Source organism: Eschrichtius robustus, chromosome 16 (genome assembly GCF_028021215.1).
Source record: "Eschrichtius robustus isolate mEscRob2 chromosome 16, mEscRob2.pri, whole genome shotgun sequence".
Lineage (NCBI taxonomy): Eukaryota > Metazoa > Chordata > Mammalia > Artiodactyla > Eschrichtiidae > Eschrichtius > Eschrichtius robustus.
Window position 1 is genome coordinate 12,696,326 of NC_090839.1, and position 286,208 is coordinate 12,982,533.

The window sequence follows — 286,208 nt, forward strand, 5'->3', positions numbered from 1 at the left end:
TTGTGGTGCACGGGCTTAGTTCCTCCACGGCATGTGGGATCTTCCTGGACCAGGGCTCGAACCTGTGTCCCCTGCATTGGCAGGTGGATTCTTAACCACTGTGCCACGAGGGAAGTCCCAATCTGTGAGATACTTAGGACAGAGATTGGCACATGGTTAAGTGCTCAATATTTGTTAGTTTTATTATCATCTCCTTGTGCACTTCTTCTTTCTCTGCCATACACACACACTCTCTCTCTCTCTCTCTCTCACACACACACACACACACACACACACACACACACACACACACACGGTGGGCTTCCTGGAGGAGGAGTTCTGCCAGACAGCCAGGCAACCAGTTGAGTTCAGGACCTAAGGTCAAGCTTAGATCTCCTTCCCTGACAGGAAGTTTCCCACTGAGAGGGGAGTGGCAGCCTCTTGTGGCTTTTCCCATCCTCCCCCAGCCACCACTCTCACACCAGTCCCACACACAGGTCATGTGCTGTCCCTAGCCCCATGTGACTCAGCCTGGCAGCTGGACCAGATGGTGGGAGGAGAGTTGAAGATTATCACTGCCGGGGTTGCTCTGAGCAGCTGCCTGACTGCAAAGGTCAAGGTATTGGGTTTCTACCTTGCATGGCGCCCTGGGAGGTAAGCACGAGACCCCGTGGAGACCAGGCTGGGGCTGCCCGACCCCCTGCTCACCATCAGGGTTCATGTTATAATTAGTCTTTTCATGTGTACGCTTGACAGTTTTTGAAGCGTTTTCCCACCATCTGAGGTCTGCAGGGTAGCCAGTGTTATTTTGATCATCCCCATGAAATGGGGCTTATTGAGGTGGCATGTCTTACTCTATGCCACTCAGCTGGTGGAACTGAGATCCAATGGAGGTTTGCCACGTTTAAGCCCAGCGTGCTTGCCAACCCCTGCACGGACTGCCCTCAAAGCTGGATGCAAGTGTGTATGTGTGTGTGTGTGTGTGCGCACACGCATATGTACATGATGTACGGAGGGAGGAGGTGACCCACCCTGGAACTGCTTTTCTGGTGGTCTAAATTCATGTGTGAGCCTTAGAAGCACATAGTGAGTCTTTTTATTTAGGTGTCATTATAATTTAAATTTTTATTCATTTTTTTCAAAAGGTATTATATTCACATAGTTCAAAATTCAAATGGGTACAGGAAGATGTCACCCTCTCTCCCCTGTCATCCATCCACTCTGTTCCCCTCTCCAGAGGTATTCAGTTATCAGTTTCTTCTGCCAGGCTGTTCTGTGCTTCTACAAGTCAATATAAACATAAATATTCCAACCCAACACTTATATACAAAATGTTGCACATTCCACTTAGTGTTCTGCTTCTTGATTTGTTTGTTTGTTTGTTTGTTTAGTAATATGCCCTGGAGATCATTCCATACCAGTTCATAAGGAGCTTTCTTGCTAGTTTTGAAGGCCATGTAATACTCTATTATAGGGATGCACCAATTTGATTGGTATCCTGTTGATGGACATTCAGGTTATTCCCAATAGTTGCAATGACAGACTATAGTACAATGAGCCGCCTTGTACCTGCATCCCTGGTTATGTGTGTGGAGAGGTGCAGAGCCTTGCTGCTCAAAATGTTCCAGGACTAGCAGCTGGGCATCAACTAGGAGCTTCGTTAGAACTGCAGCGTCGCAGGCCTCACCCCAGACCTGCTGGATCAGGATCTGCATCTTAAAAAGATGCCCGGGGGATTTGTATGCATATTAAAGTTTAAGAAGCCCTGGTGGGGAAGATAGATTCCCAGAAGTGGAATTGCTGGGTCAAGAGATAGGTATATTTATAATTTTGACAGGTACAGACAAATTGACATCTGCAGAGTTTGATTTGATACATAGTCCCACCTGCAATGCATAAGCATTTGGGGAGAATAAAAAAAAAAAAATCCATATCCAGCATTGCAAACTATGGAGAGTAGGATTCAGTGGGTGTGGGGTGAGCCTGGAATGTGCACCGTATATACTGTCTGGGTGATTCTGATATTCATCCAGGTTTGGGAAAAACTGGCCTAATTACATTCCTAACCTTTGACTCGAGAGGCTTCTTTAGGGCTCCGGGCATGCTGGCTGAAATGATCCTTTAACTCTCCATCCAGGGATGGCCAACTCAAGGGCCCACAAGGGCTGGATAGATACTACTCGTAACTGAAGTGTGCTGGTTTACAGTAGGTTTGGTTTCTACTGACATCAAAGTAAAAAAAAAATTTAGAAAAAGTGCAAACCAAGTAAAACATATTTGGGCTGAAATCGGGCCTGCAGTCCATGAGTTTGTTACCTCTGATGCTCTCACAATGCCCTTTAAAAAAAAAAAAAACTGTTTTGGCAAATAGTCTCATTCAGCTTGGCGAGGACTCACGGGTGCTTTCTCCGCAGTGTTGGAGCTCTTAGGGATCAAGGCTCCCACTTTACAGATGACAAAACGGAGCCCAGAGTAGAGAAAGGGTGGCCCTGAGGCCTGCAGAAAAATTTAACCAATATTTACTGACTACCAGGCAACGTGCTCAACACTGGGGGATTTCAGCCTGCAGGTCCCGGTCCTTGAGGAGGGAGGGGACAAATACAGAGCAAACAAGTCATGGCCAGCGAGTGTGGGCTGTGCAGTGACACGACTTGCTTCCCAGGGCCAAAGTGGGTACCAGAAACAAGAGAAGTTTTCAGAGAGGAGCTCAGGCTGAGAAAGATGTTGGTGGTTTTTGGTTTTTGTTCATCTCACGAAGGGATTTAGACTGGTGTTGGCAACCGTTTCCTGGAAAGGACCAGATAAAATATTTTAGGCTTTGCAGGCCACACAGTCTCTGCCGTTCTGTTGTTGTTTGTTACAGCACAAAAGCAGCCAGACTACAGGTGAATGGCTGTGCATGGCTGGGGCCAATACAAGTTTATTTATGGACTCTGAAATGTGAATTTCATGTAATTTTCATGGTTCAAGAAATAGTCTTCCTTTTTTTATTTTCCCCAACCATTTAAAAATGTAAAAACCATTCTTAGCTGCACAAAAAGGCAGTGGGCTGGATTCCGCTGGCGGCCGGATTCTGTCGACCCCTGGGTGTTCCAGGCAGTGAGGTTGGCAGGCTCAGGGACAGGGAGGAAAAGATTTAACAGAAAAGTGAGGATAAAAATGCCGGCTCTTGGCTCCCCATGCGGTGCTCTGTCATCTGCCCAGGGGACAAAAGTGCGGAATGAAGCAGGCTGGATGGGGACTGCGGTGAACAAAAGAGCGATGGCTCCTCTCTTTCTAGCCCACTGATGCCAAATTCTTCTGATTTTTTTTGGCCGCGTGGCAAGTGGGATCTTAGTTCTCTGACCAGGGATCAAACCTGCACCCCATGCATTGGAAGCAAGGAGTCTTAACCACTGGACCGCCAGGGAAGTCCCTCCTCTGATTGTTAAGAGAAGTTGGAAGTGCTCATATTGCACAAATGTTTTTGGAGTGCTTGCTCTGGGTCAGGATGGTTCCAGGCACTGGAGAGTCCGTGGAGCGCAAAACAGCCTGAAGACACTGCTTACAAACTAATGGGGGACAGGTGTGAACAAAATAGACTATGTAGCATGTTAGACAGTAGTAAGTGCTACGGAGAAACGTAACGCAGGGCAGGGGGCAGAAGTGTCAGGGGTATTGCGAACTTTTAGGTGGGGTATTGGGGAAACCTCTGAGGTTTGCTTAAAGGCTGGAAAGATTCCCAGAATGGGCTGTGCGGTACCCTCCCCCCAGGAGAAGAGCAGTCCAGGTAGAGAGAGAAGCAAACACAAAGGTCCTAAGGAGGGAGCCTGCCTGGAATGTTCTAGAAACAGTGAGGGACCTGTGTGGCTGGAGCAGAGGAAGTGAGGAGGAGAGTCAAAGGAGTTGAGAGCAGAGAGGTAATGGGAGCAGACCATGCAAGACTTTGTGGCCACTGCGAGGACTTTAGCTTTCGCTCTGTGTAGGTGGGAGCCATGGAGGGTTCTAAGCAGAGGAGAGAGAGAGGACCAGACTTAGGTCCTCGACGTATCCCTCTGGCTGCCTCTGGAGAATGGACCGGTAGGTGAGTGAGAAAGGAGGTGGGGAGAAGTCAGCAGACTCTGGATATTTGCATTTTGAAGGTGGAGCTATAGAATTTGCTGACCTTTAGGATGTGGGGTGTGAGACATTTAGATCTTAGTGTGAAAACTTCCTAGATGTAATTGATGGCAACCAAGTCAAAATCGAAAATATCTCGTTCTGGGTCACTAAAGCCTTGCATAGGCTGCTAGTTTGCAGTCTTTCTTCTAAACCAGGCCTGCCTTCCATGTTTTAAATCTTTCATTATGATTTTAGCTTTTTCATGTTCCTGTGTCCTTTTCCAAACTAGACTGGAATCCACCCTTGATTAAGGGTGGGGGCTGTGCTCTTTATTTCTTGGTGTCTCATGATGAAATTAGTGAATGTGGGGGGGGAGTGAGGCACCTTTTCCCTCCCCATGGTTATCTGTTCCATAGAAATTCGTGGAACATCCAACCACAGCAGGAACTTTCTGAGAGGGTCAGGCCCTGAATATACCAGCCCTGGCGCTGTTCCTCTCAGACCCTGTAGTCATGGCTCTTGAAATAATTTTTTCCCCTTAAACCTGCTTAGATCTTCTACACTTAAAAATCAAGACATGTGTTTCTCCTTCCAGATACAGTCCAGGCTGACCAGATTTCTCTGAAGGGCGTTGGTGCTCCTGACCAAGTCCTTCCCCACCAGCACAGGCCCTGGCCCTGGCCCTCTGAAGCTGGCTTCTGCCCCAACATCCCTCTCAGAGGTCACTGCTGACTTTCCCCACTGCCTGGCTGCGACAGCTACTTCTAGGTCTTCCCTGAACGCACCTCTGGGGCTTTTGTTGCCACTGAACAAACAGCCCTTGCTTCTGGAAACTCCACTGGTTCCTGTAACTCCCTGGATCCCCTACCCCTTGGACCTCCACTCCCAGGCCTCTCCTCTCTCCTCTGGAATACATGCCCTGAGTCAGTGGATGGAAAAGCCAATGTCTACAGACCAGGAAGGTGAAGGAAATGACTGAAGTGAGCCACAGGTGTTCTTTTAAACACAAACACTTGTTGGTTGTTAAATAGTAACAGTGGAGGACACTTACTGAATATTTAACAAGTGCCCATCCCAGCTCTAAGCGCTTTATATGCGTGTTGATTCTCATAACAACCCTTGGAGGTGGCTATGTTTATTATTCCCATTTTTCAGATTGGAAACTGAGGCACAGAGAGGTTGAATAACTTAACTTGTCTGAGGTCATACAGCTTGATGGTGGCAGAGCCAAAATCTGAACCCAGGGCATCTGACTCCGGGGTGTGGGAACATAATCACCCTCCAGCACGACTCTGATGCTACCTTCTCCCCACCACCCCCAATTTGCCAAATAAAAGAAATTCTATCCATTTACCATTAATTTCCCCCCATTCCTCAAGTTGACAATGTGTTGATCTCCTTAGAGTATCTGGTGGTAGAAATCCTGCCTCTTTGGCCAATTTTACTAAAATTTACACTGCGTAGACCCTCCGACCCCCCTGTTTCCTTCTGGGATACTGTTCTAGAGAAATACTGTGCCCAAGGGGGCAAGCCCAGGCTATTCATGACAGCAGTGCTCCTAACAATGAAAAATCAGAAGCAACCTAAGTGCCCATCCACAGGGGAATGAAAAAGAAAATTTGCATATTCCTGTCACAGAATACATGCAGCAGGTTAAGGAAGGAAATAGATTGGTAAGTGCTGACCTAGAAAGAGCTATGACTTATAGAGGGGAAAAAAAGAGTTCCAGAACAATACTTACACTATCCTTGCTTTCCATAGATATTTATGGAGCATATGCTCTCTGCCTGACACTGTTCAAGGCACTTGGAATACAGCAGTGAACAAAACAAACTCCTTACCTTAGCTGAGGTAACGTCCTATCTAGGGGGAGAGTAGAGGCAGGGAATAAATTGTATGCTGGGGGTGGTAAACACAAGGAAGAAATATATAACGGAAGATGGTTTCCCATTTTTGTAAAAAGAATCACCACAAAATAATACGATGTGTTTTCTATGGGTATTTATTTATGTATATAAATGCACAGGAAAAGGTCTGCAAGGAAGCACCCCAAACTGTTGACAGTGTTATTCTGGGGGGAGTGGCGGGTGCCTGGTGATTGCCCAAAGGCGCTTTAGCTTTACGGGAGAATATACCCATGTATTCTCTGTGTGATGAAAAATTCATAATAGTAAGCAACTGGAAGCCTCATACTGTGCTGGTGGAAATATAAAATGGTACAACCACTTTGGAAAGCTGTTGGCAATTTCTTCTTTTTTTTAAAAAATTATTTATTTTATTTATTTTATTTTTGGCTGTGTTGGGTCTTTGTTGCTGCGCGTGGGCTTTCTCTAGTTGCGGCGAGCGGGGGCTACTCTTCGTTGTGGTGCGTGGGCTTCTCATTGTGGTGGCTTCTCTTGTTGCGGAGCACGGGCTCTAGGCGCACAGGCTTCAGTAGTTGTGGTGTGCAGGCTCAGTAGTTGTGGCTCACGGGCTCTAGAGCACAGGCTCAGTGGTTGTGGCGCACGGGCTTAGTTGCTCCGTGGCATATGGGATCTTCCTGGACCAAGGCTCGAAGCCGTGTTCCCTGCATTGGCAGGTGGATTCTTAACCACTGCATCACCAGGGAAGCCCCTGGTGGCAGTTTCTGATAAAAGTTAAGCATGTGACTCAGCAATTCCACTCCTAAGCATTTGCTTAAGAAAAATTAAAACCTATGTCCATACAGATACGTGTCCACCAATGTTTAGAGTGGCTTTTTTTTTTTTTTTTTAAATTTATTTATTTATTTATTTATTTATTTATTTATTTATTTTTGGTGGGGGGCTGTGTTGGGTCTTCGTTGCTGCGCGTGGGCTTTCTCTAGTTGTGGTGAGCGGGGGCTACTCTTCGTTGGGGTGCGCGGGCTTCTCATTGTTGTGGCTTCTCTTGTTGCGAGCACGGGCTCTAGGCACGCAGGCTTCAGTGGCATGTGGCTCGTGGGCTCAGTAGTTGTGGCTTGCGGGCTCTAGAGCTCAGGCTCAGTTGTTGTGGTGCACGGGCTCAGTTGCTCCGCAGCATGTGGGATCTTCCTGGGCCAGGGCTCGAACCCGTGTCCCTTGCATTGGCAGGCAGATTCTTAACCACTGCGCCACCAGGGAAGCCCCTAGAGTGGCTTTATTCATAATAGCCCCAAAGTGGAGACAACACAAAAGACCATCACAGGGTGACTAGACCAACACGTTGTACGTCCACACATTAAAACATTACTCAGCAATAAAAAGGAACAAGCTATTGATACATGAACGGATCTAAAAGCATTATGCTGAGTGAAAGAAGCCAGGCATTTTGCCTGTTGTATAATGATTCCAATTATACAACAGGCAAAACTAATCTATGGTGATAGAAATCAGAAGGATGGTTGCCTGTGGAGGTTGTGAGTTGACTGGAAGGGGACCTGAGGGGAATTTCTGGGATGATAGGAATGTTCTAGATCTTGATTGGAGGGTGTACATGGTGTAGGGATTTGTCAAGATTCATTGAATCATTTCATTCACTTCAGATCTGTGCATTTCACTGTAATGAATTTCACCTTAATATTAATAATAGAATAACCACCAAAGCCTGGTGAGGAATACTCTGACGTGTTAAGAATGTTTATTTCTAAATGGTGAAAATATAGGTGATTTTCATTTTCTTCATTTGCTCATCTGGGGTTTTCCAAAGTTCCAGCAAAGCACATAAAATCCTTTAGTGATCCGAAAAGAAAAGTAAAGGACATGGTCCATACATTTACATAAAAAAAGAACATATGTCTCTTTTGTGCATATTTTATTTGTTTAGTCATTTTGAGGATTTTTTTTTTTTTAAAGAAGGAAAGAAAGAGGGAGGAGGGCGAGAATAGGGATCCTTTCAGTCCTATTATTTTATTTTCAACAAAAATTAACTGGCGGACTTCCCTGGTGGCGCAGTAGTTAAGAATCCGCCTGCCAATGCAGGGGACACGGGTTCGAGCCCTGATCCGGGAAGACCCCACATGCCATGGAGTAACTAAGCCCGTGCGCCACAAGTACTGAAGCCCGTGTACCTAGAGCCTGGGCTCCACAACAAGAGAAGCCACCGCAATGAGAAGCCCACGCACAGCAACGAAGAGTAGCCCCTGCTCCCCGCAACTAGAGAAAGCCCCCGCGCAGCAACGAAGAACCAGTACAGCCAAAAATAAATAAATAAATAAATTTATTTTAAAAAATTAACTGGAAAGCAGCAATATTCAGTGCAGATTACTGTGGAAAACGAAAATAATTCAGGGCAATAGATTCTGCAATCAAGAAGCTGACAGTTGTGCTGAATCCTCTCTGCCTTTAAAAAAGCAGTTGAAAAAGGCTGGCTCCTCCCTGAAGCCTTCCTTGCTTTCTCCCTCAATCCTCCGCCTCTGCACGACTCATTTTACCTCCACCTTGACCCTGGAGGACAGGGTGCTTTCCTTTTTTCTGAATCCTCAGAGCCTAGTGCTGTGCTCTGCACGAGGTGGGTTCTCTGCTCAGGCTCTGTGCACTTCATATTTTTAGAAAGCCCCAGAGCAGGAGCCAGGCGTGGGTAGGTCCCTAGCTTTTCACACTTTCACCCCACACTGAACCCATCCCGGGCTGAGGAGGAACCGAGAGGTTGACCTTCTATCCCCTCAGGGTTGGGGACAGATACTTAGGGGACTCCCAGACGCTTCATAGAAACAACTGCCTCGCCTTGAAAGGTCAAGCTGGTCACCTCCGCCCTGCTTTCTCCCCCTTTCTGGCTTTCTTGAGATGCCTGGGTGGGTGGAGGCTGTAACCTGAGGCAGACAGCAGTGTCAAGCGCGCGTCTTGCTCTCCTCCGGCCCACTGGCCTCCCCCCGGTAGCTCAGGCCCACGGCCGGGCTGAGACAGGGTGTGCTCGCAATCTTTGGCCGACAAACGACCGGGCCACTCGGGTGGTTTTCTGCCTCCGGTAACAATAGAAGTTTTGCTGAGGCCCAGGGAGCGTGTACAAAGTGCTCTCCTCCGAGAGCGAGGCGCTGCGAGCGGCCCGGCTGGCTTTTTGGCGGCTTTTTATCTTTGGATCCAGGCGAAGCCCCTGGAGGGGCAGGGCAAGACCAAGGTCGGAGTCAGTAGTAGCAGCGTTGGGCTGTTCTCAAAAAGGGAGGTGATCATGTGAGATGAACAAGTTGAGGTGCTGCAGGATAACGAGGTTTGGGGTGGGGTGGAGACCTCCATCCATTAAGTGGGCAGGGAGGACACCAGGGGCCAGTGACCTGTCTTCCAGCCAGAGCCCTATTGAAAGTCCTGCTGGAGAAGGGAATCAGAAGGTACAGACAGGATACTGTGCACTCCCTGAGAAAGTTCCTTCCTTTTTGTCTTGACATCACATATATGTTATATATATATATTTTTTAAATTTTTGGCTGCATTTGGGTCTTCATTGCTGCGCGCGGGCTTTCTCTAGTTGTGGTGAGAGGGAGCTACTCTTCATAGGGGTGCGTGGGCTTGTCAATGCGGTGGCTTCTCATTGCGGAGCACGGGCTCTAGGCGCGCAGGCTTCAGTAGTTGCGGGGCATGGGCTCAGTAGTGGTGGCAAATGGGCTTAGTTGCTCTGCGGCATGTGGGGTCTTCCCAGAGCAGGGATCGAACCAGTGTCCCCGGCATTGGCAGGCGGATTCTCAACCACTGTGCCACCAGGGAAGTCCAACATTATATATTTTTAATTTTTTTCTTTATTTTTATTTTATTTTTTATTTTGGTCGGCACCGGGCAGCATGCGGGAGCTTATTTCCCTGACCAAAAATCCAACCCGTGGGACATGCAACCCATGTCCCCTGTAGTGGAAGCGTGGAGTACTAACCACTGGACCGCCAGGGAACTCCCATATTTTGACGTTATATTCTTGATCCATCCTCTTCTCTTGTCTCCAGTACTGCCCGCCAAGACCAAGCCAGGCAACCCCCTCTCATCATATACACCATAGCCTGTGGCTAGGCTCCCTGTTTCCTATAGTCCAGGCTCTGATTTACTCACTGTGTGATCCTCGGCAAGTCACTTTACCTCTTTGTGCCTCAGTTTCTTCATCTATAAAATGGCATCATAATCATTCTCATTGTTATGAGGACACAATGAGTTAATATATGGAAATTGCTTAGGACAGTTCCCGGCACACAGTAGGTATTACAAAAGGGTTGGTTATGGGACTTCCCTGGTGGCACAGTGGTTAAGACTCCCCGCTCCCAATGCAGGGGGCCCAGTTTCAATTCATGGTCAGGGAACTAGATCCCACATGCATGCTGCAACTAAGAGTTCGCATGCTACAACTAAGACCCAACACAACCAAATAAATAAATATTAAAAAAACATAAAACGAAAACCCAGAAGGGTTGGTTATGATCATTTTTTATTATTACAGGCTATTCTCCGCCCAACAGTGTGACCATTTAAAAACCTGAGACAGGGGCTTCCCTGGTGGCGCAGTGGTTGAGAATCTGCCTGCCAATGCAAGGGACACGGGTTCGAGCCCTGGTCTGGGAAGATCCCACATGCCGCGGAGCAACTAGGCCCGTGAGCCACAACTACTGAGCCTGCGCGTCTGGAGCTTGTGCTCCGCAACAAGAGAGGCCGCGACAGCGAGAGGCCCGCGCACCGCGAGGAAGAGTGGCCCCCGCTCGCCGCAACTAGAGAAAGCCCTCGCACAGAAACGAAGACCCAACATAGCCAAAAATCAATCAATCAATAAATTAATTAATTAAAAACAAAACCTGAGTCAGGTCATATCACACCCTTGTTTAAACCCCTGCCCTGGCTGCCCACTGTGCTTAGCATAAAGTCCATGCATGCATGGACTGTCTCTGCATTGCTAATCTGACTTCAACTCCTACTACTGTTCTCATTACTCATTGTTCCGGCCTCCTTACTACCCCTGGAATGTTCCAAGTGTGGTCCAGCCTCAGGGCCTTTGCACTTGCCATTTTCTTCTGTCTAGGAAGCTCTTCTCATGCTTTGCAGAGCTGGTTCTGGCTCAGCATTCAGATCTCAACTTAACTATTACTTCCTTAAGAGAGTCTTCCTGAATCACCCTATCTAGGTATGTACTTTCCTGTATTTTTCTGTGAAAATACCTCATTTATTTCTTAGCTGTCATTGACTATGTGTTTGTTTGTTTAATATCTTTCTCCCCCGACTAGAATATAAACTTCACAAGTGGTGAAACTTTGTCTTATTCACTGTTTTTCCCCCTACATCTAGCATAATGCCTAGTATATAGTAGGTGCTCAGTAAATATGATTTGGTTAAATGAATGAATGCAGAAATGAGAAAAGGATTTAGAGTCTCATGAGAGAGACTATACATGGAGATGCCATCCATCTAATGGAGAGTGGATAAGGTCTTTTGGCAACTGCGGCAGAAAATTGGTTCAAGTTGGGACATGTTTTTGAGGTGCCTGTAGGATTGCTTGGAAAGATGTTCCCTCTGCACCTCACACATGGGTCTGGAGTGACCCTAGAGCTACGTTTTTTGACGTTTCACCATATATGGGGCATATCCATCAGGATAATTTTTTTCTACAACTTAGTGAAGAGCCAACTCCAGGTGGTTTAAACAATGTGTCCAGAGGTAAGGCAGTTCCGGGATTGGTTAATTCAGTGACTCAACAGCAGCATCAAGGGTCCAGGTCCTTTCCACCCATCACGATGGCACAGTCTCTCCTCATGGGTCCAAGATGGCTGCCATGGCTCCAGACATGGAGTCTTCGTGCAACATCCACAGGTCAGAAGAACAGAAGAGATCCTTTTCTTTTCCTGAGTCCTGTTCTAAGAGAGAGGAAGGGACTTCCCTGGTGGTCCAGCGGTTAAAACTCTGCTTTCCCAATGCTGAGATCAGATTAATTCAAAAGGCTTCCTGAAGGGATGGGGGTGTTGTGGCAGGATCTTTTTTTTTATTATTATTTTTTTAATTTTTTAACACCTTTATTGGAGTATAATTGCTTTTGTGGCAGGATCTTAAAAGAAGGAAAAGGTATTGGTAGGAGAATGTATAAGTCTGTGGCCACCTCAGTACTCCATGGGCCACATCCTCAATCAGATGCCAAATCAATTATTATTTTTTTCTTTCTGTTTTTTTATTTGTTGGATGCTGAAGAGACTGGGGAAAAGGAGTCCTGGTTAGTGTGACTTGACAGGTTTTGTTGTTAGCGCTGAAATCATTAGCCCCCTGCCAACAGCACCCAGGTTCTGCTGGTCTGCAGGCTGGAGATACATACACAATAATGCATTTTAGAACATTGTCCAACAGGAGCTGTGACTCATACACATTTCCGCTGGGATGAATAAAAATACCGGGAGTGAAAGATGGATTAGTCACTGGAACACGGTTTGCTTTTGAGAACTGAGTCCCCCACAGTTGCCCTTGTTCCTTATTAGCTTCTGAAATTTGGAAACTGAACCCCTAAACTGGTGCCTTCCAGACATGTGGGATGAAGCCTGGTTGGGTGGGTGTGGGGTTTGGGGGGCAGAGGGTGAGCTCAATGGAGCAGGACTGGATGCCGCTGGTGCAACGGTTTGGTCCTATAGATGGTTTCCAGTTGGCTCCTGTTCTGATTGGCCTTTGCCTGGGTTGTTCATTAGGACCACCTCTAAATCAATGCCGTTCGTTCTTTCATTCATTTACTCCTTTATTCATTCCATCCGTCCTTTGCAAGCAAGGTAGTGTGTTAGTCCAAAAGGGACTGAAGAAAGGAACTTACCAAAGAGCTAAGACCAGGAAACATGACGTAAATGTCTACACAGAGATTTAGAGAAAGGAGAGATCTTTTTTGTCTAGCTCAAGGATTGGCAAACTGCAGCCTGCAGGCTACTGTTTGTATAAATAAAGTTTTATTGGAACACAGCCACACCCATTCATTTACATGTTGTCTCTGGCTGCTGTTAGCGCTATGGCAGAATTGAGTAGTTGTGACACAGACTTTAAGACCGTGAAAGCCTAAAATATTTACTGTCTGGCCCTTTACAGAACAAGTTTGCCAGCTCCTGATGTTGGGTCAGTGATTTGCAGTTTTAAACAACAGAACCCACTGTAGAATTTTATGAATGGTTATAGGGAGCTCACAGAATCTCAAGGGTGCCCAGGAAGTCAGTCTTGGCAGCCAGGCCCCCGAGAACGATGCCCAAACCACTCTGTGGGACGGCTCCAGTGATGACACTGACACCCCAACTGGCAATTCTGATTCCGGGTGACTGAAAACCAAAACTTCTGCAGTCACTGTCCCCCAAAGATTGACGCGTCTGCCATTGCTTTGGTCAGGAGTAAGCAAAATGCATACAGACCCTATGGCTCAGCAATTCCATTTCTGGTTGACAACCTAAAATATACTTGCTCACAGTTACAAATGGAAATATATATGAGCATGTTTGTTATAGCATTGCTTCAAAGAGTTTGTAGTAGTTTCAATACTAGGAAATGAATAAGTAGAATATAGTTTTATCGGTTAGGGTTAATATTAGCTATAATAAATAGACCATAAAGTATGTGAAGTCTCAGACCCCATGGACATTTCATTATTTGCTCACATAAGGTGCTCTAAGGTGAACGTTACTGATCAGTGGTCTGTCTCCCCTCGGTGCAGACATTCAGACCCGTACTGAGGGTGGCTCTGCCACCTTCAACACATGGTTTCCAAGGTCACTCTGGGGTCATCATCCCAATCAGCTTAGAAGGGAAAAGAGCATGGAGGAAAGGACATGGGAGAGGTTCCATGGGCCAGGACTGGAGGCCATGCATGGCATCTGCGGGCATCTAAAGCTCCGTTATGTAGCTCCACCTACCTGCAAAGGGTATTGGGAAATGTAGTCCTTCAGTGTGTCCTGGAAGAGGAGGAAACCACATTTGGGGAACAGCCAGCAGTCTACCACTGTGATACATGCACATAATGGAATACTAAGCAATAGTCAGAAGTAATGAGTTATATTTACAAAGAGCAACAAGGAATGATCTCAAAAAAACATGATGCTGCGTGAAAAAAGTAACATAGCATGAAATGCATAACTGTACCATTTATGTAAAGTTTTAAAAACAATCATAAAACAACACTTTATCTCTTTATATAATTTTTGCTATGTCTATTTGGATACACATATATCCAAACAAATATATGGCAGATGGGTAGAAAGAACACATTTTAAATATACCCTGGTGGGTGTCCCTGGGTGGGGGGGGGGGGGGGGGAGGAGGAGTAGAGATGGGTGATGAAGGCAAAAATAAGTGAAAATAAAACAAAGTAGAGGCCATATTCTGATGTCACTGTTGGTGTGCCATGGCCTGAGGAGTGTTATTAACTAATCGTGTGCATTTGAGGTCCAAATTAAAAAAAAAAAGCGGAGGAAGCTTTTTAAATGTATTAAATGTATAATGTATTAAATGTATTAAATGAATACAATGTATTCATTGTATTTAATACAATGTATTAAAGAATAAAAGTAATATATATTCATTGTAGAAAATTTGGGAAATATAAGTGTAAAGAAGAAAATAGGGAATTTCCTGGTGGTCCAGTGGTTGGGACTCCATGCTTCCACTGCAGGGGACTCGGGTTCGACCCCTGGCTGGGGAGCTAAGATCTTGCATGCTGCGGGGAGTGGCCAAAAAAAAAAAAGAAGAAAACAGATACCCGTAATTCCACTGCCCAGATGTAACTACTCTTGTTATTTTTGTACATTTCCTTCTTGTCTTTTTTTGTATGAATATGTAATATATATTGACAATATTAGGATCACAGTCTATATGTAATTTATTCCATGCTTTTCCTCCCCATTTATCCATGTATCATGACCATTTTTCTATTCCATTAAATATACTCTGACAGCAGACTTTTAAAGGGCTAAATAATTTTCCACATTGTGGATATACCATAATGTATGTAACTATTTACCTATTAGTGGGAATTTAGGTCCTTTCAAATCTGAGCTATTATAAGTAACACTGCAGTGAACATCTTTTTGAATTAAAGTTTGTGTGAGTGTGTGATTATTTCTGTGGTTCAGATTCCCTGAATGAGAATAACTTGGTCAACGGGTATGAATATAGATGTGTACGCTTATTTTTAAGGCTTTTGATGCATTTTTTAGGTTGAGAAATGGAGAACACAGAGAGAAAAGTGTAGAAGACACACATGTAAATCATAATAAATTATTATAAAGTGAACCTTTGTGAAATCACAACCTAGGGTAAGAAACACAATACAGCCAAGACCTTAATGCCTCTGTACAGCTCATTCAAATCCCAGACCCCTGCTCCCTAGTCTGGGAGAAAAGCACGCCCTGACTTGTACAGTAAATGCTACACTCTTTTCTTTATAGCTTTGCCATCCAAGTGTGCACCTCTAAGTACTGTAGTTTAATATTTTCTGCTTTTGAGCACTGTATAAATGGAATCATACATAATGTGCTTTTTTATATCTGGCTTCACTGGCTCCATATTATATATATATTTTAAGGTTCTCATTAGTTATCTATTTTATACATAGTAGTGTATATATATCAATCCCAATCTCCCGATTCACCCCCCCTTACCCCACCCCGGTATCCAATACGTTTGTTCTCTACATCTGCGTCTCTATTTCTGCTTTGCAAATAAGTTTATCTGTACCATTTTTCTAGATTCCACATACACGCGATATTATATGATATTTGTTTTTCTCTTTCTGAGTTACTTCACTCTGTATGACAGTCTCTAGGTCCATCCATGTCTCTGCAGATGGCATATTAAATTTTAAAAATTCATCCACACGCTGTTGCATGGAGCTATAAGTAAGTCTTTCTCTGCCACAACTTTTCTTTTCTCTGAAGCTGTGTATGTTTTTTTCTCTGCTTCAGTTTCACATTTCTGAGGACCTAAATTCGGGTGGTAGGGAAAGAAATTCCTTTCATTTGTATAGGGCTCTTCATTTTTTTGCAAGCATTTTGGGGTCTGTAAGATTTCATTGTGTCCTCACATTCCCTTGGAGAGCTGGCAGAGCAGGATTCTTAACGTCCCCATTTAACAGATGAGGAAACTAGGCTCAGGACCATGAAGGAATTGACTGAGCTGAGACTGGGAACCTGACTGTTGCTCCATTTCTCGAGGTCATGGGAGACTCCATCACTATGTCCAGTCTTCCTAGGAAAGCCAGGGAATCTCAACAAATTGGAAATGGACTCTCTGTAACATCTGTTCTGGCTGCCCCAGCTCTGAATGCTGGTGGGGGCCAGGCCTCTGTCCTTGTCCTCTTCTCCATCCACATGCCCTCCCTGGGTGATCTCCCCCAATCCCATGGCTTTTAACTATTACTTATGTCCTGACCATGCCTACATTCTTATTTCCAGGCTGACCTCCCTCCTGAACCTTGAGATTGCGTCTCTGACTGCCCAACCGACATCTCCACCAGGCTATGGAATTTGCAGTCTCCCATGATCAAAACCAAATTCTCCATCTTCTCCCCCAAACCCGCCCCTCCCACCACCTTCCTCATCCTGGTTAATTCCAAGCCCATCCTTTCAGTTGCTCAGACCAAAATCCTTGGAGTCAAGTTGAACTCTGTCTCTCTTACCCCCAGCACTTCAGCAAACCTATAGGTTCTTGCTTTTTTTTTTTTTTTTTTTGGTAAGCCCTCTTTTTTTTTTTTTTAAATAAAAAAAATTTTTTTTGGCTGCGTTGGGTCTTCATTGCTGCGTGCGGGCTTTCTCTAGTTGCAGTGAGTGGGGACTACTCTTCGCTGCGGTGCACGGGCCTCTCACCGCGGTGGCCTCTCCCGTTGCGGAGCACCAGCTCTAGGCGCACAGGCTTCAGTAGTTGTGGCACGAGGGCTCAGTAGTTGTGGCACGAGGGCTCAGCAGTTGTGGCCCATGGCCTCCAAGCCCTTGCACTTGCTGTTCCCTCTGCCTGGAACACATGCAGCGCCTGCTCCCTCACCTCTTTCTTCCAGTTCTTTGCTAAAATGTCACCTTCTTAGCGAGGACTTCTCTCCCCCTCCCCCCTCCCCCTGGGAGATGCTCTTGCCCAGCTCTCCCTGTCATTCTTCTTGCTTTGTTTTTCTCCATAGTCCTCACCACGATCTGGCAGACTTCGTGTTCGACGTATTAGGGTCTTAACTGGCCGTCTCTTTTGCCACTAGAGTGTCAGCTCCAGGAGGGCGAGGACTCCGACATGTTTTGTTTGCTATTCTCAGTGCCTAGAGCAGTGCCAGGCACTCACAGTGAGCTTTCTCCCAGCCTGGAGTCCAAACACGAGTACTGAGATATTCATTCATTCATTCATTCATTTGTTCAATTAATATTTAGGTGTGCCTGGCATTCTTCTATGATGAGGGAAACAAGATTCTCACAGCCCTCTGGCAACACCAGAGAGGTGGCTTGGCATGGATTTAGGGTCAGACACACCTGGGTGACAAAGCTCTGGCCAATCGGGTGAGAATGATGTGTGAAACTTCCGGCTTGGGGGTGTTTAAAGAACCAGGCCTTCCCTTCTCTTCTCCCTTTCTCTTTCTGCTGGTTGGAATGTGGCGCCAGAGCAGCCATCTTGGAGCACACAGTGGATACCACATGTTAAGGAAGTTGGAAAGAACCTGGGCCCTGAAACCTTGAGGCCCCCATACCTGCCTTGGGTTGTTTATGCCTGGGCTATAACATGAGAGAGAAACAAGGTCTGTTTTAAAACATTCATTACTATTTGGGTCTTGTCACAATGTCTATCTTTATCCTAACTAATACAGCCACCTTGATCAGGCTCCTTTCTGAGCCTCAGTTTTCTCATCTGTAAAAAAGGGACAATAATAACTACCACAAAGGGCAGTTGTGAAAATTTGATGTCACTTCTTAATAGTGCCTGGTACATAGTGAGTGCTCAAAAAATGGTAACAGTTGGTATTAGAACTTTCTCCCTTTCAACGAAGGCTCCAAGCATGGAATTTGCCCAGGAAATTTGGAAGGCAGGCTGCAGTATAAATGGCATTGGAGAGGGTGTGGCTGTTTGTGTTTCTGCTGGCTAAAGAGGAAACCGTAAGTTTTCAGTAAAAGTTACTACTGGGATTGCCAGGTGTCTGAAATTGGACTGGGCAGCCCTATTTTTGAGCTTTCAGTCCAGGAAACAACCTGAAAAAAAAAAATAACCCAGACATATAAATGTGTGTCCAGTATGTCTGTTAAAACCATCTGGCATCCCTCGCTGCAGAATTTCAAGGTACACCATTCAGGTCAATTTCCAGGCTTGACTAAGTTGTAGAATTTACCCTTTATGCACCAATCTCTTTCTGAACCTTTTTCTTAACTTTTACCCCCAATCCAGGCTTCATGTTACAAATCTTAGATCTTTGTTTCATTGGGAAAGCAATATGGTGGAGAGCAGTCCTCTCTGGGGCATCTGCATTTTAAGAGAGAAGTAGGAAGTGGGCAATGCTTATTTCAAAGGATTGGGTGACCATAATCATCCAAACAGGGATGTTATTAATAATAGTTACCCTGGGACAACAGGTACAAACTGGGACTGTCCCGTGCAAACTGGGGTGTTTGGTCATCCTATGAACAGAAGATTCAGGTCATCCTAGTGGGGAGGAATCTAGGGGAAGGGAAGCATGTCAATTAGGATGCTTTTTGTTTCAAATAAAGGAAACTTAACTGGCTTAAACAATAAGGAAATTTTATTATCTTATAATACAAGAAATGCAGAGGTAGGATGGCTCTACAGTTGGTTAATTTAGGAGCTCACTGACATCAAAGATCCAGGTTCTTTCCCTCTGTCATTTTTGCCATCTTCAGCTGGTCAGCAATGTCCTCCCTCATGGTGTCAATATGGCTGCCACACCTCCAAACATCATGGCGTCACCCAATTATAATAGCTAACACTCAATTGAATATCAGGCAGCATCCTAAGCACTTTGGAGCTATTAAGTATTTTAATCCGCACAATAACCCTGTGAGGTAGGAACTCTTATTGGCGCCATTTTACAGATAGATACATCAAAGCCTGAAGAGATTAAGTCACTTGCACAAAGTAACACAATGGGAAATGGTGGGGCTGGGATTTGAATCCAGGCTGCCGGTCTCCAGAGCTACAACAATGTCCAAAGGCTGGAAAAAAAGAAGGTACCATGTCAGTGGCCAAGCCAGGATTGAAACCAAGGGTCCTAAGCATTTCCTTCTCTCTTTCCTCCGGGCTATACTTCCATTGCTTTCTGGCGGGAATATGATTTGGCAAAGCTCTGGAGCCCTGACTTAATCTGATATCTATTATGTTCGAATCAGACCTTGAACAAGAGCCTTCTGGAGATATCTGCTTCTAAGAGCAAGGCTTTCTTTGGAGAAGTTTTGACTTGGGGAGTTGGGGGTGGCTCCACCAAGAGTAGCAGGAAGAGAATTGTATTTTGGTCTGAAGAAATGAACCCCGGCCTGCATGTCCAGCCTTGCGTCGGGTTGTCCAGCTGTTCTGTCCAATACTAGGGGTATTGGGGCTGGGCCTCTCTCCTCTTCTCAGAAAGCTGCTCTTGGTGCTTGGAATGGGGAAAAGACTCTCTGGGCAGCTGGCCTGGCTTACTGAGAACTTATTTGCATTTGAGAAATGTTTGGCTGTCCTGGGCAGTCCGATAACTCAGTTCTCACCTGGCTCGTTCAACTTGGGATGGAAAAAACCACCCCTTGTTTTCCCTTGCTTTATCTTAATTATTATTATCATTTTAAAAAGCAGAGCTTGGGAAGGGGGTGCCTTCAAATCCTGAGCCTGCAGAATCTGAGAGAGTCTCATCAGAGAATAAGGAACTATCTGTCTAATGTTTCCAAGCAGCATTAACTTCTTCCTCACAACTGTGAAACTTATGCAACAGAAACGAAATGGTATTTCCCGCTATTTGCAAAGTACGTGGTAACAGAAACTCTAAAATTGTCCCCGTAGAAGAGAATTTCCCTATCATTACCATTGCTTTTTTTTTCTTGCTGAACTGAGAGCCTTTTTTTTTTTTTTTTCCTCCTCCTTTCTCTCTGTTCTTTTGGTGAATGTTTCCCAGCTATAGCCTATTTTAGGCCCTGCCCTGGAGATAGACAAGGATCTAAGGGCTCCCCACTGAAGATCCTGGAGGGTAGGGATGGAAGTGATGATGAAGAAGGGAGGAGAGGTCAGGCTGACACAGGGATAGATAAAGGAAATCTCCCTGAGCTTTTGATTCCTTAGTCATGTTCGGTTCAGTGAGTTGCTCTGTGCCAGGATTAGCTGGGAGGCAGCCAGCCCTGGACCAAGGGAGTCCCCATTGATCACACCAGTGCTGAGGTCTCCATCTGAGTAATGAGACCTGGGTAGGCAGTGACCTGAGGCAGAGGCCTGGAGGTGCCACCAAACAACTCTGGAGAAGCTGAAAGTATCCGTTTATTTGCTTGCTTGTTTATTTTATTTTATTTTTTAATAAATTTATTTATTTTATTTATTTATTTTTGGCTGCGTTGGGTCTTGTTGCTGCGCGCAGGCTTTCTCTAGTTGCAGCGAGCGGGGCTACTCTTCCTTGCGGTGCGCAGGCTTCTCATTGCGGTGGCTTCTCTTGTTGCGGAGCATGGACTCTAGGCGCGCAGGCTTCAGTAGTTGCGGCTTGTGGGCTCAGTAGTTGTGGCTCGCAGGCTCTAGAGCGCAGGCTCAGTAGTTGTGGTGCACGGGCTTAGTTGCTCTGTGGCATGTGGGACCTTCCCGGACCAGGGCTCGAACCCGTGTCCCCTGCGTTGGCAGGAGGATTCTTAACCACTGCGCCACCAGGGAAGTCCCTGTTTGCTTGTTTATTGATTGATTGTTGATTTGGTTACTGTTTTTCTCCTCCTGCTCCGGATTGAAAGCACCAGGAGGGCAGGAAACTTACCTGCTGTGGTCACCGCTGTATCCCAGCCTGGCGCATAGTAGGCCTTCAATAAACACTCATTGAATGAATGACAGAAGGAACTTGCTGTCTTTAATTCATCACTGTCTGCTCCCCCTGCTGGAATGATGTCAGCTCCAGGAGGGCCTGAATGGTGTTAGTCTTGTTCACTTCTGCAGTCCCAGAACCTCACCCCATGCCCGGCACATAGTAGGTGCTTGTGGCAGACGCTTCTCTCTTAACAACAGAAGCCCAAGTTGCTCAGGCAGCCATGTCCCAGGAGATGGAGCAGGACTATTCTAAGTTGATGGTGACAACCCTGCTCTTGGTCAGGGGGTATTTAAAGGTGGCCACGTGATCCAGTCTGCCTGTGAAGTGTAAGGGAGAGTTTGCTTGCTGCGGGCTTTGGGGAAAGTTTTCTCCCTCTGATAAGAGAGAGGCACAGAGGAGCGCCCCCTTTACCCTCTTCTTTCCTGCTTTGGAGTTGTGTTAGCAGGTGGTGTGGCCAGTGCAGCAGCCATCTCGTGTCTCTGAGGCCCCAAACTTCGGGAGAAAAGCCACCATGATGAGGATAGCAGGGTGGCAGGTGCCTTGATCCTTGATGATGTCACCAAGTGCTCAACCAGCCTGAGGAGCCAACCTCCTCTGGACCTCTTGTTAAATAAATGACGTCCTATGGTTTAACCCATCAGTAGCCCGTTTTTCTCCTCCTTGCAGCCAAATGCATCCCAATGGATTCAGCACTCAGTCCACAAGTTGACTAAATAAACGCCTTCACTTCCAGAGCGCTTACTATCTGCTCTAAGCACTTCCCATGTACTAACTCAGGAATCTTTGCAACAACCTCATGACGTTGGTACAGTTACGATCCTCAGTTCACAAGTGATGAAAACGAGAGCTTAAGTAATTTATTAAAAGTTGTATTACCTTTCACTAAGGATGGGATGGTGGGGGAGAAGTATCCCAGAGGAATCTAAGGGAGTAAAAGAATGTAGAAGAGATGGGGTGGGCCAGAGGTGGGCTCCACGCACGGAAACGCGGAAACGTTAGGCTGGTCTTTTTGGCAGGGCGGGTCAATTCTTGGGTGAAGCATGGGATCTGTGTGTGTGTGTGTGTGTGTGTGTGTGTGTGTGTGTGTGTGTGTAATGAATATCTCTGAAGTTGAAGCTAATCTTTCTTGGTCACGGCTGGGAAGGGGACTAACATTTGTTGAAAACCTAATATGTGCTGGCTATCTGTGTCAGGTACTTTGTATCAGTGGTTCTCAACTGGGGGTGATTCTGTCCCTCTGGGGATGTTTGGCGATGTCTGGAGACACTTTTGGTTATGACATCTGGGGAGGGAGTGCTACTGGCATCTAGTGGGTACAGTATGCCTCTAAATGTCCTACAATGCACCGGATGGTCCCTCACAACTAAGAATTATCTGGCCCCAAATGTCAATATTCTGAGGTTGAGAAACACTGCTTTACATACATTTTTCTCTTACAAAGATTCCCATTTTACAGAACAGGCAACAGGCTCAGAGAGGTGAAGTGTTTTGACCAAGGTCACCCCAGCCAGTTAGATTTGGAACTGGGAAACAAATGCAAGCCAGTTTCATTCCACAGCCAGGATGTTCCCACTATGCTCTCCCCTTGTGGTAGATAGGATTAATTTAAGGACAAGGCAGCTGAGGGTCAGAGAGCTGCTGTGACCAGTTGAAGGTCACAGAGCAGAGTTACTCCAGAGCCCTCTTTCCGAGAACCTCGGGAGCCAATCACCTTTCGGACACAATTGATTCCACTACCCAAACCTGGCAGGTTCATCTACCTCACACGCTTGACTACCTGTGCAGGGGAACTTCAGTCACCCAAGGCCCAGGTCAAATGTCATCTTGTCCAAGATCACAAAGAAACAGAGCTCTGAGAGGGCAGAAGACACCCCACTCTCTCCTTGTGTCCTTATGCACTTGCAGTATTTATCCAGAGGCCATTGGGAGAATAATCCTGGGTGTTCGGAACAGCCTAAAGGATGATTACAGTCTACAGGGGGACATTACATGAATCGGTCAATCCACTGCAGAGACACAATCTCTGGCCCTTGAACAGGGGCAGGTTAGGAACTGTGTAGACAGTATGGAGAGTGGGGCTGGGCTAAGAGGGCTGTTCATACATGCAATATTAATTAATAATAAACATTTATAGAGAAATTTCTAGGTGCTGGGCACTGTTCCAAGAACCCCTATGGATTAACACATAACCCTGTAGGACACCATTAGCTAGGTACCATGATTATTCCCACTGTAATGATAACACTGAGGCTCTTGATGTAAGGATACCAGGGCAAGGTCACCCGAGGAAACTAGCAAGTGTGGGAGCTGGGATTTTAACCTGAACAGGCCCCAGAGGGATCTTCCCTTCACACCGTCTAGTGCGGCAGGTAAAGACATTTGTCTAGCAGTTTGCTGATTATCAAGGTCACACAGAGCAGCCTAGACTAGAAGCCGGGTTTCCAAAGGCCTTATGGGGGCTGGGGGTGTATGGAAGGAGGCACGGGCAGAGCAGCTGCCACTTGATTAGTGACTGGAGAGCAGATAATAATTTCCTCTGGGAAAGGTTGGAAAGGGCAGGCTCATCTCATGGGGGGCACAGAAGTTATAAAGAAAGAGAAAAAGAGAAGAAGGAAGGAAAGAAAAAGGAAGGGGAAAGAGAAAAGAGGGGGTAAGAGAGAGAACGAGAGAGCCGTGCGTCTTCCTTCCCAAGGTCGTGGCAGCGCCCGAGGGCACCCAAAGGCCTGGGTGTCCCAAAGGCAGGGGCTGGGGTCACCGCTTTCTTCCCGGGGCCGGCGGGGGCGCGCGTGGTGGGGAGGGCTTGCTCCTGAGCGGCTCCGCTGCCAGCTTTTCCAACCGGGTGTTGACTCAGCCCGAGCGGCGGCAGCCGGCGGCCGGACCTGCGTGTTTGTGCTGCGCGCGGTGGGTGTCGCGTGTGTCGGGGTGGGAGTGGCGTAGCCCGCGGCGGACGGGGGGGCGCCACGCGTCCGGGCGCGGAGTTGGTGCGTTGGCCGCGGCGGGCGCGCTGCTTCGGACTCTCGGGGCTCCGCGGGGCCCCTCGCGGAAGATTCTCGCCCAAGAGCCCCCGGCGCCCAGCTCAGGCCGAGCCGAGCTTCCGACGTAGCAGCCCAGCGCCGCGGCGCGTCTCCAAAGGGCCCAGCGCGCGCGCGGAGCGCCTCTGCGGCCCGAGCGCGGCGTGGCACTTGGCAGACGCTCCCTTGGCGGCGGGGGGAGGCGGCGGCCTGGCCAGCCGTCTGGGAGCCCCGAGGGCCGGCCCCCTCCCGCCCCTCGTCCAGCCTCCGGGCGCTGCCTCCGCCCTCGGCCCGGGCCGCCCGCCCCCAGTCCCGCCTGCTCGCCCGCCGCGCCATGCGCCGGGCCCGCCGCTGAGCCCGGCCCGCCGGCGCGCCCCGTCCGGGATGGGGTGCCTGGACGCCTGAGTCGCCGCTCGGCGCGACCTCCGCGCGGGGGAAGGAGCCGGTGCCGCGCGGCCGCGCTAGGATGGAGGTGCCCGGCGGCAGCGATCCCAGCGGCGACGGGGCTGGGGACGGTGCCCACCTGGACCCCCGGGCACCCGGCGCCGCTGCGCCCATCTCCGGCCAGTGCGCGGCAGCCCGGGAGTCGGAGCGCCAGCTGCGCCTCCGCCTCTGCGTCCTCAACGAGATCTTGGGCACCGAGAGGGACTACGTGGGCACCTTGCGCTTCTTGCAGTCGGTGAGTGTAGCCCGGGGAGCGCGGGGACAGCCTCCGCTCCGGCCGCCAGCCCCGCTGTGGAGCGCAGGGGCCTCCGGCGCGGGGTGGTCCCCACAACCTGTGGCCACGGCCCCCGGGCGGCGCGAGAATCGCCTCAGACGTGGGGAGGGCGGCCTCCTCCAGAGCTGGGCTGTCGCCTCCCTGGCCGGCCCCGACCCGGGGTCTCCCTCACTCCGTTTCTCCCCACGGCACGCTGCCCTTTTGTCTTTTTCTTTCCCCCTCTCCGCCTTTCAAATAGTTTTAAAATTAGTTACATCCGTGAGGCAGGGTCTCTGGGAGCCAGGCGCCGGGAGCTTGGGTTTCTGCGTTTTTTTTCCCGGGGATTTCTTCGCCACCTAGTGCATCACAGACTACTCATCTAGGACGGACCCTAGAAATCCTAGAGCCCAGAGTCCCTAAGCGCCCAGTAGAGTAGGATAAAACCCAAAGCCCGGAGTAGGGACAGAGTCGACAAAACCCTGGGGTAGGACCCCTCTTTCCCACGCACACGCTTTTGCTGGAGCTTGGGGACAGTGGGTTTCGAACTCACGACTCTGAGGTTCAGTCCCATCCTCCCCATCCCCAACTCCAAGTTGCAAAACCACAGCGTCAGATTCTGTAAAATAACTGAGCGCTTATTATGTGCCAGGAGCCTATGTTTGTCATGAGAAGGTTGAACCTTCACAAGTGGCCCATGAAGTAGGGACGAATATTTCCCTCATTTTTTAGATGGGAGAGTTTAGCTCCAGAGAGGTTGAGTAACTTGCCCAGAATCAAACGACTGGTTAATTGGGGATACCGGATTTTGAACCAGGGCAGTCCCAGCCAGTGCTCCAAACCCCTATTCTCGGCTGCATTTCTTTTTTTGTTTCTTCTTCTTCTTCTTTTTTTTTTTCTCTGTGAGAGGGAGGAAGGGGCCACTTCCCTACTCTCCTAGGAAGTGAGAAAAGTGGCTAGGGGGTGGGAGTGGGGTGAGCCTTGCTGGAAATTAGGAGACTCTGAGGTCTTTAATCTCCAAACCTCCTGCTGGGACCTCATTTACTCCCTTCTCTGCTCTAGGAAGTCTTTTAATCCTGGTTCAGGAAGGGCTGGTTGTGGGGGGCGGGGGCGGATGGTGTTTCCTTCAGAAACCCCAGAGCCAGGCTCTACAGCTCCCAGTCTCGGGGGGGAAAGAGGGAGACTCTGGCATCCTCTGGGGTCCCCCGTGGCTTGGGGGTGCAGCTGAGGCTGTGTGAGGTCCGAGTTTTAACTCCAGGAGGACAGAGCCCTTCTCTCTGTGAAAAGAGGTGTGTGTGTTGAGGGGTGGATGGGCGGGGAGGAGAGTTGTGCAGAGGCATTGAAAACCATTTGGCTAAAGGACCCTTCTAGAAAGGCCTGTGAGAATGAGGCAGGGTTGGCCTTTCTTTCCCATCCCTCCCTCTCTCACAGTTAAAAAAAGAAAAGAAAAGAAAAGAAAAGAATCTGCTCAGTTTGAAGCTGGCAGTTTCTGAATTAAAGATGTAGACAGCTCTGGTATCTCTGAGCAACGTCAGATTCTAGGGAACTCCTCACTTCTCCTTCTAGCCACTCCCTGCTTCTCAGTCTGGAAGGGAAAGAGGAAAGACAAGCCGATTTTTATATTAATAGGAAAGAAAATATACGTCTTCCTCCCACATCCTTGCTCTGGATGGTGTGGTGCCTTTCAGAACAGATAGAGATGGCATTTGGGTTAACTGTGGTTTTAAATTGTCCATGTGTAGAGTCTGAGGAAGCTGGAATGATGGAAATTGATTGGAATCAACCATCCTTATTATTAAAGAAACAGGAAGAAAAAGATTTCTCTACTTCCATATTATCTCCTTGACACTTTGAATTTGCTGAGCTCATCAGTTTTGTTTTTGTTTTTTTTGTATTGACCTGTCAGTTTTGAGATGAGCTGGTTCCGACTTGGACGTCTTGGATCACTCGTGCACATGTCCTGGCCTCAGTTTCCCCACTTGTCAAATGAGGGAAGGGGAATCCAGGCTTTCTTTCTGCCTTGTCCTTTTGGGTGTCCCCAAGCTGGTGCCTTGGGGACACCTGGTTGTGTAACCTGACTAGCGGTACCTCGTTTGTGAGCTGTAGCAGACCTCTCTTGTTTGGCTCCATCAGAAACGGTCCCTAAACAACCCAAGATCTTTCAGTTTTGAAAACCCAGGGCTTAGAGCTTCACCAACTGCTAATTACCAAGGCTTTCCATGGCAGCGAGGCTGGCAGCTTGCAGGCTGTGATTCTCTCCTGTCTTCCCACTCTCTCCTCCCAGCCTTTATACTTACTAAGGGCTTGTTCCCGCTCGGAAGAATGCTGGGTAATCCCTCCCTGCTTTTAATTCCATGTGGCAGAGGCAGGTCTCGTAGGGTTGCCCTGGCCTCCTTGTGTCCCTTGTTTTAAGGTCCTGTTGCCAGTAGAAATGAAGCCTTTGGGGTAGACTGAGCATTGTGCGAAATGCAGAAAAGCCAGTTCTAAGTTCCTGCTCTAGAGGAGGGCCAGGTTCTAGTCAAGGGTGGTGAAATGGGTGTTTACAGAAATCCAAGTATGAGGCTGGGCTCGAGCCAGACTGCTTGGGGTCGGGTCCTGGGGCTGTGTGACCTTAGGCAAGTGGCTTGACCTTTCTGAACCTCACTTTCCTCATCTGTGAAGTGGAGAATGATAATAGATCTTATAGGGTTTTTAAGAGGATAAGTGAGTTATATAAATATATATAAAGCACTTAGAACAGTGCCTAGCAGGTAGTAAGGCATTTCTAAATATTAGTTATTATCATTAATTGTTATATGATAATTAAATATTACAGATGATTAAGATTATAGGATTCTAGCATCTAGCAAGCAGGAGTAGTCAGGGAGGGCTGCCTGGAGGAAGTGAGATATGAGTCAGCACTGAAAGGAGGACAGGAACTCTGAGTGAATTTCCTTTTGACCATCTGCACTCCGGAACCAGTGGTTTTGTTTGGTTCCAGGCCTGGGGCTCTCTGGTTCCTCTAGAATCTCCCCATCATTGCCCACCTCCTTCAGGAACTGGATTGCACCTCCTCCCCTATCTCCGATGGCGACTGATGACTTTGGTGCCGTATTTTGTGTGTTTATTGAAGAGTCATGGAAAGGCAAGGACAGCCCTCTTGTATGGATGCTGGATTTCTCTTGGGGGACCCCATAGAGATTGTGGGAGAAAATGCCCCAGGTTTTGGCTGAACCTTGGATCTCAACATCTAGAAGCCCCGGCTGTGTTGGGTGCACCGTGTATTTTTTTTTTTTTTTGAAGATGAGTGGGTACCAAGGGGTAAGGGGTTAGGAGAGATGCACAGGTAGAGCACAAAGGATTTTTTTTTTCTTTTTTTCAAAGGAATTCCTTTATTTATTTTTTTATTATTTATTTATTTATTTATTTATTTATTTTTGGCTGTGTTGGGTCTTCGTTTCTGTGCAAGGGCTTTCTCTAGTTGCGGCAAGTGGGGGCCACTCTTCATTGCGTTGTGCGGGCCTCTCTTGTTGCGGAGCACAAGCTCCAGACGCGCAGGCTCAGTAGTTGTGGCTCACGGGCCTAGTTGCTCCGCGGCATGTGGGATCTTCCCAGACCAGGGCTCGAACCCGTGTCCCCTGCATTGGCAGGCAGACTCTCAACCACTGCACCACCAGGGAAGCCCGCACCGTGTATACTCTTGGGCAGTGTTAATAATGATAATAACAGTGACAGTCATTACTGTGTAGGAGCTGACACTGATTCATTGTTTACCCTTCTATCAATTCATTTGATCTTTCCAACACCCCTACGGAGGAAGTGCTGTCCTTATCCGCATTGGCAGATGAGGAAACTGAGGCATAGATAGTTTAAGTGAGCTGCCCTGGGTCATGGAGACAGCTGCCCACCCCAGAACTCATGTCCCTAGCCACTTCGCAGACTACATCTGGCTTATAAAGGGCTTGACACCTGCCTTATTAGGGTGGCAAAACTGGGATTCGAACCCAGGTCTCTGTGACCCTTACCCTGTGCCTCTGCTTCCTCTGGTTACTTCCCCTCTGTGACTCCTGTTCTCTCTTCCACACAGCGGGCAGAACTTAGAAGAATGGAAACGTCAGGCTGCTGGGTTCCTCCTTTGCACTCCGTGTCTGTTCATGGCGTGAGGGCTGAATGTGGGGCTCTGGAGCCAGGCTGCTGGTGTTCAAATCCTGGCTTTACTCTGCACCGCCTGTAGATGGCCCTGGGCAGGTCACCAGCCTACTCTGTGCCTCAGTTTCCCCATCTGTACAATGGGCATAGTACAGCACCTGCTGCATCATAGGGGTGTTGTTGAATCCTCAATGAGCCTGAGGTTAACGCTCTTAGCACTGTGCCAGGCACAAGTAGGTGCCCAGAATGCTCTGGTGGCTTTTTGGAGGATGTGCAGCAATGGGGGGCAGTTGAGGTTGTCTCTTTGGGGCTCAAAGTCTTCCCCCTTAAAGAGAGGCCGGGTGAGCCTTGAACCCACTTGCCTCTTGGTTGGATTGGTTTGGGGTCTCTGCCTGCAAGGGGGGTGGGGGGTCTGTCGTCAGGGGTAGGTGCCAGTGGGTCCCCTGATGGGTGTGCCATCCAGCCTGGGCGGATGACCTGAGAGACTCCTGCGTGGGGAGTGAGTGGTCAGCAGCCTCCCCCGAAGGGCTCCCCTTGCCTGAGGACAGAGACCTGTCACTCTCAGGCACCCAGAGGGTCTGCCTGAGCTGGCTGGGCCAGGGTCCCTGAGGATCAGGGGGTGTGGGCAGAAAGCTCCCAGAATATTTTCTGTGGTTCTGCTTTTTGGGGTTAGGAGACGAAAGCTTTTCTTTTCATTGGAGCTCTGCTTGCCAAAACAAGAAACTGTGGTTTTGTGTTGTCACTATTTTTTTTTTTTTTTTTTTTTAAGATTTTGTAGTCCTAGTCTGACACTAGGGAGCAGTGCTGGGGAGTGGGGACGGGGGGGGGGGCTACGTTTTAAATTCCGCGGTCACTGAAACAGAATGACCTAACCAGTGATGTGGGGGGTTTTCACAAGCTTGTGTTGTGCAAAGTAGGATGCTAAGAAGTTCCGCCTTGGGAAAAAAAGCACTAACCATAATATGATGTACGTTGTATGTATAACATTACAGGAGTTTGGAGAAAAAGATGGAAAGATGTATATCTTGTGAAGAAAGGCAAGCAGAAAGATGAAAAAGGAAAAAACGTTCTAAGAAAGGCTGTTTGTAATGCCCTTTCCACGTAAAATTATGCATATGTATGAGAATATATTTTTTACAAATCGCCGATGGAAGGAATTGTATTTTCAGCATGATTATTAGATGAATGCACAGCAATAGTAATAATAATTTTGCTAACACTTACGTAGTGCTAGATGTTTGTAAGCCCCGTATAAAGCATTCTCTGTGTATCAGCTCAAAAGTTCCAGGTATTATTGTGCTTACCATTTTACAAATGGAACAAAGGCACAGAGAGGCCAAGTCAGTTTCCCAAGGTCACACAGCCTGACCCAGCTGGGATTCAAACCCAAGTAGTCTGGCTGCATAGCCCCCATTCTTTACCGCTACCCTTAACTGCCCCAACATGGTGCTGTGTTCATGACCCAAATGACTGTCTTTGTGAGGCCTCTGGGCTGCCCAGGTGGGCGAGAATTAAGCCAAAAGGTCCAAATTATCTGAGCTTCAGGATGCTAGAGGGCCAGGACCAGGCCACTTTGTATTGGGCTGAACATTTTCAGGAAGCAAGTGAAAATGTTGTGCTGATAAAAACCTAAGCATCAGCAAGAGTTAGATGAGGCCCATCTTTTGTGTATTGCAAACAGAGCTACGTACAGGTAAAGCCATAAAGAAATTAGACTGTTTTTCTCAGTGTGTATGTGTATAGGGAGCACCTGCTGCATATTCCGGGCAGTGTTTTAGGCCACAAAGATGCAGCCGTCAACAGGGCAAACGTGGTCCTTGTCCTTATGAGAAAGATGACTCAGGGATGCTAGAACTCGTGCATTGGAATGCGAGTGCTCTTCAAATAAGCATCCCGGACACCCATTCACTATTATTCTGGTGTTTGCTCTTGTGACCATTTCTCTGTCACTTTAAGAAGAGATGGATGGGGTTGGTGTCCCTGGCTTCTGGAGGCTTCAAGGGGCATCTCTTTCTTAGAGAGTATCCCCCTTTATCAGGCCAGCGAGCAGAAGAGCTGTTGGGCTTGGGGCCACACCCTCAGATTAAGAAACCCACATCCTTTCTGCTTTACAGCTGCTCCTCTCTTAAAGCTTTTGCAAGAGTTGAGTCTTTGAAGTAAGCCATGCCTTGCTGCAGAACTTTACCTCCCAGATTTCTGTGATTTCTCTTCTTTTTTCCAATAGACACAGGTTCTCTGGCTGGAACCCTAGTGAGAGGTGGGCAACCAGAATATGGTGTCCCACTGGCTTTGTTTCGCAGGCACCAGGTGAGGTCAGAGCTGGTTCTTGCCCCAGAATTTAGGAGACAAAGAACTTGTGAGCAAGCCAGGGGGTGGAGGGTCTGAGAGCCCCCCTGGAGGGACCCCCTGCAGAAGTTGCGGCCCCAAGGGGGAGGTGAGCCCTGGTGAAGGGTGGTGACTCTGCAGCTGGTCAGGGTTCCAACCCGAGAGTTCTGGGGGGAGAGGGCTTGGGGGCCTTCTCTGGCGATTTGTGTTTTAGCCTGGATTCAACATCCTCAAACAGGTTCTACAGGGGGCATTTCCAGCCCTACTACCTGGTCTGGGGTGAATCCCTCCATCTTCCAACCTTCGGCACTATTGACATACTGGGCGGGATTATTCTTTGTCGTGGGGTTGTCCTGTCATTGCAGGATGTTTAATAGCAGCCTTGGCTTCTACCCACTAGATGCCAGTAGCATCCCCTTCCCCCAGTTGGGACAATCAGAAATGTCTCTAAACATTGCCACATGTCCCCTGGGGACAAAATAGCCCCGGGCTGGGAATCACTGGCTAAAACCTCCTTTGACCACCAGCTCTGCTTTCAGACCATTTTAGGGCATTTACAGGCCTACATAGCCATGTATAGCATTGATGTGTATGTGTAAATGTGTATGTGTTTACATACATGGCATGGTACGGTTTGTTCTTTTCACTCCGCAGTGTGTCTTGGGTTCATGGTTAAGAGCACAGACTCTACAGACAAATGGCCTGGGTTTGAAACCCAGCCCTGTGACCTTGGACAAGTCCTTTTGCCGCTACGAGCCCTGGTTTCCCCATCTGTAAGATGGTCGTAGCCCTCCTAGGGTGGCTGCCAGGATTGAGTGTAGTCATGCATGCACCTGGCACAGCTGAGTGCTGAGGGAGGGTCAGCCTCCCGGAAGTACTTGCCGCAGAAGGAAGCCCTGAGGAAGGAGGGAAGCCCTCCAGCCTCCCAGCCGAGTGTGGACTTTTAGGTTTATTTTTATTTTCTCGGCTCCTGGAGGACCAGAAGAGGATCTGCCTGCCCGCCCCTCTTTTGTCTTGTGGTCAGACACACAATCTGAGTTTACCCGCCTGGTTCCTTCCCCAGGGTGGAGCTGACAGCCGATCCCTTGTTTCTGGGCCAGGGGAGGTGAGGCTATTTCAGGCTGGCGGGACTAGGGCCACTGAAGGTTGGTAGAGGCAGGTGGCCAGTTGCCACGGAGATCTGAGGTCTTTCCTCCCCTCGCTGGAGAGGGTGGGTAGCTTCTGCAAGGGGCTACTCCCAGGAGGCGTGAGGCCAGGGTCAGAGTGGGGCGTGGGCAGTCAGTGCTTTCATTCACAAATTCACTTGTTCACTCAATAAACGGACGTTAAGCACCTACTAAGTGCCAGACACTGGGCTAGGTGTCGGCATGTGGCCAGTACAAGATGGACAAGGTTCTTGCCCTCATAGAATCTTCGGACAGTACAAAAAGAGGTCACTTGGGAAAGTGACAAGAGGTGTAATAATGATAAACTAGTCCACTGAGGCCCTGCTGTGTGCCAGGTACTATGTGAATTATCTCTCTGAACCCTTGCAATAACCCTCTGAAGTAGAGACCGTCATTATACCTATTTTGCAGGTGGGGAAACTAAGCCCCAGAGAGGTTGAGTGACTTGCTCAAGTCCACACAATTTGAGAGTGGGTGCACCAAGGAGGAAATAAAATGGGGATATGTTGGTGACAGGGACGGTGGCATCTATTGAGATGGGGTGGTCAAGGGAGGCCTCTCTGAAGAGGTGGCATCTGAGCTGAGTCCTGTGACAGAGAAGGAACCAGCTGTGGAAAGAGTCGAGAGAAGTGTGTTCCAGGTAGAGGGAATGGCATGTGCCAAGGCCCTGAGGCAGGACCATGTTTGGCTTGTTTGAGGAATAGCAAGAGGCCAGGGTGACTGGAGGGGAGGTGAGGTTGGCATGGGCAGCGGGGGCCTGGTGGCATGGGCCTCACATACATGGTGAGCAGTTTGGGTTTGAGTCTTAGTGAGCTGAGGAGCCCCTGGGGGGTGAGATGGCTTCCTGCTTCCCGGGAGGGAGGGGGCACCCCTTGTTTTCTGTTCAAGAAACTGATTTGTATGATTAAAAACTGTTAGGTGGCACCTTGGACTCCACCCTCCACTCACAGCCGTCATAACAGCACTTTACCTGGTGTCAGCTCTCACCTCTGCCCTTGGGGGAAATGTCTTTTTCAGACCCACTTCACAGATGAGGAAAACTGAGGCACACAGGGTAACTTGCCCAGGGACACACCATCTGGAACTGGCCGTCGCCTCCTCTGCTCTCACCCTTGCCTCCCACGGTCTGTTCACCATACACAGCCCGAGGAGTCTAGTTAGCACTTAAGTTAGGTCATGCCGCTGTGCCGCTCAAAGCCCTACTGTGGCTGCCACCGCCCTCAGAGTAAAAGCCACGTCCTTAGAGTGGCCTGGAAGGTCCTGCATGATCTGCCCCTGTCACTTCTCCCATCCCTCTCCTAGTCATCTTTTTTTCTCATACAGTTTTTTTTCTTTAATTGAGATGTGATTCACACACGGTAAATTTTACCCCCTAAAGCGTACAATTCTGTGGTTTGGGGTGTATTCACAAGTTGTGCAATCATCACCGCCATCTAATTCCAGAATCTCCTGTTGCTCTCAGTCCCTCCCTCACTTCCCTCCAGCCACATTGGCCCTTTCTCAGATGCACCTGGCATGCTCCTGCCTCAAGGTCTTCTCACTTGTTCTTTCTGGAATGCTCTTCCTCTCCAGTATCCCTGTGGCTCACTCCTTCAGGCCTCTGCTCAAACGTCATGGTCTCCATGAGGTCTTTTCTGACCACCCCCCCACTTCTAATTCGAAATTGTACTCCACCCCCACTCACCACTTCCTGTCTCCTTTTCTCTGGGTGGTTTTTAATTTACTGTCTCTCCAGCACCAAGAACAATGCCTAGCACATAGTAGGTCCTCATGAAATATTTGTTGAATGAAGGGAAAAAAAGCGCCTCTCCTCTGTATACATGTTTATATATTTTTTTAAATAATGTGATTATCTTGATTTATATAACTGCTAAATATTTTTGTGTGGACTTTTGGGGCCCAGGGTCTGGCCCAGACTGTCTGGGTCTGAATTGTGTCTCTGCCCCTCAGTGGTTGTGTGGCCCTAGGCAAGGAGCTTCCCCTCTCTGGGCCTCAGTTTCCTCATCTGTAAACGGGTTGGGACACTTTGCTCAGTGTCTGGGACATGGCCAGGCTCCAGTCAATGGTGGTCGTTCTTTCATTAAAATTATTATTATGTTTTAAATTCTTAGTATTTCCCTATTTTTTGTACAAGGACAGTTACAGGGTCTCATCTTGAAAAAAGTGCCTCAGATCATTCCTGGGGCTTGAAATAAGCAACTGAATTCATTTTGACCAAGTGGCCCCTTGGCCCGGACTCCTGGTCTCTGTACTCTGAAGGCAGCTGGAAACAAGGGCATCTCTGGGATGACTGGCATTTGGAGCTAGAAGAGATTAGCCATCTCCTTCCCTAAGGAACCCACTTAAGGATAGAAAAAAAATGGTCAACTTCTCAAAAATGTGTTAAGGCCCCCCCAGCACCCGACTCTGAAATCCCTCCACAGACTTGAGTAGACATGGAATAAACCATTCCCTACTTCCTGGGTGAGGCTGTTACACATCCTGCTTCCTTTGTAGTCTCACAGTTGTGCAGATGAAGAAACTGAGGCCCAGAAATGTGAGGCCACTTGCCCAGGATCACAAGAGAGGACGTATCCGTTATCTATTGCCGTGTAACAAATGACTCCACAGTTAGTAGCTTGAAGCAGCCCTGTTGATAATCACCTTGTAGTTTCTGTGGTCAGAATTCCGGGCATTATGTAATTGGGTTTCCTGCTCCAGGTCTCACGAGGCTGCAGTCATGGTATTGGCCAGGACTGTGGTCTTGTCTGAGTCTTGGGGGCCTCTGCTTAGGTTCTTGGTCGAATTTAGTTTCTTGTGGCTGTAGGACTGAAGTCCCCATTTTCCTGCAGGCTATTTGCTTGTGATGACTCTCACCTCCTAGAGGCTGCCCTCAGGTCCTTGTCATGTGCCCCCTTAAACATGGCCCCTTCCCATAACCTAATCACAGGAATGAACTCAGCTGCATGGTCCCACTTATTCAAAAGGAGAACAGATCCTCCAGGGCATGTACACAAGGGGGCAGGACACCTGGGGGCCATCTCAGGCTTCTGCTTATCACCATGGCAGGTAGTGGATTTGAACTCAGATTGATTCCAAAGTTCATGTTCTTGACCACTGTGTGTTTTTTTTTCCTTCTCTGGCCTTGTCCAGGATGGACCCTAAGTGAGGTGGATTGATTGGTTGGTGGAGTCATTGGGTTCATTTTGAGCGAGATGGCTTAAGTGGGATGTCGGTGGGATGCCACTTCCCTCCCTGGCAGGATCTGGTCTCTCTAACACAGACCCCTGTTATGTCTTGAAGTGATTTGCTGATTGGGTTGTTGAGAATAAGCCCGGAGCATCTGCTCCCCTAGGTCCCCTCCCCAGTCCTAGTGGGGGTTTAGGCTCAGACCTGGCCATGGGGCAGGTGCCTGATGGCTCCCTCCTTTAGGAGACATTTGTGTCATATGTTGTCACCCTAAGGGTGGGATAGGGATTGCGGCAGCCATGCTGGTTGGTATTGATTTCTAAATATTGGGGCTTTTTCAGATAACTTATTATTTAGTGATTTTTAATTTAATTTTGTTGTGCTCAGAGGATATGCTCTGTGGATTTCCAGCCCTTTGAAATGCTGGTTTACGACCCAGCATACGTCTGCCTTAGTGACCATTCCCTGTGCACTGGAAAAGAATGTGTGTAGGCAGACCTCAGAGATATTGCGGGTTTGGTTCTAGACCACCGTAATAAAGTGAATATTCCAATTCAGGGAATCACACTAAATTTTTGGTTTCCCAGTGCATATAAAAGTTATGTTTGCACTATACTGTAGTCTAGTAAGTGTGCAATAACATTATGTCTAAAAAAAAATGTACATACCTTAATTAAAAAATATTTATTGGGGCTTCCCTGGTGGCGTAGTGGTTGAGAATCTGCCTGCCAATGCAGGGGACACGGGTTCGAGCCCTGGTCTGGGGGGATCCCACATGCCGTGGAGCAACTGGGCCCGTGAGCCACAACTACCGAGCCTGCGCGTCTGGAGCCCGTGCTCCGCAACAAGAGAGGCCGCGATAATGAGAGGCCCGCGCACCGCGATGAAGGGTGGCCCCCACTTGCCTCAACTGGAGAGAGCCCTCGCACGGAAACGAAGACCCAACGCAGCCATAAATAAATAAAAATAAAAAAATATATATATATATTTATTGCTAAAAAGTGCCAAAACAATTGCAATAGTAACATCAAAGATCACTGATCACAGGTCACCATAACAAATATAATAATAATGAAAAGGTTTGAAATATTGTAAGAATTACTAAAAGTGACCCAGAGACATGAAGTAAGCAAATACTGTTGGAAAAATGGTGCCTACAGTCTTGTTCGACACAGGATTGCCACAAACCTTCAATTTGTAAAAAACACAATATTTGCGAAGCATGATAAAGTGAAGCGTGATAAAATGAGGTCTGCCTGGACTCCTCTGTTGTTGGGTAGAATGTTCAACAAATGTCATTTAGATCAGGGTGGTTTATAGTGTTGTTCAGGTCTTCTGTGTCCTTACCGACTTTTGGTCCCCTTGTTCTACCAGTTACTGGTAGAAGTCTCCAACTATGGTTGTAGGTCTGTGTATCTCTTCCTTGAATTCTTTCAGTTTTACTTTAAAGTCCTTTTGTTGGAACATACACATTTATGATTATGTCTTCCTGATGAATTGAGTCTTTTATCATCATGAAATACTGCTCTTCACCCCGATTATGCTCATTGTCTTGAAGTCTCTTTAGTCTGATATTAATATAGCCATGCCAGCTCACTTATGCTTTCTGCTTTCCATCTCTTTCCTGTTAGCCTCTTTGTGTCTTTATATTTCAAGTCCATCTCTTATAGGCATCACAGAGCTGAATCTTGCTTTTTTATCCATACTGACAGTCTCTGCCTTTTAATTAGACTATTTACCTCACATACGTTTAATGTAATTATTGACAGGGTTGGGTTTAGGTCTAATATCCTGCCATTTCATTCTGGTTTGTTTGATGAGGCAATGGCAATCAAAAAGGATCTCCTTCTTCCCCATCCCCATTGCGCTAAAGGTAAGGGGAGCAGGAAATTGAGGTTGATTGAATCCAGACTCCTTGCTGTGGCTTACAAAGCCTCTGTGATCTGGACTGTGCTCACCATGCCAACCTCATCCCTCCCTGCATTCACTATGTCCTGGTCCCATCAGCTTTCTTTCTGTTCTTGAACTTGCTAGGCTGGTGAACCTTTTCATTTGCTGTTCCTCTTGCCTGCAAAACCTTTAACTGTGCCATGCATCAGGGGTCCTTCCCTCTTGTTCAGCTGTAACTCCAGTGTCACTTCCTCAGAGAGCCTTCAAGTCACAGTCTCTGTATCACCACACTTGTTTTCTTCTTGGTCACTGTCACTCCCTGAAATAATCTTGTCTGTTTACTTGATTAGTGTCTGTCTACTCCACTAGGATATAAGTCATATGGTCTGCTGTGTTCACTGACACCCCTCCAGCACCTAGCACATAATGGGCGCTCTGTTAGTGTGGGTCGAGGGAGTGAATGTGTGAGTGAAAGGGATCGAATGGGGTGCACTCTGTGGCAGAGGCCCTCCTGGTGCCTGCCACCAGGCCTCCCTGGTTCCTTGACTTTGGGGAGCATGGACCCCAGCATGGGGAGTGGCTGCAGGCTGGCATCCTTGACCTCCTGCCCTTACCACGCTGGGAGGGCAGAGGGAGCTCTGTGTGGTCCCAGCCACTAGCTGATGGCTGGCCAGGCTGTCGATTGGGTGGTCTTTTAAGGTTTATTTCCCCTTGATCACAAAGGTAATAAATACAGTGGGGGCGTGTGTGTCAAAAGCCCATTCCCTTATGTCCGTTCAATTACAGGCTCTCTCTTATGGAACCAAGTATGATAAAATGATGTTTTATGTATGTACCTGGCTGTATATGTTATACGTTTCTACATATGTTCGGGGGTCTAGACGTAGAACTCCAGTGTGCTGTATTTGTGGACATTTTAATGCATTTTTTCAAAGTTAATTTTTTGGTAACTTTTTATTTTGACATTTCAAGAATATAGAGCACCCTGTATACCTTTCACCTGAATTCACCAATTGGCCCTGGGCTACATTTGTCTTAAAATTCTCCCCTCGTCTTTCCCTTCCTTCCCACTTCCCATGCCCTCTACATACACACATATGTGTGCATACACACACGCACACACACACACACACATTATTATTATTATTACTTTGATCCATTTGAGAGTAATTGCAGACGTGATGCCCCTAAATAATTCAGCATGTATCTCCTAAGAACACGGACATTCTCTAACATAACCACAAGACACTGAACAAAATCAGGAAATGTAACACTGATAGTAAATTATACAATCCATGGGAATTCTCTGGCTGTCCAGTGGTTGGGACACCACGCTTTCACTACCGAGGGCCCAGGTTCAGTTCCTGGTTGGGGAACTAAGATCCCACCAGCCATGCGGTACAGCCGAAAAAAAAAAAAAACTTATACAATCTGCAATCTATATTCAAATTTCACCTATTTTCCCAAAAATGTTCTTTGTACCTCCCCTCCTTCCCCATCCCCAGTCCAGGGTCCAATCCTGGATCATGCATCATATTTCGTTGCCTTCTTTGGCGATTTTGACTGTGTGTGACTTTTAGCCTTGTGTGGGTAGTAGGAACTCTCCACTAAGATGTGGCTCTGCCAGTGCTTGTCCCAGGCCACTACTTACCTGCTCTGTGGCGTTGGGCAAATGCCTCTTGGGCCTCAGTTTCTTCGGCTATAAAGAGGGGAAATCTCTGTTTTTCCCCCATAGGCTTCTTCTCGTCCACACATTTCATTGAGTGTCTACTGAGTGCCTGGCTTTGTTGTAGATGCTGGTGAGTCAGCAGTCACAGGGCAGGCAAACATCTGGGCCCCCGGGGGGGGGGGGCGGCTGACAGGAGAAGGTTAGGTGGAGTAAAATAGTAGGTGCTGGGCACAGAGCTGGCTTCCAGGGACGCCCTCCACGCATTGGCCGTTTTTGCTGTCTCTGCTCTTTGTAGAACATTTGGAAAATAAAGACAGGCAAAAAGATCTCACCCTTCCAAACAGTCACTTCACCTTTTGGTACATTTCCTGCTTGCTCTTTGCGTTCTGCTCGAGCTGAGGTGTGATCACACCTCACACACGATGTTTCGTCTTACTTCTCTTGCCCCTTCTGTGCAGCTCCTCGTGTCCCTGCCAAGCACTCTTCATCACTAAGCCTTTAATGGCTTCGTAGTGAAACGTGGGGCTCTGGATCCGCTCTGTCCAGGTCGAGTTGTTAGGGAACTGTTGACTGAAACCTCCCACCTTGGCCAAGCCCGCTCGCCTGAGCTGTCTCACAACCGGAGGTCCCGATAAGGAACACGGTGCCGCTGTGGAAAACTAACCGGAAGAATTCGGGAGGGGCCTGAAGAGGGAGGAGACAACCAACCTCCCAGAGTACTTCGCGCTGGAATCCATTTTGGCTGAGAGATGCGCGCGCGCCGAGGAAGGACCCAGACGCAGACTATGGGCCACGCAAGGTGACTGGCCAGAGACAACCCGGAAACTAACCCCATTACCATAAAACCTGAGACTGCGAACCACGTGACAGAGCAGTTCTCCTGGGGTCCCTGACCCTGCTGCTCTCTGCCCAGGCGCCCCTTTCCAGTAAAGTCTCTTGCTTTGTCAGCACGTGTGTCTCCTCGGACAGTTCATTTCCAGGTGTAGACAAGAGCCCACTCTCGGGCCCTGGAAGGGGTCCCCCATCCTGCAACAAAATCCTGGCTACTTACCGGCTGTGTAATGTGGTCAAGCTGCTTCACCTGGGCATGCCTCACTTCCGGAAATAGTGCCCACCTCTTAGATTGATGGGGAATTAGATGAATTAAGATCCGGAAGATCTGTAAGCTCTCAAAACAGTGCCTGGCACATGGTAAGTACTCCGTATTTATTAGCTATAATTATAATAATTATTATAATAACATAATATAATACACTAATAAAATTATTATCAGTTAACCATTACTTTTATATTGGGCATTTACATAGATTTCAGCTTTTCACAATTACAGAGTACATGCGTCTTCAAGTTGCCAGTTCTTTTATTGATTCAGTAACTGGGGGCTGAAGAAACTTTGGTTTAGGGCCTTTTGGTATTTTTGAAAAAATTTTTAAATTTTTGGCTTCGTTGGGTCTTCGTTGCTGCACATGGGCTTCCTCTAGTTGCGGTGAGCGGGGGCTACTCTTCGTTGTGGTGCGTGGGCTTCTCATTGCAGTGGCTTCTCTTGTTGCGGAGCACGGGCTCTAGGCACACAAGCTTCAGTAGTTGTGGCACATGGGCTCCGTAGTTGTGGCTCGCGGGCTCTAGAGCGCAGGCTCAGTAGTTGTGGCGCACAGGCTTAGTTGCTCCGTGGCACGTGGGATCTTCCTGGACCAGGGCTCGAACCTGCGTCCCCTGCATTGGCAGGCAGGTTCTTAACCAATGTGCCACCAGAGGAGCCCCGGGCCTTTTGGTCTTTACTAACCCAAAGAAATCATTGGCACCTAGAATCCTACAATCGGGTTGTAAGAGCTGAGAGAGACCATGACGTCATCTCACCCATTCATTTCATTTTTCCAGAAGGGGAAACTGAGGCCCAGAACTGTTCAGTGACTTGGTCCAGGCTTACCAGTTGAGTTTGTGGGTGAGATGGAACTTGAAATTGAAAGCAGACTCCTATCCCATGATTGTTCTGCTTTTGTCCAACAGCCCAGATGCTTGGAGGGCAGAGAGGGAGCTTTAAGTTGTGTCCAGATGAGTTGGAGGAATCTTGTGTGCCTAGAGGATGCCTTTGCAAAACTTTATTTTCAGATTCTGTAACTTTAGTGACCATAAATGGTATGTGTGTGTCTGTGTGTCTGTGCCTGTCTGTCTGTCTTACTATCATTCATCCTCCATGGGTCCATAGCACCATGAGTTCCAAACTGGGGGTCCTCAAGCCAGCGCAGGCCCGTAAATAGGTTTTGTCAGGCCTGTACAGTGTTTTAAAATTTTTTAATTGGTTGCCAGCATTGAAAAATCAAGAAATTTCATACAAAAATTTATATTTCTGATTTCTTAAATAATCAGAAGATCTGCCCACATCAAGCTTGCATGCCTACAGGCCAACACTTGGCTGGAGCTGAACAGCAGCTGCCTTCTTTAGACAGGGCTTGCAGTCTTCAGTTTGCCACAGTCTCCACCCTTCTGTAATGTCCCTGACATTGAAACCAAATATTGGTTGCCATTTATCATTGTGCTTGCTCTGCTGTTTTTTGTTTTTTGTTTTTTTTTAAATACAGTTAAGAGGACATTGGAATATTTTTTCCAGCCCTTGTTTCTATCAAATGGAAAACTGAAAGCCAGACCAAGAGGGTTACATATTTTAAGAAACAAAGGAGGGGCAGGTTTCCCGTTGGAAGAAGGGTGTGTTTAATAAGCAAAAAAGTGCTTTTTTGTTAAAAGGATGTGACTTCCATTGTCATTACGAAGGACACCCATCCAGTCCCCACTCCTCCCCACTCAGGCAGCTGAGTTTGAGATACATCTTGGTAGTTTGTGGGTGGTCCTTCTATTCTCTGAGGTGAGTAGAGGGGGAGAAGGTGGTTGTCTCTTAGAGGATGATTCTCTTATCCTGACTTCATTTCCTGTGGCCTGTGGGCAATCATTCTCTTTTCTTTTTTGCAACATCAGCTGTTGAACTGGAGGTTGCCACATTCATCTGTCCTACTTCCTGAATCTTGTTCTGTACTTATGCTCCTTTGGAAGATCCTGGGGTGCAAATCCCAGAGAGGAAGCAGTGAGCTCCTACAAGGGTGTTAGGGGGTCCCTCAGCTACCATCTGGGGCCTCCTTTTGGACTTCAGGACCCTGGTACCATCCCAGTCAGGCTTGGTGTCTTCCTGCGCTTGTGCAGCCCCGTGGAAACCTCTCCCCTGCTTTGTTTCTCCCAAATCTAGAAGGTTTTAAAACAACAACAACTATAATAACAACAGTAATAGCACTGCTTTTGCTCACAAGATCAGCAAATGCTGGTTGTCAAGATTCTTTGGTTGCAAGTGACAGAAAACCCAGCTTAAACTGCCTTCAGCAGAGACGGGAATTGCTTGGCTTGTGTTAAGGAAGGGTCTGTCTGTTGTCCTGGGGTGGCCTCTGATTGGCTGCCTTGAGTCATGTGCCCATCACTGAGACTGACTGGCCAGGTCTGGGTGAGGGGCCCACCTGTACCACATGGCAGTGGGGGAGCCATGGTTTCTGGAAGGGAGACTCCAGGGTGCTGGGACCAGAAGAAGGGGAGGGATGCCAGCTGGGAGCATCTCTCCTCCTCTGTGCTGGTACCATCATCCCAGATTGGAAGCCTTTACCTTCTCCTGAGTCTTGGGTCACAGGGAACCCTGTTGTCACTTGGGCTGCCTGCAGTGCCCCGTGGCTTTTCCACATCCTACCTCAAAGCCTTGCTCATACCCTGCTTCCTCAAGAGGTCTCCCCTGACTGTTCTGGCTCTTTCCGTGGATCTAATAATAGCATCAGCATCCACATGTGTGAGATGTCTTCAGTGGACATGTCTCAAGCAGCATAACCTCCCAGGAATCTGGCGGGGAAGATGTTCCAACGTTGCCTATTTTATGGATGAGGAAACAGAGGCTCAGAGAGGTTCAGCAACCAGAAAGGCTTGAGGGTCACACAGCATCCTTTTCTCTCATTGGAGGCTCCATCGTGTGTGTTTTGTCTTCTCTAAGGCCATACAACCTGGGTTTGAATCCAAGTTCTGCCCCTTCTAGGTGTTGTCACCTTAGGAAAATGGCTTAACCTCTGTATCTGGGGGAAGAACATTCCAGGCACAGGGAACAGCAAGTGCAAAGGCTCTGAGGCAGGAGCATGTTTCAGGAACAGCAAGGAGGCCAGAGTGGCTGGAGTAGAGTGAGCCAGGTGAAGCGTGAATTGGAGGTGAAGTCAGGGAGGTAACAGAAGGGTGGGGGAGGCTGGTGGGCAGATTGTACAGGGTCTTGTGGGCCATTGTAAGGACTTTGCATTTTACTTTGAGTGAGGTGGGAGCCCTTGGAGCTTTTGAGCAGAGGAGGGACAGAATCTCACTTAGCTGTCACAGGATCCCTCTGGCTACCAGTGGAGAATGGACTGTAGCGGGGCAGGGTGGAGGCAGAGGGAGGAGGTTGCATGGTAGCAGGTGGAACAACATGGCAGCTGGGGTCTGGGGTGTTCCACAGGTGGCTAGAAGTTAGTTAATTGCCCCTCCTTTGTGCTCCTGTGTTGTTCGTTAGCTGTATGACCTTGGGTCCTGGCTTTATCTCATTGAGCCTCAGTTTTCACATCTGTAAAACGGGGTTAATGGTGTTACTTCTCTTATCAGGCTGTGGGCATGAGTTACATGCGATGATAAATGTAAAGTGTTTCCCGGAGTGCCTGGCACGTTGTAAGCTCTCAGCAAATATTTGTGGAGTAAACCAGTGAGTGAATGACAGGGAGTTTGGGGCTGCTCCAGCTCTGCCCAAGGCATCTACCCATGAGGTAGCCCCAGAGCGGGAAGCATCCCGTCCCCCTGCCCAACTCTACCCTCCTCCTCCCCATACACGGAGATTTGAATGAACAGAACCCAGAATGTTCTGGCAACAGTCGCTCCCTCTTTCCTAGTGACAAAGACATCTTTGTTATGCCTGGGTGTGAAATCCATCTCAGAAATGAGGATGGTGCAGGCTCAGGAGGCAGCTTGCAAGGATGGGGAGGAGCTTGGGAGGAAGACATCTCAGGGCCCTGCAGAGGGACAGCCTGCTCCCGCACAATCATCTAGCCTCATGTGGGTCCAGAATGCTCTTGAACTGGTAGTACTTTGTGGAACGAGAACTACGTGGAGCCGCATTTCTGCTGAGAAACCACATCAGTCAACAGTACCTTCTGTAGCATTACCATTATCTCGCTCTCACACACAGAGGAAGTGATAATACCCAGTGCTGGTGTGCCTGCTGGGAAATGGACAGTTCCATAGGATTGCTGTCAGGAGTATTAATGCTGCTGTCTTTTGGGAAAAATAGTCTGGCCATGTTTTCTTGTTTATTTATTTTCCTTCTCGTTTCATTGAGATGTAATTCACATACAGCACTGGATAAGTTTAAGGTGTACAGCGTCATGATTTGACTTACGTCATGAAATGATGATCCCAATAAGTTTAGTGAGTATCCATCGGCTCATGGAGCTACAAAATAAGAGAAATAGAAAACATTGTCCTTGTGGTGAGAACTCTTAGGATTTACTCTCTTGACAACTTTCATATCTAACGTACAGCCGTGTTAAGGATATTTATCATGTTGTAGTCTGGCAATGTTTTCAAAAGTGAAAACCCAGGATATCCTTTGAATCAGTTCCTTTGGGAATCTCTCCTGTAGAACCAAGAAGAAAAAGTATGTAAAGATGTCAGAAAGCTGTTTGTTCCGGTTTTGTTTATCATGGCCCTCCGCCACACAAAAGGCAACCACTTGGGTATTCATTCGCAGAGAAAAGGCTAAGGTTTTTGCTCACCCATGGTTGGGATGTTGGGCAGCTGTTTAAAAGAATGAACTAGATCTCTTCTCTTGATGTGAAGGGCTGTACGTGCTGTACTGTTGAGCGAGAAAGGTTAAGTTGCGAGTCAAGTGTAGAGGGTGATCCCAGTTTTGCAGGAGAAAACCCAACAGCCAAAAGACCCTCTGGATGGGTATTTACGAATGTCGAGAGAGGCACTGTAGGATGTATCCCAGGATATTAACATTGGTGGCCTTGGGCTGAGAATGGGGAGGGTTTTAGAGAAAGATATTTTGTTTATCTTTGTATTTTTTTTTTCATTGTTTACTGGTTATAATGAACACATTATTTTTCAAATTAAGACAAACTGACAATTAAAAAAAGACAGTTGCTGGCTTCTCACTCGTGTGGCAGACCCGTACATAATATTGGGCCATATAAACCCTCCCATAGTCCTTTTTTTTTTTTAAATTTTTATGTATTTATTTATTTATTTATTTATTTATTTATTTATTTATGGCTGTGTTGGGTCTTCGTTTCTGTGCGAGGGCTTTCTCTATTTGCGGCAAGTGGGGGCCACTCCTCATCGCGGTGCGCGGGCCTCTCACTATCGCGGCCTCTCTTGTTGCGGAGCACAGGCTCCAGTCGCGCAGGCTCAGTAATTGTGGCTCACGGGCCTAGTTGCTCCGCGGCATGTGGGATCTTCCCAGACCAGGGCTCGAACCCGTGTCCCCTGCATTGGCAGGCAGACTCCCAACCACTGCGCCACCAGGGAAGCCCCCCCCCATAGTCCTTTGAGAATCAGGATAACGGGGTGGTTGAACAAGATTCTGAATCCAGGCCTCTTATGTTAAATCTGGGCCTCAGATTTGACCAATGGACAAAGATCTTTGCCCCTGTGGAGCTGACATCCTGGTCAGTGAAGGACTGTGCCTAGAACAGGGGTTTCCAAACGAGGGCACGTTTTGCTCCCCAGGGGACATTTGGCAAAGCGTGCAGATGTTTTTGTTGTCATAATTGCAGAGGAAGGATGCTACTGGCATCTGGTGGGTAGAAGCCAAGGATGTTGCTAAATAACCTGCAGTGCCTTAGGACCACCTCCGTGGCATGAATCATCTGGTCCCGAATATCAGTAGTGCTGAGATTGAGAACCATGGGCTAGATCAGTGTCTGGCACACATTAAAAGCTCAACAAATATTAGCTGCTGTGATGAAAAGATGACATAAACATGTCTTTGTCTGCTGCCCATCTTACAGACAAGGAAATCGCGGCTTGGAGAGGTGTCGTCACCGAGGTGGGAGTGGGATGCCCCATCCCTGGGAGTGGGAGGTGGAGTTCGGGGCTCGGGGCTGGCCTGTAAGTCCAAGAAGTGGGGAGACCTCGATGCTGGGGAGACTCTGGAGACCCAGGCCTGAGCTGGGTGCTGGCCACCCCTCCTGGCTCCCCAGCTTGGTGCCAGCACTGTCGTCTGCCAGTCACCACGATGTCTCGATGTCTCGGGCCAAGGTATGTTCTCAGCCCCCTCCCCATGTGTCAGTCTTTGTCACGTCCTCTGTGCTGGCAGCCCCGGAAGGAGGGGCGGTGGGGGGGATCCTTTTTATTTCCGCTCAGGAAAAGCTGTGTTTGGTAGCAGCACATGGTGTCAACAGCCAGGGGCCTGATTCGGGCAGCTCTGCCAGCTGACAGCCTTTGGATTACCTTGCGACAGCCTTGTCCCTCCCCGAGCCTCAGATTCCTCAGCTGGGTGATGGAGTGGGGCGGGCAGTGCTGTATCCTCCCCTGCCTCTTTCTTGGACACAGGTGAGATGTTGGATGTGCAGCTCCTTTGTCCACAGCAGGTCATTCTAGAAGGAGGAGCTGACGTCATTATTACTCTTTATCACCGGTGGGGGTGGGAGCCCAGTGTCAGGGGGCTGGGGATGGCTCCTTCCTTCTCTCCCTCTGTCATTTTATCCTCATTCTGTGATTGAGTTTGTCTTGTTCGATCACTTTAACTGCCATCCCTTTGCTGACATTTCCCAAATTTATATTTCCTACTCTGACCTCTGCCCTGACCTCCAGGCATCTGTATCCAGATGATGACATCTCTCCTTGGGTGTCTAGCGGGCATTGCCAACACCCCATCTTCACCAGCTCGCCCTGCTCACAGCCCCTTCTGTCTAGGTAGTGGTCCCTCCATCCTTCCACCTGCTCAGACTCATCCCTGGGGCCATCTCGATTCTGTTCTTCCTCTTACATCCTGCATCCAAATGATCAGAAAGTCCAGTTGGCTCCACTTTCAACAAGCATCCAGAATATGGTTACTCCTCACCCCTCTGCGGCTGCCACCATGGTCTCAGCCGCCATCGTTTCCTGCCAGGACTGTTGTGGTCACCTCCTCCCTGGTCTCTTGCTTCTGCCCTTGTCCCTGACAGGTGGTTCTCCACACACATTGTCTGTAAGTCAGGTTACGTTCCTCCTCTGCTCAAAACCCTCCTGTGACTCCCACCTCACTTGCTGTAAATGTCAAGGCCTTGATGATGACCTAGGAGGCCCTTCAGTATCTGTTTTTCCTGCTCCACGTGCCTGTCTCTCTGACTTCATCTCCAAACATACCTGACACATTCCTGCCTCAGGGCCTTGGCACTTACTGTCTGCTTGCTCTAGAACACTTTCCAGGTATTCATGTGGTTTGTTACCTCTTTGGGTCTCTGCTCTGATATCCCACTTTCTCAGTGCAACCTTCCCTGACCTTCCCATCTAAAAGCACACCTCTTCCCCATGCTCCCTCTCCCCCTTCTCCATTGCACGTAGATTTTACTTACTTATTTGATAATTGTCTGCTCTCCCCTCACTAGAATTTAAACTCCTGGAGGGCAGGGATTTTTGTCTCCCTGTTCCCTGCTGCTCCCAGATGTAGAACAATGTCTGGCATACAGAGGGTGCTCAGTGAATATTTGTAGAGTGAAGGAAGGAAGAGCCACCCATTCATTGTCCCATATCTCTTGAGATTATTTTGTATGTCAGACTTTCTTCTAGGCATCAGGGACAGCACTAAATCAAACAATGGTTTGTGTCCTCAAGGAGTTCTAATCCAGGGGAGAGAATGGACACAAGTAATGACATTACAGTGTGGTAAGTGCTTTAACAGATATATTAGTCAGGACTCTTTGGGTTGTAAATGACAGAAACTCCAAGTCAGAGTCTTAAGAAAAAAAAAAAAAAAGGCTATTATGGGCTCAGTTGACTCAGGAAAAATGGCTTCAGGCATAGCTGGATCCAGGTGCTCTCTGGCCTGACCCTTAGGACATGTACCCATCCATGAACCAAGTATTGCTTATCTAGGAGCCCAGAACTCGGATTGCCTGGCTTGGGTCACGTGTTCATCCTTATCGATGGAGGTGAGGGATCACCTTCTCCACAGGTACATGTACCAAGAGCAGGGCTCAGGGTTGACTTTCAGGAGGTCACATCTCCGGGAGCTGCAGAAAGGGTGGATTCACATAGATTCTAAGCAGTTTTTGGGGTGTGTGGCCCTGTCTGTTGCAGGCGGCTGGGAGGTGGAGGAGGGGGTGCTGCAGGTTTCCTGGTGACTGGTGGCCCCCTGCCTCTCCCTGCACTTACCTCCTTTGCCCCCTTGCCCTATGCTTTGTAAATATTTCCGGCTCACTGCCTCTCCACTGTCCTCCCTTCCCTGTATCACAAAGGGGCTCCAGATGGTGTGGCTCTCGGGGAGGCTGCCACACAAATCTGTTGGGTTCTAATCCCCCTTCCCCCTCCTCACCCACATATGCAAGGCTCTGGGCTTTCTCGGATCCTATTTCGGGCCTGAGGGAGGAAGGATGCTCAGGGACTCCCATGGGCCTCACCACTCTTTCTGGCCTGTGGTGCTGGGAGGCCACTTTTTATATGAGGGTGGCTTCATAGGCCTGCCCTGGGTCTTTAGGTTCCCAGGGACACCCTGAACCAGACATGCCTGCTATTGCCTACTCTTCCTGGGGTCTAACCCAGGATGTCTCAAGTTTTACTATACATAGAACTGCCTGGGGTAGGTCTAATTAAAATGCAGATTCTGGATCAGCAGGGCTGGGGTGGGGTCTGAGATGCTGCATTTGTAACAAGCTCCCAGGAGATGAGATGCCCGTGCTGCTGGTCCAGGGACCACACTCTGAGGGGCGAGGGTCTAAAGTACTTTCTACTCCTTGGCTCGTCCCTCCCCCTCCCCAGCCTGGGTCAGATTCCCCATTGCTCTCTGCACTGCCTGTCTTCTCTCAGAGCCCTTGTCACACAGGTGATCTACTGTGTTAGATACATTTTAAGCTCCAGGAATCTTATTTTCTAATGTCTTCATACTGTCAGGAAATACTGATTAAGGTCCTACTAGGTGCCAGGCATTGGAGAAGCAACAGAGAGCAAAACAGACAAAATCCTTGCCCTCAAAGACCTGGCATCTAAATAGGAGGAGATGGACAATAAACAAGAAAAATCCTGCAGGTGACAAGTGCTATGAATACCGTGATACAGGGATATAAATTAGATAGTGTTAGGGGCTGTTTTGGATTTGATGATCAGAGAAGGCCTGTCTGGTGAGATGACTTTTGAACTGGGACCTGGTTGCCAAGAAGCTAGCCATGGGAAGAAGGGCAGGAGGAATTGTGTTCCAGGCAGAGGGAGCAGCCTGTGCAAAGGCCCTGGGGCAGGGATGAGCTTGGCCAGTTTTAGGATCAGCAGGGAGGCCGGTGTGGGGCTGGGGTGGAGTGAGTGAGGGGACAGTGGGTGGGGGAGGAGGTCTGAACAGCGTTGTGGGGTTTGCATCACACGGAGCCCAGGGGAGGAGCTGGGCTTTTATTCTAAGAGCAGCAGAGGGTTTTTGGCCAGGGGTGGGTCACAGTGAATGAGTTATCTTAGAAGAATCCCTCTGGCTGCTGTGAAGAAAGTAGATGGGTGGGGAGAAGGGGAGAGGAGTGGCCAAGTTCAGGATTTGGGCTGGTTTCTGAGCAGAAAGCCAGTTTCCATGTGGCGGAAACTGTTGCCTTGGCTCTCACCTACTAAAGGATCGTGCTTTGGCCAGAACGGATCCCATTAATGGACGGTTTTAGGAGCCTTCTGGGTGCTGCTGCGTGGTGGGCCGGTCTGGACTTGCTTCTGTGGAGACGGCTATTGCTGGGTGGGCGGCTGGGAGGGTCTCGTCTCAGTGCTTGTCAGCGAGGGGGAGGGCCCGGCTGGGCCTGGCCTCTCACAGTTTGACATCATTTATCCACACAGACATGGAGAGTTGCTGAAAGAGGGAGTGTGCCTTATCTTGCTTACACGGTCTCCATAAAACTGCGCTGCATGTGATGTCAATACACAGTGATACCAGTACCACTACAGCCATTAATAATAATAGCTGATACTTACTGAGTGTTTCCTTTGTACATCATGTTCTGAGCCCTGCAGTGTGATCTCACAGGACGCTCACTGTCATCTGTGAGGAGAGGACTCTTATTATCCCCATTTTACAGACGAGGGAACTGAGGCCCAGAGGAGTACAGGAACTCGCCCAAAGGCCACCCAGTTTTTAAGTGGCACATTAAGTTCATATTTTTAGAAATCCTGTGACGATTTGCAGCCACAGTAGTTTGGTCCCGTGTCATGTATGTTAAAGGCATCGCTCTCATAAAGGTCAGTGTTGAAAGCGGACCATGGCTCCTGGGGTTGTTTTGGCCCAGTCCAAGAGCCTCAGGACGTGGCGAGTGGGACCCTCCTGCCATCCGAGAGGCTGTGTGCCCTCTGCTTGGTGCTGACCGTGGGCAAGTTGTGCAGCCTCCCCATCCTCAGTTTCCTCATCTGTGAAATGGGGGAGGAGGGGAGGCGAACAAAAGCCCCGCCTCCAGGCCTGTGTGGTGAGGAGTCAAGGAAAATCCTGCTTCAGGGGTTTGGACAGAGCCTGGCACATGTAAGTGCTCAGTGGTTTTCACCCGCTGTTACTTTCACTGTTATTATTATCTTTATTTTTATTGATGGGTAGAGTGGTAAATAGAGTGACCAGCTGCCTTGGTTTGCTTGAGACTGTCCTGGTTTTAAAACTAAAAGTCCCGGGGCTTCCCTGTGGCACAGTGGTTAAGAATCCACCTGCCAATGCAGGGAACACAGATTCGATCCCTGGCCCGGGAAGATCCCACACGCCGAAGAGCAACTAGGCCCGTGCACCACAACTACTGAGGCCACATCCCACAACTACTGAAGCCTGTGCGCCTAGAGCCCGTGCTGTGCAACAAGAGAAGCCACAACAATGAGAAGCCTGTGGACCGCAGTGAAGGGTAGCCCCCGCTCGCCTCAACTAGAGAAGGTCCAGCAACGAAGACCCAACACAGTGAAAAATAAAACAAACAAACAAATAAATTAAACCAAAAACACCAAGAAAACCAAGAAAAAAACCCTAAAAGTCCCTCATCCCAGGAAGCCCCTCAGTGTTAGATAAACCAGGATGGTTGGTCACCCTCTGGTTAAAGTGCTTGTAAATAAGTTTAGGCCCGCCCTGGCATCAGCTGAGCCTAGATTTGAATCCAGCTCTGCCACTTGAGCAGGTCACTTAGCCTCTCTGTGCCTCAGTTTCCCCACCTCTGAAATGGGGAGTGATTGTTGTACCTAACTCGAAGGATTTTTGTGAGGTTTAAATGCGATCAGGAGTAAAAGGGTTTGGTGGAACAGTTACACTGAAACTACCTGGGGGGCCCAAGTGGACTGGAGAGAGGCTGAGACCATGTTGAAGGCTGGGTGTGGGTCTTCCCCTCCCCCACAGCTGGCCCCGGCTTCTGAGTCAGGCCGGCTCCATCCTCCACCACATCAAAGTTCTCCCAGGGCCCCTTTATGGCAGGGGCTGCTGGGCCCCTGGTGCAGCGGCTGATGAGAGCAAGATCCAATCTGCATGGGTGGAGGTGCCCGGCAACGGGGAGGCAGCCCCTGCCCCTCCCACACAGGCCCTCGCTGGTCCTCTTGGGGTGGACAGAAGCCTGCACGCCAGCAGGACCCCAGACAACCTGGTCAACCTCTCTGCTCCTCATTTTCCTCCTGACTAAATGGGGATGCTAGAGTCTCCCCATGGGGTGCACGGGAGGGCCCCTCCAGTCTTGGGCTATGTTAACAGAATGCATCTTGGACCAAACTGGGTCCCAGGTGGTGGCGTTTGAAATACTTTACTGTGAACCAACTGATGCTTTGAAAGCACACCAGCTCCAGGGCAGTGGTGGGACCGTGCTGCTCAAAGAAGGGTTACAGGATTTATAGAAGTTGCTCTTTATTCTTAGGAGGCTACAGACAGTGTGTTGGAGAGCACCTTAAACTCGGTGGTTGCAAGGGTCTCCGTGCAGTGAGCCCCTGCTACCCCCAGCCCAGCGTGCAGGGGAGTGTTGAGAATTAAATGGAAGAAAATAAGTGGCTTCTCAAGAAATGGTAGCTGCTAATTTTTTAAAATTAAACTTTTATTTATTTATGTTTACAGATTTAAGTCAGGGTCTCGCAGAGATCTGAAAAGATTCCAACGTAATCCCAGTAGGAGGACAGATACAGAGCCCTCTGCAGACTCATTTGGTCAGATGACAGTGACTACAGGAGATACATTTTACTGAGCACGTACTATATGCGAAAGCCCCAAAGTCCTTGCTCTCCTCTGGGTTTGCTCCAGGGACTGACAGCATCCACAAGGGAGTTTGGACCTACTCCAGCTCCACTGTATCAGAATCTGCTCCTAACAGGCCCCCCGATGATTTCCGAGCACGCTGCAGTTTGAGAAGTGTTGATTTGGCTGTGTTTCCTTCCTTCAGTCCCTCCAACTACCCTGTGAGGTAGAGCTCCTTAAAAAAGGGGGAACTGAGGCACGGAGAGGCTCAGTAACCTGCCCAGGCTCACGCAGCCAGCAGAGTTTCTAAGAGTCTATGACAAGAGGCAGAGGCAGGATTCGAACTCAGGCCTCCCTGCGCCAGAACCCTGCTCTTGACTGTCATGTTACCACTCAGCGGTACAGCAGCTGAGAATGTGGGAAAGGAGTGGGTGATTCTGGCGGGGGAAGGATTGGCCTCCGGGGCACCCTGATTGAGTTGGACCTGCAGAGAGGAGGAGGTCTTGGCCAGCAGAGGGGTGGGGTGATCAGTCCCCAGAGCGAGCCTTCATTTGCCCGTCCCCGCCCGGCACCTGGTAGGAGGCCCCCACCCCTTCTCTCTGCTCCAGCTTCAGGAGCTGTACGGAAACCCTGAAATGCAGACCCTCGTCATACTGCAGGGAGATCTTGGCTGGTCCAGTTAGTAGCCCAAGAGCTGGTCAGTAGCAATTGGTTAGTAGTGCCTGCTTACTGTAACAGAGCATGAGGCAGCTCTTGAATTAAATGCAGTTAAAGAAGAACAGGAGCAATCTTTTGCTAATTAATCAAATTCCCCATCTTTATTGAGCACCTCCTTTTTTTAAAAAATAAATTATTTTATTTTATTTATTTATCCTTGGCCTCCCTGGTTCCCCATCGCTGCGCGCGGCCCTCTCCAGTTGCGGTGAGCGGGGGCCACTGCTCGCCGCGGTGCGCGGGCTTCTCATCGCGGTGCCCTCTCCTGTTACGGAGCACGGGCTCTAGGTGTGCGGGCCTCAGCAGGTGTGGCTCGCAGACTCCAGAGCGCAGGCTCAGCAGTTGTGATGCACGGGCCTAGTTGCCCCGTGGCATGTGGGATCCTCCCGGACCAGGGCTCAAACCCGTGTCCCCTGCATTGGCAGGCGGACTCTTAACCACTGCGCCACCAGGGGAGCCCTGTTGAGCACCTCCTGTGTGCCAGATGCTGTACTAGGTGCTGGGGACACAGGAGTGAACAGAACAGACAAAGTCCCTGCCCTGGTGGAGCTGATGTTCTAACGGGGGGGGGGGGGCGGGTGACAGAGAATAACAAGTGCAAAAGAGCAGGACCATTCCAGATTTTAACGCCTGCACGCTGGGATGGGATCAGGGCAGGGAGGATGGTGGGTGTGATGAAGAGCGACCCGGAGGAGGTTTTCCCTTCCGCTGGGTGCTCAGGAAAGGCCTGACCTAGGAGCGAAGCCATGAATGATGCATGGGAGCCAGGTATGTGACACTTTGGGGGGAAGAGAGTTCCAGGAGGAAACGGCAAGTGCAGAGACTGGGAGGTGAGAGAGAACTTGGTGACTTTGAAGTGCAGCAGGTGCTGGAGTCGAGGGAGGGAGGGGAGGCGATCAGGTGAGGAAGGTAATGGGCACTTGTGCAGAGTCTGGCAGGTAAAGGTGAGCGGGGATGGGGGAGGCCCTTCCTCCTGGCACGGCGGGCAGACCTGGAGGGCTGTAAGCCGGCGGGAGTATGGTCTGATTTACGTTTTAAATGGGCTGCTCGGGTCAGAGTGTGGAGGCTGGGCTGTAGGACCAGTAAGACTGATTGGGTGGCAGTAACTGGCAAAGGATGGTGGCAGCTTGCACCAGGAGGTGGTACAAAGAGAGGGCGACAAATTCAGGATGGTGATAGAGCTGGCTCAGACTTGAATTGGTGGCAGAGGAATGTGGGAGGTGAGGCTTTTCAGCAGAGGGGAAGTTAGACCTTGACTGCTGTAACCTGGAAGGCTTCCTGGAGGAGGTGTAGGCGGTCAGGATGGGCGTTACAGGCTAGGGGACATTCTGGCAGTAGGAATCCATGAACAAGGGCCAAAGTGGGTTCATGTGAAGGGCAGTGGGTTCATATGGCTTATGTAACCTCCTTCCCACCCTTAAAGGTCACCGGCTCAGAGTTGTCCCTGGGGTTTTGAAGCTAGAAGGGATTAAGGGTCAAAAGTTTAGGTCGCCCCCTTGAGTGCAGGCAAGAAGACAGCTAAGGGAAAATCAGGACACCCAGGCGGAGGAGCTTTGAGTCTCTTAGCCCTGGCCCTGGCTGGACGGCAGCCCCGTCACCCACCGTTCCTGGACCTCGGTTTCCTCAAGCATCAAGTGGGGTTCCAGGGAGGTGCAAAGCAAGCCTGCGGCAGCCTGGCAGGTTGGAACAGAGGTTGCCATTACAGGGCCTGCCGCCCCTGTGACAGGGCCCAGAGCAGCTTGGTTTGCAAGGCGGCACTTTCTGGGTGAGAACAGAGTTTTTGAGGAGGGCGTGGGGCGGGAGGAAGGGGGGCTCTTTCTTTTTTCTCTCTGGACAGATCATTGAGGAGGAGCGGGCACACAGAGGGGCAGTGAACAGAGACAGCGCTGTGGGCCTCTTTTTTGGGGGGCAGGGAGGGGAGAGGGAGCTAGGTCAGCTGTATGGGCCACTTAATACCCATGAACTTGCAATTAAATGCGGAAGTGGGAGACAGGGGGGTGGTCAAAGGGGATATTGTTCCGGCTCCGGCTCCGGAGAGAAGGGCGGCTGGAGCCCTGGGGAAATGGCCAGCCTCCAACATGAATGGGCTTCAGTGTCCTGGGGGGGGCTGGAGGGGGCAGGGGGCCGTCATTTGGCCCTTTGTCCTGTTCTGTTGGATCCAGCCACAAAGGCCAGCTTGATTCCCGTTTGGTTTCTTTTGGGGGGCCGAGGGGGGGTTGCGCCTCGCAGCTTGGCCCCCTCCCAGGGCCCTAAGCAAAGTGTTCCCTCTGGCCATGGGGGGCTCTCTAGAAATCCCCCTCACTGTGATTGAACTTTGTTTTTTCCTGAAAATTTTTTAATTTTAATTTTTTTAGGCATGTCTTACATTTTTTTAGGCATATCTTACGTACAATATTAATGTACGGCTTGATGAATTTTTACATGTAATTTATCTGTGTAACCTTCACTCACATCAGCTAGTAAATATTGCCAGCACCTCAGAGGGTGTTGCCTCCCAAGTCAGTATCCCTCAAAGTAACTACTGTTCTGATTTCAGTCATCACAGATTAGTTTTGCCTGTTTTTGAACTTTATGTAAAGTGGAATCATACAGTATATGCTCTTTTGTGCCTTTTAAATTAATTTTTAAAATATTATAACTATACACATATACATAACTAGATATGTATATATGTGTGTACCTAAAAATTATATATACGTATACTATATATTATTTTTATATGTATTGTATGTAATCATTTCCGTGGTTCAAATTAAAAAGGCATAAGTAATGCAGATTAAAAAGTCAGCCTCCCAGAACTATGGAGACAGTGAAAAGATCAGTAGTTGCAAGGGGTTGGGGTGTGTGGAGGGGTGAAAAGGTGGAGCACAGAGGAGTTTTAGGGCAGTGGAACTGCTCTGTGTAGTGGCATAGTGATGGTTGCATGTCATTATGCATTTGTCCAAACCTGTAGAATGTACACAACATAATGTAAGCTATGGATTCTGGGTGATTCTTGGTAATGTATCAGCGCACGTTCATTGATTGTAACAAATGCACCACTCTGGTGGGGGACGCTGATAATGGGGGAGGCTGTGCGTGTGTGGGGCAGGGGGTAGAGGGGACATTTCTGTACCTTCTGCTCCATTTTGCTGTGAACCCAAAACTACTCTAAAAAAAATAAGTCAAAAAAAAAAAAAGTCACCCTCCCAGGTCCCTCCCCAAAGCTAGCCGCTGACCTTGTGCCCTTCAGATAGTCTGGACACACCCTTTTGTTACATGAAGGTGATGGCTTGTTGTACTCACATTTCTGCACTTGGCTTTGTCCCCCTTTTCACCCTGTATCCTGGAGGTTGTTCCATAATAGCACATAGAATTCCACTGGATGGATGCATGGTGGCTTTTTTTAAGCTGGTCTCCTCTTCATAGACACTGAGGTTGTTCCCATCTTTCGCCATTACAAGCGATGGTATGACAGATGCAGACTGCTTCACACCTGTAAGTTCATTCATTTCTGGGAAGGGAACTTCTGGGTTAAAGGGTATATACATCTGTTTTAGTATTTATTTATTTAATTTTCCCTTCCAGTTTTATTGAGATGTAATTGACCTACAGCACTGTGTGTTAGACGTACAACATAATGATTTGACTTACATCCATCAGGAAATGATGACCACAGTAAGTTTAGTGAACGCCCATCATCTCCGGCAGATACAAAACAAAAGAAACAGAAAAAAATGTTTTTCCTTGTGGTGAGAACTCAGGATTTACTGTCTTAACAACTTTCATGAATAACATACAGTGGTGCCAATTGTATTCATCATGTCGTGCATTACATCCCTAGTATTTGTATATCTTGTAAGTGGAAGTTTGTGCCTTTTGACCAAATTTTCTCTTACCCCCTGCCTCTGGTAACTATGAATCTGATCTCTTTTTCTGTGAGTTTGTTTTTTGAAGTATAATTGACCTGCAACACTATGTTAGCTCCTGGTGCACATCGTAGTGATTCAGTATTTCTATACATTACCAAGTGATCACCCCAAAGGGTCTGTCCCTGTGTAATTTATCGCTCATCTTTAATTACATGACAGATATGAATGCAAAATCTCCTTGTAGAAAATTACAGACAAGGGAACCTTTCCTTCCTATCCCTTGTTGCCCCCACCTCTAGTGTCTCTTGTTACTAGTCTACTGTGCAGCGTTCCAGATCTTTCCCTGTGTGTTTGTGTCGTTGATGTACATAAACATGAACCTGTGGAAAAGACAGGGTGTGTTTTTAAGTGTGTGCATTTGTTTAAGTAAAAGGCCTCAAACCGAGGCCATGTTTAAAGCTGTAGGCTCCGGAGCCAGGCTCCTGGTTTAAATTCTAGCTCCATCCCTTTACCTGCTCCCTGAGGGTAATCTCTTGTGATCACCCAGTATTCTGCAGCCTTGTTCACTGTCTAGGGGATCTTTTTATGTTGTTTTACACACTTCCAGCTCATTCCTTCTAACTTCTGCCTACTCTTTCACAGGACGATTATACTGGAGTTTATACATCCGTTCCCCTCTTAATAGGTATCTAGGTGGTTCTTTTTCTTTTATGTTAGGAATTCTCAACCTTCACATAATTGATAGTTTGGGCTGCGTAATTGTTTGGTGTGGGGGGCTCTCCTGTGCCCTGTAGGGTGTTTAGCAGCATCCCCGGCCTCTACCCACTAGATGCCAGTAGCAACCCCCCTCCCCCCAGTTGTGACAACTGAAAATGTCTCCACACATTGCCAAGTGTAGTGCCGAGAAGTGCTACAGGGAGCATCGTTCTTCAAGCCTCCCTGTACGCGTGGGCAATGGCATCATTATTGTATTGCTATCTCACAGATAAGGAAATGGAGGCCCAGAGAGGTCGAGTCATTTGCTTAAGGTCACACAGCAAATACATGGCAGAACCAGGATTTGAGTTCATGCTTCTTCCCATTTTGAGGGCACCCACCAAGTGCCAGGCATGGTTCTCGGCTGAGCTGGGTGTTTCATGGGTGCCAGCACCGACCCAAGCCCCTGCCCTCATAGAGCTAGCATTCTTGTGGGAACGGCAGACAGTAAGCTAGTCATCTTAATAGATACCTGACTCATCTGGTGGTGGTTGATGGGTGAGGGTGAGGAGATAGAGAGCCATAATAACAATGCCACCTGACATTTGATGATATTTTACAGTAATAACTGATGTGTAATGAGGGTTTAAATACGTCAGTTACCGTTCTAAAGAGTTTCACAGGATTGACTCATTGAATCCCCACCAAAAACCCCTATGACATACCATTAGTCTTATTCTCATATTGCAGGTAGGGAAACTGAGGCACAGAGGTATTGAAGTCCTTTGCCAGGAAGTGGCAGGGCCGGTACAAGGAGCTGGGCTGCTAGAACTCTTAACCATTGTGCAGGCCGCCCTCATGCCTACTCTAGGACCTACTTCCTGGGTGGTCGTGAGGATCACCTGCTCTAAGAGCGTGACTCAGTGTGGTTTGCATGGAGATAAGGACAGAAACTGAGAGTAAACGTTTAAAGTTTTATAGCAATTTCACAGAGTAATTTTATGCCAGTTTAGTCCAGTACTAGAAAAATTAGGCGTGTAGTTTGCCTTTCTACTTTGTTTTTCTAGTAATTCACTTTTATTGCAATTTTCGAAAGCATTAGTCTCAAACGGATTAGAAATTAAAGACAAAAATAGTTCTTCCCAACAGATAGTTGGAGGAATGCTGTGTTAGGATGGGGAAAGTGCCAAGAGCAGGCCCTGGCCCATGGTATGACCGCCGTAAATGTGAGCTTTATTATTAATCTGTTGTTCTGACATTTGGTTCTCTCCATATAAGCTCCTTACCCCTGGGAGCTAGAATAAGCTGAGGGATCTTCTTCCCATTTAATGGATGAAAAAATTGAGGCCCAGGCAGGTTAGGTGTTTAGGATTGGCTGGCAGGGTCTAGATGCTTGGGGATCTTTTCTTTGCCGACCCTGCCATGATTTTCATGCCCCTCTCCAACCCAGGCAGCTGGATAGGCCCAGACCTGCAGGCTTCCCCTTGGACGTGAGGTTGGCCAACAGCCTGGAGCCCTGGTTAAGCAGGTCCTAGAGAGAGACTGGGCTTCCCTGGGGACTGTAGGCGGCTGGGGCCCCTCATCAGCCCCTCTCTTTGTCTCCGTGGCCATGACAACCTGGCTGGATGCTTGGCACATCCAAGCCCAGCCCCCAACCTGACCAGCCGGCTTCCTCCTTGGCTGAGGCCTCCCTGGCAGGCGGCTACCTGGCTGGGGAAGCCGCCCCCCAACCCCCATTCCCCTCTCTCCCACTGATGGGGGCTCCTGGGCAGGCCTGGTGCTGCCCTTTCATGTGGGAAGGACCCCCAAACGCAGGCCTCTGGGGAGTCCTCCCTCTGCATCCGGGCCTCTTTGCTGCTGGCTTTGGGCACACTTGTGTTCATTCTCTGCATTTGCTTTTTGTCCCCAGCCCTGCCTCCAGCTTCCTCCTGGGCTCTCTGTCAACCTGGGTCTGTCCCTTCCCTTCCCTTCCCTCTGCTTTTCCTCCTCGGTCATATTCCCTGTTTCTTTCTCTTTGTCTCTCCCTCTCTCTGTCTGGCTTCTAATGCATCATCATTTGCAGGTTGGTCCCTGCATCTGAGAATGGGGCTGCCTCAGAGACCCCCAGTGCAGGGCACCCTTGGGGACCCTTCTGTGCTCAGAGAAGGACTGCACTTTCTAGGTGCTTGTTTGCAGAAAAGCTGCAGCTCCAGCCGCCACCAGCCCAGTGAGATCCTGCTGCCCCAAATGGGGTAAGGATGGTCTTCCCATCTTGCGAGGGAGGAGTTTCTGTTGTCCCATGGAGGGGTCTTCCAGGTGAGGGAGGGGTGGTCCTCCCACCCTGTGAACAAGAGGCTCCTCTTGTCTCATGGGGTTTCCTCCTGCTGAGAGAGGTGGACTTCTAACCCGGTGGGGTAGTCTTCCTGCCTGGTGAGTAAGGCATCCTAATTAGGCAACCGCCTAATGGGACGGTCCTCCTGGTCAGACCCTCTTAGGAGGAGGTGGGCTGCTGAGCCCCCTTGCTCTGACATTTGAGCCAGCCATGTGAAGGGCTTGGACTCAGAAAACCCAGAATGTTTTCTTCCGGTGCACCTGGGAGAGGGCCATTTCCCACTGTGGGTCGTTAAAGTCATCATTTATTAATGGCCACAGCTGTCCCTATAGATATGAATAAATAATGTTCCATTACAATGCCCTAGTCTTGTAGGATCCTTGAAGACCTTAGAGGGATCTAGATAAGAGTCATCTCAGTCTGGCCTTTGACTGGAGCCCAGAGAGGGGAAGTGATTTGCCTGTGTGAGGTTGCAAACCCAGATGCCCATGGGTTGACAGGTAGAGTAGCCGGGTGTAGGAAAAATTACATCACTTCACCATCTGTCTTTTTGTTTCAGCATCAGCCTGGATATCTTTAATCTCCGTGTGCCTTGGTTTTTTCATGTATAAAACAGAGATAAGAATATTTGTCTCATAGATGTTTCTTTAAATTTTTTTTTAATTGAGATACAATTCACACACTGCAAAATTTACCATTAACGATGTCCATACCACTGGCTTTTATATAGTCACAAGGTTGTGCACCATCACTGCTTTCTAATTCCAGAACATTCCATCACCCCAAGAAGAAACCCCAAACCCATTAGCAGTCCCCCTCCATTCTTTCCCTCCCCCATCCCTGGCAACCACCAATCTATTTTCTGTCTCTACAGATTTGGAATTATACAATGTGTGGCCTTTTGTATATGGCTTCTTTAGCTTAGCATGACTTTTTCAAGGTTCATCCATGTTGTAGATGTGTCAGAATTTCATTCCTTTTTATGGCTGAATATTAGTGCAGTATCTGGATATATCACCTTTTTTTATCCATTCATTAGTGGATGGACATTTGGGTTGTTTCCACTGTCTAGCTATTACGAATAATGCTGCTATGAACATTCGTGTACAAGTTTTTGTACAGACATAGGTTTTCACTTTTCTTGAGTATATATACCTAGGAGTGGCCTCATGGGTTTCTTGGGAAGATTAAATGAGCCCTTAAAAGTACAGCTCTTGGGACTTCCCTGGTGGTGCAGTGGTTAGGAATCCGCCTGCCAATGCAGGGGACACGGGTTCAAGCCCTGGTCCAGGAAGATCCCACATGCCGCGGAGCAGCTAACCCCTGCGCCACAACTACTGAGCCTGCGCTCTAGAGCCCGCGAGCTACAACTACTGAGCCCACATGCCACAATTACTGAAGCCCGCGCGCCTAGAGCCCGTGCTCCGCAACAAGAGAAGCCACCGCAATGAGAAGCCCGCGCACTGCAAAGAAGGGTAGACCCCGCTCGCCGCAACTAGAGAAAGCCGGCGTGCAGCGGTGAAGACCCAATGCAGCCAAAAATAAATAAATAAATAAATTTATAAAAAAAGAAAAAAAAAGTACAACTCTTAGGACAGGTCCAGGCAATGGCAAGTACTATATGTGTGCTAGCTCTTACTATTACAAAACAGTACCTCAAGCCTTTGGCCTTGATGTTGGAGAGACAGCGATGCTATTTAACACTTATTGAGTGCTTACTGGGTTCCAGGCACCTGTCCTATTGGGTGGCTACTCTTTTACAGATGAGGAAACTGAGGCATAGAAGCAGTAATTGGCCCACGATCACACAGTGAGGACATGGCAGAGCTCAGATAGCAGTGAGCCTGGCGGGCCAGCTCCAGAGCCCATGCTACTGACCCCATGCCTTCTGGAGAACCGGAGGTCCCGTGTCCCATGTCCCGTGTAAAGGGGCAGCTGCTCCTCATCCCCGAGCAGCAGTTCCCATGTGGGAACACAAGCCCAGTGTTGCCAGATCTGACTTTTTAAAGATATTTTCCAACAGCCGGAAATGTGGAGTTTTGTGTATGAAATCACTCGATTTTTAAAAGTTGGCAACTCAATCATATTTTTAACAAACACTGTGTTGGCCGAACAAAACACGTCTGTGGGCCAAGCCCGTGGGTTGCCAGTTTGCACACTCTGCCCCTGGGGCGACTTGGGGGGGGAGGGCCGTCGCTGGGCCCCCGACCTTGACTGTGGGCATTTCTGGACCTTGGACTCCCACCTTCCCTGGTGGTTTTGGGCTCATGTCTGTGCCAGTCGTGTTTAAATCTGGCCCCTCACTGGCATGGTGGGCTTGGTGAGGGCCCCAATGGCATCTGGTCATTTGGGATCCCTGCCTCTCACCCCCAGGGTCGTGAAACCATGGCTCGCTCATAACGGGTGCTCGCTGTACAGCCCCTGCCTTTGACTTTAGGAGTTAACTACCTTTCTACAGCTGGAAGCCCTCTGGCACATCAGGGCCTGGGATCTAGAGTCGATCTCTGGTTCCAACCCCAGCCCTGCCCCTTCCCAGCTGTGACCTTGGGCAAGTTGTTTAACCTCTTGGTGCCTCCGTTCTCTAATCTGTACATCCACAAAATGGGGCTAATCCATTATTTCAGGAATTAATACGTCGCTGGTGATCAGTGTGCATGTGGAGCCTGGCTGGTTGCAGCAGCATAAAGTAGTGACGTGGGTGCAAGCTTGGGACCCGGGCTCCCTGGGTTTGAATTCCAGCTCTGCCACTCACCAGCAGCATGATCTTGGGGCAAGTGACTCTGCCTCCGTGTTTCAGTTTCCTCATCTGTCAAATAGGAGTAATAAAAATACCTACGTTATGGGGTTGATGTAGCACGTAGGACAGTGCCTGGCACATGGCAGGAACCCAGTAACATCAGCCATCGTTAGTATTACACACACACACAAACGCAGACAGACGTGCAGACAGATGCAGTAACCACCAAGGCTCTGCCATCTGGCAGAAACAGCGTGAAGGTGACTATTTCTGCGTGCGTTTCTCTGTGTGTTTACTGCAGGGAGTGATGTTAGCGTGTGATGCGCGAGCGTGAACCTGCATGGGCCTGAGCTAGTTAGCGGGGGCGCTATTTTCTGCATAGGCATCGCCATGCATTAGTAGAGTGTGTACATTATGCGTGCATGTGCTCTCTCTCTCCTTGGCACCTTTCCGGAAATAAACACACGCTGGGGTTCTCGGGCAGTGAACCCAGCCACCTGAGCAGCCAGTGATGTCTGAGCTGATTGGGGAGGGCAGGTGGCCACAGGTGGTGGGGTGGATGGAGGAAGTGTTTGCTGCTCCTGAGGTCGGGATGTGGCAGGGAAAGTGTTGGGGGCGCTGAGGGCTGGGCTGTGGGCCGTGGGTGTGACCCTGCTGGCCGTGGCCTTGGGGGAAGGCTCTGCGATTTGACTTTGACCCTTTGGGCAGTCAGCGCAGGTCTAGCAGGCCCAGCAGACCCTGAGTCTTTCTCTGCTTCTCCTCACCTTCCCTTCTCTGCGGCATATTGCAGGCACTAATTTAGGCAAAAGCCCCTTGGAGGCTAAGAAAAGCTGAAGCACGCAGAAGTAGCAGAGCAGAATTTAGCTATCTGGAGAGGCAGCCTCGGCTACTGAATTTAGCCTCTTTCTCTCCCCCCCCAACCTCATGTTCTTTTTTCTCTGTTAAACTTCTCAGATTACCTTGCTGCCCACTGCCCTCCTTTTCCCATAGAGCCTGGGGCCTGTGGAGGCCTTTGTTCACCTCTTTTCTCTTTCATTCCTGGAAAACTTTCTGGGGAGGCCAGTGGGACTTCAGGCTGCTTTTTTTTCTTTTTTTAATTTATGTTTATTTATTTATTTATGGCTGCGTTGGTTCTCCATCGCTGCACGCGGGCTTTCTCTAATTGTGGAGAGCAGGGGCCTACTCCTCGTTGCTGTGCGCAGGCTTCTCATCGCGGTGGCTTCTCTTGTTGTGGAGCTCGGGCTCTAGGCGCGTGGGCTTCAGTAGTTGTGGCACGTGGGCTCAGTAGTTGTGGCGCGCGGGCTCTAGAGCGCAGGCTCCCTAATTATGGCGCTCTGGCTTAGTTGCTCCGCGGCATGCGGGACCCTCCCGGACCAGGGCTCGAACTGGCGTCCCCTGCGTTGGCAGGCGGATTCTCAACCACTGAGCCACCAGGGAAGTCCCATTCAGGCTGCTTTTGAAAAGGTGAAGTGGTGAGATTTTGGGTCATCTTCCTGTCCTGGTCTGAGGATGGATTCAATTACTTTTTCTTATTATTAGCTGATACATATCAAGCACTTAGGGTGTATCAAGCTGTGTCCTGGGCATTCGACACCCATGAGCTCGCTTATTCCTTCTAACACCTTAATGGAGGTAATTCTTATTGTTTCATTTTACAGATGAGGGAACTGAGGCACAGAGAGGTTATGTCACTTGCCCAGGGCCCCACAGGGAGGAGAGGCTGAACCAGGATGTGACCCAGCAGTGTGGTTCTAGGGCTCTGGTTCTAGGGCTTTCAGTGCTTCCACAGCACTGTGCTTCCTTTGCTGACGGGTTAATTCAGTATATTTTTTGAGCCCCTACTATGTGTGTGGCCCATTTTTCTCTTTCTTTCCTCCCTTTCACTTCATTCTTTTTCTCCTTCTTCCCTCCCTCCTGTTCATCCATCCATCCACCTAGCCATCCACACCCATCCATCCATATCCGTCCTCCCTCCCATCCATCCATCCACCCATCCATCACTCCACCCATCCGTCCATCCATCCATCCATCCATATCTATCCATCCACCTATCCATCCATATCCATCCATCCGTCCATATCCATCCTCCCTCCTATCCATCCGTCCACCCATCCATCCATCCATATCCATCCATCCATCCATCCATCCATCCATCCATCCATCCATGTCCATCCATCCATCCCCCTATCCATCCCCCATCCATCCATCCACCCACCCATCCATCTACCCATCCATCCATATCCATCCATCCATCCATCCTTCCATCAATCCATCCATCCATTAGTGTTTCCTAAGACTTACTGCAATATCAGTCTCATGATTTTTGTCATATTCATATACCGGGACAACATGATTTATATAGTATTTTTACTTAATCTGACCCTCCTTCCTTTTTTAAAACTTCAGTCTCTTCTTTTTTTTTTTTTAATAGTTTTAAAAAGTATTTATTTATTTGACTGTGCCAGGTCTTAGTTGCAGCATGCAGGCTCTTTGATCTTTGTTGCGGCATGTGGGATCCCCAGTTGTGGCACGCAGGATCTTTTAGTTGTGGCATGCGGGATCCTTAGTTGTGTCATGCAGCTTCTTCGTTGTGGCATGCGAACTCTTAGTTGTGGCATGTGGGATCTAGTTCCCTGACCAGGGATCGAACTCGGGCCCCCCACATTGGGAGCGTGGAGCCCCTGCCCCTGGACCACCAGGGAAGTCCCTAAAACTTCAGTCTGCTCTTAAGCAAGAGTGTTCATGACTCATGGATTTGATAGGATAGCCATAGTTATTAAGATCAAGATAAAAAGTATTCTTGAGTACTGCCCCTAGGTCGCCTCTCCCTAGCCTTGCTGGGCCTACCTGGAGAATCCTGTCACGAGGTGAGACAAAGCTCGCAGCTCCACGCCAGGCCCAGGGTGGCTGGGTGTCTTTCTGACCAGAACTTCCCAGCTGGAGGACAGCGGGGAGGGTGCCATGCTGTGGTAAAGAACTCTGGGAGGCCACCAGAGATCACCTCTGGCTGGAGCGTCAGGGAGAGGTGACATTTGAGCTGGAACCCAACAAAAGAGTTTAGATTTTGATTCTTTAAATATTTTTCTAGTTCCTGGTATGGGTGTATGCTGGGCATACAGGGTTAATGGGAGCGTTATTCCTGACCTTGTCGGTCTCACAGCTGGGGTGCTTGGGGTGGGTGGGAGACAGACAGAAACTGAAAGAATGAGTCACAGATCACTTCAGACTGTGTCAGGGCTGTGAAAACTGTAACGCAGGGGGTGGGGTTGATAGCGTCAGGGGTGGGTCTGGATGGTCTTTGTTAGGAGGGCAGGCAGGGAGGCCCGGCAAGGAGGTGGCATTGTCACTGAGCCATGGGAGGGAGCAGCCGTGTAGAGTACCTAGAGTTGTTTGGACAAAAGGAATAGCAAGTGCAAAGGCCCTGGGGTGCGAGGTGGGGGTGAGGAGCAGTGTGAGTGGGGGGGGTGTCTGGGGCCAGATCTTTCCTGGCGAGGTAAGGGATTGGGATTTGTTTCTAGGTGCTTGGCAAGCTGGCCTTTGGAGGGGTGAGAGCAGGGAAGGAACAGGAGTGGGTTCTGTTTTTACAGGATCCTTCAGTTGCTGTGTGGGTTGGAGCGGAGGGGCAGCAGGCTGACCAGGGAAGAGGCACTGCCGTAGTCCAGGTGGGAGATGGTGGTGGCCCTGACCAGGGAGGTGGCAGAGAGGGGACAGGCGTTTAGAAGGTGGCGCTGACAGGATTTGCTGGTGGTTGGATGTGCAGGGAGACCCAGGAGACTAGGGTGAGGCAAGGGGGGTGTGCCTTTAGGGGCTGACCCCACCTTGCAAGACCCTGAGGGTGAGTCCCTCCTCGCCCACCTCCCTCTCCCCCATAGCTGCCCCGAAGATGACTCCAGGGTTTGTCTGAGCATCTGAGTTGGAGGCTTCAGGAGGGAGAGAGGTCTTCCAGCCAGAGCTCCGTGAAGGAGTCACAGAGCATTTGTGGTTCCCACAGCGGCCCGGGGACCCCCTTCTCTGAGCTCTGCACAGGAGGGTCTTTGTGGGGCCTCCTCCTTCCATTCATCTGTGGACTAATGCTGTGGCTCTTTTTTTCTCTCACGGACAAGGGTTGTCTTCCTATGACTGATCCGTGCATGAGAGAGGCTGAGCTTGAGACAGCCCAGAATGGATTGTGAGGCCGCAGAGATGCTCATGCGTGCATGCATTCATTCATTCACAGACCTGCCTACCACCCTAGGTGCTATGATAGTGAACAAGGCCAGGAGTTCCTCACCCTCCTGGAGCTTGCATATGGGTGGAAGGACAGACAGTGAACAAATAAACAAGTAAATACACAGAGTGCCAGCTAGTTATAAATGCTAGTGAGTAAAACAAGGCAGAGACAGGGATAAAGGGTGCAGGGGTGGGAGTGAGTTGCTCTCCTTAGGTAGGCTGAGTGGGGATGGCTTCACAGAGGTAGTGATGTTTGAACAGGGGCCTTTAAGAAGTTAGCCATGGTAGCATCCAGGGAAGGCATTCCAGGCTGAGGGAACAGTAAGTGCAAAGGCCCGGGGGCAGGGGGGGGGTCATGCTGGTGTGGTGAAGGCTCACGTGGCTGGAGCAGCTTGCACGGAGAGTGGTAGGAGGTGAGGTCTGGTGAGAATGTTGGACTTGATTCTCAGTGGGGTGGAAGCCACTAGAGCCCTTGGAGCAGAGGAGGGACATGATCTAAGACTCAGAGAGGCTGAGGCTGCTTGACTGGACAGCAGAGAAGTATCTGATAAGAACAGAGTGAAAGAGTGGAGGAGCTCTCAGTTGTTGAGGGCTGGAGTGCTCCATGCAGGCGTGGGTCTGGGAAAGGGGAGGGGTGGGCAGTTCCTGCGTTTGGGGTGGCTGGGTGTGGGCTGGCTGATAGCCTGGCCCTGCCACGGACAGGCTGTGTGACCCTGGCAAGTGACTTACCCTTCTGCAGCTCAGTTTCCTTATCTGGAGCATGAGGAAGATAACAGTACCTACCTCTGAGGGTTTTGGGAGGATTAAATGAGATACTACATCAGAGTGCTTATGCCTTATGCTTGTGGCTTCTCAGCCATCCTGAGCTCACAGGAAGAGCTTCCTGTTGATACTGCCCTCTTCACCCCCTCCCCTCCCCCTCCTCCCCTCTTTCACCTTCCCTCTCCCTTCTCCCCCTCTTTTTTTTTTTTTTTTTAAATTATTTATTTATTTATTTATGGCTGTGTTGGGTCTTCGTTTCTGTGCGAGGGCTTTCTCCAGTTGCGGCAAGTGGGGGCCACTCTTCATCACAGTGCGCGGGCCTCTCACTATCGCGGCCTCTTTTGTTGCGGAGCACAGGCTCCAGACGCGCAGGCTCAGTAGTTGTGGCTCACGGGCCCAGTTGCTCCGCGGTATATGGGATCTTCCCAGACCAGGGCTCGAACCCGTGTCCCCTGCATTGGCAGGCAGACTCTCAACCACTGCACCACCAGGGAAGCCCCTCCCCCTCTTCTTCTTCCTCTCTTTTCCTTCCCCTTCCCCCTCCTTTTCCAGAAAAGCACTGTGGTGAGGACTAGGGGCAGGGTCTGAGGCTCAGTAGGTTGTCCTGGCAGTGAAGGTGGATGGAGACATTGAGGAAGCCGTTGCCAGATTTCATCGCGATGCTGGGTGAAGCTGGACACTCCACGCATGACACATAAAGGACTTGTTTCATCCTGAGTTGGTGGTTATTTGGAAGGAGTGGGCATAGCCGGACTTCTAAGTTCCTAGCTAAGGTCAGGGTTGTATTTAGTCATTGGATAGTGGACTCTCTGTGTGAGTGACTGAAAACCGAAACCAAACTGACTTAAACAAGAGAGGAATGTAATAGCTCATGCAGCTGGGATGTCAGCTTCAGGTATAGTTTTATCTAGGTGCTCAGTATCTGTCTCTGTTCCACTGCCCTTCCCATTGCCTTCATTCTTATGCCCTGTGTGGCTCAGGTGGAGGTCAGGTAGCACCCCCTTAAGCTGCATTGGGGTGCTTTACTACAAAAAGGGGAAACAGAAGCTGATGGCAAAAGGCGAGATGCTTGAAAGAGGGGAGAGCCCTGTGTGAGGTGGGTGTGGGTGGGTCTTTGGATCCAAGCCCAGTGTTCCGCAACTGAGATTTCTGAAGGATATTTGAGGACTGCTTTCATGACTCATTCTTGGATGAATTCACTTTACCCAGGTTACATCATATCCTCAAACATCTGCCCTCCATCCTGCAAAAGGCTCTAGGACACTGCCTGCTTGGTCCTTGGGTGGTGGAGAACAGGGCTTCATGGTGGATGCAGTCTTAACAGTAAAATGTTCTTGGCTTACAGAACACTTCCCATGGGCCCTTTAAACACATCAAGTGAATTGCAAGTTCCATTTGGGTTTGCACACGACCTCTCGTGGTCCCCTCTCCAGCTTTAGAGGTTTGGGTCTGGGTGCATTCACCGTGAAGCCTCTGGCAGTCCGCAAGTTAAGTTTAGTCACCACGCTGGCAATTTTCTGAGTTTTTCTTTCCCTGGGTATTTGTGACTTCCCTAATTTTTAGGTTTCTTAAAAACAAAGAAAATAAAACAAACCACAGTCGTATTTCCAGACCCCAGCATCTGGTGGCCACTTATAATTTGGGATGTTTGGGAAAGAAAAGTGTTTTGATCCTTCTTCAAAATTAGACTTTAAAAATGTATCATTGGATATTTCTATATTAAAAGTTTTTTTTTTTTCCTTTTAAAAACATTTTGCAACTAGGCTTCTTTAGGGATTTTCTTAGTCCTTCCCCTACTCTCCAGATCTGCTTATAAAATTCCTTGCAAAAATGGGTTTTTCTTTTTTGCAAGAGGTTGTTTTTTTTCTTTTTTTTCATTTTTTTTACCTTTGTATAAATCTATAATGTTGTAAGCAGCAGAAAGAGGAAATGAACTAGAGAAGTGCTCAGGTCTTTGAAGCAGTCTCTCGTGGACCCTGGTTGGCCAGAGGCTCTGCTGCCAGCGGATATTTGGGCATCCATTGCCCCTTCAAACACTTGTTACGTGTGATGTTTTGGAATCAGCCTTTTTTTTTTTTTTTAAAAGGATCTTTATGATGCCTTTTAATAGAACTCATTGGAACTGTTTCACCTGGTTAGAAGATTGGTATGTTCAGAGGTGACGTGTAGTCCCGTGGGCTAGGCAAGCAGACGCAGCTGTCAGTGTTTCCAGGGTTAAAAGAATTCTCTCTGTCCTTCTTCAGGACGCTGGTGCACTGCCCACCACCATGGTGGGGAAGGAGGGCGTCCTGAATGGCCCACCCAGCTTTGCGAGACTTGCTGGCCACCAGTGAGGCCCAAGGAGTGAATCCCCAGAGGGTCATCAGCATGCTGTGCTCAAGGGGGTTTCTGAGAGGTTCCCGGAGTATGAGGCAGGGAGTGGGGCTGGGAGGGTCATGGGTCATCGGCCAGAGAGGCTCTGACCCATCCCAGTGACCTCTTGCCCTTCCCACCCCTCCTCTCCCTCCCCTCCCCCACTCCCTTTCCTCTCTTTCTTTTCCCCTCCCCCTCCCATCTCCCTCCTCCTCTCCCCGCCTCTCTCCCTGCGTATCTGCCTTCAGAATCCTTGCTCTTCACCCCTGGGCTCTCTGCCTCCTTTGCATGTAATGTCTTGGGTCACAGGTGCTGGGGTCTCTGCAGGATTGATTCCAGAAGGGGATTGGTTTGCTTCTTCTGAGGACACACGGATTTTAGATTTTGGTAGTTGTTGCTCATTTGTTCTGCAAAGGGGTCTCACCACTTGTCCTTCCCCTTCCAACGTGGCACCAAGGTCCCTTTCCCAGGGAACTTTGTGCAAACCTAGACTCCTGGGTCTGCCGAGTGGCGCTCCCCTCCCCCCATCCTCCCCTCTGTCTGGGGGCGCCCCGGGCACAGTCCTGCTTCCCCCTCTTCCTGCTGCCAGACCCCCTCCCCCAGGATCCACCGGACCCTCCTCCTTTAGGCCTCTCTCCCCTCAAACACCCTCTGCAGAGAGGCCCTCCCTGGCCACCCTGTCCGAGAAAACCCGCCTTCCCCAGCTTTATCCTTCCGCGTAGCACCTCTCCTCTGGGTCCATCGGGATGTTTGTCGGCTGGTTGATCATGTGTCTCCTTTCACTAGAAGTCAGCTCTGGGTTTCTCTTGTTCCTGCAACTCCATTGCCTGGCCCATGGTAGGAGGCTGATAAAATATTTGTGGAAATAATTTGGGGGAATGTACTCAAACTTTTTTCTCCTGCTGGGACGTTGGGGGATCAAAAACCTCAGAGGTACACAGGCTTAAAGGGGGGAAAGAAGAGGGGCCACTGGCCAGGGCTAATCGGGGGAGGTGAAATCTTGAAAGTTGGCCGTAAAAACCCAGAGAGGCTGGCCAGTTGGGATGAGTCCTTATGGCCGAGGGGCTGTGACCATGGGATGAGAGGAGGCGCCCCAGAGTTTGTATCTCAGCAGTGATTCCTGAGCTTGAAACTGGCTGGGACAGCTGTCCTGCCCTGGTTCCAGGCCCCCTGGAAGGGGTTTTGGGAGCCCTGGGTGGCACAGTGGCTGGAGCTAAGCCTGAGCACCACCAAGGGAGGTGCCCTGAAGCCAGTTTCTTGGGGCAGAGTGGACAGCAGTGGAGGACCAGTGGCTCTTAGCGTCCTTTGCATTTTTATGAATGAATCTTAATGGTGCTCTCTGGTGCTGTTGGCCCTCACCGATTACTGGTGGTGGGCTGTTACAGGAGACCCCAGGCAGGGTACTCACAGGCAGATCAACACTTCTTAAATATGTAAACTTTACTGAGATGTAATTTACGTAAAATAAAATGTACCCATTTAAAGGCATGCCTCTATCAGATTTCACCAGGCTGGGCCCACTGGCTACAGGCAGGGGAGCTGACAGCTGCTTTCTGCCCAGACAGCAGGGCAGGGAGGGGCTGCTGAGGGGTCAGATGTGTTCAGGAGAGGCGCTGGGCACTTGTCACTCAAGGTTTCACACCCAGAGGTCCACTAGGCTTTCTCTTCTGGTGGGTTTGTGGTTCCCGTGGGCAAATCAGCTTCTTGCCCCTGGTGACGAGGTTTCTCCAGGGAAGGCGGGGAGGCCTTTAGGTCCAGGAGGGCCCAGCAATCTGCAGATCTAGGACAACCTCACTGTCCCAGAATGATTTGCACCAGGAAGAGGATTGTGACCAAGAATCCCCTGGAAATAGACCCTAACATAGCAATCTTGGGAGTGGGGGGGTGAAGGGCTAGATGAGGACTTTACCTTGTGGAGATATCCTAAAAAGTTGAATTTTATCCTTTCATTAATTAGGATATAGGATTTAGGATACAGTAGCAACTTTGCATGAATTCTTAGATCAGTAAAGAGGGACTCAAGTGTTGAGTTTTTTTCTCCATTGGAGGATGCATAATTTTTCTGATGAAATTAAATGGTCTGATATGATGTCATTTCACGTAAAGTTGCCCTTTTCAGTGTGATGGTAAAGAGTCATTCTGCAAAAGCATTAGAGCTGGTTTTCGGTGCTCACGCCTACCTCCCTTTGATGGTCTGATCATCTCCTGTAACTCTGCTATCTTGTCTCCTTCCTTTCTGTGTGAAGTGGGCTACCTGCTAGGTCCTTCTGTGTTTACAGCTTTGCCTGGCACCAGGTGCTGTTGCCAACATCACTTTCATCGATGTCATGAAATCTAGCATCTTTTGCAAAACTTGCAGTTTCACTTTGCAACTGATTTGCTTTCATTTTGCCTCGTATTTTGACTGTGGCATATTCGGGACAGCAGGAGCTGCAAAGATACGGAAGGGATGCTAAGTAGAGTTTGCTGTTTGGGGGATAATTTTAGAAGTGGTCAGCTTGTTTGGAGACAGGATGACCTTTCTCCCTGGGAGGACTTGGATGATGGGCAAATTGGAGTGGACCTTGGAGCATTTTAGGATGTGTCTCTGTTGTGGAGAAGTTGCAGAGTGGTTCAGGGGACCAGTCTCATTCCTGAAACGAGTGGGGACGATTAAGGGGCAGTGCCAGGATGCCGTGGGTTCCTGCTTTTCCTTCTGTGCTACTGCTCAGTCTGTTTGCTGAATCCTTCTCTTCCTCCTGGCCTCTGATTGTTGGGGTTTTCCAGGCTCAGCCCGTGGACCTCTTTCCATCTCAGTACTCTCATCTCTCCTGTGGATTTCACATTCGTGTGGCTACTGCCTCTTTACCATTGCCACGTGGATATCTTATAACATCTTACCCTAAACCTGTACCAAACGGAGTTCCTCATCTTGCCCGTGAAACCAGCTCCCCTCTGTCTTTCTATCCCAGTTAATGTCAGCTCCATCCTTCCGGGTGCTGAGGCCACAACACTCCCAGGGGTTGTGAATACCAGGAGAGGGGTTTCACTGGGGTCCATTTCAGAAGCTGCTAACCTCACAGCTCTCTTGAGCAACGTTGCTGTGAACCTTGCTGAAACATCTCCTGGTGCCTATGTGCCGGAGGAGTGGAGGTGCTGGGTTGTGAGGCCCCCTTTGCTTGTTTTTCTCTTAGTAATGTATCTTGGAGCTTGTTCTCTATCAGTACATAAAGAGCTTCCTCATTCTTTTTCACAGCTGCACAGTTTTCTGTGTCTTAAATGGACCATCATCTGTTTAGAACTGTTTAAATTGTCCTGTAGTTAATATCCTTTCTAACAGCATTTTTGTGCCTGTGTATGAGGACGTCCCCACTAGGAACTGGGCTGGGTCGCCTTCAGCTGTCAACAGGAGATCATTGCTCTGCCCTGCATCCTTGCCTTGCAGAGTTCTGATGCCCCTGGAAAGTGCTGTAGGCGAAGTGGGATGTGACTGTGCCTGCGTTCAATTTGAATTTCCTTTTCCTCTCGTAAATCATAGATGAAATGTACCTGTCCTTTAGGCCCTGTATGTGTTGATGTAATGAGAAAATTAACAACACCCAACATTAGTGGATTGTAGCTTTCATAGCAACTTCATAGTCAGGCACTTTCATCTGATCTTCATGATAACCCCTGAAGGTTGACCCCTGCCCCATTTTCAGAAGAAGAAGGGGAGTCCCTTATCTAGGATCCCCCAGTGAGTTTGTAGCAAGGCCTGGGTTTGAACCCAGATCTTATTTGTAGGCCACTGCCCTTTTTTGCTGCATCCTCTAAGTCTGGCCATGAAAAGCCAGTTGAGAGGATGGGGCTGGGGAACCTGACTTGGGGATTCTTCTCTGCACAAGTTCAGAGAGTTCTGTCTTGGGCCTCCCTGGGGAGGAATGGTGGTGTCAGCCGTAGAGCAGTGTATTAGTCTGCTCAGGCTGCTATGACAAAACACACAGGCTGGTGGCTTAAACAAGACGTCTGTTTTCTCACAGTCTGGAGTCTGGGAAGTCCAAGATCAAAGGGTGTGCAGATTTGGTTCTTGGTGAGGGCTCTTTTCCTGGTTTGTAGATGGCTGCCTTTAGGCTGTGTCCTCACCTGGCAAAGAGAGAGCTCTGTTGTCTCTTTCTCTTATAAGGACACTAAAGCTATGTTGAGGACCCCACCCTCATGGCCCTATCTAAACCTAATTACCTCCGAGTGCCCCACCTCTAGGTGCCATCACACTGGGGAGTAGGACTTCAGCATATGAATTGGGGGGAGGACACAAACATTTAGTCCATAACAACCAGGATTGCAAACCTGTGGCTTCTCGGCTGCATTTGTTGTGTAGATGTGTGTTATTTGGGCAGTAGGCGATTTAGCTTGGTCAGCACAGGGTTTGTTCTTTTTTTTATATTAAAAAAATTTTTTTTTAATATCTTTATTGGAGTATAATTGCTTTACAATGGTGTGTTAGTTTCTGCTTTATAACAAAGTGAATCAGCTATACATACACATATATCACCATACCTCCTCCCTATCCCACCCTTCTAGGTGGTCACAAAGCACCGAGCTGATCTCCCTGTGCTATGCAGCTGCTTCCCACTAGCTCTCTAGTTTACATTTGGTAGTGTATATATGTCCATGCCACTCTCTCACTTTGTCCCAGCTTCCCCTTCCCCTTCCCCGTGTCCTCAAGTCCATTCTCTACGTCTGCGTCTTTATTCCTGTCCTGCCCCTAGGTTCTTCAGAACCATTTTTTTTTTTTTTTTTTAGATTCCATATATATGAGCGCAGGGTTTTTTAAACTTTTGATTTTGAGATAATTTTAGATGTCCAGCAAAGTTGCAAATATAGTAGAGTTCCTGTATATCCTTCACCCAACGTCCTCTTATGTTAACATTTTATATAAATGTAGTGCAATAAGCAAAACTAAGAAATCAGTCTTGATATAATACTGTTAACTAAACTACAGAATTTATTTGGATTGCACTAGTTTTCCTACTGATGTCTTTTATCTTTCCAGGATCCAAGCCATGTCACCACGTTGCAGTTACATATCAGATCTCCTTAGTCTCCTCCTAATCTGTGACAGTTCCCCAGTCTTTCCTTGTCTTCATGATCGTGACACTCTTGAAGAGTACTGGCCAGGTGTTCTATAGATTGTCCCTCATTTGGGTTTGAGGTTGTGCATTATTGGGAGGAATACCTCAGGGTGATGTGTCCTTCTCAGTACATCCTATCAGAGGCACATGGTGTCAGTATTTACTGCTGCTGATGTTAACCTGATCACTTGGCTAAGATGCTGAAAGTCAGGATTCTCCAGGGCAGTTACTGTCTTTTCCTTTGTAATGGCTAGGTATTTTGGGGGAAGACTGAGACTATGGAGATACCCAAATTAGCTTAAAGTTTCACCCACAAAGTTTAGCATCCATCAGTGTATCTTGCCTGTGTCAGTTCTTAATGGAGCGTTCTAATGGTGACTTTTTATTTCCTTCCTTCCTTCTGCTTTTATTAACTGGAGCTCTTCTGGAAGGAAGAATTCTCCCCTGTTTACTTATTTATTCATTCAGTTATTTATATCAGTATGGGCTCATACACCAGTGCTGTCATTATTTATTCTGTTCAAATTGTTTCGACTTTGGCCATTGGGAGTTTTCTCTGGTTGGCCCCTGTGCTCTTTTGGTATGCCTCCATCCTTTTCATTTTTCTTTCTCTTTCTTTTGAGCATTTCTTTACTTGCTGGTACCGTGTGATATTCCAGGTTCATCTTGTATTTCCCCTATTAAGATAGGGCTAAGGCTAAGGCCCTGGAATCACCTGCTGTCCAAGGAGCTCTGGTTCCTTTTATTGGAAGATGGTATTTAGAAACCAAGGTCTCGGGGCCAGGTGTGCTTGTTGCTACTCAGACTGCATGTCACTGCTTCTGGCCCTCTTGGTGGATAGAGCTAGGAAATGTACGTATATGTACTAGTCACACACGCGCACACATCTATATTTCTATAGCATTCTCTCTGTATATAGTCATCCCTTGGTATCCAGGAGGCATTGACTCCAGGACCCCCGCAGATAGCAAAATCCGAGGATGCTCAAGTCCCTTATATGAAACGTCATAGTATTTGTGTGTAACCTATGCACATCCTCCCATATACTTTATAATTTTAATTTTGTCCTGTAAGTGACTATTTTCTTTCTTTCTTTCTTTCTTTCTTTCTTTCTTTCTTTCTTTCTTTCTTTCTTTCTTTCTTTCTTTCTTTCTTTCTTTCTTTCTTTCTTTCTTTCTTTCTTTTCTTTCTTTCTGGCTGTGTTGGGTCTTCGTTTCTGTGCGAGGGCTTTCTCTAGTTGCGGCAAGCGGAGACCACTCTTCATCGCCGTGCGCGGGCCTCTCACTATCGCGGCCTCTCTTGTTGTGGGGCACAGGCTCCAGATGCGCAGGCTCAGTAGGTGTGGCGCACGGGCCTCGTTGCTCCGCGGCATGTGGGATCTTCCCAGACCAGGGCTCGAACCCGTGTCCCCTGCATTGGCAGGCAGATTCTCAACCACTGTGCCACCAGGGAAGCCCCTCCCATATACTTTAAATCATATCTAGGTTACTTACAATACCTAATACAATGTACATGCTATGTAAATAGTTGCAAGTGCATGGCAAATTCAAGTTTTGCTTTTTAGAATTTTCTGGAATTTTGGGGGAATATTTTTGATCCATAGTTGGTTGAATCCCCAGATGCAGAACCTGTGGCAGTGGAGGAGCGACTGTACATTAAAAAAACCCCTCCAAGTTCGTATTGATACCCAATGCAAGACTTTTGAAGATTCAATTTAAAGAATTTATAAACAATAAAAATGACTTTGGGGGGTGTAGAGTTTTATGAGTTTTAACACACTTAGAGAGTCATGTTACTACTGGATATAGAACAGTTCCGTCACCACCAAAAAACTCTCTCGTGCTGCCACCCAGAGGTCACCCCCCCACACACACCTACAGCCCTTGAAAAACACTCATCTGGTTTCTGTGCCTGTAGTTTTGCCTTTTCCAGAACGTATATCTTCCATATAAACGGAAGCACACAGCATGTAGCATTTTGAGACTGGCTTCTTTCACTTGACATAAGGCCTTTGAGATGCATCAACGGCACTGTGTGTTTCCAGAGTTTGTTCCTTTTCATTGCTGCGTCGTGTTCCATTGTTTGGGTAGTCCACAGTTTGTTTATCCATTCATCTGTTGAAGGACATATTATTTGTTTCCAGTTTTTGACAGTTATAAATAGAGCTGCTATAAACATTTGTGTACGGGTTTTGGTGTGAACAGAAGTCTTCATTTCTCAAGGGTGAATGCCCAGGAGTGGGACCATATGCTAAGTGGGTGTTTAACTTTATGAGAAACTGCCAAACTGTTTTCCAAAGTTGCTGTGCCGTTTCACATTCCCAATGGCCATATCTGAGAGGTCCTGTGGTTTTACATCCTCGTCAGCACTTGGTACCGTCAGGTATTTTTTTTTTTTTCTTTAGGCCATTCCCATAGAACATAGTGGTATCTTATTGTGGTTTTAATCTGCATTTCCCTAATGGCTAATGATGTTGAATATCTTTTCATGTGCAAATATACCATCCATATATCCTCTTTGGGGACGTGTACCTATTTTTTTTTTGGTGGGGGGGGGTTGTTTGTTTTCTTACTGTAGAATTTAGAGTTATATTCTGGATACAGATCTTTTGTCAGATACGTCATTTGCAAATGTTTTCTCCCAGTCTGTAGCTTGTTTCTTCATTCTCTTAACAGTATCTTTGGCATAGCAAGCGTTTTAAATTTTAATGTATCATTTATTTCCTTCTATGGATCTTGCTTTTAATGTCATATCTAAGAACTTTTTGCTTGACCCCGGGGCACAAAGATTTTCTCTTATGTCTTCTTATAAAAGTTCTGTAGTTTTACATTTTGATCCCCCTGATCCACTTTGAGTTAACTTTCATATAAAGTGTGTAGCTTAGGTTGAGATTCATTAATTTGCATATAATGTCAGTTGTTCCAGCACCATCTATTGAAAAGACTATCCCTTCTGCATTGAATTGCCTTTGCACCTTCATCAAAAATCAAATGGTCGTGGGTCTGTTTTGGACTCTATTCCATTCCTTTGATCTATGTGTCTGTACTTCACCAGTACCGTACTGTCTTGACAACTGTAACTTTATAGTAATTCTCAAAATTTAGGTAGTGTGAACCCTCCAACATTGTTCTTCTTTTTCAAAATTGTTTTGGCTATTCTAGTTTCTTTGCCTTTCCATGTACATTTTATTTTTTTAATTTATTTTTTTGAAAATTTATTTATTTTAATTATTTTTGGCTGCATTGGGTCTTCGTTGTTGCATGCGGGCTTTCTCTAGTTGCGACGAGGGGGGGCTACTCTTCATTGCAGTGCCTGGGCTTCTCATTGCGGTGGCTTCCCTTGTTGCCGAGCACGGGCTCTAGGCATGTGGGCTCAGTAGTTGCGGTGCACGGTCTTAGTTGCTCCGTGGCATGCAGGATCTTCCCGGACAAGGGCTCGAACCCGTGTCCCCTGCATTGGCAGGTGGATTCTTAACCACTGCGCCACTAGGGAAGCCCGTTTTAGATTTAGCTAGCACAGGGTTTTAAAAGTTGGAAAAATTGTTAGAAATATGTAGATTTCCAATTTCTCTTGGAAACCAGAGAGATCTGCCTCTATTTCTGTCTGGTGACAGCTGATTGGAGCAGAGTAGCGGCCGCCCTTTTAGATGAGCATCTGCTGTCCAGTTTGCCACAGTCCCTACCCGCTCCCTTTTGTCCTTCATCTGGCCAGCTTCACTCGTGCACCCTTCTTGCACGGCTTCTGGTATTTGCGGTCCCTGGTGTAGACTTCTTGGGCACGTCTGGCTGTGGGATCTGATCTACTGATAATCCTGCTGCTGCTGATGGAGCAACAGAAGTTCCTCTCAGAGCTTTGTTTTTGGTGCTATTCTGAGCCCCTGGTCCATGATCTCTCCTCAGATCTTTGCCACTATAGGGTACTACTCTCATTATGCCCATTTTACAGATGTGGAAGCTGAGTCTCAGAGAGGTAGGTGAGGCTGCTGGCCCCAGGCCATAACAGCTTGGGTTTGCTGTGACCTCAAACCTATGTTACATCAGAGTTCATTGTTTGTGGTTCTGGCTGCCTGGAGGCTGAGGGCGGAGACCTCGTCAGCATCTCGGTTCTCACTTCCCTACCCGGCTCTACACTGTCAAGGTTTGTTCTCAGATATTTGTAATGTGACATTAAGGGGCTATTCATTTCCTCATAGTAGCTATCTGTAGATAATTCTGGGTGGCAGGAGTGGGATGAATATCCAGCCTAGTGGCCAGCCCCGAGGGACGCTGGGGTTAGCAGCCTTCTGCGTGGCTTCTTGAGGTTGGGGTCCACTGAAAGTATAATGGTGGGGTGTGGCCAAGGTCCCTGGGCCTGAGGCTGGAATCAGGAGAGTCAGAGAACTGGGGACTTGGAGGCTTTTCCAAATTCAGACCCTGATTGTGATTATCGAACACCTGCTAAATGCCTAGTGTCGTCTGGCAGATTTTGGTGTCAGAATGCCTGCATTTTTGCTGCAGTTTCACCACTTCTTAGTGAACCTTCTTAGGCAGGTTCTTTACCTCCCTGGGCCTCAGTTTACTCCTCTGTAAAAAGGGCCGTTCATAACGGCCACCTCGCAAGTTTGTGAGGATAAAGTGAGCCAATGCAGTCGAGTGCTTAGAAGAGTGCTTGGACCATACAACATGCTCAGTAAACATTAGCAACTATTATTACCATCATTATTAATGCTGTAGAAATACTTGCTGGACTGGACCAGCGGGTGAGGGAAGCACCACGGGCCCTTTACACACCAGAGACAGGATGGTGGCATGGGTGAGAGGCCTGGCGTGGAGGTCAGCCTCGCTGACGCTGCCCCTCGCTAATTGCGTGTGATGCTGTCCCTCTCTGTGCCTCAGTGTTCTCATCTGTGAAATAGGATTAATCAGAATACCACCTACCTCAGGAGAATTAAATGAGATAGCGGCACATAAAATACATAGCCCGGAGCCTGGCACACATGCAGTGCTCCCTATATATGCTTCCTGTTCTTATTTGTATTTATTAATGCTGAATTCTCACATGTCCCTATGGGGTAGGTGTTGGACTTCCTTCTGGAGAGAAGCAAAGTGAACCACTCTGGGATCCAGTGCTAGGCAGGTGAGTGAAGCCTGGGCCTCCAGTCCTGCAAGCGGTGCCTGCTGGCTTTTCTGAGGGCCCATGAGTCACGCTGCTTTAGAGAGGAGCCTGGGAACCCTCCCTTCCCCATTGACTCCCCCTCTGAAGCAGTGCCCAGCCTCAGGCCCCAGCTGCCGGTTACCATGGAGTCCGGCTGCCATCCCAGCACACTGTTGCTAGGCAGGCGCCTGGTTGCCAGGCACCACCTCCTTGGACACCTTAGCTCTCAGAGAGCCTATTTCAGGTTGTCTGAAGGGGGTTGGGTCCCTGGGGATCCAGCGTTTCTGTTACACACTAGAACCTGGGAGGTTTGTTCTCGGGGGCAAAGGGATCAGAGCAGCTGTGAGGCTGGGGTCTGGGATGCCCCAGCCTCCAGTGCCAATGTCTCAGCATGTTCCTCATTGGGCCCCTACAGGAGGCTGGGCAGGGCTTGCATCTCTGTTTTACAGATGGGGACAAATGAGGCTTGTGGCAGGGAGGGGAGGGCCCCAAGGGGGCTGCGGAGTCCTCTGCACTCTCCTGGGGGAAATGGGGCATTATTCACCCCCCAGCACTGAGGAGTAGTGTCTTTCCCCTGCTTGTCCAAGGTGCTGGGTGACCTTCTTCCTCAGGGCCTCGCCCATCATGCTTAGAACACAGTCCGTCTCCTTAGCCTTCATGGTCCGGCTCCTGCTTACCTTTCTGCCTGAGTCCATGACCCATCCCCGCTTAGGTCACCTTGCCTAGTCCTTCTACTCACCTGTTTGCTCTGCTCCAGCCACAGTGGTCTCCTTGCTGTTCCTCAGACACACCAGGCAGGCCCCTGCCTCAGGGCCTTTGCACTTGCTGTCTCTACTGCCTGGGCCATGCTCTCCCCTGGTATCCCACGGCTCACTCCCTCATTTCCTCAGGGTCTCAACTGGACGTCCCCTGACCAGGGAGGCCTTCCCTGGCCACTGCATTTAAATTAGCACCCGTCCCCCCGCTTCATATCTCCCTTTGCTGCTGAGTTTTCTTCGTAACGCTTAGTATATTGTTGTTTATTGCCTGTGCCTCACCCATCAGCTCTCTGACAGTGGGAGCATCCTCTTTTGTTTGTTGTTCTATCCCCAGGGCCCAGAACAGTGCCTGGCCCTTAGTAGGTGCTAAATGTGTTATTTGCTGAGTGAGTGCATGAATGACTTCGTAGGGTTATCAGGGATGCAGAAGCAGTGTGTTCTGGGCTGCAGAGTGGGTGTGAGCGAGAGCGTGGCAGCTGGCTTGCAGAGGAGCTGGCCCGCGGGCGTCTCGTGTCCCCAAAGCTGAGGAGACATTGGGTTCTGGTTGCCCGCTGACCAGTCCCCCTCCTCTTCCCCAAAGGGCAGTGGCCCTTGCTGCCCTGCACAGCAGTTTAAGACTAAATTCAGCCTCACTGGAGAGAACGCCCCAGCCCCAATTAAGCTGTACATTTTCAGAGAGTCCCATTTTGAACTGACGGAAAATCCCAGCAGGACCTGCCAGGGCCGCGGGGGGCGGGAGGCTCCCCTGGAGCCAGTGCTCCCGGCTGCGGTTTTAGCCCTGCAGGTCCCGCAGCCTCCCTGACAAAGGAGCTTTCACTGAGGCTAGGGGGAGGCACGCCGTGTGGCGGGGCAGGGGGATGGCATCCCTCTCTGGGTTTCCAGAGCTTCACACCGGCCCCTCCGCAAGCAGGGACAATCACCCCCTTTCAGAGATGAGGAAACTTGAAGCCTAGAGGAGTGAAGTTGCCAGTTCAAGGCCACACAACGAGAAAGAGGTGAGTCTGGGACTTGACCTCACTCTGTCTGACCCCACAGCTCAACCACAGAAGCCACGTTGCCTTCGTTCTTGGACTCTTTCCCTACCGGGTGAGAAGTGGGAGGTGAAGCGATGGGGAAAGTGGAGAACACACGGAGGTAGCGGCTTTCACCGCCTCCCTCGCGTCCCCGGCTCCTCAACCCTCTTGCCTTAGCTCTGATTGTGCCTCCTCCAGGCAGCCTTCCCTGAATGCCCCTGCCTGGGTCACCTCGCCCAGTCCTGCTTCCTGGCACTCAGCACGATTGCCGTTGAGTCCACGCTGTGCAATGTTTTGCTGACCATCTGTCTCTCTTGCCAGACTGGCTTGCATGACAGACACTTAAAATGTCCCCAATTCAACTCTTGTTCTGCATGCTCCCCCCACACCCAAACCACAGTATTTCCTGTCTCAGTAAAAGTGACCTCCATCCTGCCCGTGTCTCAGGCCAGACACCAGGGAGTCAGCCTCCTCTCCCCTCTCTCACCTCTCACATCCCATCCATTAGCACAATCCTATGGGATCTGCCTTCAGAGTACATCTGGAATCTGACCGTTTCTCCCATGCCCACGTCACCACCCTGGTCGAGTCCACCATCATCTTCCACCTGGACTCATGCTGGCGCCCCCCTCCCTGGGCTCCCTTTGTCTGCCCCACCCTGTGACAACTGCAGTCCGCCAGGATGAAAAGCTTGAACTTAATCATTATGAGGGACATTTATGGAGCACATGCCGTGTGTTGGGCCCCGGGCCAGTAAGTGCTTTACAGGTATTCTCTTATTTAAATTGTCGTCGTAGCCCTGGCGCGTAGGCACCATTTGACTCGTTTTACAGATGAGTAAAACCGAGGCCACTGAAGGTAGTGAGTGACCCACCTGTGGACACAGTCTCTGAGTAGACTTGTTTGATTTCTCCAGACAACTTCTCCATCTGCCCTGGCGTGCTGCCACCTGGTCATCCCTGGCTGGACGATGGTGGCCAGATGAGCCCTCGGCCAGTCCGAGCAGCCTCTTCCTCTTTCCTCAGCAGATGTGAAATGATTTGTGTTGCTGTCACCATTCCTCCTGCTGGGAAGCTGACTTCCTTTTTAGCTTGATGCGGCGGGAAGTTCCGCAAAGAGAAAAAGGGAACTGGGCTGTTTGTGTGGAGCTGAGTACAGGATTCTGGGTCTGTGTCGCATGGCTTGTGGCTGGTGGTCGGGGTGAGATTTGGGGCACTGGGGCGCTCTCCTCCAGGGGCACCGCCTCGCCCGCTGCTGTCTCTGCAGACTCATGCCTTCCTTCAGTCATTCGTTCTCTGCCGTCCTGAGGACTTGGCCCCAGGCCCTGGGCCACGGGCTTGGGCGTCTCTTCAGCAGGCAGAGTCCAGCCATGCCCACGGATACATGTCACCCAGTGTCGCAGGGACCAGGGCTGGCTTGTCACAAGGAACGGCTCTGCCACAGGTTGTAGACTGTTGACCTCTTGTCCCTTCTCGGGGGTGTGGGTGTCCTGCCAGGTTATCTCCTGTGCCACCTGAGAAACCCAGCCAGCTTCCTGGAACCCTGATTTTGCTCAACAATGTGGTTGGACAAATCATTTTTTTTTCCATTTATTTGATTTTTATTGGAGTATAGTTGCTTTACAATGTTGTGTTTCTACCGTACAGCCAAGTGAATCAGCTATACTTATCGGCAAAGCAGAAACAGAGACACAGATGTAGAGAACAAACGTATGGATACCAAGGGGGAAGGCGGGGGTGGGATGAATTGGGAGGGAACTCTACTCAATACTCTGTGGTGACCTAAATGGGAAGGAAATCCAAAAAAGTGGACAAATGATTTTTATAGGAAAATTGAGTACAGGTGATGATGATGGTGATGAAACACGCTTACTGAGCGCTCACTGCAGGCTAGTACGTGGTCGTCAGCCCCAGCCCACAGGGTTGTGGTGAGGGTCACAGGAATTCACGTTGGTGAATCACTGAGAACTGCATCCAGCATAAAGTCAGTTTCCAGAGAGTGTTAGCTACAGACACTTTGCTCTCTGGGCCTCGGTTCCTCCTCTGTAAGGTGGTGGGGCTGCACCTCTGATAAGGCTCTACCTTGTGGCCTTGGGCATCATTTGGGGGCAGTAAGTTGGTGCAAACTCTTTGGTGAAACATTTAGCAGAGTTTGCAGGAACCTCCCAAACATGATGCCCTGGGATCCCTGGATCCCACACTGAAAATGGAGTCCGAGAAAAGGTCCTAAGCATGGGGGAAACCCCCAGACACTTATGTTCATCAGAGCACCGTGTGTGAGAACTCAACACTGGAAATGACGTAAATGTCCCCAAATGGGGAAATGGTAAGGTGACCAGGCATGCCCCCTTCTCTAGCTGCCGCAGACCGAGGAGAAGGTGACACGCCTGATTATGTACAGCCTGTGATGGCATCTGTGCTTTCAAAAGTGCACAGAAAGAACCATTGAAAGTGACACACCAAAGTATTAACGGTGGGTGTGGTTGGAATGCATGATTTCCAGTTTTCTTATTGTGATTTTATTAAGTTTCGCCTTGAAAGGCAACTGTACGCATTCAAACCAGAAGATTAGACTCAACCAGCGCTTCCTAAACTTCAGTGCCTGCCCAGGCACCTGGGAAAGTGTATTACAAATGCAGATGCCCGGGCTCCACCCATCCCACTGCACTGGAGTCTGTGAGTAGCAGGGCCCAGGAATCGGCTTAGTCTGATTTTGGCCGTTTGTCAGGAGCCTCTCTGTCCTCCTCCTCTGAGCAGCCCTCCTTGACTGCCTGCCTGCTCCTGAGTTCTCCATGCTCCCTTGATCCCTGCAGGGTATCTGGGAGCTTCTACAAAGGTACAGGTTCCCTGGCTTTCCCATATCTCTTGAATCAGATTAGCACTTCCTGGACAAATGTGTCTTTTGAAAAGCTCCCTGGGTCATTTTTACACCGCCCTTTGGACATCAGACCTCCTGACCTAGGGATTGCCCCCACTTGGCTTTTAAAACCAGACTTCTAGTTGTGCCTTAATTTTAAATTGTAGAGATGACACATGCTCATAACACTGAAAAGGATTGAAATGAGGCAGAAAATTATAGGAAAGTCAATCCTGTGATAAGCCTCTGGTTTACCTCCTTGTGCCTATAAGCAATTTATTGGGCACGTACTATGTACCAGGTGCTGTGGATGCTGCAGTGCACGAGACAGGCAAAAGCCCTCATCCCCATTGAGTTTACAGTGAAGCTAGACCACGAAAATATTAAGGAAGAAAAGTCTGTAGGGTTAGTAGGTGATAAGTGCTGTGGAAAAAAATGAAGCAAGGTAAGGGCAGTGGGGTACTGGGAAGGAGTGGTCAGCGTGGGCCTCCCTGAGGAGATGTGGAGATGTTTGAGCAAAGACCTGAAGGAGGGGAGGAAATGAGTTGTGTGGCTACCTGGGGACAGGTGTTCCAGGCAGGGGGGACAGCCAGTGCAAAGGCGCTGTGGCAGGAGCCTGCTGGGTATGTTCCTGGAATATCACGGGGGGGCCCGTGTGGGAGGAGAGGAGGGAGAAGGAAGTCAGAGGGGTTAGGAAGCAAAGTTGTGTCAGGCCTTGAAGGCTGCCGTTGGGAGTGTGGTTTTATTCTGAGAGTGGTAGGCGCTGTGGGAGGGTTTTAAACAGGGAAGTGCCGTGCAGTGGCTTGTGATAGACTGTGATGCACGGGGCGTGCCCACAGCTGGGGCTCCTGGAGGTGCCCCCTCAGCAATTGTACAGCAAACGTTTGTGGATGTCTCTCTGCTCATGGTGGGTGGGGGACACCTGTCAAAATACCTGGATAGCATCCTCCTACAGTATTCAAGGCACTTCTCATTCAGTGGGGACGCCTCCCTGCTCCCAGCTCCCCCCTCCCCTGCACTACCACCCCGATCTTTTTGCTTCAGAACCTCAGAGCAGACAGTCTTCCTGTTCTTGCATCTTCTCAGAAGCTGGGCCGCGGGGGGCAGTGAAGGGGTGTGTGTGGAGGGCGGCTTGTCTCTTTGGCAACAGGCCCCACTGAAGCCAGGGCCGCGTGGGTGAGGGCCCGGTCTGCCTGAAGCCAGAGGGGGGATGTGTTGGCTGCCAGAGCCTGGGAGACCCACGTGTGGGCAGGTGGATGAACCAGGGTGGACGGGAACAGTCTCCTTTCCATCCCTTTGCTGAAAAAAAAAATGTTTGGAATAATTTTTAGAGCAGTATAATTACATCCATTAAAGTACACAGTCTTAAGTGCACATCTCCATGACTTTTTACTTGTGCATCACCACCAAGTGAAGTTCTAGAACGTGTACTCACCCCAGGGGTCACTTCATGCCCCTTGCCAGTCAGCACCTGGAGAGAAAAAGTAAAGTCTTTGGTTTTTTGATGAGAAAAATAACCATTTTGGTAACCTCTGTCATCAGAGATGCATTTTGCCAGTTTGTTGGCTTTTGTAGAAGTGCAGTCCCACAGGATACACCCTTCTGTGTCTGGCTTCTTTGGCTCCGGCAGTGTTTTTAGGACACACCCATGTCGTCGTGTGTGTCAGCAGTTTTTCTTTTGATTGCGGAGGTGTATTCATTCCACTGTGTGAATGCACTACAATTTGTGATCCACTCGCCTGTTGATGGACATCTGTGATTTTTTAAAATCTGAGTTTTTATTGTGTTCTCTTCCCCGTGCTAAGCGCTTTATGTTATACGTAATGTTTCCTTTAATCCTCCAAAGAAACCTAAGAGAAAGAGGCTCTTATTTATCCCGTAGAAAGAGGCTCAGAGGCTTATGTAACTTCCCTTCCTTTCTTCTCTTAATAAGTATTTTTTGAGCATCTTATATCTGCCTTGTACCAGCCTAAGTGCCGTGGAGACAGTAGTGAACCAGACACACAGAAATCCCAGCCCTCGTGGAGCTGGCATTCCATGGGGAGAAGGACCACTCGTCAGTGTATAAAATAACATGTAGATTGTGATAACTGCCTTATAGAGAATTAAAGCAAGGTGTGGTGGCAGAGAGTGTCCTATGCTGTAATAACCTGGAGGAGGAGCCTTCCAGACTGAGAGAACAGCACGTGCAAAGCCCCTGAGGTGGGAATAAGCCTGGCGTGTCATAGGAAGAGGCAGATTAGCCAGTATGGTTGGAGTGGAGTGAGACACCCAGTTTCGGGGAGATCTGAGGAAAATACATTGTGGTCTGTGTGTTGGCGGTGGGGTTTCTTCTGTCATCACGCACTGAAAGATAAAAATAACATCAGTGATGGGGATGTAAGTGCTGGCATTTCACGCGGCCTCACTCTGGCACGATGCTGAAGTTGAGGTCCATTATCTGTTTCATCTCCTGAGGTAGGTGTTTGAATCTCTGTTTACAGAAGAGGAAGTCGAAGTTAACACTTATGCACCTTCTCCCGCTGGTAGGTGGGGTCTTGAACCAGAGCCTCCCCCTCCCCTCCTCTCCCCTCCCTCTCGGAGTCACTGGGTGGTGGTTGAGTCCCCCAGGAAAGGAGCTGTCGAAAGACTCACTTGGAGAAATCTCTGGTGACCTGTCGGACCTGTCGGTCTGCGGTGGGGCTTGTTTTACTGGTAGGGTGTGGGGTGATTAAAGTGTGTGGGTCTCACCCCCAGTTCCAGATCTGGGGGATCCTTAGGAAGCCTCTCGTCCAACCCCTGCTATCCCCATTTCACAGAAGAGGGAATAGAGGATGGAATATGGGAACAGCTTCCCCAGGGTCACACAGTGAGTCCATGGCAGGGTCGCATTTGGAAACCAAGTCAGAGGGTCCTGAGCAGTGGACACTGTGTGGTCCCCGTTGTGCAGAGGGGGAAACTGAGTCCCAGAGAGGAGGAATCAGTCTCCCCAAATCACCTAGCTAGTGTGCATCATTTCTTATAATCCTCATGGTGATCTTTGTGGTTGGCACTATTACTCTTCATGTTTTATAGATGAGGAAACTGAGCCCCAGAGAAAGGGATGTCTCATTCATTCATTCATTCATTATCACCTATTCATTCATCAGAAATGTATTGAGTGCCAGGCACTAAGTGCTGGGGCTGTAGCTATGAATAAAACAGAGTGAATGAAACAGGAGTAAAACTGTGACTTAAGCAAGACCTCTAGGAGTTCTGGTGAGGAAGACAGGCATGAATTGAATAATCTCATAGGTTATTAGAGCTACGAGGGCTCTAAGAAGGGTTTACGGAGCTGCTGGAGCCTGTACGTGGGCTTTGACCTGGTTGGGAGGGCAGGGAAGGTGAATCGATGTTAACTGGGTAAAGGGAGGGCAATGAGCGTTGTGGTTGGAGGGAACTGCATGTGCAAAGGCCCAGGGGCAGGAGCAAGCTTGGTGTCTTTTTGGAACAGCCTGAAGAGCCTAAAGGCTTGGTGGTGGTGGCGAGGTGGGTTGGCCTTTTTGGTTGTTATCCTCAGAACAGTGGTGAGCCATCGGTAAGTGTGGCAAGGCAATGGGGGACCACATTTGCATGTTGTAAAGATCCCCCTTGTCACTTGCCTAGGGTCACTCCAGCCAGGGATGCCTAACTGACCTAGGCCTCCCGACTCCTGGTCATCTCACCAGGCCACACCACTCCCCCACCCCCAACTAAATTCTCCCTCCTTTTGAACCCAAGAGGCCATCTAGTCCCACGGGAAAGAGTCTTGACTCTGGAGCTCCATGGGCCTGGGCTCAGTACTGGCACCGTCCTTTCCTCCCTGCATGACCTTGAGCAAATGACCTGGGATCCCATTTCCTTGTCTGTGAACAGGGCTACAGCAGTCACCTCCTCATAGACTCTTGGCGTTGGCATACGGTAAGCACTTAATTCATGGTGCTGCTGGTTCTTGTGTGCTACTCCACTGGAAACGTGAGCATCATATAGTTCAGATAACTCGGCATCCTGAGGTTTCCCACATCTGATCTTGCTAAATGGCTTCTTGCGTTCTAAATTCAGGAACTGAATAGAGCTGGGTAGTTAAGGAGAGTTGATATTATTATAATTATTATGATAATTTTTGTTTTCAGACCACCCGTCCTTAATGAATATTTGTTAATAGAGACCATCAGTGGTGGGGAAAGAAGACATTTCACAGCTTACTAATTATAAGACTAAATAGAAATGTATGAACTGTGTAGCTGTACTACGTAATAGTATCTATTACGTATTCGTAATAATTAACAGTGGCGTATTAGGATTGTGTCAGGCTATTGATGGAGATGTGATGGAGGTTTTGTTTTCTTTCCTATATGTGTCTCCAGGTGGGTGGTTATATCAGTTTCCCTTTGCTGCTGTAGCAAATTGCTACCAAATTGGTGACTTAAAGCAACACAGATTTATTATCTTAGATTTCTGGAGGTCACATGTCTGCAATGGGACTTACAGGGCTAAAATTAAGTTGCTGGCAGGGCCGTGTTCCCTCTGGGGGCTCTAGGGGAGCATTCATTTACTTGCCTTTCCAGTTGCTAGAGGCTGCCCGCATTCCTTGGCTCCAGGCCCCCATCCATCTTCACAGCCAGGGATAGCCGGTCTTTCTCACTCTGTATCACCCGACACTCACTCTCCTGCTTCCTTCTTTCTCTTTTAAGGACCCTATGTCCTCAAAGGGCCCAGTTGGATAATCTGCCATAATTTCCCCATCTCAAGATCATTACCCAGATCACATCTGCAAGGTCCCTTTTGCCATGTAAGGTCACGTATTCATAGGTTTGGGGATTACGATGTGAACATCTTCGGGGGGTCCTTATTCAGCTGACCTCGGTGGTCAAGGGCAGCAGGGGCCTCTCTGCCCCCTGGCGTCCTCAGGCTCCCCTTGCAACGTCCCCCTCCCTTTATCTCCGGACCTGGAAGGCCAGAGGCTGTGCTGGACCATGGGGACAAAGGTGACGGCCCTTGTGGAGCTAGAAGGGAGAGGACTTCAACAAAGTGGCCCCATCACAAGTGGGATGTGGGTGGGTAGTCAGTCAGGGAAGCTAAGAGCACAAGACTAGGTCAGCAGATGCAGCAGAAGGCCAGTGTTCGGACTCTGGTGGCCCAGAGGTCAGATCCCAGCTCCGTCCACTTAGCTGTGTGCTCTGGGGCTGGTGCTTCATCCACTGAGAACCTCGGTCTCCTTTTCTGAAAGACGGGGGTGAGGTTGTCTGGGATAAGGCAGTGTGTGGCAAGCAGTGGGAGCAGAGCTGACACTCCCTGAATTTAAGACCCCAAACTCCATCTGAGCAGTAAATGTCAGTGCTCTTGAGACTGGCACGGCTGTCAGCAGCCTCTTCGAGCGCCTGAATTCCTTCCCTGGGGCCTGAGCAGGCGCTGGGAAAAATAAACCGGAGGAAACCTCCACGCTGAGACCCCTCCCCGGCCGGTCGCTGAGTGCCACTATTTTTACATTCTCTCACTTTTGTGCATTGTTTCCTGACTCTCCAAAGACAATTCTTCACAAGCCCAGGGGGGGGACTGCTCCCCCACCAGCCCGAGGAACAATTGTTTAGGGAAATGGAAAAAAAAGCTGGGCCGAGGAAAAAACAAAACCTCTTGAAAGTCATTGTCCTCAGATGTCAAGTGTCAGCTCCGTGGAGAGGAGACCACATTCCACCCATTGTCCTGCCACAGACAGGCACAGGGACCCCAGGACGTCCAGCCACCCCACCCTGCATCCTGGGGCCCCCGAGTGACTTGGTTTGCTTTGTCTGGGACATTCCGGCGGGAAATACCACCCAAAGTGGAGCCCGTTCCCAGACACCACTGTCTCAGTCATTGCGGGCTTTTCCTCGAAGCTGCCCGCCCGTCTGCATCCCCTGATCAATGTGGGCTGATGCTGATAATATGGGCTAAGACTCATTTTGCGCTCACTAAGGCACTTTATCCTAAATCATCAAATTCTCACAATACCCCTGTGAGGTAAATACCGTGTGTGTGTGTGTGCGCGTGTGTGTGTGTCTGTGTAACAGCTGAGATATAATTATATATATAATTATATTGAGATATAATTCACGCACCATATACTTTACCCACTTAAAGTGTGTAATTCAGTGGTTTTTAGTATATTCACAGAATTGTGCGACCATCAACTACCCACCTAATTTAAGGACATTTTCATTACCTGCAAAAGAAACTCCATACTCATTAGCAGTCAGGTACCATTTTTGTATCTGCATTTTGCAGAGAAAGAAACTGAGACAGAGAGGCTGCCCAGGGTCACACAGCCAGTCAATGACAGAGCCAGGATTGGCTTGGCTCTAGAGACATTTTCTTAACTATGATGTAATGCAGTGGTTCTTGACTGGGGGAGATTCCCCCCTTGTCCCCACAGGAGATATTGGGCAATGTTTGGAGACATTTCTGGTTGTCACAACTGAGGGTGGGGTTTGCTACTAGTTTCTAGAGGGTAGAGGCCAGGGATGCTGCTAAATATCTTATAATACACGGGACAGCCCACACAGCAAAGAATCATCTGCTCAAATATCAGTGGTTCCAGGGTTGAGATACCCTGCTCTAATCCCACTCTGATGAGCCCATTCTTCAGGAAAAAAAGCTGAGGGGCCCAAAGGAGAAGGGGGAGAAGTTGAGGTTAGAATAGGAAGGATCTCAGATCACGTTACGGGTGTGGGTGGTAACAGCTAGGGGAGAGAGATTCTCAACAGTGTGGAGAAGACTCAGCAGGAAAGAGATCTGTGCTCCATCAGTGATGTCTGCTCTGGGTACCGGTATGGGGAGAATTGGTAGGCTTCACATTTGCCAGGTCTAGGATCGGGGTCTCACATTCAAATGCCCACTGGGCCCAGTAGGAAGATGACTGTAGCAAGAGGTTGGGTAGTGGAAAAGGAGCAGCACCTGCCCTGGGTAAATTTGGTAGCTGCCACTCTCCTACAGCCAGCTGTGGCTCTGTGGGCTTTTGAGACCTGTGGTCAGCTATTTCAAGAGAAGCTGAGATTTTAATGGGAAATCTGATATTCAAACTTAGGCCTGAATTTCCTCAAAGCCCATTGCTGGTCAAACTAAACATGCCTGTGGGCCACCAATTTGAGACCCATGAGAGTAAATTATAGCTTGGTAGCATGTTGGAGGCACTGGGTATATCGTTGCTGAAGGAATGATGGGTCACGGGGGAATTCAGGGAGATTGCAGGCCAAGCCCCAGCCCCTGGCGTGGGATCCGTGTGGGGAAGAGTGTTGGCTTCCCCTCTGTGGCCCCCCCTCCCCCCTCTATTGCATCAGACCTGTTCACAACAGGTTGTAGCAACTAAGTTTTTGCTTTAACTTCCTCCATGGTGGGGAATGGGGTGGGGCTCCAGAGCTCGTGGGCACCTTTTTTCAGGGCCTAGAAGCTGTGTGGTGGGTAGCGGGAGTCTTTTCCAGATGATTAGTTGATTAGTCAATTAAACACGTATTTGTCAAGGGTATTCTGTGTGCTGGGCCCAATCCCAGACTCTGGGGATACAATAGTGACGCAGACAAAAACATCATTGCCTTTCTGGAACCCATATTCTGGTGGGCTAGAGGGACAATAGACAGATAAACGGACACACATAATGTCCACAGTGACCAGTGTTGTGAAGAAAACAGGCCAGGAGTAGGGACAGATATTTTAGTTAGGCTGCTCTTAGATGGATTGAGTGTGCCTCAGGGACTTTGCACTGACTGTTCCCTCTACCTAGAATGCCCTTCCCTCGGATGCCTGCAGAGCTGCTGCTTCACCTCAGTCCCCGAGTATCTGCTCAAATGCTAGCTCCTCAGCGAGGCTTTCCTTGAACATCTCTGTGAAACAGCTCCCTCACCTGATCCCTCTCTGTTGCCTCATCTTGCATTATTTTTCTTCATAGCGCTCATCCCCACCTGCCATTTAATTTTAAAACCTATTTATGGTCAGTCTCGCCACTGCTCCATGTGGGCAGATTCGGTCTGATTTGTTCATTTACTGATGTGTCGTTGGCTCCTAACAGTGCCTGGCACACAGTAGGTGTGCAGTGAGCGTTGAGTGAACAGGTGAGCGCAGGAGTAATCGATCCCCCCGTGGCAAGGTCATGTCTGTGTCTCCAGCGCCCAGCTCCATGTTTGGCACACAGTACGCCCCAGGTCATGCTTGTTGGCATGGGTGGTCCTTGGTGACAGCCTTCTCCCCCGAGAAGACAATTAAGTTCCTGTTCCCTTGCATAGTCCAGCCCACCTCTCTCTGCCCCGCTTCTGTGCCACTTCTTCCAGGAAGTCTTCGTAGTTAGTTTTTACCTGCATCATCTTGCTTACGCCTCAGCAACTGCCTCTTTTCCTTGGACGAAGAAATAGGCTCCGAGGAAGAAGTTCAGTGACTCTGAGGTCACGCGGTTGGCAGGCGGATGGAGCAGGGTGGCGAGGTGCGGTGGCAGCAGCGGACAGCTTTGCATGGTGCCAGGCAGATGTGGTGGCACAATGCAGTCTGTAAAGCCTTCCCCCTCGTCTCACCCCGGAGCCGGGGAAGCCGTTGATGATAGGACTGTTTTTAGGGTGAAAAAGACAACAAGTCAACATAACGTAGGATAAATGGAAGAGTCTCTGGCGCATAGTAGGAGGTCTATAAATGGGGTTGCTCCAATTCCAGAAGCTTCCTTAAGAAACACAGTGTGTTCATGTCTGTCTCCCTATCAGATCGAGATGGGGCTGTGGAGGTTATAGCAGCTGATGCTTGATTGAGCACTTACTGTGTACCAGGCACCTTTCAGAGTGCCTGCTGTGTGTGTTAGGGTCTGTAATCCTCATTGGAATCCTGTGTACTCATTTTACAGAGGTGGAAACTGAGGCAGAGAGAGGTTAAGTGAGTTGCTCAGGGTCACACAGCCTGTCAGTGGCAGAGCTGGTGTTTGAGCACTTTGCCTGTAGTATTTCGTTTTAGCCTCATGGTAGCCTGTGGTGTCAGTAACTTTAGTATCCCCATCCATTTCATAGATGGGGCACAGAGAGGTGGGGTCACTAGTCTAAGTCACACAGCGGTAGGTGACAAAGGCAGGATCTGAACCAGGTGGCCGGTTCCAACCTCTGAAGCTCAGCCCTTCTCATATATACTGCTTCCTTAAGAGGTGCAGGACCCTTCTGTCATTTGAGAAGGGAGAGTTTCTCAGAGCTGGAGGAGACCTTGGGGTGCTGTGGCCTCATGGCGGGTATGTGCAGATGCCCTGTGACACAGCCGCTGTGCGAAGTCCCCTCCAGGTCTGACCGGGCTTGCCCGCGGCTTCTCAGCTACCTCCTCCGACCTCAGCCCCCGCACCCTGAGAGATGTTGCCAGTCACCAAAGTATTTCACGACCAGGAGGGTCATCCTAGTGCAGACCAGGAGAACATCAGTTTGACCTGGGAGGCCCTCTGTCACAGTAACCAGCTGGTGCAGCCTTCGTTTTTCAGAGGCTGGCCTTGTGCCTTGGAGCAGACACAGCCGCTCCCCGACCCTCGGCGGCCCTAAGCCCTCTTTCTTCTGGAGGCTCATTTTGGCTCCCCAGCCAGTCAGGGCACTGCAGCTGGACTTCCCACTGCCAGTACCTGCTGTCCTCCGCCGGGTGGCTTTATCTGGCCAACCGAGCTGCTTCCACACCTACAGGGCAGACTGGAAGTGCCAGTGAATGAGCGCCCTGCCTCCTGCCCTCCAGCCAGTGACCAACAGGATGGGTGTATAAATGCCCCAGCTCCCTCGGCCCCCTCTCACCCCACCCCGGGGATCGCTCAGAGGTGACCACTCTGGCTCTCAGGGGACCTCAAAGGGATTGAGCCCCCATGGTCCACCCTGGCCACTTGCTTGATCTCATACCCTATACTGGCTGCCCTCTCTTCCTGGGCCCACTTCTCCCCTCCCCTGCCTGCATTTGCCAAGGTCACCTCCCAGATCAACTACTTGTCTCAGATCTTTGTCTCAGGGTCTGCTCCTGGCGAGCCGGCCCAGGGCTCCCGTCGTGGTAAAGCTACTAAGACATGCCCGTGCTCACCGTGCTCCCCGTATGTACAGTTAGGAGGGGAACGGATTGGTACTTGATGCGCTGACACAGGTTATGCTTTGCAGACATCTAAATCAAGATTTAATAATTTTGGGCTTCCCTGGTGGCGTTGTGGTTGAGAGTCTGCCTGCCAGTGCAGGGGACATGGGTTCAGGCCCTGGTCTGGGAAGATCCCACATGCCGTGGAGCGGCTGGGCCCGTGGGCCGCAATTACTGAGCCTGCGCGTCTGGAGCCTGTGCTCCGCAACAGGAGAGGCCGCGATAGTGAGAGGCCCGCGCACCGCGATAAAGAGTGGCCCCCGCTTGCCACAACTGGAGAAAGCCCTCGCACAGAAACGGAGACCCAACACAGCCATAAATAAATAAAATTAAAAAAAAGATTTAATAATTTTGACAACAGAGTTTTCTTTCTGTATTTGGGACCAACACCCGTATTTTTAAAGGGCCCCTGTGTTTTTGTAGGTCCAAGGAACGGTACCGCCTGTGGCCAGAGGCTGGTGGGAAGGGGCCTCTTCTTGTTCAGGGGCGACATGGAATTAAAAGTGCCCACCCCTTCCGTGCTCATCTATTCACTGGGCACCTCCTGTGAGCCTGGCACCAAGCCTGATTGGGGGTCCCTGCGTGGGGTGGGGAGAGACCCTAGGCAACGGATTGTTGACCTGCAGTGTGGCATTTAATCCTTACTTCAGCACCTGGCAGGGTGGGGCTCCAGGCACAAAGCTTGACCGTCGGACTCCAGAGCCCCGTTGGTGATTCATGTCCTGGTTTCCTTTTTCCTAAAAAGGGGCTACTCACAACATACCTCATGGGATTGTTACCACGGATAGGCCGGCTGGTCACCAGTCGCCCGCTGAAGCCCTTTTTACTGAGCACCTGCTCTGTGCCAGGCGTTGGTCAGGCCCGCGAGGTGGATGCCGTATGAACAAGCCACTGCTCTGCTGGAGCTGATGTTGCAGGGGACACGTAGCAACAAGCGGAGATGTAGATCCGTGTAGGTGGAGGCCAGTGCTGTAGCGGGGATAGAGAAGGATAAGAGGGGGAGGGGGGAGGGTGGGCTTCTGCTTTAAAGCGGGTGGTGGGAGAAGGCCTCTCGGAAGTGAGCAAGGGGCCCTGCGGATTTCTGGAGAGAGTCTTCCAGGAAAAGGGAACAGCACATGCAAAGGCCCTGAGGTGGGACGGTAAGGACGGTGCCTGGGATGTTCACAGAACGGTCGGGAGGCTCAGTTTTAGTGCTGAAACGGAAGTCTGTCGAAGACACAATACAAGGCAGTGTATTTGTGCTATTACTATAAGATATCATGATCTATCGATACATAACGTGCTATGTGAGATGTGATGTAAAGGAGGAAGTCTGAAGTTGTAACAGAAACGTTATCTTCTCTCAATCCTCTCAGGTAGGACTGTGTGTGAGTAGGTAACCTTCCTTGGGGATGACGTCTCAAATCTGAAATTTGGGTCTCTTGGGAAAGCTAGTTCTGGGCCAGTGGCTCTGTGCTCCTGGCATAGGCCTGACGAAAGGGGGTGCTTGTGGAGAATGGAGTGGAGAGGTTTTTAATCTCCGCCTGGGTGGTGGTAGTGGCTGCGGGTGGGGGAAGCTCTTATGTTCCACCCCAGGCCAGCTCCTGGGGGGCTCGGCCAGTATGGGCACCTTCCTGGGGAGCCTGGTGGTTTCCAGAGTCAACACGGAGAAGGAGGGGTAGGCAGCTCAGAGGCCCCACTGCGGAAGGGCAGCCTTCTCATCTCACATGTGTCTGGTTTCGTCTCTGCCGGTGGGCACTACCCTTTCCACCTGGGGACACGTGCCCTCCAGGAGGAAAGAAAATGCAGACTAGTCTTCCTGATGCTGAAGAAGCGATAATTGGGGTGAGAGCCTGGTACGTGTAGTAACCTCTCCTGTCCAAAATTAAAAAAGGAAACCATACATTTATGTTACAAAATGACTTTTGATTTGGAAGTCGAAATTTGGAAAAAAACAGAAATGAAGAAAGGAGAAAATTGAAATTACTTCTAATTCCACTCTCAGAGTTAGGTTCCATGGCTAGTGATAAAACCCAAACAGTGCCTTAAATGATAGGGAATTTTCTTTCTTACTGAATTATAGGCTGCCCAGGATAGATATGTTGGCTCCACGGTCATTAGGGACATAAGCTCCTTCTGTATTGCGGCTCCATCTTCTTCAACCCCTGGCTTTTACTTCATGGTATAAGATGGCTGCCTGACCTCCAGGCATCACATTTGCTATCCAAGCAACAGGAAGGAGGAATAGCAAGAGAGAATCCCTGCCCGTTCCTCCCATCATCTCCAAGGATACGTCCATGATGTCGTATGTAATACATCCAGTTATACCTCCCGAGCCCAAACTTAGCAATGGGACCACACCTAGTTGCAAGGGAAGCTGGGAAATACAGTCTTTATTCTAAAATCTGGAAAAGGAGAGACCAGATACTGGGCAACAGCTAGTAATCTTGGCCATACTCTCACACAGTTTAGGGTATTTCATTCCATACTTCTTTTTTCTATGCTTACGTAGAAATAATTTAACCAAAAATGAGACTGTATTTTATGTACTCTTCTGTAACTTGGCTTTTTTCCCCCTAGAGTTACATTAACAGTCTTTCTGCATCATTATATGGATTTCTGCAAACCATTTTTAGCACGATGTCCTTTTGTCAAGATGGACAATTTAACTAAACCCTAAGTATTAGAATTTTAAATCAGATACTAAAGTTAAATCTTGATGCCACATGTGAGATTTAGTTTTTCCTGTAGGATAAATGCTCAGAACTTAAATGGATGAAGCATAGCACTTGGGCTTTGTAGGAGTCTGTGCATTTGGGGGTCTTCCCAGACTCTGGCCTGTGTGGGGCTGCTTAGTGCAGGCTCTCAAAAAGCCCTTTCTGCTGTTGTTATTGTTACTTTATTCAAGGCTATTCTGTGACACTCTACTTCCCTGGACCCTGGGCCACCCAGATCACGTAGGGGTTTGGGGTCTTCAGGGCACCCCCTTTCCTCTGTCCTTGTTATGGTCTGGGGGCTGCCCTGCCCCACCTCCCCTACTTCTAGCCATTCCCTTGGCCCTCTCAGTTTTCGCCATATGTCTGATGAGGTCACCGCAGCCGAGGCGGGGATGTCCTTGGTGGCAGGCGGGCCCTCTCCTCCCAGTGATCAGGTTGCTGGCATCCGTCTCAGAGAGTACCTTCGAGGCCTCTTTCCCTCCTTTTTATCTCCAGGGAGAGAATTATCCTCCCAAGGCTGTGGCTACAGGTTCCAGACAGATGGAGCCTCCCCAGGGGCGCCCCAAAGGGCAGCTGCTATCTGTCTTGTGCTTATGTGGTTTATTGTGTACAGTTACTCACTGCGGATGCATGTTGGGAGTGGATTGGAGACACATCCTCAGGCCAGACTGCCTGGGTTTGAGGCCCAGCTCTGCTACCTACTAGCTGTGTGGCTTTGGGTAATCTCTTCACTACACTGGGCTTCAGTTCCCTCCTCTGTAAAATGGGCACAGTAATAATAGTACCTACCTCCTAGGATTGTTTGAGGAGTAAAACACTTAGAGTAGCACCTGTCACATAATAAGGTCCAAAGGTGTAAGGTATGATAATAATTGCTAAAAAAATAGTAAATCTATTATTATTATTATTACTATTAATATACTTTTCAATTCTGTACCTCTTACTTCTGGAGCCTATTCTGGGGCTCCTTCCTCAGTATTTCTCCCTCTCTTCCACCTTTCCTCCACATGTTTCTTGAGCACCTACTATGTGTCAGACAGTGTTCTGGGTGCAAGGGGACAGCAGTGAACGAAACCATCTTCCACTGTGAGAGGGTGAACACTCTCTGGGGAAGATGTTACCGAACAATCAAATATATACAAAACTTAGTTGATAAGAGCGCTGCCAATAGTGATAAATTCTGTGAAGGGTAACAGGGTTCAGACGGCTGTGAGGAGTGAGGCGAGACCCTCCTTTATACGGAGTCCAAGAGGGGGACCTCCTTGACGAGGGGGCTCCCCTGCCAGCTGAACATCTTGCAGCGGTGGCTTTATAGGCAGAGAGCTGCAACGGCAAAGCCCTGGGTGGGAGGACAGGGTCAGTGTGTTCAGGAAACAAAAAGGAGCCAGCACGGGTGCACCTGAAAGAGTAAGCCCGAGTGGGGTGGGAAGGGCCCTTATCCTACAGGATCTTGTCGGCTGTAGAAGGGAGCGGATTGTTTCCTAGGTTTTAGTAAGAGCCACTTCTAAGGCAAGGGTTTCTCTGCATTGGCACTATTGACGTTTGGGACCAGATACATCTTCGTGTATTTAGTAGTATCCTTGTCCTCTACCCTTGAGACACCAGCAGCACCCACATCCCCAATTGTGACAACTAAAAACGTCTTCAGACATTGTCACATCTCTTCTGGGGGATAAAATCACCCCCCCTGGTCAAGGACCACTGCTCTAAGGCAAAGTGGGGCAGGGACAAGGCTGGCCTGGCATCAGGAGACCTGGTTCTGAACTGTGGCTTATCACCAACTTTTTGTTTGAACTCAGACCTGTGTCTCTCACCCTCTGGGTTTCTCAGTCAAGTTGGAGCTCACTGGACATGGCAAACGCACAACCCTGCTACTCTTCTCCTTCCCATGGCCGTGGCAGACATCACTAATCAATTATGCTGTGTCTTCCTGTTCAGCTCAGAGCTTTGGGGACCATGAAGGCACTTGGGTTAGGAGCTCTATGAGCAGCCTGTCTGGTCCCCTCTTCCCAGCAGCAAGCAGGAGCCAGACAGTCCTGGGCTCAGGTTCGGCTCTCTTGGTTTCTGGCTGCGTAACTTCTGTTAGGTTACTTCACTTATGAGCCTCAGTTTTTCTCATCTATAGAGTGCGACCAAAATAGCTACGCTGAAAGCTGATCATGGGGGTTGCAATGAACTCATGTTGGGACTTTGCAGGTCTCAGCAAATGTTTGTTGCATGAACGAATGAGAGCATGTGGGTCTTGTTCTGGGTATGGAATGGTGGGAACTCTCATCCGCAGCTGGTTGGAGTGTAGGTTGGTACAATCATGTTGGAGAGCCATTTGTCATTAACTAGTCAAGCTGAACATGTCTCTAATCTACGGCCAACCATTCCATACCTAGGTGTACACTTGGGGGAACTTGCACACCTGTGCTCAGGAGACTCAGGTGCGCCTAGAGGATCTTGAGCACCTGAGCCCCCGTGGGCCTCTTCATCACAGCATCATTTATAGAGAGAACATTTGAAACAACTTAAACATCTGCAGCCTGATAGTGGTTACTTACATCTGCTCAGCAATGAAATGGACAACTTGAGGTCTTAGTGTGGGGCTCCCCAGAAACAGATCCTGAGACTGATTCAAGGGCGAGCAGTTTCCTTGGGAGTTCACCCCAGGGAGCACCAATAGCAGAGTCGGGGAGTGAGGCAGGGAAGGGAAGGCAGCTGAGAAAGGTGTGTCATCAAGCAGGTGACCAGTGCGGGCCCCTGGGGCCCTCGAGGAAGCTTCCTCGGGGAAGCAGGCCCTCACGTGCCTCAGTCCTCGTCTGTCTTTGCAGCCTGCTCTGCATGTGAGAGAAGGTCCTCACGCCAAGAGAAGCGGGTGCTGGTGGTTGAATGGTGCTGGGGTGCACCCCAGGGCTAAGAACCAAGGCATGTGGGTGGGGTTTGCGCAGCAGGCGTTGCCAAGTGCACGTATTGATGTGGGTAAAGGTGGAAGATGTGATGTTGAGTGAGAAAAGGAAGTTGCTGAAAGGACGTCATTTATAAAAATGTCATAAGCACGCAAAACGGTATTCTTCATTGCTCCTCAATTCACACGTGCCTGGTAAGCGGGCAAAGGCATGTGTGGGAGTGAGGACCACATATCCAGGGCAGTGGGTGCCTTGCAGGACGGGCAGGTGCACAGGTAGCTCACCTCTCTCTGTAATGATGCCTTTCTTCCTGTGTCTCCATTGAGGTTTAATATTTACAGGGTACATGGGTAAAGTGCACTGATCTTAGGTGCACACTGATTAGGCTTTGCGTACGCATTTGCCTGTGTAACCGCCACTCAGATCAAGAAGTAGAATATTTCCAGCCCCCGCCCTGAGGGCTTCCTCGTGGCCCTTCCCTGTCTACACCTCCTCCAGACTTGATGAATTTCTTTTTGAAAATGGTTTAAAGCAAATTTGACATAATGCTAATAAGGTTTGCTGAAACTAGGTAGCGATGGCGTTTGTGGGTGTTTGTTAAATTTTCCTCTGTCCTTTTCTGGCTCCTTGACGTATTTCATCATCATCATAAAGAGAAGAGGCGGACTTGGCCAGATGCAGGGAAGCGGCCCAGGCAGGGGTGCGGCATGGACACGGCATGGACAAAGATTCCAGGGCCGGAGGAGAGTTTCAGGCAGCCCTGGAAACCCTGAGAACGGGCTTGTCTCTAAGGGAGGTTTCCAAGATGAGAGCTGCTTTTGGCCGAGTGTACCAAAGCTGTCAAGGTTTGGACACGGAGTCACCCCGGAGGGTCCCTTTCACCATCGTGCCTGCACAGAGGGCATTGGCGCTGCCTGGAAAAGCCAGTCATGCCGTGGGCAGCACGAGGGCTGGGCCCAGAGCCCCTGCCTGCCCATTCTTTCCGGGTCACGAGCTGCCCATTATGCCCATCACACCAGTCTGTTTGCGGCTCCTCTGTGGGTGGCCCGAGCCTCGCATTGTCCCAGCACAATAGTGGTGGCCGCGCTCTTGTGGAGAAAGTGGGACAGGAAGCTGTGATCTAGGCCAGCCGCGCTGCGCTCCCAGCTTCCTGCTCTCCCCGGCGGTGCTGGGTGAGGCTGCCTTTGTCGCTCTCCTGTCTGAGGAGGCTGGAGGCTGGAGGCTGGACTTCCCGGCAGCATCACAGGCCCTGTTAAAACATCCTCTAGGAACTCCTGTCTCCTGACCCCTCTACCCGTTGTCCTTTAAAGAGAAAGATCATCAGGCTTCCAAGTAGCCCGAGTTGAGGTTCCTGCCATGTGTCGGGCACTGTGTCAGGCAAATTGTATCCTTCCTTTGATTTGTGAGGGCTTACTGTGTTCCAGGCACTAGCCTAGGCCCTGGGGGTACAGCTGGGAAGCAGACCCTGTCCTCATGGAGCTCCCATTCACTTTATCCTAGTACATTCTGGAAGGTAGGACGACAGTACTACTATGATCTACGTATTTGCGAAGAGTAAACTGAGACTCAGAGAGGCTAATGCACTTTCCTGAGGTCACACCACACGAAGGAGGAGGAATACAGTTTAAACCCAAATCATTAGTCTCCCAATCTGGCCTCTGTTGTTGGATTGGGATAAATGTTTCATTCCAGCCACGCTCCCTTCTTATTTTGGTCTTTCCCTTAGGCGCTGGTGTAGACTGCTTAATCTTAGTCTTTTTATCTGACAAATGGACTCTTAATGCAAGATGAGAAAGTGATAAGTGCATGAAGACAAGGAGGGCATCCTGGAGGAGGTGACATTTGAGCTAAGGTCTGATGGATGAGAAAAAGCTGGCCCAGGACAGAGCTGGGAGAGAATATCCTTGCAGGTAGGAACAGCATGTGCAAAGATCCTGAGGTAGGGATGTGCCTGGCAGGTGGAAGGAATAGAGGGGTTGAAGATGTGGCTGAAGATTATTGAGGTGTGTGTGGGGGGTGGAATGCTGGAAGGTGAGTTCAAAGAGATTAACTAGTAGAGGTCATGGGGACCTGGAGCTGTGGAAAGATGTGGATTTTTTTTTTTTATTTAAGTGTATTGAGTAGCCATGGAGAGTTTCAAGCCATGGATTGATAGGATCTGATTTACATATTTAAAAGGATCCCTCTGGCTGTGTGTGTGGAGAAAGGAATAGGGAGGAGGTGATTGCATTAGTCCAGGCAGGAGGTGTTGGTGACTTGGACCAGGTGGGTGGCTGAGGAGGTGGGGAGAAGTGGTCCAGAGTTTAATACACGTTGAAGGTGAAGCTGATAGCATTTGCTGATGGATGGAAATGGAGTGTCAGAGAAAGAGGGGAGGTCGAGGACGACACGGGGGGGTTTTGGCTGGAGCACTTGCAAGGCACAGATGCCATTCCTCAGGCTGGGAAGGGCTTGGTGGTGTGTGGGTTTGGAGGGAAGTTCAGGAACTAGGTTTTGGATGCGTTAATTTGAGATGCCCCTTGGACATCCAGGTGGAGGTGTCGAGTTGTCAGAAATCCAGCTAAGTCCAGGCTGGGGATATATACTTGGGCTGCAGGGACTGGTCGAGAACACGCTGTGGTGAGTGTGGACAGAGAGGCAGGGCCGCTTTGCTGTGTGTCCCTGACTTTCCTCTCTGTGACCTGCCCCTGCTTCCCTCCACCCTGGGCTGTCCCTTCCACCTCCCCCAACTCGGAGATCTCCCCTTTGCTCTAACCACCCATGGCAGGGAAGGTGACTGACAGGCCACCATGCCTCCTCGTGGCCAGTGGACCGTGAAGTCATTTTCGCAGGGGACTCCATGTGGTCAGCCTGGGGACAAGCCCTAGAGTCCGAGCAAACCCGGCAGAGTTTGCTGTCAGCGGGGCTGGCCTCAGTCTCCCTCAGATGCTCCCATCTCCTCCTCCCCTCCCCCATGTCTGTTCTGTTCCCCCGGCCTGTCCACGGGATCTCTCAGTGGCTTGTCCTCTGCCTGCTCTGTCCCACCCACACCAGTGCCAGGCCGCTGTCATTGCTCATCAGTGGAGGGGCTGCACCCCTCCTCTCTGGTCGCTCCACTTTCATGCTTGACCCCTAAAACCTAGTTCCTCACAAAACAGATGGCTCTTTTGCCACCATTTAAAAGCTGGGAGACTTTGCTTTAAAACAAAAATCCTAATTTCTGGTTTCTCTTGGGAAATAAAAAAAACCCCACACCCAGAACATCTGGTGATACTGGGCCTGCTGCCCTCCCACCTGGCCGCACTCGGAGGGGACGAGTAGCCGCCCCGCTTTGATGGACATGTGCTCGCCTGTTCCCCACGATCCCTGCCAGGCCCCGCCTTTATCGTCTGTCACATCACAGAGGAGAGAAATGATTTCTCTGTTCCAAGCCCTTGAAAAAAGTGGCAGAACGACTGTGGTCTATCCATACAGTAGGATCCAGGGCAGCCGTGAAAAGAGAATGACGGTGCTCCCCAGGTAATGATATGGGGAGATCTCTAAGTGGAAAAAGCAGGTGCAGTGCGTCCTGTGTACGCGGCTATCTCTTGGTGTGTAAAAAGGGGAAAATAAGAATATATGTGTATGTGTGTGTGTATATATGTGTATGTATATACATAAATATATTTGTGTTTTTTCCCCAGCTTTATTGAGATACAATTGACATGTAACACTGTGTAAGTTTAAGGTGTACAGCTTGCTTTAGTACATTTGTATATTGCTAAATGATTACCACCGTAGTGCAACTTTAAGTATATAATAGAGTATAATTAACCATAATCACTATGCTGTACATTAGATCCCCAGAACTTATTCATCCAATAACTGGAACTTTGTACCCTTTGATCAACCTGTGTATGTTTATTTGGAACGATACATAAGCCACTAGGAGCTGTGGGTCCCATGGGGGATGGGAAGGGCTGGATGGATGGGGCCTGCGCTATAGGAGACTTTTCATATTTTTGATTTTTGAGCCATGTGAATGGTTATTATTTAGAAGTTAAGTTTTTAAGCAAGAGGAAAAAAAAGGGGAAATGAATTGTAGTCTGAGAGGGTCCTGCGGGTGATGAAGCAGGTGTGGGTGCAGCTCCTGAGGGCAGGGTTTGTGTTGGTCTCTGCAGAGCCTGGTGGAGTAGATGCTTCATAAACGCATGTTGGCTGAAGGGCAGAGTAGGTTTTTGCTTATTTCCTGCCCATGTCCCTGGATCGTGGTGCCTCCCAGGGCCTAGTTGGCATTTGAACTTGTAACCCTTTTTTCGAGCCACCTCCGGGGGACTGGAGGCGTGGACGCTCACCTCTCCCTGCTTCTCTCCTCCAGGCATTCCTGCATCGCATCCGGCAGAACACGGCGGACTCGGTGGAGAAGGGCCTGACGGAGGAGAACGTCAAGGTGTGGACCCGGGGCTGGCCCCTTTCCCGACTGTCCCTGCCGCTGTGTGTGGAGCTGCCTTGTTCCTCCCGGGTGATTCTCAGAGGGTGCTCGGGTCCACCCCGCGGGCAGCTGCCTTTGGCCTCCCAGTGGCTTGCTCCCTGCAGCCCCTGGAGGGCTCTGGGTCCCGCGAGCAGACAGTGCTTGGGGGATGTGAGGAGGACTCAGCCTCAGGGCCCCACTCCCCACCTCGAGACTCTCCCCTTGCTCAATGCAACCATCCTGTCTTCCAGTCTCCTCATGCCATGGACCCTGGCTTGGAGCCAGTGGAAAATCCCTTCCCAAGTGCCCCTGGGAGCCTGGCACCTCCATCTGCCCTCCTGGCAACCCTGGCCCCTGCCCTGCACTGGGTGTTGAGTGTCGAGGCTGGGCGGATGAGTAATTGGGTCCAGGCTAAGTCTTGGCTGTGGCTCTGGGGAGTTTTGAAAGGAAGTCAGTAGACCTTCTGTGTGCATGGTGGAGGCCCCAGCGGTCCCCAGGCCTGGCTTTCTAATGTGACCTCACTCTCTGGGAAGCCACCTCCAGTCCTTGGGGCTCCAGGGTCCTGGTCCTCAGAGAGAGGGGAGACGGGGCAGGGGCAGGGTCAGAGGTGCCAGCGTGTACAGCATATAAAGGGCTTGGTCAAGCAGGACATCCCCTTGTGTATGTCCTGGTTAATAAGGATACCTTGTACATTGACAATTCTGAGCCCAGTATTTTGGATAAGAAAGCTGAGGCTTAGAGATGTAAAGAGACCTACACAGGGCCAGTGCATGGCAGGTCCCTGGTAGGTCTGGGATCAAAGCTTTTTATGCATTCATTCATTCTTTGGGCAAATACTTACAGAGTACCTACTGTTTATTAGGTCTGTTTATTACAAACTATTACAACTTAAAAACTATTATAATTAAAATTTATAATTTATTACAGTTTGAAAAAATTATCTTTTTTATGAGGTATAATTCACATACAGTAAAGGGTACAATCTTAAGTGCAGGCTCCTCTGTGCCCCCCCAGTACATGCCCCCAACCCCAAAGATAACCACTGACTTCTAGTGGCATTGATTAGCTTTGCCTGTTCTTGAACTATATATAAAAATGAGCTCTTTCATCATGCCCGGCATCTTTTGCTCACTGTTATGTCTCTGAGATTTGCCCATGTTGTTGTATGTAGCTGGAAGTCATTCTTTTTCATTGCTGTATAGTATTCCGTAGTATGACTGTGCCGCAATTGACTCATTCATTCTCCCGTGGATGGATATGCGTGCAATTTCCAGTTTTTGGCTGTGATGACCGTTCTTGTCTATGTCTTTTGGGGGACACAGGCTCTAATTTCTTTGGGGTATATACTCAGGTGATAGATATTTATTTTGAAATTCTGTAGCCATTCCTTGAAGTAAGTATAACAATAGGATCTATCCTATGTGTCTTTAACATAAGCAGATTTAACCATGTGAGCTGGACAGAAGAAGAGAGATAAAAATAACCCAACAGTGTGGGTGATTCTTCCAGCCACTTCATGTGACAAGTGTCCCTCAGAGCGAGTTCGAGGAGGACGAAGAGGAACCCTGGCCTTCTGGGACTGCAGCTTTGACGAGTGGTCTCCTGCCCCTCGGCCTTCCCTGCCCACTTTCAGGGCTCTCCCCCTGCAGACTGTCTGGTGCCTCCGCAGGGTCCATGGAGTTGGTCTTCATTCCTTGGGACCTTGACTCGAATGTCACCTTCTCAGAGCGGTTGTCCCTGGCCTCCGCGTTTATTTATTTATTTATTTTTAATAACATCTTTATTGGAGTATAATTGCTTTACAATGGTGTGTTAGTTTCTGCTTTATAACAAAGTGAATCAGCTATACATATACATATATCCCCATATCCCCTCCCTCTTGCATCTCCCTCCCACCCTCCCTATCCCACCCCTCTAGCTGGTCACAAAGCACCGAGCTGATCTCCCTGTGCTATATGCAGCTGCTTCCCACTAGCTATCTATTTTACATTTGGTAGTGTATATATGGCAGTGCTACTCTCTCACTTTGTCCCAGCTTACCCTTCCCCTCCCCGTGTCCTCAAGTCCATTCTCTATGTCTGCATCATTATTCCTGTCCTACCCCTAGGTTCATCAGAACCATTTTTTCCACATATATGTGGATTCCACATATATGTGTTAGCATACGGTATTTGTTTTTCTTTTTCTGACTTACTTCACTCTGTATGACAGACTCTAGGTCCATCCACCTCACTACAAATAACTCAGTTTTGTTTCTTTTTATGTCTGAGTAATATTCCATTGTATATATGTGTCACATCTTCTTTATCCATGCATCTGTCGATGGACACTTAGGTTGCTTCCATGTCCTGGCTATTGTAAATAGAGCTGCAATGAACATTTTGGTACATGACTCGTTTTGAATTATGGTTTTCTCAGGGTATATGCCCAGTAGTGGGATTGCTGGGTCGTATGGTAGTTCTATTTTTAGTTCTTTAAGGAACCTCCATACTGTCCTCCGTAGTGACTGTATCAATTTACATTCCCACCAACAGTGCAAGAGTGTTCCCTTTTCTCCACACCCTTGCCAGCATTTGTTTGTAGATTTTTTGATGATGGCCATTCCGACGGTGTGAGGTGATAACTCATTGTGGTTTTGATATGCATTTCTCTAATGATTACTGATGTTGAGCATTCTTTCATGTGTTTGTTGGCAACCTGTATATCTTCTTTGGAGAAATGTCTATTTAGATCTTACACCCATTTTTGGATTCGGTTGTTTGTTTTTTTGATATTGAGCTGCTTGTATATTTTGGAGATTAATCCTTTGTTGGTTGCTTCGTTTGCAAATATTTTCTCCCATTCTGAGGGTTGTCTTTTCGTCTTGTTTATGGTTTCCTTTGCTGTGCAAAAGCTTTTAAGTTTCATTAGGTCCCATTTGTTTATTTTTGTTTTTATTTCCATTTCTCTAGGAGGTGGGTCAAAAAGGATCTTGCTGTGATTTATGTCATAGAGTGTTCTGCCTATGTTTTCCTCTAAGAGTTTTATAGTGTCTGGCCTTACATTTTTGGCCTCCGTGTTTAAATGTCCAAATTCTTCCTCCTGCTCCACCTTGGGACTCCCTTCCTGTTTTATGTTTGTCTTTAGTGCTTCTTTTCACCTAGAAAACTATAGTTATTTGTTGGTTGTCTGTCCCCTTCCAGTAGAATGTCACCTCCATGGAGGCAGGCATGTCATTGTTCCCTGCTGTGTCCCCAGGGCCTGGCACACAGTAGGGGCTCAGTTAGTACTTGCTGAATGAATGAATGGTGAGAAGCTCTAGAGGGAACCGTAGCCATAGCGACACTGGTGACCCCTGGCTGCCAGCAGCTGTGGGTGGTGAGTGGGGGGATGGGTGGGAGAGGGACTCCGTACCATATTTATTTTACTGTGTTTTGATTTTTGAACCCTGTGAATGCCTTCTTCAAAATTAAATTTAAAATGCCCCTGTTTAGGGAATTCCCTGGTGGTCCAGTAGTTAGGAATCGGCACTTTCACTGCCAGGGCCTGGGTTTGATCCCTGGTTGGGGTACTGAGATTCTGCAAGCCACGCCGTGTGGCCAAATTAAAAAGAAAAAATGCACCTGTTTAAAAAAACAAAACAAAACAGAAAAAGGAATTCATGCAGTTCAAAGGGCTTTAAGTCAGTGAAAATCTCCCCTAGTTCTTCTTAGAGGCCATGACGGTTAGCAGCTTGTGTTATTGTCCAGTGGGGTCTCCGCTTCTGCCAGCATAGAGAGGAGTGGCCTTTGCATGTGTTATTTTACACAAATGGACCCATATTGGAATCCCATGTGGCACCATGATTCCCCCCCCTCCCCCCCGCAGTATATATCAAGGATCATTTCAGGGCTCCAGATCCATTTCTACAGACCTGCAGATTCTTTTCACAGGCTCAAAGTATTTCAGAATATGGCATGTATTTAAATATAGCCAATCTACTTTATTTAACTATTTGACGAGTCCCCATTAATGGATATTTGGCTTTTGTCTAATCTTTTACTAGTGCAAATAAGGCTGCAGTATATGGTCTTGGCCATCCACCCAGTTCTCAGCCTCGGTGCAGTGAACAAGTTGGGCTGGACGATTCTTTGCCATGGGGGCTGTCCTGTGTGTTATAGGATGTGTAGTGGCATCGCTGGCCTCTACCTGTGAGACACCGGTAGCATCCTTCTCCCCAGTTCGTGACAACTGAAAATGTCCCCAAACATTGGCAGATGTCCCCTGGGAGGCAAAACTAGCCCTGGTTGGAAATGACTGGTCAAAAGGTTAAATTCTGAAATGTAGAACTGTGGGTCAGATTGTGCATTTCAAACTTTATAGGTTCCTGTGGGGAAACAGGCACTCATGTATTGTTTGTGAGAGTTTAAATGGCACATTTGGAACATCCTTCCCTATTGTATTTTCTTCTATCAGGTCATTTTAATAGGTGCCTGGAAGTACCCTCATCGTTTTAAAAATCAGTCCTATGTGTATGCATATGGCTGATTCACTTCGCTGTGCTGCAGAAAGTAACACAAGCTTGTAAAGCAATTATGCTCCAATGAAAAAAAAAATCAGTCCTATGGTTGGACATAGCAGGTGTGTCTGGCCGTGATGAAGATTGTGATGGATGTCTTGGTATATATTCCTCTGCAGGCTGAGTGTGAAGTTCAGTTCCGCTGCTTCACTGGACCACGTGACCTTGGGAATGTTAATTATCTTCTCTGAGCATCCGTTCTTCATCTATGAATTGGGGATGATAATAGCTCCTGCCTCGTGGAGTTATAGTGAGGATTAGATGCCATAAGTGCATGTAAAGTTATTGGCACAGGATTAGGCATTAATCCTGTTTAGTAAATGTTGGCAGTATTTTTGTTAGTATCATGATTTCTGTTAGCTCCCGGCGTATGAGAGTGCCCGTTTTCCTACGCCCTCCTCGCCTGCACCGGGGGGTTATGTATTTTTTTTTTAAAGATTTATTTATTATTTATTATTTATTTATTTATGGCTATGTCAGGCCTTAGTTGCGGCACGTGGGATCTTTGTTGAGGCATACGGGATCTTTTGTTGTGGCACGCGGGCTTCTCTCTAGTTGTGGCATGCGGGTTTTCTCTTCTCTAGTTGTGGCGTGCAGGCTGGGCGGGTGGGCTCTGTAGCCGTGGCACGCGGGTTCCAGAGCACGTGGGCTCTGTAGTTTGCGGCACGCAGGGTCTCTAGTTGAGGTGCGCGAGCTCAGTAGTTGTGGTGCATGGGCTTAGTTGCCCTGCGGCATGTGGGATCTTAGTTCCCTGACCAGGGATCAAATCCATGTCCCCTGCATTGCAAGGTGGATTCTTCACCACTGGACCACGAGGGAAGTCCCTATGTATTTTTTTTTTTTTTGTGCTTCATTTTGGTCTCCTCTACGCCTCGATTAATGTTCTCCTTGGGCCTCATATTTCCCTCGCAGATCCTGTTCTCAAACATTGAAGACATCCTGGAAGTTCATAAGGATTTCTTGGCTGCCTTGGAGTTTTGTTTACATCCGGAGCCTCAGTCTCAGCATGAACTTGGGAATGTTTTCTTAAAATTCGTGAGTACGATGCCCCAGCCCCTACCGGAGCCTGCAGCTTTTGGGGAGTGGGCTTCTCCCCCGGGTCCCCATTCCATCCACCCTTGGCCAGCTTCGTCTGCAGGTCTATCTGGGAGAGGGAGAGACAGGTGGGCAGGCGGGTCCAGCCTCCACCCCCGGGAACAATGGGCAGAGGGTTGGACCCAGCAGACTGGGGCTCTTTTTAGTTGGCTCTCCCTCCCTTTAATGTCATGTAGAGTGTGGTCCCCTTTTCCTCAGAGCTCTTTGCTGAATGACTGCGTCCTGGGGCTCCTGTGACCTCCTGGCCTGGCGGGGCCCCTCTGCTGCAGCATGAGCAAGACGATGGACTCGGGTCAGACACACCTGCATTTGAGTCCTGGTCTGGCCACCCCCTGGCCACTGAGGGTGTCTGACCCTTGGGTGCCCCCTTGGGCTGCTGGACAGGGAGATTGATCCTTGTTGTAATAGCCACTCTCTTCCCAAGTCACTTAGAATCGTGAGGGGACAGCTGGAGGAAGGGGGGCAGCCTAGCCCACAGCAGGCAACTGCTTTTCTCCACCCGTGCTGCGCGGGACCCTCCCCACTGGGAGGAAACCCGCGCTGGCCTCATGGGCGTGAGGCCTGGGCCAGACTCCTGTCCTCTCTGAGCCTCAGTTTCCTCCTCTGATGGAGCAGTAGGGTTAATGGTGCCTCCTTGGGTTGATGGAAGGACTCAAAGAGGTAAAGCAACAAAGTGTGTAGCCGAGAGCAGCAGTTCTCAACCAGGGGGTGATTTTGCCCCCAGGGGACATTTGGCCACGTCTGGAGACATTTTTGGTTGTCACAGCTTGGAGAGGGGGCCGTGCTACTGGCTTCTAGTGCGTGGAGGCCAGCGATGCTACTAAATAGCCCGTAATGTGCAGGACGGTCCCCACAGCAGAGGATTATCCGAACTCAAGTGTCAGCGGTGCTGAGATGAGAGACCTTGGCCTGGAGCAAGCACTCGGTCCATGTCGGTGCTTACTTTCGTTGTCATTGTCATCGTTACTGACTCCCTTCTCCAGGGAATCACATCTGTATGGTCCGAGATTAGCATGGCAGAGCCGGGCTGCTGATGGGCTGTGTCACCCTTGGCAAGTTGTTTTAACTTGTCTGTGCCTCAGTGTCCTCACCTGTAAAATGGGTAAAAAACTAGACCTGACCCTTGATGTCCTTGAGGATCGAGTGAGCTAATACAAGGAAGGAGAGGGCTCTGAACAACTCCTGGCCCACAGTAAGTGCTCACTAAATGTTGGCTATTAGCTCTTCACGTGGCCACCATTCCTCAGCGTTTGAAATAGGTTGAATGTGAGAGCGAGACAGGTGAGATGGGCACTAATGGAGGGCATGGTGCAGGGCAGGGATGTGATCTGCTTTGCATTTAAAGGGCTGCTGCTGGGGAAGTGGAGAGACCAGGAAGAGGTCACTGCGCGTCTGAGATGATGGTGCCCATTGGGCAGGGTGGTAGCCATGCATGTGGTGAGAGGGGCTAGTGGCAGTACGGACACATCATTTTTTTTTTTCTCTTGCCGAGCCGTGAGGCCGGCAGGATCTTAGTTCCCCAACCAGGGATTGAACCCAGGCCCCAGCAGTGAAAGCACCGAGTCCTAACCACTGGACCGCCAGGGAATTCCCCAGGACAAGTATCTTGAATAGGAAAATAGAAAGGATGGGAGGGACAGTCTTCCCTTTGGGTTCAGAGGAAGGAGTGAGCCCCCATTTCTCTGGAGCCAGGCTGCTTAGGTTCCACTCCCTGTTCCATCACTGAAAAGCTGAGTGACCTTGGGCAAGTCACGTCACCTCTCCAGGCCTCGGTCTCCAACTCTGTAAAATGGGAGTAATGATAGTACCTGCCGTATGGTGCCGTCATGAGGATGAAATGAGTTAATTCGAGTAAAGCACTGAGATCTGGCCTGGCTCCAAGCTGGTGCTGCATGAGTGTCAGCAGTGGGTGTTATTCCAGCTGGGGCACCAAGGAAAGCTTTTGGGAGGTGGTGGCATAGTTGGGGATGCCCGTGAAGTGATGACATCTGAGCCGAAAGTGGAATAGTCCATACTTTAGACGAAGCGGGGAAGGGGTCCTCAGGGTGCGTTTTCCAGCTTGCCAATAACTCCAGGCCCCATGTGTCCCCCGACTTCTCTGCCTGAGCCGCAGAGGCATGGTAAGCAGGCTTAACGCGCTGGCCAGTGAGGGTCTCTGGATCCTGAGTCCCCACTTGGGCTGATTTGCTCAGAGATGCAGGGGACGGCTGGAGGAAGGAAGCTGGGGATTTTAGAGCCCAGGAGGCAGCCTCTTTTCCGTACCCTCTCCTGCGCTGCCCGGAGCCCTCCTCATGTAGCCTCATCAAACTGGACATCCACGAGGGCAGTGCCTACCCACAGAATCCTGATGTGCTGACGGTGGACGTTCAGGCCTTTGTGGGGAGTCAAAGAACTTATTTAAAAGGGAAATTCGCATCGTTATTGGACGTGGAAAATGAGTGTCTCTTGCTATTACAAAGAAATGCAATAGAAACCAAGCTGTGTTACAGCATTCCGTCTAGAAACCCTTGCCCACCTGAGTCCCTGAGCCTGAGACCTGCGCTGGGTTTGATCAAAAGGAAGACGAACAGTGTCAGACTGGCTTTGGTGTCACAGCACACCTGGCTGAGACCCTTCCTTGAGGTAATTGGAACAGCTGAAAAAGGAGTCCGCTTTCTCCACCTATGATTCAGTGTTTTTAATTTAAAGTCATCTTTTTCATTTAACACTTGCAGTCATCACCCCGCTCCCCCAAGGCTCATGGAAGACGGTGCTGAGTTCTTTTTAAAAGCGGCCGCTGCTGTAGGTTGGGTTCCAGGAGCTGGAGGCCTGCGTACAGGTGGCCTGTTGGAAGCAGCTGAAGAAGGTTGCACAGTCTCCACCTGGCCTGACCCCACCTGGGGTTGGGGGAACTCTGGAGCTGGCGTGCTTCTTCCTTCAGGTCGCCCTGAATCGCCATGAGGTAGCGGGGCCTTTGCACCCCCGTTGGACGTGGGCTGTCCCGGGGAGTGGGTGGACAGCCTCGGGCCGGCCAGGCAGCTGTCTCAGGCTGAGGGCGGTCCCTGGGGAGGGACTCACGGATAGGACACACTCACCACAGCATCCCCCGACAGCCCCAAAGGGAGGGGGCACCAGGGCCAGCCAGACAGCATCGGGGTTGTAAGGTGGTGACTGGGAACAGAGCTCTGTGGACAGGCTTTCCAGGAGAGGAAGGGGCACACCAGACCCTGTGAGGGGCCCTGGCTTACAGACCAGCCCACCGCTGCTGCCCAGCCAGTGGACAGTGGGGGACTCCCTCACACCCTCACCCCCAAACCCAAGCACTGACTACTGAGGTGATTGCAAACTAGCACTCAGTGAAGCTTCTCTTTGTGCCAGGTGCTGGTCTGAGTGCTTTACGTATATTAATTCATTACAACGTCACAACAACCTTTAAGGGTGGGTGCTGTTATTGTACCCACTCTACAGATGAGGAAACTGAGGCCCAGAGAGGGTAAGTCAGTGCGCAAGCTTACCCAGGCAGTGAGTGTTGGAGCCGGGATTTGAGCCAATGTCGTCTGACTCCTGGACTTGTGTTTTTCACCGTCTTACATGATAAAGTCTCTTTATATCATTATTAAGCACCTACTGTGCACCAGGCACTGTACTTGGCCCTGAGGATGGTGCCCTAAATAAGACAGACTTGCTTTTTGCTGCCATGAGGCTCCATGAGGAAGGTTAGTCAGTTGAGAAAGGAGGTCGTTTCAGATGTGCACATGGGTTTGTGAAGACTATAAAATGCAGATGTGAGGAGTGACTCTCCTTGAGGTTGTCTGAAGTTGGGAAGTCAGGTTCAGGGTTGCTAGACTGAGCAAATAACAACACCCAGAACGGTTGGTGTTTGGATGAATTTGGATTTCAGGTAAGCGACAAATAATATTTTAGCATAAGTACGTCTCATACAATGTTTGGGACATACTTCTACTGAAACACGATTTGTTGTTTATCGGACATGAGCACTCAGCTGAGTGTCTTGTGTTTTATCTGGCGATCCTGGTCAGGAAAGGCCTCTGTGAGGTGGTGACATAGGGGATCTTGGAGAAGGATATTCCACGTGGAGAGGAAGCCAGGGCAGGGGCCCTGGATGGAGCAGGCTTGGTCCACTGGAGGAAGGCAGGGAGGCCGGAGTGGTTGGAGCAGAGTCAGTGATGGAGGGAGTCCAGGGATGTCACGGGGGGCCCTGTCCTGCAGGGACTGCATTATGAGAGTTGGAGGGTTTAGCAAGAAGTGGTGTGGTCTGTGTTAGGTTTTAGCCTCTTCTCCCCACAACTGTGTGGACAGGCAGAAGATAGCTTGCGGAAAGTGACCTGAATCTCATACTCCCCTCCCCACCAGAGAGGTCTACATGGCCAGCTCCTTCCCTTCTCCAAGTCTCAGTCTTTGTGGGTGTGAAATGAGTGGTGGGGAGCAGATGGTCTCCGTGGAGCTAGTGTCACCCCCTGGATACTGTGGACGGCAGCCACCACTTCTGACAATCCTCGAGCCCTCTCTGGGGGCTAGAGCCTCTCCCCCAGCCGTCCCCAGCTGGCAGCTGTCCCCTTCTCCTCCTTCACAGCCCAAACCCACAGCCACACGCCCCCCACCCCCACATCTGTGTGTGTGCACAACGGTTTGTCCATTTCCTCCAAGCCAAACAAGCAAAGCCCCACGGGGCGCCCCTAGGAGGAAATTGAACACTTGGCCTCTTAGCTGTCAAGGGTGGCACTTCCACATTTGCTGCATCTTCGGCCTGCGAAGCAGTTGGGGTTGAGCTCAATGAAAGGCGATGGGAGTGATGAAGCTCGGCAGGGTTTTGAAGAGGGGTGTTGTCATTTGCTAAATTTAACTTCTCCAAGGCTCAAGCCTTCTCCCCTGCCCTTTTCACAGGCCGAAGGAGAGGATGACATTGCACAGTGTGTCAGAGGAGGGGCTCAGGGAATGAGGAATGACAAACCTGTGGCGCTCTTATGACTTATTCCCCTCTCCTGCATCCATGGCAGACATTGCTAGTCAATCACAGCATTCCCCATGGGGTTCCAGAATTCTTCTCACTAGTGTTCCAGCCAGCACTTCTTACTGATTGGGGTTGGCATGTGAGAATGAACAGATTTGGCTGTGCTTTTTGGTCCAACCCCTTCATGGTACAGATGGAGATGAACAGGGAGACTGTCATCACACCAGGCTTGGGTCTATATTTTTTCATTTTCTTCCCCTTTTAGAGTGTGCATGTATTAGTACTGTCTTCACTGCGAGTGACAAAAACAACTCAAATAGGCTTAAACAAAAAAAGGACTTTATTGGCTTCTACAAATGAAATATTCAGGGTGTGTTGGCATCAGGTATAGCTGGATCCAGGACCCCATATGATGTTTTCAGAACTTGGTTTTTCTTTGTCTCTAGGCTCTGCTTTCCTCTATTTTGGCTTAATTCTTAGCGTGGTGGCAGAGGTGGCCCTCAGCAGTTTCAGGGTGACAGTCTGCTAGCTTAGTAACAAAAGTTCAAAGAGAGCTTCTCTTCACAGCAGTTCCAACCTGAGTCCTTAAGGGCTCTCACTGGCCCAGTTTGGGTCGCATGGCCATTGCTGCCAGGACCGGAAGCTCTTTGATTGGTTTGGCCTGGGTCACACGCTCACCCATGGTGCCTGGGAGTGGAGTGGAGTCAGTGGGGTCAGAGTGTAGGAGGCAGATTCCCCAGGGGAAAAACGGGGGGCTGTGACCAGAACAAGGGGGAGTGGATGCTGGGTGGGTGAAACAACACACGGGCCAGGGAAAAGCCGAGGCTGCATTGCGGTGCACCAGGGTTGTCCTGAAGAAACGTGGGGCTGGTGTGAGGGTCTCGGGCACCACTCAGTTCCTCCCTCTGCTCTCTTGCTTCATTCATCATATAGTCACGAGGCCTGCGCTCTGTCTGGGACTTCAGTCCCCACTGGCCATAGCCGTGACCTCATCAGTTTGCAAAGCCTGCCTCCATGGAGCTCATGGTCCCAGGGGGTGGTTGGGGGGAGGTGGACAGTGCAAGAATGAGAAATCAAATATACCGGGAGGCGCGAGCCACCACAGTCCTCAAAATCTGCCTGGTGCCTTCCCTGGTGGCCTTCCCCAGACCTATGAGTCCATTCAGCTCCCTTCCTCCTGACTCTGCCTGTCTCTTTTTTGCCATCAAAACCTACCCATCCACTGTCCCACCTGTCATAGATGGATTCACCAATGGGATAATGAATTTGCTGAAATAGTAACCATGGTAATAATAGCAACATCAACAACAGCAATAACAATAGCGGCTAATAGTTAAGGAGCCCTCACTATGCACTGTTTTACGCATTTACTATGAATTCACCTGATAACCCTCACAGCGACCTTATGACGGGGAGGTCGTTACTGTCTAATTTATAGGCACGAATGCAGAGGCTCTGAAACATTACATGCCTTGCCCAAGGTCACAGAGCTGGTGAGCTGGGGAGTCGGGCTGTGAACCTGCGTGGTCTGGCTGTAGAACCTGGACTTGCACTTATGAGGCTGATGCTGATCGTAGCCATGGGGGCTTTGGTGTCTTATCTTGGAGCTGTGCTAATAGCAGGGCCTCTAGGCTCTTGGCTGCAGAGCTGGACGTCAGCATGGGGGTTAAGAGAGGTCGGATCCTCCTTATGCCACTTCGCTAGGTGTGAGACCCTGGGCTCATGACCTTTCATTGGTTTCCCATGTGTGAGTGGGTTGAATACAGTGATTACCGTGTCAGGTTACTGTGAGGTGTGAGTGAGTCTCCCGCATTCCAGGAGAGCAGAGGGTGGCGTGTCCTAACTGCTCAGTACGTACTCCGTGTTGGCCATCGGCTCTGGCTGTGGGCACTTCGCTGCTCAGGGCATCTGCTCAGATGGTGTACACGGAGCCACAGGGGGAGCTGGGCCGGGTTGGGGTGGCTTACTGATTCTGAAACCCATTCTCTCTCCTTGTTGGTTTCCTCTTTCCTGCAGCCACCCACCGGCAGGATGACTGGGGGCTTGTGCAGAAGCAAGACGAGCTGCTTACTTTGCAGACCCACCTTTTCCTTCCTTAGCTTCTTGGGGTCTCCTGGCCGCCCCACAGCCCAAGGTCAAGGCCCTTCAGCCACCTTCAGCCCTTCCTGTCCTGCGGCCTTCCCCAGGACATCCTTGTTTGGGGTTTGGTGGGTTGGGGGGAGGTGTTCAGTGAGCCTTTGGGAACCGAGTATGCTCAGTGGAGAGCTTCCTGCTAACTAAGACGGCTCCTGTCCCTTTCAGTCCCGGAAACCCTGACTGATGGTTACAGACCTGGTGACTCACAGGTGACCTCTAGGCTGGAAAGAGTCCAGCTTTGGGCTCAGGGGTATCTGGAGGTCAAGAGAGCTATCCCCCTGCCTCAGCAGTGCCACTGCTGTGTGGCAGTGACCAGAGATCTACTTGTTCCCCCAAATTCTTGAGTCTTATTTAGACTCTTCTGGTTCATATATACAGGGCATTGCATCTAGTAGGTGTGTAGAGTTCATTCATTTAGTAAGTATTTATTGAGGGCCTACTGTGTGCCAGGCATTATGCTAGGACCTGGGGACACCTCAGTGAACAAGAGGATGTGGTCACTGCCTTCAGGGAGCCGGCTGCCAAGTGGGAAAAGACAGATGATGAACAAATAATCTGGATAATTCCAGATTGTGAGAATGCTATAAAGAAAATGAAGAAGGGGGTTGGGGGGGGGGTGATAGAGTACACCTGAGTGGCCACTTTAGCTAGGGTAGTCCAGGGGTCATTTGAGGAGGTGGCATTTGAGTTGAGACCCGAATGCTGGGGAGTAGCCAGGCTTTGGGCAAAAGTGTTCCAGGTAGAAAGAACAGCAAGAGCAAAGGCCCTGAGGTAGGAACAGGCTTGGCAGATTCAAGGAGCAGATAGAAGGCCAGTGAGATGAGATCAGAGAAACTCAGGGTCACATTGTCTGGCCCTTGAAAGGTATAATAAAGTGTTGGATTTCATTCCTAGTGTAATAGAACACCATTGGAGGGTTTTAAGCAGTGGGGTGACACAACCTGACTTGTGTTTTGATTCTAAAGACATTTATTGAGCACTTCTTGTATGCTGAAACCTCACCTATTAAATCATTTAATTTCAGTAACAATCCCATGAGTTAGGGACTATAATTAACTCCACCTTAACAGATGAGGAAACCAAGGCATAGAGAGGTCCGGTAACTTGCCCAAGTTCACAGCTGGAAATGCACAGCCAGGGTTCAAGCCCAGGCTGCCTGGCTTGAGTCTGTGTACCTGACCCTGGGCCCTGCTGCTTCCTGAGAGGTCACTGGGTGCAGAACTGGGGCAAGAGTGGAGGCTGAGAGGCCTGTAGCAAGTGGGAGCGACTTCATCTGGAATCCCGCCTGGTGGGTATGTCTCAGGGTCAGGATGTGGGGTAGGCCTTTCCTCCCAGGCCTGCTGGCCCAGGCGTCCGCACATCTCAGAGTGTCTGCCTTCCTGCCGTGACCTGTCTCCCACAGGCTCTGTCCTTGTCTTGCAGAAGGACAAGTTCTGCGTATATGAAGAATATTGCAGTAACCACGAGAAGGCCCTGCGTCTGCTTGTGGAGCTGAACAAGATCCCCACCGTGCGGGCCTTCCTTTTGGTGAGTTAACTGTCACCCCTGCTTCTCCCTTCCTCTCTGCCTCAGCCTTGCGAATCCACACAGACCCATGGTACCTGATCCCTTCCTCAGCTAGGGCAGTCTGTGTACAGCAGGTATTGCAAATGTTTTCTGTAAAGGGCTAGATAGTGAAAATTTTTGCCTTTTTGCGCCATACAGCCCTGTCATCACGACTCTACTCTGCTGCTGTAGCATGAAGACAGCCATAAGTAATATGTAAGAAATGAGCATGGCTGTATTCCAATAAAACTTTATTTATAAAAATAGGCATAGAGGGCTGGATTGGCTCTAGGGCCAAATTTGCCAATTCCTGTTCTAAAGTAATGATCCTGATAAGACTGATAACAATAGTAGTAATAATTGTATTCAATATTATTAGTATTATTTAATTATAAGTGAAAGAAAATCTGGTTAAAATTGGCTTAAGGAAAAAAAAAAAAGATTTACTGGTTCACTTTCTTGGAAAGTTTAAGACCTGAGAGAGCTTCAGGTACAGCAGAATCTGGGTGTTCCAGTGACATCATCAGGAGTGTGTCTCTTGGTTCTGCTTTTCTCACTTGGCTCCATTCCCAGGCAGGCTCTCCCCATGTGGTGGCAACGTAGCCTCCAGTGGCTCCACGCTTATACCTCTCATAGCCGAGCAACTCCAGGATAAAGAGGGCTCCTCTTTTCTAATGGTAACAACAAAAATTCTGGGTCTGATGCTCATTGGCTCAGCTTGGCTCAAGACCATATCCGTGAACCAGTTGCTGTAGACAGAGGGATTGGCTGGTGCTCGGATTGGTCACTTCTGGAGCTGGAGGGCGGGGTCAACTCCATTCATACTACAGGCCCTAAGGCTGTGGGTGGATCCCTAAAGGATGTTGGTTTGCACTTGTGGAAGTAAGTTGGGAATGGATGTTGGTCAGGCAAAACCATAGACACCCACGATGGTCTTTCCTACAGTTGCACGATTCACTTGTGTATAAAACGGGTTCTCATTTGTGATCTCCTTGGAGCTTTACCGGCCGCTGTCTGTTGTGTATGAGTTGGTGTATACATTTGTCTGCCTTACAGACATCCCAGGTAACAGTGGTCTAAGCAAGGTAGACATTTATTTCTCTCCCATGTTAAGAACGTGGAAGTAGGCAGTCTGGGGGTGGCATGGGGGTCCCAGTGTCAGGGGCCAGTGCCCTAGTATGTGCCCTCATTGGCATGGTCTAAGACGACTTCTCACCCCTTCCACACTCCAGGTGGTGGGATGCAGGAAGGGTGGGAAGGAGGGCCTGCCCCTCCCCTTTTAAGGGCACAGTAGGAAGCTGCACACATCTGCTGACATCCCGTTGGCCAGAACTTAGTCACGTGGCCACACCTAGCTGCAACGGAGGCTGGGAAATGTAGGCTTTATTCTGGGCAGCCCTGTGCCCAGCTGAAAATTCTGTCGCTTTGGGAGAAGAATACATTCAGGGACACCGCATAGCCTTTGCCACAGGTGGTTTTGACGACTCCAAAATATTAAGTGACTTCCTGAGAGTACATACTTGAAAAGTGATTGAGCTTCTCATGGGTTCAAGTCTCCGTCTTTCGCATCTCAGTTCCCTGCTCATTCAGTCACAGACCACCCACCCCCTGAGCCCCCATGCTGTTTTATTTCCCAGCGGCACACACAGAATTCAGCACACAAAAGTAGAACAGTTAACTGCCATGGCATAAGGAGTCTTAACCATGTGCCCAGAGAGCTAAACTATATAGTACAGTTCTTAACTGCACTTCTCCCTAATGCACAGTCTCCAAGAAAATACTTCCAGGATTTTGATTCAAAATGTGTGTTTCCTTTACCAGTGAGTTCGTGTTGCTTGGCCCACTTCCAGTAAGCATCTGAGGCAGGGGAGCCTGGCCAGCTGATTGCCACTTTTGTCTCAAGCATCTTAGGTGTTCAGGACTGGTGCATTTTGTTGTTGGTATCTGCATCTTTACATTTCTGGTTTTTCACTTACATTCGTAAGAGTCTGGGCACAGAGCAGAGATAAGTCTGGTAGTGTAAAGTCACACACGCGGCCACGTTTCTGTGGTTGATCCGGGACTTTGAGGCAGCACCGCTCTGCAGTGGTCCTGCTGCCCAGGCTTGGGCTCCCTGAGTCCCACCGTCTGGACTCAGCTGTGTCTTGGGAGGCAGGAAGATGCCCAGAAGGTGTTTGCAGGGGTGCGGGAAGGAAGCGCTTCACTTCTTTTTTCCTTCCTCTCTCTCCTGCAGTCTTCCTGGTAGGCCAGGCTGCCCTTTTCCTGGCAGCAGCTGGGCTGGGCCGGATTGGGCAAGGGGAGGAGGTATGGGGCGCCAGCACACACGCCATCTGTCTCCCTCCTTGCTGGCATCTCCCAGCTTCTGGCCACCTGCAGAAGAGCCGTCTCAAGTCTATTATGGGATGTTAAGGCATTGGGAACAGACACAATCTGGCTTTCCATTCATGATGTACTGTACACTAGCAGAGAGATGGGGCGGGGACTTCGTCTTTCTGTGCCTCAGTTTCTTGTCTATAAAATGGGGATAACTGATTCATTTATTCATTCACCAGCTTCGTTTTGAGCGCCTACCAAGTGGTAGGGATCATTCTAAGTACTGGCGATATAACAGTGACCAAGGCAAGAAAAGTCCCTGCTCTCATGGAGTGGCCATTCTCGTAGAGGGGACTTCCATGATATGTCACATGGCATTTAGTTCTCTGCAGGAAATAAAGTGAGTTAAGGATGGTGGGAGTTTTGAGCAAGTTTGGGTGGTGGCTGCTATTTTAGATGGCTCTTTGGGAACACAGTGTCTTAGGTGACATTCAAGCAGAGACCTGGGTAAAGTTAAGTGAGAGAGGCAGGGAGTATCTGGAGGGAAAGCACTCTAGGTAGAGGACCTGCAAGTGCAAAGGTCCTGAGGTCCTAGTGTGTTTGAGGAATAGCAAGAAGGCCAGGGTGGCTGGATTGGAGAGTATGAGAGGAAAAGTAGAAGGACATGGGGTCAGAAAGATTGAAAGAGGCCAGATAATGAAGGAGCATTTAGACAATGGGACGAATCTGAGAGTTTTAGAAAGCTTTGTTATTGCTGCGTAGCACGTGTGATGAATGTACTCACAGCATAATGAATATTTGCATATGTGTGCACCCATGGAACCACCCCCTGAGATCAAGATTTAGAACACTCCACTCCAGAAGGTTCACTCCGGAAGGTTCCCTGTGCCCTTTCCCAGGCATGCCCCTCTGTGCAGCCAGAGGTAACCTCTATGCCGATTTCTCTCACTAAAGGTTAGGTTTGCTTGTTCTAGAATGTTTCACGAATGGAATCACACAGGAGGCTTTTGTGTCTGCCTTCTTTCGCTCAACATAATGTCTGTGAGGTTCGTCCAGGTTGGAGCATGTGACAGTACTTTCAATAGAATAGTCAATTTTAGTCTGAGTGGGATGGCAAACCGTGGGATGGTTTTGAGCAGAGGAATGATGTGAACTAATTTGCATTTTGAGTGGCTCCCCTCGGCCGTGTGAGGGTAGGAGCAAGGAGACCAGGATGGAGGCTTGTGTGAGTTTCCCAGGGTTGCTGTGACAATGACCACAAACTGTGTGGCTTAAAACAAAATTTATTCTCTCACAGTTCTGAGGCCCGAAGTCTGAGATCAAGGTGTCAGCAGGGCTCTGCTTCCTCCAAAGGCTCTGGGGAAGGGTCCTGCCTTTCCTCTTCCAGCTTCGGGTGGCCTCGCGTGTTTCTTGCCTTGTGGAACCAGAACTCCAGTCTCCGCCTCCCTCTTCACACAGCTGCCTTCTCTGTGTCCTGTCCTCTTCTTATAAGGAGCCTGTTGATTTCAGGCCCACCCTAATCCGGAATGAGAATGACCTCATCTTAATTGGACTAATTATATCTGTAAAGACCTTATTTCCAAATAAGGTCACATTCTGAGTTTCCGGGTGGACATGGCATTTGGGGGGACACTATTCAACCCACTCTGGGGCTGCTGCAGTGGTCCAGGCAGGAGATGACGGTGGTGAGGGTGGGGCGGTAGCGCTTTGAGAGGTGGTTGGATTTACATAGAGTCTGATTGTCCAGCTGACACGACGTGCCATGTGGTTGGCTTTGGGGTATTAACGAATGGGAAGAATCAAAGATGTCTCCAGGGCTTAGGGCCCAAACAACTGTAAGAATGGAGGTACAGTTTCCTGAAATGGTGAAGGTTGGGTAGGAGCATGTAGGAGAGATAAATTAAAAAATTCCCTTTTGGGGAATTCCTTGGCAGTCCAGTGGTTAGGACTCAGCGCTTTCACTGCTGAGGCCGGGTTCGATCCCTGGTTGGGGAACTAAGATTTTGCAAGCTGCGGGGTGTGGCCAAAAAAAAAATTCCCTTTTGGATGTGTGAGGTTTGAGGATGCCTGTTAGATGTCCAGGTGGGGATTTGGGCCTAGAATCAGAGATGTGAGTCTCGGGTTTTGGGAAGGGAGGGGCCAGGCTGGAGATAGAAAGCTGAGTGTTTCTGCGTAAAGGATGGTTAAAGTGGTGAAAGTGATGGGTCTGGATGAGGTCAGCGGGGAATGAGTGTGGATGGAAAGGACGACCCAGGGGCATGGCTGCCATTAGGAGGTCGGGAAGAGGATGAGGATGACACCTCACCTGAATCAATTCTGTGAAATTAGGATGGTTTAAAGAGAGGATTCTCAAAAGTTCTTCCCATAGTGCCTGGGGCATAATCTTATTAGAATAGTGAATAGCTCTGTATGTGCTTGCTTTTTTTTTTTTTTTTTTCTTTTTAAATGAAAATCTAGGGTGTTTGGGGTGAAGAGGAATTGGTGGCTGTGACAGTCCTGTGAAAACTTCTTGATCCTGGACAAAGAGGCAGGCCTTTCTCCAGCCAAGCCCTGGGGGTGTCTGGAAAGCACACCCCACTCCCAGGCTCCCTCTCTCTGCCTGGAGCTGACATCATCAGGGCAGCTTGTGGGGAGCGCTGGCTTGGAGGACAAAGGCCTGAGTGTGAGCAGTGTGGGACCTGGCACATCCCAGCTGCTGCAGCCCTGATCCCCGATCTGTGCCAGGGCTGGATGTGGGGCTGGGAGCCATGCAGCTCCTGCTAGAGCAGGGACCCAGGGTCCCTGGGACTATTTCTCTAAGGAGAGGGTCCCCAAAGATCCCCGAGAGGCAGAGGACTGAGCTCTGAGACTTGGGCCAATGCTTCTGGCTCTGAGTGCCAGTGTGCCCATCTGAAATAAGGATCTTGCTTATTCTAGGGCTGTGAGGATGAACTTTACCTATGGGTGAAACACAAGGCACAGAGCCTTAGGCATGGTAAGCACACGGTAAATGTTCTCTGGTCTTATTTTACCTTGACTATAAGCAGGGAAGTTGTCTGCTTTGTTGGGCAGTTCCCCAGTGCTTGGAACTGTGCCCAGCACATAGTAAGCATACAATGTGTATTTGGAGAATGAATGAATGAATAAATGATTGGATGGGAATCCCTTTTCCCAAGAGTCCCGTTCCATTTCCATTCTGCTAGCATGGTGTTGAGGCGGAAGGCTGAGACCCCTTCATTGCTGGATGTGCTGGCAGTTTGTTCATTCATTCATTAGTTCATTCATTCATTAGTCCATTCATTCATTAGTCTGTTCATTCATTCATTCATACATTGGGCACACAGTGAGCCCTAGGGACCCAGGACTGTGAGGGGCGTGGTGGGAGACCATAGACATGTAACTTGGTACACTTCTTTCCCATGCATGACTTTCTACTTTACTACCGATAGGTTCTCTGTAAACAATGCCTGGTTTTGTTTTGTGTGTCATTAAAAGGTTTATGTAGATGGGTTCACACCATACATATCCTTTTGTTTTCCTTTTTTGCTCAAGAGCATGTTTTTGAGGTTCACCCACATTGCTATACATAGCTTTAGTTCTCCCATTTTCACCACTGCGTAGTGTACCATTGTGGAAATCTGCTGCAAACATTTTTCATTCTCCAACTGATGGATATTTAGGTTGCTGTCCACTTTTTGCTGTTTCAAACCAGGCAGTTTTGAGTGTCCATGTTCCTGTGTCCTGTGCATGTGTGTGAGTTTCTGTAGAATGAAGGTTGGCAGACTTTTCTGTAAAAGGCCAGATAGTAAATATTTTAGGTTTTGCAACTATAAGGTCTTTGTTACAACTACTCAGCTCTCAGATGCAGCCATGGACATTGTGTAAACAAATGGGTATGGCTGTGTTCCAGTAAAAATTTAATTGCCAAAACAGGGAGTAGGCAGGATTTGGCCCACGGGCAATAGTTTGCCAGCCTCTGATCTAGGCTTTGTGCTGGGTTGTAGAATATACACATTTCTTCCTCCCCTAGGTATTGTTAAGTTGCTTCCAAAGTGATTGTCTTTAGCTGCATTTTGAGAGTGCTTCCCATGATTATTTGAGGGTGGCCAAATTCCTTTGCTGTCCTTGGTGAGTTCTAATGAAGGTCTCCTGTCCCTTTTCAGAGCTGCATGCTCCTGGGAGGCCGGAAGACCACGGACATCCCTCTGGAGGGCTACCTGTTATCTCCTATTCAGAGGATCTGCAAGTACCCCCTCCTCCTCAAGGTGAGACGTTCCCGCTGTTCCTTTCCCCGATTTTGAAGCGACAGAAAATTCAGCTTTGCCTGGCTTAATCAAAAAAAATAAAACTTGTTAGTTCAGGTAGCTGAGAAGTTTAGGGGCGGCATCGGTTTTGGGCCAGGCTGCATCCAGGCCAGGACCCTGCCTCTTTCTCCCTGGTTCAATTCTGCTTCCCACCTTTTTCAGCTCTCATTTACAGCATGGTAGCAAATGGCTGTAGTTACTGTGGCTTTGCACCCTCTCAAGTTCAAAGACAATGGGAAAGAGTGAGCCTCTCTTCCAGTAGCTCTGACAGAAGTCCTGAGAGTCACTCAGGCTTTGGTCATCTGTGAGGAGAATGCAATATTAGGAATGCTTTGGGCCTGAGTCATGTGCTTTAATTTGAACCAATTACAGGAAGCCTTTGCTTGTGCTGTTTGCCCTCCTCTCATATGCTTGGACTTGCCTCTACCCCTGACCCAATCACTATGAGCTGGGTAGTGTTGTGCTTTGATTGGCTGAGATACAGTCCAGTGACAGTGAGCAGGGCAGTGTCGTGTTCTGATGGGCTGAGACCACAGTCGGGTGCTCCACCCCTGAACCAATCAACCCTGAGCAAGCAAGCTTTGATTGGCACAGACTTGTGTCATGCGCTCCCACCAGTCACTGGATCCCACAGGCCAAAAGTCCAGTAATGGAGAGAGAGGGACCCCCTCACCCAGATCTGGGCTCTTGGTGGAAGAGGGATGTGGGTGCAGATGCTGGGGGGGGACAAACCAGAGCCATCGACACACCTGCTGTCTCCCTCCCCGCCCAGCCACATTTGACTTAGTCTTGGTCAGGCAGACCAGGGGAAGATGTGCTGCTTGTGGGAGGGCCCAAGAAGTCTCGATCCTCAACTTCAGGGTCAGCTTCCAGGCAGATCTCCAGCTGGGTGGATGGCTCTGCCGCCATCCACTGCTTTCAGCGCAGGCTTTTCCGCCCTTGGAGACGGTGGCCGTTGGCCTGAGCCTGCCCTGGCTCCATCCTGAAGGCCTTCTGTCTGACAGCTGTTTCCTGGGGTCCCTGCTGGTGGATTAATTTGGCTGGTGGTGCCTCATTCATGCACCTGCGCACTGGGGCCACATGCATCTTTGCTCCATGAGCTGAGAGGGAGAGGGAAGGGGAAAAGTACTAGGGATTCTTGAACTTGCCTTTCTGCTGGAGACAGTGTTTGACAAGACCCTCGTGGGGGCCATCAGCTCTGCCTGTGAACACAGGCCTTTAACGTGCGTATCCGTGGGTGGTGGGACCCAGCTCTCCCTGCGCCGCCTCTGGCCTGCTGCTGTTTACGCCTCCCAGGGAGCTGAAAGAACCATCTGCAGTTGTTCTTGCAGCTGCTTTGATCCCCAGACAGGTGTTGGAAATGCCATAAGTAGCTCAGCTCTTCCTCTTGGTGCTGAAGAGGCTCCAGGTGGAACTTGTAAATTGGTGACCTGTGGACTGCAGTGGACCTGCAGACGTGCTTCACTTGATTTGTTTGGCGTGTTTTCCAAACTCGAATCAGTTGCCGGCATTTAAGAGGTAGTATTCTGCAGTGGTTTAGGGCAGGGGTTGGCAAACCTGTGGCCTGTGAGCCAGATCCAGCCCATGGGCTGTTTTTGTACAATCCATGAGCTAAGAATGGTGTTTACATTTTTTTAAGGGTTGTTAAAAAAGCCCCCAAAACAAGCAAAGAAGAATATGTGACGGAGACCAGATGTGGCCAGCAAAGCCTAAAATATGTACAGTCTGGCCATTTACAGAAAAAATTTGCTGACCCCTGGATTAGAGCCAGGCTTTGCGGTCACAGGCGGTCTGGGTTTGAATTCTAGCTCTGCCATTTACTGGCTGCTTAACCTTGGGAAAGTCACTTCCCTGGGCCTCAGTTGCCCTGTCTGTAATACCGTGTTTGTATTAATAATACTGATAGGGTTGATATGATGATTAAACCTTTATTTACTTAATTCTTACAGCAACTCAGTGAAGTAGGCACTGTATCAGCCCCGTTTTAGAGATGAGGCACAGAGGCACAGACGAGGGAAGTGGCCCGTTCAAGGTCGCACGTTAGGTAAGCAGGATGAGCCATGATTGGAACCTGGGCAGTCTGATTCTAGGGTTCTGCGCCCTAACCATCAGGCTACACTGCCTGTTGGGAAGCACTTTGGAGAGTTAAGCCGCCGAAGTGCTGGGGTGTCAGGGATGCTGACCTTCTCAGTTCGCTAGGTGGGGGTCTGGGAAGGTTGGTGGCCTTGTGTTTTGTGGCTTGGTGGCTAGTTTGCTCCTTCTTTCCTGGGTTTCAAAACCTTGAATATCTGACCCATTGGAAGAATCGCCAGCTATAGCCCCAGACCCCATCCAAGGTTCCCTAGGTATTAACACTTTGGTTTCTGGATCTTGGGAAAGTCTGGTATCCCAGTGGCCACTTGGACTGGCAGTTTCCGTAATGTATTTTGGGGAATATACATTATACATATAATGTTATATATGTAGAACATTATGTATGTTATACATATATAACATTATATGTATAATATGTATAAATGTATAAATTATGTACATATATATAAATTATATGTATAACATTATACATATAATTTGGGGAATATGCATATACATATAATGTTATTTTGGGGAACCGCCCCCGCAGTGGGGCTGGACCTGTATGTCCTGGCGGACTCTAAGCTCTCGATGTGAAGTCCAGGTGTTTCTGAGGCCTGCTCAGCCCCAGGGGCCACAGTCTGGCCCGGTGAGATTCCTGGGCTCTGGATTCCCAGGAGAGCAGAGAGAGAGAGAGACAGAGCCCGCTGGCAATTGATGGAGGAGTAACTGCCCACAGGAAACAATGAGGAAGCGGAGCTGTGAGTTTTCCTCCAGACCAAATGGCTGTTTACACGTCCCGTTTCCTCCATCTCCAGCTGTGTTTATCCGGGGCTCAGAGAGCACTGGGGCACCTGCCAGCAGGGCCTGAGATTCCTGTGGGGACATGCCATGCTCCCCGCCTGACAGAATTGCTCAGAGTGTCCTGGCCTTTGGCACCCACAGCTGGAATGTTTGCATCAGAAAACAGCTGGGATTGAGGGGAACTCTACGTACCCCTCCTGAGTTCCTTTTTTCTGTCACATTTTCCAGTGGATTTTCAAAGATGATCCTATGAGCTTGGGGCAGCTGAGCCCGAACCCTCAGTCCTGCCCACACCCCCTCCGATTCTGACGCCCTCACAGATGTCCCTGTGGCCTTCTGAGCCCCCTTGTTTGAGCTGAACTTTGAATTGAGTAGGCGAAAAGGGTCAAGGAGCCTGGGTGGGAAGGGGGACGAGGCGAAAATGAAAGTCTCTTTGGGAATAGCCCCAAAAAGCTGAACTTGAAACATTGCCTAAGAATAGCCGGAACATTCTATTTCAGCCTTCAGCCCAGGTCTGGGATAGCCAGTTGGCATTTTCAGGCTTTGCTGAGTTTTCCATCACCGTTTCCCAGAAAATGATTCAGGTTTCGGGTGATGCCCCTGGTGCTCAAATGGCAAGTGCCCGAGGGGAGACCCACTGTCACGGACCCTTTTAGTTATTGCCTGGTGACGTGCAGATCTCACTGGCGTGCGCACCAGCTGCTGGCACGGCTCAGGGCCACAGGCGTGAGCAAGACAGACCCGGTGCCTGTCTCTTGGAGCTTCAGTCTTGGACTGGACCCACAAGGGCCTGGTATGTAATGGAAGCAGGTTGAGGCCGGCAGAGGGCAAACAGGAGGGGCACATGTGTCTAAAGGGGCAGCTTCCCCTCCAGTCCCCTGTTCCCTTTGTCTCCTGCCTCTCTGACCCCTTCCTTTCAGTCTCCTTTGCTGATTCCTCACCTTCCAGGCCTCCAAGTGTGGGTGGGCTCAGTCCATGGGCCTTTTTTCTATCCAGATTTGCACCTGCGGTGGCCTCATCCATTCCATGCCCCACCCCCCTTTTAAAGTATATTCCAAAGTTGTGCAACCATCACCACAGTAATTTTAGAACATTTGCATCACCCCCAAGAGAAACTCTGGATCCACGAACGGTCACTTCCCTTTTCCCTCCTCCCTGCAGCCCCCGGCAAGCACTCATCTACTTTCTGTCTCTGTGAATTTGCCTACTCTGGGCATTTCATATGAGTGGAATCATATAATATGTAGCTTTTTGTGTCTGGCTTCTTTCACTTAGCGCAGTGTTTTCAAGGTTCATCCATGTTGTAGTATACATCACCACTTTATTCCTTTCTGTGGCGGAATAATATTCCATTGTGTGGGTATACCATGTTTTGTTTATCCATTCGTCAGTTGATGGGCGCTTGGGTTGTTTCCACTTTCTGGAGATTATGAATAATGCTGCTGTGAACATCCACGTAGAAGTTTCTAGGTGGACATTCCCATGGCTTTAGACCCCGTCTCTGTCCGATGACTTCCAGCCTGGACCTCTCGCCTAAACCTGGTCTTGTTCTCCTGCCCACTTGACTTCTCCGCTTGAAAGTCTCACAGGCACCTTCTACCTAGCATATCCCAAACCAAATGCTCGGCTCTCCCCTTCCCCCAGACCTGTCTCCCCTCCCACCTACCGCCTCGTCCTCATCTCCGTAAATGGCCAGATCAAACATTCTGGGCCCAAACTGGGCACGTCCTGGGAACCATCTTCTGGGACAGCAGCTGCAGAGGGGTCGTGTCAGGGATGCTTTTGCAGGATCTCTGCTCAGGGTATAGCCTCGGGACCCTGCATAGGCTCCGGTGTCTTCTGCACCTCCCACGTCTGTCTATGGGTGATGCAGCTGTCACCTACACACAGTGTGAGGACCTTGCCATTTGGTTGTCACTTCTGTCTCCTTGGCCGTCAGGAGTGTGGTGCCCCTGGGGATGGCCCGTGGTCCATCACTAAGGAGGTGTCGGCATCAGTTCTTGGTGCAGGAGGATGACTGGGGAGTGGTGTGTTTCCCAGAGTGTGGGATGTGTACCGCTCACAGCTCACCAAAGGATTTTAGGCGGCACAGGAGGAAACTTTACGTGGGGTGGGTGGTGGGAGAGGGGAGAACATAACACCAAGCACAGTGAATCACACCGTGAGACCAGTACTTTCTTAACAAATCTCTTTCCGTCTTCCTGATTATCTCCAGGAGGAGAGCCACAGTGGGTGCTGCAGTGTCTAGGGTTTTTGGAGCCATTCATGCATTTACCAACCATTTATTGAGCAGCTATTATATGTCAGGCATTATAGTAGGTGCTGGAGATACAAAGTGAACAAAAACTGCCCAAACCCCTTCTTCTGTGGTCTGACATTCTACTGGGGGGGTAGAAACAGACAACAAATGAATGAATAGGAAATGTGTATACTTGTTTAGATGGCATGAATACTATGGAAAAAAAAATATCAGGGTTAGTAAGGTCCAGGAGTGATGGATGGAGAAAGTGACATTTGTGCCAAGACCTCAAGGAGGTGAGGAAGGGGGCCATATAGGTACCTGGGGGAAGAGTCTTCCAGACAGAGGGAAGAGCCAGTGCAAAAGCCCTGAGGCAGGAGTGCATCTGAGGAACAGTGAGGAGGCCCATGTGACCAGAGGGGAGGACCTGAGGGAGAGAGTCGGGGAGTGAGGTTAGAGAGGTGATGGGCCCAGATTATGTGGGGCCTTGTGGGGTCTTTGTCTGCTCTGAGTGAGGTGGGCACCGTGGGAAGGTTTTGAGCAGAGGAGGGACAGGATCTTAGTTCTCACGGGATCCCTCAGGCTGTTTGTGGAGAAGGGACTGTGGGGTGATGAGGGTGGAGGCGAGGGGCGGGGAGACCAGGGAGGCGTTGATACGAGTGGTCCAGGCAGGAGGTGACTGGACCAGGGTGGTGGCAGTGGAGACAGAGGCATTTTATGAGAACTGCCTCTTCACATCATTTGCTCATTTTCTGTTGGATAGTTGTCTTTTGTGTTGATTTGCCAGAGTTCTTTCTCTTCATTCTGGCTACCTTGGGTCATCTCTTTGGAATTCTTCTCTGACCCTGATGTTACGAAGTGAGTTCCTAATCTGCTGGCGATCTGGCATTGTTACCGTCTTGCCGAGAAGGCACAGGAAGTCACAGGTCTCTTTTCTGTGGCCCCCTTTGCCCCCGCTCTCGTCTTCCCCCCAACCACAGTGCCCGCCCTGCATCTTGCCTCTTGGGCTGAGCGCTGACACCTTGCCCACAGATGCTTCAGCACCTCTGACTGCACCAGCCCCAATTCAGGCTCTTTCCGTGTGGTGAGCAGCAATAGCCTCGGGCTGCTCGACTCCCTCAGGGTGGGGGACCTGCTCGCTCCTCTCCCTTTCAAAGCCAAGCTCCAATTCCTGATCGTACTAGGGGCCCTCCCAGACCACTCTTCCTCGGAGTCCTGCCTGCATTCTGCTTTCTGCCATGCTCTGCGTGATGGTTAAGAGTCTAAGTTTGAAAATCCAGCTCCACCTCTTCTTAGCTGTGTGACTGAGGGCAAGTTGCTGAACCTCTCTGTGCCCCCATTACCCTATCTGTAAAGTCGCTCCCTCCCAGGCTTGCTGCAAAGATCAATGAGACAATGCCTGAGAAAACCCATGAGAGCACTTTGCATTTTACTAGGTATAGTCAGTCATGCTTGGTAAATGTTAGCTACTCTAATAATGTAATGATTTTTATTTTTATTGATCCCAACTCCTCCTCTTACTAGTATTACCTCTTTGAGAAATGACAAACTCTCTGTGCCTCAGTCTGCTCCTCTGTCAAATAGTGCCTTATCATTGGTTATTGTGAAGATTAAATGAAATAATACCTATAAAGGGCTTATAAGTGCCTAGTAAGTATGAGCTATTTTTATTGTCTCAAAGTCTGTTTTGTTCAGTATTAATAAGCTACCATAGGTTTCTTTTGATTAGTCTTTTCATGATATATCTTATTTCATCCTCTTACTATTAACAACTCTATACCCTTAGATTTTTTTAAAATTAATTTTTATTGGAGTATAGTTGCTTTACAATGTTGTGTTAGTTTCTGCTGTGCAGCAAAGTGAATCAGCTATATGCATACATATATCCCCTCTTTTTTGGATTTCCTTCCCATTTAGGTCGCCACAGAGCACTGAGTAGAGTTCCCTGTGCTATACAGTAGGTTCTCATTAGTTATTTATTTTATACATAGTAGTGTATATATGTCAATCCCAATCTCCCAATTCATCCCACCCCTCCTTTCCCCCTGCCACCCCCCTCCCCATACCCGTACATCTGTTCTCTACGTCTGTGTCTCTATTTCTGCTTTGCAGATAAGTTCATCTCTGTCATTTTTCTAGATTCCGCATATACGCGATATTGTACGATATTTGTTTTTCTCTTTCTGACTTACTTCACTCTGTACGACAGTCTCTAGGTCCATCCACGTCTCTGCAAATTGCACAATTTCGTTCCTTGTTATGGCTGAATAATATTCCATTGTATATATGTACCACATCTTCTTTATTCATTCTTCTGTTGATGCACACTTAGGTTGCTTCCATGTCCTGGCTATTGTAAATAGCGCTGCAGTGAACATTGGGGTGCATGTATCTTTTTGAATTATGTTTTTCTCCAGGTACATGCCGAGGAGTGGGATTGCTGGGTCATACAGTAGTTCTGGTAGTTCCGTCTTTAGTTTTTTAACGAACCTCCATACTGTTCTCCTTAGTGGCTCTATCAGTTTATTGATACCTTCCCACCAACAGCGTAAGAGGGTTCCCTTTTCTCCACACCGTCTCCAGCATTTATTGTTTGTAGATTTTTTGATGATGGCCATTCTGACCGGTGTGAGGTGATACCTCATTATAATTTTATTTGCATTTCTCTAATAATTAGTGACGTTGAGCATCTTTTCATGTGTTTGTTGGCCATCTGTATCGTACCCTTAGATTTTAGATACTTCTTTTGTAAGCAGTATGAAGTTAAAGTTTTAAAATCTGTCCTGTCAGTCTCTATCTTTGAACAGGAGAGTTTATTTAGTCTACTTATATTTATTTATTGATATATTTGATCTTGTTTCTACCACCTTTATAAAATTTTTTTATTTGTCCTCTTTTTTTTAATGCTTCTTTTTTTCCCCCTTTCTTGCTTTATTTTGGATAGTTTTAGTTTTTTTGGTTTAGTTACTCTTGTTTTCTTCCTTCCTTTCTCCTTCCCTTCCCCCCTTCCTTCCTTTCTTTCTTTTTTTTCTTCTACTAAATTGGAATTTAAAACTACCACTACCACCATCATTATCTCTCCCAATTTTACCCTCTCCTCTGTAGAACCTGGAATTGGGAGTGCAGGATGTAGACTTTTGCAGTAAGGTGTGCTAGGACCTCCTTTGGAAGTTGGATATAGAGTCACTGCATGTTGGAGCCGCACCACTGAATGTCAGTAGACACCAACCCAGGTTGTCAAACATGGGTGCCTACAGGGCAGGTGAAAGAAGTGAGTGAGTAGATTGGATGTAACCCAGTGGGTTGGGATGGGGATTGTAACAGACTGTATAGCACACATGTTCCGTCTATGGGGGTGGCCACCAGTCAGGTCAGCCAATTGCTGTTGTCTGGTGGAAACACAGACCAAAGGTGGCTAGAACTTCTGCTTTGCTGAGAGAGCCTGGCAATAGCATTTGGCCTGCAGCGTCCGGATTGTGACCCAGGCTCTGATCCAGTCATGCATTGCGCAGCCAGGAGACCAAGGCTCGGAAAGGGGATGAGACTTGCCCAAGGTCACATAGCATGTCCTCGTCAAAGCCAGAATGTGAACTCCCAGAACTGAGCCCTCTTCCTGCTGTCTGCCCCCATCTCTCCAAGTGGAAGGAAGGAGTTTTTAAGACCCATGAGCATTATTTCCTTTCCCCCATTAATTCCTAATCCAAGGGGCTACAGTTTTCAACCTGCAGCAGGGGCTGGAATTGTTAAAATCGGAAATACATTGGCATGAAATATATTTCATATAGTTGGCATGCACGGAGGTTTTCTTTACCGTGCTGAGCAGCTTTTCAGTTCTGGGTTTTCATGGACTTACAGATGTTTTTCGTTTCTCGTTTTTTTTTTCTTTTCTTTTCTTTTTTCTTTTTCTTCTTCTTTCAAGTGGTGGTGGGTCTTGCTAGTGCCTCTTCATTTGCATCTTGCTGTCACCCTAGACAGGGCATGCAGGGACCCAGAACTGAAATACCAGGAAGTTTTGATAACGAGATCAGAGCTTGGCTTCCTGAGCTTTGATGGTGGTGCCTTGGGCAGAGAGGTCTGTGGACAGAGCCACAGCTGGTGCAGGATCAGCCCCTCCTGGAGCTGGGTGAGGTGTCCCCAGAAGGTGGGTGTGCTCCATGGGATCCAGCCCCCACTGGTGACATTCCCATCCTCAAGGCTGCCTTTTTCTCTTTGTAGAGAAGACAGCATGACTTTCTAACCCCAGGTCCCCTTTTGAGCCTCCAGGAAGCCCAAGTCACAGCAAGTAATGGGTATGGTCACTTCTTCCAGTGACAAATCCAGCTGTGTTTTCACTCTGTGGTTTTATGGATCCATCTTCTTATGGCTGCATCCAGGAGCTCAAATGATGCCATTGAGAATCAGTCTCTTCCCATCTCCTGGCTCAGATTTCCTCTGTGTCAGCTTTATTCCTGGGAGGCTTCCTTCTCATGGTGGCAACATGGGCCTCCAGCAACCTCAGGCCTGTGTCTGATCAGCACGGCTACCAGGGGAGAAGGGAGCGTGTCTTTCCCGAATGTCCCAGGGCTCGTTGGGTCAGCTCGGGTCCCACAGGGATCAAACCCACACCCGTAGCAGTGAAAGCATGGAGTCCTAACCACTGGACTGCCAGGGAGTTCCCCACTATGCTCTCCTTGAGCCGGTAGCTACGGCTGGGAGATGGAAGGCTCTTGAACACGCCCTGGGAGCTGGCCAGGAGTGGCCCCTCTTGGACTCGAGGACGGGAGAGAGGACAGGGGAAAACCTGGGTCCCATCGCGTCCCTGTCTCGTCCTCTGCACCCCTCTCTTCCTCTGCCTCTGGGCCCTGTGTTTTTCTCCTGGTCCTTTTCTGAATCTCAAGCAAAGCTGAGCAAGAAAGCGGGAGTTGGCTGCAGCCACGTTTCCTTGATGCCCGGTTTGGCCTGGAGTTTGAGGCCCAGTGCCCACGCCTCCGGGGACACGATGGGGCCGCACAGAGCGGACACCAGCGGGCACCCTTTTGGTAAATGTGATGGGAGGGGAGCGGAAGCGGTGGGTTCCTCTGCTCTGACATCCTCTCTTCCAGGAAGCCCTCACCTCGAGCCCTGCTTGCGAAACCACACGGGGCTGGCAGGACGGATGTTGGGGAAAGGTTACCCAGCCTGGCTCTAGAGGGGCTTCCGCTGCTGATTTACTGGGTGACCCCTGCACACCCCCTCCCTTCTCTGCCCTCAGTGTTTTTAAGGAATACCCAGGGCCTGCCCCTGCTCAGATATTTCGTGTTTGTTCTAAGAGCCTACTTTTGGGCGTGTTCACGCCCTACTGGTACTGTTTCTGGAGGGGCCTGTGGGTGTGGTGAGGCGTCTACCAGGTCCTGCTTTCTGGCTCTGTGGCCTTGGGCAAGAGGCCTTGCTTCTTTGTGCCTCAGTCTCCTCACCTGTAGAGTGAAGATAAAAACAGTACCTACCTCTTTGGGATGGTTTGAGGATGAAATGACTTAAGAAACTGAAGTTTGGAACAGTGCTTGGTACACTTAGTAAGTGCAAATGCTAGCTATTATGATTACTACTATGACTACAGCTCTTAATGTTATTATTGCTAGAAATAATAGTAAATGTAACAGCTATGATTAGCATAGAAATAATTATGATGATAAATATTGTGTCCTTACTGATTACCAACACTTTAACATTCATCATTCCATTCGATCCACACAACGACCTTAGGATCTGATTGTGATCCCATTTCACAGATGTGCACACTTGGTCCACTTGGACCCTCTGAGGTCTTACAGATCCAGAGGGTTTCTTCTTAGTTATGTGGTTCTCCCAGGATTCTTAACAAGCAGCTTTTGGGTTCCTTCCAGAAATACTGTTCTCTGGGCCAAGCCCTGTAAGTTCATGTAGCTGTTCCACCTTGGATATGGATTCCAGGGTTTTCAACACCATAGTCTGTCTCTTTTGAACTTGACTCTGTTGTAACTTATTAAGACAGTGTGTTAAGTTCTGAATTGGGCAGGAGCCTCCTCACCTCCCTCCTTTTGCATGTGAGGCCTTTGTTAGCGCAGCTCAAGCTTCCATTAATTTTGAAGATACCCATATTTTATGCTTGTCTGGGACTGACGGGGGACACCTTTGGGATTCCAAATTCTTGCAGTCTCTCTGGGATTGTGAAGCAGTAGAGACTCTTTCAAATACAAGGGATGGAAAAACTAGCTCAAACAGGCTTAAGAAAAAAAGAAAAAAAAAATGAGCCCATGTAACTGAAAAGTATGTGGCTAGATGGTTTCGGGTGTGGCTAAATCCAGCTGTCATTAGGGAATTGCCAAACTCTTTTCCAAAGCTGCTGCACCATTTTATATTTTCTCCTGCAATGTATGAGGATTCCAGTTTCTCTGCATCCTCAAGAACACTTGTTATTGTTTGTCTTTTTGATTATAGCCATTCTAGGGGGTGTGAAGTGGTATCTCATTGTGGTTTTGTTTTGCATTTCTGTAATGACTAATGATATTGAGCATCTTTTCATGAGCTTATTGGCCATTTGTGTATCGTCTTTGGAGAAATGTCTGTTTAAATCCTTTGCTTATTTTTTAATTGAGTTGTCTTTTTTTTTAATCAATCGATCAATTAATTAATTAAATTTTTGGCTGCGTTGGGTCCTCGTTGCTGTGTGTGGACTTTCTTTTAGTTGCGGCGAAAGAGGGCTACTCTTTGTTATGGTACGCAGGCTTCTCATTGCGGTGGCTTCTCGTTGTGGAGCACGGACTCTAGGCGTGTGGGCATCAGGAGTTGTGGCACGCGGGCTCAGGAGTTGTGGCACGCGGGCTCAGTAGTTGTGGCACACGGGCTTAGTTGCTCCATGGCATGTGGGATCTTCCCGGACCAGGGATCGAACCTGTGTCCCCTGCATTGGCAGGCGGATTCTTAACCACTGTGCCACCAGGGAAGTCCCTATGATCCACTTTGAGTTAATTTTTGTGTATAGTGTGAGGAAGGGGTCCAATTTTATTTTTTTGCATGTGGATACCCAGTTTTCCCAGCAGCATTTGTTGAAAAGACTGTCCTTTCCCCATTTAATTGTCTTAGCACCTTGTTAAAAATTTAGTGACTATAAATGTAAGGATTTATTTCTGGACTCTCACTTCTTTTCCATTGACCTATATGCCTATCCTTATGCCAGTACTGTACCACCTCTTACGATTTGGAGAAAGAGTATGCCAGTAAAGGGCACAGCAAGTGCAAAGGCCCAGAGGCAGGAATGGACCCTGAGTTTGTGGCTGGGCAGAGCAGAGTCAACACTCCCTTGTGAACCAAGACACCAAAGCCAATACCTTCCCCTCAGTTTCGGCCCAGCCAGGAGCCTAGCCAGAAGATCCTGCTCAGTTTCAATTCTCCATGCCCAGCAGTGATCTCAGGCAGGAGGAGAGGTGGGAGCAGCCAGACGGAAGAGGGAAATAACCTTTTTCTCATTTTTACTAGCTACTGGGTGTTGGCAGCCCCTCAGGGAACCCATCAGTGGAGGATCGCTGAAATTCCAACTTCCAGGGGTTTGGGATGTGGTGGCAGTGCCTCCCAGGGTGTGACAGGCCCTAAAGCTCTTAGTCTCAAGAATAAGAGAGCTGAGGGCTTCGCACTTGTGGATGGAGGTGGGAGGAGGTAGGATCCCAGGGACACAGGCTGGAGAAGCATGGAGTAGCGGTTAAAAACGTGGGCTCTGGACTTCAGTTGCATGGGTTTGAATTTTGGCTCCACCCCTTAGCAATCTTCGATCTTGGACAAGTGACCTCGCCTCTGGGTCCACCTCAGCTTCCTCATCTGTCACATGTATCAGGATATATTTTAGCTACAGTGACGGAGACCTGAAATAACAGTGACTTAACGTGTAATTTTATTTCTGTACAAGGCAGTCCAGGGTTTATGTTCTTCCACCCCTGGGTTCTCAGATGTTCACACCGTGTCCACGTTCCAGCCCAGGGAAAGGGGAGACGGGCAAGGAAAACGGAAGCTGCACACACCCCAGAGATCAGAACCTGTGTCCAGGTGGACGGGAATGCTGCCTTTATTCCAGGTGGCCTTGTGCTCAGCTAAGAATCTGTTCTGTTGCTTTTGACCAGGGGTCAGCAAGCTTCTCCTTTAAAAGACCAGATAGTAAATATTACAGGCTTCACAGGCCGTATGGTCTCTGTCGCGACGATTCCACTCTGATGATGTGGCTACAAAGAAGTGAGGACAGCGGGGAAATGACTGAGCGTAAAGCTTCGTTTATTGCAACAGGTGGTGGGTTGGACTTGGTCCGCAGGCTTTCATTTGACCCCCCCCGCTTTTAGAGGGAGAGGATGCTGGATCTGCTTTGGCGGGTTGAGCCTCTGTCACTGCTCACTCGGAGGAAACAGGGAGCTGGCTGGGTACACTCCCCTTTCGTGCCTTGGCTGGCTTGACAGAGGTTCAGATGCTCAAAATTACTTATATTGGAGCACGGGGCTGGGGGTGCTTTGGGGAGTTCAACTGAATTCCCCACCATAGGTCACAGGCTTCTATTGTAGTTTTATCTGTGGACATGTCTACAAGCAGGCCGTCAGCTCCAGGAGAGCTGGGGCAGTGTCTGTGTCATCTGTGTCCTCAACAGAGGGCCCAGCCTGAGGCCAGGTACACAGGAGGCCTCACTGGTTGGATGAATGGGGCACAGAGCTTCCTGGATCCAGCCTTGAGCTTCTCTTGCCTGGCCCATTGCAGTAGCCACTAGCCAGTCTTCCTGCTTTTACATTCACTTTATGTTCCCTCCAGTACATCTTCCACTTGGCAGTCAGAGGGGTTTTTTAAAGGCTAAATAAATTGGATGGCGTTAGGCCTCAGCTTATAACCCCCCATCACCTCCCCATGGCTCTTGGGATGAAACCCAGAGACCACACCCAGGCCTTACCTGATCTGTGTTTGGTGTGTGCCTCCGACCTCATCACCCATCCTTCTCCTTGCTCACTCTGCTGCAGCTTCCCTGGCCTCCTTGCTGTTTCTCACTGCCTCAGGGCCTTTGCTTGTGCTCTTCTCTTGCCTAGAGTGCTGTTCCCACAGATGTGTGTATAGCCTGTGCCCTTACTTCATTCAGGTCTCCACCCTGAGGCCCTTCTCCTCAGAGAGACCTTCTCGGACCACTGCACCTCCCTCACTCTCTGTCCCTTCACTTGCCTGATTTTTCACCTAGCACTTAATCAATAATATAAATTATATTTACCAGAGAGGAAAGTATTCCTATTTAACTATCTGAAAGGTTATAAATAGTATAGACGTTTAGAGCGCTAACCTCAGAGCCAGACTGGTTAGGCTCAAGTCTGCTCCGTGACCTCAGGCAGATGACCTGACCTCTCTGTGCCTCAGTTCTCAAGTCTGTCAAATGAGGATAATAATAACTACCTCATAGGGTTGATGTGAGGATTGAGTGAGCTCAGAAAGAGTGTAAGCACTCACTAAATGCTAGCTCTTATTATGACTGTTAGTGGTAACACTCAACTTCTGGACTGTTCTCTTGACTGTGAGCTCCCTGAGGGCCGTCTCAGTCTCCGTCCAGACCCCGGTGCTCCGGCACATACCTGTTGCTCAGTTTGTGTTTGTTGAGTGAGGAGTGAATGGAAATAACATCCCCTTTGTACAAAAAGCTCAACCCTCAGTGACCCGCCTGCCTCTGTCTTACTTCCTCCTTGAAGCCTTTCCGGCCACACTGTCCTTCCCCTTCTCTGATTTATCATGAGCACTTTCACCACTTGGGGCTGTTGTTTGTGCCCACCCCCCTTCCTCCCTCCCTTCCTTCCTCCCTCCATCCCTCCCTCCCACTTCCCTGGGAGCACCTTTCCCAGCTCAGTTGCCTCCAGAGAGAGGGCTCCATTCTTCCCCACCCCTTGCTTCCTTTCTGGTCTGTCCCTGGGCCCAAGGCAGGTGCTCAGCAAACCCACAGGGTCCTGATGTAACAGAACGTCTGGTCCTCGGGCCATTAGGATCCGCTCTCCAGAAAAGAGGCTGTTCATATTCAGGCAGAGAAGAAATGCAGTGACTAGAGAAGACCTATTTTTGGAGCTGGTGCTCCGCAGGGCGTTCTCAGAACAACACCTGCCTGGCCCATTGCTGCTTGCGGGCCCTGCTAACGTGTATTGTCCTACGGAAGCAGGACTGATAATGGCCAGCGTAGACTGAGTGCTTACTGAGGCTGTACTTTCCCCCGGAGCTGCTTTTCCTGCAGTGTCTGATTTACCCCTCACCATGACCATGAGCAGAACCAGATGGCCGGGTTCAAATCCACTTTCCTCCTCTTACTTCTTGGAGGCTTTGGACCATCCCGCGGAGCCTCCATCTCCTCCTCTGTTAAATGGATAATAACAGAACCTACCTCCCAGGCACAGAGTAAAGGCTCATCGTCACCATCCTCCCCCACGTCACTGGTTTTCAGTCGATGAACCTGAGGCTTGGCATGGAGGGCATCTGGCCCAAGGTCACCCAGCCACAGAGGCCCAAGGTCACCCAGCCGCCCAGGGGCGGAGCTAGCCCTGGAACCCATGTGAGACTGTACTGGGAACCAGCCCACTGGAGCGTCATATCTGTGATTTTTGAGGGAGCAGAGAGATGGAGAGATACTGGAACATCTGGGCATGTCAGGGCCAGATGATTAGAGAAACTTATCTCTGCCGGCGCGGTCCTGTCGGTTGAGTGACGCGGCCTGAAAATCTTCTCTGATATCTTGAGGCCCAGCTGGTCTCTGCCGTCTCAGTTCCTTTCTCATCACACTTACTATGGGGCTGAAACCCTTTGATTAAGACCGGCCTGACCTTTAGAGTGTCCCAGCCTGTGCCGGTGGTGAGGTGTGAGATGAGAGTGAGAAACAGTGGGGGAGGGGCTTGCAGATTAAGCCCCCGACTGGCCTCTTTGTCCTCTTTACATGTTTCCTCCACGTCCCTGTGAAGGCAAGGGGTTCTTTATACCCATTTTACAGATGAGAAAAACTGGGGGCTAGGGAGAGGCAGTGTCTATGGCCACCTCTCTGGCCGACCAGTCTCTGTCTCTGTCTCTGTCTCTGTCTCTGTCTCTGTCTCTTTCTTTCTCCTTCTCTCTCGCATTTACTCTCCTCCAGCCACACTGCCTCCTGGCTGTTTCCCTTACAGACCCCATACGCTCCCACCATGCCCCTTTGCGTTTGCTGTTCCCGTTACCAGGCATGCCCTTCCCCCAGATTTTTGCAGGACTCTCTCCCTTGCTTTATCCAGACTCTCTGTTCAAATGTCACCCCCTCAGAGGGGCTTCCCTGACCTCCCTATTTGAAAGAACACCTCCTTTTCCAAGACCTTCTAGCCCCTCGTTCTGATGTGTCTTTGTAATATTTGTCACTGATTTTTCTTTATTTTGGCCCACCTCCTTTATTAGAATGTAATAGCCACCAGATGAGGAATTTTTCTGTTTTATTAACACATTTGTCCGCAGACTCTAGAACACTTCCTGTTGTGGGGGAGCTGCTCAGGGGACATTTATTAAATGAATGAATGAATGAATGAATGAATGAGTGATGTTCTCCAGCTCCAGATCACACAGTTTGTCCAGAGTAGAGCTGGGACTTGGTTCAGGCCTGGGTGTCCTGGAGGCTGTTTGGTGCCCTCTGGGTTGATGTCCCTCATTCCTGCCCTCTCCTCTACCCTAGGAACTCGCCAAGAGGACCCCCGGCAAGCACCCCGACCACCCTGCGGTCCAGAGCGCCCTGCAGGCCATGAAGACCGTCTGTTCCAACATCAACGAGACCAAGAGGCAGATGGAGAAGCTGGAGGCCCTGGAGCAGCTGCAGTCGCACATCGAAGGCTGGGAGGTGTGTCTGGGGCAGGAGGAACCTTCTGGGCTGGGGATGGGCCCGGGGGGATGCACAACTTGGGTTCAGACTGTGGTCTGGGCACCAGATTTGGCCTGTACCATATTTTGTTTGTCCTCCATGGTGTTTGCAAAAAAAAAAAAAAAAAAAAGTTTAATTATTTTTCAATTAGGTCCACATAAAAGTCTAGATTTAAAGTTTCTCTTAAAAAATTGGTAACACTGGGTCCCCATTTTCCATGGCAACAGCCTCTGGAGCCTCTAGTTTTCCTCCAGCCCCACCACTCCCCAGTCACTCTCCTTCACATGTTGCCTGCCTGCCTGGTGTCCCTTGAGCTTTTGATGCCAAGGTCAAGGGTAGCATTTAAGGGTTCACTCCAGGATAGAATTCTGGCGTTGACACTCCCTTACTGGGTGACTGTAGGCAAATGTCTTAACTTCTCTGAACTTTGGTTTCCTTATCCATACCTGCATATAGTCGGTACTCAGTAAGTGATAGGTATGGATATTACTATGATGATTATCAAGGGATGGGATTCTTGAGATCTTCTGTTGTGTCTTCCTTAAATTATTAGAGCTGTCCTAAAAAATCTTCAGAATGAAATGGGAAAATCTGAATAAATAAAAAAGTCAATATCCGAGTAAGTACAGCTGGAATGGGAGATTAAGACTAAAGAGGAAAGACTCTTGGACACATAATTCTCTGAATCATCTGCCTTAGACCCTTTGGATTTTCTGGCACTTGCTACATTTGGGATTTCCACTTCATCTCCCTGGGTTGGGGAGTCCTAAATGAGACTGTATAGCTACGAGGTTGAGGGTGTGGCTGCAGAGGGGAGGGGCCTGTGTTCTGGAGGAGGTGGGTGTTGTGGGTTAGTGTTTGTCATGTACCCACTCTCCTCTGCCTGGCCTTCCTGCCCGGCTGAGGCTGGAGAACAAATAGTTGCATTTCTCAGACTCCTTTGTAGCTCAGGTTTGGGATATGATTGGCCAAGATCAGATCCAGCTGCTCGAGATTTGGAAAGCAGGAGTGGGACGGAGGCTACCCTTGTGCTGTTTATGCAGCGAAGCACAGCCGTGGTTGTGTTTGGCTTTCTGTGATAGCATTTGCAGAGGGCCCGGTTTCCAGCTTCTGAGTGTCAAGAGGAAGGGCATCCACTGTGTTGTTGTTGGTGTGTATCTAGCAGGATGGGGTGGCTTTGTAGCTGATAGTTGAGGCAACAGCTTCTGAGGGCCTGGAAGCAACTTGGGCAGCATTTCCGTAGAATATCAGCTCGGGCAGGTGGTGGTCTGATTCTCCTTTTCCCCAGTTGGAGCAGAGGCAGTGGCTCCCCTGGGGGGCCAGTTCTACAGTGTTCTTGGTTTTCTGGCAGCTGTGATTCTAGGCTCTTATAACCCCTCCAAGGATTGGATAAGGCCTCCATTTCTTTCTGCTTAAAATGCATAGCTTGGTTTCTGTTCCTGCACCTGAAAATTGTGTCAGGATGTGTCCTCTAAGGAATCACATTTCACCTTCATAATGTCAGAGCTCTGATTTGGTTTCTTGTGATCCTCTCAGCCTTCCCCTCTATGGTTCCATGATGGCAGCAGCTCCAGGCATCTTGTGTTCCAAAGCAGGAGGAGACAGGGGCTCAGCCAGGGCAGTGAGGGGGAGCGCTCCTCCCTAGTGGAGGAAAACCTTTCCCAGAAGCCCCTTTCCAACTCATTGGCCAGAAGTGCATCACTTGGCCACTCTCAGCGAATATGCTAACCTAAAGAGCACATAGAGTGGACACATTTAAACATCTGACTGTTTGGGCTTTGAGCTTCCTGGCAGCCAAGGTAAAAAGAGCAGGACACTTAAGTTACTTAACATTCATTGTCAAAAAAGGAACAAGCTGAGCAATTCTTCTGGGTGACGGAGAGTTTCCTGGCATCCAGCTAGAAAGGAAATTTCTCATGTGAGCCCCTGTGGAGAGAGTATTAAGCAAGCAATTTGGCAACCAGAGCAGAAGTGATTTCCAGATGCCTCCTGGTAAGGGCCTAGGGAAATAGGAACTAAGGGTCTTTGGGGCCCTTGTTGACCCTGAAATATCTGCAATTTGAGAATGGCCCTTATTTTGATCTCTGTCGCTGGGTACAGTAGGAAATAAAAGTGACCTAGAATAAGAATTGCTGGCAATTTATTGAGCACCTATTACACATTTTCAACACTAGAAGAGAGGGCAGTTGTTATCCCTATTTTACAGATGAGAAAACTGAGGCGCAGGGTCTTGGCTTTGGGTCCCAGCCTTTTTTTTTTTTTTTTTTTTAGTTTCTTTAATTAATTTATTTATTTTTGGCTGCATTGGGTCTTCGTTGCTGCATGTGAGCTTTCTCTAGTTGCGGCAAGCAGGGGCTACTCTTTGTTGCGGTGCACAGGCTTCTCATTGCGGTGGCTTCTCTTGTTGTGGAGCATGGGCTCTAGGCATGCGGGCTTCAGTAGTTGTGGCACATGGGCTCAGTAGTTGTGGCTTGCGGGCTCTAGAGCACAGGCTCAGTAGTTGTGGCACACAGGCTTAGTTGCTCTGCGGCATGTGAGATCGTCCCGGACCAGGACTCGAACCTGTGTCCCCTGCATTGGTAGGCGGATTCTTAACCACTGCGCCACCAGGGAAGCCCCCAGCCTTTTAACTTACAGATTATCCTGCCTTACGCAAGTTTGTCCTACTCTCCTGGCCTCATTTTCCCCTACTTGTCTAATTTCAGAAATAACATCTCTGAAGTTATCTCCTGGCGTCATTGTGAGGGTCAAGCGAAGGGTAGAACACGAATGTTCTTTGGAAAATGTGAAATGGTTTTCTGAATAGTAGAAAGGTTTTTAAGTTTAATCCTCAAGGTGGCTTGGGAAAATAATATGTTCTAGCTAGAAAAAATAATGTTTAACAGTGAAGCTGCTTGTAATAGCTTCATGCCCTCAGTAGTTAGAACCTTAGGGGACAGTATGACTTACAGGTGTAGTTCACAGTGAATGATGGTGGTTGCAAATCCTGATTTCTGATTCTCTTCTTGATCCTTTCTAATCTATTTGTTTGACCTCTTGCCAATCTGATTAGAGGGCTGTCATCTCTCTTGCAATATGGCTGACAAGGGACTTATTTCTGGAGGAGGGGGAGTCTTTTCTTCTTGGCCACTTTCTTGCTGTGCGCTTGGGCTTGCATCATTAGTTTGATCTCCGATCTCTGGGGTTTTTGTTTTTTTTTTTGGCCTGATCCTCTGTAAGCCAATTGTCCTTTTTAGTTGTGGGACTGGTTTATTTAAAACCGGATAAGTTAATCCATAAATCCATTTTACTGAGCACAAGTAAATGGGAGTACATCGCAATACTGTGGATGTGAGTGTATGAGCCCACCCCGTCTGCTTGATGGGGTACCTTTGCCTCAGCTTCCTCATCTGTACAGTCTGGCTAATGGCAGGATGCCCCACGGGTCACTTGAGGATTCAGGGAGTGGATACATGCAAAGCGCTCAGAACGGTGCTTTCTTTATTGGATCAGAGTAAACGCTCAATAAACGTCAGGAGGAGCCGTGGCAGCAAAGCAGGATTTCTTTCTTCATTTTTTTTAGATGAGAAAACATCATGCAACTTTGCCTAGGGCTCATACCAGTGTGGGCTGACCCTCCTGCAGAGGGACACTCCGGACGTGGGCCCCGCAGACTTTCGTGAGAAGCTCACAGTCATAAAAAGAAGTGCATGTTCTTAATAAGAAAGAAATAGAACACACCACTCTTGCTGGCTCTGGAAGCCCTGCTTTAAGAGACCATCAACTGCACTCACCCACGAGGGACAGAAGGAAATAGGGGTGAGGAAACATAAGACCATTAAAAAGAAGGACCATAAATAGAAGTTCTTGTATGTTCTTCCCACCCTCCCTGGGACGCCTTGTGCTCTCGCCCCTTCGAAGACCCCTGCTCTAGACCAACAACTGCATAAAAAAACCTTCAGGTTACCTTCTAGGAGGCAGCACAGGGTAGTAGAGCTGAGTGGATAGGATGGTGGGACCACCTGTCTGGGTTCAGGTCCCAGCTCACTCACTGACCAACTCTATGACCTTGGACAAGTCCCTTCACTGCTCTGTGCCTCAGCTTCCTCATCTGTAAAATGAGAGTTGTAAGGATTAACGGAGTTTTGTAAGATCCTTAGAACGGGAGTTGGTGGGTGGAAAGCCCTCTGCCTGTGTTAGCTTTTGTCATCTTCTCTGAATGTCACCACTTCAGTTCTGCACTGTCTGAAGGAGGACTCCAGCCCTGACTGGTGGACGCCTTGGTGCTCAGCCTCTTCCCTGTGTATCTGATCCTTAGCACCACCCCTGACCTGGGTTCGAGGATTCCGGGGAAACCGAGTGTCAGCCGGGCTTCGTAGCAGGCCTGGGGTGGAAGGGGCCTCCCCCTGTAGTGTCCTTGGCATTTCAGATGCAGTTTGCTGGGTGGTCCTTGGCCAAGGCCAGGGAGGCAGCTTCCCAAGCTGGGTGTGCTTCTTCTCTGCCGTCCCCTGACATTGGTCTAGGTCTGTGTGACCTCCAGGCTCTTGGGCCCTACAGCTGGGCCAGGTACTAGGTTCATATACAGTAAGTCTCCTACATACGAACGAGTTCCGTTCCAAGAGTGCATTTGTAAGTCCAGTTTGTTCACGAGTCCAACAAAGTTAGCCTAGGTACCCAACTTTTTTTTTTTTTAATTTATTTAATTTATTTATTTTTGGCTGCGTTGGGTCTTCATTGCTGCGCGTGGGCTTTCTCTAGTTGAGGCGAGCAGGGGCTACTCTTCACTGCAGTGCGCGGGCTTCTCATTGCGGTGGCTTTTCTTGTTGCGGAGCACGGGCTCTAGAGCGCGGGCTTAGTAGTTGTGGCACGCGGGCTCAGCAGTTGCGGCTTACGGGCTCTAGAGCGCAGGCTCAGTAGTTGTGGCGCACGGGCTTAGTTGCTCCGCGGCATGTGGGATCTTCCCGGACCAGGGCTCGAACCCGTGTCCCCTGCATTGGCAGGCAGATTCCTAACCACTGCGCCGCCAGGGAAGCCCGATACCCAACTTTTACAGATAACGCCAGACACGAAAACTAAGTTATGTGATTGGACATGCAAACACATGTTCGCATCTTTGAAAGTTCGCAACTTGAAGGCTCGTATGTAGGAGACTTACTGTACAGGCAGCCAAAATCTCCCTTTGGCGCCTGGAAGGGCTGGTGGGTGGACATGAGTGAGGTGGAGGAGACAGGAAGCACATGGTCTCGAAGGAACTGTCGAGTTGCTCTGTGCTCTGAGCTGGCCCATGGGCCACTGATGGAATCTCATCAGCCAGGGAGTCACACTCTCCCTGTTTGCAAGGATGCTGGGGCTCCAAGGGGCTCTTCATCCCCTAGCCCCAGGGCAGCAGGGGCGCTACCTCGCTGGGTCGCTGTGCTGTGGGCATCACATACCTGCCTGTGGCACGTGAGCGTCCAGGCTGTGATTTCTGTTAACAGGTGTGTGCTTCTGTCCTGGGCTGCACAGCTCTTGATTGCAAAGAAGCTGGTTTCCCAGGACCCCGAGTGGGCCCCAGAGGGGGTCTCTGGCACCATTGGGCAAATGGATTTGCTGCTTCTAGCCGGCCTGTGGGCACAGAGCAAACCAGCTCTGACAGCAGTTGGGGAGACTGCAGTGGGCAGTTAGAAAACAGCCTGATTTCTGAGTTGCCAAAACCAGTTTCCCGTACCGGGTATCAGAAATAATTGAGTTAGCAGATCTTTCTGGGGTATGAACTCCTTGTCAGTTCTGGGCGTTGAGCGTCTGGGGAAAGAGATTCTATGAAGAATTCTCCTTCTTTCCTCCCCAAGTTCATTTCCAGGCAGAGATAGCATCACGTCTCTTTGTTTCTCCCTTCACCGTGATCTGCAGGTTCGTGAAATGAATTTCCCCTAAAATACCACTTTTGCATAATATCCCCTGGGCCTAAATGTCAGAGGCACCCCCTTGATGGGGCCTCCAACCTTATCTTGATGTATTTAAAAGTACATCAAGTATTTAAAGTTGGCGGCTGTAAGAAAGAGAGACTTCAGTGGCTTAAATGAGATAAAAGTTTATTTCTCAGTAGTGATGCAGGCTTGGGGTGGGTCACCTCTGCTCCATTTGGGCCCTGGTCCCTTCCAAGGCCTTCCTCCGTCCTTTGCTTCGGTGTATTCCACTACCGTGGCCATCTTCCAGCCTATGGCAAGAGGAAGGAAGAGAGGAAAGGGAGGGAGGCAGTTTTCTCAAGGAAATGATGTAGAAGTGGGGCATACTGGCCATAATGTAGTCACGTGACCACGCCTGGCGCAAGGGATGCTGGGAAGTGGAGTCTGTGGCTGGGCAGCCGTGTGCCAGCTGAAATTCCATTCCTGTGACGGAAGAGGAGCACGGATTTGGGGACCCTCCAGGGGCTTCCTTAGCCGGCATTCTGTGCCCTCCAAGGTCTCTTTCCAGCTTCCTCTCTGTTAGCACTTTGGGCTCTCTCTGCCCCTGCCTTGGTGCCCCCAGAGTTCCAGATGGACCTGTGTGGTCCCTGGCTCTGAGGACTCCTCCCAGCAGGGACCTTGCCTATCCCTATCCTCAGCCTCTTTATCTTCGCCATCCTCCCAGGCCCACCTTGCTCCTCCCCGGTGCCTTTCCTGACCACATCGCCCTGAACCCCATGGAGGTTCAGTGAACGTCATGCATACCTAACATCTTGGTCATTTAGCATAGATGACCAGGTAGAATTTGGGAACTGTTCCCATCTGTTCTCACATCCTGAGCTAGAGAGGGTGCTCTCAGAATCCTCTGCCCCTGGTGGAGCTCACATTGCCTTGGTCACCTGTTCTGCAAACATTTATTGAGCACCTACTGTGTGCCAGAGAGTGCAGTAGGTGCTGGGAATACCGTGGCAAATGCTTGGTAGATGCTTGATAACGCTTCCTGTCCTTATGGAAGTGGCATTCTTGTGGAGGAGATAAAGTAACAAGTCAAGACACAAATAAATAAGGAGGGGAGGAGAGAGGCAAAAACCCAACCAAACAAAAAACCAACAAAACCCATAACAAAACCAGATGTCAACTAGGGCCGTGTGAGCTGAGTGAGTCCTTTCACTTCCCTGAGCCCCAAGTCCCTGTTCTCTGAAATGGTCATCTCTGTATGCTCCTGCCAGCATTGTTCTGGCACACTCACCAGAGGGAAGCCGTCGATCAGGTTGTGTTGGGTTTCTGTCTGCTCACAGATGTGCCTCCAGTGGTGCATTGAGATTTTGGGAGTGCGAGGGAGGCAGGTGCAGGTTTCTGTCTGTGGGAAGGAAGGGGGGCATTCCCAAGGGAGCTCCTGGATTTGCCAGCTCATGCACCGCAACCCCCCATTGCTCTCCCAGGGCTCCAACCTCACGGACATCTGCACCCAGCTCCTCTTGCAAGGGACTTTGTTAAAAATCTCCGCGGGAAATATCCAGGAGAGAGCCTTCTTCCTCTTTGACAACCTCCTTGTCTATTGCAAGCGGAAATCCAGGTGAGTTGCTGGGGAGACTGGGACAGGGCTGCCCGGGTGGGCTGGGAGGCTGGAACAGGGCTGCCTGGGTGGGCCAGGAGGCTGGGATAGGGTTGAACTCTTGACATAGGCTTGTCACTTCCCTCTCTGGGCCTCCCTTTTCTCTTCTGAGTTGAGGGATTTGTTCTAGATCAGCACTGTCCAAGAACATAGGTTATTTAAAATTTTCTGGTAGTCACATTAAAAAGAGCAAAAGAAATAGGTGGAATGAATTTAAATAACGTATTTCATTTACCCCAATATATCCCCAAATATTATTATTTCAACTTAATCAACTTAAAAAATTTATTAAATAGGTATTTTGCATTCTTTTTACAAATTTACACTAAAGCTTCAAAATCTGGTCTGTATGTTACACTTACAGCACATCTCAATTTGTACTGGGCACCTTTTAAGTGCTCAGTAGCCACCTGTGGCTTGTGGCTGCCACAGTGGACAGTGTAGGTCGAGACGGTCATGGAAGTTTGGAGAGTCTTTGTGCCACCAGAATCCTGTGATTCTGAGATCCAAAGGTAGATGGTTTGAGGGGAGAGAAGTCCTCTCCTGTTAAGTTTTTTGAGGGAAAGATAGTATCTTTGTCATCTTTGTGTCTTTCACTGGAGCTTCTTAAACTTTGTAGAGTGAATGGATGGGTGGATGAGTGGTAGACTGGTGCGGAGGTATGTATGGTTGGATGTGTGGGCAGATGGGAGGAGGGATAGACGGGTAGTTGCAGGTTTGGGAGATGAATGGGAGTGATTGTGGATGTGTGTATGAATTGATTCGTGGATGGATGAACGAGTAGATGAATGAGTGAGCAGTCAGGTGGTTGGAGGTTTAGGAGATGGCTGGATGGAGGGGTAGATAGAAAGTTGGGGGAATCTGTGAATGTTTGGGTAGTTGGAGAAATGGAAATGAAGACATGATGAGCTGGCAGAGGTTGTATTTATTTATTTATTTAAATATTTATTTATTTATTTTTATTTGGTTGTGCCGGGTCTTAGTGATGGCTCGCGGGCTCCTTAGTTGTGGCATGCGAACTCTTAGTTGTGGGATCTAGTTCCCTGACCAGGGATTGAACCCAGGCCCCCTGCATTGGGAGCGCAGAGTCTTAACCACTGCACTACCGTGGAAGTCCCTAGGAGAGGTGTATTTAAATGAAAGGTGTGTTGGGGCCTTTATGTATGGTTTGTTGAGTGAATGGGTAGATGGATGGATGGTTGGATGGTCATAAAATTGGGAGGCTGAGTGGGTGGTGGAGGTTTGGAGATTAGTGGATGGATGATCAGTTGGATGGGTGTGTTGAAGGATGATTGGTTGATAGTTGCCAGGGTGGTTGGACTCTGGTATGGGAGGTTGGTTGATAGGATGGTTGCGTTGATGGATAGGTGGATGAATGATTGGAGCGAGGGAAAGTTGGGAGACGGAGGGGTAGGGGCACGAGTGGATGGTTGGATGCATGAGTGGGTGGGTAGATTGGTGGACCTAGAGAATTCTTGCCTTTCAGTTTTCTCGCTGAGGAGGTAGAGGACAACTGACCAGTGCAGCCCTTTTTGAATTAAGCTTCCTGTTATTTTGTTTTAGGGATGAAATGGTGACTTTCCAGAGGCTTCTTTACTCTTTTATCTAGCAAAAGTTAGGGCTGAGGGGAGGTCCAGATCCAGGGTCCTACTGTCAGCATCACCTCCAACTTCCATTGTGGCTCTGGGCTTGTCACTTATTGTCTGTCTGAGCCTCGTTTTCCTTGTCTGATTCTGCTGGCCTCCTAAGGTGGTGGTGAGGAACCTTTCCACAGGATGAATGATGGGCTTTCCGTGTGAGTGTGGGGAAGCTTCTCATTGTCTTCCTCCTCCAGCCTGACCTCTCTGAGCCTCAGTTTTCTCTTCTGTAAAACGGGGTTGATAAACCCCTTCTTACAGTAGCGTTTGCTTAAGAGCCAAGCTCCTTACTGTTGAATCCCTGTTCAGCCATTTCTCTAGCTCTGTGACTTTGCCTCTCTTTGCTTCAGTTTCCTCATCTGTAAACCAGGATGAATTATCATGTATCTTGTACCATGTACAAGGGCAAACATGTGAAGTGTGCCTGGCACATAGTAAGTGCCCAGAATAAGGAGTAGCTGCTATTACTGTTAACTTACCTCCACACGTGATGTATTCCTAATTCGGTGCGATCCCACGGGTGCAGCACCTGGCACATAGTAGGTGCTTTAGCCACAGGCCCCTCCCCTTCCCCCCTTTCCTCCCTGTTCTGGGACTTGGCCCTTCTGGTCAGAGACCTCCATCTCCCTCTTTCACCATCTCTGAGTGGCTGGGTCAGTGTGTCTCTTTCTCATTTGATATTTTATTCCCGTTAGTCCGTCTGCATCTGTCTCATGTCCTCCTATCCCCCCATCAATGCCCCCCCTTCTCCTTCCTCCTTGCTTCCTGCCTGTTCTCACTGGAGCCATCCTGAGAGTCCTTCGGCAATCCCAAGGCCACTGCCAGCGTCCACCCCTAGTCCTTCCCCACCACCCGCTGTGGGCTGTCTGAAGCAGGCACTTTTCCCAGCACACTGGGGTTTAGAAAGCAGAACGTCCCTTCAGGCCTCTGTGACCTCGCAGCCTGGGCCACGTTTGCTCAGCCTTCAGCCCCCCTAGCGTGGGCCCTTCCTCCGTTGGAGCAGCAGCGGCTGATGCCGATCGTACTGGACGCCCAGTGGGTCGTCTAGGGCGCACGCACTCTTGTAAGGCCGTTTCCTGCCTCAGGCCTGCAAATGAGCTGGGCTGGCTGGAAGGAGAGGGCACATCTGTCGCCTGGGAGAACCTGGCAGGCGGCCTCCGTCCCTGCTCTGGGTGAGGAGCCAGAGGGCTGGGCTCTGAGAGGTGTCAGAGGGATTGGGCAATGGTGGATGGAACGCCCAGCCTGGCTCTGATGTAGTCACAGGAAACACCTGACGCTGGTAGGTGTCTGTCTACGGTCGTGTCTTTGCCTGGGTCATGCCAGGCACTGCCTGTCCGGGTTGTGGGTCAGGGGAGGTCTCTGACTCAGAGTGCTTCTGGTCTGATTCAAAAGCAGAGGCTCCTTGGATGTCAGAAGTGGAAGGGAGAGTTTTAAAAACGCACCTCCCCGTTCTTCAGAAGGCAAAACTGAGACACAGAAGAGCTAAGTCTCATGTATCTCGACTGCTTGTTTAACATCTTAGAGGCGTCAGCAGCGTGTAGTGGTTAAAGACTCAGAGACGCTGCTGCTTGCAAGCTGTGTGACCTTGGGCAAGTTATGTCAGCTCTTTGTGCCTCTGTTTTCCTGTCTGGTTAATGGGGATGAAAGCAGTCTCCATCTCATGAGGTGGTTTTTATAGATTAAGATAAAACATGTAACATGGTTAGAATGATGCCTGGCACATGGTATGTAAGGTAGAAGAAATCTAAATCTGTATCTTCCCTTGGGTGTGTCACAGACAGCTTACACTTAACTTGGGTCTAAAACAAGACTCTTCATTTTCATTGTAACTCCTGCTCCAAACCTTTTCCTCGAGTCGTCGTCATTCCCAGTAAATGGCACCATCATTTACCTAGGATCTCAGGCCAGAATCTTAGTTGTCCTTGATTCTGACCTGCCTCACCCCCCATCACCAGCAAGTGCTTTGCATTCTCTCATCAAACGTTGGTCAGAACTTCAAAGTAATTATGATAAAAATTCCAGGAGGGAGGTTGTGTGTATATGTACATAAATGATTTTAAAATTTACATGGAAACAGAAAGAGACAAAAATAGCTAAGACAGTTTTGAAGAAGGACAAAGCTGGAGGACTTTTATTACTGATACCACGGCTTACTATAAAGCTATAGTAATTAAGACAACGTAGTATTGGTGTAAAAACAGAGAAAAAGATTAATGGAATGGAGTAGTGAGTCCAGAAGCAGACATACATGTAAGCGGTCATTTGAATTTCAACAGAAGCACCAATGAGGTTCAATAAATGGTGCTTGGTCAGTTTGATATCCAGTGGGAAAAATGAGTTTTGACCCCTTACTTCACACAGTATACAAAAGTCTTCCTCAGATGGATTATTGATTTAACTGTGAAAGATAAAACAATAAAGCTTCTAGAAGAAGGCATAGGAAGCTATCTTCATGATCTGGGGGTAAGCAAAGATTTCTTAAATTGGACAGAAAGTATAATTATAAAGGAAAAATAGATTTATCAGACTACCTTAAAATTAAGAACTTCTGTTCATCAAAAGACACCAAGATGAGAGTAAAAAGGCAAGCCACAGAGGAGGAGAAGATCTTTGCAATCCACTTTGCAAAGGACTCATATCCAAAATATATAGGCAAATTTGGCCCTCTGCCTATTTTTATAAATAAAGTTTTATTGGCACACAGCCATGCCCATTCATTTTTGTGTTGTCTGTGGATGCTCTCATGCCTCAAGGGCTGAGTTAAGTAGCTGTAACAGAGACCATATGGCCCACACAATTGAAAATGTTTACTCTCTGGCCCTTTTTCAGATGACATTTGCTGAGCCCTGCTATAAATCATTAAGAAAAAGACAGACAACCCAACAGAAAAATGGTCAAGGGACAGTCATTTCACAGGTGGAAGACACCAGATGGCCAATAAACATGAAAAAGTGCTCGGCCTCATTACTCATCAGTGGAATACAGATGAAATCTTTATTAGAGACACTCCTCTCTGCCGCCAGAATGGCCAAAATGAGAAATTCAATACCAGTTATGGAGGATGTGGAGCAACTGGAATGTCCCTATGCTGCTAGGGGTGGGAGAATTGATACGGCTTGGCAGTATCTACCAAAGCCGATCGTATGCATTCCTTATAACTGAGCAATTCAACTCCTAGGTAGATAACCCGAAGAAATGCACACATATGTTCTTCATAAGACATGTGCCAGAACATTCACAGCAGCACCAAACTGGAAGCAACCCAAATGTCCATCACCATCACCCTGTGTGATTCCACGTATGTGAAGTTCCAAAACAGGCAGAGTGAATCCATGAGTTTAGACGTCAGGCTAGTGGTTACCCTTGCAGGGGCTAGTGACCAGAAGGGGGCGTGATGGAGGGCTTTTGGGGTACCTTCTGCCCTCCTGTATTGGAAGGTATATTCTCAGAGACTTTGTTTTGTTCCCTGCTGCAGCCCTAGCACCTAGAATAGAGCTTGGTGCCCAGTAGGTATTTTCTTGAGTGCCTATTGAATGTGTGGGTGAGTGACTCCCCTGGTCCCAACTTGGTATCCTTCCCATACGAAGCACTGGTCAGATTGTTTGTTGAGTGACTAAATGGGTGGGCAAGAGAATTCACCTGAATGAATGAACGAATGGTGGGTAGGTAGATGTAAGTGGATGGATGGATGGACTTCCTACTCCAAGTTCCTTTCCTTTCTGGTTTTATTTCAGGAAGTTCCTGTTTGTTAGACACCCTGAGAGTCTCTACCCATTTTCTAGCCTAGAAGAGTGGGTTTCTTTTGCTTCTTGTTGGTTTCACATCCACATCTCCTGTTGGCTCAGAAGTAGCTCTGGGAGGTCAGCAAGGCTATTAGCCCATTTTCCAGATGAGGAAGCTGTGGCTGAGAGTGGAAAAGTGACTTGCTCAAGTCACCCAACCACCAGCCAAAATGCCATACTTCTGACCTGGTTCCCGCACTTCTCGTGTCCCCGGGTGCCCTTCTGTGTTACTGCCTCGCTTCCCTTTGCTCTATTGAAGACGGTTGAGCCCCAAGGAGAGGAGGCATAGGGGACATTGACTTCCCACTGTCTTTCAGGGTCACTGGGAGCAAGAAATCCACCAAGAGGACCAAATCCATCAACGGCTCCCTGTATATCTTCCGGGGTCGAATCAACACTGAAGTCATGGAGGTGGAGAACGTGGAGGATGGGACAGGTAGGTCCCCACCCATGCCCTGCCTGAGCCCAGCCCCACTGCACCACAGCACAGTCTCTGCTGCGGTTCACCAGTTTTTTCCTTTGATCGGGGAAGATAACCTGTCCACAGAAAAGTGCCTAAAACATATGCACATAAAGCAAACCCCTGGGTGGTCACCATTCAGGTTAAGAAATAAACTGCTGCCTGCACCCCAGAAACCCCCTCACACGCCCCTCCCTGGCCACAGTGCCTCCTTCCCCCAAGAAGTAACCACTCTCTGAATTTTGTGATGATTATTTTCTTGCTTTTTAAATATATTTTTACCTCCTAAATGTGCATTGCTAAACATTTTAATTAAAATTTCTGTTTTCGAACCTTATTTAAATGGTTATATGATTACAAATACATATAAAATTATATATGTGTATTTATTATTATTATTGCTTCTCACTGTGTTTCTCTGGGTAGCACTGTCCCAGAATGTGGATTCTTTTTTTTTTTTTTAATTGAGGTTTAGTTGATTTACAACATTCTGTTAGTTTCAGGTGTACAGCATGGTGATTCAATATTTGTATAGATTGTACTCCATTTAGTTACTACAAAATAGCGGCTATGTTCCCCCGTGCTGTACAATATATCCGTGTTGCTTATCTATTTTATACGTAGTAGTTTGTATCTCTTAATCCCATACCCCTATCTTGTCCCTTCCCCCTTCCCTCTCCCCACTGGTAACCACTAGTTTGTTCTCTATATTATATAAATGGTCATAAAATACACTGTATATTCTTCCGCATCTTGCTTCTTTCACTCAACCCCATGGTGGTGAGAGTCATCCGTGTTTCTGCATGTAGCTCTCTGTAGCTTGTCGGTTTCCATTGCTGTGTAGTTTTCTCTTGCACAGATAGTCCCCAGTTTACCCATTCCTTTTGTGAGGGACGTTTGGGTTGTTTCTGTTGTTCACCATATAAACAGTGATCCTGTGAGTATTCTTGTGTGTACACCTCTTGGTGTATTTATCCTTGAGCTTGTCCAGGACAGGGGTTCTGAATTGGTTTTGAGACACAGACCCCTTTGGCAGTCTCACGAAACCTGTGGACCCCTCCTCAGATTCAGGGTATCGCTGGCTGCAACATTCCTGGATAATGTCAGTCTGTTTTCAGAGAGGTTTGCCAGTTCCCATCCCAGCCAACAGTTTGTAAGGGCCCGTGACTTGGCATCATAAGGCTTACACTAGGGTTTTATGTAGCCCAAGTGCCAGCATGAGATGGGCAAGGAGGCATCAGGTGTCTCCCTTTGCAATTGAGGGGTTGGGAGGTTCTTTGCTTGAGGTCTTCGTTGCCCACCAGAGAATAGATAGGAGAGGGAGCATCTGGAGGATAGTAAGTTCAACTCCCAAATCCTGATCCCATCGATGCCTCTGCCGCCCTGTCTTTCTGGAGCAGGAGGGGCTGGTCCTGTGACCTCACTTGTAAGCATGTAATGATGAATGTTGGGTTGTATGGCTGAGCTCTTGCTGACCCCGTTTCGCCTCCTTCCCTTGCCAGCGGATTATCACAGCAATGGCTACACCGTCACCAATGGCTGGAAGATCCACAACACGGCCAAGAACAAGTGGTTTGTCTGCATGGCCAAGACAGCGGAGGAGAAGCAGAAGTGGCTGGATGCCATTATCCGTGAGCGGGAGCAGCGCGAGAGTGAGTGGCTGGGGGCTTTCCCAGATCCCCGGACCGTATATGGCTTCCTGCAGTCTGGTCCCTTCTGTAGAGTGAGCTGTGTCTAGGGGAGGGGTGTAGGATCCTTTCCAGAAAGGTCAGAGCTACAGAAAGCAGGTCTCTGAAGGGGCAGGGAGCTCTGGGACTGTTATAACTTGGTGGGATCTCAGCTCATCTGGGTTAGCCCACCAGACAGATGGGGAAACTGAGGCCCCATGGAAGGGAATTGCCCAAGGTCATGCCAATGTAGTTGATCGTCCTGAGATTCTTTGCTTCCTTCACCCTTGAGGGTTAGTAGTCAAGATGCTCCCTACGTGCCTCTGTCACCTCCACGGTTCTGTTCCCTTCACCTGGGGTTCTTTTTGTTTGACATTCACCAAGTCTTTGGGAAGAGGGTCCGTGGGGGCTGCCCCTTAACTGTCGTCATGAATGCTTGGACCCAGGCACTTCTGAGGCCCTTTGCGTTAGGAAGTGCAGAGCTGGGTGATAGTTGGGTGCAGTTTGGGGGTGGGAAACTCTGAACTGCTGTACAGAGACCACCGTGCTTGGAAGGGGAGGCCATGGTGTGTTTGGGGGTGAGTTGCTTCAGATTTCCAGACCTCAGTGATGTGGCCTGATAAATGGGGATAAAGCTCCTGCTTCAGAGGGTTGTAATGCTGCTAAATGAGGTTTGGATTTGATTATAAATACTTGCAGATTTGACTCATGATCCTAAAAATGGTACCTACCTCCCAGCTTTACAGAGGAGAAAACAGAGGCCCAGTTTCCTCCATATCTATATTCTGTTCTCTTGAAATCACTACTTGGATGTGTTGTGGACATCTCACACTTACCATGTCTAATCAGAATTCTTAATTTCCACCCTGTCTTCTGCCCCAAACCCACTCATTCCCTTGACTTCCCCATCTCAGTAAGTGGCTCCTTCAGTCATCCAGGAGCTCAGATTGAAACTGTTGGTGTCACCCTGATGTCTGCCGACTCCCCAAATTCGGTAGATCAAGTCCCTTTAATTCTGCCTTCCACTTACATGCCAAGTCCATCCACTTCTGTCCTCTCCCTGCTTCCACCCAAGTACAAGTCACCATCATCTCTCAGGAATGAGTATGGGCCCAGCATGGCCAGGTCCATTGAATTTTTTTTTTTTTTTGAGAAGTTAGACATCAGGATTTTTAGGTGTCATGTCTTGATTTTAAATGTTGCATCAAAATTTATTAAAATGCCATTAGGCCAGGTAAACAACTGAACTTAGCCCCTGCTGGGGCAGGTTTATGACTTCTGACACTGATCAGGGCTGGGTGTGTGGTCAGGACTGGGGCTGGGGATCAGGGGTGTGGCCTCGCCTGCGTGGGGCTGATCAGTATCTTTGTGGTCGGAATGGATGGCTGTGGTCAGTGCTGGACATGTGTGATCCTGAGTGGAGTGTGGCCTGAGTAGGCCTTGGTTGTTAGAATCGGGGTATCGCCCAAGCCCTGAGCTCAGGGCTGAGTTTCCAGGGGTGGTACGTGCTGTGGTCAAGAGCACATGTCTGGAGCCAAGCTTGAGGTTCTAAATCCTGGTTCCACTACTTCTAGACGGGCAACCTTGGACAGGAACTTAATTTCTCTGGACCTCAGTTTCTTCATCTGTAAAATGGGGATAATGGAACTTGCCTTGTAGGTTTCCTGTGAGGATTAAGTGGCATAGAGTAGGCACTATAAAAGCATTTGCTATTATTATTTGTCATTGCTCTTATTGTCAGGATTGGATGGAGTCCAGGTAGAAAATATGGGGCAGTGATTGGGATCATAGTTCTGTGTGAATTGTCTAGAGAAACGGGGAAATTTCCATCCCTGGCCTGGAAGGAAGGTCTCAATAGGTTTTCTCATAACCTCAGAATTTGGAAAGCCATCCTCAGATTGAAGGGTCGACTGCTTATTACCCTGGGACTTAGCCTCTCTGGACCTCAGCTTTGCAATCTGTGAAATGGGGGACTTACCCACCCTTCTCTACAAGGTCTTGTGTGGGGTCACTGGCAGGTGCCTAGAACAGTGTCTGACATGCAGGGAGTGCTCTATGGGTGACCACTGGCTGTGGCGGTAGTTGGGGGCAGTTGGGGGAAAGGCTTTCAGGAACCACATGCCCGCCTGCTCTGCTCCCCAGTGCTGGTGCTGACCGTGTCCCCTCCGTAGGCCTGAAGCTGGGCATGGAAAGGGATGCCTACGTCATGATCGCGGAGAAGGGGGAGAAGCTTTACCACATGATGATGAACAAGAAGGTGAACCTGATCAAGGACCGTCGAAGAAAGCTGAGCACCATCCCCAAGTGCTTCCTTGGCAAGTGAGTGACCCCATCCTGGCTTCTGCTGTGTCCCTGGGTCTCGGCTGGAGGCTGGAGGTGGGCAGACCATCTGCACCCACGTGGCTTTTCCCAGCCCTGCCCCTTCTGCCATGAGCCCTCCTGGGAAGAGCCACTAAAGCATGTCAGATCCTTGTGGAACAGCCCTTGGAGGTCAAGGATAGTGGGGTGCCCATGTCAGGGCTTTCAAATGTTTTGATCACAACTCACTGCAAAATGTAAGTTTTATATTGTGACCTGGTACACACATCCATGTAATATATGATTGAAGCCAAAGTTTCACAAAATTTACTGTGCTTGTTACACTCTGAAAATATCTGTGTCTATTCTGTTCTATTCTATTCTATTCTACTCATTTCTTAATTCATTTCAAAAATAGTGTGAGTGAAACCCATGAAATTGATTTCACAAACTGTGAGTGGGTTTTCCACCATGGATTGAAAAACGCTGCTCTAGCATTCAAGCAAAGAGAAGCCCCTATAGATATGTCAAGCAGAAAGGTATTTAATGCAGGGAGTTGATTTCAAAGGTTTTGGAAGAGCAAATGTAGACCTTTGAATTAGCCTTTTTGGACTGTCATAACAAAGTATCACAGTCTTGGCAGCTTAAACAATAGAAATTTATTTTCTCATAGTTCTAGAGGCTAGAAGTCTGAGATCAAGATGTTAGCTGGGTTGGTGTCTGGTGAGGCCTCCCTTCCTGAGATACACAAGGGGAAGGGGAGGTCCATATGGTTTCAGTACTTAGGGCTTCCAATTTCTCTGTCTGGGAATTACATTATTTCCTAATAATAAAACATTATGACCCCCGCCCCTATTTTATAACCAAGGATCAAAGGGTCAGAGCACAGGTGAGATGGGATTGGATCCTAAACCCAGGTTTAAATCTCATTCACCTGGGGGAGGGAGAAGCAGGAGAAATGCGGTCCCTGTAAAACCATCAGGCTGTTTCCAGGCCCTACTGTGTGTTGGACCTAGTGGTCGGTGCTCTGGAGAGGGTAGAAGAATGCCCAGGGCTCCTGACCGCACGACGCTTGTGGGGAGAGAAGCTTGCCTGTGAGGCTGGGATTTTGTTGAGAATTTATTAACTTACACCCCACCCGCTTCCCGAAAGATTTTGAAGAGTCCTGGGGTAAAAGTGGCTGTAATTATTATATTGCCATAGACCAGGTGAGAGGTGCCATGGACTAGGGTAGTCACCGTGGAGATGGGGGCAAGTAGTTGCATTCTGGATCGTGTGGAAGGTGACAGCATTGGCTGATGGGGTGGAGAAAAAGGGAATTAAGGATCGTGAACACCTGGAAGGGCTGGCGTGCTGATTGCTGCGAAAGGGGAGGCAGAGGCAGGTTTCAGAGGGTGGGAGTAGAGCCCAGAGGCTCCATTTGGATGCTTACCCTGAGACAGGCGCCCGGACGGAGATGTCGACTTGTTAGTTGGATATGAAATCTTGACTCGGGGAGAAAAGTCTGGCTTGGAGACCTAAGTGCAGGGGATGTGGGCATTTAGATGGTTTTCAAAGCCATGAGACTGAATGAAATCTGCAGGGGGATGGGTAGAGAGAGGGATGAGGCAGGGACTGGGCCCTGGGGAGGACGAGGAAGCAGCAAAGAAGGCTGAGAGGGAGCGGGCAGAGAGGTGGGAGGCACGCTGGCGAGCGCAGTGATCTGGAAGCCAGCTGAGGGACGATGCAGAGACAGTTTGGACGTGTTGAGGGCGAGATGCCCAGGAGACGTTCACATATTGAACAGATGTTGGATGGGCAGTTGGAGACCAGTGTGAAGCCGGGGGCAGGGGGCCAGGGGGAGCTGATCGGTCATGGCTTGAGGCTTATGGTTGGCGGGGCAGCAGGCAGGGGATTTTGGGGTGGTTGGGCCCCTGGGGTTGGCCTGGATGCCTTGGAGTCAGGCTGTCCTTTTGCCCTCAGGGTTAGTTGACCCCAGCTCTATGTTCCCTGGGAGGGTCTGTGGAGGGGAGAGTGTGGGCCCCAGACCTGTGGGAAGCAGGGAAGGGGCAGCCGGGCTGGTCTCCATCAGCTAATTCCTAATCCCTGGGCAGAAAGGAGGTTTTTCTTGAGGAGGGGTTTGCTTCCGGCCCCCCAGGGTCAGAGGACCTCTCCGCCTCTTGCCAAACCCTCTGGAGAGCTTAGTCCAGCTGGATGGGCTAACCTGTCTGTGATTAGGGCTTCAGCAGGGTGTTCTGTCTCCTCAGGAAGGATTAGGGGAGATTTCTTTTACTGCCCATTTGAAACAGGGCCAGGATTGAAGCTGGTTTGGCAATCATCGGGCCCTTAAGGACCAGACTTCCTGCAGGAGATCGTGCTAATAAAAACTCTCCTCCTTGCGTGGCTTTGCTCTGCATCCAGCCCCGGGCTTGTGGTTCTCCTCCTTCCTGGTCAGGACCCAGCTCCTCCTCCAGGAGCAGCCGGGCCCCCTCCGATGGAAGGAACCAGCAGCCACAGAGACACAATCGTGGAGCCTTTCTCTGCTCCAGGTGCTGCCATGTGACCGTGCCTTTTAATCTTTGTGTGACACTGTGAGGCAGTTTACTGCCATTGTTCCCGTTTTAAGGGTGAGGACACTGAGGCACAGAGAGGGAAAAGGTCCTGCACAAGGTCACATGGGCACAAGTTGGGGGCTGGGATTTGAACCCAGGACTTTCTTTCACCACACTCTGCTGCGTTTATCCATTTTTATCTCTATTCAGCACATTTCGTTTTTCCTGGATTGTTACCTGTCTCTACAACTAGATGGGGGACTCCAGGAATACAAAAAGTGTCTGATTTATCTTTGTAACCTTCAAGGGTTAGGCTTTGAATCAGACTTGGACTCAAGTCCTTCCCCCACCTTCTAGCTGTGTGACTTTGGGTAAGTTTCTTAACCTCTCTGAGCCTCAGTAAATGACCAATTAACGAGAGAGAATGAAATGTTTGCCTTGCTGGATTGTCGGAGGATACAGAGAGAAAACACATGTGACATGCTCAGCACATTGTGGGCAAGAGTGATGGAAATGTGATGGAGCTTAAGGAGTGGCCTGTTTCTGCCCTCATCAGAGACAAAACTCATGGATGCCATGTGAAGAAAAACCAAGAAATAAAATCTGTGTATTTTTGTGGGGGCTTCATGGGAGGAACATGGCGTTTGCCCTCTAGGATCCTCGGATTCTAGGGAGACAAAATTGATTCCTTCATCTATCCCAGTCATTGTTTATTGAGCCCTCACTGTGTGCAAGCAGTGAACAGGACAGAGGAAACCCCTGCCCTCGTGGAGATAACTGGCCAGTAGGGGAATCAGAAAGTAGATAAATACAAATAAGGGAATTTCAGTGACTTGATGAGTGCTTTAAGGAAATAAGTAGGTTGATGTGAGGAGGTGAGGAAAGGGGGTGTGATTTCAGCCAGGGTGGTCAGGAAGGGCCTCTTGGGGGAGGTGACATTTTAACCAAGATCTGGATGACAAGCAAGAGCCAACCATGAGAAGATCTGGGGGAACAACAGCATTCCTGGCAGAGGGAACAGCAGGCGTGAAAGCCCCAAGGCTGCAATGAGCCTTGAGTAAATTGAGGAACAGCTTGGAGGCCAGCGTGGCTGGAGGGAGCGAGTGGCTGGGGGGTGTTGAGATGAGGCCACAGTGGGTAGCAGGGGCCAAATCAGGCAGGTAAGGGGTGAGGGGTTCAGATTCTATCCCAGGTGCTCTGGGAATCCATTGAAAGAGTTTGTGCAGGAGAGTGAGGCGAGCGAGGATGAACTCATTATACAGGCCCGGAATGAGGGCATGTCAGAGCTTTAAGAACTCAGGGCACAAGGTGTGATGGTCTGTCTGGCAGGGCAGTCAGGGAAGGCTTCCTGGAAGGAGAAGGCCTTTGATTGTACTCTAGACAGAGTTAGATGTCATTCATTAATTGAAGTCTGCCAGAATGGGAGCACCCAGGTGCAAGAGGCCGCACTGTTTCATCCACCTGTGGGCCTAGGTACAGGGTGTGTAATAGCTGATCAATAATGATTCGTCAGGCATTGCTGCAGACACCACCCGGAAGCATCTCAGGCAGTGGAGTCACAGGGATGAACATAAAACCCCCAGTTCCTGCCCTTGTGGAGCTCAAGGCCACGGAGGAGACAGGCAAGAGAAATGGGATTCTTGTATTGGGGGTGAGTGGACATTGGATCTCAGCTTGGGGGCTTTCCCGGGAAGACTGCCAGGGTGTACCTGTGTGTCCCCTGTGCCTAGCCTTGGACTTGACACTTGAAATTCATGTTTACTGGGTGCACGATACTGGGGGGCAGGAAGGAAGAGGGATGAAGGCTGACACATGCTAACTCTCAACTAGTCCCCCATTCCCTGCACCTCAGACTCCCCGCCAAAGCAGGCTGACCTGCTCCCTGTGTCTGCAGCGTACCTCACGCTGCTCCCGGTTAGGTCTTTCTGGAAGACTGGATCTCGCTTCTCTCTGCCCCCACCCCCACCAACTGGCAGATTGCCGGTTCCCTAACCTTACTTCTTACTCAGGGCCTTTGTATATGCTGACCCTCCTGCCTGTAACACATTTCCTTGCACCCAGCGGTAGCACATGGCGCCCCACTGACACAGCGTGGTTCGCAGATGTGTTTTCCATGGGCCACACGGTGCTTTCAGAAAATTTTGGATTCAATATCAACATTTAACAGTTGGGAGATTTCACAGGAAATGCTGGATCTCCAGCTTCTCTTGAAAAGTCGTAAGATGCTTTAGTCTTCCCACGCGGCCACAGTTGGCCGCAGCGAGTGGCTGCCGTCTTCAGAAGCTCTGGCTGGTTCAGCAGAGTTTCCACCTGGCCCCTTTTACTCATTTATGAGAGTTTAAGGTCCCTGCATTAGAGGTGAATTTTGTCTGGTTTTGTAGGCTGGATCCCAGCTTAGGATTCAACATGATTTGAAAGTTACCGACGAAATCCAGAAGACCCCTGAATGAACCACTTGCCAGATGGACCCTGCTGAGGCCCAGAGAGGGACAGCAGTTTGCCCAAATTTGCCCAGTAAATTGATCCTCAAAAAGGCTCAAGACTCAGCTCAGGGCAGAAACCTGGGTCACAGTTGCTGTCCTCTGGGCTACATTTTTCTGCCCTTGCAGCTGCTGTGGGCAACTTCCTGTCCCCACACCCTGGCCACAGGGCTGCCGGTCCGTGCCAGAGGTGGGCCCCGATGGGACAGCTGGTGGGCAGCCGGAGGCCGAGTTTCCAGCTTCCGAGAGTGGGCACTCAACATCTGTTCACCTCCCCCAGCTGCCGGCAGCTTTCTTTCTGCCTCTGATTTTTGGGACTTCAAGAATAGAACTGGGGGAGGACAGGACCCAGAACAATCTCTTCCCCACTCGGGGCTCCTGCTCCACAGAATAGATCCGTTTCTTCTACGCACCCCCCCTCGGCTCTCACTGGGGTTCCCTGAATGCCTCGGCACACACCGCTACCTACACACAGGGCAGGTCTTTGCTCAGCCAAACACTGCAAAGCTAAAAATAGCCCTGCCCCCTTCTGGCCCTGTAATTGGAGGCAGGACAGCTGGTTTTGATAAGCTCCCCACTCTGGCCAGCTGCCACCCGCTTTCACTGAGTACAGAATGACCACATCCCCAGCTCTCCCCTGGCCCGCTGACTTCCAGTGGGTTGAGCTCTGCATGGAGGCCAAACGCTACTCCGAGAACCAGGACCCGGGCTCTGGCTGAGCCTCTGCCCCTCTGGGTCGTCACGTTGGATTTGCCTCATTTCCTCTGGGCTTTTGAGCACTTCTTTCTTGCTGAGACCTTCCTGCTTACCCCAGAACATTCCTTCTTGTTTGATGGTTCATTCCTTTATTTGTTCAAAAGAATATTGAGCCTTGCTGTGCCTTGGACCGTCTTCCAGGTGCGGGGGCTGTAGAGCTGTGAATCAGTCAAAGCTCCCCATCAGCATGGAGGTGACATTCTGGTTCGGGGAGATGGTTGATAAACACATAAATAAATCTGTAAATAGTATAATATAACTCCAGTGATAAGTGCTAAAAAGGAAGTAAAACGGAAAGATGGGGATGGTTTGTGTGGGTGTGGGGTGTCTTGATGAGGTGGTCAGGGAAGGCTTCTCCGAGGAGGTGATATTTGAGCTGAGACCTAAAGATGAAAGAGAAAGGTTGTGTGAAGAGCTGGGGAAGGGTGTTTCTAGGCAGTGGGAACAGCAAGTGCAAAGGCCCTGAGGCAGGCAGGAGTCTGGCAATTTTTTTTAAGCAGGGGAAGATGGTGGGTGAGGCTAAAGCAGAATAAGTGAAAGGTATAGGAGATGAGGAGGGGGCAGTTCATGTCAGGGCCTTGTCATCATGTGGGCAGTTTGGATGTTTTTCTGAGAGTAACCAGGAAGCCCGCCGGAGGGTTTTAAGTGGGAGAATGATATGACTTGATCACCCTTAGCTCTTCTTACTCTCCACAATCATCTTTCTGGGTCTGTATTTCTTCCGGTTTATTGGTTTCTTCATTCCTTCTGTCTGTCCATCCATCCATTCAGCTGTCATCCATCTCCCCACTCATCTACCCAGTAATCTCTCCACTTATCACCCACCCATCTGTTCCCCTCCCCACCCACCTACCCACTAATTTTCCCAGCCACCTAGTCATTTATCTGTCTGTCAAATCATCCAGTCATCTCACTTTTCATTCATTTATCCACTCATGTGTCCATCCTCTCTCTCTGTCTCTCTCATCCATCCTCCCATCCATCCATCCATCCAGTGAGCCTGAGGCGGGGCCTGGGGTTTGCTCACACCCACCTCTCTGCCATTGGTCTCGGGGAAAAGCATCTGGCCTCAGCACGACCCCCAGGCCTGTGGTGTCCTAAGCTCTGCTTTCCTGTAGGCAGTTCTGGCTGTCACTCCTGGGAGTGGGGGCGGGGGGGGGGCGGCGCCAGGCCAGTTCAGTGCTGGCCTCTGTGGTCTCAGGACTGGGGAGGTCCTCTCAACCGCATGTATGTTGCTGGCAGTGAGTTTGTTGCCTGGCTCCTGGAAATTGGCGAAATCAGCAAGACGGAAGAAGGCGTGAACCTGGGCCAAGCCTTGCTGGAGAATGGTATTATCCACCATGGTGAGTGTGGGCTAGGCCTGGGGGGCCGAGCAGTTGGACCAGGTCAGACCTCCACAGTGCTGTGCTTCCACTAACTCAGAGGCCATTTCTGCACTTCTGTGTGGCCACCTGTTCCTTCATGGTTTGAAGGAAGAGCCTACAGGATCGGCTAATGGATCCAAAGTGGGGAGTGAGAGAGAGAAGCACTAGGGGCGACTCGGGCCCGTTGTGTAGAGATAGGTTCATAAATCTTGACGGGGGGGGTCTCACACCCCAGCCTGCTTCGTGATCTAGCTCCAGGGAGATGCTGGGCAGGTGGGCCTCAGGGCAGACTGGAGCGGGCATTTCTGGGCCTCTGATGAGACCGGCAGATGCCCCAGCCCCCAGCTGTGGGTCTCAGCGGGGCCCTGCACGTAGCAGGAGGACCTGGAGTGTGGGCAGGGGCTTCGGTGAAATTGCGCTTGGCACGGAGCCTGGGCGAGTGGAGGGTGAGGATGGTGGGCGTGGGTCAGGAGGTGCCGAGGGGGTGCCCAGCCTCACCAGCCCTGGGTCCCTCCAGTCTCTGACAAGCACCAGTTCAAGAACGAGCAGGTGATGTACCGCTTCCGCTACGACGACGGCACCTACAAGGCCCGGAGTGAACTGGAGGACATCATGTCCAAGGTGGGAACCCCTCCACGCTGACCCCATGACCTTGACCCCACAGTCACCGCAGAGCAGGCCTGTGCCCCAGTGGCCTGTTCTCCACTGCCCTCACCAGTCTCCCCTCTCCCCACACCCTCTCTCCCCGCAGCCTGGATTTGGAGGCCCCTGAAGGATGTGGCCTGATCCCAGACTCCCGTTTTTTCTCTTTCAGGGTGTGAGGCTTTACTGCCGTCTTCACAGCCTCTACACCCCTGTGATCAAGTAAGTTACTCTCTCCAAGCTTCAGTTTCACCTCTGTCTCTTGTCAGCTATGTGGCCTTGGGCCAATAACTTAACCTCTCTGAGCCTCAGTCTCCTTCTCCATCAAATGGAGCTAGTAACTGCACCTACCGTGTAGGTTTGTCATGAGGGTCAAGTGAGTTAATTTGTGGGAAACACTGCAGTGTGGTGGTGAAGGGTGTTAGTTCTGGATCGCAGCCTGCTAGTCAGCAGCTATGTGCTCTTGGGCAGTTATTTAACCTGCTGGGGCCTCAACTTTTCCCTCTGTGGAATGGGGATAATAATAGGATACACCTCAGGGCCTTTGCACTTGCTGTTTCCTCTGCCTGGGGTGTTCTTCCCCTACATATCTGCATATCTGCTCCCTTACTTACTTCAAATGTCTCCAAGTCAGAGGGGCCATCCCTGACCATCTGTCTAAAACATCACCATCATCTGGAACATGCTACCCTCCTTACTTCACTTTGGTTTTCTTCTTGAAGCTTGTCAGTAGCTGACATGTTTTTCTTCTTGAAGCTTGTCAGTAGCTGACATACTATATATTTATTTCTTAGTCTGTATACTGTCTGTACCCCAGGGAATTGTACACTCACCAAGGGCAGGGAATTTGCTCACTGCTGTGTCCCCAGACCCTTGACAACACCCAGAGCGGTGCTGGCCAGTAGAACTTCCCGCACTGATAGAGATGCTCTGTGCCGGTGCTGTCCAATACAGTAGCCACTAGTCACACGTGGGTTTCACACTCTTGAGACTGAAGAGTGTAATCTTAACTCTGATTTAACATTAATTGATTGAAAAACCGCCATGTACTGAAGAACGCAGTCCAGGGCAAAGGAGCCCTCAGTAAATGTTTGTTGAGTGATTGTTGAAAGGTAATTAACTTCTTTTGCCTCTGTTTCTGCATCTGTGAAATGGGCATAAGAATAGCTCACACCCCTTGGCTTGTCATGAAGATTAAATGTGACTGGCGCCTGGCACACAGTGAAGGCTCTGTCAGTGCCAGTGATTGGTGGTTGTCTTTACCGTGAAGCTTGTGGCTGTGGATGAAGGGACAGGGAGGGTGACCTGGTCCTTACCAGATGCAGAGGCCTCTGCCCTCTGTCTTGACAGCTCTTGTCACCTCTCAGGAGCGGAGAGGAAGGGTCTTTTCCCAGCATTTGCTGGAGGCCAGGCCTAGGGAGCCCCTTTCACCTCCAGACCTGCCCCGTTGGCTCCTCCCCTGCTGCCTTTGTGCAGGCCCAGAAGGCAGGCGGGGCTGCCCCGGTCCAGCCTTGGCCCTTGCAGGAGAGGCCTCTCTATCAGCCCCCAGAGGCGGAAGTGGCTGGGCTGGCAACGGGTCCCCGCTTACCGCACACGTGACCTGCTGGGCTCCTCAGTTCCTGAAAACCTGAGAAGAACTTCCCAACCAGCCTTTCTCAGCCCCGACAGGGGCTGGCCGCAGAAACTGACTTTTGTCAGCTTCAAAGGCTGAGAAATTGTTGCAGTTTGGCGGCAAGGTCCGCACAACCCTTTGTACCAAGACTTGGCAGGAATTAGATGCTACAACAGGTCAAAGCAAAGAACCAGGACCGTCACAGCCCCCTGCATTCTGCTCTGTCCTGATTGCCCACACCAGCCCGCGGAGAAGCGTTTCCATGTCGGTATAGTTTTGTTACCTTTAGACACATGAATGTTAACCGCAAAACAAAAGAAAAAAGGAAAGAATTGGAAGTTTTTCTCATTACTCAGAGTAAATCAGGGTTCTGCAGGCTCAGCGTTTTTGACGTTTTGGTCTGGATAATTGTTTGGGGGCTGTTCTGGGCCGTTTTGAATGTTTAACAGCATCCTGGTGTCTATCTGCTGGTTGCTGGTAGTACCTCCGCACTCCACCCCCCCAGCCAGGTCATGGCAGCCAAAAATGTCACTAGACACAGCCAAGTGTTCCTTGGGGGGCATAGCCATCCCTGCTTGAGAACCCCAGGCTGGGGAAAGCTTCCAGAGCCCTGGAGGCACCTACTCCTGCCCCTTGATGCTGTTGGTGACGATGGGGTCCTGGGTTGGGACAGACCTGCCCTCAGTGACACTGCGAGTGAGGTGTGGAGTCAGGGCTGGACTCCCTGCCTGGTGCTCTCCCCGGCCCCCCTGCCTCTGACCCGTGGCTGGAGAGCCTGGAAATCCTCGGACCCTGAGCTCTTTGAGTAGGGACATTGGGACTGTTTCCCCTCCCTCCTCCCCGATCCGCTCACGGCCTGCTTCCTCTCCACAGGGACCGCGATTACCACCTGAAGACGTACAAGTCGGTGCTGCCCGGGAGCAAGCTGGTGGACTGGCTGCTGGCCCAGGTGGGAGCCCCTCCGAGCAAGTGTGCCCCGTCGTCCCCCTCTGCCCAGGCCTGAGGGGCTAACCAGGATGTGGGCCTTTGAGGTTTAAAACAAAATTTTTTTAAATTATTTTTTAAAATTGCGGTAAAATACGCATAATATAACATTGATCATCTTAACCATTTTTAAGTGTACAGTCCAGTAGCCCTAAGTCCATTTCCATTATTACACAGCCATCACCCCCATGCACTTCCAGAGCTCTTTCCATCTTGCAAAACTGAAACTCTGTCCCCATTAAACAGTAACTTCCCATTCCTCCCTCCCCCCAGCCCCTGGCAGCCATCCTTCCACTTTCTCTCTCTGAGTTTGCCTGCTCTAGGTGCCCTGTGTAGGTGGAATCATGCAGTGTTTGTACTTCTGTGTCTGGCTTGTTTCACTCAGCATAATGTCTTCAGGGTTCATCCACGTTGTAGCCTGTATCAGAATTTCCTTCCTTTTAAAGGCTGAATAATATTCTGTTGTGAGGATAGAGCACATTTTATTTATCTGTCAGTTAAGGGACACTTGGGTGGCTGCCACCTTGAGGCTTTCCTGTTTAAAAGTGGGACGGTCCCGGGCAAACTGGGACAAGCTGGTCTCATCCTGCCATCAAACCGGAGCCTCCATATGGGGCTTGCCGAGTTATTCCCTTATCCCAGGTTCCCAGTGAGTGGGGGCCGGGCAGAGTCTTGGAGAAATCTCTGTGCTGATTTTGCTCCAACTTCCCAAAGGTGATTGTTCCATCGAGGTGCCATGGACACTTTTACCTACCTGCCTCTTACACTTTATGGCTTCTGTTTGCAGGGCGCTTACTCTGGGCCAGGCCCTGTCTGGGCTTTGTGCAGTATCTCATTGAGTCCTCCAACCCATTTCCAGGCAGGGAACTGGGGCCCAGAGAGGCCAGGTGCCTGGTTCAAGGGCACACAGCCTGGCAGCAGTAAAGCTGGGACTCGGATGGGCGCATCTTACGTACTTAGGCCTCATTTCTGCAAACTTTTCAGGGAGCTTGCAAGAATGTTCATTCATAGTCTATAAGAAGAACGTAATGTCTCCAAAGACAAGAAGACAACTGTGAAATCTAAATGTTTAAACTTTCATAGAGTGCAGCTTTATGGCAGCCTTATTAATTGTTAAGTTTAGCATTCATAGAAACTTCATTCCATTCAAAAACAATTTGCTGCCTGGATTTTTTCATGTCGAACAGATTCCTGATGATTGCCTAGAAATATCATAGCCAATCTATGTAAAGTAAATGCTTCTTGGCGTCAAATAACTTCAAAAGCAAGTTTAGAAAAATTCTTGAAAAAAAAATTTCAAGCGCCCAAAACGTATTTAATGTAGGATGTGGGTGCATTTTAATATGTTTGCTATGATGTGGGGCCCTAAGATGCGGGAGGTCTTAAAATGACCTTGGATTTGAATTCAGATTTGCACAGCTGGGAAGCACAGAGGTGCTAACCATTGTACTACACCGCACACTGCCCCCTCCTTAGGATCCCCTGAAGCCAGCTCAGAGCATGTGCTTTATTTATAGCCAGGCAGACCTGGGTTCAAATCTCAGCACTGCCACTTCTCAGCTGAGTGATCTTGGACAAGCCACTTAACCTCTCTGTGCCTCAGTTTCCACACCAGGAAAATGAAGCTCAAAACAATACCTTCCCCTTTAGATTATTTTGAGGATTCAGTGAGTTAATCATCTAAAGTGCTTAGAACAGTGCCTGGCACAGAGTAATTGCTTAGTAAATGGAACTGTTATTGTAATAATTCCTCATTTCCTTCCCAAAGGATTCAAGGTGCCTCACAATTCCATGCAGTGTGGAAGGAAGGCTGAAGAAATTACAGAGGGACTTGGGGGTGCAGGGACAGCTGGGGAGGGCCGAGGGGCGATCTGTTCGGGGTCCCATCTTCTGAGTGGGCTGTGACAGGGGAGGGGCGATTTCTTTTGTGGTTTAGGTTCTTCGTTCAGACCCCAGACATGCCGGGGTGTAGGGCTCTCTGAAACGCTGCTTCTCCCCACCTTGGACCTTTGTGGCCTCATGTTTCCTGAGCTGCACAGCTGACTGTTGGTTTCAAAGCGCGATGTGGACTTTGCCTTAAGTGGCGAATCCCAGGCCTGAGCTGGGAGTGGGGTGGGTTACCGAGCTGACGAGAAGTCAGTGAACCTGGGAAATATCTGGAGATGGAATGCACAGGATGCACCGCTCTGGGGCTGGGAAGGGGTCACGGATGGGTCCCGGGGTTTTGGTGCGGTGGGTTTTCCCTTCGTTCACAGTGATGGGAAGGCGCGGGGGAGAAGTTGAGCGTTCTCCTTGGCTGTGGGAAGGCGCTGCCTTTGGGGTGCCCACTGTACTCCCCAGTGGAGTGGAGGAGGTGGGCGGGGGAGGGGCAGGCTTTGCACACCTGCTGCTCAGGAGGCATCTCTGCTGCAGATACTCTGTTCCTTGTCAGCTCCTGGGTGGTATTTACAATGAGGGGGCAGAAGAGAGTGTAGAAAAATCCGACAAGAGGGCTCACGGGCTCATCCCTTTTTTCCTCCTAACACCTGCTGTGTATAAGGCACTGTTTTAGGTTCTGGGGGGACAGCAGTGGACAAGACAGACAACGCTCCTGCCCTCGTGGATGTTAAATTCTGGTGAGGGGTAGGAGAGGCATTTAATAAACAAGGAAAAGTAGTAAAATACTTTGTTAGCTGGTGCTAGGTGGCAGCTCGGTGGGAGCTACGGGGGGGGGAGTCAACCTTTCACATGGGTGGGTGGTGATGTGGTTTTTCACAGGGGGCAGAGAAAGTGGTGTTTCGAGCAGGGACCTTTGAATAGAGACCGGAGGGAGGTGGGGAACGAGCCAGGGGGACGTCTGGGGCCGGAGCTTTCCCTGAGGGGACAGCAGCTCGGAGGCTCTGAGTGGGGTGAGCTTGGGGGGTCTGGGGGTGGGGAGAGGCCAGTGCGGCTGGAGTGGCATGAGCGAGAGCGAGGATGGTGGGGAAGCTGGTGGGCAGCCAGCCCCAAGGGGCCTTGTGAGCTCTTGGGAGGTTTTGGGCCACTGCAGGGCTCTGAGCACAGATGGGACAGCATCTGACTTCGGTGGGCTAAGATGCTCGGGCTGTCGGGGGATGAGGCTGGCAATCGGGAGACCAGCGAGGCGGCGGCTTCAGAACTGCAGGTGGGGAGCTCGGTGGCTGAGAGCCAGGTGGCCGCGGGGGAGGTGGGAGGAGTGGTCAGGCTTTGGAATTTTTGAAGGTAGACCTAACGGAGTCTGCTGTTGAATGGACGGAGTGGGCGGGCAGTGGTGAGAGACACAGGAGTCTTGAATGACTGCAAGGCCCTTGGCCGAGCTGGGGAGGCTCGAGTGCGCCCTGGACCCCGGCAAGGAGGAGAACCAGCCAGAGCAACGGCCTCTGGTGGTTTCTCTTTATGATCGGTGTTGGGCACGACGGGGGCCTGCTTGTGGCCGGTGCTGTTAGATTAGCTGTGATCCTGGCCGAAGGCCCCCTGGAGTAGCCTGAGTCATTGTCAGTTGGTCCAGAGGACCCCCCCCCCCGCCCCGCCTCCCTGCCGCCATCCCCCAGCATCCAGTCACAGTGGAGGCAGGGGGCGGACGGTGGAGTGAAGGTTGCAGCTGACCCTCTGTCCACTTCAGCAGGCCTCGCATGGCTTGGCCTGGTCTGGGGACACAGGGAAGCTAATTGGAGTTGACATAGGATGGCTTCCATGAGATTGACCGAACGACAGCTGGCATCTGGCTCCGGGTCAGGGAAAGGGGGGGGACGGTGTGCATGTGGGTCTCTCTGTGGGGGAGAGGTTGGTGATGAGGATGTGACCTTGAAGACTGCTTACAGCAAGTCTTGATTCCAAGAGTCATCCCCACCTGCACTTTAGCAGGAAAGTCAAGAAGAAAACATAGAATTGTGTAGTTCAGCAGGGTTATTTTGCTTTGAACACATCTTCATTTCTAACTCTAGGTCATTCTGCTCCTTGAAACAAAATGTTGATTGAAACCCCCTAGATCAGCTAGAAATACTTCTGGCTGCACATAGTAGGAGACCTGACTTACACAGTCAAGACATCTCTCACATAATAGGAAATCTAAATTATACAATAAAGACATTTTTTGCTCATATAACTAGGCGTCCAGAGTTCATGGTCCTAGAGCTCAACAATGCCATTTATACCCATGCTCTTTCCATCTTTTTGTTCTGCCATCTTGCCAGCTGCCTCATTGTCATCAGACGGCTGCCACAGCTCCAGGTATCACATGTATGTAGACCTATGGCCAAAGGCAGGCAGCAGGGGCAGTTGGAAAGAGCTTTCTCACTATGTTTATTAGGAGAGGAAACTTCCCCCAGTCCCCTCCCTTGCCCAGTGGTCTTCCCCTTAGGACTCATGGCCAGGTGGGTCCCTCATGTACCCCTAAACCACTCTCTAGGGAAAACAACAAGGATTGCTGAGAGTACCTTAGAATTCCTCAGAATTCATCCCTTGAGGCTGGGGGAAGGGCTCCCTACCAACTACTCAGATGAATGAGAATTCTTTTAGCTCAGAGGATAAGGAGGGTATTAGTCCTTTGATTGACAAGCTATGTACTGTATCACTTCTGCTCTTCTGTGTGTATTATCTCATTTAATCTTCAGAAAACAGTTGTTATCCCCATTGTACTGATGAGGAAACCGAGGCTCAGGTTATGTAACTTGCCTCAGGACACACAGAAATGAGGTACTCCTATAAGATTGTGTGTGTGGGGGGCCTTCATGATGCCTTGGTAGGCAATAATAATAGAAATTGTAATAATAATCCTCTGTATTGATTATAGCTTGTACTGTGGAGTCTGAGTGGGGAATACCACTGAGAGGTGGCAGAGGCCTTGGAAAGTCAAGGGCAAATCTGGGGATAAAAAGTACAAATGAGGAAATGAAAGTCAGAGAGGTTAAGGAATTGCCTACGGTCACGGCTTGGCCAAACAGGGGTTTGAACCCGGGGGATCCAGCTCCAGGGTTTGCTCTCCTCACCTCTCTGCTCTTGGCTTTTTGGTCTGTGCTGCTTGGGCTCCGAGATGCCCTAGGCTATGGCCGTCAAAAGGAGGGCGGGGGTCGGTGGGCTGGGGCAGGAGAGAGCAGGGACAGGCCAGGAGCCAGGTGCGGGAGGGCTCATATCTGCTGGCTCCTGTGCCGGCTCCGCAGAAATGTGCCCTGAGCGCCCGCTACGCTGACCCCCATGCTCAGGCAGATGGCAGTGCTGACGGCGGCGGGGTTTCTAGCGCCCGGGGTGGGGTGGCAAGGCTCGGGTGGGTGAGCAGGCAAAGGGCCAGGCCGGCAGCTCAAGGCACCAGCAGAGGAAACAAAGGATAAACAAGGACAGGACAGGAGCCCTGGCCGTAACCCTGGGTAACTCTCCTCCCCTCTTGGAGCCTCAGTTTCCCTATTTGTAACTTGGAGGGAAGGTCCGGTTGTAAAAGGATTCCATTCTCATGCTGTAAACTTGGGCAAGTGCCAAGCCTGTCTGTGCCTCAGTTTCTTCATCTGTCAAATGGGGTTAATAAGAGCGATTGCCTCTGGGTTGACCATCAAGGTAGTTAGGAGGAGCTGACATGGGCACTGAGACCTGAAAAGCCAGGGCAGGGTATGCCAGGGGGAAGAAGGAGTAGGTGCAAAGGCCGTGAGGTGGGGTCACATGTAGTGTGTGGAAGGAGCAGCAAGGAGGCCGTCGTGGATGGAGCCCCCAGCGAGGGGGGCTGGTGGGTGAGTGGGGGATGAAGGGGAAGTGTGCTGGTGAGGTTGATTGCACAGGGCTGTGTGTGCCTGTGCCTTCCTCTGGGAGGGGAGAAAATGGGGACTGGATGACTTTCGGTTTCCCCACGGCTGGCAGGATGTGGGGTGGGGGCTTGCTTTTCAGGCGGTGGACACATCCAGGGTTGGCGTATTTCACTCTTGACCGGAGAATCCCTCTGCTGTTCTCACTTTGGGAGCCACCCCATGGGTCACCCCAGGGCCCTTTGGAGAGAAGAGAGGCCGGGACGGGCTGGGATGGGCTGGGAGCCCAGGTTGTGAGAGCTTCAGAAAGCTAGGTGGGCTCCAGACGCCTGCCCGGGCCCCCTGGGCTGCAGAGCTGGGCCTGCCCGCCTCCTGGGCCCCTCACAGCTGGGGGCGGCTGCTCTGGATGCGGCCTCTTGCATGGATGGCCGCCCCGCTGGCAGGGCTGTGAGTGTGCTGGCTCTCCAGCCGCCGGCCTGCGGTCCCACAGGACAGATTTGTCATCTGTGAGTCAGCTGGGGCAGCTAGAGCAGCTGAGGCCAGTGGCTCCCCCAGGCTCTGCTCTGGGGCCTTGGCAGGCTGAGGCCTGCAGCTCTGAATTCATTTCTCCTGTAGCTGAGGAATTCCCTCCCTGGCCCCTCCGCTGCTGGCAGGGGCCTGGGGGGGATACACCAACAGTGGAGGCCTCTGGCCTGGCTGTGTCGGGCCAGTGCCTCTTGGAATAACTTCTCACTTGGGCAGTATTTTAAACGAGAGGCCGGCTGAGCGGAGCGAAGCTCATTGACCTGGCTACAGACTAATGCATGAGTTAGTCCCTGCTGACAATGTCTTTATTCAGTCAGCAAGTATGTACTGAGCACCTACTGCATGCCAGGCTCTGTTCTAAGCACTTAGGATTCAGCAGGGAACACAGTAGATCAAAGGCCTTTTCCTTAAAGAGCTGACCTTCTCACTTACCCTGTTTTTGCCGGCCATGTTATTTTCTGTACTCTAAGCTTTGTCCACCTCTGGACCTTTGTCCGTGCTGTTTCCTTTGCCTGTCACTTCCCCTACGTACACACACAACTCACTTACTTTGCCTGGATATACTGAGATTATTTGGGTGGTAAGAAACAGAAACAGAATCTGGCTAACTTAAGGAAAGTAAAAAAGAGAAGGTGACTTATTGAGAAGGCCATGGAGCACCCACAGAGTGAGGGGGAGACCCAGGAGCCAGGTCCCAGGAGGAACTGGCACCAGGAGACTCCCAGCTTCTCGGGAGCAGGCGTGGAGGGACACCGTCTCCAGGGCACACTCTCGGGGAGAATCGGCACCAGCTGTTCCCTGACCTTGGGTTCCTCTGCTCAGGGAGGAGCCAGGTCAGTTAGGAGTTGAACTTGATCTCTAGTATCAGAGAGCCAACTACAGAGGCTGAAACAAATTAGGGGTTTATTTTTCTTTGGTATGAGAGGAGCCCGGAGGTTGGTGGTCCAGAGCTGCTACTACAATCTCATGATATCTTTGAAGACCACCCCTGCTCTTTCTTTTTGCTCTGCCATCCTTAGTATGTTTCTATTTTTGAGGTCACATTGTGCTCTAGGATGACTGCAGGAGCTCCAGCCATCACACCTTTGTTCCAGGCAGGAGGAAGAGAAAGGAAGGGCCGGGGACAAAGGGTGTTTTGCCAGAGCTCCCTATCAGTGATTTCTGCTTATATCTCATTGGCCACCTCTAGCTGTAAAGGAGGCTGGGATCTGTGGTTGTCTAGGTAGATGAATTGCTGTCTGTAAGAGTGAGGGTTTCAGTACTAGGGCGGGATGGGGCCGGGGAGGGTTGTTGCTGGGCAACCAGCAGTGTCTGCCACGTAAAATCTCCATTTCTCGTTTGTGGTGTTTATGGCATGGTACACCATGCATTTCTCACATGTAAATAATTGACATGCAATTAAATACTTTTCTTGTTTGGGGTTTATTAATAACAATCAGAGACATGGTTGGGGGATACCACAGTAAACCAGACAGACACACATCCCTGCCCTCGTGGAGTCCCCATTCCCGGGGTGGTGGTGGGCTTTTCCCCAGCCTGGCTCAGCCCCTTGGCTCAGCGGGTCCACCTAACACGCTCTGCTTCTTGTTCTGTTCCAGGGCGATTGCCAGACACGCGAGGAGGCGGTGGCGCTTGGTGTGGGCCTGTGTAACAATGGCTTCATGCACCACGGTAATCCACCCCTTCCCCTTCAGCCCAGCCTCCCCGGGGTGGGGTGGGGGTCCTGTCCTGGAACAGAAGAGCTGGCAGGGACCCTGGTCCCTGGTGCATTTTACGGCGGGGGGAAACAGGCCCAGAGAGAGCAAGTGGTGGGCTGGCGGCTGCCCAGCGTGCCCGTGGGTGAGCCCGGGCTGGATGCCGGGTGGGCCTGTGCTACAGCTCGTGGATTGCATCCTTCCCCACTCCACCCGCCCCGTTCTGCACTGATGGGGACATCACTTCAGGTGGCCAGTGGGGACCAAGGTGGCTGGTAAAGATTGGCTGCAAAAAGCAGACCGGATGTGAGGTCAAGTCCATGGGTTTCCTAAGCCCTTCCTCCCTCATGGGATGTGGCCTCCCAGGGTGGACAGTGAGGGTGGACGACGCGGACCTGGCCCACGGGCTTCCGGGGAGGAGAGGAGAGGAGAGGAGAGGAGAGGGGTCTGTGGGGACAGAGGACGGGCGGGTTGTGAGCATGAGAGGAAGGAGGCCGGGCGGGGCCTCGCCCCTTAGACGCCTCACTCCTCCCCGCACAGGGAGAAGCACCTAAGAGGGGAGAGAGGCGGACGGTCCGAGATGGTCCTGGGGCGGGAAGCTGGGGAGAGGGAGGGAGAAAATGGTTCCACTGACGCGATTTTCAGTTCACACAGAAGTGATACTCCGCGTGCCTGGCCTCCTCCTAAGAACTCTCCATGTAGTAATGACTTTCGTCCTTGGGACGATCGATCCTTTGATGTTGGTGTGAATGTCATCCCCGTCTGTAAACGAGGAATGGAAGCTCAGGCAGCTGGGACACTTGCTCAAGGTCACCTGACAAGGAGGGGCTGGGATTTGAACCCAGGCAGGCTGGCATCGCAGGCCACATGTCAGCCACTGAGCTCTGTGGCCTGTCCTTGCGGCCCCGGGGGAGCCCTGAGGCTCCCACCCTTTTGGGATGAGTGGACTTTGAAGCCCCACCGAGGAGCCTTTCTCCTGTTTCCAGAACACTCCCCAGGGCCTTGTCACTTGCAGTTTCTCTCACCCGGGTGTCCCTCCCTCCCTGCCTCGCCCCCTCACTTATTCAGTGTTCCTGCTCAATTTGTGCCTCCCCAGCGAGGTCACCTGACCACCTGCTAGAATAGCTCCTCTATTTCCTCACGCTCTGGACCAGCTCAGATTCAGATTCACTTTTCTTCCTGGAGCTGCTCTGTCCCTGCGAGGCTGATTCCACACCTCCCTCCGTCTTTGTGCATCCCGCCGTCTTCCAGAGGGTGCTTTCTGCGTGCAGGCACCGTGCTAGGCTCCGGGGACCCGGGTGAACACGATAGATGCAAGTCTTGCCCTCGTGTGCCTGTACACGCGTGTGTGCGTGTGTGAATCACACGACAGTAAATAAGAACATTTTCTGGACTATTATGAGCATGTGAGGAGGACTTTGGCTCTTACTCCAGTGAGGTGGGCGTCCCGGGAGGGTTCTGAGCAGGGAAGGACGTGCCTGACTGGGCTTGTTACAGGTCCCCTCTGGCTGCCTGTGGAGAGCGTCTGTGAGGGTGAGGGCGGAAGCAGGGAGGCCAGGGGGAAGGCGGCCGTCATAGTCCAGAGGAGGGACCACGCTGCTTGGATGCATGTGGTGGCAGCGGAGGCCTGAGACTCGGGAAGGGCTTCTGGCCATTCCTCCTCCCGGCATCTGCTCTGTGCTCCAGCTCAGGGGTTGGCAAACTCTGTCTGCAGAGGGTCAGACAGTAAGTATCTTAGTCCTTGTAGGCCACACGGTCTCTGTCACAGCCCAGCTCTGCCCCTGTAGCCTAAAAGCAGCTACAGGGGATGTGTAAACAAGTGGGTGTGGCTCGGAGCCAGTAAAACTTTATTTAGAAAAAGAAGTGTTCTACCCCTGGTCTAGCTGCTGGATTTACTCTCCCTTCAGCAGGGAGAGAGAGGCACCCCTGGGGTGACAGGTCATCGGATTTGCCCCCTGCCTCGTAGCCGGCAGGCCCGGTTCTGGGCCTGACTCGGTGGACTGCCGGCAAAGCCCTGCTCCTCCCCGGCCTCAGTTTCCCCGTCTTTCCCTTCCCATCTGAGCTCAGCGTGGCCACGGCTCTGTGGGGTTGGGACTCACTCGGGGGCAGGTCGGGAGCCCGGCAGCCTCGGTCATTCCCGAAAGCCGCTCTGTTCCCTGCGGGGGGCCCTCGCAGCTCCATCCCCCCTCCCGTCAGCTGGGCAGAGCCTCTCATTTGTGGGTGAGAGTAATTAGGGGTCCACCCCAGCTACTATTTCGGGAAGGCGGCTGGCTGAGGACATCGTGGCGGGGGTGACCCCGGGCAACAGCACCACCCTCAGGGTCGCTCAGGGAGACAAACTGCAGGGCGTGGCCCTTGCTCCCTTGTTCCTGCCACGAACTCAGAAATAGGCTGAAAGGGGAAAGGGCCAGATCCTAGGGTTGTGGCCGCTGCAGAGTGCAGGTTAGGGTGCCGGGTGGAGCGTGGGGTGGGGCCTGTGTGGCGCCTCCCGTGGTGTCCAACCCGAGCTCCCAGGGCTCTGAGGTGTCCCCGGGGAGGGACCCAGAGGCCAGCGGTCCAGCGCCTTAGGCACATACAGGGAAACTGAGGCTCACCATTTAATCCTCGCAGCCACCCTGGGAAGTTGGTGCTGTTATTATCCCCACAGACGAGGAACCTGAGGCTCAGAGAGGCTAAACGGCCGTGAAGTTGGGAGGGGCCGGGCAGGGATTTGAACGTGGATCTGTGCCCGTCTCACGAAGCCTGGCCAGTGGCCTCGACTGGAAGTTGGGAGTGGTTGGCTCTCACCTGGCTGAGCTCCCGGACTCCGGGATTCCAGATGTTTCCCCACATATTTCAGCCGAGACACGAGACACAACACGGTGCTTCCTCTTCCCACTCCCTGAGTCTTTTAGCCTCGTGTTTACAGTGGAGGGGAAGCCAGCCGGCCTCCTGGGGCCTGGCTCCCAGCTCTGGGGAAAGCAGCAATTTGTGTGTCTGTTGTCTCCAAGGAGGTAATAGAGGTGGCCTGAGAACGATGCTCACCAACAGCTAGCTGTCCCGGGAAAGGCAGGAGACAGGAAGGAAGGGCTCCTGATGCTTTTCACGTCACCAGAGGTCTTCGGGGACGGCGGGGACATCGCGAAGCTAAGGCAGCTGCTTGTCCTTCTTTCAGGGGCCTGCTGACTTCAGACGACTGCCTCGACTTCTCCCCTTTATTTAATTTGTCCTCGCCCCCATCTATCAGGCCAGGCTGGGCAGTATGGTGAAGAGGAGGAGCCTGGGCTCTGTGACCTTGGCAGTTTATTTAGCTCCTCTGGGCTTCAGTCTTCCTATCTTTAAAAGGGGTGCAGCAGGTCCTTCTTTGTCTGCGGAGTAAGTGAACTTAAGCCTGTATCCCTGGCGTGCCCTGCACGAGAAGGTATTTAGTTAAATTGTAATCCACAGGGACCACATCACATGCTGATTGTTACTGGTTCTTTTTATTCATTTTCCTGCCTTGTCTTAGAACAGAGGTCAGAAGACTTTTTCTGTAAAGGCCCAGATAGTAAATATTTTAGATTTTGTGGACCATACAGCCTCTTGCAATTATTTAATTCTGTCATTGTGGCCCCAAAGCATCCCCAGACAATATGTAAATAAATGGGTGTGGCTGTGTCCCAATAAAACTTTATTTATAAAAAGCAGGAGTGGGCCACATTTGGCCCACAGGGACTGAGTGTGTTAGTCCCTGGTCTAAAGGGTTTCACTGTGGTCTGTTTCTGATTATCAGTGAGGGTGAGTTCCTTTTCATATAATTGCTGCCCACTTAGATTTTCCCATATGTTAATTGCCCATTCATATCCTTTGCCCTTTTATCTATGAGTTTCCCAGCTTTCTCTGGTTGATTTGTTGGAGTTTCCTGTATATTCTAGGTATTTATTCTTTGTTGGTTTTAGACAGTACAGTTATATTGGAATCTGCGGCCTGCCTATGGCCTTCCTACTGAATGGAAGTCTTTAATTTTATCATAGTGCTTTTTGGGGGGTCTTGTATATGAACTCCTTTTCTGCTCTAGGGCAGAGATATTCTCCCGCATTTTGTTTGGTGAGCTTTAGCTTTTCTGTTCCTATTTAGGTCTTTAATCCAAAAGGAGTTTATTGTTATATATGGTATGAGGTAGGGATCCGGTTTTATTTTTTTCTCCTGTGAGTCAGTTTTCCCTGTGCCATCTGTGGAATACTCCACGTGATCGTTCATCATCCATCACATGCTGAGTTCCCATAAACAGTGTCCTCTTATGTGATTGCTGTTCTCTTCTGCTGGCTTTTAATCTGCTTCTGCTGTGGTTCCACACAGGTTTTGTTACCATGGCTTTGTAATATGCCTTTATAGCAGGTGGGGTGAGTTCAGATTTTTCAAGGGAAGTCAGAAAGCCAGGCTTTTATGTTGAATATCCTAATATGTTAGTATTGGCACAGGATTTTACTTAAAAGAGCACCATGCTGGCCAAACCAAACTTGTCCAGGGGCTGGTTCCGGCCCGTGGCTGCCAGTTGGCAGGTGCTCCTGAAAGCTTCCCGTGTGAGCCTGACCTTGCGCTTGCATGTCTGTGGGTTCACAGTGCTGGAGAAGAGCGAGTTCAAGGATGAGTCCCAGTACTTCCGTTTCCACGCAGACGAGGAGATGGAGGGAACCAGCAGCAAGAACAAACAGCTTCGCAGCGACTTCAAGCTGGTGGAGAACATTCTGGCCAAGCGCCTGCTGGTAGGAGCAGAGCTGTGCTGCCGCATCTTCCTTCCCAGACCCGCCTGCAGGCCCGGGAACTGGGCAGCCTTCAGGTTATGGCTGGAGAAGTTGCGGTCAACTTGGAATACCCGAGAGTACGGGGGATTCTAGGTGGTGGCTGGCAACACCGCCCAGAGGCCAGGTTGCTTTACTGGACAGACTACCCTCTTGACAGATGAGACTGGGCTCGCTGGGCTCCTTTTCTTTTCCTTCCCATCTCCCCTTGTCTGCCCCACACCCCAGCCTAGCCTTGTGCAGGGAGGATGGCCTCCTGAAATGACTCCTCCTGCACACCAAAACCTTGTGTCTTCTGGGCTGTCACCCTGTCCTTGTTCAGTTGCTGTAAATAGCCTTGCTGTTAAGGTAGAACATTTACCAGCCTGTTGAGATATTTTACTAGCCCAGCCCACCGAATCCTGTTTCTCTCCTGCTGGCGAGCAGCAGCCTCCATCTTAAGGCCTGGCCCACAGCAGGCAACCGGGAGAGAGGCTTGGAGAGGTTAGGTCTCTTGTCATTGCCAGAGTTGAGGCCGAAGTCCACCTGATGGGAAGGCAGCTCCATTGACTTCTTTCCTATAGTACTTATGGGGGCTGCTGTTCCAATTCCCATTTATTGCACCACAAAGCCCTCCAGTGCTCCCCATCACACTTAGGGTAAATCCAGTCTCTCACCGTGGCCTTCAAGACTCGTCATGCCTCTCCAGCTTCATCTCCTGTGCTCTCCCCTTCCTCATCCCACCCACCCCAGCCACTCCAGCCACCCTGATCTTCTTTCTTATCCTCCAGTACCTTGGAGCCTGACTCAGGACCTTTGCACATGCTGTGCCCTCCACCTGAAGCACTTTCTCCACCCTTTATAAACTTCTGTTCCTCACTTCATTCAGGTCTCAGCTCAGATATCACCTTCTCTGGCCCCGGTGCCACACCACGTCCTGTCCCTTTAAGTCATTTGTTTTAATTCAAACGACATACACTCCCTGCACCACATTCTATAGTTCTTTATTTGTTTGTAGTCTGTCTCCCCCAGTAGATAGTCAGCTGCACGAGGGCAGGAACCGTCTGTCTTGTTCAGTGCTGTTTCTGGAACAGTAAAGTACCTGGCCCATGTAATAGGCAGCAGCTCAGCAAATATTTATTGAACGAATAAATGCATTTCCCTGTATCCCCACCACCACTGACCCCCCCCGAACCCACCAACCTGCCTGTCATCCTGTGATGGGGAGGGACGGCTCCTCCCTAAACCCCCTTCCTGTCCCCAAGTTCTTGGTGGCTGGATTCCTTTGGATCTATTTTATTCATTAAGTCAGCAAGTTGTTATTGAGCACCTACTGTATGCCAGCAGATGGGGAGACAGTGGTGCATAAATAAGGAGGCTCTGTCCTCAGGTTGGGGAGAGGAAGGGGAGACAGGCAATGAAAAGTAAACAAATACGTGTGGTCAGCACCAGGCTGAAGCACGAGCCCAGTGGTGCGTCTTCACGTGACAGATACGTATTGAGCATCTTCCGTGTCCTGGGTGCTGTTAGTGTTTAAATCCATCCTGCCGCACCCCACCCCCCAATCTGTACCCTGAGTAGATCTGGGGCACGAGGAGCTGGCAGGATCACAGTTTTCACCATGGGGGCCGAGGTGGGGTTGGCTCCAGGCCCCCCTCCCTGCCTCACCATCTCTCTTGCCTCGGACCCTCAGATCCTGCCCCAGGAGGACGACTATGGCTTCGACATCGAGGAGAAGAACAAGGCCGTGGTGGTGAAGTCGGTCCAGAGGGGCTCGCTGGCGGAGGTGAGGCCGCTCAGAGGGGCCACCCTGGCTCGGGCTGGGTGCGGATGGGAAAGTGGGGCATCTCTCCTCGTTTCTTGAGGCAGGCCAGCTCAGAAAGCCCTGGGATGTCAGTGGTCCCTCCTTGTTCATTGCCCTGGTGGGGAAACTGAGTGTGGGGCGGTCTTGTCTGCAGAGCCCACGGCCTGGGGCTGCCCTCCCAGCATGTGCCACCAGCTCCCTCTGCTGGCCTTATTGGGTGGTACATGAAAACGACCCGAGGGTCTGAATCAGCTCCGATTATGGAAAAAATATCCAGGGTTGCTGTGACATGGATACAAGGTCTGGAGGAGGACAGCCAAGGATTCAGCCCCGGGTCCTCTCAGCTGTTCGCAGGGGGTGTGCAGGTGGGTGGGAGAGAGGCACCTGCCGCTTTGTCCAGGTGCTCTGGTTGCTTCCTCGTAGCGATTAGCAATGTGTACGGCTGCAAGTAGCCACATGCCTCACAGTGGCAGGAACCGTGGGGGTTCATTTCTCTAATAACGTAAGCGGTGAGAAGGAGGTGGTTGTGTCTTGGTTCAGGGTCGATGCCTCTTTGACTTTCCTGGCCAAGCCCTCGTGGTCACAAGGTGGCTGCCCCGGGTCCACGCCTCGTGTCCTCACTCGGCTGGGCGGGAAGCCTGGGCGGACTGACGGCTCCTCCTCAGGGGAAAAGCGTCTTTCCCGTTAGCGCCCCCTGTAGGCCTCCCTCCATAGCTCGTTGGCCAGAACGGGTCTCCCCAGCCCCCTAACCGCTTAACACAGAGGGGAGCGGGGTTGCCCTGGGGGGCTCCCGCTGGTTGTGCTGGGTGCCTGGTGCCGGCTCTGCGCTGCCTGAATGCGTTCAAGGCTCCTTAGTGAGGAGGAGAAGGGAGGGGAGGGGGCCCGTTAGCCGGTGCGCTTGTCTCTCGCTCCACCGCCGCCCAGATGGCCGGCCTGCAGGTGGGGAGGAAGATCTACTCGGTCAACGAGGACCTGGTGCTCCTGCGGCCGTTCGCAGAGGTGGAGTCCGTCCTCAGCCAGGCGTCCTGCTCCCGCCGCCCGCTGCGCCTCCTGGTAGCTACCAAGGCCAAAGAGTGAGTGTCCCCCCGGGTGGGGTGTCTGGCGACCTTCCTCTCAGGTTGAGGAGTTGCCCGAGTCCTAGGGGTGTTGCTGGGGGCCCGAGCCGTCCCGCTTCCCCGTGGTTCGGGCTCCTTCTGCAGGCACGTGACACAGTGCTGCTGCCTCTGTTCAGTCGACAGATGTTCGAGCGCCTGCTCTGTGCCCACTGGTGTTTCAGGCTCTGAGGATGCAGCCCCGTCTGGATAGATTCATTTCTACCCTCGTAGATCTCAGTCTGTTTGGAGGGTAGAGCAGGAGACAGACAAAAACAAAGCAGAAAAGTAAGAGACATACTGAGCCAGGGAGTTCAGGTAGTAGTGAGTGTGGACCAATATATAAAGCTGGGACGGGAGACGGGCGTGGGGAGGGGTGGTGGTCAGGGAGATGCCACTGAGAACTGAGGTGAAGACCTGAAGGAGGTAAGGGAGTGAGTCAAGGGGACTTCCGGAGGAGGAGGGTTCCAGGCAGAGGAGACAGCGAGTGCAAAGGCCCTGGGGTGGAACTGTGGCTGGTGTGTTTGAAGAACAATGAGGAAGCTGATGGGGCTGGAAGAGAGTGAATGAGAAAGGGGGGGTGGGCAGTGAGGTCAGCCAGGCCCTATAGGGCCTGTGCCCACGGTAAGGACCATGGAGCCACTGGAAGGTTCTGAGCAGAGGGGCGGCATGATCTGATGTAGGTTCTGGCCGAATCTCTCTGGCTGCAAGTGGAGACTAGATTTGTCAGGGGCAGAGGTAGAAGCATGGGGAGTGGTAAGGAGGCTGGTGGCCCAGCCCCGCGTGGCAATGGTGGCAGCAGCTCAGCATTTATTCGTTCAATAAGGAACGAATGATGGGGTGGTGAGAAGCGGTCGGGTACCAGATATAGGTACAGGGAGAAGCATTTTCTATTTTATAACCTGTGGATTTGGTTTTCACTTCTCCCTTCTATTTAAGGCAGATGCTCTCTGTTTTCTATTGATGAGAGTGATGGAAAGTTTTAAATAGGATTATTTCAGTAAAAAGACATGTCAATTTAAGGAAACTGATTGATAGTTTGGTTGGTATGTAGAAGTGGCAGAAATCACCAAGGTGGAACGTTCCCGCTTCAAGTTCCAGAAATACCTGGGGTTTGAGAACAGGCTCTCAAGACGACTTTTTCTGGCAGGTGGGGACGATCCAAGGCCCAATTTATGGGGCACGCCCTTGGTAGGGAAGCCCCTGGGTTAATGACACCTGCTGTATGACCCTGGGCAGGTGTTGCCCACTCTGCCCTGGTGACCCACTGCAGGATGGCCAATACCTGGGCTTTCAAATCATGCTCTCTGGGGGACACGTGGGCATCTTTCTAGAGTCAGCATCAAGATGTGCTGGGTCAGTTGTCACTCTCCCAAATCTGTGATTATTGAATAAAATGTTCACTGGCCAAGGTGCTGGTCTGGCTGCCACGAGGCCTCCTCTCACCAAGAGAATGATGGAGAGGGGGTAGGAGGGTGATTGGGAATTTCTGTGCATGGACTGAATCTCCAGGGGTGGGCCAGCTGGTTCTGATCAATCAAAGATCCTGCTGCCGTGGACTTTGGTTAGACGAGGTTTCTCTATACATTTGGACAGCGTGGTGCTGCTGCTATTTGGGGTTTGATTTCCCAAAAGCCTGTGGGGCAGGGGCTCCCAGGGTGGCCCCCTGGGCTGTCGGGAGTGGTACTGCTTTACCTTATGGTTGCTTTTGCTTCGTGCAGGATCATCAAAGTCCCCGATCGTCCAGAGGCTCTGTGCTTCCAGATCCGTGGAGCTGCCCCACCGTACGTCTATGCTGTGGGGAGAGGTGAGCGGGAGCCTAAGAGGTGGAGAGGGGAGCTTTGGGAGGTGGGTCTGTGTGTGTGTGGAAGGAGTTCAGAGGCGCCCAAACCATTACCTCCAGGCCTGTGCCTCTTAGTGCACCATTAGCACTTACCTTCTTTGCTTGAAGCCAAGGCTTGCAAACGCTTGTGGAGGGGGGGCAGGCAGTTACAAATGGGCAACTAAAAGGAAGGCACTAGGGAGTGGTGAGGACTATGGCAAAGTGAGAAAAATACATGTTCACTCAAAAAGGGGCAGTTTTTCTTCAGCTGAAACTCATTATTGCCAGGCAGGAATGTGGACCTCCTCCTGCCAGGTTTGATTTTTTTAAAGAAACCAGAAATAGGAATTTTGGCCACACTTCTGTGGCCAGATAGATCCAGCCCATAGGCCAGCAGTTTGAGACCTCTGATTCCTTATTGCCTTCTCCTTGTGTGCTGTTTAAGAGGTTACTCTGTCCAGGAGATGAAACCAAATTGACCTGAGATACGGGGTTCCCAGCCCTTTTTGCGTCTGAGGGCCCTGTTTTTAAAGTTCAAACATTCATTGCCCACTCTTGTGGTCATAGCTGTACTTTTAATATGTATTGATCGAAAATGCATGTCACGATAGAAAACTACTGAGAATTTGTTAATATCTTAAAGTAGGTTTTAATTTTATTTATCCCTAAAGCAGTGGTTCTCAAGTGGGGGCAGTTTCACTCTCCAGAGACATATGACAATGTCTGGAGACATCTTTGGTTGTTATAACTTGGGTGCAGGCGCTACTGACATCTCATGGGTAGAGACCAGGGATGGTGCTAAACATCCTACAGTGCCCAGGACAGCTCCCCACAACAGAGAATTATGCAGCCCAGAATGTCAGTAGTGTTGAGGTGAGAAACCCTGCCTTAGAGCAGAATAGGTGTTTATAGGCAAACCAGGCAAAAATAGTAAGACAGCTGATATTTCTTGAGTCCTTACTAAGAGCCAGGCATGGGGCTAAATGTTTAACATGTTTCAACTCACCGAATCTCTCAAGAACCCTATGAGTAGATATTATTAGTGTCTTCATCTTACAGATGAGGCAGCCAAGACACAGAGAGGTTATGGAACTTGCCTGAGGTCACACACTTGGTCAATGACAGAGCCAGAATTTGAACCCAGGCTCCTGGGGTCCAGGCCTGTACTTGTCCCCATCACACCATGCAGGCCTGATGTTTTCCTGTGTACGAAGCTTGACATTCACTTGCATTTCTAGACCCTTCATATTAACCACACAAAACCCTGGGGTCCAAGCCCTGCAGTTTGGGAGTTGTGGTATAGCTGAGAAAACATGCCCTTAGAGTCTGGTAGACCTGGGTTCGAAACCTGCCTTATCCTAGGCACGTGACCTTGAGAGAGTCACTTTGCCTCTCCGAGCCTCTGTCTCCCTGTCTGCAAAATGGGGCTGATCCTGGCCCCAGTATCATGGGTTGTAGTGGGACTTTAAAGGAGATGAAGCTCTAGAGTGAAACGTTGCTGGGTTCAAGTCCAGCCCCCCTTGCTGCGTGACCTTGGGCTAGCTGCTACTTCTCTGAACCTCAGTCTCTTCTTCTGCAAAATGGGAATGCCAGTCCCTGTCCTGCCCACTGGCATGGGGTGGAGAGTGGCTGCAGGGTGCGGGGGATGGAGGTGGCGTTTGGGGGAGTTGGGGTGGCGGGTGGGGTGGGGGACAGGTTCATCTGTTTACTTGCCCTTGCCTGGCACTGCCCCACGCTCTCTTCGCCTGGCATCCAGCCTCGAGCACTCTTGTCCCCCTTAGGCTCTGAGGCTGCGGCCGCAGGCCTCTGTGCTGGCCAGTGCATCCTGAAGGTCAACGGCAACAATGTGATGAACGATGGAGCCCCAGAGGTCCTAGAGCACTTCCAGGCTTTCCGGAGCCGCCGAGAAGAGGCCCTGGTGAGCCACCCGGCAGCTAAGGGGATCAGGGAAGCCCTGCTCGTTGGGGTAGGGGCTGAGGACCACGTTCCCTTCTCTGGGGAAAAGCCTGAAGGCACCACAGCGTTTTAGGTGGGGCGGGGTGGGGCTGCCTACCTGGCAGGGCTGAGCTGGGCTTGGGCTCTAGGACCCCTCTGCTTCCTAAACCTCATGGCCTCAGTTTTCACAGCTGTGAAATGGGTGTGATAAGACCCTCTTTTCTTACCACATGGGCACGTTGGGCAAATAGTCACGTCAGCGGTAAAAAACTGATGTTATACTTGGGTTGGGGACCAGAGTTCTGTGGAGGGTGATCCTCGTTGGGTCATTTAATAAGTGTTTATTGAGCACCTGCTGTGTGCCTGGCATGTTTCGAGGCCCTGGGGCCACGGGAGAGACAAGGTTTCTGCTCCCATGGAGCTCACTTACATTTTCTAAGGCTCCTCCTTCCCTGGCTTCTGTGTGGAGCATAGACTATAGACAGTGAGGGCTGAGTGTGACTGCAGGTCCCTCAGGAAGGTTCCAGAGTGAAGTCTGGGAGGGCTTTCTGAAGGTGGTGTCGCCGACAGGCTAAAAGCCTGAGCTTTGGAATTAGGGAACAGTGTGCACCTTGGCCCCTTCCCTTCCTCCCTGGGCTCCTGGCGTCGTGGCCGCCCCTCTTACTCTGCTCCCTGCACAGGGCCTGTACCAGTGGGTCTACCACACCCACGAGGATGCCCAGGAGGCCCGGGAGGCCCCCAGCGAGGACCCTAGTGGCGAGGGGGCCCGAGAGGAAGACCAGTCCAACTCAGGTAACAGGACAGGTGGGCCGTGTGACGGAGATGCCAGCAGGGACCGGGTCCTCCTCTGTGTCCACACTCCTCCCGATCCCATCCAGTCCATCCAGACACCACGGGTTCTGTGTTAGTCTCTGACTGCTGCTGTAACAAAGTACCGCAAACCTGATGGTTTAAAACAACACACGTTTATTATGTTACAGTTCTGGAGGTCAGGAGTCCGAAATGAGACTCACCAGGCTATAATCAAGGTGTCAGCAGGGCTGCATTCCTTTCTGTGGCTCTATGGGAGAATCCATTCACTTGCCTGTTTCAGGTTCTAGAAGCTTGGCTCGTGGCCCCCCCTTCCTCCATCTTCAGAGCCAGCAGTGTTGGCCTGCGTCCTTCTCACACTGCCATCTCCCTAATTCTAACTCTCCTGATTCCATCTTCCCCATTGAAGAACCCTTGTGATTACACTGGGTTCACCTGGATCATCTGGAATAATCTTACTGTAAAGTCAGCTGATTAACAGCCCTATTTCCAGCTGCAACCCTAATTCCTCCTTGCCAGGTAACATAGCGTACGCACGGGGCCCAGGGATGGGATGTGGGTATTTTTTTAGGGGTTGTTATTCTTTTTCTTTTAATATTTTGTTGCAGTGTTTTGTTTTGTTTTATAAATTTATTTATTTTATTTTTGGCTGTGTTGGGTCTTCATGGCTGCACGCAGGCTTTCTCTAGTTGTGGTGAGTGGGGGCTACTCTTCATTGCGGTGCGCGGGCTTCTCATCGCGGTGGCTTCTCTTGTTGCGGAGCACGGGCTCTAGGTGCACGCAGGCTTCAGTAGTTGTGGCTCGTGGACTCTAGAGTGCAGCCTCAGTAGTTGTGGCGCATGGACTTAGTTGCTCCACAGCATGTGGGATCTTCCCGGACCAGGGCTCGAACCTGTGTCCCCTGTATTGGCAGGCAGATTCTTAACCACTGCGCCACCAAGGAAGCCCCAGGGGCTGTTATTCTGTCCACCACGAGCTCCCATGTTTTTCTCTCTGCCCAGCCTCAGCCCTGGACCCCCAGACCTGTCATTCTACCTGACATCCCCGGATGTCTAACAGGCATCATGGCCAAAATTGAACTCCTGACCTTCCTCTGAAGCCTGTTGCTCCCCTCAGAGTCCCCTCTCCATCCTTCCAGATTCTCAGGCCCCAAACTCAGAGTTCTCCCTGACTGTTCTTTCTCCTGTATCCCGCCACCTTGCTTCCAGCATCCAGGCTCATTGCCTGTACCTTCCCCTTGCAACCAGAATCACCACCTCCATCGCTGCCTGGTCCGAGCCACCATCATTTCTCACCAGGACTATTGTAGTAGCCTGCTCACTCTTCTCCCTGCCCTGCCTTACCTCTCCTCCTATAGGCTAGTCTCAAAAAATAGAACAGAACCTTCCAGTGGCTTCCACCCTATGCAGGGCAAAGACCAAGTCCTCGTCATGGTCTTCCAGGCCCAGCCTTGCTGCCCAGCCTCACCTCTCGTCGCTTCCCCACTTGCCCTCGCTGCTCCATCCACTCCAGCCTCTTGTTCTTAAATACCAAATGGACTCCTGCCCCAGGGCCTTTGCACTTGCAGTTCCCTCCGCCTGGAATGCTTTCCCCCTGAGTACTTCTTACCTCATGCTCTTCACCTCACTCAGCTCTCTGCTCAAATGTCACCTCCTCAGAGAGGCCACCTTGAGTGCTGTAATTAAATAAGCCCTTTCTGTCCCTCAGTGTCTCCTTATCCTGTTTTATTTTTCTTCACCATGTGTATTAGTTGACATATATCATGCAGTTATTTATTGCTTTCCTCTGTTTTCCCCACTAGCGTAAGCTCCCCGAGGGCAGGGATTTTGTTTGTTTTATTCCTTGCTGTATGCTCCGAGCCTTGAACTGTGCCTGGCGCATAGTAGTCGCTGAGTGAATACTTGTAGTTTGAATAATAGCCCCTCCTCTCCGGTTGCTTCTCTGGACTCTGCCCCGTACTTCTGCTGGGCTGGGGGTGGGGGCAGACACCATGGGTAGACCAGGGGCTTTGGGTGCCTTTGTGTCCGACAGCTCTGGGCTCCTGGCTGCTGACTTTGGGGTCAACAAAGAACCAGGGTTTATGGGGTTGGCTGGGGAGCTGTCCCACGCTGCTGAAACACCCACAGCCTGGCAGAGGGGTCCTAAAGGGGACAGGCTGATGGGGAGGGGGGAGAGGCCAGCTGGCAACTGTGAGCTCAGTTTGTGCCCCTCTGAGAGGAAAGGGCTGTGGCCCTCCTTCCCCAACATGTGGGCAACCCCTGATGATGACCGTAAACCACGCTGAGAGGAGCTGGCGGTTTCTACTCTTCTGTTCAACAAGTAGAAGCACCTACTATGTGCCAGGTTCTGTTCTAGGAGCTGGGGAGACACGAGTAAGCAAGGCAGACAGGGTCCCTGCCCTCAGGACACTGATGTGAGGGGAGCCAGACAATGAACAAAAGAACGAAAAAACTGACAAGTGGCGACACAGTATGAGGGTGAGGGGAGAAAGAGTGATGGGGTGTGTGTTGAGAGGTCCTCTTTGGAGCAGGTGGGGAGGAAAGCAGTTCACTCCAATAAAATGTCTACTTTCTCCTTAGATACATCACTACCTAGCTGTGTGGCTCTGAGGAGTCACAGCCTCTCTGGGCCCATATTAATCAGAACTGAAACTGAGCTACATAAAAACATTGGCTCAGCAAACTAAAAGGTCTGAGTAGGGTCAACAAGCTTCAGGTCTGGCTCAATCCAGCACTTTATATAGTGAGGAGGCTCTTTCTTTTTCTCCAGTTCTCAGCTCTGCTCCCTCTGTGTTGGTTTCTCTCTTACATGCTGTTTTTCCCACCTGGTGGCTCTAGTAACTTGGAATCCAGTTGAAAAAGAGAATGTCCCCTTCTCTTTGTAGATCCAACAAAAGTGCCAGACTTTACTCTCATTGACTCAGCTTGGGTCACATGCTCACTCCTGAACCAATCACTGTGAATAGAGGAAATCAAACATGCTGATTGGCCAGGCCTTTGCCTCTGGGGGAGGGTATGGTTGGGGGGGGCCTTTTCTGAGCCACATAGACTGAGAAAGGGGCTCAAGGGTAGATTCCTAGAAGGAAAATCTTCTAGAACAAGAGGTGAATGATAGCGGGCTGGCAAAAATGAACAGAGCTGCAGCACTTCAGTCCCCCCATCTGTCCAACACAAGCCATCTGCGGTGCTGGGTCAGGAGGCTGGCTTGGTGTGGGGTGGTGCCCCCTCCTCAGGGTTGCCTGTCCCTCTGGCTTCCAGCCTTCCCCCTGCTGTCCCTGGGTCCCCAGCTGAGCCTGCACGAGGACAGCGCTGTGGTCAGCCTGACGGTGGACAACGTGCACCTGGAGCATGGTGTGGTGTACGAGTACGTGAGCACAGCAGGCATCAAGTGCCACGTGCTGGAGAAGATCGTGGAGCCCCGTGGCTGCTTCCGCCTCACTGCCAAGGTCTTGCTGGGTGCTGCCCTGCCCTGGGGGTGGGGCAGCCTGATTCCCATGTCCTCAGAGTTAGCCTGGAGCCCTGCATCCTAGTTCCTCCCCCTCCACTTGGTAGCTGTGGGGCTTAGGAGACTGACTTGTTATCTCTTAGCCTCAGTTTACTCATCTGCTAAATGGGCCAGTAATAGAGCTGACCTCACACATGTATTATGAGGCATATAGTAGTCACCCCAGATAAACCCGTTAAGACCCTCCCAGGTGCACAGCGAGTGCTCAGTAGCTGTTAATATTTCTGCAGATCCTTGAGGCCTTTGCCACCGATGACAGTGTCTTTGTGCAGAACTGTGGGCGGCTTATGGCCCTGAGCAACAACATAAGGACCATGTCCCACTATGAGTTCCGCAACATCTGTGACACCAAGCTGGAGAGCATCAGCCAGAGGATCGCCTTATACCAGGAGGTGCCTGCACCCTACAGGGTCTCAACTCGGGGTATTTTGGTCGTAAATGTCAAAACCCAACCCAAGTTAGCTTAAACAAACAGGAGAATTTATTGGTTTATATTACTGAAGCGTCCAGAGGTGAGCTTCAGGCATGGTTGTATCCAGGCACTCAAACAACTATCACACTATTACAAAGAACGGGGCCTCTCTCTTTCTCTTGACTTTATTTTCCTGTATCGGCTTCGCTCTCAGGCAGGTCCTTTTCGTGTGGCGACAAAATGGCCCCCAATGGCTCTAGCCTTAGCAACCCCAGTAGAAAAGGAACTCGAAGAGAGCTTTCGTTGGCTTGGCTTGGGTCCCTTGCCTAGACCTGTACCAGTGTCTGCAAGGATGGGGAGGTAGCCTTACCTGAACCTCACAGACTGTGGGTCAGGGAGAGATGTTCCTCAAGGACAGCTCAGGTGCAGCTAAAATGGAGAGGTACTTGGAGGCCTCACGTTTCTCCAGGCCTCCCCTGAAATCTGGGTCCAGTAAAAGGCACTGCAGGGCAATTTACTTTTCCATTTGGAACTATTGGCATTTTGTCCAATTTTGGATTGTCTGACCTAGGCCAGGATAAAGTGGGTACTGGTGGTGGGCCAGAATTTCCAGACCCCTGTATCACGACTCCATGTCCCCCACCTTTCTCAGTTTGCAGCTCAGCTAAAGAGCAGGGTCAGCCCGCCCTTCAAACAAGCACCCCTGGAACCCCATCCGCTGTGTGGCCTGGACTTTTGCCCCACCAATTGCCACGTCAACCTCATGGAAGTGTCCTACCCCAAGACTACTCCCTCGGTTGGCAGGTCCTTCAGCATCCGCTTTGGTCGCAAACCCTCCCTCATCGGCCTTGACCCAGAGCAAGGTAACTGTGTGTCTGTCAAAAACTGTGTCCAGATCTCACACTACGGATACTTACAGAAGCATGTCTGAAGGCCAGCAGTCCAGAGCTGGAATGATAGCTCCACGGTCATCAGGGATCCAGGCTCCTTCTATCTTTCTGTGCCACCATCTCTAGATGTTGCTTTTATCCTGAAGGATGCCTCATGGTATATAGAATAGCTGCTGGAGGACCAGCCATCATGCCTACATTCCAGGCAGGAAAAAGATCACAGTAGTTAAAAGCATGTTAGCACCAAACCGAAACTTTCTTATTGAAGTAATTTAATGTATTAAAAGAATGTTTAAAAGAGAAATCTCTCTCATTGATTGAGATCCTTAAAATGAGTTTGTATACCTCTGTCTAAGGGGCTTGTGGGTGTCTGGGGGCTGTTTCCAAGTGAACTCTCCCTCCCTCCACTGTAGGTCACCTGAACCCCATGTCCTACACCCAACACTGCATCACCACCATGGCTGCCCCATCCTGGAAGTGCCTACCTGCTGCAGATGGGGACCCCCAAAGCCAGGGTCCCAACGACAGCAGCTTTGGGTCAGCCAATGGAACCCTTGGCCAGGAGGACCGGGGTTTGAGCTTCCTACTCAAGCAGGAGGACCGTGAGATCCAGGATGCCTACCTGCAGCTCTTTACCAGACTGGATGTGGCCCTGAAGGAGATGAAGCAATATGTTACCCAGATCAACAGGTGAGCCCCGGGCCCAGGAGGGAATGGCCCGAGTGTCAGGGTCAGGATTTCTCAATATGAGCGGCCTCAACATTTTGGGTAGGATCATTCTTCGGAGTTGGGGGCTGTCCTGTACATTATAGGCTATCAGTGGTATCCCTGGCTTCTACCCACTAGATGCCAGTAGCACCCCTTTCCCCAGTTGTGACAATCACAAATGTCTTCAGACCTTGTCAAATGCCCTCTGGGGGGCAAAATCTCCCCTGACTGAGAACCACTGATCTAATGAAAGGATGGATGTAGGCGGCATCATCAGTGGAGGCTAAAACTATTTGTTGAGAGGTTTTGGGGGAACTTTATCATTTTAATGTTGCAGAAAGAGAGACGGCTAGATGTGATGTCCCTTTTGGTGTGAAGCAGCAGGACACACACACCGCACCACCTACAAAGCGTTCTTGCCAACACAAGTCGCACCGTTCTCTGATCAAAGTTCTAGGTCTCACTACTCAGCTAGAGGACTGGGTTTTAAGGGAGGGTGAAATGCCACCTCAGGGACGCAGTTGGCTAAATCCAGAGGGTGGGTGATTCTAGATGACAAATGACCCAGTTTCTTTAACAAATAAATGATTGGAGGGGAAGCAGGTACAGGGAGGGGGAGGAGGAACTGTTAGGGAAGGGACTTGAGAGACACATCAACCAAATACAGTGTCTGGACCAGGTTCGGGTTCTGTTTCTAACATACCATCTGTGAGAAGACACTTTGGGGAGCATCAGGGATCCCGTGGACTGGGAACCAGATGGTATTATGGAATGACTGATTTTGTTAGGTGTGGTAATAGTGACTGGTTATGTTTACAACAGTGTTTCTCAGCCTCAGTACTGTTGACATTTTGGGCCCGATAATTCTTTGTTGTGGGGTACTTAGTGGCATTCCTGGCCTCTACTCCTTTGATGCCAGTAGCTAGCCCACCCCTCCCCGCCCTGCTTCAGTTGTGACAACTAAAAATGTCTCTGGACGTTGCTAAATGTTTGCGCCTGAGGAAACTTGCTAAATTCCTAACCGTTTCCTGGGGTGGAGGAGTGGGGGACAGAAAGCACCCTCAGTTGAGAACCGTTGCTTTAAAAATAAATCCTTATGTGCTAGAGACACATATGGAAGTGTTTATAGGGGAAATTATATGATATATCTTAGGTTTGTTTTAAACACTCCAGAAAAAGAAAAAGCAACAGAAAAGATGGAGGAAAGAAAAGTGGATCCTGAGTTGCCACTGTTGAAGCTGGCAGCTGGGTACCTGGGGTCCATCATACTGGTCCCTCTCCTTTTGTGTATGATAGAAATTGTCAATGAGAATAGGAAAAATAATGTAGGGTCTGGAGGCAGGAGGCCTGGGTTTGATCCTGGCCCTGCCACTTATTAGCTGTGTGACCTTAGGCAAGTCACTTAACCTCTCTGAGCCTTGATGGTCTCACCTGTTAAAATGGGGCTAGTCATAATACTGACCTCATTGAGATGTAGTGGGATTATATCAGCCAGGGTTTACTGATCACTTACAAGGCCTTACAAGGCACCAGACACTCTTCTAAGCACTTTACGTATTTTAACTCCCTTAATCTTTACAGCAGCTTAGGACATAGATAGTGATATTACTCCAGATGAGGAAACTGAGTCTCAGAGAGGTTTAATAATTAGCTTTAGGTCTCTGAACTAGGAAATGGTAGCATCGGGATTTGAACCTGGGGTCTGTCTGTCTTAAAAACCTATAGTCTTAACAATTATACTCTATGCCAGGGATTGACACACCAGGGCCTATGGGCCAAATCCAGCCCACTGCTTTTTTTTTTAAAAAAATAAAGATTTATTGGAACACAGCCATGTGCATTTCTTTACATGTTGTCTATGGTGCTGTCACAGTACAGCAGCAGAGTTGAGTGTATAGTTGTAACAGACCATATGGCCCTTATAGACCACGTTTCCCAGTTGCCTTCTTTTCTCTGGAGCCTGTGTGTCTTGGCTGTGAAATAGAGTATCCATATGTCACGCCCCCTACAGGAGGGACAATGTATACGCATCTGCAGGGTTGCTGGTGGGATTTTCTTTCTTATTAATTAATTAATTTATTTATTTATTTATTTTTGGCTGTGTTGGGTCTTCGTTGCTGCGCACGGGCTTCCTCTAGTTGCGGCGAGCGGGGGCTACTCTTCGTTGCGGTGCGCAGGCTTCTCATCGCGGTGGCTTCTCTTGTTGCAGAGCACGGGCTCTAGGCGTGCGGGCTTCAGTAGTCGTGGCATAAGGGCTCAGTAGTTGTGGCTCGTGGGCTCTAGAGCGCAGGCTCAGTAGTTGTGGTGCACGGGCTTAGTTGCTCCGCAGCATGTGGGATTTTCCCGGACCAGGGTTCGAACCCGTGTCCCCTGCATTGGCAGGCGGATTCTTAACCACTGCGCCACCAGGGAAGCCCTGCTGGTGGGATTTTCAGGGAAGGGACGCAGAGCATTTGACAGCTCCCTCTGCTTAGGATCAAAGGTGAGGCCTGAGGTCAGAGCCTTGCCTGGGGCCTCCATGGAGGCAAGTGACGCCACGGGCCTCTGCCTTTAAGTTCAAAGTCTTTGCTCCTGCAGGCTGCTGTCCACCATCACGGAGCCCACCTCGGGTGGGTCCTGCGATCCGCCCTTGGCCGAGGAGGCCTCATCCCCCCAGCTGGTCGGCGAAGAGAGCGAGATGGACAGGACTGACCACGGGGGCAGCAAGAAAGTGTGCTTCAAGGTGTCTGAGGAGGATCAGGAGGACTCGGGTCATGACACCATGAGCTACCGGGACTCCTACAGGTGGGGGCAAGCTGGGGGGTCTCGGGGGGTTTGGTGTGAATGGCCAGTGGCACAGTTGAGGCCCCCGCCGTGGGAAAGAATCAGAGGACATTTCCCAGGAAGCAGTGGGATGGGGCGCTGTTGCCTAGCCACGTGGTTCTGGGGGGTTAGGCCGAGCCCCACAGCACGCCCCAGATGCCCCCTTCGGCTCCCCTGCCCCTGCGCTAACGTTGCAGGGCCCATCCCCTGGTGGACACCACCCATCCTTTCTGCCTTGGTTCCACTCCACACACGTTGATGGAATGTGGTCCAAGGAAAAGTCAAGATCTGCAGTGTGTTTTAAAATCAGCATAAGACCTCTGGTTTCTGCAACGAACACTATTTTTACTTGATCCAGGGAGTAAGACCATTTTTTTTCCCTGCTGACTCAGAGGATCTGAATTGTTTTTTCCTGGTTAAGTTAACTATTAACAAGATCAGTGAAGTTTTAATTAGTGGGTTAAATGACTAAAAACCCAATTTCCTGTAATAAACCGTAGAGTGAGTGAATGGAATTCCTTACCACAAATAAACAAGCACCATGGCCTCCGGTGAAAGGTTATATAACATCTGACCATTGTGGTTAAAGTAGAATCTTGGAGGGGCACTTCAGTTGTTCGTGGGCAAAATACAGAACTGATAAGAATTTGGCAAGAAAGGCCTTGGGCCCCATTCTCCCAGCTTTTATATCCTTTCAGTCTTCAAGGGACCGGATTGGTCGGTGTTTCTTGGTGTCTGTGTTACGAGATGGTCTGGCTGACTGGGTACCGTGTGTTTTTGGAGCCTCTTGTCCACAGACCAAGATCTCTCCATGTCTCTGGGTTTCCATTCTGACATTTTTGGGTCCTCTGATTTTTCTTTTAATTGTCAGAAAGGTGAAGGAAAGAACTTCAGGGTTGTGGTTTTTGATTCCCCGTACCTTCTGAGTTCCTGGAATACAAGCCAAGCAAACACAGTCCTTGTTCTTAGGAGGTTTCCAGCCAGGCTGGGGAGACAAAACATGGAACCATGTGGCCAAGCGTGGCGAATGCAGGTGTGTCCAGGGACAAGGCTGTCCCACGAAGACAGTGACAGGAGTTACACCCGAACGAAAATGATTCTTTGTCCACCTACCACTTCTGTAGTGAGGCCTGGAAATGTTTCCCCAGCGTCAGACCTGGAGAATGCACCAGGGCAACCCTGCCCGTCTCTGGCTCTGGCGGTTGGCCCATGGTGCCTTCTCTGGGCCAGTCGTCCACCCAAGGGTTTTGTCTATGCTCCAGAAAGTGGGTTCCGGGTGCTGGGAGCAGAGGCTGTGAGTGGGAGGGTGACTCACGCCTTCCTCTCTGCTGCTTTGCAGTGAGTGTAACAGCAATCGCGACTCCGTCCTGTCCTCCACCAGCGTGAGAAGTAACAGCTCCTACCTGGGCAGCGACGAGATGGGGTCTGGTGAGTGCAAGGCTCGTGCTCCAGGAGAGGGGTCCCCCAGCGTGACTTCTGTTTTGTTTATTTTTATTTTGTTATGCTTTACTCCATGTTATATTGTCTTCTATTACTTTGCCTGGTGTGGTAGTGGTTTTCCTTCAGTCCTTCAGCAAACATTTATTGTGCACCGGTTATGTGCTGGGACCACAGCAGTGAATGAAAAGACAAAGATCCCGGCCCTCACGTTCTCCGTGAATGCCACGGACACGGGACAAATAAAAACATACACGATGCAGTTACATGTTGTGGTGAGGGCCCCAACGTTACTAAAATAGGGCGACCTGATGGTTGCCGTGAATGACACGTGCTCGAACCAAAAATTCAGACAACACAGGAAAGTTCAAAAGAAGGACATGAAAATAAGTCAGAATCTCAACCTCTCCCCCGGAAATGACTGTTGATTATATTTGGGGATTGCTGGTGAACATGTATTTCTGCACAGATGTGGAGAAATGTGGGTGGACGGCTGGAGGGACAGACAGACATAAATAAGATTTTATAAATTAGATTCTATGTTACTTGGAACTTTTACTGAAAGACTGAAATTTGTTTTTATTTTAGTTTTATTGATTATCAAGCCTTTAAAAATTTTATTTTGTGAATAGGACAGACATCCACATGGTTCATAATTCAAAAGGCATGAGAGGGTGGGTGGTGACAAACCTCCCTCCCACCCTTGTTACCCGGCCTCCCGGTTCCCAAGCTCCCACTGTCACTGCTGCCCTATGTGTCTTTCCAGAGGTAGAATCTGTGCATAAAAATTTAATTTTAATTGTACTTCAGTTTAACAGAAGAAAAAGAAGCTCAGGTAAAATCAGAGATATTTCTGAACTTTAGATAAATATTTCATCACATAAGATATTCAGCTGCAAAAACTATCCCTGGGGAGGTTTTAGGAAGGCGCTTACATGTGGCAGCTGATTTAAATGAAATGGCTGGGGGATGAATCAGGAGACTGGAATCCGGTTCCTTATCTCTGGCTTTCTCATCTGCAGAGTGCAAACTAATAACATTGACTTACAATTGTGTAATGTTTTAGTTCCTGTTGCCCATTTTGCAGATGAAGAAACCGAGGTGCAGAGAGGTCAAGTGATTTGTGCAGTGTCACACAGCCAGGACCTGGGTCTATCAGACTCCAAGTCCACTGTGGGTTTTGGAGCTCTGTAGCTACATTGCTTTCTTGAGAAAGAGGCTGGGAAGGTGTGAGATGGGGCAGGAATAGTTGATGGCTGTGGTTTCTTCCTTCTGCAAGGGGACGAACTGCCCTGTGACATGAGGATCCCGTCAGACAAGCAGGACAAGCTTCATGGCTGCCTGGAGCACCTCTTTAACCAGGTAGGACCTTTGTCCCAACCCTGGCCTGACCTTGAGTTCTTCCCATCACCCCTGGTAAGAACCCATAAGCCAGGAGCCGGGGCAGCGGCTATGAGTAATGGGTCCCTGCAGCTTGGAGGGCCCTGTGGGCCAAACTAACCCAGAGCTTCCTGCCACCCAGGTGGACTCCATCCATGCACTCCTCAAGGGGCCAGTCATGAGCAGAGCTTTTGAAGAGACCAGGCATTTCCCCATGGACCACAGCTTACAAGGTGAGCAGAGAAGAGTCCCCAGGCAGGGCGAAGGGATGACATCCAGCATCCGTCAGGGAGACAAGCTGCAACGGGTGACGTGTGCTGGACAGGCGGCAGGCCACCTGGGCCACGTTCTCAGCTTTGCCCCTCACCTGTTGAGTGGCCGTGGGTCAGTCCAGGGGCAGTCGGCAGGTTCATCCCGTGGGCCAAATCCAGCCCATGGCCTGTTTTTGTACAGACTGTGAGCTGAGAATGATTTTTCATGTATAATGGATTGTCAAAACGGAACGAAAGAAAGAAAGAAAGAATATGTGACAGAGACTGTATGCCCTGCAAAGCCTAAATCAGTTCCTATCTGACTCTTTACAGAAAAAGTGTGTGGACCCCTGGGCTGGTCCCTGAGCCTTTCTGGGCCTCCGTCTGCCTGTTTATAACATGAGGGGAAGGACTGGAGCACAATTTGCCAAACCTCAGACACCCCCAGCCCCCTTCATCATTTTAGACATATTCATAGAATCTGCCAACATCTTTACATTTTTTAAACCATATTCATTTGCTGCCCATATTATTGATAGATCAAAGTGTCTCCTTTTAAAAAATTCAATTTTGAAAGGAATTTATTTAACTCCCCGTAAATGGAAAACCAGTATAAAATGTCATAAAATAATGATAAATCCAATGGAAACAGCAACAAAAAACGTCATTGTACTGTAGTTAGGCACTGTTGCCTGCCCAGAGCTCTTTGTTCTTTATTCCTGAGGGGGATTAGTGAGTTAAAGAAGTGTTAAGGACTTACCAGAACCAAATTGAGACCTTCTTCTTGAAATGATTGAGAGAAAAAGATTGACTTTTATGTCCCTCTATTTACTTCTCCTCCCATTTACCCATCTACCCACCTACCCATCCACCCACCCATTTATCTATCCACCCATCCGTCCATCCATCCCATCCCATCCATCCCATCCATCCATCCATCATCCATCCATCCATCCATCCATTCATCTATCCATCCATCCATCCACCCATCCACCTACCCACTCATCCACCCATCTGTCTACTCCATGCATCCGTGCATTCATACATCCAGTAAATAATTTCCAAGAACCAGCTTGTGTCAGGCCTTGTGCTGGGCCCTGGGGCCCATGAGATGAAAGTGACACTGCCTCTGACCTCAAGGAGCTTCCAGTAGAGTTCAGGAGATAGGAAAAGAAACAAGCAGTTGCTCCTAAGTGAGGGTCGGAAGTGGTGAGGAGTTGGGGTGCCCTAGCTCAGCTCTCCCTCCTGCTGTCTCAGGATCATCTCTCCCTGGGGTGAACCTTAGAAAGAAGAAATGTCAAACTCAGAGGAAACAAAACCACAAATATCTCAGAAACCTGGGACTTTGTAGCAGGGAAGAGGCCAAAGGAGCGGGGACCTGTGTATGCTTGTCTGGGGCCAGGTTCAAGTCCCTTTTCTGTCACTACCCTGCTGTGTGACTTTAGGCAAGTCACTTTTCCACTCTGTGCCTGGACTTCCTCCTCTGTGTAGAATAAAGGTTATGCTAGGTTACAACTCATGTGCCAGCTCGATTGGTTGTGGCTGTGAGAAGGTAGTACCCAAGAATCCTTCCGTGACTACATCCAGGCTTAGGAGACAAGAATGCCCTGATTGATTTGTGATGTCTGCATTGGATTTGTTGCACCTGTGAGGAGTCACAGCCTCAGACGAGTGGGAAGGAGTGCTGAGATTGATCAGCAATGTCTGCCATGAGTGTGATACTATGAATTCGTAGCACACTTACCATGTATTTGCCTTCCGTGGACCAGATAGTACCCTAGAGTCCTGCCAGTATCCTTGACCTAAGATTCTGAGCTTTGGAATCTAGTGATGGGACAGAGGCCTTTGTGCCACCATTTTCCAAAGCTATCTAATTGTCCCTTTCCTGCCCTCATGTCATTTTCTGCCCCAGAGTTCAAACAGAAAGAGGAGTGTACAATTCGTGGCCGGAGCTTGATCCAGATCAGCATCCAGGAGGACCCCTGGAACCTCCCCAATTCCATCAAGACCCTGGTGGACAACATTCAGAGATACGTGGAAGGTCAGTTGGGCAGGGAAGGCTGTAATGTGGAGGTTTTGTGGCCTTTGGTTCCTGATGTAGAATGTGGAAGGATCAGGAATGGGTCTATGCAGGGAAGGCTGTAATGCGGAGGTTTTGTGGCCTTTGGTTCCTGATGTAGAATGTGGAAGGATCAGGAATGGGTCCATGCAGGGAAGGCTGTAATGTGGAGGTTTTGTGGCCTTTGGTTCCTGATGTAGAATGTGGAAGGATCAGGAATGGGTCCAACTCCGTGCCCCATGTCTCTCCAGGCCCAGGGAGAGGACAGGAAGAGCGAGTGTCCCTTTCTCAGCTGTGTCCTGCCCTGGGCAAGGCCCTGGGACAGTACACACTTGATCAAGGAACCGCTGATTTGGGGTGCCTGGGGCTTCCTTGCAGAGTCAGGAGGCTAAGAAGGCTGAACTTGTTCCTTCTCAGCTTCCAAAATTGTGGACGTAGTTCAGTTCCTTGTGTTTACTAACAGGTTACAAGTTGGGGGGTGGGTGGGTCCTGATCGGACTTGGGCCCCCAGGTAATTTTTGATGCTACAGCATTAAAAAAATGTGAATCTGCTGCCAGCATTTATAATCTGAGACCCCACATAAAAGTCTAGATTTCTGGCTATTCTTGAACAATCAGAAGATCTGGCAATAACAGGCCTGCAATTCCGCATTCACACTTGGCTGGAGATGAGTGGTGGCCACCCTCTTTAGGTGGGGGAGGGGTGCCTTCCAGTGCACATGGATCCCACCATGCCCTGTGGTCTGGGGTCTGCTTCATGCACCTTATGTTACCTGCCTGGCCGTTGGCAGCATTTGAGCCTGGGACTCCTGGGTTAGAAGGATCCCAGGCCAGGGAGACATCTGACCAGGACAGCAGGAGGTGCTTGGCCCCAGAGTCATGACCCCAGGAACAGCACCCTCTGAGTTGGAAGTCTGTGTTGGCCCTGAGATGTCTTGTCTTCCAAAATTGTCATTGGTGAAGAGCATGGACTCTGGAGCCAGATGGCCAGTGCTCAAACCCCAGCTCTCCCACTTATTGGCTGTGCGACCTTAGCAAGTTCCTTGACTTCTCTGTGCTTCAGTCTCTTCATGTGTAAAATGGGTTCATAGTGTTGTTGTGAGGGGTGAATGAGTCAGTACAAACAAGGCACTTAGTACAGTGCCTGGCACACAGTTAAGTCCTCAGTAAGCACATGCTGGTGTTACTACCACACCCTGCCCTGCATCTTAGTGCCTCCCCAGGACAGAATGTATCACAAGAGGGCAAATCCAGGGGCCCTTCAGATTTTTCTTTTAAGCCCCTTCTGGCCCCAAGAGCCTTTATTTGAAGGAAAGAGACCAGGCTGTTAGGCCTGTGTCTGGAAGGTCTGAGCTTTGTCTACACGTGGGCAGGGCTTGGCTGTGTAGGACGATGTGAATAAGTACCTGAGTACACGTGTGAGTGTACGTGGTCTGAGTGTGCTCCCACATGTACGTACACACGTGTGTCAGGGTGTGCCCACGCACAGGTACAAGGTGTGGGCTGGGGGCTCTGGCCCAGGAATTGGAGGGGCTGGTGTCAGTCTCTGTGTGGAGGGTATATATAGACAGTTGGGGTGCAGCGAACAGTTGGGGTTTCATCCCCTGGATGTCCAAGGGTTTCTGGAATCTGCTCAACATTCAGCCAGAGCTTCTTGAGCACGGCTCTGTGTACCCAGAGCTTCACTACAAGAAGGGGTCAGGCACGTGGGCTGTGGGGAGGCCTGGCTCGGCTTGCTCCTTCTGCTAACCCCTCTCAGCCCATCTCCTTCTCCTTCCAGATGGAAAGAACCAGCTGCTCCTGGCCTTGCTGAAATGCACAGGTGAGGGCTTTGAAGGGGCAGCTGTCTGTGATTTGCACACACCCAGGTGCATCCAGGAGAGGCCACCCTGGCAGCCAGTGCCCATGACCGCAGCCCGGGGAAGGCCTCTTCTGCCGGCCAAGGTTGACTTTCCCCTGGTCATCGGAGTCTGCACAGGGGGAGGTAACACCATGGCCTCTAGCCCCTCCAAGAACTACTCAGACCTCACTTCTTCCTCTTGTGTCCAGGGGACAAGTCTCAGGGCCCTGGAGCCAGGAACACTATCTCTTGTCACTTCCCAGGCCTGGGCTGATCTTGATGAGGACACAGGATAGAGTACCGACAATTAGGGAGGCTCTTTGCTGGTAGAGCCCTCAGCCCCAGCCTGGGGCTTCCTACCCTGAAGACGGTGGGGAGGAGGAGGGACTGACAAGGGCCTAGGGGAATCTTAGAGGTGTTCTCTGTCCCTCCCTTCCTTCCAGAAATTCCCAGCCAAGGGGCAGCTAGAATAGGATCTGGGTCAAAATTGGTCACTGAAAACCCATTGGCTAGAGCCAGTCATCAAAAATAATCCCTTCCAGGGAATTCCCTGGCGGTCCAGTGGTTAGGACTCGGTGCTTTCACTGCTGGGGCCCGGGTTCGATCCCTGGTCAGGGAACTAAGATCCCGAAAGCTGCGTGGCACAGCCAAAAGGAAAAAAAAAAAAAATCCCTTCCAGAATATTAGGACCCTGAATGACTGATTGCCCAAAATTGGCCAGTTCTGTAAATCACATCACAAGCAGGGGGCAAGGAAGTTGGTGGTGGGGGAATGATAAGAAGAAGGCATACTTCTCAAAAATAGAGAAAATGCTAAACTGCATTTCTTAAAACATGGAGCTGGCGTCATCACTCTCAATCAATGCCGAGAAATATCCTAATAAATAAACAGCTGAGGGTAAGGGTTTGGGGAAAGCCTTTGGAAAATCACAAGTTGTTTTGTTTTTTTACACAGGGAGATGGGTCTTTGAGAGGGTTGAGTTTTTCCACAGATTGGCTTGCTTTTGGAGAGCTGAGTTTTGTGGAGTTGCCTTTGGTGCCTGGGATGAATTAATGCTGTCTGCCAAGTTGGCCCCGGATGGGTGGTCGCGTCGGGGAGAGGAGGCTGGTCCTGGACCCCGGGTTGTGGGGTACAGGCCTGCTGATGGCGCAGGAGCCCCCCGCCCAGCGCGGCCCCGCCCCCTCTGCCCACAGACACGGAGCTGCAGCTGCGGAGGGACAGCATCTTCTGCCAGGCGCTGGTGGCCGCCGTGTGCACCTTCTCCGAGCAGCTGCTGGCGGCCCTGAGCTACCGCTACAACAACAACGGCGAGTACGAGGAGAGCAGCCGGGACGCCAGCCGCAAGTGGCTGGAGCAGGTGGCGGCCACTGGCGTCCTCCTGCACTGCCAGTCTCTGCTCTCGCCGGCTGCGGTGAGTGGGGGGCGGGGGAGGTCTTGCTCAGGCTGTCGCTCACCCCGTTCATTCGTTCAGCGGCTGTTTATCGAGCACCTACTGTGTGTCACCGTGACAGGCACTGGGGACCCAGCAGTGGACAAAACAGAGAGTTCGTTTACTCAGGGACCTTATACCCTGCTTTTGGGGAGATAGACATAAACAACTAAGGACCAGGGATGGTATAGACCAGTGGTTCTCACCAGGGCAGTTTTGCCCCCAGGGTACACTCGGCAATCTCTGGAGACATTTTTGGTTGTCACGACTGAGGGAAGAGGAAGTACTACTGGCATCTGGTGTGTAGAGGCCAGGGAGGCTGCTAAACCTCCTACAGCACGGAATGCTCACCCCCGTCCCCACCCCCCAGCAGAGAATTCTCTGGCCCCAAGTGTCAGTAGTCCTGCAGTTGAGAAACCCTCATTTATAGTGTTAAGGGCTAAGGGGAAAAACTAAGCAGGGAAGGGGACGGGAAGGGGACAGGAAGGTCTGGGGTGGTGGCAGTTGAAAGTTTTGATAAGGCAGCCACTGAGGACCTCAGTGAGAGGTGACATCTGACCTAAGAACCGAAGGAGGGGAGGGGGTGAGCCATGAGGACACTGGGGAGGAGCCCTCCAGGCAGAGAGAACAGCAGGTGCAAAAGTCCTGAGGCAGGAGGATGCATGCAGTGTTTGAGATACAGCGAGGTACCCAGTGTGGCTGGAATAGAGTGAGTGAGCCAGGAGAAGGTGGGGGAGGTGAGTCCTGAGAATTAACTGGGGTCGGGTCTGACTGTTCGGGGTCTTGCAGGCTGTTGTAGGACTTTGGCTGTTGCTCTGAGTGGGTGGCAGTCAGGGGAGGGTTTTGAGAAGAGGAGGGACAGGATCTGACTTTGATACTTAAAGGATCACCCAGGCTGCGGGGTGGGGAAGAGTGTAGAGGGGCAAGGGCAGAAACTGGGAGACCAGCGAGCAGGCTTTTGTGGTAATCCAGGTGAACTTTGTTGGTGCAAATAGCATCTTGTTTAGTCCTTGCAGTAGCCCCCAGGCAGGTCCTTTACCACCCACTTTTTAAGGATGAGAACACTGAGGCCCAGGGAACCTGTGTGAACCTGGGAGTCTGACTCTAGACTTGGTTCCCCAAGACTGCCCTGCCTTCTCCACATCTCTTTTATCTCTGAGTGCCCTGTCCATCCACTCTCAGGGCTCAGAGTCAGGGTGGGTCCCTCTACCAGCCCCGGGAGGAGGCAGAGCCAACGACTCAGCATTTCGGGATACTGGTACCCAGAGCCGATGCCTTCCCAGAAATCCAGCCGGCAGCAGCATTTGCTCTGTGCTGTTTGCTCCTCCACCCGTGTGCCCAGGCCTGAGCTCCCCCCACCTTGCAGCCCTGAGCCTCCTAGACATTTTCCCAGGCCGGACAGGAAGCCACAGCTGCGGCGGTTGGGGAAAGAGTGGCCGTGGTGCGCCCTCTGCTGGCCGATGCTGCAGACAGGTGCCTGCCTGGTGGGAGTCACCCTCTCATTGGTTTCTGGAACTGAGCGCCCAGCCCTCACTTTCTTCTTCTCTGATTGAGGACACCGGGACCCAGTGTGTTAATTCAGCAGTTGCCAGGATATGCAGGCTCTGAGCTGGGTGCTGCGTTGGAATGGTTCAGTGGGATTGGTGGGTTGACCCAGGTAAGAGGGCCACCCAGCATGTTAGAGCAGAGATGGGCTCTGACCTGGGAGGTGCAGGACAGGCCTGGAGCAAACATGATCTCACGTCCAGCCCCAGAGAGACCTGCGCAAGACCTCATGCCTGGTAGCGCCACAGCCTGGTGTGTCAACTAGAGTTGAGTCACAGCATCTTGAAGTGACACCTGGGGCAGGGGTGGCACCTGTGACTCCTCCACTCTGTCTTGCTCTTGCAGAAGGAGGAACGGACCATGTTGGAGGACATCTGGGTGACCCTGTCAGAGCTGGACAACGTCACCTTCTCCTTCAAGCAGCTGGACGAGAACTACGTGGCCAGTGAGTGATTCCTCCCACCCCCACCGTGAGAGTCGGGGTTCTGGGGTCACCCTGTCCCTCCCCCTGCCACCAGGCCAGCTGCCTAAAGTCGACCCAGGACCCAGTGCTTTCAAACCCCATGCTCCCAACATACAGGGAAGGAGAGGGTCTCTTTTTTTTATAAACCCAGCCGTCTCCAACAGCGCGTAAGAGGGAAAAACAGCTAGTACCCAGTTCTTATTAAAACTCCTAGAGATAACCTTCTGTGGGATGAAGACGTGTTAAGATTTTCTAAGAACTTACACCATAATTTTCTTCTTTCCTTTCTTTCTCCCTCCCTCCCACCCATCTTTCCACTCGCCTACCCACTCATCCACTCATTCATCTACTCATCCATCCACCCATCCATTTATCCATCCACCCATCCGTCACCCATCCGCCCACACACTCATCCGTCTATCCACATACCCATAATTACGAGTACATGATACGTGTCAGGCTCAGTTTTAGGTTCTGGGCCACAGTGGAGAGATACACGGCCATGGTTTCTGCCCTCCTGGAGCTCACATTGTAGTCCAGTGGGTCTCAGCCCTGGCTGCGCTGGGATCACCCAGGGAGCTTTTCAGATACTGATGCCTTAGTCCCAGTCCCAGCCCTGGTGATTCGGATTCAGTCTGTGGGGTGGATCCTGGGCATTGGGATTCAAGATAAGCTTTCCAGGTGACTTTGATGTATAGCCAGGACTGAGAATCACTGCGCTCGGTTCTAGAGCCATGGTTCTCTGAGCGTGATCCCTGGACCAGCGGCACCTGGAAGCTTGTTAGCCTAATTTTCAGGCCCCATCCCAGACCTGCTGACTCCAAAACTGGAAGTAGAGCCCAGAAATGTGTGTCAACAAGCCCTCCTGGTGATTTTGAAGCATGCTAGTTTGAGAACCTCTGCTTTTTTTGTTGTTGTTTTTTATTATCACCTCCCTAAGGAGCTTGTTTAGACAATTTTTTCCTAATCGCCACACCCCCATGAAATTTTTATATCATGGATATACTGTATATCTGTTTATGTACTATATGTATATATGTGCTTTACATATAAAAAGAGTAAGTTTTTTTTTTTTTGCCTTTGCCCCCAAAACCAATTTTTACCTCCTCGGAGGTGATATCACCCTGTTGAGAATGTGTAAACTAGAGTCTAGAAGCACAATGGGTTTCATTTCAGGTACCAGTTGGACTTGGTTGGCAGTGGCTGCCTGTCTGTAGGCCAGCTTGGGCTCAGGAGAATTATCCATCAATTAGTGATGTCTGCTATGGGTGCAGGATGGGGTGTTAGTGCCACCCCTGCCACAAGCTCTTCGCTATGGGTGTAAATAAGATGCAGGTGCTGTTTGAGGGTAGCTTTTGCCAGGTAGAGGCCCTGGGCTACCAGGTGAGGGGTAGAAGGAGCATTGGTGTGGCTCTGAAGATAAACACGACAACTCCGCAGCTGGGCAGAATCAATGTCAGGTATAAGAATTAAGCAGTAGAAACTGGGACATGTCAAGGGAGGTGAAAAGGGAGGTCAGAGGCTGCTCCTCTGAGTGGTAGGGGGACGGGGCTATCTGAGGTGCCCCGAGACTGTGGGAAGGCAGGAAGGTCTGAAGCCACAGCTCTGGGGTAGGCAGACAGGGAGGTCCTGGGACATCACAGTGGCGATCTGAAGGAGGTCTGTAGCTGCCCTCGCGGAGGTGGGGCAGGGCCCCTCCAGCCTTGATGCTGAGCCCTCTGCCCCACCATGGCCCCCAACAGACACCAACGTCTTCTACCACATCGAGGGCAGCCGGCAGGCACTGAAGGTCATCTTCTACCTGGATAGCTATCACTTCTCCAAGCTGCCCTCCCGCCTGGAGAGCGGGGCCAGCCTAAGGCTGCACACCGTGCTCTTCACGAAAGGTGAGCCGCAGCGACGGGCTGAGTGGGGCCCACTGGGGATGGCCGTGCACGCCGGGAGCCAAGCACCTGCCCTCGCTCTTCTTCCTTCACAGCTCTGGAGAACATGGAGGCGCCACCTCCTCCAGGCAGCCAGACGGTGGAAGATTTGCAGCAGGAGATCAATGCCCAGTCCCTGGAGAAGGTTCAGCAGTATTACCGCAAACTCAGGTATCTGCACGGGCTACATGATGGGGGCAGGATTCTGAACACTGTCACGGGGAGTGAGCATTAGCGTGTAAGGCACCAGACAGGCCCCCAGTGCGGGGGTAGGCAATGCCCTTTCTTGAGCATCTACTGTGCGCCAGGCCCTCTGCCTACACGAGCTCATCATATTCTCACAACAGTCACTGGCAGCCATTCTAACCCAGCCATTCTAACCCACTTTGCAGATGAGGAAACCGATGCCCAGAGAGCACACCCAGCTTGCCCAAGTCACGCAGCTAGACTGGGTCTGCTTGGCTTCAAAGCAGGCCCTTCCATCTGGGAGGAGATGCCTGTTTCATTCTGCATGGGGGTGGGAGCTGGGACAGGGGCCCTGGGATTCTTGAGCCTGTGAGTGAGGGACATGACCCCAGAGCCTCGGCCTTGCTCAGGGGAGACCCCCAGAGAGAAGAGAAGAGTAGGGTCACATCCGCCAGGAGGAAGCCTGGGGCCCAAGGAGGCAGCTCCCACTACTGCCGCCCCCATCCCAGCCCCTTCCTACTTCTGCCTCACCTTCTCCCTCCGTGAAGAAGGTGGGCTGAGAATTAGGAGACTGGGGTTTCAGGGTGTGGTAAGGGCTTTACCATTTGGAAATGGGAGAATGATGCTTTCATATGTCTGTTCAGGGAAAACATCTACCTGTATTATTATAACTGGCATCTCTTTGGATCATTCGATGCCATCAATCTGTTCTGTGCTGTTCACTGAATATTTAAAAAATTGCCTCTGTAATCATTCATTCATCTCCTCTTTCATTCAGCACCTGTCAGTCACGGCCTTCCATAGGCCAGGTTCTGTTCTGGGTGCTCACTTAGGAGTCAACAGTGACCAAACAAAGCCTGTTCTTCATGGAGGGTAGATTCTAGAGCTGCTGTGGTCTGGCCCGCCCCGTTTTGTCAATAAAGTTTTATTAGCACACAGCCACGTTCATCCGTGTGTGTATCGTCTCTGGCTGCTTTTGTATTGCAACAGCAGAGCTGAGTAGCATCTTGATAGAGACTGACTGGTCTACACAGCCTAAAATATTTACTCTTTGGCTCTTTACAGAAAAAGTTGGCCAAGCGCTGTTCTAGAAGGGGAGATAAGCAATAGCCCAGTAAACAGAGCCGCGTGACGTGTCAAGTGCTGAGGGCGCTCGGAGGAGAGACACAGCAGGATGGGAGAGAGAGTGGGGTGTCAGTGCCAATTCTGACGGCCAGTCGGGGGGAGGTGGCATTTGAGGAGTGCCCGGGGGGCCCCTTCCTGCTTCCCCCAGGGCTGCTGGAGGAACAGGTGACTGTGGGCGTGGAGAGCTGTGCCAGCCGCTCTTAATGATTTGTTTCCTCCGGTTGTTGGAGGGCAAAACGGCTGCGGCTGCAGTGGGGCAGGGGCTGGGAGGACGGTGGGCGTGGCGGCCCTACCCTCACCCCCATCTTTCTCTCTCAGGGCATTTTACCTGGAACGGTCTAACCTGCCCACGGACGCCAGCACCACAGCGGTGAAGATAGACCAGGTGTGCCCTCCTTCCCCTCACCTGCCGTGGAGCTTGGGCAGGGCTGGGGGTTCGCGCGGTCAGACAGGGCCCAGGGTCACACCCCAGCCAGAACCCTGGCCGAGATGCCCCGGAGGCCTCTGCAGTCCCTCCTCCAGGAAGTCTTCTGGGATAACTGCTTCCCCATTCGAGAAATCCTGACATCTTCCCCACCCACTTCAGAATTCCTTAGATGATGTATTCTCGCTGGCACCCAGTCACCTGTGCCTCTTGCATCTCCCTTGTTCACCCAGCATCTCTCTGAGGCTGGAGCCCCACACCAGATGCGGCCATGCAGTGCTCTTTTTGTGTGTTTCCAATTTGTTGCCAGCATTTAAAAGTCAAAAGATTTCCCGCAAAACGGAGGCTTCTAGTTTATTTTGAGCAGTGGAAATACCTGGCTGTCTGGGCCACATTCCCGCCTGCTGCAGGCCTTTCCCTCTCTGCCCAGGGTCTATCAGGCCTCGATTTCTTTTTTTAAAATATTTATTTATTTATTTGGCTGCATTGGGTCTTCGCTGCGGCACACGGGATCTTCGTTGCAGCGCTTGTTGTGGCGCGCGAGCTTCTCTCTAGTTGTGGCGTGCGGGTTTTCTCTTCTCTCGTTGTGGTGCGGGTTCCAGAGCGTGTGGGCTCTGTAGTTTGCGGCACGCGGGCTCCAGTTGAGGCGTGCGAGCTCAGTAGTTGTGGCGCGCAGGCTGAGGTGCCCTGCGGCGTGTGGGATCTTAGTTCCCCGACCAGGGATCGAACCCGCGTCCCCTGCATTGGAAGGCAGATTCTTTACCACTGGACCACCAGGGAAGTCCCTATCAGGCCTTGATTTTGACAGTGGTTTTGGGGCTCCTGGCCTCGGACCGTGAGGCTGGGCTCCGAGAGAAGGGCTGGGCACAGCCCTCCGGGAGTTTGTATAATAGTCTGGCTGGCAGCGTCTTGAGACGACACAGGAAGCAGTGGCCAGTGTTCTGTGCCTGCACAGGCGACGCAGGAAAGGGGAGGTGGGGCAGAGCAGAAGGGACGCTGTTCCTGGGGAGGTGCTGCTATTTGTAGAGGACAGGAGTGGGTATTCGCTGAGGCTTGGTCGTGGGCACACCTGGGCAGGTGAAGAGAATTAGATGGGAGGGTTAGGCCCGAAATATATCGTGAGCACAGGAGGTGAGCCGACAGGACAGCTGCTGTAACGGAGCTGGATTGGAGGTGGTGACGGGGAGGAAGGACAGGTGGGGGCCTCCTCCGACCGTCCGGGTGTGTGTGCCTCGCAGCTGATCCGCCCCATCAACGCCCTGGACGAGCTCTGCCGCCTCATGAAGTCCTTCGTCTACCCCAAGCCTGGTGCCACTGGGAGCTTGGGCGCCGGCCTCATCCCCATCTCCTCCGAGCTCTGCTACCGCCTGGGGGCCTGCCAGATCACCATGTGCGGCACGGGCATGCAGAGGTGCGCGGGCCCTGAGCGGGGACGGGCCTCTGGGCGGTTTGGGGGCCCAGGACGGGAGGACGAAGGCCAGGTTTGAATCCTGATTCTGCCGCTGCCAGTTGAGCCCAGACGAGGCCGTGGCTGCCCCCGCCCCTCACCGAGCCTCAGTTTGTCTGCTGTGAAATGGGACCTCGGGAGGAGGTGGTCCTAGGAGGGCTGCTGAACTTCCCGGTTCTCCCACCCTGGTTGGTGTGACTGAGCGTCTCTGCAGCCTGGTTCTGCTGGAGCATCCATTCAACCTGAGCAGGAATGATCGCGCCTCTTGGTTGGGTCAGATCTGGACACTTTCCCACTTCTGTCCTTTGTCCCTGCTGCTCTGATTGGGGTCTTGGGGGCCGTGGGGGGGGCAGGCAGTCGCCCCCGTCTCACCTGCCGCCCCTGTTGCCGCCCCCCTGCAGGAGCACCCTGAGCCTCTCCCTGGAGCAGGCGGCCATCCTGGCGCGGAGCCACGGGCTGCTGCCCAAGTGCATCATGCAGGCCACGGACATCATGCGGAAGCAGGTGAGGGGACCCATCCCCCGGGGCCCCGCCAGGCTGCGTGCGGGGCACCCAGATCTGGGCCCGGTGGGCACAGGGAGAGGTGGACTCACAGCCCGGGTGGGATGAGGGGCCGTATGGGCACTGGGCTGATGCCCGTCTCCCCATCTAGAGGGCTGAGGACTTCAGCTCCCATTACGCCCACCCACACCCACATGCTTCCTCAAGCACCCTGGGCTCCGTGCAGAGGCAGCCCAGGGCCTCACCATTCTTTCTTCCCAGGGCCCCAGGGTGGAGATTCTGGCCAAAAACCTCCGAGTCAAGGACCAGATGCCCCAGGGTGCACCGCGGTGAGTGGCTGTCCCTCCCCGTCTCCTTTCCTCTCCTCCCTTCCGTGAAGGACAGGACTTGGGCTGGGCTTCACCCCAGACAGACCCGCTGGGGTTCAGATGGGGCTTCCCCTCTCATTTACGGGACCCCATTTGGGAAACAACAAATACGACTCAGTCTGTTACCTCCCAGAGCTCCCACTTTGGCTGGGAAAGTACGGCAGGGCCCCCAGAGTGAGCCATGGGGCAGTAATTTGTGTGCCCCCCACCGGCTCACCCACCGCCCTTCTCTGCCGCCCTGCTGCCCTCAGAGCCCTCAGCCCACCTGCTTCATCCTGTCCTCACGGCCCATCATCTCCACGTTGATGTCAGACCTTCTCGTGGTACTGTGTGCAGCCCCCTTTCCCAGGAATAACTCATTTTTGTGCGTCTTCCCTCTCCATCCACACTGCCCTGCTTTGCTGTTGACATAGACCCACAATTTTTAGATAACTTTTTAATTTTGAAATAGTTTGACTCGCAGGAAGTTGCAAAAATTGTACAGGGAGTTTCCATGTGGTCCTTCACTCAGCTCCCCCCGCCAAGAATAATGTCTCACGTAACCACAGGACATTGTCAAGACCAGGAAACGGTGTTGGAGCAATACAAGAACTCATACAGATCTTATATACGTTTCACTAGTTTTTGCATGCACTCTCTTAGCCCTCGTTATTGTTACTATTATTTTTAGGCCACGTGGCGTGGCTTGTGGGATCTTAGTTCCCCGGCCAGGGATTGAACCCGGGCCCTCAGCAGTGGAAGTGTGGAGTCCTAACCACTGGACTGAGAGGGAATTCCCCTCATTACTTTTACTTTTTTATTTTTAATTTTTATTTTTTGGCCTCACTGTTTGGCATGCGGGATCTTAGTTCCCTGACTGAACCTGTGCCCCTTGCAGTGGAAACATGGACTCTTAACCACTGGACCGCCAGGGAGGTCCCTCCCCTCATTACTTTTAAATACTTTTATATGTCGCTTCCCCTGCTCCAGGCACCATTCTAGTATCTTTACCTATATTAACTTATTTGCTCGAAACAACAACTCTGTGAGCAAGGTACTATTACTATCCCCCATTGGCAGGTGGGGACACTGAGGCCCAGAGAGGTTAAGTATCTTGTCCAAGGTCACACAGCTAGCACACAGAATCACAGAGATGCGCTTCGGAACCCAGGCATTCTAGGCCCAGAGGCCACGCTCCTGACCACTGTGTCACCTTGCTTCCCTGTCTTGTCCGTGTCACCACAGCAGCCTCCTGTCTGGTCCGGTCCCCCTGCCATCATTCTCCCCACAGCAGATCTACCGTCTCTCCTGCTTGAAACCCATTAGTGGCTCCTTCTTACTTGAGGGTAGAGCTCAGAATCCTCCCAATGCAGAAAGAAAACCAAGGTAGCTCCCCACGTGCTGCAGAGAGAGGCCCCAAGATATATTAAGTAAAAGACTCCAGTGGCAGAATGCTGGGTCTACCTTGCCACCATTAGCGTGGAAAAATGCACACACACCCACACAAGTACCTTAACACAAACATGCGCATGTATATGTGTCTGTTTTTGTAAACCCCTTGCCAGTCTGGAGGGAGCAAGACTCCTGTGGGGCGGGGACTGTACCACTAGGGGAACGTGGGCGGCATCAGTAATTTTTCACTCTGCATCTTTTTACACCTGTTGAGTTTTGCTGTCTGGGCATGGATTACACGTTCACATAAATCACATGTTGCAATAATAATAATAGGCCTTGGCCTGCCGGGCTGCTCCTCACCCTCTTCACCTCCACCAGGCTCTACCGCCTCTGCCAGCCGCCGGTGGACGGAGACCTCTAGACACTGAGGTGCCTCGTGCTTGGCTGCGTCCTCTGGAGCTGGGATTTGGGAGGACACAGGGGGCCGTGTGGACTTCTCCAGAGCTGGCCCGAGACCTCCTCTCCCGCCTGCTTCAAGATCTGTCCGGCCTCCTCCATCACCTCCTGGGAGGATAAGCAGTGCCCCCACTCTTGGATGAGCTGGTGGATCGGCCTTGGGCTGGCATGTTCTTCACACTTCTGCCAGAAGCCCGAGGGGTGCTGGGGACCCACAGAACTGATGGGTGCAGCCAGGGCCTGGGCTCCGGCCTGCAAGTCCGTAGAACACAGGGGAGAAGTCACGGGCACTGCAGCTGGAGGCCCGCGGCCCCAGCTCCCTCGGGATGGCTCAACCTGCACTTTGGAAACCTCTGGTTTCCTTCTATGTCCACATTCCAGGCGACCACATGTGTCTGCTCCTCTTCCTCACCTTAGCTTCCAGATTCCCCCCTAACCCTGTACTAATCTGCCTGATGGACTCGGAAAAGCCGGGCCTCTGCCGGTAAAGACAGAGGGACAGGGCACAACGCCTGTTACCAAGGGGACGGTCGAAAGCCACACCGGCTTCCGCCATCAGCGCCATTGGAACTGGAGCCATCAGCCCTGGGCACGAGATTTGCTCTGACTTTATTTATATGGCGTGGACTCTCTATGGTTTATTTTGGGGTTTTTATGTTGTCGTTGGTATCGTTGAGATTTTTTTCCCCCCAGGTTACGTGATTATATATTTGACATTTTAAATTTCAAAGAAAGCTATATTGTCTAACAGGGGACCAGCATAAGGTAGTATTGACAACTTTTCCCAGTTCTACTAAAAAAAAAAAAAAAAAAAAGAAAAACTAAATTATTGAAAATTCAAAAGATGTCAGTATTTCATCTTTTTAATGTTAGGGTCTTAAGATATGGCTTACAGGTATCGACTAGGGTTCCTTTTCCCACCCACCCTCGGTTCTCCAGCAGTTGGTCTGTATCAGCGTGAATTACTTTGTTCTTTGAACGACTGCCTACAAGGGTTTGAGAGGTGGCTGGGCCAGGCCTGGGGGCTGGAGGGGGTTGAACCATCCATTGGAGAGGCAGTCCCACACTGGTGCCTGCCCTCTGCAGGTAGAAGGGCCACCGGGAAACACTGAGTGGTACCTTCTGTAATTTATTTTTTGATGTTAACTCAGAGCAGGGCATTTGGGACTTCTCAGCCAGCTAGAGAGACAGGAAGCTACCCTGCCCACCTGGGCACAGGGACCCACACAGGATCCCCCCTCTGCCCCCCAGCAGTTTGTCCCCTCTAGGTTCTGTTGCCAGCAGGGAAATGTCACAGCTGGGACAGAAGGGAGGAGTCTTTCCAGCCTTGGCTGATGGGTGAAATCAGGTGTGGGTTTCCCACTGCCCTGGAGGCTTGAAGACCCATCAGCATCTTGGCCCCCTGCACCCCCAGGGGCCGCCTTCCCTCTCTTGCCACCCTGCACCAGGTTGCAAGAGGTGGGCTTGTTGCAGGACAGAGGTGGCACAGATACAAACGAGGACCCTGTGGCAGAAACAGAGAGGGGGCCCCCGAGGGCAAGGGCGTCGTGCACTGGTTTACTTTGAAATGTACAGATCTTCTCATTCAATTCATGATAGATTTTTTATTATTATTATTAAATGTCGGTTTATAATACAAAGATCCTGATCTGTGGCGAGTTCCTTTGGGGCCAACCCTGGTCGTGTGGAGGTGGTTAGGCCGGCCAGCGTCACAGGTGGAGTGAGCAACGGTTTTGAAGATTGCACGGAGGACGATCGCTTCGATACCATCAGGGTCCTTGAGGCAGCGACCCCTGCTCAGTGAGTTACCACTCTGAACCTCGGTTTCCTTCTCTAAAATGGCAGTATATATATTCCCTTGCAGGGGACTGGTGAGGAATACCCGAGATTGTACCGCGGCTCTGCCATTCAGGTGTGCCAGGGAAATTACCGTCTTTATATGTATTTCACCTTTATTTTGGATTCTCAGTTCCTGTTTCACTGTGATGGTGGAAAAATGTGACTGTTCTTCCAGGCATTCCCTTGCCTCCTTCTGATGTCATGCCAGGACTCTCTGTCTCACATGTGCCTGCGGATCAGGGTGGGTCTGAGGGACGAGCCATCCTCCGCCCCAACTTGCAAGGCCCGTTTGGTCTGGAATCCGCGGGAGTGGAGTTCCAAGTACTCAACACGTGGTTGGGCTGGTTCCTGGCCAATCAGAAGCCACGCTGGCCGCAAACGGACCAATCAGAACAGGCGCCAGCACAGATGCTGTTCCTGCATACCGGGACCTGTGGTCTCGGTCCCATGCTGTGAGCGCCTTATCACCGGCCCAAGCCCGAGCCATGTTTATAAAGCTGCCTGAGTCCGTCTGCCGTGTCAGAGAAATCTCATTCCCCGGGCCGAATTGGCCTGCAGACCTGTTTTGCCAGGCCTGCCCCATTCCTGTCTTTCTCCGTCTCCCTCCCTCCTTGCCTCCCCACTCCTTCATCCCGACCTCTTCCCTCCTTCATTTCTTTCCCTCCTTTCCCACGCTTTGGAAAACACTGACCTCTATGAAAGGCTTCTTTCGGGCGCCTTCCTCTTGAAGGCCCCCCACTATCATGGCCACACTTGGGACTCCCCTGAGTCCTGCCATTTTGGAAGAGAGCCCCTTCTCTTTTAATCTCTTTTCCTTCTAAACTACCTGTCCCAGAGCTCATTCTCTCCAGGCCCAGACTGGGTTCCTCCCAGAGAGCGAGCCTTGTGTCTTTCAATTACAGGTTTCAAAAGACTCAATACTGTAATTGACGAGAGTGAATCCTGGTGGGATTTCGGGCACAGTGATGGACTGATTGCTTGGATTATCTGAAGCCAGTGTTTGGATACAGGGAAAATCACTCTTAAGGGGAGAGCCATCACCTCGATCTGTATTTGGGGTCAAACAGGGAGGGTTTGATGCCTTCCTCCAGGCAGACACTTTCACAGGAAGCAGGAGTGTCTGCCTGTCCTGCACCCTGAGGGCCTGCAGTGAGAAAAGTGGGTTCTCCTGCGGTGATGGACAGGGGCAGCTTTGGTTTAGTAGCTGAGAAGTGGGGTCTCTGCGGCCTTGAGCGAGTCACTTTCCTTCTTAGACAACAGAGCTGCATCAGCAAACAGGGTGGAAGCCCAGGGCTGTTTCTTTCTCTGGAAGGCCTTTCTCTCAGTACAAAGTGGAGTATGAAGGGCTGCTTACAGCAGGGAGGTGTTTTGTAAGAGACAAGAGGTCTCAGACTGGCAGCCAGTGGACTGAAACTTGGAAATTGATGTGGGTTTTGTTTTTGTTTTCCCGATATGGTGTTTTTATAATTTTGAATTAGACACTCATACTTAAGAACCAGCAGCTTCCACTTCCAAATTCTGATTTGGGGTTTGTCTTGAAAATTCAGAAGCTCTGGTCCCAGTGGCCCTTGTGGTACCACGTGTCCTGCCTGGTCACATATCCACTGGAGCTGAGGAGTGGCCACTGCCTTTGGGCAATGTGCCAGCTTTCCATCTCCCACCTGGCCCAACACACTCCTTTACCTGACCTGCTCGGCTCCAGGATGGCCCTGCCAGCGCTGGCCTCTTGACCATTCAGATCTTCAGCTCTGGAGTTGCCATGGTGATGTTGGCTAAGAGAGGAGCTGGTGACCAGGAGTTGCAGTGCTGACCAATGGAGCATCAAGAGGTGGGTGAATCCCCGCAGCTGATGAGTCTCTAGAACCCTGGTTCTCTGCTCCCTTTGAGCCTCAGAGCTGACTCGGATAAGGTCCTTTGGTGTAGGTTGTGTTAGGGGCCACTCAGGAAACCAAAGGTGGGATGGAGTGTGTTGGCCACTTTGTGATTTTATCTAAATTTAACTGTTTATATATTTACCATCTTCCTCTTCCATGAGTGAAGCACCCTGAGAGAAGGAGTCACATCAGTCCTGTCTGCTGTGTCCCAGTGTCTGGCCCAGTACCGGGCATCAGTGAACCATGGCTAAATGAAAGAAAGAAGGCTCATACTATTAGAGCCAGGAACCCCCTCCCCAGCTGTGTGCGGCCAAGGCACATGCCTCTAACCATGTGCTCTGCACCTGGCTTTGTTCCGGGACTGGGCTGGATTGTTGAGAACTGGGAAGGCCTGGGCTGAGACCTTTGAAGTCAGGTACCCTCACCTGCCCACTGGCCTGGCAGGCTGCTGTACTTGCGGGAAGTCACCATCTCTCTCAGAGCCTCAGTTTCCTTCTCTGAGAAATGGAGACGTTCACACCCAAATTTAACTTTCAGGGGGTAAATGCCATGCCCTATCTGTCCAGCAGATGGCGCTAGGGACCGTGTAGTGCCCAGAGCTTGCGGTTACCTGGGTTTGAGTCCAGATGCGTCCTGCCTACCTGACTTCCAACCCAAACACTTGTTCCTGGGTGCCCACATTTGGGACAGAGGCAGCCTGGAGGCAGGGGCTGGGACTGTCTGGATGATGGGTACTGGCCCCTGCCCTTCTGGGCTGGACTTGGCCTAACTTGGTATGGGTATTTTCTTTTTCTCTATTAAACATTTTTTTTCTTTATTTCTCTTTCTTATTTTTATCTCTTTCCTCTCCATTTTCTTTCCTTCCTAACGTTTTAGTTTTTTTTTTTCTTTGTCCCGTAACATGTCTGTGAGCTGCACTCTGTTTTAATATTCTCTTCCCTTGTGTGCTTTTCCTTCTCTCCCTTCTTTCTTCCCTTGCAACTGGATGTATGAGAAAGATCTGAAAGACCCTTGTAAACTGTAAAGTGAGGTGCTCATGAGGGCTGTGACCAGGAACCTGCAGTTACTAATGTCCACCCCTCCACTGCCGTGAGCCCTGACCTGCCTGGAATCGCTGACCACCAGGTGGCGCTTTGGGCCGGGCTGTCCCTTCCGAGCCTCTGAGAGCAACTGCAGGGGCTTCGGTTTTAAGTCCCCAGGGTTTTGGGGCTTTGAGGGGAGGTGAATCAGAAAGCCTAGCCAAAAGCTGCCCCTCTCTGGGCACTAGTAACATCCCTGGAGGGTTGGGAGAAGGAGAGGACAGCAGGGCCCAAGTTAGAGCCCCCTGATGAGCTGTGTGACCTTGAGCAGGGCCCTGTCCTTCTCTGTGCCTCAGTTCTCCCACCTATGATGAGAGGACATACAACTCAATTCCTCAAAAAGGACTTCTGGTCTTCTAGCCAGCCTGTCCTAGACTTCTCTGAAGGACCAATAGCAATGTTCAGAATCTCTCACGTGTTGTTTTTTTTTTTTGAATTTTATTTTATTGCATTTTTTAATACAGCAGGTTTTTATTAGTTACCTATTTTATACATATTAGCGTAAATATGTCAATCCCAATCTCCCACTTCATCCCACCTCACCCCCCCCCCCACTTTCCCCTCTTGGTGTCCATACGTTTGTTCTCTACATCTGTGTCTCTATTTCTGCCCTGCAAACCAGTTCATCTGTACCATTTTCTAGATTCCACATATATTCGTTAATATACGATATTTGTTTTTCTCTTTCTGACTTACTTCAGTCTGTATGACAGTCTCTAGGTCCATCCACGTCTCTACAAATGACCCAATTTCGTTCCTTTTTATGGCTGAGTAATATTCCATTGTATACATGTACCACATCTTCTTTATCCATTCGTCTGTCGATGGGCATTTAGGTTGCTTCCATGACCTGGCTATTGTAAATAGTGCTGCAATGAACATTGGGGTGCATGTGTCTTTTTGAACTATGGTTTTCTCTGGGTATATGCCCAGTAGTGGGATTGCTGGGTCATATGGTGATTCTATTTTTAGTTTTTTAAGGAACCTCCATACTGTTCTCCACAGTAGCTGTATCAATTTACATTCCCACAAACAGTGCAAGAAGGTTCCCTTTTCTTCACACCCTCTCCAGCATTTATTGTTTATAGATTTTCTGATGATGCCCATTCTAACTGGTGTGAGGTGATACCTCATTGTAGTTTTGATTTGCATTTCTCTAATAATTAGTGATGTTGAGCAGCTTTTCATGTGCCTCTTGGCCATCTGTATGTCTTCTTTGGAGAAATGTCTATTTAGGTCTTCTGCCCATTTTTTGATTGGGTTGTTTTTTTTTTTAATATTGAGCCGCATGAGCTGTTTATATATTTTGGAGATTCTTTGTCCGTTGGTTCATTTGAAAATATTTTCTCCCATTCTGAGGGTTGTCTTTTTGTCTTGTGCAAAAGCTTTTAAGTTTCATTAGGTCCAATTTATTTATTTTTGTTTTTATTTCCATTACTCTAGGAGGTGGGTCAAAAAAGATTTTGCTGTGATTTATGTCAAAGAGTGTTTTTCCTATGTTTTCCTCTAAGAGTTTTATTTTTTTGTGTATGGTGTTAGAGGGTGTTCTAATTTCATTCTTTTACATGTAGCTGTCCAGTTTTCCAGCACCACTTATTGAAGAGACTGTCTTTTCTCCATTGTATATCCTTGCCTCCATTGTCATAGATTAGTTGACCATAGGTACGTGGGTTTATCTCTGGGCTTTCTATCCTGTTCCTTTGATCTATATTTCTGTTTTTGTGCCAGTACCATATCGTCTTGATTACTGTAGCTTTGTAGTGTAGTCTGAAGTCAGGGAGTCTGATTCCTCTAGCTCTCTTTTTTTCCCTCAAGATTGCTTTGGCTATTCGGAGTCTTTTGTGTCTCCATACAAATTTTAAGATTTTTTGTTCTAGTTCTGTAAAAAATGCCATTGGTAGTTTGATAGGGATTGCATTGAATCTATAGATTGCTTTGGGTAGTATAGTCATTTTCACAATATTGATTCTTCCAGTCCAAGAACATGGTATATCTCTCCATCTGTTTGTGTCATCTTTGATTTCTTTCAGCATTGTCTTATAGTTTCCTGAGTACAGGTCTTTTACCTCCTTAGGTAGGTTTATTCCTAGGTATTTTATTCCTTTTGTTGCAATGGTGAATGGGATTGTTTCCTTAATTTCTCTTTCTGATCTTTTGTTGTTAGTGTATAGGAATGCAAAAGATTCCTGTGCATTAATTTTGTATCCCGCAACTTTACCACATTCATTGATTAGCTCTAGTAGTTTTCTGGTGGCATCTTTAGGATTCTCTATGTATAGTATCATGTCATCTGCAAACAGTGACAGTTTTACTTCTTCTTTTCCAGTTTGTATTCCTTTTATTTCTTTTTCTTCTCTGATTGCCGTGGCTAGGACTTTCAAAGCTATGTTGAATAATAGTGGTGAGAGTGGACATCCTTGTCTTGTTCCCGATCTTAGAGGAAATGCTTTCACTGTTTCACCATTGAGAATGATGTTTGCTGTGGCTTTGTCGTATATGGCCTTTGTTATGTTGAGGTAGGTTCTCTCTATGCCCATTTTCTGGAGTTTTTTTTTTTTTTATCATAAATGGGTGTTGAATTTTGTCAAAAGCTTTTTCTGCATCTATTGAAATGATCATATGGTTTTTCTTCTTCAGTTTGTTAATATGGTGTATCACATTGATTGATTTGCATATACTGAAGAATCCTTGCATCCCTGGGATAAATCCCGCTTGATCATGGTGTATGATCCTTTTAATGTGTTGTTGGATTCTGTTTGCTAGTATTTTGTTGAGGATTTTTGCGTCTATATTCATCAGTGATATTGGTCTGTAATTTTCTTTTTTTGTAGTATCTTTGTCTGGTTTTGGTATCAGGGTGATGGTGGCCTTGTAGAATGACTTTGGGAGTGTTCCCTCCTCTGCAATTTTTTGGAAGAGTTTGAGAAGGATGGGTGTTAGCTCTTTTCTAAATGTTTGATAGAATTCACTTGTGAAGCCATCTGGTCCTGGACTTTGGTTTGTTGGAAGATTTTTAATCACAGTTTCAATTTCATTACTTGTGATTGGTCTGTTCATGTTTTCTATTTATTCTTGGTTCAGTCTTGCAAGGTTATACCTATCTAAGAATTTGTCCATTTCTTCCAGGTTGTCCATTTTATTGACATAGAGTTGCTTGTAGTAGTCTCTTAGGATGCTTTGTATTTCTGCGGTGTCTGTTGTAACTTCTCCTTTTTCATTTCTAATTGTATTGGTTTGAGTCCTCTCCTTCTTTTTCCTGATGAGTCTGGCTAATGGTTTATCAATTTTGTTTATCTTCTCAAAGAACCAGCTTTTAGTTTTATTGATCTTTGTTACTGTTTTCTTTGCTTCTATTTCATTTATTTCTGCTCTGATCTTTATGGTTTCTTTCCTTCTCCTAACTTTGGGTTTTGTTTGTTCTTCTTTCTCTAGTTCCTTTAGGTGTAAGGTTAGATTGTTCATTTGAGATGTTTGTTGTTTATTGAGGTAGGATTATATTGCTATAAACTCTCCTCTTAGAACTGCTTTTGCTGCATGCCATAGGTTTTGGATCGTCATGCTTTCATTGTCATTTGTCTCTAGGTATTTTTTGATTTCCTCTTAGATTTCTTCAGTGATCTCTTGGTTATTTAGTAACATATCGTTTAGTCTCCATGTGTTTCTGTTTTTTATGTTTTTTCCCTGTAATTTATTTCTAATCTCATAGTGTTGTGTCGGAAAAGATGCTTCCTATGATTTCAGTCATATCAAGAGAGGCATGCGGGCTCTGGGCTGCCCCCACCATGTGTCCCAAATGATGTGCCTGTCACCAAGGCGGAGGGAGAGGAAACCCACTTGAGACCTGGCAGAGTGGGAAGGGCCACAGACGCTGACAGCAGCTGTGCCGTGAGCACCTATTGTGTACCTGCTGCTGTGCTGGGCGTGTTAGCACAGTGCCCGGTCAGTACTTGTTGTAGATGCTCAAGCAGTACATGTTGACTTTAGTGGAATGAATCAGTGAATGAGTGGCCGTGGCCAGGAGAACAGCTCAGCCCCACGGACAAGGATTCTGATCACTAAACCTCACCAGTTCTCATGGTGACTGTGAGAAGAAGACAATTATTAGTCCCATTTTACAGATGAGAAAACAGAGACCAAGAGTGTAAGTGACCTGCTTGACGTCATGTAGCCTTGGGGTTTGAACCGAGAGTGACTGACTCCAATGCACCAGCTGTTTCAACACCACCAAGGCCTCCTGGGCCTGCCGAACAGCCAGCAGGTGGCGCTGACTTTCCAGCCTTACCCCTCACCCTCTGCCTCGCTGCCTCACTGGGCTGGCTGTTATCTTCCAGGGCCTTGTTTCTGTTCCTCAAGCTCTCTGGTCTAGTTTCTTGTTCCACTGCAGGAGTTTTGCCCTTGCTGTTTTTTCTGCCTGGAACCGTCTTCCCACCTGACTCTCCCATGGCTGCCTCCTTCCTGCAATTCAGGTCTCAGTTGGAACCACCTCCTCTGAGAAGCCTTCCTGACTGAGTAAAAATAACATCACTTATTGACTCCGTAACACAGCACGCTGTTTCCTTCTGCCATGGCACAGATCCCAGTCTTTAGTTTACTTTTGTATTTTTAACCCCATGTATTGTCCATCTGCTCCAACCAGACTGCAGGTTCCAGCGGGGCAGCGGCCCAGCCTGCCTTGCTCCCAGCCATATCGCAGCTCCTAGCACAGCGTTTGGCACATCATAGGGGCTCAGTCAATCCTTGCTGACTTTGGTGGAGTGAATCCGTGCATAAGGGAGGATTCCGATCAATATACCGCCACCCCCTGCCCCACCCACGAGAGGTGGTGATTGACAGCTGAGCTGCCACCCTGACCGGGGCCTCAAGGCCCTTGCAGGAAACCAAGATGGAGCTGAGTGTCCCCACAAGAATATTGCTCCTTCAGGCTGGGTCTGAGTCACTGAGTGCTGGGTCTAATTTGGCAGGAGGGCACAGCTGATGATGCAAAGCCACTTGGGCTGAGGACACCCACTGTGGGCTGAGGACACCCACTGTGTCCGGAATGTGTTAGCAGAAACCTATACAGGCGTTTTATAGAGCTTTGCTTTATTGCACTTCGCAGATACTGCGTTTTTTACAAATGGAAGGTTTGTGGCAACTCTGCATTGTCAGATGACGGTTAGCACTTCTTATCAATAGAGTATTTTTAAATTAAGTCCCGTGCATTGTTTTTTTAGACATAATGCTATTGCACACTTAATAGACTGCAGTATAGGGTAAATACAACTGTTATATACACTGGGAAACCAAAAATTCACGTGACTCACATTATTGCGATGGTCTGGAACCCAACCCACAGTATCTCCGAGGTTTGCCTGTATGTCATTCTAGGTCTGTTGCAGCAGCTCATTTGGGCTCACCTCTTACCCTCATCGGCATCATTAAAAAATATTTATTGAGGGCCTACTGAGTGCCAGGCACTGTTCTAGGCCCACAGTCACATCAGTGAAGAGTTTGTGGAGTTTATTTTCTGCTGGAAGGAGACAGACAAAAAAGCCAATGTACACATGGGTGTGTAATATGTCAGATGGCATAAATGCCAGTAAGATAAATCAGGCAGGAGGAAGGACAGGGGCAGGTGTGGGAGCTATTTTAATAAATGGTCAGGGAAGGCCTCTCTGGGGCAGACCCATGAATGGAGACGTAAGGAGCAGATAGCTTGTTCCAGGCAGAAGAAACAGCAGGTGTAAAGGCCCGGAGGTGGGAATTCTCCTGGTGAGTTGGAGGAGGAGTGAGAAGGCCACTGGAGCAGGGAGGCTGGTGAGGAGGATATGACAGAGCAGGCAGGGACCAGGGCACATAGGTGGCTGGTGGTTTTGGAGTTCACGTCTAGAATCGGGAAGGCATGGGGGGTTTTGAGCAAAGGACAAGCAGTTTTCTCATATGAAAACAGAGCAATCATAGCTCCCCACCTACCAGGCCTGTCCATTTGAGTGCTTTCAAAAGTAAGCCGAGAGTACTCTCCAGAGTGAAAGTTGTATTATAACATTTTATTTCTATAATACGTTGTGCTTTTCCTATTGTGTTTTATGAAATATGTATCATTATGGTGACATATAATTATATATCTGTTTATTCTCTGCGGCCACCTCTCTGATGAACTCCAAAGCAGGGGCTTTAAAGCTCTTCTGGAAATGACGTACTTGACTGATTGGGGAGTTGCACTCAGGCTGGTGGTGGGGTGGGGAAGAGAAATTCTCCTGGAGTCCTGGGGTTACAACTGAGTGACACCAATAGGCTGGGAACAAGGCAGATCTCGTCTCGAAAATAATAAGTGACGCTGTTCTAAACACTTGATATGTGTCGCTCACGTCTTCCCAGCAGCTCCCTGGGCCATTACCCCATTATAGGGACCAGCAAAGCCGGGCACAGTAACTCATGTACCCGGATCTCATGCTGCTGAGGCTGCAGCCGACACGGGCGCCACCTCCCCACTGCCCTCCCTCCTGCAGTCTGTCTCGGGGGGGGGGGGGGGCATGCTCAGCCCAGGGGGTGAATCATGGGGTCAGGGCTGCCTTCACTGGTGTGTGACCCAGTCAGTTCCACAGGGATCTGTGCTGAGAAGAGCCCGTGATTGGCTTAAGGCTCTGCTGTCACAGTCTTCAAATTCGTAATAATTTTTGAACAGGCGGCTCTACATTTTTAAAATTAATTAATTAATTTTTTGGCTGCTTTGGGTCTCTGCTGCTGTACGCGGGCTTTCTCTAGTTGCGGCGAGCGGGGGCTACTCTTTGTGGTGGGTGGTGCGCGGGCTTCTCATTGCGGTGGCTTCTCTTGTTGCGGAGCAGGGGCTCTAGGCGTGTAGGCTTCAGTAGTTGTGGCATTTGGGCTCAGTAGTTGTGGCTCGCGGGCTCTAGAGCGCAGGCTCAGTAGTTGTGGTGCACGGGCTTAGTTGCTCCGCGGCGTGTGGGATCTTCCCGGACCAGGGATCGAACCTGTGTCCCCTGCATTGGCAGGCGGATTCTTAACCACTGTGCCACCAGGGAAGTTCCAGGGGCTCTACATTTTTATTTTGGATTGGACCCCACAAATTATGAAGGTGGTCTTGCATGAGGATACAAGCCAATTATAGGATCCCTCCCCTTTGCTGGGATTGGTGGATGTTAACCCACGTCTGACCAATGAGATGTAAGCATTGTGCTCTGGGGGATTCTGGGAAAGTCTTTTCTCCCTGGAAAGAGACGGCTCGTGAGGAACATTCCTTTTCTCTCTGTGCCCAGTGCCTTTCTGCTTTGGATATTGGACTCTTGGATACTTCTGTCCACATCTACTGCTACCACTCTGATCTAAACTATCATTTTTGCCTAGAATATTCCAGTCTCCTCACTGGTATCCCTGCTGCCACGCTCACCCATCACCCCCACTGCAGCCAGAGGGATCCTGTTAAGTCTAAGTCAGGCCATGTCCCTCCTCACTCATACCCTCCAGGGACTTCCCATCTCACTCTGAGTGAGAGCCCAACCCCCCATCCCCTACAAGACCCCACTCGACCCCTGTCCCACCCCCTCCCTGACCTCCTGTCCTGCTTCTCTCCCCCTCACTCACTCTGTTCCAGCCACTCTGGCCTCACTGAAATCACCAGGCAGCTGTCTCAGGGCCTTTGCAAGAGCTGTTCCCTCTGCTGGGAATGCTCTTCCCCAGGAATCCCCTCGGCTCCCTCCCCCGCTCCTTCAGGTCTCTGTTCATGAGTCAGGCAGAGCTGAATGGGGAGCCTGGGCGGGGACCCCGATGACTCAGCAGAGCTCCTGCCAGCCATGGCCCTCCTGTTCCAGATTCTCCTTGATGGAGGTGAGGAAGTGCAGGGAGTCAGCACCTTCACCAGTTTCATCTCCTGTTATTGCCGCTGAAATCCTCTCACAGGCACAGTGGCTGGGATTTGAGCTCAGGGTTCCGGTTGGGGTGTGGCCCAGGGACAGGTCCTGGGGTGTAAGGGGCGGGGGAGGTCGGTTGGGGTGTGGCCCAGGGGCAGGTCCTGGGTGTAAGGGGCGGGGGGAGGTCGGAGGCTCCTCTCCCTGAATCCCTGCGGCAGTGGTCAGCCCTTCTGCCTTCCTGCCCAGAAGTCCCGAGGGGCCCCAGTGAGGGGCCCGGTCCCACAAGTCACTCCCCTCCTGGGCAGGCTTTAGCCAGCCTCTGCCCAGCATGTGGGGAGGGCACTGCCCTGTCCTCCCTGCTGTTTGCCTTCCAGCAGTTTCCAGGCCCATGTGCCCAGGACAGAGCTGCCCCAGAATCCCCACCGTGGGGTCCATCCCTGCTGCCCTGGGTTTGGCCTCCAGATCTTTCCAGATGCTTTTGGCCATGTCACCCTCTCTCCAGTCAAAGCCTGTCCATCCTCTGTCCCCCTCCCTCTGGCCCTGCTGAGGGACATGTACATCACAGCGCACGGGGGCCCATGGGTAACGGGGAGCTGCCCCCAGTTACCTATCTGTGCCTCACCAGAGCCCCGCTTGACTGTGGGAGTGACAAATGGGGGTCTTTCAGACACCATGACAGGGCGGGGGATGGGCTGCTCCGGGGACAGGAAACTGCAGGCCAACAGGCTGGAGGAGGGCCAGCCCTGGGGGCCTGCACAGACTTGCCGCTCTCTTTCTCGGCTTTTGGCCCAAACAGCTCTTAGGAAGAGAACACGGGGTGACCGTGGCAGGTGGGACTTGCTTCCATGGTGTGTGGCTGACACTGGAGGACGATGGAGCTACAGGCTCCTGGGGACCAGCCCGCCAGGAGCCGGGGCTGGGGGAGCGCAGGTGCGGGCGGCAGGGCTGCCCCGCCATCCATTGTGCCACCCGCTGTCGGGGAGCTGGCGGGGGTCCTGGCCGCCGTCGCCTGGGGGGCTGTGGGAAGGGCTGCCAAGCCTGTGTCCTGGCAGGGGCCAAGCCAGACCAGGGTCCTGTGGGCAGAGCCTCAGCTGTAAGAAGGGGCCCAGGCCACGGTGCCTCCCTCACGCATGAACCGCTTCTCTGTTCCAACTGGGTCCGACTCAGTGGCAGCAGCCCAGAATGTCTGACCCTGCCTGATAGGCATCAGAGGAAATCTAGCTTCTCTCCTCCTGATTAATAAAGGAGTGGGATCCCCGTGCCTGTCTGGGACTGGAGAGTCGATGTGATATGCAGTGTTATTTGAACACCTATTATGTGCTGGGCTTGGTGTTCACATGTGCATGTCACTTCCTTGATTCCTCCCAAGGAGGGGGCACTGTGATTACCACCTTCCTGCTGTGGAGGTGGAGGAGGTGGAGGAGATGGAGGAGGGGGAGGTGGGGGAGGAGATGGAGGAGGGGGGAGGTGGGGGAGGAGATGGAGGAGGGGGAGGAGGGCGGGGAGGTGGAGGAGGAGGTGGAGGAGGGGGAGGAGATGGAGGAGGGGGAGGAGGGGGAGGAGGGCGGGGAGGTGGAGGAGGAGGTGGAGGAGATGGAGGAGGGGGAGGAGGAGGGGGAGGTGAGGGAGGTGGAGGAGATGGAGGAGGGGGAGGAGGTGGAGGAGATGGAGGAGGTGGAAGAGATGGAGGAGATGGAGGAGGTGGAGGAGGTGGGGGGCTGGAGGGTTCACTCAGGGTCACAAGGTTCAGGAGCATCAGAGCCAAAGTTTGAGAGCATGGCGTCTGGTCCCAGGATCTTGCTCCCAATCCCCAGGCCTGCCCGCCACTCGTGGAATGAGAGTCGCTGCTGCTGAGCACAGGGTCCATCAGAGAGAGGAGCCTCAGCGTGGTTCTCTCCTGGGAGCCTCCTGGTATATAAAAAAGAAATGGCAAAACAGGGTTGTGAAAACCATGGGCTGTCTGAAATGTTGAGGTGGACAAATGAACACTTTTCGTGGTGCTGTTCACAATATAAGAATTACGTTGATTAAAAATAACCACACTAATTCCAGGTGCGCTCAGGCATGAGGACGGGGATGGAGGGACAGGTGAAGAGGTAAGATGGGGCCTCTCGATGTAGTGCGTGAGCTTCCTGGCCAGACTTCCTGGGTTCAAATTCCTGGACAAGTGACTTGACTTTCTGTGCCTCAGTCTCCCCATCTGTAGCATGGGCTCACAGCAGCGTGTTCCTCACGGGGCTGGTGTGGGGCTTGGCTGAGTGAGCACAGGTAAAGCCTCAGCAACGCTGGGTCACAGGAACTGCTCAGGTTGCTGCGATGGTTATTCGGCCACACAGCCCACAGTTTGTTTCTCTTTGACTCAAGATGAAGCCTCATTTGGAGGGAACTCCAAAAGTCTACGATTCACGCCTTTTGTGAAAGTGAAGCCCAGGGCCTGGGATAGGCTTGGGCCCTGGGGACTAATTGCATTCATTTATTTTACAAAGAGGTGTGTTTATCTGCATTTTCCACCTGAATGCTCCAGGGAAACATTTGTGAGGTTGCTGCTCCCAAAATAACCCATGATTTCATTTGAGGAGCTAATTAGGAGGAATCAATGAGGTTAACTCCAAGGAGGGGTCCATTCCAGACCAAGAGGCGTGGAGATTAGTGGAGGAACACCGCTTGGCTGAATGCAAAGTGGGTGAAGGGTTGTGCTGACCACACAGCCCCCTGCCCATGGGTGTCACCTCCTTCCAGTCGCCAGGAACTGCAAGATTCAAGCCTGTGCTGCTCCTGGTGGGCACCCTCAGGGTTGGATGTGGCAGAGGGTGTAGAACACACAGCCCCTGGGCATCTGCACCCTACAGCCTGCCCCAGCCCTCAGGTCACCTCCAGTGCCCCAGGGTGACTTCAGCAGGAACCAGAAATGAGGAGTCATATGGGCCTAGGTTCAGATTCCAGCTCTGCTACTTATTGGCTCTGTGGTCCTGGGTACATGCATGACCATTCTGAGCCTCAGTTTCCTCCTCTGTAAAATGGGAATAAATAAAAGCACTTCCCTCCCAGGCCTATCGTGAGGCTTGAAGAAGTTCTGTTAAAGTGCGTAGCAAGTCCCTGCCACGTCGTCACTGCTCCGTGGATGTGGGCTGTTACTGTTATTTCCTCCTTTGTAAAATGGAGAAGACTAATTACCACGCCAATATTTGTCATACATATTATATCCATTATATGACCGAGCACAGTATCTGCACCCTGTGGAGGGCTCAGCAAATGGGGACGTTTCTCCTCTTGGGGGGGTGGATCCGTCTGAACACCCGATACCCAGTCAGGTGGGCTGGGTTATGCCGCATAACAAACAGCCTCCCGAGCTAGAAGGCCTGAACCATCAAGGCTGATTTGTTGCTCAAACTGCAGGTCCCCAGAGGGGCGGCTGGGACCGTGCTCAATCTCCTCCTCGTGACCCAGGGTGAAGGGGCAGCTGCCCTCTCCAGCGTCGCCACTGCCTTGGCGGGAGGAGGACGAGCTTGGGGGAGGAGTCTCACCCTGGCAGTTAAGCGCCCCCGCCTGTGGGCGACGTGATCACTGCTCACAGCTCACTGGCCAGAAGGAGTCGCATGGCCACAGTCACAGGGGACCAGGAAGTGCAGCCCTGTGTGTGCCCGGAGTGGGGACAGCGCCACTGACTTCCAGCTTCCCTGGGAACTAGAACTTGGTAGCTCCCTGCAAGAGCATGCCCAGCGGTAGGCGGTGCGGTCCTGCGCCATCAGGGCGAGCAGAGGAGGGCAGCGGGGGCTCCACCTCCTTCTCCTCACTCGTGCCGCAGGTTCAACAACAGACGCCTCAGTGGAGAGCAGCGTGGCCTGTAGCTGATTCTCCCTCAGGTCTCCCCTCCTGGATAATCCCTTTAATGTCGAAAAGCTAACCTTGTGAGGAGGTAAAACCAGGATTTGTTTGATTCTGCAGGAATCATGCTCTGTCTACCTGTCAGTTCCCAAAGAGAAGTGTTTGCTGCAGAAAGAGCTTCTGTCTTAATTACAGCAATTAATAAATAGTCTCACTCATGGCTGTGTGTGTGTGTGTGTGTGTGTGTGTGTACATATGGGGGTGTGCGTTGAGACTTTCACAAGCCTTCCGAGCTTGCACAACCCCTGCCTCTCATCAGTGCCCCTGGCTCTCAGAGGCCCGATTAAACACACACAAGAGCCCCGAGAGCAGACGTGGTAAAGGAGCCCCGTGGAGATGTTGCTTATTCCTCCTCACTTTGGACAGTGAATCTCCGGCTCCACTCTGCACACTGGAGATGCCAGCTTGGGTGCAGAAAATTCCAGAGCAGAGACAGTTCAGCCTGGCTCTGGGTTGCTCTGGTGCTCCTTCCTGACCCCTCAGTGCTCCCAAATTCCAAGCCCCTCGTGGAAGTGTAGATGAGGGGGCTCATCTCTGGCCTCCTGTGTCACCCTTTATATCGGCTTCCCCCTCTGCCTGGCATCACCCGTTCATTCCTCAGGCCAGGCTCCCTGTGCACAAGGGGCCATTCTCAGAGGCCCACCTTGACATGGGAGAGGGGCCTGCCCATTAGGTGGGTCTTAGCTCCTCCAGCTGGGGTCTCCCTGACCACCTTGTCTAAGGAAGCCCCTGTCTCCTGTGGAGTCTCTTCCTGTTCCGTCACGCTGTACCATTTTCTTCACGGGGTTTATCAAATCTGTGATCCTACTCACGTGACTCTTGACCATCTCCCACTTGAAGGCCAGCTCTGTGAGGGTGGAACTGTGGCTGGCCCAAGGCTGGGACTCCAGGACATAGGATGCACTTAATAAATTTTCACTGAGTGAGTGAGTGTAGGAATGAATGAATGAATGAAAAGTCACCCTGATACTATAAGTAGATTCAGCTCAAAACTTACCTGTCCCATGTCCTGTTTCTTTCAAAGCTTGCCATATCTGAGAACTAATGAAGAACTCATTTGTGCTAATAAATATGTATTAGTTCTTTCAAGATGAAACATACATATTTTAATGAGGACTGTCTAGAGACTCGGGTTTTTAATCCAGGGAAGTTTCCCCACTAATGAGAATGTAAAGTGATGATGATGAGGGGATGTGGATATTTAGGGCATGGAGGCCTGGAAGACACATCAAATCACAGGACTGAGGAAGCCTCCTGGATGCAGTGTGGGGTGGGAGGAGCTCTGCAGTGGGACTCAGCACAGGACCAGAGCAAATCCCAGCTCAGCCTCTGCCTGTGTGCCTGACTTCCTTGGCCTCAACATTCCTACCTATAAATGGGGATCATAAGCCACACCTCACAGAGTGATAGGAATGTAATTCTGGTGCTTTGTAAATTACAATCTTTGCTCACCAAACAGAAAGGATTATGGTAATGAGCAGAAGTGGCCCTGCCTATCACAGATGGGATATTTTTGGCTTCAGGGAACAGAGAACTCCCAAACAAGTAGCTAAATAATAAGGACAATTTATTACATCATAAACCAAGAAATCCAGGGGGCATTCCAGGTAGCTCTGGGTTTGGCTGGCTCAGAGGCCATGTCTCAAATACCCAGTTTCCGGCTGTGCTGTCTTCCTCACGTTGGCTAGATTCTCAGGCTTTCCCGCTGATCATTGCAGGAAGGTTCCACAGCTCCAGGTATCACAACCTCATGCGACAGTGTCCAGAAGCAGAAAGAGAAGAAAAATGTGTTTCTTCTTACTGCTTCTTTATAAGACTCAGGACACCTGTCCCAGAAGCCCTCAGCAGGTTTTTTCTCAGGTTACTTCAGCCAAACTTGCATCCCGTGCTTATTCCTGGACCAGCTGCTGGCAAGAGAAATGGACTGAGCACGATTGGCCAGTGGTTTTCTACCAGAGAGGTAACCCCCCAAAAACGTGTTAGAAATAGGGGGTTTTGGCTGGTCTCAATGATTGGTGACATTGCTGGCATTTAGGAGGGTGGGGCTAGGAATGCTGGATGTCCTACAATGTGTAGGACAGTCTACACAGGACGGACTGGTCGTTCATCTGTGTGAAGAGCCACTTTAATCATCTTAGCCTAGAACCTGTGTCAACTTTATATCCAAACAAAATATTTTTGCAAGATTTTAATATATACGGAATATGCTATTTATATGTTAGTATCTCTTTCATTTTCCTGCCCTTCTGTTGTGGGTGACTCCTGATCTTAACTTCTCTTACATCCAAACTTATTCTCCAGATGTCGGTAAGGATCTAACTATTCATCGTGTGTTTTTGTGTGTCTGTGCCTGTTCATTTGCATACTGAAGTATGATTTATTTTATTACAAATTATTTTCCTTTTATTTCTTTTTTATAATCCACTTAGAGCATTATAATTGGTTTTTAAGTACTTGTGATGTTGTAGGTTAATTATTTATGACTTTCATTTCAAGGAGGTAGAAAGGTCATTAAGTACATTTCTTCTTTGGAGAGGTCATTGGGTCTGATGGGATTGAGAACCACTGGCTTGAGTCCATCAAGATTCACATCCTGGGGCTGGGAGGGGAGTCTGCGTTCTGAAACTCGTGGCTTCCTGGTACCTGAACCACGTCAGAGTTGGGTTGAGATTGGAGGCTGGGAGTAGCTGTTGGCTTGGCACCCATGATGTCAGACCTTATCACCCACGTACAGCCCCTTAGCTGCCACTGAGTCACAGTACATGTCTGGGAGGGAGCGCCATGGAGAGGCTTCAGGATGCCAAAAGGGCCACTGAGGCAGGTCTGGGTTTGCGTTAAGCCCTGAGACCTGACAGTGGAAACCCATCACGCTCGTGGCCTGCCAGCTGTTGATCGTAGAACTGCAACAGTTTACACCTAGGAGAGAACTTGCTGGTGGAAATGAAAGATTAGCTTATCTCTTTGAGTACACCCAAAGAAGACAGGGCAGCAGAGGTGTGACCAATACCCAGCAGAGATGGATGGTTCTGGAAGAGGCCTCTGGAAGCAATCCCCCACATTCATTCACTCAGCCATTACTGAGGATCTATTAGGTGCCAAGAATGATGTTCCCAGATGTGAAAGTTTGGGAGGCACCAGGTCTGAGCCTGCCCTATAGGGGCTTCTCATTAGTCAGAGAGAGGACTTCTGAGGAGCTGGACAGTTGGGGGTTCTGTTTAAAGGAGGTTTAACTAGAGGAAAAGGCTAAGTTTTGGTAGTTGCTTTATTACAAATTAAAAATAAATTAGAATTTCAAATGCTTGACTCTTACCTTAAAATGTTATTAATCCATCCAAACAATATTTATTGTGTGCCTACCAAGTGCCTGCCCTTGTAGTGAGCACTGGAAATCACACAAACATTGAAAAGAAGGAACAGGGACCAAATAGAAGCAGGTAGAACTAAGTAGAAGCAGCCTCCTTCCCAGGTCTCCCTACAAGGTTGTTACAAGGTTTTCTTGCAAGCAACTACCTACTCCCATCAAGCCCCACACCCAACTACCCTTGTTGCTCCTAAACTAGGGTCAGAGGGCAGCATGTTCCAGGGGGACAAGTACAAAGTCTTGCCTGGGAGGAAACAGCATATACACCAAAGTGATTGCAAGATTGGCTGATTCACACTGGCAGAAACCTGGGGAGTATGTCTACGAATTATAAGACTGTTAGACTAAGGAGGACAGCTAATAACGTTGGATCAGGGAAATTTTTGATATGGATACACTTAGTAGGGATTCTAAATTTAATGGTTAGCTCATGAAGCTGAAAATTGCCTCTGTTTATTTTGGTGGCGACGAACCTCGGTTTCAATGGTTGCTGTCATTTAACGAGGTTGGGATGACGTAAAGGAAGAAATGCAAAGGCTTGGGGATACAAGGATGCTGGAGTGACTTCATCGTGAATGACATGCACAACCATTCCCCCAGCCCACTTTATGCCCCCAAGGGTCTGGCGGACACTCCGTTCACTAAGGCATTAAGGAGTACGGCAGCAGGGAGGCACCTGCATCCTTGAGAGTCTCCCTGTGTCTGTTCTCAGTAGGTCGGATGTAATGGTGGAGATGCCAGAGGGAGATGCCAGATGGGAGGTGTAAGGATGAGGACAAGTGACAGCATTTGTCCCCCAGACACAAGATGGGCACACTTACCATATTTTCCAGAAGAAAAGAAGTGGTAATCAGAATGTCTCAGGAAATCTTTTCATGGCTTACTCATCATGGTGTCCTTAGAAATGAAATAGATGGGCAGTGAATCAAAATATAATTTGAACTGTATAATAGAAAAAGATCTGGTGGCCAGAATCCACTACAGTGGAGAGTCATGACCTCTTGTCTAATTGTTTTTGAGAGATCAGGTAATAAATTGAATTTTGACCCACGTTCAAATCCCAGCGGACCCAGTAGGTCTGCAGATCCACCCTATGCCATTTCCCGAGCTTCTTGGCAACTAGAAGGACTCATGGAGTAAAGTCCATAATAGTAATAAGACCCAAGTGAAACCGTTTGGTAATTTTCTTCCTAACCAGGATAGCATTTTGGGGTGAATTGCAGAGATTAGTGCCACCCTCAAAGACTTGAAAGATGCAGGGGTGGGGAATCCAATCACGTCTCCATTTCACTTGCCTGTTTGGCCTATCCAGAGGCAGATGGTCCTTGGAGAATGACCGTGGATTACCATAAACCTAGTCAGGTGGTGACTTCAGTTGCAGCTGCTGTTGCAGACATATTATCTTTGTCTGAGTAGATCAACAACCCCCCTGACACCTCCTATGCAGCTGTTGACCTGGCAGATGCTTTACTTTTTCTAGACCAGTTTGCCAGGACCTAAGAAGCAGTTTGCTTTTATTGCTCAGAGCCAGCAGTACACGTTCAAAATCTTGCCCCTGATCTATGGCAACTCTCCTGCTTTTTGCCACAGTATTGTCTTCAGAGATTCTTTTCATTGTACCAAACATCACACTGCTCCACTACATTGTTGGCATTCTGCTGTTTGGACTCAATGGGCAGAAAGTAGCAAGCACATTAAATGCCTTATTTAGTAAGTCAATTATGAACCCTAATCTTGGTTCCAGTATCTGTAGGAGGAAGAGTCCAGTCAGGAGACAGAAACCATGCCAGTTATTTTAAGAACAGTAAAAATAGTATATTTGTATAATTGTTAACCAGGTGTTGAAGGGTTACAATGCAAAGAGAGGCAGGGATCAGCAAACCACTGGTCACGGGTGAGCAGTCTGCCTTTGTAAATAAAGTTTTATTGGCACACAGCCACACCCACATATTGTCTGTGGTATGTAAAGTATTTACTATATGTCTCTTAAAAAAACTTGCCACCCTTACGCTAAGGTGTCACAGAGGTGGCAACTGCAGGAATCAGCTACTGCTTTAGGGCTGGGGAACCAAAGGCAGAGCTGTAATGAGTAAAACAGAAGTTTGGAAGAGGGACCTTGCAGAACTAGAACTGTGGGGCTCAGAATCATTTAGCCCTGGCTGGTTGGTGCTGGTATGCCTGAGGGCGCGAAGGTGATATTAACAAGGACAGTAAAACAAACAGGAAGAAGCAGCAAAACAGGGGCAGGAAGCAGACAGGAAAGAGCACATCCTTTCTTCCTGTCCAGTCTCCAGGTCTTCCTCTAGCCCCCCCCTGCTGGAGCGCTAACAAAGCCGAAACATGGTTTGCAGAGACAGCCCCAGTATCCCAGAGTAACACATAGAAGGGAGGGTTCTCAGCTGAGACAATAGCTTAAGAACTGGTAAAAGGAGCAAGGCATTCCTTTCCTTAGTCGTCCAGGCAAATGAATTTAGAGATGGAAGATAGGTATGTATCAAATAGGAATGTCTTGCTGGTTATAGATTCCACAGTAGGTCTCAGTTTCCTCATCTGTAAAATGGTCATGAAAATAGTAACGATAATAATATATCTGTTAATGAATATATTTGGTAGCATTCAGTCCTGACACCCAGGAACAGAACCCAGCACACCCATAGCTGGTGGCTGCTGGAGACCAGATCTGCATGGATTTATGGCTCTAACAGGCTCTGACGACCTGGGCCAGCACAGAGGGCTGTTCTCACCCACACTCACTGTAACATTCCTGGGCCTGACGTGTTATCTGGCTAATGTTACTGTCCCTCTCCCTAGTCACTGTCACAGGTCCTGTTGCACTCACTTCCCAGACCTTATCACTGTCTGTGCTTCCCCAGGCAGCAGGCTTCTTCCCTGGTCTCTTCTCTCCAAGCACCCTGAGGTCAGGGGCCTTGTCCTTCCTGGTGTCTCCTGCTTCCCCAGAGGATAGACCAGGGCCTGACACAGAGAAAGTGCCCAACAAAGATTCCATTCAGAACTGCATTTAACCCTCCACCACCTGTTTTGGTAGGTTTTGTTGTCCCCAGTACCAGGTGAGGAAACTCAAGCCCAGAGGGGTTCAGTCACCTGCCTGATGTCACAAAGCAATGAACGTGCACAGCTGGTCTACAAAGCCGTATCTCTCATACTGTGCTCTTGCTACAACCCTGAGCATCCCCCTTTCCTGTCTTACCTTCCAGGGGCCTTTCTTAGACCAGATTGCCCCCAGTTCACAGAGGACCAGGCCCGCCCCAGACAGCACAGGAGTTTGCCTGAGACAGAAGTCCACTGTCCTTTTCAAGTTTATAGCTGAACGAAGGCCGTAAATCCAGCAATATGTGTGTGGTCAGCTGCCCCATTTTTTCCCCAAAGAAGCAGATTTATAGGGCATCCACACTCAGGGATGATTATTCCCCAATAGTTCATAGTATCAGGGCTCCTTTATTTTCCCCCAATAAATCTAATTTATATGGACAGGCAGATTACGCCGTGCGTTTCCTGGAGGCAGAAGGCCGTGGATCATCCACGGGGCTTTCAGAAACTTGAGATTAAGGTTTTGCATAATGCAAATTGGGAAGAGAAGATGATTGCTCTGCCTCACTGTGGATGCAATTAGAGCAGTGAACACCAGGAGAAATTCATTTTCCGGGGACAGAGAAAGGTCTGCTTGGTATGCAAAAGAGCAGAGTTATTTGCAACACAGGAGCCTGGAACTTGGTGAGCAAAGCACCCAGTGACTGTTTGATTTGCGGCTTTAAAGAATTTAAGGATGAATAAAACACTGAATAAATTTTCAAAGAACTGTTGTCAGACAGCATAAGATCTAAGCATCTGAGGGGGGGGGACAAAAAGGAAGTCTGTACCTGTGATATCCCAGCTCCAGGCCCTGGGGAAACTGCGTTTGGTTTTGAATCCTTTATGCTGCCTGGAATTTTCTCCCACCAACTTTATGCCTTTCCTAATCCCATCAGTCCCAACTAAAGTCCCCTCTTCCAGGAAGTCCTCTCTGTTTACCCCAGCCTACTTACCCCAGGTCCTTTGTCTGGCCTCCAGTTCACTCATTCATGCAGCAAGTTTTATTTTTTGTTTGTTTGTTTTTTAATTTTTAAAAATTTATTTATTTATATTTATTTTTGGCTGTGTTGGGTCTTTGTTTCTGTGCGAGGGCTTTCTGCAGTTGTGGCGAGTGGGGGCCACTCTTCATCGCGGTGCGCGGGCCTCTCACTGTCGCGGCCTCTTCTGTTGCGGAGCACGAGCTCCAGACGCGCAGGCTCAGTAGTTGTGGCTCACGGGCCCAGTTGCTCCGCAGCATGTGGGATCTTCCCAGACCAGGGCTCGAACCCGTGTCCCCTGCATTGGCAGGCAGATTCTCAACCACTGTGCCACCAGGGAAGCCCATGCGGCAAGTTGTTTTTTTTTTTTTTTGGCAAGTTTTTACTGACCGTCTACTGTGTTCAAAGAGCATGGGATAGAACAGCCAATAAAACAGACAAAAATCCCTTCCTTCTTGGAGCTGATGTTCTCATGGAGAGTCAGAAGCAATAAACAAAGTAGAGAAGTTATTATTACATTAGAAAGTGCTGAGTGCTATGGAGAAAAGAAAGCCAAAGTGGGGGTGGGAGGGTAGGAAATGCCAGAAGTTGGGGGTCCTTTGCGATTTTAGGCAAGGTGGTCAGAGAGGGCGTGAGATGATGGCAGTTAAACAGACACCTGAAGGAGGTAAGGAGTGGGGCATGAATATATCTGGGGAAGAGTGTTCCAGGAGCAGGAAAAGCAGGTGTTCCTGGGTGGTCCTGAGGCAGGGGTAAGTGAGGGGGAGGGAGAATGGTGTGTGCTGAGTCCAGGTCAGGAGCAAGGCCAAGCTTGTATAAAGCCATTCATTCACTTATTCCTTCATTTACTTAATCATTCCTTCAACAAATACCTTTGTAGCCTCACTATGTGCCAGGACTTGCTGTTCTAGAGCCTGGAAATCCAACAGTAGACACAACAGACAAGGTCCCTACTCTCAGGGGGCTCATTCTGGTGGGAAAATAGAGAATAAGCAAATAAACAAATAAGGTAATTTCAGGGAGTGACAAGCTAGAGAAGGTAGATAGGGGAATCCAATCACCATCGGCTTCCAGGAGAGCTTGGGCCTGAGAGGACACGCTAGTGACTGCACCCTCTGAGCCAGGCCCCGCCAGGGGCTCTCAGCACCTTCGAGTTAATCCTCCAACTGCCCTTCAGTGGGGACTGTCGTCCTCCTCCCCTTCTGGTTGGGGAGCCCCCATAGCACTTGTTGAATGAATGCATGATAGAATGAATGAATGAACGAATGAACAGTGGGGTGACCCCCTTCTCCGCTGCCCCGGGGGCTTGTGAGGGAGCAGAGGAGGGGCTTGTGATGGGCTCGGGCGGGAGTCCCTCCTTGGGGGCTGTTTCTGCTCCAGCAGAGATGCCCGCTCTGCTCTTCACTATGTCGGGGGCACTGGGTATCCCCTCACAATGGGAGGCCCTGCTCACACTCACCGGGCCCCAGCCAGTCCTGCCCACTGGGTGATCCCATCCTGTGGCCTCAGAGGCGGGGCTGGGGTTGGGGGAGGGGGAGGAAACAGGTGTGATTTTCCTGGGTAGAGGATGGACAGGGCTGGGAGGGAGCGAGGCCACGGGCAGGAGAAGCACCGACCAGAGGCCGTTTGTCCAGGGGCCCCTCCAGGCACCCAGTGTGGACGTGGCCTCGGGTCCCCACTGCCCGGCCAGGCCAGCTTGGTGGACATCTGTCTGGCTGTCTCTCCCCATTTTCATGTGAAAGGCAGGCGGGACGTGCCACGGGGACTGGGGGCTGCCATCTGCTGGTGGAGCACATTGTACTGAGACCCCAGGTCCCACCACAAGGGCGGAGGGTCGAGGATGACGAGGAAGCCGACAGAAGGCGCTTTCAGGGACGAGGGTGGCTCTCAGGGGCGGGGCCACTCGGGGCCGCTGTCACCATCTGTGCCCGTCCCTCCCAGGTGGTTCTGGGCTCAGCCCCGCTCAGTTGTCCCCTCCCCGCCCAGGGCCAGGCTGCTTCGATGCAGCGGGGGCTCAGCCCTTCTCAGGGGGCAGCCACAGAGCCAGGATCTGCACAGGCTCCCTCTGGCTGCAGGGTCTGCCCACCAGGGCATCCTGCCTCAGTCACTTGGTGGCCAGAGCTGGGGACAGTCCCCAGGAAGCACTTGCTGGCTGCCCCCCTGGGAGTCTCCCTCCGGCACTGACCTGGCCTGGATGCCTGGACATTCCAGCCAGGGGCGGCCCAGGTCAAGGGCGCAGGGAGGGGCTCTCCCAGGGAGCGAGCAGGAGAGGACAGTCCATCCTCTGCCAGCGCCACTGCAGACCCGCGTCTCCAGGAAGGAAGGTCTGCGGACCCTCTCTCTGCAGGGACTCTGCACACTGGGGCGGGCTCCCCACTGGCTTCAGACGCCCCTGGGTCAGGATGACCCGCTCCCTCACTGTGGACACCCCTCTGGGCCGGAGCCCGAGCCCATCTGACAGCGCTGACCTCAGAGTGATTGCTTTTCCCTGTTTAAGCTGAAACTCGACGGTGCTCCCTCTGGAGCTGTTGCAGGCCTTAGGAGGAGGAGGGCTGCGGGGAGGAAGTGTTGCCCACGTGGAGCAGAGCCCGAGGGAAGATCTGAGGGGTCTGACTGGTGACCGGCAGGAGGGGCACCTGGACACACTCACGACCTTCAGACATGACGAAGGAAGGGACCATTCTCGCTGGGCCCCAGCAGGGCGGCCCGTGTTGATTCTGACGTGCGGGAAAGAGGACGGGAAATGCCAGCCTGGCCCCTTCCTGCTTAGCTGTCTTCATTTCTCTCCCCTCCACACCCGCCTGAGCCCACTCAGGGGAATGCACACATATTCTGTTTGTAATTAAAAAATAATTTAATTATCTGCTGAAAATGAGGTTCCAGAATTCGTATTGAAATGAATTCTAGCTGTGCTCTCCAACATCTTTCCTCCCTGCTTGTTAGAAAATTGGGGGGATGGCGGGAGGGGAGCCCCAGGGGGAAGCATGCGGGGTCCTCCGCTCCTTCCTGGCAGCTGCTGCAGCGCCCCAGATCTGGGGAGGGGGGAGACGCAGCCCAGGACACCCCCAGACCTGGAGCACCCCGAGGGTCTGAGGGAGACAGAGGAGGAGCAGAGTCACAGCCAGTCTGCAGGGGCTGGAACCGGCTCTGTCCCTCAGCAGCTGTGTGGCTGTGGGATAGTAACTGACCCCCTCTGAGCCTCACTTTCCTCACGTGGAAAATAAGGATGATGGTGGTCTCTCCTTCATAGGGTTGTTGGAAGGAGCCAACAGCCTCCTTGAGGTCTTGACTCAAAAATCACTTCTGAGCGAGACTGTCCCTGGCCACCCCATTTAAAGTCCCAAACCTGCCCCTTGATACTTCTTCCCCCCTCCCCCACTCAGTTCTCTCCACGGCCCTGACCCCCATCAGACACACCGTGTGTTGTACTTCTTTCTCTCTTTATCTTTGTCTGGCTTCCACCACGAACATATAAAGTCCCTGAATAAATGGATTTTTGCCTGTTTTGCTCATTGCTTTACCTCTAGAACCCATAAAAATTGCTGGCACATAGGAGGTGCTCAGTAAAGACTTATCTGGGTGAACTAATCAATGAATGAATGGATAGTGAATGAATGAATAAGATGTAGAGCCCTCAGAGAGGTGCCTGCACATAATAGGCTCCATACAAGTGTTACGATGCTGGTAAAGTAATTAAACAAGGAGGCCCTTAGCCTGAAGTGACTTTGATGTCTTGTCACCCATGTACCAAACGAAAACCTAAGCCAGAGTCAGTGAGCTTGGAATCGGAGAAAAATGAAACCTAAGAACAACCAATCACAACAGCCAACTAGGCTTTCAAATGCTGCAACTGCTTAAGCCACAGCCAATCAAATCACTTTCTTGCTTTGCTTCTGAGTCTTTCTTATAAAAACCCCTCCCAGCTCCTGTTTGTGGAGAATGCGCTCCTAACTACTCTTGGGTTTGGGGCTGATGCATTTAATCCGTGTTTGCTCAAATAAACTCTCGAAAGCTTTATATGCCTCGGTTTATCTTTCAACGACGCCAGTGCTGCCCACCGGCAGCCTGCTCCCTCTCTATTCATTTTCTCCCCTTCACTTGTTCCACAGTTGTCTGCTGACCTCCTACTAAGTATCAGGTGCTGATTCTAGGCACTGTGTGAATACAGCAGTGGGGGAAAAAAGCCTTAAATTCCTGCCCTCTTGGAGTTTATATTTCAATGACAGAAGACAGACATTTAACAAGTAAACAATTGCATATAAAATGTCAGATTGGGATAAATCTTTAAAAATATGTCGGGGCAGGGAGCGGGGAGTAACAGGGGTGCTATTTCAGCAACGGAGGTCGGAGGGGACCTGGGGAAGGTGACCCGGGAGCAGAGACCTGGGGGAGTTGAGGGGAGCCGGGCGGATGCAGGGGCGGGGGCTCCAGGCAGAAGGCAGAGCAAGGGCGAAGGGCTGGGTGGCACCGCCTGGACAGGCAGAGGAGCTTCAGGGCCAGGTGGCAGGTACCAGGTGGGCAGGGTGGGAGAGGCAAGGTCGGCTCCTGGGGCGTGCGTCCTGAGGGGTTTGGCTTTTACTCTGATCGAGATGGGAGCTGGGCTATCCCGGCACAGGAGGGACCTGGGTGGGGGATGGGGGTTAAGTCTCCCTCGGGTCATGGGGAGGTGGAGGCGGGGAGCCCCGGAGGAGCCACTGCAGGGTTCAAGGGAATGATGGGGATGGGCCAGGGCAGAGGCGGGGCGCTGGGACACGGGGGCGGATGAGAGTGTGCACAGCAGGAACAAAGAGGTTGGGGCAAAGAGAGAAAAAAAGCGCTCGTGGGTTTCTTGTTTTGTTTTGTATCCTTTTTCTCCTTACAAGGCAAATGTGTCCCAGAACCGGAGGATGCCCTTTACACTCATTGGTCAAGTGTGGTCACTGCCCACCAATCACAGACCTGGGGTGGCGCCTGTGACTGGTTGAGCCCCTCGTGATCCCCTGCATGTGGCTCCAGACAGAACCTGGGTGTTGGCAGGGCAGCGGAGGGAGGGCACAGGCAGAGGGAGGCGACCGTGGTGTGGGCTGCAGCCTCAGCAGCTTGAGAGCCAGGACCTGCGAGTTCCTGTCCCTGGACTCCAGGCATTTGTAAAGCACAGAGAGTAAACTGCTGCTCCTATTCGTTACTTATAATAAAGATTGAAAAGTAAGAATGCCAACCTTTGGGGCCCAGATGGCGGCAGGGCAGAATCCCAGGTCTTGACTCCCCTGGGGTCCTCTTCCTGTGCCCACCTGCCTCCTACAGAAGCCTCCAGAATGCTCCCCTGGCGCTGAGAGGACGGTCTCCTGGAGCAGAGGGTCACAGAGGTCTAGCAGGAAGCCTGGGCAGTTTAAGGCTCCCATCGACCAGTACTCTGATCAATACTCTGTCAGCTGAAGCTTCCCGGCAGGGGACTGCTTCCCAGAACTGGGCACTTAGTGCAAGGGCTGTGACAGGCAGGGACACTGGGGACCTGGCTTCCTGGATGCCCTGGCAGGTGGGTGGACACAGGTCTCTGAAAGTGGCTCTGACAAGGGCTTCCCAGGTGCTGTAGACAAATGAGGCCCTCACTCTCCATTCTGTGCTCCCCCATCAATGGCTGAAGGGGTTAGGACCAGGACTCTGGAGCCAGATGGCTGGGTTCAAAGTGTGGGTTCACCACTTACTGGCTGGATGACCTTGAACTTCACCTCTCTGTGCCTCATTTAGCCCAGCTGTAAAATGGGGTGCTACCAGCATCTGACTCATAGGGTTGTTTCGAGGATTAGTGAGTCATTACATGCAAGATGTTTAAAACAGGGCCCAGCCTAAGGTCAGTGTTTTGTGTCCCCTAGTTGTTATTATAATTAAAATTCACTGAATACCTTCTATCTGCCACATCTTGTCCCAAACACCTGGTCCGCGCTCTGGGAAAGCTCACTTGTAAATCAGGCATCCTGGGGGCGGGGGTGAGGGGTGGAGTGCTCTCTGTGGAGAAGGGAGATCCCAGGGCTGCAGTTAGAACAAAATTGGAAACACAGGCCTTTCCCTCATTAGCCTGTGACTCCATCCACTCATTCAGTCCTGGTGGTGGATGTTGGGGAGACGAGGGTACATGCTGCTGGTGGCAGTGGAGGAGCTCAGGGGTCCCGGGAACCCACCTCTGTCCTCCTCATGACATGGGATCAGTCATCTCATTCATTTATAGTTCAGGCTCTGTTGGTGAAGAATCCGGTGCCTGCAGCCAAATGCACCCTCCGCGATACATCCCCCACTGCTACTCTTCTTTTTAGAGAACACCTCCTCCAGGAAGCACCCCTTGATTTCCCCAAGCTAGATTAGATACCTCATTGTGCCCCACAGCCCCCTGCCCAGCCCCTTCCAGCACTGATCACACTCCCTGAATTGTCCGTTTCTAGATGCCCCATCAGACTGAGCCCCTTATAGGCCAGGGGTCCCAAGTCAAATATCCACAAGCACCTGCAGGTTATAGGAACAAGTGAAGCTGGGTTGGGGGTGGCTAGGGGCCAAGTGTCCCATCATGACCCCTCAGCTTCAGTCAATCATTGCTGGGCAGGAAAATGAATTGAGAGTTACTTACTGGACCCAAAATCTCCTGACTTTAAAAATCTGGCAAGTGATGCCATGTGTGAAGCCCTAGGTGTTCCACACCAGGGCTGCACACGCCCAGAGCCGCTGTTACCTGGGCACACCTGCCTGGACCTGCCACTTATTTATGGCTGGCATCTGTCCTGATCTGCCGTGTCTGGGTCTTTACCTGTTGTCTGAGTGTTGAATATCCTTCACCCCTCGCACACCCGCAGGCTGGATTTGCCCCTGGGATGCCCAGCCGTGACCCCTGCACATCGGGCATTTGGTAAATGTAGTTGAGTTGGTGGTGAGGCCTGTCACGGGGCACCACGGGCCCCAACACCTGCCGAAGGGGGGCCTTCTCCAGGGCCTCCGAGGGTTTTCTGCCCGTCTTCTCTTTCTCACTCTGCCCTCCCCCACCTCCCTCTCTGATCAGGCACAACTGACACTTGAGCCCCCAAAGGTCAGGGATTGTGGAGTCTGGGCAGACACATGCCTGGGGCTGAGGAATTACCTGGCAGCTGTTGGGCCCCAGGCAGCTGCCGGGGGTGGGGTGGCGCCACCTCTCAGTCTTGGGGTTGGGGGGATGTGGCCTGCAGACCCCTCACTGGGATGTGCCACGTGGAGACAGTGTGTGCGCACCCCGGGGCTGGGGCTGGGCTGGGTGCTGGGGACGCAAGGAAGAAAGGGACTCTGTCCCCACCCTCGTGACAGTCCTGTCCCAGAGGTATGAGCGTAAGTCAGGCTGTGGGTTGAACGCAGGTCCATACAGCTGGGTGGGCGGGAAATGTATCCTGTTCCCCTCCCGACCTCAATTTACCTTCTTACTCCAAGCCACCATTCCAGTGGAAGTGAGAGAATTTTATAGTTTTCTGTTTTACATGTAGATCTATGATCTATTCTGAGTCAGTTTTTATACAGGATGTGAGGCTTAGGTTGAGGTCCATTTTTTTTCCCCCATACGTATAACCAGTTGTTCCAACACTCTTTGTGGAATGAACTGTCTGTTCTCCATTGACTTGTTTTCGTACTTTGTCAAATACAATTGGTGATATTTATGTGGGACTGATCTGGACTCTCTATTCTCTTTCATGGATCTGTGTGTCCATTCCTTCATCAATACCACACTATAGCTTTATAGTTAGTCTTAAAATGGAGTAGTGAGTCTTCAAACCTTATTATTCCTTTTCAAAATTGTTTTAGCTTGTCTAGTTCCTTTGCGTCTGCCTATACATTTCATGATTAGCTTATCTATATGTATAAAAACACTGCTACATTTTGATTGATATTGTGTTAAATCTGTAAATAAATTTGGGAGAATTGACATTTTACTATGTCAAGTCTTCCCATCCATGAACGTGGTATATCTTTTCATTTATCTAGGTCTTCTTTAATTTCTTTCATCAGTGTTTTGTAGTTTAAAGCATAAAATTTTGTACATGTTTGTTAGATTTATACCTAAGTATTCCATTTTTGGAGAGTTTCGTAAATAGTATTTAAATTGTTTTTTAATTGTACATTGCTATTGTACAGAAATATGATTGATATTTGTGTGCTGGCCTTGCTAACCTCACTGTCAACTTGTAGGAGATTTTTGTGTGTGTGTGTATACATTTTTTGGTGTTGTTTATATAAGCAATCATATGAATGCAAATAAGGACAGTTTTATTTCTTCTTTTCTAATCTGTATGCCATTTATTCTTGCCTTCACATGCTGCTTTTTAAGATTGTGTTTTTGCCAATATTGACAAAAACGAGTTTATTTTGCATCAAAATCCCTGGCTTCATTCAAAACCAGAGGAGTAAGCAGCACAGGACCTGGCTTCCCTTACACAACAGCCTGGCAGAGTTGAGGAGCAGCCACTCATATACACGGGGCACATGCCCTCCTGCACCCCCTCACTGGCCCATTCACTAGCCCATCCCTTCAGGCATTTGCAAACTTTGCCCTGAGCAGTCAAGTATTGGAGCATGACAAAGAGTGCCTGTTCCTCCCAATGCCAGAGCTGTGGGGTGATTTCCATGTGCCCCAGATATCATGGAGATAGAGTGAATGGTCAGGCGAGGAGGGATAGGCAAAAGGAGTATCTCCATGGCAACCACTTGAGCCATCACTCAGGACCCTGTCTGAAGGGTGGATGTCTCATTGAGTTCTGGCTCAGAGAGATGGTGCCTGAGGACCACGCTGGTCCCCTTATCATCTGCTACCAGGTAAATCCTCAGAAAAGGGGAAGGGTCAGCTGCAAATTATCTGAGGTCAAGTCGCCACCATCCATGCAGAAATGGGACTCAGATAGAAATAAAAATAGCCAACGTGGCAGGCATTGTTCTAAGTGATTTTATGGGAACATGTTTTTAATCCTCTCAGCCACACTAAGAAAAAATATTATTGCCCCATTTCATAGGAGAGGAAACTGAGGCACGGAGCATTCAAGTAAAGGTGGCCAAGTTCACATAGCTGGGAGGAAACGGATGCAAACCAGGTGTTCTGGATCCAGAATCGGTGCCCTCAGAGGTAATGGGCTTCTCAACACTCCATGTCAGCTGCCTGCCCTTCCCCTCCACACCTGCTCTAGGGTCCTGGGGTCCTTGCCCTAGAAGCCTGACTCAGGGTCTGCTTCTGAGGAGACCAAACCAAGACCCAGTTGAGTGAGACTGTGGCTCAGATCTTTAGGGTGCGTTCACTTCCGTGAATGTCTGTCGGGTATGGAAAGTCCAGTGGGCTGGACACAGGTCCTGGTTGTGCAGGACTGCCCTGCACACACTAAGGGCATTGATGTCTGTCTCCCCGTCCCCACCCATGCTTGTCAGTGGGGTCCCCTATTATTAAGATGATCAAAAATGTCTCTACAATTCTCAAACCGTCCTGGGGGTCAGGACCACCCAGCTGAGAATTCCTACAACTGAGCCCTCCCAGCTAGGAATATGGAATCCACAACCAGCATCAGGCGTTCGTGAGTTCTGGTCCCCCCCACTTGCAGCTGTCTCCTTCTCCTGTCCCCTTCTGCACTTCAGGCAGGAGGGGAGACTCACTTCTACCTGCACACCTTTGCCTGCGCTGTTCTGCTGGGGACCAGGACACACACTTATACCAGGCGGTTTTATACACATCGGCCCCCTCCACCGTGTGGGGTCGATGTTTCCATCATCCCCGTTTCACAGAACAGCACCCCGAGGCTCGGAGGGGGGGGGTCACACAGCCACCCCGGGTCACACAGCCAGTGAGTGCCAGAGGGAGGCCACGCACTCAGGTGTGTTCGGAGCTAAATCCCGGCTCTGCTCACATCTCCGCCCAGCGTCTCCTCCGGGTGTGAGTGGGAGGCCAGGCTCGTCCCCAGGGGGGGCTGTGGGCTCAGGGAAGGTTGCGGTGAGACTGTGAGGGCAGCGTTTGGGGGTTCCCCCCTCCCCATAAGCTCCACTGGAGAGACTCCAGACGAGGAGACTGGACCCGCGCGGCGGACGCGGCTCGCTCACACGTTGACAAAGTGACTCTGAGGCTCTGACGATGAAGCATCAGATGCATCTTTTTACAGATGGGGAGACTGAGTCCTCAGAGGGGAGGCGACTCCTCCGGGTCACACGGCGGCAAGAGGTGGGGCTGGGGTTTGAACCCGAGTCAGGCGGACGGTGCGGCTCCAGTCCACGCTGCAGCGGGTCACCTTCCTGCAGGGCGGGGCGGCCCTCGGCGAGGCTGCCGGGCCCTGGGGCTGAGCGGGGGCCCTGCCAGTGCGGCCCCGTAGGGAGGACCTGGGTCCGCCTGCGGCCCCTCCGCAGGTGGAGTCTTGCTCGGTCCAGGCCTGTTCTGGTGACTCTCAGGCAGGGGCGGGAGGCAAAGGCGACCTCTCAGGAGCCGTCGCTGCTCCAGCAGGACGCCTGCTCTCGCCCCAGCGCGTGTCCTCCCGCTGGACGGCAGGATAAACGTGAGGGCAGCGCTGCCCCGGCGCAGCCGTCGGGGGGCGCCTCACCCTCTGCTGCCGCTCCTTCCGAGGCCAGAGGTGGACTTTCGCGGGAGGCACAGGGCGAGAGGGACTCTCGGTCAGGCTCCAGCTCTGACTCCCACCGTCTCGTGACGCCGCAACCCCGCCCCCATCTGCTCAGGCGTCCAGGCTGCTTCTCTGCACGACTGAGCCGCCACTCAAGTTCCAGACGAGCCTGAGCCCATCCCTGGTCCTTGTGCCACCGGGAAGCCCTCAGTGTGGCCTTTCTGCTTTGACTCCAGGACAGGCCCCCCTCCCAGCCCCCAGGTAGTCCGAGCCACCGTCACCTCTCCCTGGACCCTGCAGACGCCTCCCCACCGGCCTCAGTGGCCCTCTATAGTCCACTGTCCCCACAGCGGTGAGATGACACTTCAAACATGCAAATCCGACCTTGTCATCTCTCCGCTCACTGCGCCCTGTGGCTCCCCACCTAACTCAGAATAAATGCCAGGGCCCTGGCCTTGGCTGCAGGCCTGTGCCACCCATGGTCCCTTTGTCCTCCACGTCCACTCTCCCCGCCTCCCCCTGCTCTGTGACCCGCAAGGCCGGTTGAGGTGGCCCACACCACCAGGCTCTTGCTCTGGCTTTGTGTCTGGTCTGCTAGTGGGGAGCCCCAGCAGGAGGCCAGCAGGACGGGGAGGGTGGTGGTTTGCCTGGCTCCCTCCCTCCCAGGGGGGTCACCTTGGCCTGGCTGTGCCTGACCTCCTCTCCAGGAAGATTTTGCCTGCCCCAGGGCCTTTGCACTCACTGCTCACTGTATCTGGGTTGCTTCTTCCCTGGCTCTTCCCATACTAGCTCCTTTCATCTTTTAGTAAATAGTGGGGCCACAGACTGAGCTGGGGAAGACTGAGGTGGGGAAGGGCAGGTTTGAAAGCAAGAGAAACAGGAGCTTCCCTTCATCCGCATCAGTGGTCCCCAACCTTTTTGGCACCAGGGACCGGCTTCGTGGAAGACAATTTTTCCATGGACGGGAGTGTGAGGTGGTTCAGGCGGTAATGCGAGCGATGGGGTGTGATGCAGAGTGGCAGATGAAGCTTCGCTTGCTCGCCCACCGCTCACCTCCTGCTGTGCGGCCCGGTTCCTAACAGGCTGCCGACTGGTACCGGTCCACGGTCTGGGGGTTGGCGACCCCTGAGCCACATGGACCTGGGGTCAGAACGGACCTTGGGGGAGATGTTGAGTTAGCGTCTGGAGCTCAGAGCCTGGAGCCATGAAAAGGGTCTGAGCTGGAGGCAGATGTCTAGGGGTGTGTGTTTCCTTCAATGTCACCTCCTCAGGGACACCCTCCACAACCCACCTGTCCTTAATGGATGCCTCTGTTTTCCCCATTGATCCCGAAGGGATCACACTGTTTATTGTCTTCATCACACTAATGTCATTATAATATTATCGTACTTGGCTATTGATGTACTTGGATTTTGTCCATCTCTTCCATTGGACTCTAATTCCATGAGGGCAGCAACCTTGACTGTCATGTTAACTTGCTGATTCACAAGTGTGCAGCACAGTTGCAGGCATACAGTAGGTGATCAGTAAATATTCGCTGAATACCTAAGTGAAGTAGTGAATACACACGTGTGTGAGCATACACACTCATGCTTAACCCCTGTCTGTTCACACACACATGCACATCTCTAAGACATTCATGGCCCATACTTACTCATTCACTTGTTTTTTTGTTCATTCATTCATTCAGCAGTATTTATGGAGTGGGTGCTTAGTAACTGATAGCAAGCCCTGTTACAGACACAGGAAGGGACACATGCACACAATATACCTAGGGGCATAAACACTCATGCACCGTATGGAAGATACTGTTAACTGTTTCTCCAGTGTTTTTTTCCCTTTCTTCCTTAGGGAAGAAAGAATTTAGCTGGTACATAGCTGCCCAAAATAATGACTACATTTCTCAGCTTCCGTTGCAGTTAGATGTGGCTATGTATTAGGTCATTGTCAATGGAGAACAGAAGTACCATGTGTAATTTTCAGAAAGTGTCTTAAAGGAAGAGGAACACACGTTTTTGTAACTTCCTCCTCACTGCTGACGGGAATGTGAGTGTGATGGCTGAAGCTCAAGCAGCCATCTTGGATCATGAGGTGGAAGCTATGTGTTGTGGTTGACAGAATAATAATATAAAAGGAGCCTGAATCCTTGATCAGAGTGAAGCCATCCCATTAGCCCTGGCTGCTTACTTCTGGGCTTTGTTTACCAGAGAGGAAAATAATCTTGTGTTTTGCCTAAGACACTTTTAAAATAGACTTACTGTCACTTGCAGTCGAATCTACTGCTGATTCTCACACACACACACACATGCACGCGTCTCTCTTCCTCACTTGTGGAAACCATTGGGAGGATCCATTCTGTCCAATGACATCACCCAGATCCCTTGGAGGGAGTTGCATACTGATCCCACTTTGTAGCCAGTGCCCACCCACATGCCCCGCTGGCAACTACGCACCCAGAACAAGGTATTCGTTTAGACTCTCCCTTCTCTGAGCAAAGAGCGTCATCATCCCCTTGCGGGTTTATGTTCTGTCCCTTCATTTCTTTACTCCAGGAGCATCTGGGGATGATTTATGGAAGAAATAACAGAGTGAAACCTGAGCTCCTGAGAGCTCGGGGACGTCAACCACGGCATCTTGGGAGGGAAGGAAACCTTTCCACGATGGTAACTGTCACATGGATAATGTCACATGGTTCCCTGGGGAAGCTCTTCCCCCAGCTCCTCCGTCTCCTGAGGCCCCACTTGCCCTTCAAGGCCTGGCCCTGTGCTGCCTCTTCCCCCTGGCCTGCTCTGCAGTTCCTGGTTCACAGGAACGGGGGTCTTCTCTGAGCCCTGAGGCAGCCCTGCTGGCCCACTCACTGGGGCTTTATTTCCACTTAAATGCCCTCCCTCCTCCCCATGCTCTGCCCTTGGACACTGCCTCCCTCCAGGGTCATCAGAACACTACTCGTGCCCACCAAAGGCCCAAGGTTCTTCTTGGAGGTTGTTTTCTAACCAAGGGCTTAGCATCAAACAAGTCGCAGATAGGACCACGTTATGTCACAATTTGCCTTAAAGGCAAAGCTACACCTTTGAAGCTCTGTAAATATTGAAAAGTAATGAAATTATCTTCCAAGGTTTATAAAGATAGTCATAAATCAGGAGTTCATGTTGATTATATGTGGGTCCTCCAATGTAATAAAAATGTACACATCATACATTATAAATGTACCTCTCTAGGTCCATAAATTTGATGTAAAACTAACATATGAGCTATAACAGGCATTACACATTTCATTAACACTAGCTTTGCTTGTCTTCTTAGAAATTAGGAGGTCTATTTTGGAATAATTGGGTGGCGCAAGATTGTGGTAAAAAGCTGATGTGGGAAGGTGTGTGAGTTTAGCAAGCAGGGAGGTATAAAATTCCTGTTGTTGACCTTGGAATGTTGTTGATTTGAAAAAATAGCCTGCAGCCACTCCCACCCCTTTTCTTCTTACTGGCAAACTCATGTGTGAGTCTCATGTGGGAGGTGAGCAACAAATATGGAGGACCTACTGTGTGCTGTGTTCTCACATTTAGTTATAACATTTGTCTGTGAAGCCATTTGTCCATGAAGAATCATGGAGATTGCCACTTGCTTTAGAGTGTTGTAGTCTCCGTAGTAGACAGAAGGTTTTTTGATTGGAAGGATATAAGCCAATTCAAACTGACTTAAGCTAAAATGGGAAGTTACTGGCCCAGCCATGGGCAAGTCCAGGGGTTTCAGGAGGGGCTGGATCCAGGAGCTTGAATGTGACTCTAAAGTATTTGTCTCCATCTCTCATCCTTCATTCCCTGGAAGGCTCTTCCCTCACAGTGATAGAGATGGTCCCCATTAACCGTAGCGTGCTAGGCCACCAGCTCAGCAACCCCAGTAGAAAGATACTTTCTCCTTTGTGAGAGTTCCAGCAATATCCCAGAGTGACTCTCACTGGACTATAGTGAGAATCACTCACTCTGGCTAAAGGATTGTCTGCTCTGCCTGGCCAGGCTTAGGTCACATGCCCATCCTTACATAGGGTGTGGGAGTCATCTCCTCCAAAATACATGGACCAGCTGTGGGAGATGAGCTATCCATTTGGTTTCCTTGTTTTCCAGTAACAGAAACTGAATTCAGCTAACTGAGGCAAAAATGGGAATTTACTGGATGCAAAAAAGTTGTTCAGATGATCAGAGATGGCTGAGAAATAGACTTAGAACAGGTGAAAATCAGGAATGTTCCAGAACAACCCTGCAGCAGGAATTCCCTAAGTGGGTGACCGTGAGACCAATACACAATGGAATGAGCCCAGTGAGTATTTGTTGGTTGAATGAATGACTAATTAATTAAAAGGAGGGGGCTTAGAAACTGCTCAGACAACACCACAGATATCCATTTCTTCCCAAATTCTTTCCCCATCACTTATTTTGGACTGTTTTGCAGGATCCAACCCTGGTAATGACCTCCAACTTCCTAATGCCCATTACTCTCCTGGCTTCCAAGATCCTGATGTCAGGATTTTCCTCCTTCCTCTCTCGCTTTCTCCCTCCTCCCACCCCTAACATCAGCAAGTCCCAGGATTCTGCCTCCCCCTCTCCTCCCTCCACCTGCTCCCTTGGGCAGCTCCTCTTTGCTCACAGCTTCAAGTGTCACCTCATTTCTGGTCTCTCAAATTCTAATCCTAGGTTTCCACAAACTCAGATTCCGATTCCATTTATTAGGCACGTACTATATGCTGAATCCTTTGCTAAGCACATAAGTGTCTCATTTAACCTCCACGACAACCCAGAGAAGAAAATTCTTGGGCCCATTTTACAGATGGGTGACAGGAGGCTCAGAGAGGTAAGGGGTCTTGCCCAAGGCTGCTCTGCCAGGTGGTCACAGATTCAGGATTCAGACCCCAAAGTCTATAACTTTAGCCCTGCATTAGTACTTCCAACTAAGTCAACTGAGACTTAACTCTTCACTCAACTTCTTTAAGATGAGCAAACCATTCCTTTAGATGCCAGGGTCAAAATTTGGTCACATTTCCTAATTGCCTCCCTTTGCCCACCATGTCCAAGCAAACACTTAGTCCTATTCTGTTACTCTTCATGGGCCCCTTCTTCCTAAAATAAATAAATAAAAATGATGTTTTATGACTATGTTAGTATAAAGATGAATATATTCCAGGATGGATTATATTCATTTTTTTTCTTCATGGTTTTCAAAGAAATTAGAATATTTTTATGGGCTTTCAGGAGTATCATGAGCTCTAGGCACTGTTCCCACTCTGCCTTGTTCATCTCTCCACTGGCCTATGGCGTAGTTGACTTTTCAGCTGCAGCCCATCCCGAACACGCTGGCAGAGCAATCCTTCAGCAGTGGTCACCTGATGTAGGTGCCCATCAAGCATCCATCCCTCCTTTGTCTTCTGGAGACAGTGACCCGGGTTTCCTTTGGACAATCTCCCCTCCACACTCTCAGGCTGATTCTACTCTGGCTCCAGGGGAGGGCATGTGACCAAGGTCTAGCCAGTCAGAGTACTGCATTCCCGCAGCCTCAGTGATTAGCTCAGGAGGTGGAGCTCCTGGAACCAGTTGGAAAGAGGCACTCCGTTTCCTTGAGGGTACTGAGAGGGTATGAGGGAGGCTGGGGGCTTCCTGTGGCGCTACTCAGAGTGGGCTTGTGGGGAATAAAGTTAATAGAAAGGAAGGTAGAGCCAAAAGGAGTGAGAGAGAGAAAGTGAAAGAGAGGGAGAGGGAGGAGGAGAAGAAGAAGAAAAACAAGAAGGAATAGGAGAAGGAAGAGGAAGAAGAGAGAGAAGAGGAGGAAGACCAGGTCTGATGGTATCATTGTAACCCCTGGATCCAGCCATGCCTGAAGCAGTACAATTCTTGGACTCTTCAGTTCCATAAGCCAAAAATCTACCCCTTTTGCTTTGGGTTTCTGTGACTTGTAACTGAATAACAACATACTTCCTAACAAATATCTCCTCACACCCCAGCTGCCCCTTCATTTAGACTCTGCTCTGACTGCACAGGTTGACAGGATCAAGCCCCAACTTTCCATCTTGGCACTCCAGCTCCTCACAGTCAGGCCCATCTTCCTTTACCTCTGACAGAGCTTAAAAAATCAAACGAAAAAGAAACCACCCAGATGTCCTCCATAGGTGAATGTTTAAACAAACTCTAGCAGATCCATGTCATGGAACATGGAATACAACTGAACCGTAAAACGGAGTGAATTATTGATATGTGCCACTGCCCCGATGGATCTCAAGGGCATTATACTGAATGAAAAAGACAATTGTAAAAGGTTACAAACTGTGAGATTCCATTACATGGCACTCTTGAAATGACAAAACTACAGAGACAGAATAGATTAGTGGTTGTCAGATGATAGAGATGGGAGTGGGGTTTTGAGTGGAGTGGGTGTGAATATAAAGGGGCAGCACAAGGGATTTCCTTTGTCATGAAGTGACCATCCTATATCTTGATGGCTGTCGTGGTTACGTGAACCTATATGAGCAATAAAATTGCATAGGACTATATGCACATGCATGCACACACACACACACACACACACGAATGAGTGAACATAAATAATGATGAAACTGCATAAGGTTTGTAGTCTAGTTAACAGTTGTGTATCAAGGTCAATTTCCTGGCTCTGCTTTAGAATTACAACTATATAAAATGTCACCATGGGGGAAGATGGGGGAAGGGTACACAGGACTCAGTGTAACATTATTTGCAGCTTCCTGTGAATCTATAATTATTTTAAAATTAAAAATTAAAAAATTCCAACGAAATATGGCTACTTCCCATTCCTCAAGCATTCCCATCCCTTTCTGAGATCCTTGTCCCTATTCATGTGTTTATACCTCCTGGGAAACCCTTACTACCCCCCTTGTATGCTTTCCCAAAAAAGGCCGTTTAACTTTGTGGTTCAAAGTATGGGCATTGTTTTGGGTGACAACAGTCCTAGGTTTTCTGGGACTCAAGGGGTTTCCAGGATGTGGGACTTTCAGTTTTCAAGATGGGATAGTTCTGGGCAAACTGGGACAAGTTGATCACCCTAGCTTTAGATAAGTCATGTGGACCTGGGTTTAAGTCCGAACTCTGCTGCTTAAGAGCTGTGTCACCTTGTGAAAAGTGCTAGACTTCTCTGTTCTTCTGTTCCCTTATTTGTAAAATGGAAATAATAATGAGACTCAGCAGAATGGGGTCGTCCTGAGGAGTCAATGAAATCACACATGTGAACGCTGACACGGGACCCGGCATGTAGTATGTGCTCATTAAATCAGAAGACTTCGTTGCTATTTGGCTACCCAGCAGACCATCCCTCTGCCCCCTAGGGGGCGCCCCCAGTGCCCCGGGCTCTGCTGAATTCTCCGGGTGCAGAGACCCCACGCTGTACCTCCATCTCCATCAATAGTTAAAACAATGAACATACGAACTGGGACTTAATAAAACATATTGATTACACAAATTTATTTTATGTAATAAAACACATACACACAGCACTTTAAAATACAGCTCTCTCTGGCCCATACATTTGACCTACAACGTGCACATGAGCTGGAGCAGACATCAAACGTTTCATTAACACTTGTTTGCCCTCTTAGAATTCAGAAGAAGGTCTGGTGACACCTGTCACTTTCTGCTGGGCGATTCAGTTCCCTGTAGGCAGTCTGTCACCCCTGTCTTTGATCTGTATTTCTGGAATTTGGCGTTTATCCCAGGCTCCTCTCCAGTCAACCCAAGGGGCTTTCCATCTGCTCAGGACTCAGGGGATTCACCCTTTGATAAATTTTTTTGGAGCACGTGCTGTTTTTCTTACCCACCCCATTCCCCAGACCAGAATGTAGCTCCACCAGGCAGGGTTTTTTTCTGTCTTGTTTATTGCTGTATCCCCAGGGCCAAGAATGTGGCTGGCGCACAAAAGACGTTCAACAGATTTTTGTGGACTGAATGAATGTGAAGGAGATAAAAAGCAGTGACATTAGCCTGCAGGGGGTGGGGTGGGGGAGTCACATTTGAGCTGAGATGTGCACAATAAGAAGGGACAACAGGAAAAGATGTGGGTAAACAGCAGGTGCAAAGGGCCTGGGGTAGGATTGAGCTTAGTGAGTTGGAAGAACAATAAATAGGTCGGTGTGGCTGCAGTGGACTGAGCCAGGGGAGACTGGAGGGAGATGAGTCTGACAGATGGTTAGACCACGCAGGGCCTTGGAGGCCAGGATCTGGAGTTTAGATTTTATTCTAAGAGCAATGGGGAGCCATTGAAGGATTCAGAGCAGAGGGTGACGTGATTTAATTTAGATTTCTAAACCTCGCCCTGACTGCAATATGTGTTGAATGACTGGGGGTTTGGATTAAAGGGAGCTGGGTGGAAGCCAGGAACCAGGGAGGAGGCTGTTATAATTATCCAGGAAGAAAAAAAATTATACAGGACGGGCCATGATGGATGATGGGGCTCCACCCAGGGAGGCAGTGGCCATGGAGAAACATGGGTGGACAGAGGACATGCTTTGGAGACTGACTCAGCGTTCCAGCTTGGCTGAGCTGAAATTTGGAAACAGTGAGGTGTGGCCTTGCCTGGAAATTCTCTTGATTCCTGGAAATATTCACCTCGGGACCTCGTGGGATGGAGAGGGGATGAGATGTAATTTTAATAGCACCCACAAATCCCCACTTCCTCCGAGAGGCTCCAGGGATCTTAATTCCTGGGCTTCCCTGCTGGGCTTCATGCTTCTAAGGTTGTTCTTTATTCCGAGTTTGCACAAAGCTCATGTTTATTTTTGCTAATTGATATAAATGACTTGTCTTCGCTGTCGTACTTCAGTGCTGTGCACTTTCATATTAATTGGTTTGGAGGAGGAAAATTAAATGCTTCAGTTTGCCGTCTTTCCAGATGACAAAATGGGAAAGAAGAAAATTGCTCGGCCAAAAGAGAGGAGCTGCGAGTACCTGAAATTCCCTTTGGAGGAGGAAGCAGTGGCTGCCCTGGGGAGGGGTCTGGACTCCTGAAGAGAGCAACCTGGGGGGAGAGGAGGGATGGTGGGGATGAGGTCAATGTCTGGCAGCACCTCCAGCAGCCCTTCTTATATATGAAGTGCTTAAAATAGACAAAGTGCTTTTCAAGGACTGGGTCTCATTTAAGCACACACTTGCCCTGCAGGGTATCATTGCCCCACCTCCTGGTTCAGATAGAAAGGTTTCCAGCTGATGTCAGTGATATAAAATCCAGTGCCAACAGATGTGAGCAAAAAGGGGATGGATGATTGGGCTCATAGAACTGAAAAGGCCCGAGGATAGTTCTGGCCTCAGGTAGCGCTGGATCCAAGGGCTCTAGTCAGTTTCGCCGTTCCTCTTCCCTCGCTGGGGGAAGAAGACCCCACCGGTGCAGCAACCCTAGAAGGAAGATGTTCTCTTCCTTCCACCCTCCTGGGTCCATTCTGAACAAGGGTCCTCCTGCCCCGTGTTGTTTGAGCCGATAGAAGGAGACAGAGTTCAGTTCAGAAGCAAAGGAAAGCTTTATTCTTTGATCCAAGAATGAGAAGGTGCGAGCTCTCGCTCCATGGCACACGCTCTCCCCCAACCTCCCATAGGCCGTGGGCGGGCCTGCCTTGTAGGGTTTCCTCAGTAGGGCGGGGAGGGGGCAGAGTTTTCCCAGGGCGGGCGCAGGCGCAGCTGTGTTCACGCTCCAGATCGCAGGGCTCTGCAGAGCGTGTCTGCGCAGAGCGTGTCTGCACACCGCCTGCCGCCGCCATCTTGGACTGAGTGTCACGTGCCGCGCTTCTGCGCACCGTCCGGGGCTGAGATACCTGCACAGCCCTTTTCCACCAGCAGCTGTGGTCTGAAGGGCCGGGCGGGAGCCCTCTGCATGGGGCACCCTGTAAACAAGCAAAACCAGACGAAGCACACAGGAAAAGAAAAAGGTTAGATTTTATTTTGTTTCTCCAGATTTTTATTTCCCAGGAATTTTTAATGGGCTCTGCCAGTAGCAGTGACACCTGCGGAGTTCTCAGGATTCATCTGATTGGAGCAACCTGGTCACATGCCCATCTCTGACCCAAACACTGGGGTCAAGGTGGTAGGATTACCTCATGGCCAGGGCTACCCCTTGAGGTGCCTTGGTGTCAGGAAATGTGCCCCTTTCTCCTGGGAGAAGCAGCCCTGTGCCAGGACACCGGCTTGGTGGGGGGGGCAGGGATTTCAGCCCCTTGTGCGGCTACCAGCTGCCCAGGTGTAGCCAGCGGTCCTGGATATGACGATTGCCAGGCTTGGGTCGTGGACCCGCATGCAGTGGGTGTGGGGCTCCCCCCTCATAGCTCATGAGCCAAGAGTGCAGGACAGAGATTCCCCAAAGGACAATTGGGGTGCTGTGCCCAGAAGGGAGAGTTCATTCCTCCTGTGAACATATTTCCATAAAGCTCCCACTATGTGCCGGGGCTGTGCAGTGAAGACCGTGGATGGAGATCCCTGCTCTCATGGAACTTCCGGCCTAGTTTGGGGGAAGAGACAAAACAGAAGTCCATGAATTTACTAGTTACATGTAATCATGACCACAGAGCTGTGGAGAAAAGAAAGCAGGACAGAGGACGGGTGGCAGCGTCAGATGGGGCAGCCATCCATTTTTCAAGCGGGCACGTGTCCCGTGTACCTTTCCTCCCTCATCCCACTCAGATTCTGCTCTCCAGGAAGCCTCCTCTGACTCTCTTTGTCCAGAACCACCTGACTGGGCTTGGCGGAGTCAACTGGGCAGGACCCGTGTGGTCCATGGAAAGAGGGCTGGGAGCTGGCTGCTCAGCTCCCCATGGCCCCCTGAGCCCGGGGCCATCCTGGGGTGGGGGAGAGAACTCAGCACTGCCCCATCCTCATGCCTGGTCCCAGACACCCAGGACACAGCCTTCCTGAAGCAGCTCCCTTCTGAGGGTCTGCTTGGACCCACCACTTAGATGTCCCCAGAGCAAACTCTGGGTTCTAGTAGTTGGGATTCTTCTGGTTGCCAGTGGCAGAACTCAATCCAAACAGGCTTAAGTGAAAAAAGAAAATTTACTGTCTCAGGTAATAAAAGTCAGGTGTATTGGGTTTCTGACCCAGCTGGATCCAGGGACTCCAACAATTCAGTCACGACTCAGTCTCTCTCCGTGTCTGGGCTCTGCTTTTCTCTGGGTTGGCTTAACTCTCAAGCAGGTTGTCTCCATGGAGTGACCAAGGTGACCGTCAGCAGCTCCCAGCTTCTGTCCCACCAGCCCAGCAGCCCCATCTCACAGAGAGAGTCTCTTCCCACCAGATCCAGCAAAAGCCCCAGGGCAGGCCCTCATTGGCCCATTTTGGGTCACACGTCCATCCCACAGCCAATCCGAGTGTCCAAGAGGCTGGATGGGTCTGCTTGGCCACTCCTAGGTCACACGCCCACCCCAGTGTTGGGGGTTGGGGTCAGCCCTGCCCAGTTCACACAGTGGCTCAGTGTGAGGGAGGCCTGGTCCACAGAGGGAAATCAAAGGTGGACAGGGATGGACACTTAAACACAGAAATCATAGATGTCACTGTGGTTCCTTATCACAGAGCAAGAGAGTGAGTCTGAGAGGTGTGCCGTGCCTCAGCCAAGGTCAAGATGCTCCAACCATCCAGAGGAGGGTTTTCAGCTTAGGATTTCACATGCAGTGGTGCCTGGGGGAGTGGCATCCTCATTCTTTTCCATCCATGACACCTGTGAAGTTCCCAGGAGGCACGGGGTCATGGGTGGAGGCCTCTCTCCAGAACGCACCCCTTGTCTCATGAGGGCAAGCCTCCTGTGCACACCCCGAAAAGCAACCTGTGACATATGAGCGACCCCAGGAAGCCCGCCCTCCTCCCCAGGGGCTGCTGACACCCCACCAGTGCTCCACCCCCAGCTTGGCGAATACAAATGAGCAGCATCTAATGCAGACTCATCCGTCAGGCTGCTTTCTTCCTCCCTAGCTGAGAGGACCCGCAGGGACACAGCAGGAGGAGGAGGAGAAGCTGCAGGGCAAGGAGTGTGGGGAGGGGGGTGGGGATGAGGGAAGGGCGGATGTCGGCTTCCCTCAGAGCTCCTCCAGGGCCCTGAGATCCCTCCATCACGCCTGGGTGCAAATCCACACCTTGTTCCCAAATGAGCGTGCCTGCCTGAGCACACACCCACAGGGACGCTGTGGATACACACGTGTGAGCACATATCCACCTTTGTACAAAGCCTGTCTACAGCACATGCGTGTGTTTGCACACATGTATACTCCCATGCACGCACACATCCATGGAGCCATGCATGTGCGCACACACACTCACACAAAGCATTTTCCCACCGTCTCATACGCACGTGTGGACACACTGCCTGTAACAGTTGTATGCATAGCGCCCTACTGTGTACATACACCCTCACATATAAGGAGTTGAATCACTGATTCTGAGGCCAGACTATCTGGGTCCAGATCCCAGCACCAAACTGTGTGACTTGGCTCAGCGATTTAACCCCTCTGTGCCTCGGTTTCTTAAAACTAAGAACCTGTCTCAGATAAAGCTGTTGTGAGGATCACACGAGTCAATACGTGGAAAGTACTTAGAAGAATGTCTGGCAAACAACGCACAGTTTACAGACATCAGTCAAAATCACAGTCCCATGTACAGGTCCACACCTTCACTTCCGCACATGCACCCCCTGCAAGCACCTACCTGCATGCACCTGCACTTACCACACCTGAACCAATACCAGCCTCGGCAGCACACACATGGAGATGCATGTTGATGTGTGCACAAACATAGCAAGCCCAGGCTGCAAGCTTGCACATGACTCCTGCAAATCACCCACACACATAACCGTGTGCACCATACATATGTGTTCGCATGCATACATATACCCATGCACACCCTACGTACATGCACCTCCATGCATACATGCATACCGTAATCTGTGTCCCGCATGCACACATGTACTCATAAGCACCATACTCCCCATGCACACCACATCCCTCCTTTCCCCGGCAGGGCCAATCCCTCCATCCCCTCCGTCTTGGACTCAGCCTGATGCCCTGCACGTCTTGAGTCTCACCAGGAGCCCCTGGCAGAGGGAGGTCTTCATCTCTGAAAACCTCAGGTGTGTGTATCCCATGACCGAGCTAGTCCGCCCTCAGTCATAGTTTGTCCTTGGGAAGATTTCACGCACATGGACGTGGAGCTACGTCTGAGGGTGCTCATTGCAGCAGTGCTCATAATCGCAAAAACTGCAGTTGACCTAAATGTCCCTCAGCAGAAGAACAGCTACATAAATAGCATTTTCTCCAAACTAAAGAATACAGAGATTGAACAGAATTTTTAGATCTTTATTACTGTCATGGAAACATCTTCGAGACATGGTGTTCAGATGTAAAATAGATAGCTAGTGGGAAGCAGCTGCATAGCACAGGGAGATCAGCTCAGTGCTTTGTGACCACCTAGAGGGGTGGGATAGGGAGGGTGGGAGGGAGACGCAAGAGGGAGGAGATATGGAGATATATGTATCCATATAGCTGATTCACTTTGTTATACAGCAGAAACTAACACAACATTGTAAAGCAATTATACTCCAATAAAGATGTTAAAACAAAAATTTAAAAAATTGAAAAAAAAAAGACATGGTGTTGAGTGAAAGTGGGTTGAAGAGTGAAACAAGTTGAAGAATGATAACCCAGTTTGATACCATTTGCATGAAATAAGATAAAATATTATGTCCTTTATGTGGACCAGTATTTATATGGGAAAAATATATGAAAAATGATCTAGAAAGATGCATTTAACAGATCACAGAGGTTACTTCCAAGGAGGGGACCAAGGCTGGATAACAGAGACATTTGTCCTAAAGAGTCAGCAAAATAACTGACAAGAAGTAATAAGTGAATTTAGAAAGATCACAGGATAGAAGATCAATAGAAAAAACAATTTAAATTCTATATACTAGCAATGAACAGTTGGAAAATGAAATTTTAAAATGCCATTTGCAATAGCATCAGAAAATGTTAAAATACCTTGGGATATATTTAACCAAATGCACACAAGACCTGTGTTCTAAAAACTACAAACAGAAATTAAACACTGAAATAAATGGAAGGATATACCTAGTTCCTGGATTAGCAGACTCAATATTATCATTAAGATGGCAATTCTCACCAAACTGATTTATAGATTTAATGGAATCCCAACTGAAATTCCAGGAGACATTTTGAGAAATTGATGAGCTGATTATAAGGTTTAAATGAAAACACAAAGGACTTGGAATAGTAAAAAAAAAAAAAAAATTGAACATAACTAAGTTCGGGGACTTACACTATCTGATTTCAAGACTTACTATAGGGCTTCCCTGGTGGCGCAGTGGTTGAGAATTTGCCTGCCAATGCAGGGCACACGGGTTCGAGCCCTGGTCTGGGAAGATCCCACATGCCGTGGAGCAACTGGGCCCGTGAGCCACGATTGCTGAGCCTGCGCGTCTGGAGCCTGTGCTCCGCAACAAGAGAGGCCCCGACGGTGAGAGGCCCGCGCACCGCGATGAAGAGTGGCCCCCGCTTGCCACAACTAGAGAAAGCCCTCGCACAGAAACGAAGACCCAACACAGCCAAAAATAAATAAATAAATTAAAAAAAAAAAAAAGACTTACTATAAAGCTACGATAATCAAGATAGGGTGGTACTGGTGTAAGGAAAGATGTAGAGATCAGTGGAACAGAAGAGACACTCCACAAATACACCACTCATATGTATTCAATTGGTGTTCAACAGGGGTGCCCAGGTAATTTAGTGTGGAAAAGAAAGTCTTTTTGACAAATGGTTCAGAAATAAATGAATATTTATATGGGGAAAAATGAACTTCAGCCACTAACTCATATAAAAATTAACTTCAAATGGATCATAGACTTAAACATAAGAGCTAAAACTCTAGAAGAAAACAGAGGTGGAAATCTTTGAGATATTGAGGAAAACAAATATTTCTTAGGACATACATAGTAATAACAATTACAAATAAAGATAAATTGGACTTCATAAAAATTTAAAACTTCTGCCCCCTCCCCCCCCACTATATCTGGGAAAGGACTTGCAGTGCAGAGGTTGGCAAAGGCTGAGTTTCTCTTCCTTCCTTTGCTCATGTCAGGCTACCCTCTCCTGCAACCACAACCCTCCCTAGGCTCCATATCAGCTTCCTCCTTCGAGTCTTCAGGCCTGGGGAGGTAATAGTTTCCTTCTGATGCTAATCTTCGGGGCTCTCACCATCCCTTCTTGGTTCCCTTAACCTGCAGTCACCTTGTCAACACTCCCTCCCTCACACCCTGCTCAGTCTCCCTCTTGAGATTTGCCATCTGTTTCCTGCTAGGACCCAGCCTGGGACAGAGACCGTTGCAGCCGCTGGTATGAGGTCTGTCTGGAGACGCGGGCACAGGTAAGCCAGCAGAGGAAAGCTCAACTTCATACACGGTGGAGACAGAGCAAGGGTCAGAGGAAAGTTTGCCCCTGGGAGTATTGCCCCCTCCACCCCCAGCCCAGCTGGGGTTAATCCCTCAGGATAATAATACTGAGAAACCTCAGATAACTGGAATGGACAGAAATGGGGGCGTCCCCATGATATGAGTTTCTGTAGGTCGCCCCTCTGTGCTCTGCACTATGTTGTCAGAAGAAGAATTTTCTAAGTTTGTGTTGTGCCTTCTGTTTCAAGGGGAGGTCGCCTAGTCCCTGGACTATCACAGATGGACATCTCCCCATCCAGGGCTTACTACTCCATGTCTAGGTTGACAACTTGCTCTATAGGACAGTTTTTCTCTTTGTCTAACCTGTGGCTCACATGCTGCAGCTTGATGACTTCCCACTTATTCAGCCTTTGAGAGAATTGAAATGAGCTTTTACAAAGTGAATCAAAAATTTCAATCCTTATGACAGTTTTTGACATGTCAAGACAACAGGATATTACGTATTGGATATCTTTTTTTTCTTTCTTTCTATTCATGTTTTTAACATCCATGATGAATTCAGAACCAAACTCATACATTTTGGAAATGCTAGGTTAACCACACGTGTGTCTTGGCTGCAGGGCTCTTCAGAGCCTTTAACATGCTAATATTCTGAAGAGGAAGCTAGAGGGCGCAGCTTTTCCCTGACCCATTGACCCTGGAACCTTTCTATAGCAGAGCTTTACATGGTACTGACATCACAAGGAACATCCTTGGGAACAAACTGATAGAACCCAGCTCAGTTATTGCATAGATGGAGAACTGAGGCTTGGAAGGATGTGACTTGCAATACCTCACTGTGAGTTAGTGTCACACAAGGGTTTGCAACCCAGCTTAATAACATTAAATAAAGCAACGGGAGAGTGGATCGAAAGTAGCAGATAATGACCATCAGTTCCTTCCCTTTTCTTGTCTTCTGCTTTGAGCCTTAGTTTTATCACCTGTCAAATGGGAGCACTAATGTTTTCCCTACAGTATCTGTCATGACACTTTTGGTTACAAGTGATGGAAAAACCAACTTAAAATGGCTTAAGCACAAAGGGAATTTATTGGGTCATATAAAGCTCAGCTTAATCCCGATACTGATTGTGTCGTCTGGACTCTTTTTATCTCCACAGTGGCTTTATGCTAAGGCAGGCCTTCCCCTGGAAGCATCAGGGATGATCCCCAGCAGCTCTGGGCTGACATCCTCCTAGCTTAGCTACCCCAGAAGATGGAGAGCACCTCTTTCCCAACATCACTGAAAAGTCCCAGGCTAACTGTATCTGGAGCAACCTGGGTCACATCCAGAGCCAGTCGCCAGAGTCTGGAGAATGGGGTGCTCTGGTTGGTCAGATCTTGATCACATGATAACATTGACCCAGCTCCTAGGAGTTGCTCATTGACAACAAGTGGGTTGCTTAGCAGCCAGCTCCTGTCTCTTTTCTGCCATACAGGACTGGCGAAATCCTGCGAGGGTCCTGATTATTGAATTTCAGCGCTCAGCATCTGTTTTTTAGCCATTGCATTTCCTTGGAGAAGAGGCAAGACGGCAGAGTGATTAAAATAGACTGTGACATTCAATGAACTATGGTTCGAATTCTGACCGAGCCATTTACTCACTAGATTAAATTACTTAATGTCTATGTGCCTCCGTTCCCTTGCCTATAAAATGAAGTTAGTAATGCTGGGCACCTCTTGGGTTGTGAGGGTTAAATAAAGTGATTCATATAGGTAGATGGCTTAGAGCCACGCCTCACTTACCGTGGGGGACAGGGCTCCGTAAAAGTGAGCTAAATGTTAGCTACTTATTGGAGGGGGCAGGAGTCGTGGCAACCACCGGACCCGCCTTATCATGTCCACTCTACCCCTCTATCTCCCAGGGACCACCCTGCAGCCAGGGGGGATTTCAGTCCATGTTATCTCTCTCTCCACTAAAAGCCCTTAGTGACCCGGTCAAGTACAGTGCTTGGCACATAGTAGGTGCCCAATGAATATTTGTTGAATGCAGAATCCGGGGCACCTCAGGCAGAATCAACCTTTTGCCTGCCGTTCACAAATAATGATGAAGTAGTTTGTGCGGAGAACTCGTCCTCTGTGGGTCTCCAGAGACTACCGCAGAAGCAAAAAGAGCAAAAGCTGGCTGCCCATCCACCTGTTAGACCCATCTCCCGAGCGCAGGGCAAGCCGCCACCTGGTGAATAATTCACCTGTTCCAGTCAGCAGCTCCAAATGCTGTGTTGGCAAAAAGCAAGCAGCCTGCAGAACCGTTTCTTATTTTTACCAGACGTACAACCAGGGTCTTGGGCACTTATGTTTCCATCCTACTCATTTCAGAGGCAATTAGCTGTTGGGTACTTTTGCCTGTAAGCTCCTCTGCACACTTACTTGTTAGATGCACTCATCCCTGTCCAAACAGGCCAGTGGAAGGTTGATGTCAACGCGCTGTTGAAGTACAATTTCAGCAGTCCTTTTAAACGACGACAGCATCTATGCATAAGTAACACTGTGTTAAGCCTCCCCTCGGGGACCTGCTTCATTAAAGCAGCTGTTAATGAAGAGGCTTTATAAACCAGCGTCTTTTACACAAAAACATATGATCTAAATCCTTTCTGCAGCCCCTCCCTGCCGCAGACAGACAGCCCAGAAGGGAGGTAAAGCACCTGGAAGACATCGCCATGAAGGGCAAAAGAAGCCAGTTTTAAATACTTTAAGTGAAGCCAGGCCAGCCAACTAAAATTTGTTTTCTCCAGTGTTAGCCTGGGGATGTGTGGAGAAAAGCAGACCCAATTTCTTTCCATGACCAAACCTTCTTACCTCACTGGGCTGGGGGTGAGGTCACCCTGACACCTCTCTGTGACTTTAATGGGGTGGGGATGGGACTTGAACTCCAGGGCCCAGACACCAGGCTGCCAGCAACTCAGCGGTTCCCGAGCGGCACCCATTCCCACTCCGCGTCAAGACTGTTGTTCTGGGCCATCTCAGTGCGCTGCCTGTACTACTATTTAATATTCTTTAAATTGACTTCTTTTAAATTAAACCTCAGCCAATGCAGTTATGGCTGTGAGATCATGGAGCTCATGTCCATGTTTTCTATTTTTTCCTGATATACATTGAAATAAATGCGTGCCTTAAAAATAGATAATGTTTATGGACATGGCATGTAAACTTACCTTGTGTACTCCAGTGTCACCACAGGGCGCCTACTTTTGGAAATGCTGAATTAACTCAGTATTCCCAAGGACTGGGTCCAAACAACCACTGTTTACTGGGATTTGGCATTTGCTAGACATTATGATGACTAAGACCTAATTTGCCAGTCCAGAGACTTCTGTCCAAGAGACCTGCTTCGCCCGGGTAGCTGATACACACAAGGCTACCTCCAGACCAATTCTGGACTTGGGGGACCCAGGAGGACTGTGAGTGATAGAGAACTAATGTGATGATGTCTTTAATATATAGATAAATAGTTTATGTGATGGCAGGAACTTTTTGGGTAAGTCAAGGGAGGGAGGTTGGGAGTGAGAATAATGAAGCCGGAGTCGGTAGACCCAGGGTCTTGACTTAAATCTGTGCGAACAGCTGTCATCTCTTGCCTGGACTGTTACGAGTCTCCTAATTGGTCTTCTGGCATCCACCCTACGCCTTCCCCCTGTGTGTTCCACTTGACAGCCAGTGGTCCTTTTAATACATTAAGTCAGATAATCATATTTTATCATGAAAAAATCCTGCATTGACTTCCACTCTTGCTTAGAATAGAGGCCAAAGTCTGCACCAAGACCTACAAGGCTTTATGTGATCTGACCACCCATTCTGTCTTCAACCCCAACTCCTATCACTCCCCTGCCTCACTCACTCAGCTCCAGCCCCACTGGCCTCCTTGCTGTTCTTCAAACACATTGAAAATGCTCCTGCCTCAGGGCCTTTGCACATGTTCATCCCTCTGCCAGGACTTCTCTTCCCTCAGATATTTGTATAGCTCATTCTCTTATTTTATTCTCTGCAGATGTAACCTCCTCAGAGAGGCTCTCCCATTATCTAATGGTCCCATTATCTAAGAGATCACCCTGTTACTCTCTGCCTCCCTCTCTTTATTTTTCTTTGTGTGTGTGTATTTCTGTATATTTTTAGAGGATACATGTCACATTGAAAATGATAGTGGCCTGGGGTGACAAGTTGAGAAGTGGGTGGGGAGGGAGGAGCTACTTTTGAATTTTAAAAATTACAATGATATTATTCATGTAATTAAAATCACTTGGCAAAGTAAAGAAAGAAGAGAACTGTCTAGAAACAACCAAGTCTGGATAAGAGCCAAGATGTCTGGGAATGCTCCATTCCCTCCCTCCACCCCACCATCATCTCACACCTGAGGAAAGGGCACTATGAATGGCATAGTCTGGAATGTTCAGTGGAGACCCTCGAGCAAGAACCCACCTCTCTCTGCAGGTGAATACTAAACCACACAGTCCACAGGCCAGATCTGGGTTCCATCTCCCTGATTCATTCAGAGTTCACCAGGGGACCAAGCCAGGCCAAATGAGACTCAATTTGGGGGCTTTTCCTGCCATAATGGGAATGAGTAACCATCGTCCCTATGGGATGGCTTGCTGTACAGATGCCACCACATGGAGAGTTGGCCTGAGCCTGAAGCCATGAAGGGGAAAGCTGAGATCAGAGAGATGAGGACTCAGGAGATACAGCTTGAGCTCCTGGATCCAGCCATACCTGAAGCAAGCTATATTTGAACTTTTAATTTTCATGAGACAAACTTTTTTTTTTGTTTGCTCGGTCTTGCTTGAGTTGAATTTCTGTCCCTTCTAACTGAGAAAATTCAGAGTGATGGGGAGGCAAAGGGAGAAGAATTCAAATGGTGATGTGTCAGATTCTCTAGAAGAGGCTATTCAAGTAGAGTAAGCCAGGCCCAGAAAACCTCTTCTCTCTAAGCGGCTGAAGTGCCCCAACTATGGATGAGGCATCCCTCTAAATCCTCACCACGTGTTTGAGGACATGTGAACCTGTGAGATGCCAGGCGTAGTGATCCTTGATAAAGTCATGTGGGTATGCACATACGAAGTTATGTTTTCTCTCTGTCCTTACTCCTGTCCCCAGGGAGTAAATGATGGCTCCTTGTTGTGGTTCACCTTCCCTGGTGGAGGCAGTCCTGGGAAAAGCAGACCCAGATCCAGGAATGCACCTGGATTCCTCACTCTGGAAATGACCTTTGTTAACTGTGGGCTCAGACTTTGGAGTGTGTTCTCAGAGTCCAGGACTTACCTGCCTGCATAGGTGGACCTCCCTCACCTGTGCTGTGAAAAGCCGTACGTCTTCAGGATACATTCGCTCTGCTTTTCTGACCTGGGCAAGGCTTTTCATGACGAGACTGACGTTTCACACTGTCATCTCTCAGATACTGAACCTCAGGCTGTTATAGAGGGGGAGACAGGCCTTGGTGATGCTGTGATCCACACTTCTAACTGTAGGGTCAGAGAGGCTGAGGCCCAAGTGGGAAAATGTCTTGGCTGAGGTTGTAAAATTGCCCGGGGCAAAGTCCAGATGAGAACCGAGCAGTCCTTGTCCTGCTCTTCCGAGAGACTCCTGCTTCGCTTAGTCATGGAAGCACCCCTGCCCTTGCAGGCTAGGCTCGTGGGCACCCCAGGAAAAGGGGCACAGCTCACTGCATGTCAGCAAGCATCCTTTTGTTCTCAGATGTCACTGGAATGCTGCAAAATCAGGAGGCCGTAGATGACTGGCTGGTGCTGGTAGGATCCTGAGCTGGATAATTCGCTCCTCAAGGTAAAGGCCATACTTACCTGGGTGTCCCCCAGGGCCTGGGAAAGCCCTGTACCCAGAGAGGCTCACCACAGTTTGTCTGGATTGAATTAAGCCAGTAACACTTGGACAGTGTCCATGGCTGCCACGCCTCCTTGACCAAAGGTCTCAGCATCCACGCTTTCTCCCTTTCTTAACCTCCTGGTGACAAAAGCCTAAGGTCTCCAAGTGTCACCCAAACATAAGGATTTTTGTAATCGATTTGAAAATGTGGTAACAATTAGGCCTCTTATTGACCAGTAAGCTCATAGACTGGATCCTCTGAGCTTTCGATACTTCCAAGTGACAATTCAGGGAGGCATGACCACTCCATGGAGGGAAAGGCAAAGACGTTCATGGTTTACAATCCCCAGACCGCCACCTCGCAAAAAGGAAAGAGGACAAGTTCTTCTTCTTGCTGCTGGGTCTTGGAAGCAGTCCTCTCAACCAGACCCTAATTAGGATGGATGGCTGTTCTCCACCCTGGGACTGGAAGGGAGCCTGGGATTATCTCAGCCAAGAAATCTCCAGCCCAGAGAAATGTCAGAGGCACCACATGGGTGAACAGAAAAGAAACGATACATTTTTCAGGAACCCCTTTGTGCCTTAGCTGTAGCCGACGATGAGATAGTGTGCTGGGCTTTGTGGGTGGGCAGCATTGATCTGGCTCTATTTGGGGGTTCAGAAGCCTCATCCCACCCATCCCCCACCTTCTGTAAGGTACTCAGCCACCTTCCGGGGCCAGTTCAACCACTGGGGAGAAGTCCCGGCTCCTTTGTAGAAGGAAAGACTTTCAGGCACTGATCTAAGCATGGAGAGTCACCAGGATGGGGGTCAAGAGAGGCCACAGAATATGAGGGACCCTAAGACCACCTCATCTACTCTCTGGAACTCATCTTCAGAAATGCTTGCTCAGGGGTGCAAAGAAACTAGTATAGAGACATTCCTAGTAGTATTATTGGTAACAGTGAAAAATAACCTTTCAAATTGGAACAACTCAATATCCTCTACCAGAACACTGGTTAAATAGTGCAGTGGTTAAGAACATGGGCTCTGGGTTCAAATCTTAGCTTTACTGCTTACTGGCTGTGTGACCTAGAACAAGTTTCTTAGCCTCACTGTGGCCCAGGGTCTCCATTTTTATAAAGGAGAGAAAAAATATCAGTATGTTTTAAGGCTTTCATGGTTTTCTTTGCTCGGCTCTCCCCTCTGTCCCCATTACACTTCCTTAAGCCAGGGTGTTCTGTTGGTTTTCATCAAGAGTCACTGATGCAAAATTACAATCAGAGCCTGATATTAAGCTTATTGGAACCACGGATCCTACAGGAAATGTTTATTGCTCCCAAGAGAGAAGAGCTGGTGCTCAGTCAGCAACCTGGTGGTTCAAGTTAAAAGATGGGTGTTGTCCTTGTTCTTCTCTTTGCCTCAGTTCCTGTCTCCAGTCCCCCAAGTACAGATGGAGTCTGTACAGTTACGCTTCTCACCACCTGCACTGCACACCCTGGTCCCGACTTCATTAGTTCTGGCCTGACAAAGACACCGGTTTCTTACGTGGGATCCCTGCTTCCACCCTTGTCCCCATAGTCTGTTCTTCACAAGGACCCTGCTGGAACCTATGTCAGCTCACGTCCCTCCCCCTTTGAAGCCCCTTCCCCCATTTTCATCCATTTAGAATAAAATCGAAGTGAATGAAAGCCTAAATAAATAAAAAATAAATATCTAGGGACTTCCCTGGCGGTCCAGTGGTTAAGACTTCGCCTTCCAATGCAGGGGGTGCGGGTTCGATCCCTGGTCGGAGAGCTAAGATCCCATATGCCTCGTGGCCAAAAAACCAAAACATAAAATAGAAGCCATATTGTAACAAATTCAATAATGACTTTAAAAATGGTCCACATCAAAAAAAAATCTTTTTTAAAAAAATTTATTTTAATTAATTAATTTATTTATTTTTATTCTTGGCTGCATTGGGTCTTCGTTGCTGTACACAGGCTTCCTCTACCTGCGGAGAGCAAGGGCTACTCTTCGTTGCGGTGCGTGGGCTTCTCATTGCGGTGGCTTCTCTTGTTGCAGAGCACGGGCTCTAGGCACGTGGGCTTCAGCAGTTGCAGCACGTGGGCTCAGTAGTTGCAGCTCGTGGGCTCAGTAGTTGTGGCTTGCGGCTCTAGAGCACAGGCTCAGTAGTTGTGGCTCGCAGGCTCTAGAGCACAGGCTCAGTAGTTGTGGCGCACGGGCTTAGTTGCTCCACGGCATGTGGGATCTTCCCGGACCAGGGCTTGAACCCGTGTCCCCTGCATCGGCAGGCAGATTTTTAACCACGGTGCCACCAGGGAAATACCCACCCCCCAAAAAAAAATCTTAAAAAAAAAACTAAATAGAATAAGATCCTCACCATGGCCTTGCTTAATCTTTCCAGATCGTCCATCTACAGCAGCCTCCCCGACCCTTGCTATCTGACATTCCTCCCTCCCTTTATTTCCTACTTAGCATTTTTTTTCTCTTTGAAATTATTGCATGTATTCATTTTCTAAAGTGATTGTCTGTCTCCTCCACTCTTTGAGAGTAGGGATTGTGTCTGTCTTATTCACTCCTGTAGCCCCAGGCCCTGGAATATTGCCGGGCAAAGGAAGTACTCGAAAGATATTTGTTGGAAACATGATTTGCTCTTAACATCTATTCTGCTTAAGGTTTGGGGGCAAGAACAATTTTACATTAGAAAAGGGGTAGAGGTGATTATCCTTGTGAATCCAGCTGCAGTTCCCATGTCTTGGTCTAAATCCACTTACCAGCCTGCTGTACATGTTGATACCAGTCTTCTTGCACCAGGAGCTCAAGGCCCAGCTTCGTGACTATGAGTAGACACAGGCGTGTGTGGAAGCACATAATCTTCCTGAGAGTCCTCTGCCTCTGTTTCCTCATTTGTCAAAAACAAATATAAAAATGGGCCTGTGTCCTTCAAGAGACTTTCTAGCCCTGGGTTCTGTGATTCTCAGGAAGGAGGGCTGGAGCTGCAGCTCACGTCTGCCGCCCTGGGCCAGGTGGGATGGAGCCAGGGAGAGGGTCGTGCTGCGCCCTGTTCCCGGTGCCCTGTCCCCGCTGCCGGCCCTCTCAGAGCACTCCCAGGCATTAATTATCAGCCAGCTGAGATTCTCTGGGATCAGCCTTGTTTCCTGCTCTGTGAGCAGGGGCTAGAGAGAAACCAGAGGGAATTATTCCATCAGATGGAGCCATCCGTGGGTTGGTTTCTAAGGAAATCCCTCAGCTCCTTCTCCTTCTGGCCTGGGGCCAGTGTTCTCTCCAGATGCTGAGGAAATTGTTGGAAGGATATGAGACAAACAGATATAGTAAAAGCAATTATAGTAAAATGCTCATGGTGGAATGTAGGTGGTGGGTATAATGTGTTCACTGTAAAATTCGTTTAAAATTTTTCAAAATAAAATGTCAGGGAAAAGTGACATGAAAAAAAATTTTTTTTTTCTTTTAGTAAAAGACTTAAAGTAGCTGAGCCAAGAGCGTGTCCAAGGCACGGCCGATCTGACATCCTGTCTACAGCATGGATGGACACCCCTCTTGGTCCCCATTCCCTGCTCATGGCCACACCACTCTTTCTCTTTGTCTTCTCATGGACCTTGGCAGCTGTCTCTGAAAACAGCTCATTAGTCCGGAGTGTTCAGAAACATCACTCTTGCTTCTGGATTCTTCTGCTGAATCTGCAAAGAGGAACTGGTCCCCAGGTGACCAAGGAGTCCCAGCCCCAGACACCACAGCTGTGGAGAAATGGTCGGGACCTCACTCAGGTCCAGCCGGAAAGACCCAAATGGATGTTTCCCTCTGAGGATTCCCAAACCCGACAAAAGGAGGGAAGAGGAATTTGACAAGAGGAAAAAGTGGCCAGAGACAGAGCAAGGGATCTGGTGGGATGGAAAAACTTCCACGAGAGGCGTGAAGAAATGAAATTATGGTACTGGGAGGGGGGGTGTGTGGAGACCCCCCACGTGCTGCAGTCAGAGATCCTGTGACAGAGGCGAGGATCCTTCCAGGGAGGTGAGTAAGCCCCACCTCTGTGTCTTCCTTCATTTTGCAAGTATTTATTGATGGTCTGTTATGTACCAGGCAGGGCAGTGGGTGCTGGGAAGAGCAGGTTCCTGTCCAGACGACCACTGTCACTTTTCTCCCTTGAAATCCCTTTCTGCACCCAACAGCCAGGGTGAGCCAGTTAAAAGTCCATCTGACCTCAGGGCCTTTGCACTTGCCGTTCCCCGTGCCTGGACAGCTCTTTGCCCAGTTGTCTGTGTGGCTCACTCCCTTACCTCCTTCAGGTCTCTCCTCAGATGTTCCCTTCTCAGTAAGGCCCTCCTTGGCTGCTCTATTTAAACTTGTAGCCTCCCTCCCATCCCTGCCCATTCCCTGTCCTCCGTACCGACACTTACCACTATCTGACATGATACGTATTTTATGTGTTTATTGATCTTACCTCATGAGAACGTCTGTCTCAGAAGCACTGTGTAGGCTTTGTTCATGGCTATATCCCAGGCACTAAAATAGTGCCTGGCATACAGTAGGCGCTCATGTATATTTAAGGAATGAGAAAAAAAATCCTTTCCCTCTGTTTTAAAGTATAGTGTATTAACAGAAAATTTGAGGTATGGTAAGGCCAACAGAAGATCGCTGCCATTGAAGAGGTAGTTTTCTTACAGTTCCCAAGAGAAGCATGCCACCCACGGGGAAGTGCCTGGTGGGGCAGAGGTGGGGCGGGGGGGAAACTGTGGGCAAGAGCCTTGTTGTGTGGTTTCCATTGAAAGGAGTAGAAGAAGCAGGGCACGCAGGCTTAGGATTGGCTAGTTTGAATGGTTTTAGGGGGCTCTGGGGCAGAGGGTCTGTCTCTGGTGGTCTGGTACTGGCCCTAGAGTGATTAGGGCAGGTGGATAGTGGCCTGGAGCGTGAGGGCCTGAAAAAGGAGGTGGTTGGGATGTGGGCTGTGGATTGGTCAGTTTGTAGTTGAAAAGTACACTCACAGGCAAGTTGTTTAGTGTCTCTAGGAAGTGGCCATCCCTGGGAGGGTCAGTCCCTCCAGGGTCAGCAAGGCCCAAGAATATAGAAAATAAAAAACAGGGTTATTTCACCCTTCTCCTGCTGATAGCACTCCAGCTGTGTTTGGGGACATGGCTTCTCCCTTATTCCCATTATATTACATTTGTGAAGGGTGGAATATGTGAGCCAAGCAAAGCCAATCAGCCTATTCCACTCCTCTAGCCCGGCAATTGACTCAGAGACAGACATGTGACCCAGATCTGGTCACTGAGAGAGAAGTACTCAGGCTGAGAAAAGAATATAGGGATGGGTCATTGGGGACGGGGCGGGGATGGGGGTCGTGGGGCTGGAGGCTAAACTAAGCATGATAATCCTATTTCCCTTTGTCAGTGATTGGTTAATGGTTGGGTGCGTACTTAGGGCCAGATGAAATACAGGGTGTCCAGTTATATTTGAATTTCTGACAATGAATAGTTTTTTAGTATAAATATGTCACAATGTAAATTCACAACTGAATGTATGTTTATTTGCTAAATCTGGCAACCCTAGTATAACTCACTCTGGGCCAAAAAGACATAAGGGGATGTATAAGGGGGTATGGGTAGTGCAGCTGGCAGCTGGGTTCCATGAGAGACTTTGATCCCTGCTTAAGAGAGAGACAGCAAAGAGTCTGACATTCATTTCTTCCCTCTGTGAGGATGTGATGTTTGGAACTGTGCAGCCATCTTGAAACCATTAGGCATTAAGTTTGAGGACAGATGAAGATGTTTGAGCAGAGGGACAGAAAGATTCCAGCTCCTTGATTACAACATTGTTCTTCCAAACCCAGCCCCAGGAATGCCCCTCTCTGTACTTATTTTTATGTGAGATAATTAAATGTCTCTTTTGCTTAAGCCAGCAGTTCTCAATCTTGGCTGCATTTTAGAAGCACTTGGGGAGATTTTAAATACGTGGATGCCAATGCCATACTCCACAGCAATTGTCAGAATTTCTGAGGATAGGACTCAGGCATTAGTGGGTTTTTAAAGCTCCCCAGGTGATTGTAATGTACAGCCCCTTGCTACTCAAAGTGTGGTCCCTGGACTTCGCCTGGGAGGATGTTATAGCCATGAACCTAGACCTAATGAATTAGAAGCTGCTGTTTAACAAGGAACCCAGGAGATTTGCATGCACATTAAAGTTTGGAAAGCACTGTCTTAAACCACTGTTAATTATTTATGCCTTGCAGCTGAACGAATCTTGATTCCCATTCAAATAGTCAGGACTCCAAGGCACTAAGGATTCCAGCCCCACAAGCGTTCCCTGTTCTCTGAAACAGCCAGATACACTGCATTCAGAGGTTTAGTGTCTTCGGGACAGTGTCCATCTCTAGTGCAGGCCACATGCAGCTTTTCTGGTGATCTGATTTTCACCAGAGCATGAACATCTCCTGAACTTCTGTACATGAATAGTTTTCTCAACCTTTTAGCCAAAAAGCTCCCTTCCTGTGGCCCCTGAGGTGGGTCAAGTCACCCCTGGGGTCCTGGCTGGGAGCCAGTGAGGAAGGCTGTTGGCCACCCTAACACATCTGGCTTCCACCTGGCCAAATGCTACTTGGGTACTGCTCTTGGTCTCCAGGGGATGGCCCTGCTCATCAACTCACACACGTGGGAGCTGCTCATAAAATGATTCTGGGCTGGGATAGAATTTAAGTCTCAAGCTGAGTCACCGTAGGCAAAGCTATGGGCCAGGTTTTTCATAAGATGAAGCTATAGGTCAGAAGGCGGGGCCACTGAGGGATGTGGACTCGTGTTTCAAACTCATTAAGAGAGCATGAAGCATTCAAGACAGAGTGGTCTGGAGGTGAAGAGAAGTCCCTGCTTCTGTGGGAAATGATGTCTAAGAACAGGTAATGTCTGCCCTTGGACAGGATGGGCTGAGAATATTCCCCATCCAGCCTAAATCAAGAGACTGGAAACCATCCTTGTGATGCAGGTCTCAGCACTTAAATTCACCAATTCCAGACCAATGGAGAGAAAAGTTATCCCCAAATCAAGGTGACTGACCTCCAAATATCAGTGGACATCCTCTGTATTTAATTGCCTTTGTAAATACATTAATTGTATCTTTAAGATCATTGAATGTGAACCACATTCTGGGCAGACAGACACACAAAAGCTCATATGGGATTGGTTCAAGATGGCAGAGTAGAAGGACATGCTCTCACTCCCTCTTGCAAGAACACCAGAATCACAACTAACTGCTGAAAAATCATCGACAGGAAGACACTGGAACTCACCAAAAAAGATACCCCACATCCAAAGACAAAGGAGAAGCCACAGTGAGATGGTAGGAGGGGCACAATCATAATAAATTCAAATCCCATAACTGCTGGGTGGGTGACTCACAAACTGGAGAACACTTATACCACAGAAGTCCACCCACTGGAGTGAAGGTTCTGAGCCCCATGTCAGGCTTCCCAATCTGGGGGTCCAGCAACGGGAGAAGGAATTCCTAGAGAATCAGAGTTTGAAGGCTAGCGGGATTTGATTGCAGGACTTCGACAGGACTGGGGGAAACAGAGACTCCACTCTTGGAGGGCACACACAAAGTAGTGTGCGCAGCAGGACCCAGAGGAAGGAGCAGTGACCCTATAGGAGACTGAACCAGACCTACCTGCTAGTGTTGGAGGGTCTCCTGCAGAGGCAGGGGGAGGCTGTGGCTCACCAAGGGACAAGGACACTGGCAGCAGAAGTTCTGGGAAGTACTCCTTGGTGTGAGCCCTCCCAGAGTCCACCATTAGCCCCACCAAAGAGCCCGGGTAGACTGCAGTGTTGGGTCGCCTCAGGCCAAACAACCAACAGGGAGGAAACCCAGCCCCACCCATCAGCAGACAAGTGGATTAAAGTTTTACTGAGCTCTGCCCACCAAAGCAACAGCCAGCCCTACCCTCCACCAGTCCCTCCCATCAGGAAACTTGCACAAGCCTCTTAGATAGCCTCATCCACCAGAGGGCAGACAGCAGAAACAAAAAGAACTACAATCCTGCAGCCTGTGGAACAAAAGCCACATTCACAGAAAGACAGACAAGATGAAAAGGAAGAGGGCTATGTACCAGATGAAGGAACAAGATAAAACCCCAGAAAAACAACTAAACGAAATGGAGATAGGCAGTCTTCCAGAAAAAGAATTCAGAATAATGATAGTGAAGATGATCCAGGACCTCGGAAAAAGAATGGAGGCAAAGATCGAGAAGATGGCAAGAAATGTTTAACAAAGATCTAGAAGAATTAAAGAACAAACAGACAGAGATGAACAACACAATAACTGAAATGAAAAATACACTAGAAGGAATCAATAGCAGAATAACTGAGGCAGAAGAACGGATAAGTGACCTGGAAGACAGAATGGTGGAATTCACTGCTGTGGAACAGAATAAAGAAAAAAGAATGAAAAGAAATGAAGACAGCCTAAGAGACCTCTGGGACAACATTAAACACAACAACATTCGCATTATAGGGGTCCCAGAAGGAGAAGAGAGAGAGAAAGGACCTGAGAAAATATTTGAAGAGATTATAGTCAAAAACTTCCCTAACATGGGAAAGGAAATAGCCACCCAAGTCCAGGAAGCGCAGAGAGTCCCATACAGGATAAACCCAAGGAGAAACACGCTGAGACACATAGTAATCAAATTGGCAAAAATTAAAGACAAAGAAAAATTACTGAAAGCAGCAAGGGAAAAACGACAAGTAACATACAAGGGAAGTCCCATAAGGTTAACAGCTGATTTCTCAGCAGAAACTCTACAAGCCAGAAGGGAGTGGCATGATATACTTAAAGTGATGAAAGGGAAGAACCTACAACCAAGATTACTCTACCCAGCAAGGATCTCATTCAGATTCGATGGAGAAATCAAAAGCTTTACAGACAAGCAAAAGCTAAGAGAATTCAGCACCACCAAACCAGCTCTACAGCAAATGCTAAAGGAACTTCTCTAAGTGGGAAACACAAGAGAAGAAAAGGACCTACAAAAACAAACCCAAAACAATTAAGAAAATGGTCATAGGAACATACATATCGATAATTACCTTAAACGTGAATGGATTAAATGCTCCAACCAAAAGACACAGGCTTGTTGAATGGATACAAAAACAAGACCCATATATATGCTGTCTACAAGAGACCCACTTCAGACCTAGGGACACATACAGACTGAAAGTGAGGGGATGGAAGAAGATATTGCATGCAAATGGAAATCACAAGAAAGCTGGAGTAGCAGTACTCATATCAGATAAAATAGACTTTAAAATAAAGAATATTTCAAGAGACAAAGAAGGACACTACATAATGATCAAGGGATCAATCCAAGAAGAAGATGTAACAATTATAAATATATATGCACCCAACATAGGAGCACCTCAATACATAAGGCAACTGCTAACAGCTATAAAAGAGGAAATCGACAGTAACACAATAAGAGTGGGGGACTTTAACACCTCACTTACACCAATGGACAGATCATCCAAACAGAAAATTAATAAGGAAACAGAAGCTTTAAGTGACACAATAGACCAGATAGATTTAATTGATATTTATAGGACATTCAATCCAAAAACAGCAGATTACACTTTCTTCTCAAGTGCACACGGAACATTCTCCAGGATGGATCACATCTTGGGTCACAAATCAAGCCTCAGTAAATTTAAGAAAATTGAAATCATATCAAGCATCTTTTCTGACCACAATGCTATGAAATTAGAAATGAATTACAGGGAAAAAAACGTAAAAAACACAAACACATAGAGGCTAAACAATATGTTACTAAATAACCAAAAGATCACTGAAGAAATCAAAGAGGAAATCAAAAAATACCTAGAGGCAAATGATAATGAAAACACGACGATGCAAAACCTATGGCATGCAGCAAAAGCAGTTCTAAGAGGGAAGTTTATAGCTATAAAAGCCTACCTCAAGAAACAAGAAAAATCTCAAATAAACAATCTAACCTTACACCTAAAGGAACTAGAGAAAGAAGAACAAACAAAACCCAAAGTTAGGAGAAGGAGAGAAACCATAAAGATCAGAGCAGAAATAAATGAAGTAGAAACAAAACAATAGCAAAGTTCAATAAAACTAAAAGCTGGTTCTTTGAGAAGATAAACAAAATTGATAAACCATTAGCCAGACTCATCAAGAAAAAGAGGGAGAGGACTCAAATCAATGAAATTAGAAATGAAAAAGGAGAAGTTACAACGGACACTGCAGAAATACAAAGCATCCTAAGAGACTACTACAAGCAACTCTATGCCAATAAAATGGACAACCTGGAAGAAATGGACAAATTCTTAGAAAGGTATAACCTTCCAAGACTGAACCAGGAAGAAACAGAAAATATGAACAGACCAATCACAAGTAATGAAATTGAAACTGTGATTAAAAATCTTCCAACAAACAAAAGTCCAGGACCAGATGGCTTCACAGGTGAATTCTATCAAACATTTAGAGAAGAGCTAACACCCATCCTTGTCAAACTCTTCCAAAAAATTGCAGAGGAAGGAACACTCCCAAACTCATTCTAGGACGCCACCATCACCCTGATACCAAAACCAGACAAAGATACCACAAAAAAAGAAAATTACAGACCAATATCACTGATGAATATAGATGCAAAAATCCTCAACAAAATACTAGCTAACAGAATCCAACAACACATTAAAAGGATCATACACCATGATCAAGTGGGATTTATCCCAGGGATGCAAGGATTCTTCAGTATATGCAAATCAATCGATATGATACACCATATTAACAAACTGAAGAATAAAAACCATATGATCATCTCAATAGATGCAGAAAAAGCTTTGGACAAAATTTAACACCCATTTCTGATAAAAACTCTCCAGAAAGTGGGCATAGAGGGAACCTACCTCAACATAATAAAGGCCATATATGACAAACCCACAGCAAACATCATTCTCAATGGTGAAAAACTGAAAGCATTTCCGCTAAGATCAGGAACAAGACAAGGATGTCCACTCTCACCACTTTTATTCAACATAGTTTTGGAAGTCCTAGCCACGGCAATCAGAGAAGAAAAAGAAATAAAAGGAATACAAATTGGAAAAGAAGAAGTAAAACTGTCACTGTTTGCAGATAACATGATACTACACATAGAGAATCCTAAAGATGCCACCAGAAAACTACTAGAGCTAATCAATGAATCTGGTAAAGTTGCAGGATACAAAATTAATGCACAGAAATCTCTTGCATTCCTATACACTAATGATGAAAAATCTGAAAGAGAAACTAAGGAAACACTCCCATTTACCACTGCAACCAAAAGAATAAAATACCCAGGAATAAACCTACCTAGGGAGACAAAAGACCTGTATGCAGTAAACTATAAGACACTGATGAAAGAAATTAAAGATGATACAAACAGATGGAGAGATATACCATGTTCCTGGATTGGAAGAATCAATATTGTGAAAATGACTCTACTACCCAAAGCAATCTACAGATTCAATGCAATCCCTATCAAAGTACCAATGGCATTTTTTACAGAACTAGAACAAAAAATCTTAAAATTTCTATGGAGACACAAAAGACCCCAAATAGCCAAAGCAGTCTTGAGGGAAGAAAACGGAGCTGGAGGAATCAGACTCCCTGACTTCAGACTATACTACAAAGCTACAGTAATCAAGACAATATGGTACTGGCACAAAAACAGAAATATAGATCAATGGAACAGGATAGAAAGCCCAGAGATAAACCCACGCACCTATGGTCAACTAACCTATGACAAAGGAGGCAAGGATATACAATGGAGAGAAGACAGTCTCTTCAATAAGTGGTGCTGGGAAAACTGTACAGCTACATGTTAAAGAATGAAATTAGAACACTCCCTAACACCATACATAAAAATAAACTCAAAATGGATTAGAGACCTAAATGTAAGACCAGACACTATAAAACTCTTAGAGGAAAACATAGGAAAAGCACTCTTTGACATAAATCACAGCAGGATCTTTTTTGATCCACCTCCTAGAGTAATGGAAATAAAAACAAAAATAAGCAAATGGGACCTAATGAAACTTAAAAGCTTTTACAAAGCAAAGGAAACTACAAACAAGACAAAAAGACAACCCTCAGAATGGGAAAAAATATTTGCAAATGAATCAATGGACAAAGGATTAATCTCCAAAATATATAAACAGCTCATGCGGCTCAATATTAAAAAAACAAACAACCCAATCCAAAAATGGGCAGAAGACGTAAATAGACATTGCTCCAAAGAAGACATACAGATGGCCAAGAAGCACATGAAAAGCTGCTCAACATCACTGATTATTAGAGAAATGCAAATCAAAACTACAATGAGGTATCACCTCACACCAGTTAGAATGGGCATCATCAGAATATCTACAATCAACAAATGCTGGAGAGGGTGTGGAGAAAAGGGAACCCTCTTGCACTGTTTGTGGGAATGTAAATTGATACAGCCACTATGGAGAACAGTATGGAGGTTCCTTAAAAACCTAAAAACAGAATTACCATATGACCCAGCAATCCCACTACTGGGCATATACCCAGAGAAAACCGTAATTCAAAAAGACACATGCACCCCAGTGTTCATTGCAACACTATTTACAATAGCCTGGTCATGGAATCAACCTGAATGCCCATCAACAGATGAATGGATAAAGAAGTTGTGGTACATATATACAATGGAATGTTACTCAGCCATAAAAAGGAACAAAAGTGGGTCATTTGTAGAGACGTGAATGAATCTAGAGACTGTCATACAGAGTGAAGTAAATCAGAAAGAGAAAAACAAATATCGCATATTAATGCATATATGTGGAACCTAGAAAAATGGTACAGATGAACTGGTTTGCAGGGCAGAAATAGAGACACAGATGTAGAGAACAAACGTATGGACACCAAGGGGGGAAAGCTGGGGCGGGTAAGGGGGTGGTGTGATGAATTGGGAGATTGGGATTGACATGTATACACTCATGTGTATAAAATGTATGACTAATAAGAACCTGCTGTATTAAAAAAAAATAAAATGCAAAAAAAAAGAAAAAGCTCATATGGACAAACACACACAAATACACACATGTACACTCATCCTCCAAGCCAGGCTTTTTATAGTTAACTCTTCACTTAACCAGTAAGTTAAAACCACTTAATGTGGTTTTGCTTCTTTTTTTAGTTTATTTTTTATTGCGGTA

At 49.8% G+C, this 286,208-nt stretch overlaps 1 protein-coding gene across 2 annotated transcripts; it reads left to right on the forward strand.

The window, feature by feature from the left end:
• The first annotated feature begins 24,305 nt into the window (after positions 1–24,305).
• Positions 24,306–218,817, forward strand: PREX1 (phosphatidylinositol-3,4,5-trisphosphate dependent Rac exchange factor 1). 2 transcript variants are annotated; one of them, XM_068565465.1, is made up of 40 exons: positions 24,306–24,633; positions 104,858–104,929; positions 110,400–110,522; positions 119,092–119,196; positions 125,670–125,771; positions 142,595–142,756; positions 150,123–150,256; positions 156,032–156,150; positions 157,677–157,826; positions 160,013–160,160; positions 167,149–167,249; positions 167,788–167,891; positions 168,085–168,134; positions 170,398–170,473; positions 178,358–178,430; positions 183,035–183,177; positions 184,886–184,978; positions 185,921–186,069; positions 187,809–187,894; positions 189,691–189,827; positions 190,525–190,636; positions 193,912–194,099; positions 194,389–194,550; positions 195,223–195,433; positions 195,874–196,150; positions 198,746–198,952; positions 200,310–200,398; positions 201,687–201,769; positions 201,930–202,020; positions 203,951–204,079; positions 205,878–205,919; positions 207,131–207,348; positions 209,257–209,356; positions 211,117–211,260; positions 211,353–211,467; positions 212,926–212,992; positions 214,270–214,442; positions 214,880–214,982; positions 215,241–215,308; positions 217,100–218,817. In XM_068565465.1, exons 1-40 carry the CDS (start codon positions 24,421–24,423, stop codon positions 217,140–217,142), a joined length of 4,962 nt encoding a protein of 1,653 aa, XP_068421566.1. In that variant the 5' UTR covers positions 24,306–24,420; the 3' UTR covers positions 217,143–218,817. The 2 variants fall into 2 exon arrangements, with proteins under 2 accessions (XP_068421566.1, XP_068421567.1); XM_068565466.1 differs by lacking the exon at positions 125,670–125,771.
• Positions 218,818–286,208: the final 67,391 nt, after the last annotated feature.

Coding starts and splice junctions, on each gene's coding strand:
- PREX1 (XM_068565465.1), top strand. CDS start 24,421: ATGGAGGTGCCCGGCGGCAGCGATCCCAGCGGCGACGGGGCTGGGGAC. Junction 190,637..193,911: donor GGAAGACCAGTCCAACTCAG/GTAACAGGACAG, acceptor TCTGGCTTCCAG/CCTTCCCCCTGCTGTCCCTG. Junction 205,920..207,130: donor GGCCTTGCTGAAATGCACAG/GTGAGGGCTTTG, acceptor CTCTGCCCACAG/ACACGGAGCTGCAGCTGCGG.